The sequence below is a fragment of the Pelecanus crispus genome, chromosome 1, assembly GCF_030463565.1.
Source record: "Pelecanus crispus isolate bPelCri1 chromosome 1, bPelCri1.pri, whole genome shotgun sequence".
In the NCBI taxonomy this organism is placed as follows: domain Eukaryota; kingdom Metazoa; phylum Chordata; class Aves; order Pelecaniformes; family Pelecanidae; genus Pelecanus; species Pelecanus crispus.
The window spans coordinates 63,872,372-64,144,271 of record NC_134643.1 but is presented as its reverse complement, the minus strand read 5'-3'; the positions used below and the strand labels follow the sequence as shown (position 1 = coordinate 64,144,271).

Genomic DNA, 271,900 nt, shown 5'->3' with positions numbered 1-271,900 from the left:
TAAATGCTTCCATATAATACCAATGTGATAAAGCCATTAAAATTCACATAATCTTTATATGATTTTATAAGGTATCAGCCAAAGTATTCCAGTAGATACAGAGATGTAAAAAGTTACTGTAAAAAGGAACAACCAGATCCTGCCTTCTGAGAAGACACTAAAAGATTTTGGCTTGTTCACATCACAGGAATGACAATCAAAAGTTTGTCTAAACTAAATTCAACACTGTCACCAGGTTAAAACAAAACAAAACAAAACAAACCCAAACCAAACCAAACCAAACCAAACAAAAAAAAAGGAGAGAAAACCAGGTTCTGGAACATATTTGAAATAGGAATAGCAAGAATACATATCAAGCCTTGAGATACAGCTTAGCCAGCTTGTGACATGAGACAGGACTCTATATTCCAGATATTCCCCTATATTCCCATTTTGCCATGGGTTCATACACTGTTACTATTGCTGTCTTCAGTCCACCAAAGGCTTAATTATTCCATGCAACACAAAAAGGTATGACGGAAAATGGGTGAACACAAGGCCACCCTCAACTCGCTAATTAATTGCAAGTTACAGAGTGCACACAGGAGATGCGGGTTCAAATCCCTTTTGAGACACTCTGAATCCAAGTGGCTTGGATCCTTCTACATCTTTCAGTAGAAAATCTTTCCAAGCTCAAAACCAGAAACCAGATCAGGGACCTTGCCTCACTTTGCAATCGGCTTTGTGAGCACGTCTCTGAAAGGGGCTGGGCTTAGGCCAAATTCTTCTTTTTTTCACATTTTATCTTATGCATTGCTTAGGCATCTGTCCAGGTGAGTATCTTGCTATTGTATCAAAGAACGGGATACTTAACTTTCTTAATTTCTGCAGTCACTGTACAGGCAGATGAACCCAGATATTCTGCTTGGAGCAATAAATTCCACTAGATGTCAGGATATCTAAAAATTAGACACTGCCATTGCAATCAAACATATGCTTCAGGGCCTTGCCAAATCACTATCCATGTAAACCATTGGGTTCTTGGAATAATCTACTTAACTGTACTTGTATTTGTATTAACTTGAAGATGCACGTAGCAGCACTTAAAGCAAAGGCATGCCTTCTGTGGAATATGAAGTAATCTAAATAAGCAGTCAAATAATTATAAACACACTTTATCTTGATGCTGATTATCTGCAAGTTGCCTTCACCAACATTTTCTATCTCTTAGATCTCTGAATCTGAGATGTTTTTCTTACTACAGTTAGACCTTCTTTCTAAGAGGGAGTAGAAGCTACTTTCAAGAAGAAAGTAATAATTACTTCTTTTAAACAGGACTGGAGATGTTGTAATGTTCAAAGGCTTGAGGAAGGCAGGAGTTGCTTCTGCTCTTCTTCATGTCTACCCTGGGAAAACAGCAATCACTCCCAGTGTTCCTTCCTTAGAACAGCTGATGTATTGTGGAATACTCTTTTCAAATCTTTTGCATTCTAATTTACTGGGAAGGGAGAAGAGTAAGAGCTAAATATCGAAGGCAATAATGTAATTATCTTTTTTTGAGGCAGAAGACCAGAAACCATCAACCTAGCGTCTCAAGCTTCTCTGTTAGCCAAGAATAATATTCACTGCACGCTCCTTGAATCTTGTGCTAAAGCAAAGAGAATTAACGTCCTCATAGGCTTCCAGTGTTCATCACTGTGTGGTCTGTTTCACAAACATGAATTAATCTTGTAGCACCTCTATGAAGGAAATATTACCAAGCACAAAGGTAAAGAAAAAATTCAGCAAGTTTGATGCCTGCTTCCACTTTAGGACCAATTTTTCACAGTACAGGAGCTAACTGGTAGTACTCTGAAGGCTCAGCAGTTCACTCTTAGGGATTTTGGTTGCATTTGTGAATTCTCAGAACTTCTCAAGTCAGGCAAGCGAAAGTAAAGAACATAGAGGTAATGACTCACCCGTGGAAAGTTTGAAGCAACTTGGCTATCATCAGAGAAGAGTTTTGCAGAAGAGGCAAGGGCCAATTTATACTTGCTTATTGTAATTATGCAGCCATTATTTCTATTCCTGCCCTATTCACAAGACATCTTCTAGGAACTCTTGTAAAAAACCTAGAAGTTCTTCTACACAGCTGTGAACAGGTTCACCCCATGCACTGAAAGATGGAGAGGAGAAAAAAGCAGCCAATTATTTCACCACTCACTCTTGTAATGCACATGCTCAGAAGGATTGGAGTCCTCAAAAGCTCCTATAAAATTGTCTAAATTCCTATCAATTTTAGTGGCAATCTAGTCACCTGCCTAAATGCATGCTCCACAATTACCTTTGTGCATCTGGTCTAAACAGTCTTTTTCCAGTAACATTTAAGGAAAAAAAAAGTAATAAAAGCAGTTTTATTAGCATAAACATAATCCAGAAATCCTCATAGTTTTTCCTTGGTCATCAATACCTACCATTGAAATTACATATATCATGCAAAAACAGCATGTGTAAGTATCTGGAGTAGCCTTGTCCTGTTTAGCAGAAGATGAGTAATAGTGAAGACCTGCCCGTGTGGACCTGAGGGCAGGTTACCTGAGCTCCTGTTAAGAAATATGTGCATTATTAGTCCACAGTGAAAGCTGTGTTGCCAGATCTTCACAACTAACATGATCCGTGGCGGGTGGGTTAAAACTATCTGAGTTGCAGCATGACATTTGGAAGCTGGACACACTTGCTGACCCACCAACAGCTATCTACAGCCCCTCTACAGCTCTGACCCATTTCTTCCCTGCCAAAGCCCTTCAAAGGTTTCTCTGCTACACTTGCATGTTCATTTACTGTATTAACATACTCTAAAAGACCAGCTCCTCTAACAAGTTATCTATCTTCTGTGGCCCTAGGAGCCAACAGAGGACTTTGTAGAGGGCTAGGCAGTCAAAACAGGCTGGTGTGCTTGTTAGTATTTTGAAAAGCTGCATTAGCACTTTCTGTGGAAAGAAAATTGGTGACAATAGAGCCTTCTAGGACTTCTCTCATCTCCCACACCCCCAAAAAAGTATTAATATCTGTGCTTCTGAAATCCTATTTAAAGCAGTAGCCTTAGGCATACTGGAATGAGTAGCTCAGTACAGTGCAGTGAATTTGGTAGTACCACTATCTATCAAACACAATAATTGGATCAAAATGAGTCATTCAGAGCATAACAGAGTAAAAGACAGTCACCAGGCAGTATTCAATCCTTAAAAAAAACATCTCATTTTGACTCACCATTTATAGAGATCTTGGCCTTTGATAAACTCAATCCCACTGACATTACCTCTAAAATAGAGATTGAATATAAGTGATTAGGACGTCAATTTCTGAGACAGGATGTTGGTCCCTGATTCTATGCCTTGCAATAGATAATCTCTAAATCAGTCTGCAGTAATTTTAGCCTCATGAGCGAACGCAATCTGATTATATGCACCTAGTGAGAGTTTTCACTCAGTACTGCAGCAAAAGTGGAAATTTGAAATTTGTGCTTCAATGTGTCAGTAGTTTTGAAAATCCTCAGATGTTCAGATGTTCCCTGGATACCAGGGAAAAGAAGAGATCTGCACCTCCCTCTCCACTTCCCCTCCTCAGGAAGCTGTAGCGAGCAATGAGGTCACCCCTCCGCCTCCTTTTCTCCAAACTAGACAAGCCCAAAGTCCTCAGCCACTCCTCATAAGACATTCCTTCCATCTCCTTCACCAGCTTTGTTGCCCGCCTCTGGACGTATTTAAGTACCTTAATGTCCTTCTTATATTGCGGGGCCCAGAACTGCACACAGTACTTAAGGTGAGGCTGCACCAACACTGAATACAGCGGGATAATCACCTCTTTTGACCAGCTGGTTCTACTGTGTTTAATGCACCCCAGGATGCGGTTTGCCCTCTTGGCTGCCAGGGCACACTGCTGGCTTATATTGAGCCTGCTGTTGACCAGCACCCCCAGATCCCTTTCTGCAGGGCTGCTCTCCAGCCACTCCTCTCCCAATTTATACTTGTACTCTGTCCCAGGCGCAGAATCTGGCATTTGTTCCTGGGTTTTCCTTGTTTGGGTTTGTTTGGTTGGGTTTTTTTATAGCAAGTCCTTGCTTTTTAAAGGGATACAGTCCTAGCAACAGGCAATGACAATTTAAATAGATTGTGGCCTTCAAACCAAATCACACCCGTATCTATGTTTCCAAAGTCCCTAATGGAGTGGATGAAAGAGCCTGGAAAGTCTCCCCAAGCCATGATTTAATATTGTCGTGGTTTAACCCCAGCCAGCAGCTAAGCACCACGCAGCTGCTCGCTCACTCCCCCTGCCCCGGTGGGATGGGGGAGAGAATCGGAGGAGTAAGAGTGAGAAACACTCCTGGATTGAGATAAGAACAGTTTAATAATTGAAACAAAATGAAGTAAAATAGCAGTAGTAAGAACAACAATATAATAATAACAGTAATAATAATATACAAAGCAAGTGATGCACAATGCAATTGCTCACCACCCGCCAACCGATACCCAGACAGTTCCCGAGCAGCGATTGCTGCCCCCCGGCCAACCCCCCCCAGTTTATATACTGAGCATGATGTCATATGGTGTGGAATAGCCCTTTGGTCAGTTTGGATCAACTATCCTGGCTGTGCCCCCTCCCAGCTTCTTGTGCACCTGGCAGAGCATGGGAAGCTGAAAAGTCCTTGACTAGCACAAGCAGTACTTAGCAACAACTAAAACATCAGTATGTTATCAACATTCTTCTCCTACTAAATCCAAAACGCAACACTATGCCAGCTACTAGGAAGAAAACTAACTCTATCCCAGCCGAAACCAGGACAATATAATGTATATTTAAAAATAAATATTACACAAGTATAATTTGATTTTTTAAGTACTAAATTTCATCACGCTTTTGGAAAATATACAGTTGGAACTTACTATCCTTGATACTCAACTATCACTTTAGAATAGAATAGAATAGAATAGAATAGAATAGAATAGAATAGAATAGAATAGAATAGAATTTCTCAGAGTAAAGTCTGGTTCTCTAAAGTGTTTGATTATTCTAAAGAGTAAAAAGGTATTATGGGTAGACGCGGCACTTTGGGACATGGTTCAGTGGACATGGTGGTGTTAGGTTGATGGTTGGACTGATCATCTTAGAGATTGTTTCCAACCTTAATGTTTCCTAGTTTTTACTTTCATTACAAATAATCCAGCCACCAAGCCAGGAAACACGAAATGGTTGGTTTAGTGGTGGACTTGGTAATGTTAGGTTCATGGTTGGACTGGATGATCTTAAAGGTCTTTTCCAACCTAAATGATTCTATGATTCTATGTTTTTGTATTTTAGCACTAAAACCACAGAGCCTTTAGTACATTGATGTCATTGTTACATAATAGTGCTGGAGTTTGTGTTTCTTTTGTTCATCCTACCAAGTTGTAATAGCAGAGAGAACAGACTGTATGGATTTGATTGTTGGAATGGGCAGGGTAGTCTTTTAAATCCACTCAGCAGCACACTTAGAAAAAAATGGAGGTGCCTTTAGAGATGAGGAATGGTCAAGAAGATTTTGCGGCTGTATCAAATGGCACATACTTTTTACCTGACAGTGGTAAGATGGAGGCTTGGGACATTAGAAGAGCATTTAATTTTGGTTAGTTAGCTCTCAATCACCCGATATGGATCGCAATATCAGACAGAATGATGAAATAGATAAAGGACCTGTTTAGGATGAACAATTTCCTTTGTTGCTTGGAAAGACACTATGTCTAAAAATGCTTAAGAGACTACAAAGAGAGTATAGTGGAAATAATTACTACAAGATCTTTTCAGAAAACCCTATTAACTGTTCTTCTTCATGTATATTTTGTTTCAGAACATGATAAGAATTCACCATGAGGCCTTTATTTTCATGCATCCTACAACTGCAGTGAAATACTGTGTTGTCCCCAGAAAAACTAGACTTTGAATTCTTGCTCCATGAGCCTCCAAGGAACAATCTGAATCCCCTAGGGCCCACCCAGGGAGAAGGACCAAGGGGGTCTGCTCCAGCAGGGCGGTGGTGAGTAGCCCTAGGAGATGGAGCAACCCACTCAGGTGGGCCCTAATGGGCAACCTGTGGCCACTGCTGCCTGTGGCACCACTTCCCACCTCCCACTGAACCTTGGTAATGGGCTGCAATGAGGCACAGCTCAGACCACTGGAAAACCTGATGCCTCTATCTGCCACTGCTGTTCATGAGTGTGGAAAAGCTGGTACAGACAAGACCAAGGTATAGCTCATGATCTTTTCCCTGGGGCTCCCAGAGTTGCACCAGCTTTTCCTTGATCCAAAATTCCTCACCCAAATAAGAAGGCAGTGTTGCTCTGCTCCCACAGGTTATCACAGTGCTCATGGCCAGGGTACAAAGCTGAGCATTTGCTTATGCCTCATGATACTGATTTCACTGCACTTTTACTAAACAGGAACAATCCTTCTGCCTTTATTCTATGATATTTGTCCTCTTACAAGACAAATGCAGCACAGATCTTTGATATAGAAGAACTATGAAGGGCATTGGCAAAGGCCAAGAAAGGATGGAAAACACAGTTTGTTAAAACTGAAAAGACAAAATTGGACAAAATATTTAGGTTTTGTAAAATTACATTTTACTAAGTAAGTCTGTTACTTTTGTGTCAGCTTGAAACGAACAGTTCCAACATAAAGAGATTTTGTAACATTACCTGAAGCACATGTAGCTGCTTTCTGTGGCCTTGTTAGACCTTGGTGTCAACCATAACCAGACACAAAAGAAGGAAGTTAATGAAAGGAGCAAACAGTAATGCAGCCAGCAATGTGCAAAGCATGGTCTAAACAGGAAGAAATAGTTGAATGCCCTATATTTAGCAATACGCTGCAGTCAAGGCAGCCAACATCCGTAAATTGTTCTGGCAAATCAAGTTTAACATATGAAAATAGGGTCTAATTTTTCAGCAGCAGGTTCCTCCCATTTCCAGGAGGTTTTATGTTGCATCATTAGCCACTTCTGATGTTGAGAAAAAGATTTTTTTTGATAGCTTTTCCTAGGATTGATCAAATTCTCTCAGTTTAGACTCTGATTCCTTTAATCCCTTTGCATCCTAATTGGACTCAAGGTCATGAATTTCTTTACTTCCTTTTCCTCTTCAGCAAGCAACTTAGTGTTAGTTACTGTGTTCTGCTAAGAAAACTGCAAAGGTACTTCTCTCAGATGGCAAGGCCACATAAAAAGCTACTATTTTGCTTTGAATGATTGCCTTTTCCCTAAAAATGTGCTTCTCTAAAAATGTAGTGCCAAAATTATTAAAATGCTAGAGCCAGATTCTCCCACTACCTGATTCAACATGTTGACTACCTCATTTAGAGTGAGGGGAACAAAGCCACTGCAGAATGGTTCATCTACCCCGTATAGCCCACATCAGTCTACAGCTTGTGCATTCTGGAAACAAAGATTTATTGCACTAAACCTTTTCTTTTGAAAAACATCCCCTGAAAAGAAAGTGAAATAGAGAGTAGAGGAGTTAAAAATATACATTTTGAGAGCTAATCTTCTCTAGGAATTGTGGAATAACACTTTTCAGATCCCAATATTATTGGGAGATATTGATCCATATCTGTCCCTCAACACAGGAAGCTTCTATCCTTTTTTGGAGAGAAGACTACACAATTTCAACCCAGCAGTTCCTCTCTTCATTCTTAAGGGACTCATCAACATTTTTGACTTGCCTGCTCTTTTTGACAGCTAAGACATCTTTATCTATATTTTGGTTAGACATTTGGTTAGATATTATAATCTAGCTAACTATAGAGGGAACCAAAACAAACTGAGCAAAATAAACCATCTTTTCTCTTGAACAGTAACACCTGACAACTCCTTTACAACTAAATCACATTACTTGCCGGAAATATTAGCATAATGCCATGAATGCCTCACAGCATAAGACTTCACAGATGTTGTAAGTTGTTATTATTGCCATTCTGAACTTTATGTCAGAAGTGAGAATAGCTTACACATGCTTTTGTTACTGGGAGAGGTTTACAGACATTTGGCATGTGACCAAGGAGGAAGGGAAGAGATACCACAAACCATCTTGAACTCTTCACACGGTAATCTGCAGAAGTCACAGGTTGTGTGTTTGATTCCTCCTGTAAATGTCCATCTGGCACAACCTGTGGCTGGCAACTGCTTCCTTCTTTTTAGCCAATGCCATCTTTACCACAGCAGTCCCCAGCTGCTGCACAGCTGTTACACCCTCCTTTCCTTATTTCACCATACGCTGCTTTTCTCTTTACAAGCAACAAATACTGTCTCTTCTCTCTCACTTTATTCCCTGGGAAGATCTAGTTCTGCTTATGAACAGTTGTAAGTCTGTGAATTCCAAAGGGCATGTCGTTATAGCAGAGATCCCTGGATATCCAGGTCTGGTTACATAAAAATCAATCCAACAGGTTATCTCTGGGTGCAAAATCTGCAGACCTTATGTGTTTATATTCTAAATGTAATCTTCCACAGATTTTTTAGGGTTGGTTTTTGGTTTGGTTTTTTTTTTTTTTTTTTTTTTTTTGTTCTACACTGGAAACACTTTCAAGTTTAAAGAAAGGGTAAAAGTGCTAGAACGGTGAAGTAACAGGCCAAAATAAAATTGTATATTCAATTTTGTTTAGGGTTTTGAATGCCTGTGTATGACAGCCAAAGGAAGCTTGGGAGGTACGCTTTACTCATCTTTAAAAAATACATATGATGTAAGACAAAAATCACTTGGCTTTTCTGTAGAGTTTGCTAAAGGATTGGCAGTTGTTAGTAAAAAAAAATTCAAGCATTCCATTCATGGATCAAGGCTGCTTTTTATCTAGTGCTTGTGTGTAGCAAAACACAAGATTTTAAGAAGTAACTGAAATACTTAAGCTGTCTCTTGCTTACATTCCAGACTTTCACTACTGTCAGGTTCTCGACTTGCTTGTTCTTTCATCTTCCAGCAAGTTCTTTACCAAATCAGGGAAGTAAGAGCTACCACAACTATTCTGCTCAGGATCTGTCTGAACACCATGCAGAGATATTAAAGACCAACATGTTTGGGGAGGAGGAGTTTTCTAAGTAGGTCTTTCATGTTCCATAACACTTAATAACAAGTGAGTTTGGAATTACACATTGCAGCCAGCACTTTCTGATTGTATTTAGATCTCTCTCAAAATCTGCCTAAATTAAGCTATGCTGCTTCTCCATACCCTTATTTTTAAACAGCTTTTTTTAAAACACAATTCTCAGGCAGCAAGCAGTTTAAATGCATGAAGTATAACAGGGGAAGGACTCAAACAAACCAGTCATGACCATACTGTCACAAGAGGGACCATGCTGTCACAAGAGAGACCATTACAGTGCCTGTCTCAGCTTCTCTCAGAGGAAACCAGGACTATTTACAAGCCAGTCCAGAAAACCCCAACCTGGATTCACCAGAAAAAATGGTCTAGATGTGACAGATACATACCAGAGAAGTGAATTGTGCAAGTAATCTGTCTATATTTAGAAGGTACTATTCAATATTCTTTTTATCAATGCTCAAAGTGAGATGCTTATGTATCTAGCAAATGTGATTGCCCCGCTATTGGTTCAATCCCTGGGCCTTCAAACCAGCCCTTCCCCAAATTGTTTTTAGTTACCTGTATTTTCTGTTAGAAAGAGAATGCCTGCCAACAACAAATAAATAAACTTTTCACCAGCAGTTGAAAAAGTCCAGGAAGTACGCACCCAGAAGGCAATGGGAGTGCATTCAAGTAATGAGTGCTTTTTTTTTTTTTTTTAATCAAATACAGCTATGGACAGTAAGGAGAGCAGAATGGCAAAGAAACAGATTTAAAGATCAGTATATAACCATTCTCAAATTGGAGGTGCCAAGGCAAAATTTATTCTAGGACACAATATTTTAAAAACTGAAGAGTGCTATGTAGGTGACACAACAAAACAATGAACTTCTTACATGACACTTCGCACAGATCTCTTCATGCACCTTAGCTAATTGAAAGTGCCTGGCTTTCCTCAGAAGGTAATGTGATAAAGAAAATAGTCACATATAATGAATATAAAATCCATGGAAACCAGATTGTGAAAAAAATAGAAGAAAAGTGTGTATATAAGTACCTCCAGCATAGCTTATTTTAGGTCTCTTCCATGACTTTACCTTCTCATATTTTCAAACCACTGACATGGATGTTATTACTTGCGCATCTTGACACATCTATTTTCCTAATGATTGTAATATGATATTGCACTGTCGAGCATAAATTTATATCAATGTTTTAAACATACAGGAAGTAGTCTGATCACTTTGTTAAACCACAGAATCATAGAATGGTTTGGGTTGGAACGGATCTTTGAAGATCATCTAGTCTAATCCCCCTGCCACGGGCAGGGACATCTTTCACTAGATCAGGTTGCTCAAAGCCCCATCCAACCTGACCTGGGAACACTTCCAGGGATGGGGCATTCACAGCTTCTCTGGGCAACCTGTTCCAGTGTCCCATCACTCTCATCGTAAAGAATTTCTTCCTTATGTCTAATCTAAATCTACCCTCTTTCAGTTTACAACCATTACTCCTTGTCCTGTCACTACAGACCTTGGTAAAAAGTCCCTCTCTGTCGTTCTTATAAGCCCCTTTAAGTACTGAAAGGCCACAATAAGGTCTTCCTGGAGCCTCCTCTTCTCCAGGCTGAACAGCCCCAACTCTCTCAGCCGTTCTTCACAGGAGAGGTGCTCCGGCCCTCTGAGCATTTTCATGGCCCTCCTCTGGACCCACTCTAACAGGTCTTTCTTGTGCTGAGGGCCCCAGAGCTGGATGCAGTACTCCAGGTGAGGTCTCACCAGAGTGGAGTAGAGGGGCAGAATCTCCTCCCTCGACCTGCTGGCCACGCTTCTTTCGATGCAGCCCAGGATACAGTTGGCTTTCTGGGCTGTGAGCGCACATTGCCAGCTCCTATCTAATTTTTCATCTACAAAAATCCAGTGAAACTACATTAAAGCCCATAGTTGTTTTATATTTTTATACTGCCAGTGTTTTAATATAATTCGTCCAAAGCACAATAAATCAAAATACATAGACCTTCTTTGAAACATCACACTAATGTTCTCAAGTCCAGTAAATAAAATTACTTTCTCCAAGTTTGTGAGTAACCTGTATTTGTTACTCCTTGCAGCTTCTAATGATCTTTTGAAGAACAATGCACTAATGCTGCTGACAAAAACAAATTAAAGATCACTGCTCAAATTATATGTTGTTACAGACTACCTCCTACAATAAAAGTATAAAGAAACATCACATGAGCTGTAAGAAATGTTTACATAGCAACAAGTGCCTTTGCTAGTGATCGCCAAACAGTAAGTTACCACCTGCTTGAGCCAAAGACGTGTCTTTTTCTTTCACTCCAAATAATGTCCAGGCACTGGAAAAAGTCATGTGAAGAATTTAAATACTCAACTCTCACTTAAGAGTGAGTTATTTACTGCTTACAAAACTAGAGTTAGTATAATGCGATTTTGCACAATGGTGGATGAAATATTTTTCCAACTATGTCACTTAAATGTTGATGCAGTAAATAAAGGGAATCCTACCCTCTTTCTACAAGGAAGCAAAAAGGAATACTATGCTACTGACACACACACACACACAAAGTCAAATTCTACTTCTATAAATACAGTAAACATCGATACATTTTTGCAGTCCATTTATTTACCAAAGAGACTAGATATTAGTGCCTGTATAGTACTTCTTTTAATTTTCTGTTTCAAGGCAAAAAACAAAGATACCTGATATTGAGGGGTAATTAACAAAAAGTTTTAAATCAGCATATATTAAGACAGCTCAACTATTAATTTTGTTCCATTATTTTTGCATCTCTGACTTAAGAAGAAATAAACCCTTTCTTTCAGCCAGAAATTTCTGCCACACAAAACTACTAGAAGACAGATTACCTATGGAAAGATTAAGTATGAATTTGTGGTTTGTTTTTCTTTTTTTTTAGTCCCAAACCCTTGCTTTCCCTGTACCTAAAATAACTCTCTTTCAGAACAGTACAGAAGTATTAGCCAATATGAAAAGGAATGCGCTTTTTTTTTTAAAAGGGCTTGAGTGTAATCATGAAGTGTCAGTGAATTATTAGGCTCAAGTTATACATTAAGAATGTGAGCAACATGCTACTGCCAAAAGGCACAGGATGTAGAGGACCTCCAGTCTTGGCGGTAGAATAATTGGCACGATTACTTTTCTGTACCTACACCAACGTACACTATCCCAAGTCCTTTTATTAAATTTCTATCTCAGTTGCTAATACCTTCAAAGGCATGTAAAGTACTCACCTTCTAACTTACTACGCTTCCACCACAGGGAATGTGTACTGAAGGTAGCAAGACAAGACTCACAATAGATTTTCAAGGAGATGAAAGGAGAGAGGTGGAGTGTCCGCGTATTTGTCTGTGGTTCCGAATGGTGACCATGCATTTGGGCGTTAATTTGGAAAGCAGGTAAGTGTGAGTCAAATGAAATAGAAACAACCTTGACAGATTGTCCGTGGCTTCAGGTTAAGCCAACGCCAAAACGCGGAACACAGCATGGTTTTGAATTAAACCGTGGAGCACGGTTTTGAATTAAACTGTGGTTTCCCTCAGAGCGTGGGAAAAAGTGAATCCCCCAGAGGACCTGCAAACCAAGGCTACATCGTGTGCTTGAAATGAAAAGTCCAGGGTGGATGAGTTTCGTACCAGGTAGGACTCCGCAGCGAGACCACCAAACCCCGGGGTTTCTGAGCCCCGGCCAAGCGGGCTCGCCGCCCCGCCGACCCCGCCGCGGGCTTCTGGCCAGCGCAGCCGGCCTGGCAGCGAGCGCAAGCCGCGAAACCCATAGCGGTAAACGCACAGGGCGGACGGCATTTTTGGCTCTTTCCCTTTTTTAAAGGTGTCTGTGCGAACGCACACGCCGCCGGCACAGCCCCGCAGACCCCGCCAAGCACTCGCCGGCAGCACTGCCCGCCGCCGTGCCCCCGAGCAGGGCGTGTGCGGCCCGCGGAGCCGGCAGCGACCGAGCCCGCCCGGGGCGGGAGCCGGGGCCGGGGCCGTGGGGAGACTTTCCTGCCGTCGATCGGAAAGTCTCCGAAGCCCTTCGAGGTGCCGCCCACGGGTGGAAGGCGAACGGGACCGCCTCGGCCGGCCCCCTCGCTCCCCACCGCCCGGGGCACCCCCCGGGCCGGCCGGGCCCTTCGCCGTTGGCGCCCGTTGGCCGCGGCGGGCGGGGCGGGCGCGGGCGCTGCCCCCCAGCGGGAGCGCTGAGGAGAAACGAGAGTGAAGGGAAGGCCGGGGGCGGCGGGGGATCCCCGGGGCTGCTGGAGGTGGCAGCTGCGCTGCCCGGAGGGAGAAGACACGCGTGGGGCGGCCGGGTGGGAAGCGGCCGGGGTGCGTGTGCGCGTCCCGCAAGTCCTCGGTCACGGTCCGTGACTTCAGGGCGCCGCCACGGAGCGCGGCCGGGCGCTCCCGCCCCCGCCGCTGATGCCCGGGGCAGGGCAGCCGCCGGCGATGCTGTGCTGCATGCCCGGCGTGGCCGTCGTCCCCGCTTTGCTCGTCAGCTGGTCCTCGGCCGCCTTCATCATCTCCTATGTGGTCGCCGTGCTGGCGGGCCACGTCAAGCCCCTCGTCCCCTACATCAGGTGAGGCAGGGGCGGCGGTGGGAGCGGCTGAGGTGCCGGCGGGGCGCGGGGGGTGACGCCCGGGCTGCGAGGCGGCGGCTGGGCCAGGAGGTACGGAGGGGCCCCCCCCTCACCGCCGGCTCGGCGGCTCCGTCCCCCCGCGGCTGCGGCCGGGCCCCCGGCGCGGATGTGGGGGCCCCCGGGGGAGGAGAGGCAGCGGTGGCAGGGGCTCCCCGTGAGGGGAGGCAGAGCAGGGGCCCGCTGTGCGCTCCTGTCACCCGCCGTGCCCCTAGCACCCAGCCCGCTCTGAGAGCCACAGGACGCCAGCGCTGACGGATGCGGTAGAAAGGACCTGAAACAGTTTTCTGCTGCAGCCCCAAGCGTGCTGCAGGCCCGATCCTAGCAAAAATTAAGGTGGCTGCCCTGGAGTCAGCGGTGGAAATGCAGTTTCATTTGTGTGGCTCTAGAACTTGGGCAAACTGCACGGAGCGGTGACAGGACTCGAAGCCCTACAATAGCTTTTGTAGGACACACACGCCCATAAACACGCATTTTTAAAATTTCAGCGTAGGAATAACGAGTGTAAAAGGCTCCCCGAGAGATGACTGGCGTCTGTTTTCTATAACCTTAATCATAGAATCATAGAATGCTTTGGGTTGGAAGGGACCTTGAGAGATCAGCAAGCCCAACCCCCCTGCCATTTAAGCGCAATTCTGTATAAATAATTGTTTATATATCGCTTATGTTAATATTTAAATCTGAGCTGTGAAATTACTAGTATTTCACTCTTAACAGATTAAAGGTAAGACAGAAGTCCAAGAGTGGTCTCTGATACATAGAAGATCTAAAAAAGACTTTCAAATACATCTTTCAAGATACATCTAGACGTAATTCCTTGAAGGACTTCAATGCGCATAATTTCAGAAGACTGCTAACCTGATTTGTACATACATGTAAATTTGATTGAAAATTAGGGTCTGTCATCATAAGCAAGTGAGATGGTGCAAATGACACCACAACCCACAAGAAAGTTGAACTTCATTCAAATCGAGCCAAAGAAAGTTGGGCTTCATGCTTATATTAGCAAAATTTTTTAAGATTGTCTGCCCAAATCTGGACTCAGCTCTTGGAAAGCCTTGTTCTCGTACATGCACAAATACCCTACTGCCTTAACAATTGTGGTTATATTCATGCTTTTCCTTGATTACATACACAGTTTTACTGACACAAACGCGCTTGTAACCAGTGCAATTTATCCATTATTAACCAAGAAAAAGAAACCATTTGATACAACCGCTGATATAACTGTGTCCATGCTCAGTACACGGTTTGTCCCCAGAAGGATTTTGAGGTCCTGTAGTAAGAAATTTGACAAATTATGTTTCTTATGTTGAAGCCATGTCCTTGAATAAAATATATGAGAGAACAGGACTTTTTTTTCTGTGTAATTGTGTTTGCAGTCAAGTTTTTGACAGCCCGGATATGTCAATTGTAAGTGTCATTCTTTTTAAAGAGGTAGACCAAACATATAAGTCACAGCTGTATCACTCTGATGAATGTATCACGGTTGCCATAGTTATATCAAACTGAACATCTCACTGAAAAAATCATTCTTATCCTTTAACTAAAGAATCACAATAAATGTCCACATACCCTAAAAAAACCTAAGATATAGGAGGCTGTGTCAGTGATTAAAAAAACCCCAAACCCAGACACATTTCAGGCCCTCTGCATTTGCTAATAAAGTTTTTTAAAGACAGATAGATGTCTTGTCTATTTTACATCCTTTTAACATAACTAAATAATTTGTTTAAATAATTTATTCTGTACTTTCGACTAAGGATATACATTGACAGATGTTGAACAATCTGTAATAATTCTAAAGGCACATGGTCTAAGCATATGATCTTTGTAGAAGGTGCACTTGGGAGTAATATGATGATTCCTTCTAAGTACTCAGGCCAATAGTCATACCATAGTTCACATTCTTATTTTGCAGGTCATTGCTTTAGCCTAAGAAGCTGAATCATGGGATTAAGAACGTGATTTCATGAAACTTAGAGTGATAAAAAAGAAAGAGGAAGAACGTTGCGACATTTCAGTTGTGCAATATCTTAAAATGAACTATAAAAATTAAATAGAGCTTGAATGGGGAAATTCCAGTTACGTGGAGAAAAATATTGACAAATTTTAGTTCAACATTTCTGTAATTCTTATCTACATTCCTCAAGTACCCTGTGTATGCCTTGAGGTAACTTGTCAATTTTATTTGTTTACCATGTAACAGCTGTCACTGTGAGAGAAAAAACACATCTAAATCTGTCATTGAAACTGTGCTAATGTCTCATCAAGTAAACTATATAAATACATTTCTGGGTAGACAAAAATGAATAAAATTTTGTGTTTTCTAGCAGCTGAGGCCTAAAAGATGATTAGGTTGTGCCCAGATTAGTTCTTTTGCTCATACTACTCAAAATCCAAAATAATTTTGATGTGCTGGGGTGGCTGTTTGGTGGTTTGAATTCTCAGTGAAAGAGTAAAGGGAATTTCCCTTAAGGTATTTGCTGCCAGTTAGTACCTCTGGATCAATCAGAATTCCTGCAGGCAGAATATAACCTTCCTACTTTAAAAATTTGGGACTTCAGTTTGGAGAAAAATAGTTTATGATGGCTATGACGAAAAGTTGATGATGATGAGTCTTTTGGCCCTAAAATATTTATTCCCTGTCTCCTCTACCTTCTTGTCTTTCCACTCTTCAGAAGACTGACTGTTTGTAGAATTCTACTACATGAGACAGTGACACAAATGCTGTCATTTTCATACAGGGTTCCTCATCTTTTCCATGATAGTTGTGCTCACCTATGCACCATTGCAAATAAGTGAGCACATGTTTACGTGTGCCATTTGCTTTGTTCTTTTTCATGAAAAGAAAGTAACTGTCACAAATGCTTTTTTTTTTATTTATTTTTTCTAAAGCAGCAGACCAGAAAACAAAAATGTACCTAAGTATTCATTTAGCTTCAGGGATTTTTTTAGTGGAAAATGTGGCATTAAAAAGATTGTGTCCTTAAAAGACCAGTACAGTATTTTCTAAATACATTGTAGATATGATATAGTATTCTTGGTATGAAATTTCTTGAAAGCATACATCTAAGATTATTGAGTTTAAAAATCAACAATAGCAAAATTCACCTATAAAGCTTTAGCTTGAGAAAAGCTTTAATTAAAAAATGAATGAAGTTCAGTGCATTTCAGGTTATTTGGATTGCTCTTATGATGTGAAGTGTTCCAAGAACTTCAAATGGCTTTCTTTGCATGTGCCGATTCCATTCTCTTCTCACCTAAAGTCCTTCAAAAGCTTTGAAGTGATCACAGTCCTGTACTTAGCATACAGCAGTTTCTGATTTGCAGGACCTTCAAGATTGTCACAAGTGGTCCACTTTTTAAATGGAGTCCTTTGTTGTATTAATGAAAACACTCCAGAAACATGAGGAAAAGATGTGAAATTCAAGGTTAAAAAATGGGCTAAATGAAGCGTGGATTAAGATGATTTTCAGAAGTTCAAACAAAAAAAAAAAAAAAAGAGAGAGTTGCTGTACTGTTTCCATCAATTCCACTATCAAAGAGAAACAAGACTAATACAGAGTACAAGCTGGAGCAAGTTTTCAGAAAGCATTACAGCAAGAAAATACAGATGAATAGGGATTCTTAAAGCCTGAGAAGTTGTAAAAACTTGTCTAAAAGCCTGGTCCAAGCTTTTGTTGTCTGAGAATTTGGAACCAATCTAGTCAAAAGAAATACAAGACCCTTCTCTATTTTTTGCATCAGCTTTTCCTAGAAAAGGATTCTCCCTTCACCCTAAGCTTCCTCCCGTTCTTGATAAATCATCTTAGCAACTGATTACATAAATGCTTCTGTAACGTAGAACGGGTTTGAGAGCAACTATTAATTTCTAAAAAATTAAATTGTTTGATATGGTCATACTCTTCTGGCTTGAACTTAAGAAAATTGTCAAAATCTTTAAGAATGATTGCTTATGTAGAGAGTGCTTTCTCTTTTGGGTGTTAAGAGCACAGACATTCATGCTGAGCACCTGTCATTTTGGCTGCACTGCGTGGTAGTTTCAGAAATTTAGCACTGAAAACTAATCCATCCTCGCTGTTGGAATGAACAGTATTCATCTTCTTGAATCACATTAAAAAAATCTCTAGCTGGTACCTACTTGTCCCATCATACACCTAAGAGAAAATTTTGTTCTCAGAATCTTTGCTCAGTTTCCACTGACTTTGACATTAGCTAAAATCCTTACATGATTACATTTCTGACAGTAGATTTCCTTGGGTGCCTCTATTTACACACACAATCGTGCCTCTTGGTACTGGTGAGTAACTGAAAACTCAGCTCACACCCAAATTATGTAAAGATTTATGAACTACATGTTTTCCATTGGCTTGACCAACAGAGCCTGATCAAATAGATATCTACTGGTTGTATGTAAGACAAGAAAAAATAGCATGAAGAGGTGATGGCATCGCAGTATTCTTCTTTCAACAGAGCACTCACCTTGTATAAGAGTCCTGCTTGGGGCAACTTGAACCCACGTACTCCCAGGAGTGTGTCCTTCCTGTGAGAAAAGGGCATTCTCTGGGATGGGTGTTTGCACATATGTAGGGAAAAGAGGGAAAAGGATTCTATGATGAAGGTACTCCGTTTTCTACACAACATGTATTTTGTATATATGACTTTTTTCATATATATGTATGTATGTATGTTTATAAATTCTGTAGATATTCTTACACTCATGCTCCATCTGTCTGTCCTGGTGAACTTCTAATTATCCCCGTAAGGCTGAAATGCTTCAGTACTGAAATGCCTAGAGTACTCTTGAGCTGTATCTACATTAGTAAATTAAACACTGCCTAGGAACGATCCTGGGCATTGGAACGCAAGTGCTCTCCTGGGGTAAAGTCCTTTCAAACAAATCAGGAAATTAAGCCCATTCTCTCACATCTTAGGATACTGAATGCCATTAGATATGTTTTACTCTATCACAGTGTTAATTTAGCAGATAAAAGAAATGTAATTTCTAAAATGTCATTTATGTAATCATTTATGTCATTCATGAGCAAAGTATCACTCTGTCACATCTCTGCATATTGCAGAGAAAAGGAAGAAATACAGTTCACAAGTATTTGCTCTAAAATACGGTTTCTTTGTAAAAAGAAAGATTCATTAGTACAAATGGAGCTTAAGTGTGCAGCAGACAACATTCCAATGTATATATGCAAATGTCTTACACACACAGCAGCAGTTCACACAAGTTACATTTCTCTTGGGTTTTCATGTGTGCATCTCATTAATGTTTCACAGATCTCAATTAACTTTTAATTTCTTTCTCTTCCTGCTTTAGTGACACTGGAACCAAACCTCCCGAGAGTGGTATCTTTGGTTTTATGATTAATATTTCAGCACTTTTAGGTATGTATAAAGTACTTGGTTTGAACACAGCAAAGAAATGACAACTAGCAAAAGCTGTCTGCTTACATTGCAGTCCATACAATATTCTGCAGAAAAAGTACTCCACAGTCAAATGGTAGTATCAGATAGGTGGAAGTAATAGCTGGAGGGCCAGGTCCTTAGAGTCAGTAAGGGCAGGCTGAGGCACTTGTGCTTCTTAAGAGTACCTCATCAGTGCAAAGTAGTCAATGCAGCTGGAAATAAAAAGTGGAAGAAAGAAGGCATAATTACTTTGCAAAAAGTGTATCTTTGATGTAGGGAGACATTAGGTTCTAGGATGCTGCAGCAAAGGGAAGAACAGTGTTGAAGCAACACTTGGTTTCCTCTGCAAGATGCCTACTCCTCTACTAAATGTCTGCTGGCCTTGAATCAGGAAGTTTGGCATTTTCTATTCACTTCTAGGGGATCAAGAACTGTGTACCTGTGTATACATGTGGTCCACGATGGGGGTTGAAACTACATGATCTTTAATGTCCCTTCCAACCCAAACCATTCTATGATTCTATGATTCTATGAAAAATCAGATATTTTACCTTTTCTGAAAGCCTCATTCAGTCATGTAACCTCACAGTGCCTGGGCAAAGTTACCTGATACATTTTTCCAATTGTAGATAGACTGAAACTATGTTCTGTGTTATTGAACTGTGGAATCCAGTCTACAACTTATTATATCCTGATAAGCCATGATCTCCTAATTCAGTAGAGGTGTTTGTCAGGAGTGAACTGCATATTGGTGTCATGTAGGCTGGAATAAAATCTGTGTGTAGTGGTCTGGGGACGCTGTTGAGAGCAGCCAGAATTGGCCCAAAAACTTTGAAAAGATTTTCTGGATACACAGCTAGGGTTTTTTTTTTTTTCTGTTTACACTCTACAAAAATGTATTAATTCTTCAGGGCACCCATCAGGGCAGAATAAATTCTCCCACTTCCAGCTTATGGTTCATCTCCCTGTAACATCTGTTCCTGATGTGGAATGCCAGTGCCTCTGTGTCTAAAATGTACAGGAGAATGGGATGTAAATTAGTGTTTTTCCTGAAGTGGTGTGCAGTTATTTCTAGATAGCATTAATGTGCAATGTTAAGACCAAAATAATGTTAAGACAGTTCTATCTGAAAGTCATACATCTGAAATTCACTACCTTTCTTCTTCATCCCAGTAGAGTTAAAGGTAGTATTATTTATTGTATTATGCTTATAATTTTATTCTTTATGCTAATGTGTTACAGGGCAAGGTGTTAAAATGTAAGCAATATATGATCATTGAAGAAAATACGTATTTTTTTGTTTTCAGGTGTCATTACAATGTACATCAGATATTTATTAGTAGAGAAGCAAAATGAGTCATCACACTTTGTTAGGTCTTCATGCAACATGTTTTCATTATGTATTGGATTGATGGGCTGTACTGGAATGGGCATAGTTGCAACTTTTCAGGTATGACCTTAAATTTCATATCATAAATGAAACTAAAGTTGTCTTACCAATTAAAAAATCAAATATATGAGTGGTTAACATTATCCCAGTGTGGATACTTGGCAAATGGAGGAAGAATGTCTGTCTTGCTCCTGCCTTTTTTCAGTAGTTTTAAAAAGACAGATTTGCTTTTTCCCTGTATATTAGATTTTTTGCTTGTACAGTTATGTCAGTAAGGGGGTTTGTGTGTGCTTGTCTTATAACATGTCTGTACTAGAAAACAACTTATTATAGATGCTTTTGCTGTAAAATTTTTACTATGAAAATTTTACTGTAAAAAAGCTTTGCTATTCACAGTTTAGTTTGCTTACAGTCGGGTAGGGCAGAATAAGTCAGACTAGCAAAAGCACCTATATTTTTACCTGAATGATGACACACACACTAGCAGCATTTTCTACAGTATAAACTAGACTTATCCGACAGGTTAGAACATTGAGCACAATGTTATCCCATTGTTTTGCGTCTGTAGGAGATGGCATAACAACATGTTAAGTCTTTTGATAGAGACATGTAGAATTACTGCTTACTTTGCCAGAAAGGATAAGACATCTCATCATAAATCAAAGAAGTCCAGCCCTCAGTGTCTGAAAGAAAATTCAATAGAGAGAAAAAGTATTGAAACAGATGATTCTTTTCACCTTTTCTAGTGAGGAAGCCTGTAATAGGGTAGATTCTGACACAAAGAAGTATTAGGACAATTGCACCAAAAACTTCAGCTGAGAAACAAGTCCAGTTTAATTGTCAGGTAGTTGAGATACTGCCTTTAAATCTGTGGAAACAGATGAATTATTTCTTTTAAAGGATGGTCTGCCTTGGGGAACATTTTGGTAAATACTGTTGTGCTCATATAGTGACCTGACAGCATACAGATAAATTGAAAATAAAGATTGTCAGGGCTTCAGCAGCCAACACAATCTTGCATGTAATTGACAGACAAAAAACTCTGCCTTACACTGATATCTTGCTCTTTGGATTGCAAACACTACAGGCACTGCAGTCAATTCTAAGCATGCTATTCTACTTTTAAATATCTGTACTCTTACTGATTAGATTTATGTGTGGCACAAAAAAAAGGTTAGATGATGGGGAACAGTGTTGCTTGGCTTAAATAGAAAACAAACTCAGCTTCAATAAGGAACAGACAATTCAGGAATGCAAAATAGTTTGGGAGAGTCAGGGAAGCAGAAACTTTGATCCTAAAGTTTCCAAAGAGGCTCCTAGACAATTGTAACATTGGTTCTTATCTAATCTCTGTTGTCTCTCATTGCCTGTTCATAAACTCCTTCCTCACCTAATTTCTCTTGCCTCTGCTTTGACCTTACTTTCCATGTTAAGTGCAGTTTGTAGGAACGGTTCAGAACACAGTAAGGATCTAATCTAGCTAAGGATCTGATCTAGCAGATTTTTGAGCATGCTTACTTAATGGCCCAGAAAGATGGAAATGGTGGCTTCAGTCCTTTAACTGTATAATGTACAACGGGTGAACAGTACACTCTTATACCCATTTACCAGTAGAACAACTGAGACATGAAGAGGCTGTGAGATTTGCTCAAGGTCACGTGATTGTTTCAGGTCAGGAGGCCAAAGCAGAGCTGGAATTAGAAGTTATTTCTTTAGCATTCAGTCTAGTCCCTGAAAATTCACATTCATGTGCACTACCTGTTTGTTTCCTAACACTAATTTTCCCCAGCAGGTGAGCTAACACCATCCTTAGTAGTGTAGTAGAGCTGATTGACACTGTTGGGCATCAGTTCATTTTCCCCAAAGCAAAATATCTAGTTTGTTAAAAAGACTTCGGTGTGAAATTATACTGGAAATATTTAAGGTTTGCTTTTATTTACTCAAATCCTGTGCCACTTGTGAGCCACAAGGTGGGAGAAAACAGTAAGAGTGTGTCCTCTAAAAGCAAAAGAGTTTCTGAGGAAATAAGTAATGGTCATGAATAAGGTGCTGGTTCTCTGTTTTAAATAACACAAATACTTGAAATACGGAAGTGAAGGACTGTGGATGGTTAGCTTTAAGAAGGTAATTGGATATGGAAGAAAAAATCCTGTAGCCCTTAATGAATAAGGCAAAGTGAAACCTGGGTCTTAGTAGGTCTGGTTTTGCCTGTAGACGTTACACATGATTGAAGAGAGATCTTCCTGTCTTTGACTAGAAAGCTTAGGAGGCTTGCCATAGCAGATGTAGCAACATACCCCAGATTCTGTAGGGGTTGAGTGTGATGGGCTTTTTAGGGAAGCTGTGGCAGTTTGATAGGAGCAATCATAAGAGCCATGTTAGAAAAGCTTTGTGTACTCTGTATGGGGCTAAATGCAAAAGCCAACAGTTACACTTGCTTAATGCTTTCCATATCAAATCCTGTCATTCCTATATGGAAGGCAAAAAGCGGGACATAGGACAAGAAAATGCAAGTATAGATGAGATGCCACTTAAATACCTGTGTGAGGAACGTGGTTTAAAATCTGACAGAACTTAATATATCATAGAGATATAGAAGGGAATGAAAAGAAAAACACAGGGAAAAAGAATTTAAAAGAGCATGTGAGCACAATCACCATTACAAGACAAAGAAAACAGTGGCCTCCAGGCAGGAAAGATGTCAAAATATATAATGAAAGTATATGGATGTGTTTTCATGAATCACTAAAATAGAACTGTAGTAGGTCAGATCACAGCACATGTTTTGCTATGCTCTGGTGACAGAAAGGAGCTTTAAAGCTAACTTACGTGTCTGATATTGGATTTCAAGGTGGCATAACTTTGTATTTGTAATTTTTTTAAACATTTAGAATACAATAATTTCTCTGGGATCTTCATCTATTTTGTCACTGGATATTCTACTTTGTGTTTTAAAGGAGAGAATCTTCCATAGGTAGGGTATTACAAAAATATAGGCCACATATAGTGAAACTGGAATTTTATACAGACTTTCACCTGTTGTGGAACTTGAATAAAAGTGGCTAATGATGTGGGGAAGAGTAAGAGGGCTGAATTATTCAAGAGACTGACAGTGTGAGACCTTCATATCAAGAGCTTATTTTAGGTAACACTTTTTTTTTTTTTTTTTAAATATATAACTAATTTTCTGCTGACTTATTTCCTGGTGCCTTGTGGCTGGCTACTGGAGGGTGGGGGATGGTGCTATAGCAGTCACTATTTAAAACAGCTCCCATGAAACTTTATCGTTAGTTAGAATGCAGATTAGACATAAAAGGAGGAAAAGCTTTGGCAGTGTAAAGGGAAAAAGGAGGCACAGGAACCTCTTAAGAAAAAACACAAGCCAGTTCCTGTTTGTGGAAATGTTATTTGGTAATAGACCAGCTGTTGAACAGCACTAAAATTGATCTACACTTTTATGTGAACATGGGAAAGGGCTTAGACCTGGTGGCTTTGGACATGGTTAGTTTACCTCTCTGAGCTACTGTTTCTCCATTTTCTTTCATCTTCCCTGTGTATACTGTTGGGAGAAGGGACTGTTTCCCACTGCTTGTACATGTCCAGCATCATGTGGCTACCATCTTCTCACGGCTCATTGATTCCTACCACTGTAGAAACAGTAGCAGCTAACCATTGTGCTGATTCTCTTTCCAGGAGCTGTCTGTTCCCAGTGTCCATGACATAGGAGCTTTGGTGGCATTTGGCTCGGGTGTTGTATACATTACACTTCAGTCTATAATCTCCTACAAGTCCTGTCCACAATGGAACACTTACTTTGTTTGTCACATAAGGATGGCCATATCTGTAATATCATGCATTGCTTTCATTCCCAGTATCCTTTATGGTGTATCCCATGGTTTTCCCTTTATGTGCTCATGATTTTCCTTTTAAGTTAAACCATTTCTGATAAAGGATGAAAAAGAGGTTACAATCTTTGCTTAGGGCTCTCTAATATTTCTTCTATAATAATGCATATAGCATGTTGAGACACCATTAATAGATGAGTTTCAGGGTCTTCTAAAAAGCTCTATCTCTTCTTTCAGTGGTATATTTAAATCTAATGCTCCAGTGTTCTTCATAGGATCATATGATAATAAAGCTAGACCAACTTTCCAACCCCCCTCATTTGAAGGAGGGTACAGAAAAAAGCCTCCAAAAGGGCGGCACCACTTCTAAAATTAACCTAACACACAGACATATAAAATACAGTTGGCACACACAAGATTTCCTTCAAGCCTAAGTAGGTGCTTGTCTTCATTAGATGCCTCACCTAGAGACACACTCAACACTTACTGGCTTTTCCCACAGCCTGCTGAAATTAGAGTCATCCCATTGATTTTATTGGTCTTTAGGTGATCTGCCAGTGTTGAAAAGTGGTTGCAGCATATCATCACATCAGCCAGCCAGCTACAGCCTGCTTGTGGTTTCAGCAGCTGTGAAAGGGCTTTTAAAGAGGGCCCCAGTCCTGAGAGAAAGTTGTACAAATGTATCAAGGCACCTATTTTGGACCAATGGAAACCAACATGGTTCCCCTTCTAATAATGCAGGACTCCACTTCCACAGTTCTCAATCATGAATGTGATCTAAGTTTTGGAGTGTCTCTCCTTACCCTCTGAAGAACCTGCAGAAACCTTTACTTGTGCAGAAATTTGTTTTGATTGCTGCTATCAGTTACCTTTCAGTAATGTGTTCCATTTACTTGTCTTCTTAATATTTTGATTTGATATTCCAGTTGTTCAGGATCTGCTGTGTTACAGAAGGGGGAGATGGGGTCTTTTTTTGTAAGCAGACATTTTTGCTATTACTCACTAAACTTTCATAGTTTCCTTTACACTGTGTTTTTCCCAGTGATTGTCTTTGCTTCACGAATTTCCATGACAAAAATTGATTGGGCTCCAGGTGAAAAGGTAAAATCTCATTAGGTAGTCAACTTACCCTGTATCATATTATTTGGCATATGCAGTTTATCTAAAAGTGTATAGCATTACAAACACTTCACAGACTTTAGATAGTACATTATCATGAACAGATTTGTGAAATCTCACCAATTTGTACAATGCTGGTTTCCAGTTATTTCTTCATTAGGAAACTCTCTGTGGCTTGGGTAAGAAAACTTGTCACGGATGCGTCCATCTTCACAGGGTTAGACTTTCATTTTAACCAAACGTGTGAAACTTACCCATAGCAGTGAGTTGTTCTACTTCCTGTTATAGTGACATTTCTTGAAAATGAACTTCACACATGTAACAAAAGTGGACCAATTTGATTCTGAATTTTTGAGGTTTTTTACAATATCGGTTTTCTCAGCTTTTTCACCATTTTTTTCCAAGTAGTCTTTACTATTGTGATAAACATTGTGGGTCTGACCTGAAGCGTACTAAAGTCAATATCAGGTATTTGAATTTATTTCAGTGTTCTCAGAATGAGAACTGTGAAAGGTAAGCTTTCTTTTTTGGACAAACTTTGCCCACACGGAGGTATTAAAAAACCAGGTTAAGTAATGCAGAGTGTATCCTGCTTGAAAAGCTTAATAAAAGCAAACTTGGCAAATGTACTTGAACCAAACAGTGGCAAGGCAACTGTGAGATAAATCTTCACAAGCTAGATATTCCTAGTAATATCTACCTCTTGAGGGTTTTTTTCACTGGAGATGCAGGGATGAGAAAATTTTTACTGAACCAGATGTCATATTTGTTGATGGCATGTTAAGAAATACTTTACATTCTGTTGTGTCATATTACATAGGTTTTCTATGATGGTCTACTTCAAAACAAAGGTCTTGTCAGGAACTGTCATACAAGGACATTTTAAAACGTCATGAGATTTTACTGTAAGGGATAATACTACTGAACTCAGTGGCTCTGAGTAAAAGTTTTGAATATGGGTACTTTGGTATCCTTCAGATAAGAACTACATTTTTTTCAGGTGCAAATTATATTCAAGCTATGTTTTGATCTTGTGCTAATTGTAGTTTTCTTGTACTATTTTTTATGTTAGTGCACAAGACATGTTGCTTAATGGAACATATGCAACCTTGATAAATATACTTACCATTCTGTAAAAACTAAATCTGAATTGACTTTTATACAGCAGGGTATTGGGACGATGAGTCACAAGTCTTAGAATATTTGTTACATTTACAGAAGGAAATGTCTATAGCATTCCACAGTTATTTTGTTTAGCTGTTTTATCTGAAAATTTATTTTATGTCTCATTCCATCAGGACTATACTTATCATTTTGTGAGTGCTATCTGTGAATGGACAGTGGCCTTTGGTTTTATCTTCTTCTTTTTAACGTTCATTAGAGATTTTCAGGTTGGTATCTACATATTTTAGCAGTGACTAAGAAGTGCTATGAATTGTATAACAACAAATGCAGTAGAAAATTACCATTCTTTATCTCAGCTAGATATACTCAAGCTATACAGAAACAAATTTTACCAGTCACAGAACTGATTTCTCTCTACCTAATGAATATTTTTCCCCTGGGCTTTAAAACATAAAAATCCATTTTGTAAATCAGTTTAATAGTTTAATAGGTGTCTGGTCTTGAAAATTATTCAGTAAATTAATTTCTTCTACTTACTTAGTAATCTTTTTGCAGAAAGAAGCCCTCTAAAGGTGACATAATACCAAAATAAATGATGCAACTGAAACTGCATTTCTTTCTACCTGAGGAATTTTATATAATAATGAAATGCATTTCAACCATAGATGTTTCCTTTCTTTTTAAAAATTACACATTTTGATACACATTTCCTCACAATGCGAAGAATATCAAATACTCTGAAAAGTATTGACATGAAAACCTTTTGGTTTGGGTAGCTGGATCTGGTGATGCAACAAGCCTGACTTTAAGGAAGAGAAAATATTAGATTAGTTAAAAAGAAAGTACTTGTATACAGTTTGTGAAAGGCATGCCTTGAATTTACTTTCCCAAGCTTTGCCTCGCCAACTCTTGTTGTTTACACAGTGTGTTCTAGCTGCAGTGTTTCATGGGGTTATTGTTTGGTACAGGGATACAAAATGCTGAAAATACCAATGTGTGAGGCTTAACTTTGGCAAAAGAATTTGTTATTAAAAAAAACCAAACCAAACCATTGCTCATGGCAAGTGCCTTGTGAAGATCTGAGGACAAAACCTCCTGGATATTACTGTAGGTGTTAGGAGGATCATGGCTTCCTTATTCTTCTCAGACTTCTGGATGTTTGTTTTCCCCATAAGGTAGTTGGATCTGTGCAAGACTGGAGTAGAGAGCTTAAGGTAGAAAAGACTGAGAACTGCTGCTTTGTACCGTAATTAGAAAGATGAACTAACTTGGTTGTAATCCCTGTAGATGTCATAGCCCATATGTAGGTCTTTCATACATACCATTGCCTCACACAAGTCCCAGAAAGTAAAAAACTAGATCCGAGCACTTGCATAATTGTAGAATTAATAATCGAGATCACATATGTGAGCCAGTTGGTGCTGTGACAAATTGCTGAAAACCATATCCAGAATTCGTGTAGGTGGGAAGGGAGGAAAAGTACTGAGAAGCCTCTAAGTCCTCTGGCATAAAACCAAAGTTTGACATCAGATCATGTAAAACTTTGTAGTTAATTTACTTCCTTCTTCATTTATGTGCCTGCTGAGCATGGAAGTGGTTAATACTTACATATAATCTGTACAAAACTTTCATAAGCATATACAGAAATCAATTTTCAACTAAGGATTCAAAGTTAACATATATTTTGCTAACCAATAGCAAACATTTCAACACCTGTTTACTTTTGACTGATAGTACTGAATAGACCATGGCTGTAAGGCTTTCCCTTATTAAAAAAAAAAAAAAAAAAAAAAATAGGTTCTACAGAATAAAACACTTTTTTTTAAAAAAAGTAATTGTTCAGAATTAAACAATGCATTATCTTGAAGGCATATAATTGCCTTCCAAAACTGACAGAAATATTGAAGTACCATTCAGAAATGCATGCCTCATTAAATTCACCACTTTGCGGAGAGGTATTGCCGGTCTATCACTCTCTGAGGTCTACATATACGATGGTATCTGTTTTATCAAAAGTCAGACTCTTCCCTTGGAGATACGTATTTGCAGACAATGCTGTAGTCCTCAGAGTAGATAAATGAGTTGATAAGTCTGCTTCAAATCACAGATCCCAAAGTGTTCAACATTGAAATTTTAAGTATACATAAATATTGTGAACATAATAAACAAGAGAAAGTGATGGAATTAAACTAAATATATATGCAGACATTTTAAATTACAGGTTGTAAAATAGCATGAAATCTAATGTTTGTGTTTGACAATGACAGAAAGATTTTTTTAGATTCTATCCTCTTTTTGTCTTAACCAGTGCTCACAGAAAGTCAAACCATTAATTCAGAAAAAACAATCACCAGACTAAGAAAAATAAGCCTTCTCTTTTTTTTTAAATTTATCACAGTATGTATTTCACTTAAATACATTTTTTTGTTTTATCTCCTTGTACTTTATATCACAGAACTGTAAAATTAATGTATCTTAAGCTGGTCTTGTTTTATTTTTCTTTCAGAGAGTTTCATTAAGGATATCAACAGAAATACATGAAGACTCTTGATAGTGGTGAAAATTATATTTGATGTAGATGAATATTCTAGGTTTCTTTTTACTTACAGAAAATGTTGCAGAAGGACAGGGATTTTCAAAGTTTTGTAAAGAACCCACGCCATTAACTCCATGACATCTATAACAGCATCCACTAAAACATTTTTAAAAACTCGCACCGATGTTCCTACTACCTTTTTGCAATATTTTGTAATTTTTATACTGTTTGATATATTAAAAATACTGTAATAGAAGCAATCTGTAGAAGCACTTGAAAGTCATTCAAAGACTTTTGATCTCCTCAGCTCTTCCCTTTTGGACATATCCATACTTTTTCATTTGTTATAATCTGATTAGTAACATTAGTTTTAAACTTGAGAAAGTACATTTTGCAAATACTTAGGAAAGTCTAAAGACAATGGAAAATACTAAAGCTGAATCCCTCCTCTGTTAAGTTGCAAGGACTATGGAGGAAGGTGTGAGCAGAAGTGGGCATCTTTATTTCAAGACTAGAGATTTGCAGTTAGTAGATGGCAGCACTATGCTGCATGTTACTGATAGTGGACCAAATACAAATCCTAGGAGAAGTTTAAACTATATTGCTTGAAAAATGTTTTCTAATCATCACCACAATGTATGTGGTAAAAGTCTACCCTTTTTTCCCCTTTATGCACTGCTGGCCATAGGAAGCTTAAAACTGAAGTAGGAGTAGAAAGTAAATTTACATTTCTGCATTATCTACTAAAGAGAAATCTTACCTCAATTTGGTTAATACAAAGCAGAAGTTTTCCAGCCTGTGTTTTAACCTACAATGATGGAATGAAGAGGGCCTCCAAAAAGTCATTGGGAGTGAATGGAAAACAAGAAGAGGCACCAGTAGTTCTCAGGTGTTCATTTATATGCATATGAGTATTCTATAAAACTGAAGAAAAAAAAATCCTGGAGAGCTTCTGTAGTGAAGATATGGGATATTTGCTGCTATTAACTTACTTCTGTAATGAAAGACTTGGAAATAAACTAACTGAGAAGTCAGGTGTTACAAGTACCTGGAGGCAAAAGGGTCTTTCTTGTATGGATTCACTACCTCCATTTAGTGCATTAACCACTTGGCTATCAATCAAGTCCTCTGAAAGTTACATTGGCCATGGTCTATCACAGTTTATGCAGAAATATTGATGATTTTGAGTTGCTAATTTTCCATGAGATGAAACAAATGTGTGTTTTGGAGAGTGATGTCTTAAGACTAGTCATCTGTTGATATTTCCTTTAATGTGTATTTTAAACTGTATTAAATTCAGCTTTTTCACAACTTAAAGAGTCCATGTTTTCTTTGTAAGTTCTTCCAAATAAAAATAGCAAAAATGTCTTTCACTGGCAGATTTGCTTTCCACAGTATTCAGGTTATCTTGCAGAGGCTTATAGTTACAGTCATGTTAAAAATCAAATCTAGTACTGACTAAATGCAAGACTTGTCTTGCTAATTAGGTATCCTGCAAGGGGCATGCATTCCTTCGAGTGAAGATCAGAAACACTCGCAAGAAAATGTATACCAACCACAAAAAGTGACATCCTGTTATTTTGAAGGCCATGTTAAGAAAAGACCATATTTCTTAGTGCATTGTGTATTGTTCATTTATTGTTTTTTATTCCTAGTTTTCTTGAACTAAAGTATAAGGATCTTGAAGTTGTTATTTCAAATGATATCAGATTTCAGCTCATCAGTTTACTAAACCCTTTACATGGATAAAAGAAATTGTGTTAACTTGAAGTTCAGCCTTAACTAATATTAGTGTGTTTTTACAGTGACTTTGTATTGTTCTGACTTAGGCAGGAAATCACCACAATAATTTTCACAAGATCAAAATGAGAGAACACTAAGAAAACATTAAATCATCATCCCAATACAAGGAACCTGAAACAAGTTCATGCTTATTTAATGTCTTAGTACTCTGTCCTCCTCAAAAGAATCGTATCCGGGAGCCTGTCAACCTTTATTGTTCTTACAGTCTCTTAAAGTGAAAAAAAAAAACCCACAAAATTTTTTCAAGGAGTGGCTGAATCAAGATAACCTTGTTTGCTGAAATCAATGTGTTAATTCAAGTACTGAAGAACTACCAGATGAAATCCTTCCCATTTTTCTGAGCTTTATCATGATACATTTTTATATGAGTTACTTTCATGACCAAAAGAATGCATCACTAACAGTTTGCTTTTTATTTAATTTGTTAGGCCAAAACCATCAACATGCAGATGGAGTCAATGGATTATTACCTTTTCATTTGTGCAGTGAACAACTATTGAAAACACTTTGATTATTCTCTGGCTCCAGGCAGCTTTTCAGTCAAGATCCTAATTATTTTTTTAGTTGAAATATGAGTTGACATGTTGCAAGCAATTGAAAAATATTTTCTTCTACCACCAAGTTGCCTCATTTTAGCATTAGATGACTCTTGTTAAATAACACTATTTAACTTTTTACAGTCAAATGTTCTCTACAGGTTAGTAGAGATAATGTCACAGTGCACTTCTGTTCCTTTGCAGCAGGCCCTTTTTTCTGTATTTTCACATTTCTTAGCAACAAGAAATAGCTATTTTTTCTTGGAAGCAATGCTAGAAATGTTTTTACCATCTACTGTTTGCGTGATGTTTTCCATTTGTCAACCCATCATGAGTGATTAAGAAACTTCTTTTGCATAAACTGCAGTAAGTCACATGACAGTTACTGTTATTTTTAGTGATTATGCTAAATCATTTCTCTACCCCTTCCAAAAGTGCAAAGCCTCATTTTTCTAGGTTGTGCAGCTTCATCTACCGATTAAATACTACCACGGCAGTCTCTATCACAGTTCCAAATCATGTAAGGATGAAACTCAGTCGACTCAAAATACCTAAACCCCACTTTGTCTTAGGACACCATTACTGTCTCTGCTCTTCTCTCCCATGTGTGATCACCATATGTTGCACCTTTGTTTTTTCTCATAGGTATTCAAAATATTTATTTCTGATCTGCTCTGTTTGCATACTGTCTTACCTCTGACAGCAGTGTATGTTTATAGTAGTAAAATGATCTTGATGGCAAGGGCTTTATTATTTGGTGGTAATACTGGTTGCAAAAGTTTCAAGCAGACTAGAGGGATTATGGCAACATATGTCAGTAGGTTTTGGACATTTCAGTATGAAGTTTGTAAAGACATTCAAGAGCTTGGTATTTTAAACTGCTCTATAAATACAGTCTTAGTCTCAATATCGACACCACATTTTCACAAGCCGTCAGGTTTTGGAGGGTCTGCTTGAAGACTTCAGAGCATTTGGCATTGGTGAGCTGAACCTAGTGGTTTACAATGTCCACTACAAATATTTTCTCTGGAAGAAGCTGGAAGAGCTGGACGAGCTGTTCTCCTCCACGAAATGGTGAAAGGCAGGATGGTGTGTGGATTAAGAAGGGGTAATGTTCATTTCCTTGGAAGATGAGCTCATGTCCCTTTATTTGGGAGAAATTTGACATAACGTAAGGAAGTTGCAATAGGTTTTAATTTATAAGATTTCTGTAGCTTTGACTAAAAGTTTCACAGCTGGGTCTGTCTTTCACTGCATTTGTGTGTGTGTGCCTGTGTGGTCCATACATGCATACACGAACGGTATTGGCATGACGAAGCCTGGCAGTGGTTAGAGTCCTGCATGTTGCTGTAATACACATAAATGATAATAATTGCTGTATTTTATAAAAAACAGAATTGATTTTATGAGCTTTGGCTCTCTTTTCTAATTGGTACTGTAATGCAGAAAGAGTATTTCTCACATTTTAAAAGAAGAGGCAACTTCTACATTTGGTATCTGTATTTTTCCCTGTACACAATAGATGGCACTAGTAGACCACATGATCGGGGTCTGTTTTCCACGTTCAGGCTAGCAAGTACAATAGTTTTGTAGGTAGCTTTAACTGTTTTTAATAGTCATCTGGAGACCCAGTTAAATGATCTTTTTATTATGCCTTTGTGGAAAACCAGTCAGATCTAAGTTTCCTTGCCATCCCTTCCTGCCTTAATCTAAGTAAATACGTTTTGCTACTGCAACATGTAGTTTCATAGCAACTTCGATATTCAAATTAATTTGTCTAAATCAAAGGAGCCAGTTGCTGTAGTTAACACTGGCACAAGCTGCAATTCAGCTGTCATTATTAAGCCACTTCCCTTGAGAAGTTTTTCCTACCCTATTACGAAGAACGTACATTTTACTCAGTAGCTTCAATAGACTTCTGTCAGTTTGCAATGGAGCATCAGAAGACAATACAGACCTTATTTTCACCAGACAGCAATATAAAAAGAACAAGATTTTAACATTTAAAAATTGTAGCCATTCTGCACCCAGAAACAGTGACATGTCAGGTTGTAAAAAAAATTCAAAGGCAGCTGCTCTATCTATTTAAAAATCCACTTTTGTTTACATATAATAAGTCTGTTTTCAGTTATTTCCTTGCCTAACTAAACACTTGGATAGCATTTTTTGCATGTCTTCTGTGAAGTGTAGCAATAATCCAGGCCTCTGAACGTCTATTATTTTACCTGAAATTATACAAGTTCAGTGTTCTTGGTCTTGAATAAACCATGCTGAGCATAGATATTCCTCTACAAATCTCAGCAAATGTTGCATGGGTTTTTTAAAAATAAATATAGAAAGTGCTTTAACAAAGTATGAATACTTTGTTATTGATAGATGTCTTTAACACAGTAGAACCTTCTTACTCCACAGCATGAGTCCTCTCCCAACACACTCTCATAAAATTCATTGTAAGTGGAAGGTACATTTCAAAGATGGTTTCTCTGATGAGCATCTAGACTTTCATCATGAGATCTGCAGGAACAGTCTCTCTGTAGCCTTACTTCTATTAGAGAGATTAGCAGCTGATGGATCTCCCTGCAAAGAGGTATCTTTCCTTCCTCTTACACTGCATCAAATAGTTGAAACAAAACATATGAGGTGGTTTTCATGGACTTTTTTTTCTTTTGGTTTCAATTAGTCAAGAGTATTTTGCTGTGGCAATGGGAAGAAGGAGAGTGGTGACAGCACAGATTAACATCAACTTGGTAAGGTGGTCAGAGCAGGTGTCACTCAAGTGTGCAATATCATATACAGAGGCAGGTTGGTATGAGGAGATTGTCTGTCTGCAATAGGGGTTTTGTTTTGTGTTGTTTTTCTTGGCAAAGGCGGAAACCACACAAAAAGTCAATAGCTTAATGCTAATTTTAAAGGTCTTGGGGAAGACTAGGGAAATTCTAACCAGGAAAAAAGGAAATAACACTGCTAATGAGATATAATATGTGCCTTAGCTTTTATCTTTGTGCATAAAGGCTCTTTTTCATCTTTGTTCATTTTAGCTAGAATGTGGAACTATTTATTTTCTGTCTATCTATGGGTGATTGGGTGATGCAATTCTTAAGCAATACTACAATTTAAAGGAATTTTTTTTGTTCAAATCAACCAGCTTCCCCCTTAAGTATCCAATGTGTAGATAGTTCGAAAACCTTGACTATGCTCCAATCAAATGATCTGAAACAAGGGCTTATGCAGCTAGGCTTTGTCATATCCCAGCATTTCTAGGCTGGCTCTGTTTTTTCTAGTAATCTGCGCTAGATTTAATTCATATAGGTGACCTGGGAAAGTAAAACACTATTAATTTGGGGTTACCATCAATATTGTTTTATAGAATTGTTAGTCTCTTCCCCAGGTTAGTTTTTCATAGTAAAACAATTTGTGGGCTTTCTTCCTTTAAAAAGTTATAAATAGAATTTTGTACAGATTTGAACTTTCACTAGGATTACGTGTAAAATCTTGTCTTTACTGCTTAGAACATAGCTCTTGATCTTAAGGCAAAAATATAATGTTCAAAAATTTCTCCTGATGAAATATCACTCTGTTCTTACAGACAGCTATTTCCTCTTTGACGATCCAAATTCAATAGGAGATAAGAGTCTTCACTTGGAGGAGAAGTGATCTTCTTACCTTTAATCAACTAAAAGAGGATTACAAGCCTTTTACTGGCTTTAATTGTTAGTATTTTTTGCTCTGCTCACCAAGTGCATATGTTGTTCATAGGGCCTGGGGATGTTTCCTGGATAGCTTCTGGAGTCAGCAGAATAACCTCAGGGATGAATCTGGAAAATAAGTTATTTCTCTGTAAGCAGTTTGAAGAAGACATGAAGCTCTAAGATTGTCTGCTTATTCTGCTCTTGCTCCTTAAACCCAACTTGTTTTCTTATTGAAGAAATGGAAGTGGAGTGTTCAAAGCGAAGTGTTTAGACCTGAGGTGTCAGAACCGATACCATAGATTGCAAAAGTGTGTAGTTTTGATTAAGCCTCTAATAATATTTAATTAAAAATTCAGTGCAAAAGCTATAGTGTGTAAAGATCATGGCACTGTGGCAAGATCTGAGAAGTCCCCAAGTAGCTGTAACAGTCTTAGAAGCAACCAGGCAGAAGGAGCTAGGCTTCAGCAAGCACTCGTTTTCTCAGGAGTGTGGAAGCTTTCCATTGGCATGGCTTCCTCTCGATTTTGGGGGTGTGGAGATGGCGCCATTTCTTATTTCTCCCTTTGTCCTCTGTCCTTCTGTGTTACCTAATACTCAGTTCACACAAATTGTGTTGGCAAACAGCTCTCCTAGTATGTTAGTATTAGGATGTGGTTTCTATGATTCTGTTCCAGAAATCATCTTTCTTCATGACAGTCAACAAATTAGCCTTACTTTCCTCCATTTTGTGGTCTCAATCTGATGTCTGGGGAATTTAAACGTATGCAGGTAGTAAGTCATGGGTGCTCTCTGACCTGACTGCTGACCAAAATCAACTTTCAACTGAGATCCTGCCCACAGCTGGCATGGCTGGTTAGCTTAAAAGTGTTTAAACCAAATATTTGGGGTAATTATAGTATTATAGCAGATTTTAAAGGGTGATTGCCAGGGCTGTCAAAGGGTGAAGCTGACATTTTTTCAGTACCCCTCCTTGCCAAAGAGCTTTAAAATTTGAACATTATTATTGTATTAGCATAGCTTTTTAGTCTTGAACTGAATTTAAAACATGCTTGCTGTTTAGGGTAGGCAATATAAAATCCCTATTGCTACTTTCCTGGAATTTCAACCAAAAGGAATGGTACAACATTATATAATCAGATTTTTTAAAAATCAGCTTGCAGTTTTACATGGCATCTTGTGTCTGCTCATGGCAGCCAGAACTGAGCGTTGCCATTGAAAACAGAGAGTCATGGCAGTATATTCACTCCAAAAATACCTTCTGGTTGCAAAAATATTTAACAATGTTAGGACTAAAGAGGAGTGAGAGGAAACTAAAGAAAGACAGGGTTGGAAACTGTTCATTGCACTGTCAGATAAAAATTCAATATGGAAAAAAATGCACAAACAGACAAATAAAAACCAATTTCTGGAGTAAAAGCATAGCCCTGCAGACCACTGAGTCTTCTTGAGTAGGGGTTGAAGGATGAAAGTGGTTGACTCTCAAACCACCCAGTTAAAGTCAGCGAGCAGAAAGCACTGTGCATCAAGCATTCAACTCAGGACTGGGGACAGATAAGTCTCTCCCAGATTTCTAGAAAGAACAGAAACACTGCCTTTGCGCATACCTCTGGGGTTTGGAAAAACAGAAATCTCGGAAACCAAAATCCTAGAAATATCATGGATGGGTTATTGAAAACATCCCATAAATCATGGTAACAGTTAAATAGCATGGCAAAACAGGAATTAGTGATCTCTCAAATTTCTTCAAGGGGAGCAGGAGATGGGTCATCGTCTGGAATACTAAATTACATAACCTTATGACAGAATCAGCAGCTCCCCAGCATTTTTGTCAATTTTGTCAGTTAATCTCAAGACATGCAGACTCAGAAACAGGTCTAAAGTTTAGAAGCTGAGAGAACAGGTAAGAAAGAAGAGAGACCCCCATATAAGAAAAGAGGGGAAGGAAAAGGTAGGACTACAGGAGTTTGCCTCACAGCCTGTGGAAATGAACATGCCACTTGTCGCTGGCCTCAGTGGAAATAAAGAAAAATATAAAGAACTCTATTAACCTGTAACAAATATACAATCAATTACATTAAATGACAGCACATTACATAGAGGGAGCAGGAAGCACTTTTTCTCTAGTTTCCGGATACTAAGGATCAATACCTTGGTAAGATTCTTAGGAGCAAAGTTATATTGTAACTGCAATCACAGGACCTGGAGAAGAGGCACCTGCTCACAGATTGCAGCAGATCAGTCAGAGCCAGGAGGATTTATCCCATCTGTGGATTTTCAGTGTAGAATTTGGGATAACAGGAGATTGTGCTTGCTTGTAAAGATCCCCATGTAGCTTCTGGTGGGAAGACACCAGCTTGTCTGGCAGTCCCACAGGGAACACAGGAGAGTTTTTTTGCCAGCAAAATGACAGAACTAGAAGAGGAACAGAGCCTCTGAAATGAAACACTGAGGAATGAGCTACACAGGAAAGATGTTTGTGGTGATCTGCTCCTGTCTCCGGTGCCATGTGGGAGACTGAAAAGCGTGTCACTGTGGGTGCAAGGAGGGTTTGCTTGATTGTGATGGGTTCTCCACTCCCAGCAGCTAAGTGATGGCTGAAATACATCTCAAGGAGTCAGTGCACAAGAACTCTTCACATCACAAGATGAGACAACAGAAACGTAAGTCAGGAGCCCCACCCTCATCACTGTAGATTAATAAAATAGAACTAAATTTAAAAGAAAAAAAAAAACCAAACAACAAAAAAAACAGGAAAGAAAAGCAGAGAAATTGGAAATAAAACAGATACAGAACTACAAACCTCTGGTGAGTCTTTTGGACCAGTACTGACCTGGGGAGGAGGAAAGGGAAGAGAACTATGCTGATGCAACTGGAAGAGCCACAAAGTAAATGACCACCCATCAAATAATATGTAATGAAGTCTTAAAACATCTGTTGACAATTGGAAGGAGGATAGAGACTCCAGCAGAAAAGCGTGGTGATGGCTTTTCTTACCTATGTTTGTACTGGGCTGCATTAGGATCAATCAAATGTGCTGTTGTAGTGCATTCAACCAAACCTGTGGAACTAACTCTCCTCTCCTAAATACTCTGCGCAGGGGGTAGGTTCTGTTAGTCTACTGCTAAACCACTGTTTAACATAAGATATTGCTAATCTGAACTCAGTCCTTAGCATACGTTTGTTGCTGCCCCGATCATTTATTTTTGGGCTATTGTGAATTGTCAGTATTGTTTTCTTTAAACAAGGGAACACATTATTCAGAAAGTGCCAAACAACATCTTTATAATTATCATGAAGTCTCCTATAGAGCGTTTCCTGTTAGCTTTCATAGTGTTTTGAAGAAAATTCTTTTGAAGGCTTTTGTAGGCTCTTGTCCAACATATCTGGGGAGTCTGTTTTTCAACATCTAGTTTTACTTTTTAACGTTTATTTATGGCCACTTCAGTGCCTCTAACTTCCTAGGATTTTTAAAATATTTTTTTAACCAAATTACTCATCTCAGATTTGCACAAATTTGAAGAGAGACCAGCTGATTCACTAGTAATTAAAGTATAATCACAAAACCTGTTCTTAAAACAACTTCATTTACAGCTTGTGTTCTTCTTTCCAATGGTGTGCATGAACAGGCACACAGAGCTAGCTTTGTTTAGGCTGTGTACAGCTACACCAAACCTGTGTGGGGTACAAACAGGAAGCTATAGAAGCTGAAGTTTACAGCACATACTGTAAACAGGACATGAATTCCAGTGGAAGTTCCTTTCAGAAAACCTAGCCATTTTTGTCCCTTTTTTCCCCAGTATTTTTTTACTTTGTTTTTCAACCTGCTTCTTTTTAAATGATACCAATTGGTGTCATCTTTCGCCCACCCACTTAGCTACCACCCCTTATCAGAACTGCAGTTTAAGATCTTAGAACAAACTGGAATGATTTAGGCTTATGTTATTTCCTGGCTGCTTATAAAGGTCAGAGTAGCTGGCTACTTCTTGCATCTACATTTACAGTGATGGGAGCAAATGTTTTTGTAATGAATCCTCTTAAACTTGAAATACAAATCCAGTCACATTCTGAACTGTCCATTCCCTTGAGATCATTTCATGTTTGCTGCTGCTTTTGATTCTCCATATTGTTCATGGTAATTCTTCTGCTGGTGCAGTGTAAACTAGTTTTCCTCTGCCACTCAACTCTGCGCATAACACGCTGCTTTGTAAACAGCTCATTATTTCCTACCATGTACTTCTAAGTAGGGACAGCGCTGTTTCAAATAAGGCAGAAATGACTAAGCCCATCATACTACTGCCCAGGTAGCCTTAAGACAGCGTGTCTTTCTGCAGATCATATTGCAGCTGACATCTGGCATGCTACACAGAAAGAGAGGATTCTTTGCCTAATGGTTGAAATGTTCTCAATCAGTAAATACTTAAACATAGCTGGAAGTTGGCAGAATATGAGGGGTCTCCTGTTAAGTAGGACATCTGCCTGTAGGATATTCCAAAAGAAGGCCCTAGGAAGGAAAATTATGAAGTGAGAAATTGTTTGTGTTAAGGCTAAAGTGTTCAAAAACCAAGTTATTGTTATTAGATCTGAATTAGCTCCTCTGATGTTACATCAAACCTTATTAGCCTTCTTTTAGCAAAAAGCTGAGGCTGTTGCTTAACTTTCTGGAACTAGCCATGAATTCCATTGTTTTTCAGAGGCTGTGGTTTGATTCCCAGAACCAAAATGAATCTGATTCTTGAGCTGGCATATACCCTTAAAGCATTCCTATATCAGGGCTCTGAAAAGAAAGGCTTTGGTTTCAAAACCTCTTCCACATTAATGGGTTCCTTATGGGTGATAATGGTGCAATTACAGGAGATGGAGAACCAGACTGAGCAGTGGGCTATGCAGCAGTCACCCTTTCCAGATTCATTGGAGAGAAGGAGTAGGGACTGGGGTACTTACATTTGGCCTGAGGAGGAAAACGAGATCTCCTAACCATGCTACATGGTAGCTGCTGTATTAAGAAGGCTGTTTACGAGAGGACTCATCCAACACCATCAAAATCCCGTGGAATCTTTCCACTCTGCTTGGATTTAAATCACATTCTGTTCCTGTCATGCTTATCTGCTCAATGTAAACTGCCTTGAAAAGGCCTTCAAGAGCCCTTTGCAGAAAAAAAAACCCCTGCTTACTATATTTGATTGACAGTAACTTATGAGGCAGGTAAACAGCAGTGGTTACTAATACCGCTTTTATCTACTGACTATTGAAATACTCAGTGCACACATGTTACTGGTGGGGCTGATCTGTATAATTGCTGTTTCCTGTTTGTCATCACCTGTCCAGCAGTTGAATGCATTAACTAAATTTTGTCCTCAGTTCTACAAATACATACATGCTTATAATTGAGCCTAGGTATGTTTGAACAACTGGCCATGAGTTCTGTACACTGCTGTGAAACAACAAATAAAAATTAGCTTCTCCTGAAAAGAATTAACTGTCTGTACTATACAATAACATAACATTAAAAATATCACAGAGATCAGGTTGGATGGCACCATGTACCCTGGGCTATCCACCGTGACACACTGGGTTAATAAGCAGGTTACAACTGGCACTCCATTTATCATCATTTTTAATCTTTTATCCAGAAATGGTGTTTCATGTAAAGCAAGACTGATAAAAACGTATTCATTTGCAAGAGAACCCAGAGCCAAAGCTAACATAAGTTTTGTGCTCATTTACACTCTGCCAAAAACTACAGGCTTCACAAAAGAGCTTGCTGATACCTTTATGGCAACAGTGTTGAAATGCCCAGCAGACTTGGCAGGCTAAGTTTTTAGCATTCATAAGGCTGCAGATGTAGAAGTCTTGGACAGCAGTCTTCATTAGTCCAGTCTGCATATGTGACCTCATCTTTGACGCGGCTGTTGGAATAGTGTCAAAAACATATCTTACCTCATTAGGTAGCAAACAGAACCATCTAAATGTGATCTGGATGATGTATTCAGATTCAACAGCAAGGACTGCTGGATGGAAAGTTTCAAAGGTATCCTTTGCATAACATCCTTTTGAATGACTGATACTCTTCCACCTGATGTAATCTAATCAGTAGATATTTGTCTTGGTTTTCTTAAAGTGGTCTCCAAATGGTTGTTTCCTCCTTTTTTTTTTTTTTTGTATCAGTCCTGTATTCAAAATTATTCTATGCTAGATGGGGACAGAAAACTAGAGAACAGAGAGCCAACAATCAAGCTTTCATCAGATATGATGGCAAAAACAAACTCCCCAGACTTATGCTGCTGTTAGATTAGATTAGGAACATTCTTTTATGTGCCTGGACCAAAGCTGCTAGATCCTGTTTTCTGGAGCTATTCAGGGCAGCAAGGCTTCAATATTTCTGTGGAAGAAGCTCTTGAAGGCTGCTAAGCACATGGGCTTCAAAGCACTTGCCTTTATTTAGGAGGGCATCCCAAAGAGTACAGCTGCATTTCTCTCTTACCCAGCACATAAGCTTTCTTGCAGTCGCAGAACGGAGTACATTTACTGTGCAGGTTCATGAGGCACAGGGTGTAACCTGTGAAAGGAGTAACTAACACCTTCATTCAGAAAACATCTTGCAGTCTTACTGCACAAGGGTGGAAGTAGCAATGAAGACATTCTCCCTGGCTATCTTGCATGTAACCTAATACCATTCAGTACCAAACCTTTTGTTCTTGCAGCAATTCACAAAGAAGCAAGCAAAGATAGGTGACAAACTTTTCTTATTAAAATCTACACCCTTGGTTCCCAGAATTCAATTAGACTAGAATAGAAAAGTACTATATTAGTATTATTGTTAATTATTAAAGCCAAGGAAAGTCTTCCCTGGGAATGAGGGAGTTTGGGCAATATCACTGTCCTTAACTATCCGTACACCAGGCTGCACCTCATGAGATGAAAGAGGAAAGCTGTCCTCACAGGAATTACTCTGGGCTTTTTGAGGAACAAATGGCAACAGTCTGGGCAGGAAAGTCCATTCATTCTGAAAGATACACCTAAAACCAAGAACTTAAAAAAAGTCTTTATTTCTTTTCTGGAGGCAGGCCAACCAAATGAAGAAAATCAAACTGTAAACTCCATGAACTTTGTATGATGCTGAGATTTGTTTATTTATAACAAAATGGAGAAAAAAGAGGCAGGAGTACCTATCTTGTAACATGAACTCTAAAGCATAAAATAAATATAAAGCTAAGAAGCAGTCAGGCCCAGGAATCCAAAACAAAGTTTGTTCAAAACGTGAGCAGAGGCACAGCTGTCACAACGCTGACTTAGCATTCTTCAGGTTTCAAAGGGAAGTCAAGTCCATCAGTATTTCCATATCCTAGTAAATCAATACCTAGCCTTAGCTGCAGACACTGCATTCATTCACACTCCTTCATCAGGGAAACAACCAGAATGTCAGTTGTCCTTGGACACAAAAAAAAAAAAACCCAAACCAAACAACACGTGAATAATTGCACAGTGATATCGTATTTCCGCCTTTCATATAGAAGCCAAATTGGAGTTATAAGTTGTCATAATTTCAGTTACGGTTTGGAAAAGTGATTCCCAAGCAGAGTTTGTGGACCACTAGTCATCCACAGCAATCCTCAGAACCACCAATGCTCTGGGCTTCTGGCAGACAAAATCTGAAGGTTGACAATAGTTCATTGCTTTAATTTTTTAAATTATTACTGACTTGGAATAATTTTTCTCTCAATTCTTTTTCAGAAAAAAAAAATTATTTCTGCAGTCATTTAGGTATTACACTGAGTTTGGTCTACAACATGTAGTTTAGGAAGCGTTTTTTTTTTTTTTTGTCCTTACTATGTAATTGGCTATTGCAAATTGCCTGCAGGAAATTTAGAAATAAGTCAAGTTTTTCAAGGGCAACTAATGCTTTACCTGGAGAAAACAGGCTTCATTTTGCACTGTCTGCATAATTTCTTTAAAAAAAATGGGTGAAGGTTTACATAGGGTGTTTCCAAAATGTTAATAAGCTGACAGATCAGTAAATATAAAAGCTGAAATCAAATGAGAATTTGAGTAATTCCATTGAACTGGAAAAAGAGTTTGCTCTCTGAATAGTTGCCTTTTTCAAGTTAGAGGATGGTGGGGTTATTTTCCAAAGGTTTGCCGGCACATGAAGGAGGACAGGTGTTTCCATGTCTGGCCAGCCTAACAGTGGCAGGAAGGATGGAACCACGCTACATTTACTTTATCTTAGTTCACCAAAACAAGGTTCCAGCTGTGGTTTTAAAGAAGTAGAAAACATGAACAGCCAGCAGCAGCAGCTGATGAGAACCAGAGAAGAGGGCAGCCCACTGTGAGACAGACGGAGGGCTACGTGGGTTTGTCTCCAGCAGGCTTCTATAAAATGGTGGCCAAGACAGATACTTGCAAGCTCCTGGCTGGCAGAAAGGTTCATGCTGTTTGTGAAAGGTGAGCACAAGGAGGACAAAATCCCAAATAGGGGCCACTGCAGTACTCCATGAAGAAAAAGCCAGTCGTCTTTACTGCTGCCCTCACCCTAACTTCAGTTCATCACTATGATAACCTTGGCATGTAAGAGAATATTTCTCCTATAACCTCCCATTCTTGTTCCTGCTTGCTCAGTTTTCAGTGTCTTGCTGACAACACTTAGCTTGGTTATGTAGCACAACTCCACTATAAATCTCAGGTACAGATCTGTTCTCAGCAAGTTAGACCAAATGGCAGCTAACACTCTGGCAACTCCCTGCAGCCTGCCTGCAACAGGACTCCAACTTTTCCTGCCTTTGGTGGATCACAATCAGTGGGAAGCAATTATTGTTATTTTTAGCAGAAAGCAGAGTGCAGGAACCATAAACTGGCTGGAAAGGTCTGAAATGTGGAAAATCTGAAATTATACAAAGGCTTGTTTTCAGTCCTCTTTTATTATCATGAAGCAGCAAAATCTGATTCTTCTCCTATCACTAAAGCTTTCTTATTGACTAATCTGCCACATTTCTGTTGGCACTTCTCACTACAGGTGCCCTTGATCCAAGGTTTGTATCTGTGATTCAAACAGTAACAAAGGAATGCAAATATTTTAAATATTGAATTAGTTTGGATTGAATGTGATTTTTGAGCACTTTTGGACTGTTTGCCTTTAAAACAAGCAATAAAGAAGCAAAAAAAGAAAAAAAAAACCCTACCTTTTACATTCAGCTTTCTGCACTAAGGTGATTAACTCTCTTCCATCCCACTCCCCCTGGTGACCCTGTGTTTTTACTCTAGTATTTGTATTACCACTTTGAGAATAAGTTCCTTATGATTTTACTTTGTGGAAAACTATGCGCCAGCTTTAAAGTTCTACAGTAAGTTTTTATTTATGAGTCATTTGTACCAAAACCAGACACTTCTGGAACTGAATGCTGCCAAGTCAGGACATCTAAGGAAAACAAAACTGAAAATTTAACGTTAAATCTTTTTAAAGCTCCTTACAATGATCTGACAGCAGAAAAGCTCCTGTCTCTTGTGATACTTAGAATTTCATATTTTGTCATATATTTGCCTAACTGTATTGAAGCAGTCAGAAGTGATAATTTCTATTTAGGTGGCATGCCTGTGCTTTTGCAACAGTTTAAGCATTATTACACTTGCTATTTTAAAACAGGTGATGCCCCACAAATTTTTGGAGCAGTCACCCTTTGGCCACACATACGTAGGTACTGATGTGGGACAAAGGCTTTCTCAATGGGAGCTCATACTTTCTGCTCTAGCAATACCTATTGGGGACCATAAAGAACATCTATCATGCTGGTCTAAGTTCCGCTCTCTTTTTCTGTTTTGCCATGATGAGTATATGATCAGGGCAAGTGACATCAAAACCCAAAAAGTCCATACCTGCAACACACTGTTACATAGTTCCGCTTTTTCCTTGGGTCTTTCTCTCCCATGTGTACAAATCATCTTCTACGTAGACAAGAAAAGGAACGAATGCAATGATTGGTAAAACTTTGTCAAACAGAAATGACTTCTAGCATGCAATTCAATTCATCCTTTTGTAAGTATGTGTCTTTTTACTGCAAGGATGTAAGAAGTTAATACACAGATGTTACAGATCTTATACTGATGATGTTAATAAAGACCAGAAAAGCTTATGGCTTTTCAAATAGGCAAAATCATGTAACATGATATTTCCTATTTGCATGTTTTAAATATGAGACAAAGTATGGGCTCTCTTGATCATTCAGTTCCTCTTTGGTAATAAAATGCTTCTGGATTAAGTATGAAATAATCTAAAAAGCTATGGATGTAGAACAAATAGGAGTCTCTCCACTCCTATTTTTTAATTCAAGACAGGATTGGGATGAAAAAGAAAGCCAAAACATCTCACAGTATAAGACAAAAAGAACAAAATAAATCATATCTTCATTAAGGCAATCTCAGCAGCTTTATGCAAATATTTCTGACTGACCATAAAGATCTGTAATATTCCAAAGGGAATGTGACAAAAATAATTGTTTTAAAGTTTCATACAAATCAATTATACCTCCTTCCAAGTACTTTGAAGTCTTTCAAAATCATTAAACTGGTTAAAAAATGTTCTTTCCAGATCTTTCCATTAAATCTTTCAAACATTCACTTTGTCAGATAAATTGAACTCACTTGCTGAACACAAAATATCTACACAAACATAGATGAACATTTTTGCATTCGTGGAATTTAAGCTACTGCCCCCCTAGAGCTCGAGTGAATGATGCAGAGTCATACTGGCTGTCATTTGGCTATATTGCTTGGTTGGTTGGTTGTTTTGTTTTTAGGGAAAAACTAACTTTTAGTATCTCTGGGGTTCCACCTAACCAATTAGAGACAACCTGCTACCGTATGGGATATACGTCACCACTTTTGTGTTTTATTATTGGCTACTATCTTTTTTTCTCATTGGGAATCCAAGTCACTAACCATGTTAGATGGAAAAATACAAGTTTACTGAAGGCTGCAACTGAGTTTTGACTCTGAGGAAATGCAGTTCTAACTCATTTCCTCAAGTGCCTGCCTATATATTTGGGGATGGCCAAGATACACAATTTATACCATTCAGGCATTCTCCAGACATTCGAAGTGGGATGCAATTTTCTTTAATCCTAGATTTGCCCATTTTTCCACTTCACCAGCCAAAAAAACTTGTTTAGAGGATGCGTTATAGGTGCCTGTGGCAACTGGGTATGTTTATCAGGGCATCTGTTGTTGCACCTTTTTACTGCTCTGTCAGAAAACTATTTCCTTTTATTACAATTGGAGTTTTCAGTTTTCTTTCAAGAAACCCCTCCAATATTTAGAGAGCCTTTCGTTGTGTGCTGTTAGTGCCAAAAAATAAAGTTTTACCAGACCTCTTCCCAACATCTAATTTATATGCACCGCTGCCTATTTTTTATTAGGTGTTATTTGGTATCTTTTCCACACTATCCCTCCCCACACAAGAAGAATGAGTCAACCCTTTTCTCTTAGTCTCTGCTGCTTATACGTATTAAAATTTCAAGCCAAAACTGGGCTTTGCAACTGTCATGCATTTTTTTCCCATAAACATGCAAGCTGTAAATTGTCAGTTTTAAAGCTACCTGTGCAACAGTACAATCTGAGCCTCCTCTGCAAGTGTACTGCCATATGTGTTTTAATTTTGCAGTTATGCTCTGTATTTCCATAGGAGGCCTCTCATTTCATTATCTTTCCTGGTCAGTGGTGCAGGGCAGCCATTACTTTCATGGTTTTTGCACATGGTGCTTTGATGCTTTTAAGCTGAGGGGAGCTCAACAGAAAGTGCTGCAGCAGAAATGGCCAGGGAAATCCCTGCTGTGGGCTGCTGCACAGGCCCTCCATCCCTCCAGCTCCTGCATGTTGTGGTGCTGGGCTGGGTGCTACCATGGGCACTGTCCCCACTTGGCACAAGGGGGAAATGGGCTAGCAAAGATTTTACTGAAGGTTGTAAAGTTCTGGTGGGGCTGGACCTCACCGGGAGGAGAAAGCATATCAAGGAGGCTAATCACAGGTCTTGGAGCTCTTTGAGAAAACCCTCAGATCTGATTTTCTAGCTTGACTTCAGACTTTCCTCCAGACTACGAACATGCTTGGTGATCACCGGACTGTGTAATGACCAGGGTGTTTGTCACCGGACCAGATCCTGAATTGCGAACCTGACCTCAAACCTGTCTCATCACTATGGACTTGCCTGGCGATCTGGACTTTTGGTCAAACTTGGCTGCCGTCACTGGACCCTCTCTGCTCACCTTGCCCAGGGCCTGTGGGGCTGTGCTCGTGCTGGCCAGCTCTGTCCCCTGCGCCTGCCCTGCCACCAGCCTCAGCTCCTGTCTCGCCCTCCCCCAGGGCAAGAGAACCTGCCCTTGCTGCTCCCTGACAAAGGCTTCCCCTCTGATCTAAATGCGAGGATACTGAAGCTTCTCAAAACCACTATTTTTGAAAAATACAGAAAAAAGCAACAGACTTTTTCTTCCTAACTTTCTCAGGAAGACATTTTGAAAGAAATTTTTCAGAAACAAATCATCCCAAGAAGGGCACCTGGTCTGGAACATTTTGCCCCAATGGTTGAGACGTGGCAGGTCTAAAAATCTGCTCTAAGTGGCTCTGAAATTTTATAAATACTTCTGTACCATTTTGCAAGAAAAGGACACATGGAATGAGGAGAAGCGTGGAAAGAGGGGACTGGGCAAATCAGTGAGGCATTGCGAAGGAGCCAGAAGAAGCAAAAGGAGCAGAAGGTCAGTCTTTCCTCTCTGGGAGCTCCAGTCATTCCTATGAAGGAAACATGAGCTGAAAATTGACTCGAGCTTCTGCAACTAGCTCAGATTCACCATCACAGTGTAAGAGAGCAGGCAGGAATTTCAAGTGGCATCCTGACCAGTTGCATTCAGAGCTGACATACTTTTGGGAAATATGGATGAATGCTCTGGTTTAGAGAGCTAAATATTACTCCTGCTATTGCCATGGGATTGTTTATGCAAATGAATGTCATGCAGAAAGGGCTTAGAAGGAAATAAAAATATGACAGCCCGCAAGTCAAGACACTAAATTGGGTAGCAGAACTGAAAGGGACTCTTAAGTCAGACTCCTAAACTTTAGCCTTTGTTTAAGCTCAGTGACTGATCTAACTATGGGGAAAAGAAAGCCTTTGTTAATGAGTTAATCCTTTGCCTTTCACTGAAAAAGCTTGTGCATATAACATACAGAAATCATAGAGCACAACTGAGAAATACTAGCACTGGTGTTTCTTATATTTGCAGTTCACATGTAAGTATGTAGCATGTAGTGAGAGTAGTGGTGAATGAAGTCCAGTTGGCAACCGGTCACAAGCGGTGTTCCCCAGGGCTCTGTTTTGGGGCCAGCCTTGTTTAATATCTTTATCAATGATCTATTGAGTGCACACTCAGTAAGTTTGCAGATGACACCAAAATGTCGATCTGCTGGAGGGTAGGATGGCCCTGCAGAGGGACCTGGACAGGCTAGACCAATGGGCCAAGGCCAGCTGGATGAGGTTTAACAAGGCCAAGTGCCGGGTCCTGCACTTTGGTCACAACAACCCCATGCAACGCTACAGGCTTGGGGAAGAGTGGCTGGAAAGCAGCCCAGCCGAAAAGGACCTGGGGGTGTTGGTCAACAGCCGGCTGAACATGAGCCAGCAGTGTGCCCAGGTGGCCAAGAAGGCCAACAGCATCCTGGCTTGTATCAGGAATTGTGTGGCCAGCAGGAGCAGGGAGGTGATTGTTTCCCTGTACTCGGCGCTGGTGAGGCCGCACCTGGAATACTGTGTCCAGTTTTGGGCCCCTCAATACAAGAAAGACATTGAGGTGCTGGAGCGTGTTCAGAGAAGGGCAACAAAGCTGGTGAAGGGTCTGGAGCACAGGTCTTATGAGGAGCAGCTGAGGGAACTGGGATTGTTTAGTCTGGAGAAGAGGAGGCTGAGGGGAGACCTTATCGCTCCCTACAACTCCCTGAAAGGAGGTTGTAGTGAGGTGGGTGTTGGTCTCTTCTCCCAAGTAGTTAGCGATAGGACAAGAGGAAATGGGCTCAAGCTGCGCCAGGGGAGGTTTAGATTGGATATTAGGAAAAATTTCTTCACGGAAAGGGAAGTCAAGCATTGGAAGAGGCTGCCCAGAGAGGTGGTGGAGTCACCAACTCTGGAAGTGTTCAAAAAATGGGTAGACGTGGCACTTTGGGACATGGTTTAGTGGGCATGGTGCTGTTGGGTTGATAATTGGAATGATGATCTTTGAGATCCTTTCCAATCTTAATGATTCCTAGTTTTTACTTTCATTAAAAATAATCCAGCCACCAAGCCAGGAAACATGAAATTGCTACTGTACCCTTAATTGGTTTAGTGATGGACTTGGTAATGTTAGGTCAATGGTTGGACTGGATGATCTTAAAGGTCTTTTCCAACCTAAACGATTCTGTGATTCTATGATTCTGTGTCATCTGGGCAGTAAAATGGAGCTGATAGTGCTTAAAGCAGCTGTAACTTTCCCCTCCCCATGTACCAGAGAATCAAAAACTGGAGACATCCCTTCTGGAAAATTAAAAATTTTCAAAAATACTTTTCTGTGCTCTGTTCAGCAAATTTGGGGTTTGGGGTTTTTTTCCCTCTATTTCTTCCTTCCTTCTTTCACATGCAGCACAGACCATTTACATACAGAATTACAGGTGGCTTCCTGAGAGTAATGATCCAGGAGAAGAGGAAAGGGACAGCAGCCTTAGGATGTGTTCTATTTACAAATCCTAACCAAGAGGTTTCTGTTCCCTCTCATGCAACTTTACAAAACTGTCTTGAAAACAACCACCAAGCCACAAAGTTATTCAGCTACTACTTTTCCAACATTACTATGAAATAATTACGGTATCGCACGCCCTGGTGTTTTGGTGTTTGGGGGTATTTTTCACTTGTGTTTTGTTAAAGAATGATTTTTGTAAGGCTGACCTAATGTATTTGTGATTTCCCTCTGGGACTCTTGAATGGAAGTGCTAGGGAGGAGAAAAGCTTTCATGTGGCTTTCCCTTCCCCATTTCTTCTTTGCTGATCTAGAACCATCTGATCTTGGCTCGTGCCTAAAGGCAAATAGACCAGAGCTGTAACTGCGGTGTAATGGTTCCAGTGATTTTACAGAAGAAGGTTTCATCACAATGTTCCCCCTTCTTCCCAAATCTTGAGTAACAAAACCCCATAAACCAAATGAAAAACACTTCAGAGCAAGGTGAGGAGAAGCCAGGAAATGGTTTCTGATGGCAGGAATTAGGGGAACTTTGTTGAAATTAGGGATGGTAACGTGTATTGCTATCACTCCATGACTTAATGAACTTCAACAACAAGCCTGAATATTTTTAAAGGCCCTTGGGACAGCAGAAAAGAGAATTTCTGATCTCTGAAAACACCAAAGTTTTACTGTTTTTTTTCCGTCAAATTACCAGCTGCTATGGTTAAAAAGAAATCCTGCCATCTATTTTGTTAATTCTTTGGTTTTTTGGAAAAAGAGTATAACTTGTAGACCAAAACCTTATGTAGGTCACTAAGGTTGCATAAATACTGTGTAAATGCTGTCATAAAACCAAACAAAGCAAAATCATTCTGCCGTAAATAACATGTGGTTACCATTTGTTTACAATTTAGTCCAGCTATCAAAACAAGCTAAACATTTTGATAAATGGTTCACAGTCATTTTGTAAAGAACACAGATTAGGGGAGGTATATCCAACATCTGCTCTTCTAGTGTCAGCAGTACTGCTGAACCTCAGCTCCCTCTGCCTGGGCAATATGCAAGCTACCAGAGCTCTCCTGGGGTCAAGCTACATAAGCTAATCGTATATGCTGCTCACTGTACTTTCCACTGATGAGCTGATTCCACTGAAGCCATCGTAATATTTTAAAACAAAAGAAAGAAATGCAATTAATTCCCTCTTCGTGGGATTTGGGGTTGACAACACATCATTTTCTTAGTACACAAATGACTTAAGATCAGCAACTGTAATTTGTCTGGAGGATAAACACGGGAATATTTTGCACTAAAGAGCTGTTGGAAGTGATGTGCAGAGGGGAAACGTCTGGTTGCCTGTGGAGGCTGAAGGGAGGCTTGCTTCAAAGCCAAGTTTCAAATATCATCTGTTTTCATTATAACACTATGTAACAAAACAAGCCTCAGTAAAATTTTCATTTAAGTGGGGGAGAATTTAATTGTTTTCCTTTTTTTCACTGTCATGTCTTCTCTAATTCAGAAAGATGTTTGAAGGAATTTTGTTTGCTTGGGTCTTGGACATAAATAAAGAATGTGCACTGCTCGGCAACAGATGAAGTGTTGCAAATTGGAACTAAAAATGTAAACATGTTGGGAAGTTGGGAGCGTGTATGTGAGAATGTGTATATGTGGATGCATTTTTTGCGAAGTGAAAGAGTTTATATAATAAACACTTCCAAAATCTAAGGCTAAAGACTCTGTCTATAACCATGTTAACCATCAACAAATGCTTTTTTCTCCCCAGTTCACTGTGTTTTCATATGTAGGCTAGAGAAAAAGAGATCAAATGAAACTATTCAGTGAAGACAGGCACTAAAGTGAGTCTGCTATGCAAACCTAAAATCAGAAATGCTGTCTATCTTCTAGCTAAGTATGAAGTGCACATATTATTGGAGAAAGGACATAAACTGCATCAGTGGACAATTGCTTGCAACTGACAGGTATGAAACCTGGAAGGGATGAGCAAAATGACTGCTGATCATAAGTTTTGCTTTTATGGCAGGGTGATACTCTTGGCAGGTGATTCCTGTGTGATAGGGAACCTCACACAAGAAGGATGCATACTGAAAAACGTCCAAAGTATGGCATTCAAAGTCGCATGGCTAGTACCTGAACTGATTGTGTGACATTAATTGTGGCTATAGCTTGATTGCGTGCTCACTGTGTGAACAAAATGGTAGTTAAGATTCCCAACAGACACATACTAAAAGCTAACAAAAAAATACCATAAACTCTTTTAAAAAAGGAAAATGGAAGCCCTCTCGGGGGAAGGTGGGGCTCATGGCTCCTGAAGTTAGGTTATTGGGTCAGCAGAGCCCCTTTGCATATAGCCTGGCAATCCCCTGCTACTGACAGCGCATCCATTACTTATCACACTGCCCTAGTCAAGGCATCTAATGAAAGAATCCACTGTCAAATACTTGGGCAAGACTGAGCAATTCAGTCCCCGGGAGAGGTAAGATTAACAACGCACCGTGTGGCAGCCAGCTGGGGCCTGACGATGGGTACTGTGTGTTGCTGGTGGCTGAGGCTCGTTGTAATGCCTGGAAATCCAAAGGGATGGATGCCCAGGAGAGGCAGGTCCCAGCAAAAACAGCTAGTGCAGCGTGTGCTGATATGTATGACAATATAGACACAGTAATTGAAATGGAAAAAATGTCCAGAATAGGATAAAGACAAGTTCGGTTATGCAACCCACTCTGTTTATATGGCAAAAGGAAAGTTTGTACTCCCACCTGATTTTCTGAGGACTGCCTTACACAACACTAGCACAGCGTGGCCCACTTGTGAGCACAATATAAATGATTCCCAAAGAGAACTGTCCTACTGTTCCTGTCCTTGCTGCCAAAGCTTCAGTCGCCACAAAAGCATGGCATCTCTCTTCATCCAAGCTGATCATATTTTGAAATGTTTTCTGGTAACTGTATACTTAACAGCAAGAAGTTCAGGGAAATGAACAGAATTTGATTTCCTAGGGAGCTCCAGCATGTGCCTGACTGGCTTTGATTTCTAAGATGCAAGCTCTACGGGTACATTTCCTATAGCAGGGCTACAGACCATGGCCTTACGCTCATAAAAACCCGTTGGAGACAATGGAAATGCTGCTTAGTGAACCTCAGGTTCTAGCTGCTGGGCAGACCGGTTGCTACTGGTCATAATCTCACTGGCAATATATCAGTGTTGTGCTGTTCTGCTGATTGACCCATTGCCCGAATAAAGAAAATCCAGAATTGAGTTAGGGCTGTAACTAAGAGGTCTAAAGGCTTCTGGCTAATGAGTGCCTAACCTTAGAGGAAAAGCATTAAATGGGTACTTTATAACACCTCTTTGTGACATTGATCACTTGGGGTCTACGAAGGCCTCAGCCAGGAATGCAGCCTTTCTTCAGCTCAAATACTATTACATTATCTCTCTCTTTTACCCAGTTACTTATTTTCATCAAACCCATAGGGACCCCGCTCTTTGAGATGTTTTCCTCTCTCCCCTACCAAAATGTGACTGAAACTAGCCAACAGGTTCTGAAAGTTGAGGAACAGACACATGTACAAAGTGACGGTGTTTTCATAGTAAATCAGGCTGAAACACTTTCCACAATTAAATTATGCAGAAGCTTTCATAGAGTCATCCTATAAAATGGAAGAGCTCAAAAGAGAGACTCGCATGGTTTTAAACTATGGCAACAGGTCAACTCAACAATGGTTGAACAGCAAGGATGCCAGGAGGCTGGAAGAACAATAACAAAGCCTAATGTTTACAACACAAGAGGAGGCAGACACAAAAGCCAAATCAGAGGCAAAGAGAAGCTACAGTAAGAAAAATACTAATAACCACCCCCCGCCCATGATATTTTAACTGTATTCAGCTGCTTTGAAATTGTCTTCTTGATACATGCTTTTGTGCAGGCAGGCAAGCTTTCGACATCAGTTCCCTAAACCACACCGAACACATGATAAAGTGTTATGAACCATTTTTCACCTAATCCATTATTACAAAAATACTGGCTGCCGCCTATTTCACCCTTTGCTTTTGACGATGCCAGGCATCATGCTGGCCAAACAAGACAATGTTGTTCAAGGTTTCTTGGAAAAAATCTCTGTTGTTATTATTTGGCGGTTCCCTAAAAGCACTGCACTGAGGAAAAAGCAAATGATGAAACAACTGAGAAAAAGGCATTCCTCATTTTCTCTGTTCATCCCCCTCACTATTTCTACTCTAAAAGTAGGCAAACTGGATCCAGAAGATCAAAGGATCATCTCCGCATGCAAAAGTGTTCCTTTTTCAAAGAGCTGTCGGGAAGAGATATAGAGAAATCAACACCATAAGACGTTCACTGTGAACAGTTTAGCTCCCACTGGGGAAAGATTCCCCACGCCCCTGAAAAACGGTGTAAACTATGCTACAAGAAATCACACAAGGATTATGGAATCTGTTGGGAGCGTGGAGTCAGCTGAGCGCTTTCATTTGTCTGAAAGGAAAAAGGATAATTGCAGTTCTTAGGAGAGTTATCATTTAAAATGGGCCTTACAAGTTTTTTCCACCGTCAGTTCCTCACAGCAGGGTAATTCAAGCGTACTCAAGTTCTCACTACTACAAGTGACATAAAGGGTAAGGTTTACTGAACAGTTGCTGGTAATCATCTATAAAAAGAACTGCTCATATAAACGTAAAAATTTACTCCCAGATCCCTTTCTTCTGACCTGTCCTTTTCAGCACTTGGATGCCTGCTCTTTCCAGTAACAAGATTGGTCCCCAGCCTAGCATCCACTTTACTACAACTTCTGATTCCACAGACCAGGATGGAAAGTGATAATGAAGCACAAAAAGGGATTTCTAGTGTAGAAGGAACAGCGTATCCTCAGATGGAGTAGACAGCTTTCAAGCACAAGCTCATATACTACAACATACAAGAGCTTGATAAGCAAAAAGTGTATTACCTAAATCAGAGAATACTATCATTTACCATTTCATTCCTTCAGGCAGAGGGTACCAGTTATGGAAGTCTGATGCAAAAAAAAATCAACTGTCTGCAAAGTGAACGTTTGTTCAGAATTTTCCTTTCTGCCCATTTACCTGAAAATGGGAAATAACTGAATGAGAAAATAATCCACTTGTTTAAGGTCCAGACACTGACTTAAACAACTTTTTTAAAAAAAAAAACAGATTGAACTGGGTGTTCTGTGCTACGTCTGTCCTCACCCAATGACCTGCATTTTAATTTATAGCTATTTAAACTTGTTTCCTCAAGATGAGTATAAGTATGTGGACACACATCCTACGCTAAACTTGTTTCTGTCACTCATTTCTGTATGGCATGGGGTATGTTATTTTAATTTTCTGCTTATGAGTTTCCCTCATAATGAACTAGCCCATGGAACTCCCTTAAAGCAATACTGTATTAGCGAAGTTAGACAGTCAAACACAAGGCAGGAATCTCCAGAGCTTCCTGAATTAATGCAAATGTTTCTGGAAGCACTAACAAACTTGTAATTTACCACTGAACATCAATCTCTGCTCACAGCTTCAGTAAAATCTTGGCGGCAGGAAAAGGGACTGCTGGAGCATGGCAGTACTCCTCACACCTTCCGTGAAAGTATTTCTACCAGAGACAGAACTGCAAGACCAAGCGAGCCACAGGCCTGAGCTAACGTGGCGGCTCCTGTCTTGCCCGTAAAGTGGGCATCTCTCTGAATGGAGACACCATCACGTGAAGTATCAGGAGAATACTGCTTTGGGCACTAGTGCAGGCATTCGACCTGCAGTCAGCTCAGACAACAGGTTGCCAAAATTTCTGAAGAGTAAGGAAACACAAGTTCTGTTTTGCAGACAAATCCTTTGTAACGCTGTAACCTTGTATCAGCTTTTCAGAGCTGATTCCCAGAGTCCACAGCTTAAGACTGTGATGAACTTCAGTTTCTTGCTAAGTAACTTCATGGAAAGCAAAATCAACCTGATCACACGCTACTCAAAGTGCTGATCTTAGTGATACTCTCTTTTTCCAACTACAGGCTATAGCTTCTGACGACTTTTTTTCACAGAATGTCAAACTATACACTTACTCACTGGTGTAAATAACACACACTGGAAAGAAAAACAAGAGAGAGGAAGAGACCCAGCTTGGAAAAAGAACCATCAATTTTCTTTTCAAATGTAGCTGAACAGGAGAGTTGAGAGGGAACAGATTAATGATTAAGAGGGCTAAACAAGGACTTCAGTATAAAGTTATTATCATGTCCAGATGTTGTTTTTGCCTTTGACAGTTGTTTGAGGTTTCACTTACGTACAGATATGCATCTAGTCTTAAGGCACCTACATGCATTAAAAATGCCTGTAATAACTTTAAGCAACAGACTTTTATACATTCTGCACCCCAGTTCACCTGCAAAATGAGGAAGATGGTGATGGGGTAAAAAAAGAAAAAGGTTGTTTAAACATTGAGTATATAATTTACTAATAGTACATAATTAGTATTAATATGCATTCAACAGTTATTCCAGCAACAAGCTGAAGTAGTTCTCATGCCTACAAATTGTAATATTGCCCCGGGTGATGATTTTAAATTCATGTAAAATTTGGGTATATTAGATGCGTATGACTGACACCTCTTAATGTATACTGCATCTTTTAAAAGTTCATTGCTGTTAGAAGCTTTTTAAAAAGAAAAGTCACTTAAAAATGGACTTCTTCCCTTGAAAGTACTACATATATCTGATTACTATGCAGCCAAGTTGAAATACTCCCTCTATCTTCTATGCCAAAACAGATGGCAAATAATGAGCAAGTTGGAATATTCTCTGCTTATAGTATTTAGCTTGCGGTTAAGGACTTTCCAACTTTCTGGGTTAGCACCATCTCACTAAAAAACTGCTGTAGATCAAGGAGGACTAGCACAGCTGACATAATTCAGTCTCAAACCAACCTTCCCATACTTAATAGCTTCTTGTGTCAGCATGTGTCCTAAGCTGAAACATCTCAGATTGAATTTGGCTAAAACCTAAGAGTACAGGGATGTGTTTAGCAGATGAGACTGGCAGGAATAGTGGAGCTTAATGCAGTCAGAGGTTCCGAAGGCAGTCGAAGCGTTATGGCTGCTGATGCACTGAAGGTAAAAAGGGAAGGTTTTATCTTTTTCTCCCTGGTTCCTCACCATTCAAACACTTGGATTTTTACTGTGCAGTGTACCACCACTCAAGTGGGAGAGGAGACAAAGTGGCAAGATTTTTTCTTAATGTTTCTGCAAGCCTACCAAGACTGCACTATTCCAAAGTAAACAGCTACCCTGAAAAAAACCCAAGCCTTAAGCAATTACATTCAGGATGCCTACTAATGAAATTGTTATTCTGTGACATGAAATTACCAATTAGTTATCCTTCATTTTAACAAGTGACAGTAGGCTAGAGGCTTTCTTTTTCATTCCACGTAAAAATACAACTGTACTGGTGTAAAAGACAACTGATTTTAGGTTTTTCAGACTAAAATTACACAAAAAGCTTCTTCAAAATGATAAACAATGGAAGTCATACCTCCTTAAATGTGTTTTGGTAACCTTATTTATTTCTTTAAAAAAATAATTAACTACTATGTCTCAAGTCAACTCTTTAAATCAAGTTGCTTCCTTACATTCGTCAGTATCAGTCCAAGAGTATCAAACATAGAGTTCTCCTTAATTTCAGTCTTCCTTAAATTTTCTTGTTAGAATAGCAGCTATGGGATTCTCAGTCCTCCTCTAGTCAGAGTGCTAACATGGCTTAGGTTAAACTCCAGTCCCTTATTTTCAAAACTCTCCCCTAGAGATTGCCCTAGAGATAGCTAGCAGATTGATACAACTTCAGCGTAACTAGTTTTGGAGAAACATGAAATGCAGAGACTTCAGAAGAATTTTCATTATCTTGTTTAAAAAAAACATACAGGAATAAAATAGATCTACAACTTTGGTTTACAAAACATAGCTTTAATTATACAGATTGCTTCAATGAGTTTTCAAATATAGATTTCAAAAAGTCACTAGTGCTTTAATATACGCTTTCTGAAATAACATTGTAACATTTACTTTTGAAATACTTATTGCTAATATGTTAATATTTATCAAGTTTTACCAAGTGTTAACTATGGAATATTTTTGTTTAAGTGTTCAGTAATAATTAACTCATCATTGAAATGCCATCTCTAGACATTCTCTAGTGCATATCTGCTTTTGTAGGGATTCAGGCATTACTCTGATTTACAGGTTATGAAGAGCTTAAATATGTCTGCTAGACTGAAGTGGGAGCCATGCTTAAGTTAAAGAGAAAAAAAAGCAGCTAACCTACTGAAGTGGCGTAAGTAACTAAGAGAAAAGATAATGACTCAGTCATAAAAGCTAACAAATTTATATACTTAGAGCTTCAGTTTTAGTCTGTTCTTGGTCTCAGGAAGAATGTGAAATATCAGAAAGTGAATGATTGCCTGGCCCACAGCATTCTGTTATAATCACAATGATCTAGGGAATTCAAATAGATTGTGAAGAATTTCATGTGCAATCTTCTTTAATATAATTGGTTCTTCAATGAAATGTCATTTTTGACTCATGGAATAGATTAAGTACTTCGGAGGGAAGTCTTCAGGGCTCCAAGTGGATTTCTTTATATTGTTCCCCAATGCATACCTCAAGAGGTAGCAACATAATTTTATCATTATACAAACTGAATTTCAGCTTCTTTGCTGAAATTATCAGCAAAAGCACCAACTTGGAGGTGATTTCTTGTCCTATGCAAACGGCTCAGCCACAGCTCCTTTTGAATAAGCCCAACAGCAATCAGAAAGTGGTTTCTACTGACCCACGTGACAGTGAACAAGTAGTGAGAATCTAGTATTCCATCAACAATCTCCCAGTCACTTGCTTCTTTCACAGTGTCATTTTCAAACCAATCTTGCAATAGTTGTAGCTTTCTACACCACTGTAACCTGAATTTGATAAATCAACTCTTCCACAGAGCAGGAATTTCTTTAACTTTGTATAGACTCCAATATGAAATCAAATAGCAGTATATACTTTGAAAACAGATTCAGATTGGTTTTAAATGTTTTTTTCACTTGTATTTTAGTTTCTTTCAAAACAGTGTCACTAATTTGCAATCAACATAAGATAGCTGACTTCTGTGTAATTCTTGTTGTATCACTTCAGAATATAGTATATTGGGAAAAAATACAGTTCATCAGATTACAATTAAACAATTTCATTTTGAAAAGTTACTTTACCTGTACGTTATGGGACAGAAAGAAGGCAACTCAGGTTCAAAGTGTTACATAGAAAAGAAACAATGATGACCAGAATGCAGTCTTAGAGACCTGGACATTTAAAGGCGTGGAAGTTTTAGTTTTACAAAGTAATTTCAGAAGAATCAGAAAGGAATCTGAAATGTTGCAGCATAAAAATTGCAAGGATCTCACAACTAATTTTCACGGTGGAAAGGTTCACGTTGAAACATGCTGCCTGTTTGAACTTTCTGGGAGAGAACATGGAGGATCTTAGTCCTTAAAAATGCTGTCAGATAAATCACGTCACCCATGTGACCGGTGCAAAACCGTTATCTGCTAAAGCTCCAAACACATTAGCACTTAACAGAGGTTTCCAAAGGCTGAAATCAGTCTCTTTAGTCACTAAATGAAGATTCACTATCAGAACTGTCTTCTGCATTCCCATCATCTCCCCAGGCAGGCACAGGGGCATCTGGGGTCCTGCAGGCAACAAAAATGTTGTATGTTGTAAATCCTAGAAGGCAGCTGAGAACACAAGCAACTTAGCATGTAATGCTGATGTCCTTTCACTACAATTGCATGCACTTTATATCCACAACATTTAACACGTTAACTGTTTACGGTTTACAAACGCACACCTTATTGGTATTGCTTCACTTAGAACTGAAAGATAAACACCAGAAACTGTAACTCACTGGATATCAAAACTCTGTAGACATTGCTTTGAATGCACACCTTTGAGATTATCGGAAATAATGACAGCTCACTAAGAAGTTGCAAACACTTGTAGAAAGAGTTGAACGCAGGCAATACTGATTAATTCAATTTTTTTCAATCTTCAGAGGTTCTAGGGCTGAAAGGAACATGCTGTACACCATTAAGCAGTGTAAATAGTACATGAAAAAAATAAGACAGGAAATGAACAATATTGTATCCAACTAAAACTGCAGGGATAATTTAGAGAAGCAAAAAAGAATTACTCAGAGTGGAATTTGGCTAGAACACTGGGTTAAATTTGACATGCAAGAGCAGCCATGGGATTTTTATTGACTATAAATGATCAGATCTCTTGTATTTAGTTTTGAAGAGAATATTTAAGATGGATCTTAACATCATGTCAAAACATTTGCTCAGGGAATCTACTGGGAATGAAGGGGAGAGAAGCAAGCCATCTAAAGACTAACACACACTACTGGCTGAAGATGCTGGCTCTCCCTGGAGTCTCCCTCCTAAGTATGTAATGAGTTTGACAATGCAAGTAAGACAGCCTGGTAAATTCTGAAACCAAGATAGAAAATATACACGCAATTATACTTGGGGAAGGGGAAGAATGATCTTCACAGGAACTAGCTTCCTGTATGATAGTTAACTGCTCTCTTTGATAAAATATTACATTTTAAACTAAGCTGACAATCGTATTATTCGTCCTGTTGTTATTTATCTTGGGGCTACCCCTGTGTGCCATGCCACAGAATTTCTTTTCCAACTTTGGTTCTGTTTATTATAATTTCTCTGTTGGAAATCCCAAAGGTACCTTTAAAGCATTTCTAAACATTTTGGGTGCAAAAATGAGAAGTGCATTAAAGAACTGTAAGAGAGCCTTCTCCCTCCCCCCTGCACACCTCTAAAATAAATTAAGAAAGCGTTTGCTTTCTCATGCAAATACCACTTCACAATATTATTCCTTGTTGCCATGGTAATGACAAAACAGAAGAGCCGTGCAAAGACATGTGATCTGGAGAGACCAGTGCAAAAACTCTCCTCTAGTAAGGAGAGGAAGATGGCAATGAATTCCTTTAGTTCGCGAGGGCAGGACAAACTCTCCTGGAATTGTAGACAGGCAAGAGAGGAAGGATAAGAAACAAAAGTTAAAAATAGATAAACTGGAAGCTTGATAGAATAGGCAGTTTTCAAATTCTGTAAAAAGTTGAGAAAGGAGCAATAACAGAAGTAGAACAGCCGAAGGAAGAGAATATAAACAACTCCGTATTATTAGAATTAGCATCTCTGCAGCCACAGAAAAACCACGCTCAGTCACTGGCAAGTAGCTGGGAGAGTCTGCAGTAAGCGGCTGAGCATACAGCAATATGTACATTTTCCTAATTTTCACTGGGACTGAGTGAGCAGGCTGAAGGAACCTGAAGACCCAAGAAATGTGGTGTGAATGGCAAGATACATGTGACAAAAAAGTCTATGATATTGAGACAAGAAAACATGGAGTTTAAAAGAAAAGTAATCTGTGACTCCTTAAAATATTAAAAAATTATTTCAAATAACATCAGTTCTTCAAAGAGGCATTATGCATCTTGCCAAATAATTAGCTTTCTTTTACCAGGTAGATTTGCTATACAATTTTGAAACCAATAACATTTTAAAGAAAATCTGCCTAACACTAATGCTAGTGTTGCACAGAATCTTTGAAGATGGACTTTGAGACCAAAACCCAAACATATTCCCTGAGCCCCAGTCCACAGTAATAATGTTCCTGTCTTAACCCAAAACAGACAATACAAAAGCAGGTACTTTTTAAAAAAGCTTTTGAAATTTTAACCTATTATCTTATTTTTATCTACTATAAAAATCCATCCAAACACAAAGAAATAGCAGCATTTACAGAAGGGTACCAACCAGAAATGCAGACTAAGAAATACAACACCTTTAACACACATATAATAAAACCATGTTTGATAACCCTATCTCAGACTTGCACAGGTTCTTACTTGTGGTGTTGTTCTTATTTGATATTTTTACTGATCAAATGAGAAATGAGGAATAACTACTTTAGGCTTATTTAGACACCCGGAAGTAGCTGGGAGATAAAGTGACTCAACATATGACAATACTTCGGTTTTCCTATATTTTTTTTTTATTTTATTAAATAAGTTGCTAGTTTCAGAATAAACCTTTCCAAAACGTAAGACAACTTCACTGGAAAGGAGAAGCAGACTTTTTAATACATTGACAGTTTCTGAAAAGGATGCAAAAGTGTTTCAAACAGTTCAGTGGCTATAATGTAAGAATGAAAGTTAGTATTTTCATCAGTTTAACAAATCCTGTGAAATAGTACAGTAAAACTAAACTACATGTCAAATGTAAAGTAAGCTTAAAATTCATGCTTAAGGCCAGACAAGTAGCTTTGAAAATAAGTATCTATTCTTAGTAGTCCTCCCATCAGGTTAGCTCAATCAACAGTCACAATTTTGAACTGCTGACTTCAATTTACACTGTCAATGTTGAAGTCAAGTTGTATGCTCCATCTACTGAGGGAATCTGGAAACAACTGTGTTGTCCCTCATTGCATCCAGCAAAATAAAATAGAGTTTGTTCTTATTACTCTACAATGATGACATTTTGTTACTGAAGTATTGGAAGAAAATATCTGGGAAAAAACCTCATACTCTAAACAGTACAGTGAAAATGGTTACTGACATATTTAATTCCTCATCGCTAAACGCACATTGTCAAATGCTACCTTGTCATTGCTATATCCTTTTCCTTGAACTGCACCACCCCTCCTTGGCTTGGAAGAAGCCCTTCCATTTCCTCTCAAATCTGAATGGTAAAGTTCTGCAACTTTCTGTTTGGGAGGGTGCAGTACCTACCCACTTATATTTCAGTCTCTGTACTTCCTGGGCCTTGCTTTGGACTAGACAATACTGAAAAGACAGCTCATACTTAAGATTGCATCCCTTCTCCTTTGGTACTGATGGCCCTCTTCAGACCTATAAAATGCTAAAAATGCCTTTCACAGAAGACTTCCAAACCTGTTTTAATGCTGACAATTTAGACTCACAATACAGTTGAAAAAAGCTTCTCTAAGCACACTTTTTTCCAAGTTTTTTAAACACATGGTTGTATTCCAGCCCTACTGAAAGTTACAGATTACTTACTCAAGAAGATCTGGATTTAGCCCTTCAGAAATCATTTTGTTTCGTATTGCCATTACAGGAACACCCTGTGTAGGAGGAAGAATAATATGAAACTACTGGACACAAACAGGTGAACTAAATTCCACAGGTTCTTTTAGGCTACACTTTCATGTAAATTTATGCATGTCACTTGTTGAACAAGAGCACGGAATGATAATCTCAGCTGCCATCAGTATGAACCTAGAAGTGAGTAGTGACAGAGATCAAAGGCCCTTTTAATCTTTATATTTTTTGCAAAACATCTAGATAAAGTTGCAGGGAGAATATCAGGAATGGACAGATATATTTGCAATTCATGCAGACAAAACCAGGAAGCTGAAGTTATGTGTATGGATAAGAATGTGAAGAAAGCACAAAACAGCACAAAGACAGCAGAGAACAGTTGTGCTAGAAAGATTAAGAAGACTCGGACACACTGAAGGTATAGCCAAAGAGGGAAGAAAACCAGGAAAGTGCATCTGGCACAGGTCCGGAAGGATACCTTAAGGCGGTGCTAAAAATTGGAAAAGTCTTTAAAAAGCATGCAGAAAAGGCAAACAGGACATGAGAACAGAAGCACAATTTAAAAGTGGTTCCTCTGACACAAGTGCTTGTACAGTCAAGCTTGAATCTTCTATGACTTGTGAATGGATTTTAGCCAACTATGTATGTGTTAAAAAAAAAGAATTCCTTCCTTTCACTGCAAATCCTTCCACAACTTCTGCACTTTATTTTATTCAGCAACACCTAAACATCCCCTCATCTTGGATCGCACACCCAAGAACACTTTGACCCACATCGTCTTAGGAGATACATTCCAACAAACTGCCCCTATGTTTCCACTAAAGTTGCTCAAAGACAACTTGCTGCTTTGCCATCCCCTGTTGCAAACCATCAGAAACACCACCTGGACCACTGCATGCCAAGATAGCGGGGGGGGGGAGGGGGGAAGTGGGGGGGATACAATTTCTGATTTCGAAGGGGCAAAGCTACTGGTGGTCTATGAAAGTCAGGAGAGGTCTCACAAACTAAGTGAAAAGTAGTGTAGGATTCTTTTGGCACAGGACAAATACCTGTTGTCCAAAGTAAGTAAAATAGTAATAAAATAAAGGGCAGCCATGACTAATGCTCCAGAGAAGCATGTGGTACTAGCGACAGTTGCAGCACCTAACCTGGCAAAGCGAGAACTAAGCTAGCTGTCTTACTGTGTTTTCCTTGTGCAGGTTCACAGTAAGAATCACAGTCAAGATTTTGCTTGAAGATTCCAGAATAGCATACAGACAGGTACATAGTTTTAGCATTTATTAGGCATATTGGCAAAAACGTTACTCAAAATAGTTGCGAGATATTAGCTTGTAATTGTCACAACTAGTGTACATTACAAAGGGGAAAGCATTTGAGTATTTCATGACAGTTTAAAATATTCCCTTATTCTAGTATAGATTTGGACACCAGGGATTGTGTGTCTATACACTGTCTCGTACTATCTAATGTTTTTGCCCTTGCTTGAATGCTCTTAGGGTTCCTTTCCCCAGCTCAGAAGTCACTGATGAGAGTGTTTATGCATCAACTCAAACCATGTGAAAAACAGACTGAGTCAGATCAGGCAAAGCAGAATTTATATTTGCTCTCAATGAAAGGGAGCTGGGTGTACGAACTTCTAAGAATGGATTGGAAACTGAAACGGCACAGGTGTACTTTTCTAACACAGTAGCCAATACTAGATTTCCATTGCATTTGTCTCTGCCCAGTTAAGATTTGAAATAACCTAAACCACTACACATTCACCACAGTGTACCCCAGCCCTACTCCCACCCTGGTCCTGCAGCTCAGGAAGTGTGCAGGTCCTGAGAAGCCACAGTGCAAGTAGCAATCTTGTTACAAAATAGGTTTTGGTTCTCCATAGTGCAGAAAGAGGTCACATACCATCAGTGCTGGCAATTCCTGAAGATTAGTGCAGTCTCCATGTTTGGTTTTTATTTCAGTCCTTAAAGCAAGGATCAATCTATATCAGGCCAGTCAGTATCTTGGCATCTATGCAGTCATGTTTGGTGTTTAGAATCAAGTAAGAGTATTTGTACTTTAAACATTAAGTTTATCTGAAATCATAGACTGCTCCTCTCACACTGTCAATAGAAGTGTTCTGAACATTACTGTAGCAAATATTATATTGCTTTTGTAAGGTTTACTGGAAAATTATTGTTGTATATTTTTAAAAATATGAATTTAGTATGCTCAACTGCACTCCATCGAAATGAGTTTGTTACTCTTTCACAGAACAGCTATCTTTAGTGTAAAAGAAGTGTCTCTTCACAGTGCTAATTCTTAAATACTACAAATATCATGAGCAATAAATAAATGACCAGTTCAAACACATCTTCAGCTAGAAACTTAATTTGGGCAAATAAATGACACTAACTGAAATACTTGACTGGACAAGAAAACATTTGGCAAATACAAAAACACACATTAATTTGTAGTATGTTAGTTTGACTTTCCTACCACACTGTTTACAACTGGCAGAGGAGTCACCAGGAACTGCCAGTACAAAGGATAAATGTGGAAAGTGAGATCTCACTCCTCTAGCAGTCACAAAAAAAAAAAAGTCAAAGTAATTAGACTACCCAGCATTTTCACATCCACTTTGAAGTCTGGCATTAAATCAATACACTAACATAGCGTTCTACTCTCTGCTACTACCCCACTGCAAGGTTTTCCAAATGGTTTGTAATAAGCTACCCCTAAAGTGCCAATTTGTGATTCAAATGAAAAATAATGTCTGGAACATCATCCAAAGTACCAAGCACACCAATTGTAATAATTGCTCTGAAGAGGGAGTGAAACCATGAAGTTAGTTTTAACATGAGCAACATTTTACTAATACTATGACAGTCATATTTTCCAGAATTATAATATATATTTTAGAGGAAAATTTCCACTAACAGCTTGAAAATAAAGAAAGATTTTTTTTCTTTCTTTGTTTCCAATCCCATTTTTAATTTTGTGGTCGTGAAAAAAAGAGCTCTTTAAAAAATGTCACCAAGAGTCTCCCATTCACCTTTTCACTCCTTCATTAGTTTTCACACATGTAAATATTTAGATTACATTCACTTATTTCCTATTTATCTGTAGAACAGCCCATGGATAAAGAGGTAAACAAAACCTGCATCACGAATAACAGGAAACTGAAGTGGAACCAAGCAGTGAAGGAATTCTTCTATCTCTATTTTGAACCCTACAGAAATATCAAATACTCCTGCTCTGGACTATACTAGCAAAGCTGCATTTTGTACCCTACATCAAAACCAAACTGTAATCATGTCTGTAGGTAAGGAATGACATCAGTTCTGCCAGAACTACTACACTTTCAGTGGCATCTTCTGTGACTCCAGCTAATATCATTCTGCATTTACACATCTTCACACCTTCAGTTCACACGTATATTGGCAGAATTCTGTAGAAAGATCTTGCCTGAAGCTGTCTGAGGGAATATATTACATCAACTCATTTATTAGAGAAAATGCGCTAGAAATAATGTGATGTTATCTAAACTTAAAGATTACTGATGCAATATATGTCTCCAGACATTTAATGCTCACTTACAGCTGTGTGTGACGTTCCACCTAAAAATAATGGAGTATCCAAAGAATGATAACAGAACTGACTTACCACTTGTACCATTTTGAGATATCTGGCATATCTGGGATCCTTGGCCACAGTTCTGACGTTTTCTGTTACTACCTCCGTTTTCTGTAACCCTTCTTCATGTATATTGTTCTGCTGTACAAAGAAGATAACACTTTAATGGTTAGGTATGCAGACCAGACGCATGGACAGATTTCAATCCACAAAATTTGTAATTTAAGCACAACATGCAATGCTTCTTCCATCTAGATTATTCTGATCTACGCTCATAGTATTAGAGATTTCCAAGATGTATGAAAAAACAAAAACCAGCTCTTTTGTTACTGACTGTTACAAGTGTGACTTTCTACTTTTAGTCACAATTTTAAGTTATTGCACAATATGTGAAAAAAAAAAAAATTAGCCTATAATAGCCCTGTTAAGTTTGTTGTATTCAATGAATAAAACAGAACTAAATGTAAATGCTCCCTTTATTAAAAAAAAAAAATATTAAGGATGATATCTCTATATCTCCCCTAGCCGTCCAATGCATTTTTTCCTCAAAATATTTGATTCCCTGACAAATGTTTCACACACATGATATAACTTTTAAACTATACTTTTTAGTATAAACCATTAACCTAAAGGATAACATAATGAAAACAAAGAATCTTTGAGAGTAATTAATTTTAAAAAAATTAGAAGAAGCTATAGTACTATTTAAAGGACAAGAGAAAAGTGCATATCTGCTATTAAACTACCATTTGAAAGTATCATTGGAAACCTCCTTTCAGGAATATCTATCTGTCCCTACCATAATATCTGAGAGGGTAAAGAAAACACAATAACTGAGAGTCATTCTCTAACATGACTAAAATATGCAACGCTAACTATCTATTCTGTCTCCCATGTAGCTGGCTGCAAATTAGAGTTACAGTCTTTAAGAGGCAGGGAAAGGCAGCAGAGTACTCCAGCTACTGCAGCTCCACAGCAACTTCCACCAAATAAGAGAATGAGCAGAGACTGGAATTGGAGATTCCAAGAAAAGAAACTATAACAATAGGAAACTAAGGAAAGAACTCCATCTACAAATCATACAGAAAGCCTCACTTAGTGAAGTGGTGATCACAGAATTTAAGTTTGGGTTAAAAAACCAACCACTCACTCACTCACACACACACAGAGACACCCCCCAACAAAAAATTAATTGCAAGGATAGGATCTTAATGTTAATCACTTATAATAAGCTGGCATTTTCTGTACATAGATGATCACATGTAGAAAACATTCACTGTAACAACCTCTTTAAAATAAAGTATGCTAGAAAGTCCAATTTGAGCTGTAAACTCACATTCTAAAGGAAGGAGAAAAGAGTTGGAATTACGTGATTCGAATCGTTGTCTTCATTCATGACCTTCCCAGTCCCCTGATGTAATTCACGTTCATATTTTAGCGTGATTGAAGAAGAGGATGGAGGCATTTACCATTAGATCTGAGTTAGTTCTAATTATTTAAGCCGCATATTCAACAAAGGGTATACCCTTTTTTGTTTTAAGTCACTCGTTAAAACAGTTTCTTTAGTGAAAAACATAGTTTTAGATCTTTACAGTTGATTGCTCTCTTCCAATAGACTTGCTTCTTCCACCTATTTCAAATGAGACAAAAACTTGACACGGAGAGCTATATTCCTTCAAAGGATTAGTTATGCTTCATTACTTACTCCAGATTGAGGCGACACAGCTGTCTGTTGATCCGTAGTAGCTTGTGCCACAGGACCATTTGTAACACTATTCGCATTTGCACTGGACACTTCAAATTTGACATCTTCTAGGCCAGGAATAGAGGATAACTGAATGTACAAAACATCATCAAATAAGCAACGAGCGTATCATAAGTCTACATGTACAATAAAATCTGCAGTATGCTGCTTACCACATATTCCCCAGGTAGGTTTCACATTAGTAAAATCATAACTTTTTATCACTAATTTTGGTATTTTGACTGGGGAGAAAGGAAAGGAAAAAAAAAAAAAAAAAAGATTTTTCTGTTCAGGTGGCTTCTACCACAAAAACCCCAAAATACTCCATTGGAGTTTTCACTGTTAGCACTGGGCTGCAGTGCAGGAAAGGCTTCAACACCTTCCCAGCATTTCGCTACTGCACTTATCAACCACACAAGAGCCATGCTATCTTCTCTGCTACTTCCTCTACGGTGAAAGAAATCATGACCAGAACAGCTCTCTTACCTAAGAGATGGGTGACTGGTTACAGATTTTGCAATTTTCTACATCTTTCACTCTTTTTTAAGGAAATGCTGAGAGTGGATATTAAATATGCCACATATTTATTTGAAGGAAATTCTATTTGACATGATTATGAGGAATTCTGCAAAAATTATCAATACTGATCATTTCTAAATATTTTGAAATAAGTTAAGAGTTAGTAAGCACTGTTTGTACTACTACAGTATTTTTTCACAAAGATCTTAATGAACAGTTTCAAAATGTTCTACCACTGCTCTCAGAAAAGCCAACCAAAATTGATTGCACCATTACTGAAAGAATTGGTTAAAACTTTTCAGGGGGTGGTTTTTTGGTTGTTTTTTTCTGGTTTTGTTTGGTTTGTTTTTTTTTTTAGCAAATTAAATGATAATACATGTCTATAGATTATATCCTTTTGTCATTTTAGCTGAAGAAGACACATCAGACACATTTGTGTTAACTTAGATCCAATTCAGGTCACATTTCAGTATCAGAAGGTTTACAAGACATCTATCTAGTTACTTATACCACTTGAAACTCCTACAGTCCGGTAACACTTGCAAAGATACTTTTGCTTTACAAAGGGGGCAAAAATTTCTTATTGGAGTTTGCATGGCAAATGCAATTTCGTACTGCCACCCTGCAATACAAGTTGCATATTTTAGTATTGGAAAACTTCCTTCCATTTTCTTAAAAACAAACATTGCGATAGAATAAACACAAGTAAGCTGCCATGTAGTTCAGTTGCCCTTCCGAGATCCAAGTGCTCCTTTCCGGTTCAATATACTTAACAGAGACAAAACCAACATTTCCACTATATGCTGTTGGGTCCTTTCTTCCATATCAACTACATGTTCAAATGTTACACAAGATAAGTGGCAAGGGATGCGAAGAGAGAATTTGCCATGTAAGCATTTTGTATTAGCTCCTTCAAATCATTACGAAAACTTACTTGCTCAATTCAGACTATAAAAAGGAATCTAGTTCATGTAACCTAGGAGGCTGTCACTGTTAGAAGATAGTCTGTACACATACAAACCTTTGCATCCAAAATATTGAGTGTTGTTTCAATTTGTTGGATACGGAGAGAGAGCGCTGACAATTTCTAGAATAGAAAACAATTTGGATGTGAAAACACTCCCCTAGGCCACTTGTACATATAAAACAGCTCACATCTAGCTAAACAAAATCACTTTTGTCTTCTACCTGCTGAAGAAAGAATAGAGTGTAAATGAGATGACATTATGAAATAAATGAAGCGGTGACATCCCTTTTTAGTACCATAGCTACAGTGGTTCAAATTTTAAATAATTTTACTAGGCAGTTAGTTTTCCCAAATAATGACTGACAGAAATGGAGAGAGACTATGTACGAAAGAAAGCCAAAGTAAATAGGGTATTACTTTGAGCAACTGGAGAATAATGGTAGACATACTGTACTCTCACAGTTACCAAAACATCTTTCTTCAGAGCTTTTTCCAAATGTGGAAGATGAAAAGATGTGATGTGTGTGTATGTAACTGAGCAAATACAAAGCAGAAAAATCTGATAAAGAATACAGCAGGTGATTGAAAGTCCTATATAGTCAAAATGCACAGTGAACCAGAACTAACCAGAAGCTTTACATGCTCCAGGTGCAACTCAATCAAATTTTGACACCTTTTTTTTTAAAAAAAAAAAAATACAACTTAAGTTTTTCTAAAGTATTCTGTAAGAACTGTCACTCTTAACTAATCACTACCATACTCCACCAGACCTGTCCAAGTGAAGTTGGCTAGCACGCTGGCTGGCAGATATGTACCACTCTGACAGCTTTCTGGCACGTTGGCAGGTTTCTGCCTGGCTCTGAAGCAGAACTTTAACACCCTAAGAAAATGGCAGTTCTGCCAATATGCTAGAAAAAGTAAAGAGAAACTGACAGGAGTTAGTCTTTTTGGATAGTGCACTGACTTGTTTACAGATGGTTCTTTGTTCATGAAGAGGAGTTAGTTCCTACTGAAAGGAACTATGTGCCCTACGTGTAGCTGGGGAAAGAGGATGAAAGATGCACAAAAGACACTTGTACAACTTTACGGGTCAGTTTGACTAGACAAGAGCCAAGAAATTTAGAGTTAAGGATGGTGTCAGCCCTAATTTTTAATTTCTTGGCTTCTGTTGATTTAGACTCGGACCTTTCATATTAAAAACACTTCTGTGCTTCATAAATACAAATATTATTTCAAGGAGTTTATAAAGTCTCCTGGGTAACAACATGTTTAGGTTAACTAATAATTGTTTTATTAACTAGACTTCACATCATTGCTGCGTGCCCAAGATGGCTTTAAATATATGTGTTCTGATTTCCATAGTGCCTATGTAGGAGGTAATATTCAGATCATGTGACAACTCAGTTTTGGACAACTGACAACAGCATCACCAAGCAGTTACACTGTCCCACGTATCAAGTTACAATAAGTTTAAAAATGTAGAAAACAATTACTTTTTTTCCTCTGAAGCTCCATATGTTGATGTGGTAGCCAAATTTTATACTTGTCATGGGTCTGGATCTAAACTTTACTAACAAATAACAGAATTTCTCAGATTACATGGCTTAGTCTAATTGGATTTGACTGCTGCCCTAGCCCTGCTGTTTAGGGCTATATAGTAGTCTTTGTTGAATAAACTAGTGAACAGTTACAAAAAAACCACTAATGACAAAAAGGTTAAGCTCAAAGCCACATTAGAGAACACCCTTTCTACAAGGGAGGAAACATGCTTGTCCTGCTCAGTGGACAATTCTAGTCCTGTCAGTCTGGTATGTTTCCATTGACACTAAAGTCATCATAAACACTTGTTAGTACTAAATATTTTCATTTTTCTCTTTTTCACAAGATGCTAAAATTAACTGCTTCACGTTCCATACTAATCACTTGCCAAGAATGTCTTTTCCACATCAAAATTATATACATTCAGAGCTTAGTGTATCACCCTTTCAAATTAAAGGTGGTAAAATCTGAAAGCAAGTTTTGATGCAATATCCTAGGACACAGATGAGAGGGATACTGACTGTCAAAATGGATTCAGCACCATAGGAATATGGCATCCTTCTTCCAAAACAAGATGATACTCACAGATGGAGCTGCTCAGAACAAATTCCATGTATCAAAAAGTTCAAAGACTGTGCCAAACGCAAAAGTTTAAGGAAATGGGATTAAATGTGGTATAACCAGCAGTTCATGTGGATATCTTGGGGAAAGAAAGTCTTAAGCACTTACTCAAGAAAAACCTTGAACAGAAAGCAGACTAAATTTTTTGGTTTAAGCTACCAGTATTACTGTGTCAAAAATATTGAAGTGAATGGTTCTCATTTCTAAGATTTTTTTCTTTCTATAAATTGACAGCTAGGAAAATAATAAACATACCTCTTCACAAACAGTAGAAAAGCGGTTGAGAAACTGCACTGTGTGAACCACAAACTGGTTTAGAAATGCTACAGTTCTTTTCTGCTGAATAGCAGGAACCTGCATTAAATAATATAAGAAAATCAGATTATACAGATGTCAGTTCTCACATTTGGATTCAAAGACCTGTTAAAAAATTCAAATGTTTTAGAAGAAAATATTTTAGAAATCTGCCTTAAATGTGCTTGCTATGAATGCATATCTATACAATTTTTTCATACATATATATACACGTATACATGTATACAAATCCTTTTTCACTAAAAATCTGCTAACATGACAGTTAAAAAGTTACAGGATACACAGAAAAAGCAACAAGATCCACATAAATGAAGGACTGTTATCTTATTTAAGAAAATACTTTTAAATGAAATTGTGAACCTTCCTGAAAACCAGTGTTAACATTTTTTAAAAACAGAGAGGAAACCAGAATCTTTCCTTCTGAAGCTTAAGAAGGAAGAGAAAACTTGGTCATCCATACAAATACTCAGTTACAACCAACACCATAATAAAAAATAAAGAGTAGTGAAATTGCCATCTGTCTTCAGTGGCTACCTATACTTTTTCTTATTTGCAAGCCCAGACTGTCCTAAAATTACACTTTAGTGCCACTCCTCCAAGTCAGATCCGATGCACACATACTTTTTAGACTAAAAGGTAGAATGTTATGTTTGTCAAAAAAAAAGGCTGGTGCTCATAACGTAAGAGACAGTTGGCATTTTTATGTAAACCATTATACAAGACTGGAATCAGAAACATTCACAGAAATGCTTATGTATAAAATTATAGTGCCTCAGGGTTAATTACCTTGGACAGCTGTTTAAGTCTTAAACTTCACACAGGAAATTACTCTATAGAATCGTAATTGGTTAAAGTGAAGGATTTAAAAGGAAAAATACGTGCAGCCAAGCTTCAGCTGCACTGAACAACAGTTTGTGAATATAGTGACTCTCTAGTCTTCACCTCTTCTTTGGTCTTCCATTTGTGAGCGCAGATATTCACTACAAATCTTAAGATATTGTGATTTTTTGTGAGATTGTTTTGCTACTATCTCAAGTTTTCAGTCTGTGCACGTGTATGGCTTGCTAAAGTTCAATGCTGTAGTTCCGAAACTGTCAAACAGTGCTTACGACCTCATCAGACATTTATGGGGTAGCACAAAGGATGGAAGGATCACTAGGGCAATTGAACTGTCCTATCTCTATGTTCTATATTTGAGAAACAAAGCTAAAAAAACCGTTGCGTCATTAAAAGACATGAATAAGCAGCTTTGCACCGGATTTGCCTCCGAGTTCTAAGACTGAAACGGCTCAGCCTTTAACTATAATGCTATCGCAGAACTTGGAGCAAAACGCTTTTGGAAAACATTAATACCGCACTCCTGCGGACACAGCTGAAGACAAGAGGAACCGCCTTGCCCTCCTGCCACCCCGCTGCGGGCACTGGGCCGCTGCTTCCAAGGCAGCAAGCGCGGCCGGCACCGCCTCGGCAGCCCCCAGCACATCACCCCGGCAGCGGCTCCCCTCCCCCGCGCCAGCAGAGCGCCCCGGCTGGCCGGGGGCGCCCGGGGGGGGGGGGGGTCCGGCGAGGCCGCGGCCGGGCTCAGGGGCCCGCCCGACCGCCGGGCCGGGCCGGGCCGGGAAGCGGGGGGAAGGGTGTCTCGCCCAGCACCAGGGCCAGCGCAGCCGCCGCCAGGGGAGGAAGCGGGACAGCTCCGGCCCCCCGGGCGGCCGCAGCCCATACCTTAGTGAGGTCAATGCCGGAGCCCACAATAGGCAGCCCGTCCTCGTCCATCCCCGCGGCTCCGCGGCGGCGGGACGTAGCGCAGCCCCGCCGCCGCCAGCCACCTCCCGCCGCACCCCGGAAGCCCCTGGCGCTCCGTGCGCGACCTCTTGGCCTCGGCCCGGAAACAAAACCTCCACTCCGAGCGGCGCTGGGGGGGGCCGCGCCCGTGGGCCTGCGCATGCGCGATCGCCTTCCCGGCGCAATGCATCATGGGACGCGTAGTCCGGGGAGAGGGGAGGGCGGCCCCGGCCCGTCTAGTTGATGGCCCGCCTCGCTGCTAACCCGCCTCTGCGGCAGGAGACCAAGCTATCGTGGGCAGATGCTCCTGAAGTATAAATGCACTGCGTTTCCCAAAACTTGTGTGGTTTCTTCTGTAAATCGTCCCTGCCCCGGAGGGGCCCCGGCCAGGCCGGGGCGGGGCCAGCATTGTCCTGCTTCGGGTGAGGGACAGCACAGCCTCAGGGCAAGGCCCTGGGTAACAGAGGTTGGGAAGATAAAGGCCCTTTCCCGGTGGTCAGACGTCGAAGAAAATAATGAGAAAAGCTAGTGAAGAAACTCTGTCTGTGCTCATACGCATAATTTGCGTGGTGAAGGGCCACAGTTTGAACAGGGGCAATAAAAATACCCTGGGATCTTCTGAAAAAGACAAAAGCGTGGCTGTAATCATGTTACAAAAGATGCCTGTACCTTAATGCTTACACAAAAGGAAAAAAAGGAGTATGGTAAACCTAGCTGTGGCCCATCTAACATTTTTGGTTTTGTTCAGCAGTACCTATCGCTGCTTTCATTTGATTCTCAAGCTTAGGTTGTAAGTAGGTCTACTCAGTTTCAGCCGAGGAACCTCAGAGGTGCCAGGCTCCAAGGAAAAGGGGACCAGACCATAGGTTTCCAGATGTTCCTCTGGAAGAATTCCCTAACTGTAAAATAAACAACCCGGGGTTTTTTGTTTGGTTGGTTTTTTTTTTTTTTTATCTTGGAGTGGTTGCTTGTATTGTTTTTCTCTATGATGGATTCAAAGGACTGATCACACCGTTTAGAAGTGGGGTCCCAATAGAAAGATGGGTTGAACCACTCTGAACGGGTTGCACCATCAGAAAGGGTTTCCCATCGCTCTCTCACTCCCCACAGATGGCTATGCACGCTCATTTTACCATTTGTCAGGTACAGCACACAGTGATCCTTTCCTTAAGGCAGTTCAAATTGCCATCTTGGCAGAGAACTACCATTAGAGGAGGGTCTGTTTTCTGCTTGGTTCATGCATTGAATCAAATCAGCCACAGCGTGTGTTGAACACCAGAGTCTGGTGAGCAGGGTTACAGAGTAAGACCTTGCTGGCTTTGGTAGCAAAAATACAGGTAACTCTGCTACCTCATGCAACTTCACCTGTGACATTTCAGGAGAACAGCAACAGAAATACTTCTTTGTTGGACGCACATCTGATCTTTTATGTTGTGCTTGATTGAGCGCTACTGGCTGAAATTGATAGGCACAGTGAAAGCTTAGGAACGGGACCTGAACTCCTGGTACTGATGATTTTTTCACCATCTGTGCTAATAAAATTTTGAATGTGGTATCTACAGTTATACACGGTTACGTACAAGAGTTTGTGAGCTGAACAGAAAGTGTATTTGACCCCATCTTGTATAATATTAAATAATTTGGTTTCTGCATCTTCAACATGTCTTCTGTGAGCTAAGATATCTATTCTGTGGGACTGATTGGCCAGACAACTGATGGGGATCAAAGCCATTAAAGAAGTCATTAAACATTTGAGGACCTGTTGCCTCTGTGGAGAGTCAGGAATGGCAGTTGCATATAGATCATGCGTTTAACCCGCAGGCTGATTAACTATGAATGAAAGATGAGAAATGACCTTTAAATCCCCAAAGAGATGGCTCCAGACAGAGCATTACACACACTTGCATTTGTCAGTAAACCCTGACTCAAACAGTATATGGAAATTGCATCTATTGGGTTATTCCATGAAAACTATCATTGACTCTCAGAATTTATTCTCCTGTTAGCCAGGAATAATCAATTCAGAAAAGAATCTATCCTTTGGAAAAGGGATGGGATGTCAAAGTGAACACCAAATTCCCAGTCCTGATGTCTGGGCTAAGTTTTGGAGAATCTAGGCTAAGCAACGAAAAATCCTAGAATGATGATGTGTGCTATGTTTGTTATAACATTAGAACAAAAGATTACTAACAGCTCAACCTGTTAAGTAAAACTTTACTTCATTTAAATTCTAAGGGTGTGTACTAATGGAAGACAAGACAAATCAGGGTGATTTGGGGTCCTCATTTACAGCAGTGAATCCGAATACAATGTAGTGGAGAAAATATTTGGTGAAAATTCTTCATGGTTACATCTAAATACTGCTACATTTAATAATAATAAAAAAACCCGTAAATTTAGAGCAATTAAGAATCTACCATAGTCTGAGGCTATCAGTAGGAAGCTTCGCACGTGATGAGATGAATAAAAATGCACTAATTACTTTAATACCATGAAGATTTGAACCAAAATGTGCTATGCTAATTTTAGTTTAAAATTTAACAAAATTCTTAATTTACATCAAAATTATTTCAGTTTGCTAAGCATTTTACAAAGCCATATACAGAATCCATGGTAGCTGTACACAGAGCACATAGATCTGCTACTCAAGTTTACATAAAATTCTCATTTACGTACTGAAACAGCTTTTCTTTGATTTTATATTTATTACTTTTGTAGTACATTTATTACTAACCTGCTGTTATACGCACATCCTTATTACTCTCTTACTAAAATACTATAGCAAAGTCTTTTTGCCCATACTGTTTGAATTATTGAACTACCTGTGTTTCATACTATGTTTTGGAGCAACGACATGTAGTTGGCAATTTCTCACATCTCCCAAAGGAAGGACAAGGGGTTAGCCTACAGAGTTGAGTAGGTTTAATCTAGCTTATAGGAATTGTGCAAATTTTTGCTGGGGAAAGTTGCTGTTTGTTTAAATTATCTACGTGCATTATCTTGCCACCTTAATTACCCCAACCCCCCCGCCCCCCCCAAGTTATATTCAAGAAGAAATAATCTCATTTACCGTAAAATGTCCATAACACAAGTTTTCTAGGCAATACCACAGAAATTTAGTAATGTAAATGCTTAGTCAAATCTTATCTGAATCTCTTGGTCTGTAAAGCTGGACAAGAAATCTCACAAGAATATGCTCTTCTGTGAACTTTCTGGTACTTCCTGCTTTTAATTTGGCCAAAAATGCTGCATAGAAAAGTGCAACACAGCACTTTTTCTCCCAGCTGGAATTAGGAAATGCAGGGTATGAGAAGTGAAAAACAGAGAATAGAGGAAAATGATCCAAAACCTCTTAAAAAAATCTTTTAATTGAACTGGACCTATTAATGACTGAACCCCCAATGAGAGGATTTATAAAAAATAATGGAGTGATAATATCCAGACTTACAGTGTGTACAATTTGAAAATGTATTTTGTACCAGCACCCATACTGGATGATAAATGTCAAATTAAGGAATAAATACGGTATGGTACGTAAGTGCTGGCAGGTTATACCCTATGTATGTGTACATATATATGCAGGCATTTAAAGACACAGTCATGTAGCTCCACCTTTCAGTGAAGTAAAGATTAGACTGTTTAACAGTTACTGAAATGCTGTTCAGTTGAACATTAGTATTCTGAAGACATTAACTTTATAGATGCTGAGGCTAACTCGGAGTGCAAAAGCTGTGTGTACAGAAAACGGATCAAAGCTTTGTCTTCACCATTAGTAAAAAATATTTTGTCTTGTGATTAGCATATACTAAAAAGTAAAGGCAACAGCATGGGTTTCAAAGCACTGAAACTGATCTGCTACATATATTTTTATATTGCACAAAACCAGAGCCTCTTGTCAATTGCAAAACAAAACTGCACAAGCAGAAAAAAGCTGGCAAGTGCTACTGTAACTTACCAGGTTCGTATGCATTTTGTATACTTATATACTGTTACAGGTCCCAAGACACAATATTCTGTTCGAATCAGCACAGAACTCAAATAGCTATACAATTGAGAGGCAAGTTAAACAGAAACAAAAAGCTGATCCAAAAAATTTCCAGACATGGTGTCACCTGATCCTCCATAGGGGCAAAAGTTGTTTTTACTAAGGTGGTCCAATGAACAGCTGAAAAGGTCAGAGTGTGGATTAACATTTTTTTTATTTCCCATGGAGTCTTCTAAATCCATGCTTGCAAAGGGTATTCTGGCAAAGCTTTCTATATGAAACTGATATTACCTCAATGATTTTTCCCTCAACTGAATTAAAAGGAAAAAAAAAAGTCTATCTCCGTAATTTAGGTATGTGAGAATATATACAAATGTAGCAAACAGAAGGTTCAGAGGATTACTAACCCATGACAGTTAAATAGACTGAGAAATACAAATGTCAGGTGTTATGTAGGCTCATTTAAAAAAAATAAAACAGAAATTAAATGATAAATGGTTTGCAGTTCTCTCAAAATGGCTCTTTCAATTTTCCAAGTACTGTGCTAAGGCCACATCAGAGGATTAACTAATTATTTTGTTCTGTATGGAAGAACATGGAGAACATGCTAAAAACATTAGCTGCTCTTTTTTTTTTTTTTTTCCTAAATATCCATTTTATACTGGAAAGAAGTAATACAAACAGCCTTGAACTTGGCAAGATCATTCCAATCCTTGGTAAATAGTTTTAAGTAGTCCTTAAAAACAGAGTATTAAAAACAAGCATCCTGGCTTCTGAGTTAACTACAGAACAAAAGAATTTCTGTCCTCTGCCCCCTTGGGTTTTGAGCAATTCTAAATAAAAAAAGTCGTAGTCAAAATGTACCTACACATACCTAATACAAATTGCCATTGTCAATATGGGTGCTGAGTTTAGCGTATGATATTCTGCACAGCTAGGTGCTATGCAAAGCTTTGGTCTGAGAGTGGACAGAAAATAAAATCTGTTTCAGTTTCACTACACATCCAGGATAGCAGTGCCCCAGTCCAATCCTTCCTCTCAGAGCCACAAAGATTTTTAGCTGTGTCTACGAGCCAGTTAAACCTCCCATTAAGCCTGTACTCTCTCGTCAAGCTATGGATATTAGATGAACAAAATGCTGTATTTTGAAACACCCTCCAGTCTGCTTCTTTTGCAGTTTAAGCACATACCAGTCAAGACTGGAGTGTCTTCCAAATCCATCTTAAAATTAACAAGTTGTATACGTTCTAGTCGAGCCATTTTCTCGTTTCCTACACACTGGGATTTCCTTTTGGTTGTATATATTCAGCCAGTTGCTTTTAACTCTCTACTGCCCGAGCCAAAAAAGGGGAAACTTATTTTATGGCTTTTAGTCAGCTGAGTCCACATGGAAAACACTTCATGTGTATCTGGCAGAGAGAACATACAAGAGTTCTACATTACATGGACTCCAAGGACTTGAGTCTCATAGTAACACCGGTTATTTGCACCTCCCTTGAAATGGTCCCCTGGATGCTGGCAGGGAGGGGCTGAGTCGGACTGCTGCTCAGCACAGGAAGCGTATTAGACACAGTAAGTCCACTTGCTGCATTACAAGGGAAGAGTGGTGAAGGTCCCCATACCATGGCTGCTTATCCACACTGTGAAAATGTCACCTGTACTCTGGTGCATCGTTTATGTGGGTTCTGCATCAAATAGCCAGCCTTCTGAGGGAAAATAATAATTTAAAGCACAAATAATACATTTCACCTGGAAATAATCTGTCGGTATTAGCACCATGCTCTAACCAACTGAGCTAACCCGGCTGGTCATTTTTCATTACACTCACCTGTAATGAATATGGAGATTTCCACAGAACAAGTTCAAACAACAATAAGCAGCTGCAGGCCTCCTGTGAAAGGAATCTTCTGTTGCACAAGCTACTGCACAGCAGCTAGAGGAGGGTGGGGCCTGGTTAATTCACATCTGTTAACTGAAAGCTGAATGTAGTGGAAATCCTATCAGTATTGAAATTTTCAGCAGATACCAGACCAAGGCATTCTGTCTTAAAGTAATTCAAAAATACTGAAATAAGAGTTTTACTGGCATTACCACCACTTCCACTTTACAATGTAGTATTTTGAGATGGCTTTGGGATGCAATCTTTGCATCAGTTTTGCCCAAGAAAATGATCAGAAACTTCTGAAAGAGACCCATAAACAAAGATTGAATAAAAACATTTTTAAAGTATTCATGTGCAGCTTTGTCATGAAAATCAAAGGAGGCCTATTTTTGTGTGAAAAAAATAACACATTTCTTTTAATTCAGAAGTCCTTCCAGTTCTGAGGGAGGAAGACTTCTCCCCAGGAGTCTCAGGGAAAAGACATACACAGGTAAGGGAAAAGCTCAGATGAACTGCATTATGGTATTTTGGCTCAAAAGTAATGACTAACTAGACAGAGATACAAGAATGCGTGAACATGATCAAAGGTGAATTGAGAAGATGATGCCAAAGGCATGATGATGCTATTTGGGAAGATGCAGCTCCTAGCTCTTGCTCCAGGACCACTGCTTCTAAGTACAGTCCCCCACAAACTATTACAGGATAAAGCCAACAGGCACTGGACAACTCCAACATTAAGACAAGCAATTAGATGCTGCTCGGTGAAGTGACACATTCAGTCCAATTTTGTATGACCAAAGACTGTCCACAGAAAACACTACAGCAAAGATAGTGAGAACGCTGCTATAATGATTCTTGGTTGCATGCTAAATAGTTACTCACTTTTGAGATCCATGTGCACTTTTATCAACTTTTCTGTACTACTTTGCTTGTTCTGCACTTTTGATGTTTTCTTACAACCAGCTGGGATACCCAAAAGGGTTTTATAAGGTTATCTTATTTTTATTATTAAATCTGTTTTGGTTGCACTGTATGTGGGCGAGTGAATGATTTGGAGAAAAAAAAGGGGGGGGGTTGGTTCAAAAGGTTGCATGCAATTGATTCCAACTGGACACTACCGTAATACCAAAATATTTATCCTCATTTAAGTCTGTTGGATATCCTTACACCAACTCTGTTTACTGTGTCTTTGTGGCATCCAGCTGTTGGATTTAATAATTACCTTGCTTTCTGTACAAGGATCTCAAATATTGCTTTAATAATTACCTCTTTCATTGAAAGCCTAGCAAAGTGAGTGGTCTTTCAGATGTCAGTATTTTGGACTCCTCCAATTTCTATCTGTAGAATTTGTTTTGATTTGGGATTTGGAATTACCTTCCTCCAGAAATTCTGTGATAATTTCAGGTTTTGTCTCCTTAGTAAGGAAAACTGGAGATCAAACTGCAGCAGATGGTAACCCTGCTGGAGAAAGTAAAAAAGGTCTTCCAAATAGTCTGGAATTGTCCAATTATATCACAGTTTATGGAGACAGGGATATTATCAGCTACACAAATGAAAACTAATGATTTATGCTAATTATTACTTTTTTGTTTGTTTTGTGGCAATATTAAAGAAGAATAGTGAGAACGTTAACACAGAAGAAAATGGTGATAACACACAAAAAGTCTTTCTTGTTTAGAAGAGGGCAAACAAATTCAATTTAAGGTACATATGACAATCCTAAGAGGTTAAAAGGATCTTGCAGGGTTATAACATTATCAATTTAATTACTACAGAATTTTCCTAAACTTATTTTCGTTTGATAAATACAAATATAATATAGTATCTTAGAACAGGTAAGCAGCTTTTAGTTTGTTGGTAACTCATGTAAATCTACAAATGCACACAGTGGGAGTTAATTTGCTCACCTGCAGATATTAACAATTTTTGCTTTAGAATGACTTTTTTTTTTTATATTAGTCCACAACCCAGAGTTATTTAAAAACCGTAACAGGTATCACAATTAGAGGAACATACTTTAAAAGTACTATAGTACTTAACAGAAAAAAGGAATGCAGCTTTTCCAGAAAAAGAAGCCTTAGAGGACTGCTTTACACATTTGAGTTTTTAAAGCGGGCAGTCAGTAGAACAGCTTTGTGAGTAAAATAAAGAGAACTTTAAAACCTTTAGGAAATTACGTCCTTTCTCCTACAAAGGATGAGATTCAACAGACAATACTGAAAATAGATTAATCTATGAGGAACTTTATATTCATCTTTTAGGTAAATTTTGGTTGCAGTTGGAAAGCAAAATTTCTCAAGGATAAGAAATGATGAGAAATAAAATATGGTCTTACTTTTTAAAAGGTGTTTGTAATGTCACTTTTTTGCTGTCCTAATTCTGAATTGGTTGTATGCATCCAGCATAAATAGGGACAAACAAAAGAATATTTTAAAAATCTAACTACTGCTAATAAGGATGACTATGATTCTGTTAGGAGCTGTTACACTAGCTGAACATCTTGCTATCACTTGAAAAAACATGCAAAAAGGGTACCGAAGACAGGAGTTGTCTCCCTCTTTTACTCTTTTCTCTTTTACTTAATTTCTGGGTCTTGTATGGGAGGGGCATGAGAAATATGCTTCTAGAAAGCAGAATGTCTTTGATTTTTCTGTAAAAGGCTGGAAGTAAAAGACTGTGAACAGAAAAAACCCACACGCTGTTTGGCATACTTGAAGTAAATCCCGCCGTCATCTTAAGAGAAATAATACTTCTCAAAATTGTCATTCTCATTATACCATTAGCTTCTTCACTGTTAGTGGTAACTAGTTTATTCAGCAAATACATTCACAGACAACATTTTTTGACAGTACATTATTACATTTCTTTCTTATAAGATAGTGATGGTCAGGAAAGTTAATACAGAGACAGGTGTTCTTTCTGTAGGTACTCTGGAGAATTTCAAAGTATTTGAGCTGTGTTAACTGAGTGAGATTGGCAGACTGAAATTGCTGGATATAAAATCTCTTAAAAAAACCCCGCTTTTAAGAATTCATTTCACACCAAATACTGTGTTAAAAAAGTGTACATTTTATTTTAAGGGAAGTAATCAAGTATCAGATGTATGATAACTAATTTTACAGAAACTCTAGTATTTGCAAGCTAAAAATCAAACACAAATATTTCATATTTTACTAGCTGCTTTCTTATGTTTTCCAAGTGCATAAATACCAGTACAAAGAGTAAATTCCTTCGTTTTACTAGGAAAGAGACATTATGCTGTAACGTTTCACATTGAAGGCAAATGCTTACTTTACATTTCAGTTACCCAGAAGAAAATTTTACGGTCTCCTCCAACTGCACATAATGGAAGAGTTCTATGCCATGTCAAACCAGATCCTACAGCTGCAGTGCCAGTAAGAATGGGCTTTTAAAAAAAAAAAAAAAAAAAAAAAAAAGAGAAATATCAATATAACTTACCATATAAATGATTACTATACCAAATATACCAAGCTGCATAGACAAAAAACCACCATAGATTTAGTACTCCTTAACAAATACAGTTAAAATACAACAGAAATCCAACTGAAAAATCTGATTATCCACTACTTAGTTCCAGTAGCTACTTACTACATTTAAGAAAGATGCAGCGAAATATTCCATGGTAACAAATTGTTTCAACTATTTTCATTATTATTAACACTATTGTTATTTTAAAGACATATGTTCAAACTTCAAAACCTTTTTTAATGAAGTTACTTCCTTATTTAAGTGTACTCACAGCTAGTACGTTTGGAGGTAATATTTTTACTGTAAATGTTACAAATGTATACTATCTCCAGCAAAACCAAAATATTTCCTATACTTTACATTTATTGTCTCTGGATATATTGTCATTAATGATTTAAAATATAATTAGTTCAAACCTGTAAAATACACAACCAGCTGTTTTTAGCCTGTTTAGAATTAGAAATACTGAAACATTTATGAACAAACAGGTTACATGTTTTTCTTCCCCTTAGCAGTGATAAGGCAAAGTAAAATAAAACATATAGATCAAGCAACATTTTAAATAGCAGGTTATGGTGTGATTTTTTTTCCTTAGCATGGATGACACAAAACAAAATAAAATAGGTAGACCAAGCAGCATTTCTGGTTTGTTTGGGCTAGTTTTTAATTGTAGCTTTTAACTATTTATGAGCCTGATTTGATGAGAACAGAGGCAATTCCAGTCAAAGATGAACTCAAAAATTTACCTGGGCATGTCCTAAGTGATGAACAAGCAGTTGAGTAGTTGTCTTTCCTGGATATCCAGTGGTTGCAAACAGATTTTCATTCACTTGGGACCACCTATGAATAAAATGAAAGTACTTTTCAAATATCCTTATCAGGCTATCAGAATTGCACACAAAGTGGAGTTCTCTCCTTGTGGTTAACTGTGTGAAGCTGTCAGATATTCCACTAACACCAGAGAAATAAATTCAGAGAAATGGCTTGTAAATGATTCACCACCGTAGCCCTGTATGCATGTCATTGTAAAACAGAAAAAAATCAGGGAATGTTACACATATATACTAAATGTAGGTAAGTCACAAATTTCACAAAGTTTACAGACCAGGTCCCCCTAAAAATTGTTTAAGTGAGACACAACCAGGTCCATAAATTCACAACTGCTTGCATATACATAGATTTATATAGACAAAACCCACAGAGTAGAGACAACACTTATACCTGAATAATCTGGCTCGATCAACATGGACGGGTCTCTTATCCTGTGGATAACTAAAACAGACATTCAGGGTAAAAAACTGTGCTGCACACAACTACAGCTCATACAGTAAGTACCAAAAGCATGTATGATTTATACAGTGAAGGGGACACATTGTCTACTCTCTGTGAAGAAGCTGAGGGAAAACCAGAGCATTCCTGCAGCTTAGATCTCAATTTGGAGTAGGAAAACTGGAATAGTTATCCAGTTTATTATGGTTCAATAATTATGTATTTATGACTTGGAATGAAATTTTAACAAACACATAGAAGTTACAGTGAGAGGTAAACAGCAGTGAGGTACTGTCTCAAATGGACAAAAAGACAGACAATACTATTTTTAATAGATAAATATTGATAGATAAAGATGAAACAAAGAATGCCAGGGAATGATCTGTATTGATTTAATAATTCCTGATGAATGTTCATTTATTTACTGAATAGGTGATATAATACATAATGCACTGAAGTGCTATATTAGCAAAGTGGGCACATCTCTTCATGTGCTGCTTAAAAAGAGAATAAAGAAACCTATCTCACATGCATAAAAATACCTGGAGCGAGTGATATCCCAGATTAGCCAATCACTTCCAGCAACTGCTCCAATTTTAAGAGTATTTTTTAAACACCAGTCGGCTGACATTAGCGGCGTTTGTTCACACTCTAGGGAGAGAATGGCCTGCTGTGTAGTTACGTCATAGAATCGTATTGTTCCATTCTTCTCCGCTACCATCAGCTGTTAAGAGAAATTAATAGAATGTTGTAAACTTAGCATGTAATGAATCTTAATATTTTTATCAGTACTGTTTAGTATCTTCATCAGTGACATAGACAGTGGGACTGAGTGCACCCTCAGCAAGTTTACACACGACACCAAGCTGAGTGGTGCGGTTGACACGCCTGAGGGATGGGATGCCATTCAGAGGGACCTGGACAAGCTTGAGAATTGGGCCCATGTGAACCTCATGAGGTTCAACAAGGTCAAGTGCAAGGTCCTGCACCTGCGTCGGGCCAACCCCCCGTATCAATACAGGCTGGGGGATGAAGGGATTGAGAGCAGCCCTGCTGAGAAGGGCTTGGGGGTACTGGTGGACGAAAGCTAGACATGAGCAAACAATGTGCGCTTGCAGCCCAGAAAGCCAACTGTATCCTGGGCTGCATCAAAAGAAGCGTGGCCAGCAGGTCGAGGGAGGGGATTCTGCCCCTCTACTCTGCTCTGGTGAGACCTCATCTGGAGTACTGCGTCCAGCTCTGGGGCCCTCAGCACAGGAAAGACATGGACCTTTTGGAGCAGGTCCAGAGGAGGGCCACAAAAATGATCACAGGGCTGGAACACCTCTCCTATGAGGAAAGGCCAAGAGAGCTGGGGTTGTTCAGCCTGGAGAAGAGAAGGCTGTGGGGAGACCTTATTGCGGCCTTTCAGTACTTAAAGGGGGGCTCATTGCAGGGGCGTTGGCCTAGATGGCCTTTAAAAGTCCCTTCCAACCCAAACCATTTTATGATTCTACTCTATAGCAAACATAGCATACTTTCAAGCAAATATTAATAATATTAAAATAGGCACAATTTTTCAGTTTGTACGAGAAAACATTCTCCTGAACACTGTTCCACCAGTAAATAAAAAGCACTTTAAACTATATTACTGTCACATTGTTATACATAGTAATTATGTGATTTTATCTCTCTCTATATATCTTTACATATCCATGCATACAATTCTGGTGCTTAGAAGCATCAGTTCTTAACCACAGATGCACTGTGCTTTTAGAACTGTAAAGCAAAAAGTTATTCTTTTAAAATTCAGAAGTTCCTGTTCTGACCACAAAGAACTGACTGACAGACATAGTGCTGTACAAGGAAACAACAGTATTGATCAGCGTAACTGTAGAATCTGAATTCATACTTACTTAATTTATATACTATCTCTTGCTTCATCCTGTAACAGTTTGCAACAGAGTTTATCTAAACTTCTTATACTAAAGTAATATATTCAAGTAGTTGTTTATTAAGTATTGTAGAAAGAGCTTTCTGATTAAATGATGAAAGAGCTTTTCTGCATGAGGAGACGATGGTTCTCAGATAGTCATGAACAGTAATTAAGGAAGGCAAAGAAGCATTAAAAGCAATACTCCCAATAACATCCAAGTTTGTTTGGAAAAAGAAGAGCTGTCACCAAAACACGCTCTTCTGTGAACTAAAGGACATGATGCAGTAAGCATTTTGACCTGCAACAAACTTTTCAGCAACCATCAGTCTGTCAAGTTTTACTAGCTTTCTCAAGGGGTTTTTCTTTAAAAAAAAAAAATAATAATGTTGTGCCTACTCTTTGATAAAGGTCAAAGAAAAGACAAACTAGTATGTAAGATTGGTGTAATACTGCAATATTTTTGGGCTAATCTAGTAATTTTGTAGTGCTTGTGCTAACAAAGTTGCCTGGTAGCAAAAAGTAGCAAACACATTCAATTGTGATACCACCTGAATCAACAGTTTTCCTAGTTTTCTTAGCAAGGACCGGATATTCATATTGGTAGAAAGTGTGGTGAGAATAGAGACCCTTCTTCCCTATTGCTATGTAAATATTTTGATGCCTTACTTGACTGCTTTTCTCTGTTTTAAGTGCGTGTTTTTGAGGCAATCTGAACAACTATTTGTAGCTGCTTAAGGCAGCTATTGGCACAACAGCAATAATAAATCCAAGATTGCAAGGACTAGACCATTAATGAAGCTGAATATTTTGGTATACATCAGCTGATTAATTCTCCCCAGTACAATAAACAGATAAGTATAAAATCACAGTTTATTGATTTGTTTTGAGTTTTCAGCACATATTTCATATATTCCAAGCAAGAACAACAACAAAAAAAATCAGTTGCTAACTTCAAACAGATCCTTTTCAAAACTTGGCATGCTTTATAAGAGTCTATGTTATTGGTGAACCGTGTTACCACGGCTGAGAAAAACTTGAACTTTTCTCTGGTAACTGTTAATTTAATATGCAATCAGCAGAACAGTTATCAACAATTGATGTATGTAATCAAGAAAGAATATTTCTGATGGGAGAAGCGAGGGACTGAGGGTAAAATGATGAGAATGAGAATTCATTTACAGTGATTTCACATTAGCAGATACAACCAATATCCACTTACAATGTACACTAGCTCCCCAAACTTCAATCTTACTACAGCATCAAAGATTCATAGTTTAGGTAAGTCCACCCCCCTGTTATTTTAAAGGTGGTGAGGGTGAAGAGCTGGAAAACACAACCTTTGAAGCCTCCTCAGGATGCCAGCAAACACTCATTCCAGGAGAACGTAAAACAAAACGGGCCTTCTCATTTCCTTCCAAATCCCAGACCCTAAAGCAAAACAAAACCAGCCAAACAAAAAAAAGTATTAAACTGTTTATTACCATTTGAATGCAAATACATTACCTTTCAGTGCCTCAATAAATTCACAAAGGAAGTGACCAAATGAAATAGTGTTCATGCAGTAAAAGCGGTCAGTGCTGAAGAGGATGTATTTTAACACTGATGAACTAGGTAGAGCCTCTGTTCAAAAGGCCAATATCCAAATAATTTGGTAAGTTTAGTTGTCTAGACATGAAATCTAGATGATACATTCCCACTTTATTCATAAGTCAACACTACAGCCTTTGTACTATACCATAACAGTGAGACAACACAAAGCAGGAAGGTCAGTGTTGGTCTAGCTGATACAAGCAACCTAGAGTACAGTATCAAGCAACTTAAATCATCCACATTACCATGTAAAGGATAAGACCATGCACTAAAGTATTTTGCTTGTCTAATATATGAATTTCCATTTTTTCCTGGTAAGACAAGATTGAATAATAGAAATATAAGAAACTACAAATGAAGCTAAGGCAAACAAAAGGATCTACGGCAGAGGTTAACACTAGCCCGCAAAGGGTCTTGGCAAGCTTTCAACAAATAAATCACATGTGCCAGTTTAATCTTTTCCTTTAGAAGCATCTACAGTACATACCAAACAGCTAAAAAAAAAAATTTAAAAAATCAACAATATTTGGTCAACATGGATTGACAGGGAAGCAGAGGCTGAAACACCAAAACTAGGTTAAGGTGATGAGTGAGTTTTCTTTGGATGCACTCAATATGAGTGTTAATGAGCCATGAAGCTACTTGGTTTATAAAATGCAACAAAACCAAAACTGAGACTATTTTACCTCTCAGCCACTGCTCAACTGCCTCTTTTCCTACAAAATCAGTAGCTCAGTTGTAGGACAAAGACATCACAGTAGTGAACATCAGTCTGAACCACAAGGCTGCATACTATTTATATGCATTTTCACACCAAAACATACACATATATCCTTCCTCCTTGACATGCAAAACCTTAGAAACAGCCCATTTTTTAAGTAGTGTTCTGCCCAGTCTTTTGAGTTAGATGAGTGGCTACGTACTATTATTGTTTATTCTAGAGGATTTTTGCTGACTTCCTCCAGACTTTCTCAGTTTATATCTCACCAGGGTGCTTAGAGCCTTATATTTAAGAGATTTCAGAAAACTCTTAAATAATACATCATAAGTCTAGACAAAATATATGGGAATAAAGTAAATATATTTAATGAACAATGTTATTTTCTTATGCCAAACCACAACAGATCAAATATTTGTTTTCCCTGTAGAAAACACAGGGTCTCTAATCTTGAAGGATCAGTGTCCTTATTAAAAAAAGTCAAAACAAAAACCTGACAACCATTTAAAAAATGAAATATCTACTTGATTAGGTAATTTAGAAACATACAATACTTTCTTCTACTGCCAAAAATTTTGCCTTGTAGATTTGTCCAAGTCAAATCAACACTTTCCATGTGTATTTACTGTGCAGGGAGAAAATTATGATATAACAGAAGACGGTGAATCATTTTGGCCAAAGGAGCATGCCATCATGTTTCCTTCACTGAAGTGAGTGAGGTTATTAGGTGTTGAGACAGAAATTTATGCTTTCTACCTCCCTAACTTTGTTATTTATAAAATGCCAAACTTGTATCTCTTACTTTGTAAGAAGGGTAAGATTGCTAGTAATAAACAGTATAAGAGGGGGAAAAAAAAGGATAAATGCCCCTCTTACATTTTCTTCTTTCTTTATTGATAACAAAGATGGTATAATTTAGTTTTGAAAAATAAGCCAAACCAGGAAATATGTATCAAAATAGATTCCTGCCTGAATACATTGAGTCCATGCTGGTATGGAAGTTTACAATTACATATGTGTTCAATTAACTCTTTTCAATATTTCTTTGTGACTAACCCAAGTAAAAAATGTGCAAAGACCAAAAATTTAGCCAAACTGAATTTCAGTTACTCAATTACTCAGTAATCATAATCAAATCAGCTACAGATGCTAAAAAACCCCTGTAGTTTTGTCCACATTCCTATCATGTAAATCAATCCAAAAAGACTGGGCATTTTGTCTCCCATTCAAAGCCCTTGAAACTTCACTAATATTACCATGATTTTATACCAAAGCAAACTAGTGTCTACTTTTCTCCAAACATCCTTATTTTTTTGTAACTCTGCAATGTGTCACCCTCTTACTCCTCCTCCTCCCCCCACCAACCACTGTTGTATAGACTTGTTATTTGGCTTGTGGTATTTTTCTGATATTTAAAAAAGCTTCCACAACAAATTTAAAGCAGACATGTTTGAATAACCCCAGTTGAAATAAGGGCCAAAGCTTCAATAAAGGAAAGCCTCAAAAATAATATGTAATCTGCTCAGTAAATTCATTATTTTTTAAGTAACTAAGGACTGAGAAATTATATGCTGCAGTGCTCGCAAACTTTAAACTAACACAAAATACTGATAGTTGCAAATGCTGTTTGAGAAAATTCTTGAGATATTAGTACATTTCTCTTGTCACTCACATCCTATGATTAAACAAACAAATGACAACTGCAGTTATCTCAAAGCATGAAGATACTCAAACTACACTAGAACAACTATATTGTATGTCATATGGATGAATATGGATAATGACATGCTGCATATGTGCAGTAATTTTATCACACAATGGACTTTTATTAAAGTTGGCAAAGTATTCATTGGAACATCTGAAAAATTGTCTTGTGGCAATGGAGATGATCCTTATCTTATATTCTAACTTTCTGAATAATTCTAACTAGAGAGCAAAACCAAATCTTAACTGAGTAAAACCCATCATTTGCAATAGTAAAAGAACAAAACCGTATTGCAACCTTCAGGCATTTCTCAAATCCCCAGAAGATGGAAGTAAAAAAGGGAATTCTTTCAACAAAAGATTTCCAACAATTTTAGTGAGTGGGGTTGGGGCTAGAACAAACCTTGACATCTGATACCTCTCCCAACCACAAAGCATGATCAACTATACTTGAACCATTACTCACAGGTTACTGTCTGACCTATTCTTAAAAATGCCCAACATGTTTGGGTTTGGTTTTTTTTTTTAATAATATCTAACTTAAATAACCCTTGCTGATGTTTCTTTATATCTCCAGCAGACATATTCCACATGTGAGGAAAATCCTATCACCCCTGAAAAGCCTAGAGGACTATGGAAAAGGGAGAGATTCCTGTTACAGAGATCACACAACAAAATTAAAGAGTGAAGTTGTTCCTCACGGAGCACAAGGAGTGAGGAGAGGAAGATCTCAGAAAAGGAAAATGGAAGTGCAGAGATTAGTTAACACCGTGGAGAATAAAACCAATGCTCGCCTTGTCTCAGGTCTTCTGCCAACCCCAGATGGAGGTGGTTATGAAAGATCCGAAGAGGATACTAGGTAGGACATGAAAGAACAGAAGACTGAATTGGAACTGTAGAAATCCCCTCTAGCTGTTCAGAAGAAGAGAAAGGTGTAATAGTAAAGATAATTTCTAATCATTTATTTTATTGTACTGACAAAGTAAAGAATTTAAGTTTTTATAGATCAGGTAATGCACTGCCCAACTAACCGTACACCACTGCAGAATCTGCAGCAGAACTCCCTATTCAGCACACTGTGCGAAACAAGCCACAAAAATGGTTGCATGAGGAGAAAGGGGAAATTGATCTGTGCTGCCTAGCACTAGTCCACCAGGCACAGCCACCTTAAACTCCTGACTCAGCATACAGGTTCCTAAATTTGTGCCTGTAGAGCATTTCCCTCACTTATTTTTGATCCATGAAATAAAAGCCTTTTCATAGAGTAAACATGTAAATACTCTTTCAGAAAGTTGACCCATATTCACGATTTTCTTTTGGTGGTCAAAGGAAATGTCAATGTTATCAAAGAATTAGCAATTAGAATGTTTCAGATTTTGGCATTAAAATCCGTGTTACCTCTAGCTTCTTGTAATATCTACTTGGATATGCAAGCATCTGTTTTTCACTGGTAACTCTGGGATGTAATTCTGATTATCCCCTGCAATGTTAGTAGAAGTGGGAGAGGCAGGGGAGCTGCACATGTACTATCTCAAGCATCTTAACTGACTGTTCTTTACTAATATGCATTTCAGAACATGCACACTCAGAAATAAGTCCAAGAAGTACACACTGTTATTACTACTGAAATACCCTTAAAGTTATCTAAAGCAAAGCCAGAGACTAAGCATTATTTTTGCAAAAATCTGAAGCTTCAGTTGTATCCTTTCAGCCAAAGAAAAATTAGCTGTTAGAGTTATCAGCTTATTGTTTCCAATGTAGACGTTAAACTGAATGCTTCTGTGGGTGACTGTTACTGAGAAACTCAATTACCATTCTGCCAATGAGATTTGAAAATACAAGGTAACTGCTAAACAAATCTAATGCAATGATTTCTATTTAGAACAATTTATAGGCTAGACTATGTTCTAGGACTGCGTGACCCTTAACATAAGTCATAATGCATCACACAGGAAATAGCTACCATTTCATCTGCATATTTTGAAGACTTCCTAGCTAAAGGCTTATTCATCCACAGACTGAAATAACAATCCAAACATTTGATTTGAAAAGAGATTTTTTTTTTTTTTTTTTTTTAAGCTGACTGGATACTGTTAACAGGAGACGAGTCAATACTCGCACAGTAATTGTGAAGTACAACAGAAGCTGTTGGTTAATGCTTGCCTCATGGCTGTAAAGTACAGCAGAAACTGTGATTTCTTATATGAAGAGACACGGGAATTCTATCACAACAAACAGATGAAGACAGAACAACATGAAATAAGACACCTTTTTTTAAAACTTTGGCGAAAATCCATTATTGAGTGCACTAGGAATGGGAAGATACAAATAAAATATAATTTTGGAGGCTGGAATAAGTGAGAACGGCAACTTTTCAATATAGCCAAAGGCTAAAATATTTATTGAATTAACAAGGTAAGACTCAAGTGCAACAAGCACTGGCAATACATTAAAGAACACAAGACAAAAAAACCAAACAAGAGTTACCATTGGCTTTCCTTCATGTTGTCTAGAGAAAGACCTATGCAAAATAACTAAGACATGAGTACCATGTAAACAAATACACTACAGATTTAAAAAACCCTAAAGCCAGACACAACACTACAATAAATTTTGAGACTCTAGTTAATTTAGCTTCCAGTGATATTAAACCTTTCCTCTAAATCTCTGTCCAGGGAGCAAAACTAACCTTCTAATGAACTGGCATTTGTGTTATGTGCAACAGAGAAGGCTGAACTTGACAGTGGCCGATAAATAAATTCACAAAGTCCTTCTCTATGAAGCAACATGAGCCACAGCATAAGTAACTGAACAGAACTCAGAAAGGAATCAAAGGGCAAGTACATTCACAGTTAAAGTGGAAGATAAGTCAACTGTACATTCTTTTCTATTACACACACAAAAGGAGAGGAAGATGATGTAGTTTAAGGAATAATAAAAAAAAAGAGGGAGGGAGGAAGAAAGTGGAATGGATGAGTCTGTTTCAGCTTTTTAAAATACAAGCCAATCCAGCACTTGATGACCATAAGAAATTGCAATGCTGCCATTATTAAGGGCCTGACACTGTCAGTAATCTTTTAGTTCAATACAAGGATGGGGTTTGAGGTGGCTATCAATCAGATTGAATTAACCTTTTAACAGTCAGAGGTTAATTTTTAGCAGGCACACGAGACGAGTGTGTTTTACCAGGATGGTATTTTGCATGAAGTATTTCAAGAAACATCAGATAGTCTCAAAAACTACCAACAGTAGAGGGGTGCCTGATAAGCTCGTACTGTTTTCCAAACATTTCCTATGTTCTTTTTGCAGAGGCTTCATTAAGTATCAGAACAAAATGATTTGTACACCTGAGTCTCCGCAGCCTCCTATGTTGTGTTTCCAAATCATAATGAAAAAGCCAGCAGTCATTTTTTTTTCCCTTACGAGTGGTGCACAGGGCGTTGCACACACAGTTCTTATTAGCAAAGTGGGATGCATGTGTTCCTACACATAATCCAAATGTTTCAAAGAAGTGTATAATGCTTTATATTTTAAGGACATAAATGAAATATTCCTTAAAGGTATCATAAAAGATTTTTTCTTATTCATTAAATTATTCATTATTCATCACAAGCAAATTACTTTAATTACACATAAATATTATACAGAATTTTGAAATTGACTTATGAAAGGTAGATCATGAAGAAAAAACTACTAGATTTGAAGGAAAACAATTAGATTAAATCCAAGAGGGAGTTTACTTTCTTTTCTGTCATGACCAAGTTTGGCTTTCAGCAGAAATGTATAAATACCCTAAATTTGATTTTTTTAATGTATACACAAGATATTTACTTCTATTTTTACTTCAGTTGTACTCAATATGTTAACACATGACATAAATAAAAATAATTCAAATTTTTGTTTAATATAACAGTAGTTATTTTAGCTATTTTCTCTGCCAGTCTTTTACCATTTTCTTTACATTTTGCAATCAAACTTTAAAAATAATTTTATTGTCTATTTTTTAAGAGTAAAGCAATTATGAAATGCATAAAAAAGTGAAATAAAAAAGGAAACTATCCTGTGAATTCCCCAATATTAGTTTACTATGTATTATAGTATAAAATAAGCAAAATTTGAAAATTACAATATCCTGCCAAAGATATAAATTAACTATATGCTTGTGAACAGCTTCATCCATCTTGTAACATAGCCATCCTTGGAACAAAATGAAGGAAGTAATATACGATATTTAGGACCCAAGATTTGAATTTTGCAATCAACTTTGCAGATGTAATTTTAGCTACAGGAATTTTGATCTTTAATATAAATACAGTTGTGAGTAACTGCAACATGGTGAGTTTTAAGAGTCTTCCAAAGGTGTCTTCTTTCAGAAAAGCAATTCTTTTTAAGGTTATATTAGTTTTGAGATTCTTAGTGCAGAGAAACACAGGATTACTAAAGTGTACAACATATTTACATATCAACACCTCTTCAGTTGTCTATGAATGCACACAACACTTTTATTCACAACTACATAACATGGATGGCTACTGCGATAATTTTTATGCAAGAGTATTTTTAATTCAGATCTACTTCACAGCTGGGAAAAAGTCTTGTGTTGTGAGACCAACAAGGCCAACAGAGACTATGTGCAAGAAACAAGAATTCCTGAATGACACAGCAGCAATTTAAAGATAAGAACACTGAATATATCACCACAGCCTCTTCAGCCAGTAACTAACTAACACTGTCTGTCTTCCAACCAAAATGACTGAATCCAGCTCTGAGATACCACTGTTGCAGCAGCTTGTGGCAAGATTGTTCAGCGCATGAAAACTGAAAATTTGGGTTCCTTAGAGATGTCTGCTAAACATACTACTGACTGAAAACCAGGGAAGATCTAAACATGTTTGTATATATTCTGTACATACTGAGACATTGTATTAATATGTTATTAAGATTTAAAAGTGGAACTCCAACAGAACAATAACCAAATACTCAAAACTTCATGTTCTTGTACTAATTGTTCTAGAACTTTATTCCAAAGGTATTAAGAGATGATGTATCCTGAGAACAATTTCAGGACAGAAACTCAGTATAGACAGAAAAATTATTCTTCTTCTTACATTACTGCTGAAGCAAATTACACAATAAGTAAGGAATGATTTTGGTAAGTCTCAGGGAATGCATTTTCCATTAGTTTTGAAAGTGTAACCTTTAAATTCAATAAAAAAAGTCTTCATGCTCCACATGCATGAATGGAAAAAATAAGAACTCAAGTAGCCAAAAAAAATCCTACTTATTTCCCATGGCTTTTAACCAAAGACTTTATGGTTTACTGCATAAAATGTCTTTCAGAGTTACTAAGTTGAAATCTTGATAGTATACATTAATTATATCATTTTTATTTCCTTCTAATTTAGTATCAGTTAGACTACCGGTTTTAAACCAGTTCTCTTTCATCCCAGGAACACTGAGCATTTCATAAAATAAACAAAAAAAGGCCATACATTCAAACAGCTATTTGCTGAATGAGCCCAATATTAGTTTAGATTTAATGAAGAAATCAAGGATAGGAAATAAATGAGAACTAGCTACAAATAAGTCATAGATTTCTACTATTCATTCCTAATGATTTTGTTGAGAATATGGACAGGGCGTCTACGGAAAATCTCCCTACTGGTCAAAGTAGTATTTCTGAGTTCCCTAGAGCTGTTAAAATCACAGGCCTTTTAGATTTTCAATTTATGTAGGACAGAGTAGCTCAACTAAAGCCACTAAACTGTGACTTAAGTGAAAAAAGACATTTTTTTCCTCTGAGTACTACCTGGTCATTTATATAGGAATTGATATGGTGGTAACTTCAAAGAGCAAATATATAATTCATATAATCAGAAAAAAACCCCTAAAACAGTTCCTTAATTGAGACAAGTTTTGAATTATCACAGCTATTACAAAGAAAAGTCAAAGATGACGCTTTCTCAAGTCTCTTGCTGCTACTGCAATGACTTGCAAAGCCTGTATAGCTGCCCTCCTGATCTCTCCAACTGTGAGCTGCATTGGGGGATAAGAATAGCAGCTTTATAGATTCATGTGCACTATTAGAAGAGGAGGATGGGGAACCTTTTGACAAGGAGAAACTCCTGCCCTACAAAACCTTAACCAGCATTTTTCAAAGTACTTAATCATGTTTCCCTTTTACTTCCAGTCACAAATAACTAAATACATAGGTTTGAAGCAGCTATAATCATGGTATTATGAACTGCCAGTACCACTGTGTTAGTACGGTACTGTCCTTAGGCTATGTAATCCCACTTCCTAGTAAGGCTAATAAATTTCGGTAAGCAGACAAGTTCACATACATATACTGGTTTTAAATTTGACTCATCTGATGACAGAATGGATAGAGAGGGTCTGTACACTTCAGTGCCGAGCTATGCATGTCGTCTTCTCTCTCGTATTCTCACGCCTTTTATTCCTGTCCCAGCAGGGGAAATTACAGTGTACGCAATTCCAAGACAGAACAGTTTTCTTCACATTGTATCTAGTTAGTTCAAAATGTTGCTTTGAAAAAAAAACCAACCAACCCCACAACCCACAAGTCACAACAAAAAGCCAGTCCACAACCTAGTTAGGAAGACTAGTCCACTTGTTGTCTTGTTAGTGGGCTACGAAGACCCACTAAAAATAAATAAACAAACACTTATGTATTTAAGCAAGCATACAAAACATACATGTACAGAAAAAGCCAAACACTACTATTTCAATAATGCTTTGAACGAAATGCATACCTGCAGGTGTGATCATCACTTACACTTGCAACGTCTTTACCACCTTCGGGATCAAACACGAGATCATTAATGTAAGCTGAGTGGCCATCAAATGTCTGTCAACGAAAAAAAAGAAATACTTGTACCTTAGAGCTGACTGTTCCATCAGTCCACAATGTATTTAATAGACACGCTAAAGGAAGGATATATGAGCATTAAGATAAAGCTATCATTTTACATGGAAGGTAAAAAGAGTATTTATCTGTAGCTGAAGTCCTTTACAATATCTAATTCATGTATAGATTCATACTGTAGGTGAAAAGACATCCCCCTATTCCTTGTAGTTACCACAGAGATCAGCTTGATGCTCTTGCTTGACAGAGATAGTGAATCACACCAGAACTTTTTATCCTCCTTTCAACCACTGAATTTTGAAGGTAGAAGATAATAAATCTCAGAAGGAAAGAAGAGAATGAGCAGGAAGTAAATGTGTGCATGATCTACATATCTTAAAGAACTCTGATTACTGGTAAGTAACTCTTATCTCTGAATAGTAGTTTTTAGCAGGGGTTCCTGCAAGCAGCAAGAGAGTTTTTTCCTGAAGGAGCCATAAATCAGCCACTTGTCCAGTATACGCCCTTTGCCAAGCAGTCAGCACACAAATTGCCTAAGAGGATATGTCCACTAAAGATGGCAGACCAAAAGGCTATCTTTAGAAAAAACAGTGAAAAAACTCTCAGTGAAAGAAAATGAAACAGAAGACAGTGCATGCCGAAGACTTCAAGAAAACAAGAAATGAGGAACAACAGCACATTCAAAACAAAGCAAGCTATACAACACCTTAGCAATTAAGCACAATTTCTATTAAACATTTGCAAAGAACAGACACAATGCTTTGTGCTCTCTACTTTATATGCTGTTTTGCTGAAGAGGAAAGAAAATGTGGTATAGTGCACACTCTTCTTCTACTGTGAATTAATAGATCACCCATTCTCAAATAATAGGATATAAGCCTTCACAGTGCAACTGTACATGTGAACTGTCACTCAAAAGCAAACATCTACAGTTGTATCAGAAAGCATGAGTAATTTCAAAGGGAACCTTATTACTGTGTAATTCTTCTTGCCTGAAGCTTCTTAATCATGACATTTTTATGTCAAAGTACTGAGAATAATTTATCTATAACAAAAACCAAATTAACAGCATAGCTTTTCTGAATAAAAGCAAAATTCCAGTTTTAGTAAAAATTAGAAGTTTGATAATTTTTATGTATTTTGAAGGCTTTCAGCTATCTTGGCCATAATATCAAGACACCTTTTTTCCCCTCAATTCTATTAAGTGTTTTGTACTTATCTACAGACATCAGTAATCTTTTGAGCTTTACAGTATCCCCAAAAACCTCAGTGAAAGAACTTATACACATTTAGCATTAAGCAAGCATGCAAAATGCATCTCATTTAGGGCCCAGTCAAAGTTTAAAGTACATTCAAATTAATTCACGTAGGTGTTAGGTATGAATAAATCATCTGTGGTCTCATTAGAAAATCTGTAGCTAGTTAAGATACCAGTTTGCTCTATCTGAGGATTTACATGTATTTTCTCTAATTAACTACACCTATGGTCTTTTTGACAGAAATCTCACTTAAAATTTTAAGTCAGGCAAATGTCCATGTGTAGATGTTGTATCTGTTACTGTTCCATCCTCTTCAGTCCCATTGATTAAGTCTCAAGGCATAGCTGCTCTTGTTTTGCAAGTATCATGGAAAGGAGATGAAAATATCTTCTGGATAATAGCATGACATGGAGAGATTGCAGAGGAAAACAAGGCTGAATGAAAACAACCAGTTCCACAGTTTTCTGAAAGGAAAACACACTATCTGTTCTCTAAGTATAGCTATTCTGAGGAACAAATGCAGAACTGATAAAAAAAAAAAAATCTCTCAAGCATGCACAATAACTAAATTCCCCTCTCTAAAAATTTTATGAATGCCTCATCAATTCAATACAGAAACATTTTCGCAGCCAATTTAATTTTTTCCAATAGCTCATAATTTTATTAAAACATAGTAGATTATACTAGAACTAGTACATCCTAAGATGATGATAAACTATTTAGACAGAAATGCCAAGTCTTTTGAAAATTTTCAGCATTCTGAATTCAAATATCCTGCCTCATTTTACTTCCACAGTTCTGATGAAATATGCTTTTTGTTAAACAAAATTTGAAGCAGGAGAAGGAACCCACAATTCATTTCCAAATGAAAACCTCAAAAGAAGAAAAAGATTTCATGAAGATCCATCAGTCATGTTTTACCTTTTGTTTGTTGTTCTGGGCTTGATCCAACCCATAAATTTTGGATTAGTCGTGTTGACAAAGTAATGGAAAACTCAGTATGCTTCAAATTCCTTGTTGATAATTACATCAAGACAGTTTTTCCACTGGGAAAACAGAGTAAGATTACTCCGTCTATCCCTCCAGAAACAACACATAATAATTATTTACTATAACAGACAAAATGTTCGAAGATTACATTTTGACTGTAATCACATACTTCCTTCAGCTTTGTTTGCACATTTTGTACCTTTCCTGAAAATCCCATGTGTAAAGTGTGCACTATATAATGGATCAAAGTCTTCCACATGTTCTTTGTGAGTTCAACCTCAGGTTTATGAAATGGCTTCTCTGAGGTATCAACTGACAGTTACTAAGAAACCACTGTATCTAACTTTATTGAAAGCCATCTCAGCATAGCTCACCAAGTATTTGTGAACATCTGAGATTTTGCAAATACTTGAAATTAGTTAGGTGTTACTTTTTTCTTGACAAGAAGTATATTGTACAATGATTGTCCAGGTATAAGAAATTACGAAGATTACCCGGAGAAAGTATTTTCCACACTTTCTGTCAAAAAAACCCAGAAGACAGTCTCAAAGACAACATTTTTACCAATATAAAATGCACTAGTCCATAGTCTTCCTTTTCACTAATGAGTTCCCCACTAATAAGGTTTTACCTAATAAGGTAAAAATATGTATTTTTAGCTGTTTTCTGATTATTTTTAACATTAGACCAAGCCTGGCCCAGTAAGAATATGTTTTTTTACTTTTTCCTCAGTCTCAGTACATCCTTAGTGAAGTTCTTAGACTTAATTCCAGTGATGGAGCCGGCATAAACAAAGCTAATAGCTTTACTGTTAAATTCAAGCCAACACTTCTCATTTGTATTGCATAAGCACCAAAGGATCTTTAGTCTTCTGTAGCATCAAAAATTAAGAAGCATCCATGATATCTTCAGCTGACAAAAATCAAATTCTATGATCCTTTTGTCTACATTAGACACTGGAGGAGCTTATTCATATCAACTGGAGTTGAATAATTAAGATATTGTAATTGCTTGTTTCCTTCTGGGGCAAAGTAACTTCTATACTTCCAGTACTTACAGCTGTGGCTGTTCAGCCTAAATATCACATTCTAATGTCCAACACCTGTTGTATTAAGGGTCTATAGTCTCTATATTCACTACTATCACAAAAATTTATTCTGATGTGTTATGCAATGAACACACTTTTGCAGTAGATGCTTATAACTGCAAGTCACAGCATTTTGTGTAAAAAGAAGTCCTCAGGGTAGATGAATCAGTTTTCCAATGAACCTTTTTGTATGAAAAATAATTGCTATATTAATGGAAATGTAAATGTGGCATTTCAAATTTATTTCTAGGCATCCAGTCAAAGCTACTGTGTAATAAATTCCCCTAAATTAGAAGTGCATGTTTTAAAGTGTCATTTGTGTTGGTCAGATACCAGAAGAAAATCTTGTCACAACTGGGAAAACAATAACCCATCACAGAAATTCTATTCTGAAAAAACAGCACTTAGCAGACTGTGCTACTGAGTTGCCTCCTTTACTTCTCTGGTTGTAATATAGATCATGCATTGATACTAAGCTAGAAAAGAATCATCTCATTGGGTATATTCAAAATTATTGTTATTTTAAAACTGTCCTGTTTGTAATCTCATTCTAATTCAGCAATAAAGAGCTTACTAGAATTCTTCGTTAGAATAAACATGCTTATTTGAACTTGTATGTTAAAAGTTTAAGCTCATGCATTATCAAAAGTGTGTTTGTGTGAAGTTATAATACTGATTATTTCTCTGGAAGCAATTAGTTCCTAATGAGCAAAATGGCAGATTCCATTGGTAATTCCTAGTGTTAAGTCTTGGTCTGTATCCCACATCAACATGGAGAGTCTGAAAGCTGATGTAGACATGAAGTCTGCTCTGGAAGGTATAGAAGAGTACCTTTTGCTAAGGACCAGATGATGTAAGGACAGGAAGAGGCACGAAAGTTATGAACTATCACAGCTGTGACATTCAATTTTTGGCAAAAACACATGAAATTGTTGATCATTAATTAACCCCCAATAAAAATAATTAACAGCTTTCATATTTATTAAACATGTGGAAAAAACCCACTTATCCATGGCTTCAACCAGTGTCCACTGAAGTCAGAAGCCTTCTCATTGATTTTAGCAGACAGTCCATCATCTCCCTTGTTAATCCAAAATAAATTAAAAAATTAGAATTTAGATGCTGAATTTAGCTGAATAGAGCCTGTAGTACCAGGTTCAATCATATGTTTGATTATTTCCACTTATTAACCGTCCATCATCTACACTATTATTAATGATTTTATCCATTCTCTTTCTTCTGTGCGCTTACAAACAGTTCTATAAATTTCTCAAATTGCAGTAGACAAACATAATTAATAAGTAACTTTACATTCTGCTAAAAAGTTAAAAGATTTAATTCACAACTTAACATTAAAGGCCGTTGTCTGCAATATCATAAAACTGGCAGATATTATGTAAATAGATAACTTTAATAAGTTAATAAGTTCAGACATGAACTCACAAGCAAACAGCATTATGAACTTTTAGAAATATTTTGTCAGAAGTGCCAGCCAAGTTGATTGTAACTATGTCAGTTATCCCACTGCCTGAGTGACAAAGCCATATAAGATGGCCAAACATGAAAGAAGGAAATTAAGGGCATGTGCATGTATGAAGTGGCATAAGAAGTATTTTCTTTAAAGAAGAGATGGTCTGTTTTTTAGTAACATCCATCTTTACCTCTTATGCCATGCCTTTATTCATTCCATTATCAGTATGGCCACATAAGTGACATCTGCAATTCACTTAGTTTCTGTATAACAAATACAGAAAAAATCCATTTCCTGGGGGTGCTGGTCGACAGCCGGCTGAACATGAGCCAGCAGTGTGCCCAGGTGGCCAAGAAGGCCAACAGCATCCTGGCTTGTATCAGGAAGAGTGTGGCCAGCAGGAGCAGGGAAGTGATTGTCCCTCTGTACTCGGCACTGGTGAGGCCACACCTTGAATACCGTGTTCGGTTTTGGGCTCCTCACTACAAGAAAGACATTGAGGTGCTGGAGTGTGTCCAGAGAAGGGCAACGAAGCTGGTGAAGGGTCTGGAGCACAGGCCTTATGAGGAGCGGCTGAGGGAACTGGGGTTGTTTAGCCTGGAGAAAAGGAGGCTGAGGGGAGACCTTATCGCTCTCTACAACTACCTGAAAGGAGGTTGTAGTGAGGTGGGTGTTGGTCTCTTTTCCCAACTAGCGACAGGATAAGAGGAAATGGCCTCAAGTTGGGTCAGGGGAGGTTTAGACTGGACGTTAGGAGAAATTTCTTTACTGAAAGAGTGGTCAAGCATTGGACCAGGCTGCCCAGAGAGGTGGTGGAGTCACCATCCTTAAAAGTGTTCAAAAAACGTGTAGATGCGGCACTTTGGGACATGGTTTAGTAGGCATGGTGGTGTTGGGTTGACAGGTGGACTGAGAGGTCCTTTCCAAGCTTGGTGATTCCTAGTTTTACTCTCATTATAAATAATCCAGCCACCAAGCCAGGAAACATGAAATTAATTATCACTCTGCCCTTAACTGGTTTAGTGGTGGACTTTGTAGTGTTAGGTTAATGGTTGGACTTGATCTTAAAGGTCTTTTCCAACCTAAACAATTCTATTCTGTACCATTGTCTTATTAACACAAATTACCAAACCACAAATGAAAGGCTATTATTTTCTCCTTTATACTCCATACACAGCTCTCACCAAAAGAGGCATTATTGTATTCCAAAGCACTAAAAAAGAAAGAACCCTCTCCCCCAATTTTTTAGTATTAATTAGCCTTGCTTATTCTTGGCTGAGACCTCAACAAAACAAATTCAAACTGGTTAGCACAAACATCCAATTAATATTAGTACTTGGGCTGGGACATTGTTTCAAAGGCAGAATTTTGAAGAATATGCACACATCTAAGTGACAAAGGAGCTGACATGTCTTGCAAATAGAAATCTCCAGAAAACTCAACTTCAGCTCATAAAGTGAAGACAGTATTTAGACCTGGCTTCTTTTATATCACCCGTTTAAGAACACTACCATCTACACTGAAAGAAGGGGAACGGAAATTGTATCTGAAGTAGACATTTCCTTTGTTTCTATCTTAGAAACAAACAAGTGACAGCCTATGGGCATGCTTAGCAGTCACGTACTAAATTCAGTATTCTTTCTTGGAATTTCCTACTGTTTGAAAGAGTTGAATTGCAACTTCCAGTTCCCCATGAAAGAGAAATTACTAAATTTGCTTTTCTTATAGAGAAGTCCAATAACCAATACCACATAAAATTTTACAGGTCTCTATATGAAGGGACCTTACCAACATGGTCCTTGAAATTCACCTATAGAACACTCTGTTTATAGTTTAGATGATCCATAAGCCTCTAGTTGATTTTATTCAACTTGGTTAAATTGTTACATAAATATTTTTAAATCAAAAGATCACGTAGCTGATAATTAGTTACTCCCACTTTAAAGACACAAAGTTATATGCAATACAGTGATCTTCCCTAGAGATGATGGATATAGTATCTGCCTGTTCAGTGCTCTATCTCATACAGTACATTAAGCAAAATGGGGCAGAAGGGCAGTTAAAGATTAGACTTAACTAAAGACTAAATATTTTTTTAAAAATCAGCTTAGCTGGCCTTACCTTAAATTCATTCCTGTCCTGCAGGTCTGAAGTAAATAGCCTTAACTTTCTATCAGAAGCCGCAGTACAAAACCTACACTCAACAGACAAAGAAAAGCCCTTCAGTCAATTAACACTCTAATAGTTGCCTTTTTATCAGTTTCCCTTCAGTTTAAACCTGCCAAGTGACACACAAAGGAAAATTCAGATTTTGAAAAAAACCAAAAGCTTCTATCTTAACTTTTCTGCTATGGCAACAAGCAGAGTTATAATGGGAACTTATCTATAAAATAGCGTGTATCAAGTGCCAGGAATAATTTTTCATGGAAAGAAACACAAAATATTTTACAATGCTAAATCTCAATCAACTATCAATCACCCGAAATATCTATCATAACTGCCATTGAAATTTCCCTTGGAAGAAGTGAAGTGGCAGAGCACAAAAAAGAACCATCACTAACAGTGTTTTAAAATACCAAAACATAAATTCATAAACCAATTTTTAACATATTTTAAACAAAAGACTGTGAAAAAAATGCAGCAGTAAGCAACCATCGTAATTTTGAAGAGGCTTCCAAGCTATTGAGAACATTTTAGTTCTTAAGTGTGTATTTAATAGTTAATTATCTTTCTAGATTCACACCTCAATGGGTCTCACAAATACCACCTGACCTACTCCTAAACACAGGCCATGCTATGCAGACCATTACAAATAGCTTTATAAAGCAGGCCATTACAATAGCCTCATCCTTAGTAAAGTTCTTAAAAGAATTCCTTCTTCACAGATGTACAAAGAACTAACTACACTTTAGTTCCTTTAAAATAATGAATAAGGAAAAAAAATTATTTACTGCTCGTTCACTGGGGGGAGGGGCAGGGGGCACAAGAAGTAGAACAAAAAAACCTCCAAACAATAAAAAGAATGACTTGAAGAGTGAAAACGTTGTTCTACTGAAGTGTTCAGAGACTTTGTCATTGATTTCTAAAGAGTGAGATTTCACCCAGAAGCTTTAAGCTTAGTCCAATATTAAGGAATTAGGGAAAACAGATAAGAGACAAGGATGCATTGTACTCATTTATTATAAATACCTTATCTGGGGAGGTAAAGTGTTAAGTCTAGTTTCTGGACTCCATGCTATGGCATCAACTCGAACTCCATGATGAAATGTTCTTAGCGTCTTATATTGCATGCATTCCACTTCTGCATCCTCCTCCTATAGAAATATTGTAGTTAGCTAATCCTGATGACTTCTAACAATTCAGATTGATATGAAATTGAAAGACACTCAAAATTACGTTTATCTGGGATCTTTTTAGATTGTAACACCCTCAAAGTGAAAACCTGGAACATAAAGAAAGTATTAACTTGAAATATGTAAGTACTTAAAATACATGAAATGATTGCAGTCTCAAGCCAGAGACCAATGCAGAACACAAAAATCCGAACTGAGCTACAAAGAGGCTAAGCCCATTCTTTGTACAAGTAATATCTTCACAGATACAACTAAAGCCACTTATAACAGCATGGTAAATACACACTGCAATGAGAAAAAACAATGGGAACAAAAGCAAGCATGTCATTTAAGCTATCTTCTCTCCAAGCTGTTTTTACACTATGGAAAAATGCTAGCACTTCCAGAACAACATTCTTCAAACAGCAGGAGCTAGAAAGGTACCCTCTGTCATCTAACATGACCAAAATTACTAACTTGTCTATTCTTCCCACTGGTGAGCACACTGGATGGTGGGAAAGACGAAACAAGAGATGGGGTTGTAGACTCGGGCAATCAGTTGACTTCTAAAAAACTTTAAAAAGTTTTCAAAACATCTAGTGGAGCACCTCAAAGGATATTTCTACAAAATTTTCTCTACCTCACAATTCTGCTTTAAGGTAAAGAACGTCTCTGTATGCCCTCTGCATAATGGAGAGGCTAGGAAGAAACTAGCTGAGGAAGCATGAAACTATCCAGAGTTTTTCAATGCTTCTTGAAGCAAGAAGCAAGAATAGCATTTTCTTCCCCTACTTTGAAATACTCAGTGATTCCACATATGGAAGGGAAGGTAAGGTATGAAAATTGTAGAAAAACTACCTTGTACCAGTGGTTGTCAAAATCTTCAATTAGTTTCTTTTCAAGGCGTACACCAGAAACAAGATACGGGGCAATACAGATGACGATAGGTTTTTGTGGTTACCACTATGTACTTTTCAGAAAATTTCCAACAGTAAGACTTTGGGGAATAATAATAATAAAAAGACCAGTTATACTGTTATTCATATTAGATAAAGTACAAAAATAATTCTGTATAATAAAGAAGTGAGTTGAAGAAAAAAAGCTCAGAAATAGATTCCAAAGGTAATGGTTGTCTCCTATTGATTTTCAAGCACCTAGGCAAAAAAAGCCCTAATTAAAAAAAAAAATCTTATACAGTATAAAAATACACACTACAGAGTGTTTTACCTTTTAAATACTTTCATAATATGATGAATAAATATTTTCAAGGTAAGAAAACATATTTTACTGTTTCTAACACTCTGTGAGAGAGATCCAATAAAAACAATTTGGAAAGCAAAAAAATTAGGTACGTTATTTCTAGTCCTTCCTTAAAAGAAATATTTGTAAAATTAACACAGAAACTTTAGCTGTAGAGTTGAAAGTAGTTGTAATCTTTGCTGTTTCGCAGGCTAGCTGAAAGCTTTAGAAGATAATTCAATCTGCATAGCAAACGTACATAGAACAAAATATAACTGTGCAAAAAAGGAGCCAATTACCCTGTGATGATAAAGAACAACGTACAGCAAATATTAAGTCACATATTTCCAAAGTTGCTTGCTTAAGTTCTCAGATAGCAGTCACCAACATTAGCAAGAGATACCAAACTGGGGTTACTCTTCCAGTAGAGCACTTCTGTTTTCTTTGCAGTGTATTCAGGGAATGCAGTGATAGGACTAAAGGTAACGGTTTTAAACTGAAAGAGGGTAGGTTTAGATTAGATATAAGGAAGAAATTCTTTACTGTGAGGGTGGTGAGACACTGGAACAGGTTGCCCAGAGAAGTTGTGGATGCCCCCTCCCCGGAAGTGTTCAACGCAAGGTTGGATGAGGCTTTGAGCAATCTGATCTAGTGCAAGATGTCTCTGCCCACGGCAGGGGGGGTCGGACTAGATGATCTTTCAGGTCCCTCCCAACCCAAACCATTCTATGATCCATTCAAAAGGAACTTTATGCAGGATGATAATTTATACCAATGCGTGTTTTATATATATACTTTTATATATATCTTCTTGATGAACAAATATCCCAGACTTGTTAATGTAACAAACAAGTAAAACCTTCCCCTGATTACATGGGGAGGGGAGGAAACAGGAAAACACGTGGGGTCTTTGTGCAGTAGAGGTGCTGGGAAGGTAAGTTTAAGGAAGCAACTAATAAAATCAAGAATAACACGAACTAACCTGAAATCTGCACGTCCCAACAACAACGTAATTATTGCCACCATATGCAATAAGGGAACATGCATCTCCACTATCAAACGGACTGAATTTTACCACGTGCACATAATCTTCACAATCCACAGTATAAGCAGTGTTTCTGGTAGAATCTTGCTTCATTTTCAGTGGACAAAGTCAAGGTATCATAGAAGTGATGTCTTCTCCAGGATGAAAATCTACATTACTACATAGAAAGTTTTAAAAAGCATACATTACTCATTTGTATGAAGAAAAAACGTAAAAGGTATTTATGGGACAACAAATCAAAATTTCTTGTAACATCACATTTAAGAACACAAAAGCTGAACTTAAGGTCATTATTTTTAGACATAGCATGTAGTTTCATCAATCAAAAGATTACCTAACCTAACATACATTCAAAACTGTCTCTACAGACTTCAGCAATAACTGCAGATTTTGTGCTACTGTTGGAAACCCAACACCAAGGCAAGGAATTAAGTAAATGTACATGCCAGAAGAGTCACATACAGAATTTTTAAGTTTTCAACCAAATGACAAGAAATGATACATTACTACCTTCAAATTCTTTTCACTTGTGTACCTCTTTAAAGACTGTATGTGTCTAACTAAAAGCAGAGTTAATCAAGGCTGCAAAACTGTCAATGAGAATACTGTCATGCGTAATATTTAAACATGGTTTCATGACTTAAGCCACCCCAACTGCGGACAGAGCATGTACGTCTCTGTGTACCAAAGAACTTGTACTTTACTGTATTCAACCAGTTTTCAAGAAAATCAGGTTCCTGTACTAGAACACAAGAGACCAAGATACACAACTGATTTCAGAATCATTCCTTTTAGTCCCAGTAGAGATTTGACACTAGTTTAAGCATTTTTGGGAAATCAGACCTTTAATTACACACCACGTGGAAAAACAGCTTTAAATCTCAGGCCTTTGACAGATTTTGCTGTGTTAACGATCCGAAGGTCTCGGCATCCAAGACTGAATATTTTGCTTGGGAGCCACTCAGGTTTGACATGGACATCGCTGAGATGCAAAGAGGCTCTCCATAGCTGCAGTGTTTATTTATTAATTAATACGACAAACCACCCCATTAACATAAATACTTTAGCCATATAACTTCTATTGCCAAGCTTCTAAGGCCAAATGCGAACTTTAACCCTACACATAGTTTTCCTTTAGGGCTTCGCACGAACACAGGCCACCAGACTAGCTTTAAGAAAAAAATACCAAGAATGCTATTAGCTTCATTCTTTTAGGAAACACAACTCGGGCAACTGAGCCGTGTGGGTGCCCGTCACCTCCCCCCCCGCCTCTTTAACCTCCTACTCCCTCCTTTTCCCTTCAGGGCCCTGCTGCTACTGCCGAGCGAGGCTGCCAGAGGCTCTGCCGGTCCCACGGCGCTACCGGTCTTCAGGCAAGGGCGAGGGCCCGGGCTCGCCCGCGCAGCGCCTAGGCCGGCCCAGCTCCTGGGTCTGACCGGGCGAAGCTCCGAGCTCCCCCTCACCCCGGGACGAGACGCCCCCCCTACCCCCGCCTCACACGCACCTCTGCGGCCCCAAATCACCCACCGGCACCGCCGCTCCCGCCAACAGCCAGCAGCACCTCCCACCCCAGCAGCAGCAACCCTGTGCTTCCGGGTCAACGTCTCCCGCTCTCTAATTGGGCAGCTGCGGAGGATTTAAATTTAAACCGCCGGGGAGGGTGGTTACCTGTTCTAACCGCCTCGTCGTGTGAGCGGCTCTATCTTCCCGGTAGCTCCGCTAGAAAAGCGGGAGGCCTTCAGCCGGTCTGCGGGTGGGCGTGGGGGCTGTGGTTCCCCCCCCCGGGAGAGGCGGGGGGTGCCGCGGCTTCGCGTCCCACCTGAGGCGGGGGAGCTGCGCACGGCTGGAGCGTGGTGCGGGCGGGACCCTGAGGCGGCCGGAGCCGGCAGGTTTACGCTGGGGGAGCGGGGCGGCGGCGGTAATGGCGGCTCTTAGGGTTTAGGATTTGGGGCTTGTTCCCCCGGCTGTTTTTTGCTTGTTCTGGCTGTTTCGCTGGGCGCTCGCCCCGAGCGACGGGTCTTGTGCCTTAGAAACCTCTCAGAGTGGAGGGACAGAGGAGAGATTTTGTCTGCCCCGCGCTAACTTGCACCTGCCCACCTGTTTCATCCTCTATGGCCCGCATGTTTCGTTGTGTCAACGTAAAATAATAACAAAGTAGGTTGTCCCCTTCAAACACTTTGGGGAGTAAGTAATTGCAGTTGCTGTTACAGTCTGGCTTGTTACCTGATGCCTCCTATTTTCCCTGCCCCACTCCCACGCTCCTTCATTTTTCCTGACCGTGCCAAATGCCAAAAAAACTTGTGGACTGTGCCTTAGCTAGGTGAAATAAGGGGAAAGGTTGGGGTTTGTGTTCTGAAAGTAAATGGTATAGGTATTGCTCCTGTACTGTTACTGCAGTGTTAGGGAACTGTGTTTTGGGAAAGAACAAGTCTAAAGAAGGCAAATTTTTTTAAACAGTGTCCTGTACCTGTGTCTTGACAAATGCGAGAAGGTGAAAAAGACCAAAACATGAAGTAGTCAAGTTCAAAACTGATACTAAAACTCATTGCCAAAGGAAATAGGGGAGATAATGACTTATGGAATGAAAAAAAGGCTATATAGGTAACAAAAGCATTTAGAGATGTCTTTATTTGTAAGTCTTAGAAATATTAAATCTCTGGTTTCCAGGTTTAAAACATTCTGATAGACACTGGTCTGAATGCATAGTGAATGTGGATAGTGCAGAAGACACTCTGGGGTATTCAGACTGGCTGCTTTCAGAGACGAAAGGCTGTCATATTTGTGATAATGTTATTCTTTTATGTTGGCATAATGCACAAGGAAAGTAAGGGGTCTGTATGAAGGCGTTATACGTAAGCACTTTTAACCCCTTATCTTCATAGTTGCTCTGTCATAGTGAGGTGAGTCCCACTAGACTTCTGGTTTAGTGGGAGGAATTTGTTCTAGGAGCTTCATCTGCAAGAAGATACAACAGGATTTGTACAGCTTATTAGAAGGCAAAGAGGAACATAGGCCTCTTGCATAGTTATATTAATTCTGATTTCTCTTAATTATTTCTATCTTCTCTAGACAATGATTGCTTTCCAGCAAAAAATTTTAGACTTGATCAAGTGTTTCAGAAGACAATGGCCTTTATTTTTAAACTCTGAAAGGACGACTGTATGTGGAGCAGACTGCATGCTGATGGTGTTACAACTGTCAATGGCTGAAGTCAATAAGCAGGTTAGCATTCTTTCAGTATGTTCTTGGTACTGAGTACATCTCAAACTTGGTTCACTTACTGGATTTTTTTGCTTGGGCACCTACTTGAAATGGCCCTTTTGGTCACTTTATTGTTGTTTTGGGTCAGATGCAGCAAGGCACTAAAATTAATATGATTAAGCACGCTGTTGAATCGGAAAAAGAACCGCAAGACATATGGGAGGATGGAAGTGTTTTAAGTGTATATCTGAGTTCTAAGCTTTAATGTTAAATGCTAGCGTATTTTTCCTGATCATGTAACTTCTGTTTATTTCCATCAAATGTTTATTCTGTGCTGTAGATCTGGGTGGGAGAACTATGGCATTTGAGATGCATCTTGTTTGAGTGCTCCGAAAATGCTTTGGAATGACATGAGAAGAATACAACTATAAAATTAGTTTGGTATAGGCTGCATGAATTGTGCTTGCAGCAGTCCATTCTTGGCTGCTGTTTTTCCTGTGGCTCATCAGATGAAGACCTATACATACAAGTTGTGAGTGTGCACCCAGTACCAGTGGGAAATATATAGCCTTCTTTGCATATGCACAAGAAGTGTCTGTCAAATGAGGACTAGGAGATGTAACCCTTAAGTGCCTCCATAAGAAGCACTGTGGCTTGTCACAGCTGGAAGGTTGGGCATTAGCAATCATCTGAAACATACCAAAAACTGTTGCAACGTGTACAGTCAGTCCTTGGCACGTGTCTCATCTAATGAGAACAATTGCAATAGTGACTTCGATAATCTAAAGATATCTTTGTAGGTCAATAAGCTTTATTATTGATGAAAACATTACTATTGTTGGAAGACTTACCCAGATGTTGCATAGTAAATTAAACACATAGTATAAATCTTTACTTTAAGAAAAAAACAAACAAACAAACCAAACATACCACAAACAAGACCAAACCCCCCAAACCAACAAAAGCTCCAAACAGAAAACCCACTTCAGTTTGTGTGCTCCTAGTTGCAACTTGTATTATTTAAAAAAATACCACTTGTAATGGAAGAAGCTTATATCTTGGAAGAAATATTTCCAGAATAACTCTTTAACCCAACTGAATTCGTCACCAGAAAACGCTTTGTAGTCTAAAATGTGCAGAATGGGGGTATCTCTTGTCTAAACATTAAGTATAAAACTGGTCAATTCACCCCTGCTGTAATAAACATTACAGCAGAAGTATTAGAATACTAAGATTTTACATTTGCACTTCATAGAATGTAATATATTCCAGTCAGGATCCCAGCATCCTCATAATATCTGTGTAGGTAAAACTAGAAGATTGTTGTGCATCAAAATGAACTCGCAGAGAACTGATAAAGGACAATAATGCAAAACTACCTGTGGAGGCAATCACAGTTTGACAATGTTTGTCATGTTTGTTGTGATTCTCAAGGGACAACTACACTTTTCCAAAGCCAACTCTGGGAACTAAAATGTGTTATTCTGTTGGATGTCAAAAATTACTGACACGATAAAGATGATATGTTTATGGTTCATTGCTACTTCTTTCCTAACAGTGTACAATATGCAATTTCAGTCCCCTAGAGATAACTAGCTTATTCTACTTTCTCCTTTTTTGTCCTCCAGCAAAGATTCCTTCCCTCTAAAAGTATCTTTTCTTTCAGAGATGATCTGACAAAAAAATAAAGCAATTATTTTCAACGTATTTACTTTTGAAATATACTGCTTTTACTTTAAATCTCAAGAAAGACCAGGTGTTCAAAACCTAATTCGTGTTTTCTGATTATGCTAGTTGTCCTAATAAGATAAATTTGCAGTATGTATAAACCTTGTCTTGCATATGTGGATTAAAACTTTTAGCATTTGCATGTGCTCCCTCTGAAGTTCAATTTCTTCAGTTGGATGTCTGTTTTGACGTTTATAGTGTTAGAGTAAAATATGGCTCTCATTTGGTTCAGCACTGAAACTTCAAACTGAGGTGCAGAGTATTACAGTTGTAGGCATGTCCCTTGCTAGGTCTCTGATTTAAGTACAATAATTTTGTATTTTTAATATAACACCTGTAGAATAGAAGATGATGATAAAGGCAATTACTGCAAAAAAAATAACTGTACTAACAGGCTATTGATAACGGGATTAAAAAAAAAAAACACAAACAAGAAAAACCTATTCTCATTCTTTAGGACCCTGGACAATTTTAATGGATTTGGTGATTTAACTGTTGTCTGTATCTGCAGTAGAAATTAAAAACCACAAAGCTTTTTGGAGAACTCCAGAAAAGTTTAAAAGTCTCAGAATTCATTAGTCTTGAATTTCACCAAGAATAAGGGTAGCAAACAGTGCAATAAATATTGATCAAATAGCAGGTATGAAAGGGAAAAAAAAAAAAAACAAACTATGCTTTGAATTCCTCTGAAAATACTTTGTATTGTAGCTATATGACATAAAGACAAGTGGCATATGGTCTGTGGTGAAAGCTAATACCTTTTACCTACACTGATCAGTATAGATCTAAAATCTAGGAAAACTTTCAAGAAGAACCACCTTTCTTAAGGTTTGAAATAGAAATAACAATTTTCAGTTGAGGGCAATTGCTTTAAGTTGACTATGTTTGTACCTGTGAATCAGGAGGGATAGAAGATAGGTTATTAGGACAAATAATCACTTGTCACTTTCAGACCATGGCTGTTTTAGCTAGTAGTGGGGGAAACTGAGACATCATATAAAACAATTGTTTTTCCTGAGTCTGTGAACTTAAATTCTCAGACTTGTCTTAATGTTTTGTAAATCTCTCTTCTAGCCCTCCAACTGTGAGACTGGAAGAAAAAGTGCTTCACTGTTGATTTTAGAAATAGATTTTCCCTTTAGAAATTTGTCTCTCTCTGATTCTGGATGAAATCAGTTTTTGTGTGTGGTTTAGTTCTACCCTGTGCTTCCGTGAGTGCATTTTGTACACTGTCTGAAGAATATTATGTTCTCTTCAGTATTCTGTATTTCTTGAAATGTTTTCCCAAATAATCTTGTTTCCATGTTGGCAAATAAAGAAAAATGCAAAGTTGTTTTACAGCGTTACTCCCTTAAACTGTTTAAACTGTTGTATCTGTCTCCCTCTTGGTAATGAGAGACTCCTACCAACTTGGTAGCAATTTTACATGATATGTTGCTTGTAACATATAGTAATGAATGAAGAGACATTGTTTCGGCTGTTCTTCTCTATGATTAATTTTTCACGGAATCACAGAACAGTTGATGTTGGAAGGGACCTCTGGAGGTCATCTTGTCCAACCCCACTCCTCAAGCAGGGCTGCCTAATGCCAGTTGCCCAGGACCATGTCCAAATGGCTTTCAAATGTCTCCAAGGATGGAGACTCCATAACCTCCCTGAGCTACCTGTGCCAGTGCTTGGTCACCCTCACAGTAAAAAAGTGCTTCCTGATGTTCTGAGAGAACCTCTGGTGTTTCTTTCAGTTTGTATTCATTGCCTCTGGTCCTGCCACTTGGGCACCTTAAAGAGCCTGGCTCCGTCCCCTTTGCACCCTCTATTTGGATATTTATATATATTGATGAGATCCTCCCTCAGCATTCTCTTTTCCAGCCTAAACAGCCTCAGCTTTTTCAGCCTTTCCTCATATGTAACATGCCCTTGTCCCTTAATCATCTTTGTGGATGATTCACTGGACTTTGGACTCTCTCCAGTATGTCAGTGTGTCTCCCTTGTACTGAGGAGCCCAGGACTGGACACAGTACTTGGATGTGGTCTCACCAGTGCTCAGTAGTCTTCCCTACAAAGGACAGGCTCCCTTAAAAAAAAAAAAAAAAAGTTGAAGTAATGACTATTTCATTGGATCTTTTTAAAAGCAAATGATATACTGAGACTGTTCTTTTGTCTTTCATATATGCTGCGTAACCAATTCATAAGTAGTTATTTTTTCTTGTGTTTTTGTGTTGCTTAACTGTTAGAGTTTTAACTGTGTTAAAACTCTTGCTACTTAAATCTTGAGGCATCTTCCCTAGCTTATCAGTAGGACTTTCTCTTCTCCCTCCCACCCCCCTTCCCTATAGTATTAAGGTTTCTGTTTTAAGGGGTGGAAGGGGAAGCAAGAATGTGGTGTGGGGGTTTTTTTGTTTGTTTTAAACCAAGAGTGTGGTAAATTTTCTATCTAGTTGATGGTGTTGACTTTAGAAAGTAATAGTTTGATGCTTGGATGAGGGCAATTTTTACTTTGTCTTTTTCAGGATCCTATAGTTGCAACTACTAACTGTTCTACTGATCCATACACACTGTAGCTCTCCAGGCCTCCTTAAAAAGAGCATACCTCTACTCTCTTTGACCCTGGTACTTTTCCCCTTCATATCCCCCCCCACCCCTCCATGGTGTTCAGTCCCCAAAAATTACTGGTGCAAGGTATACTGGCATTCCTCTAAGCTTGGGATATTGGCCTGTAACTTGACTGGCTTTGCTTCTGGCAGATTGCAATATAACAACTATTAGATGCTTATGTCTATACACTTGTGCTTACATGAACAAGTTTCTAAACCTGTGCATAGCACTATCAATGTTCACTAGCATGGGAAACTTATCCAAAATGCTGCTTTATATTACTTCAGTGTGCTTTATGTACAACAGTTTGGGAACTTGTCTCTTCTATGAGAGCATACACAAGCAACAAAGACTCAGTAGGACCAGAGGTGACAAGATTGCAGCACCGCACAACTCAAGGGCAATGCCAGACAGCAATACTGTAGTCTAGGAGTATGCCTGAAAATAATAGAACTAGGGACAACACCTGGGTGGTGGTGAAGCACAGTAGTGTTGAACACACATATTCCAAAAATGGTTCATGACCATTTGTTTAGGGAAGGCAGGAGAGAACATGATATTGCTGAAATACACATTACTTTCTGGTTTTTAAAACAATTTTCTGTCAAAATAGAAGCTGCTTTGCTATGTAGTTAGCCCTAGAAAGCTTGCAATGCCTGCAAAATGGTGTCCTTAGGCATGAAGAGTTGCTAATGAATTTCAGACATTCTAAAACAAGAGTTCAATGAAACTTAACATACTGCACTACCAAGAAGTGAAGGTGCTTTGTAATACTTTATTGTTTCTATGCCTGTGAAACACAATATTTGCAGTGTCTATCATGGAATGAAAGTATGGAACTTCTTGAACTTCCTTAAGCTATTAGCCAGTTGGCATATGCTTACTGCAAAACACTACATTATTTTTTTAATTAATTTTAAAACCAGAGATTCTGGACAAATTGACTGTAAAAGTAATAGAATGCACTATTACAGTGAGCACCCGATCATGAAGGTTAATATCTGGAGTGCAATTTTATTTGGATTTAAAATATTTTTGCAGCACTAATGTAAACTGTGCTAATCCCTGCAGGTCCTGGGGCTGGTGAGGAAAGGTTTTGATTTATTAGATACCATACTAAAGTTGTACTTTAACTTGGTACTCCTGGAGGATTTTGTTTCAGAACAAAGTGAGAAACCAACATTTTTTTCCCTGACCTACTGCTGTTTTGATCTGTTTAAATTGAGTTATAACATAATTAGATGGTTTGTTCTTTTTTTTTTTTTTTTTTTTGAGGGGCTGAAATGGAAAACAAATGCTTTTCAGAAAACATATATGCCATTTTAATATTCTGGTAATATGTGGAATAGCACACAAGTTCATAATGCTGAATTATTGTAACCCATGCACAAATTAGAAGGTAAAAAAGTGCTCTGAAAGTAACATGCATGAGCACTCTCTAATTTTCTCTCCTAGTTCTTTGTCTAGGCAATATCAAAATAGTTGACTTTCAGGACTTTGGAGTCATATATTTAACCAGGTCTATTGGGAAAGTTGTGCAAAGTATGCTAGAACCCTAAGGAGGGATCTTTTGGGTTGGAACAACTTAAATTATTAGAATCGCTCCTGACCTGTTTTTGTATTTAATTTTGTATTAAGTTGTTAATGGTGTTTGTAGGTAATTATTTTATCCAGATGAAGTTGCTTAATGTGAAAATGTCATGGAATAAAACAAAGCCTTTGCACTAGGCAGGAGTTATCTGCTGTTACTGACATAACAAAGCAAGGCTTCTGACTCACTCACAGGGTATTTATATCATGTCACATAATGAATTACATGGCCATATAATATTGGGGTTTTTTGCTGCCAAATACTGGGGAATGCTTTACATACCAGTAGTATGAACTCTGTTTCTTCGGTGAAAACTGGAAAACTTGCTACAGTTGCAAAATTACTTGTTGCATGTATTCTGAGGTCTAACTCAAATAGAAGGACCTCAGCTAAAAAAGTTTAACAGCATGAAGTGGGGATTTGTATGTAGATCAAAGAGCAAGGTGTGGACAAAAATGAGAAGCCTAGTTGTGAAAGAGGAGAGGACAAGAGCAAGTAGCAAGGAAGTCACAGATTTCAGGGGAAAGAGGGAGTGGTGATGGGGAAGTTGGCATCAGGAGGGTGTAGAGCATGTTAGTATGGAAAGGCCTGCAATAAATATGGCTATGAGAAAACAGATTGTGATGGCCATTGGATAAGACACCAAGATTTGGGAGCAAGGTGAAAATGGACACGGAATATAATGAGGTATGGGTGCGTAGGGAGATTAGGAACTTCTAGCTAGAGTTTTGGAAATGCAGAGAACAGTACAGGAGTGAAAGTCCAGGGTCAGTGGTCAAGAAATGAAGAACGGGTTAACAATTAGTGAATAAAGGACCAAATTCTGAATTACAGAGGCTAGAAATACGTATGTAATCCTGCATCCCAAACCCTGTGTTTTGTCACTGTTATCTTTAGCTCAGTCTAATTAGTAGCAGAATTCTCTGCTACTGCGTATTTCACTTATGTAAGTAGCATCTTAATGCAATTATTTTCTTCCTGTGCATAGCTTGAGTTACAGGGATTGAAACTGATTTTCTGGCTTCCTCAGTGTTGCAGTCTTTAACCATTGACAATACACTCATCTCCTTTATTGGCAGCCACAAGAGACAGGCTCAGATTTCTTGCAGTTCCCTGTACCCCTACACTGAACTGGAAAACTTAATTAAAATGTCTGATGCTCAGTGAGCTGATTTTCCCCCCCGCCCCCAACTAGGAATCATTTGGTTTAAAAAACAGTACTTTACTGAAAGTAAAAAAGACAATGTCAGGGATTAAACAAATAGGATTATGTATTGTACCTAACTATTTATTTCTTAGAGTGCAGCAATACCTGATCTCTCTTACAGTTTCTTACTGGTACAACTGGGTGGTAGCTGGATTGTATCCGACTTCCTTCGGTAACACATCACTCTGACTCACATAACAGGGCTTTGTCACTTCCTTGACTTGTTTTTTAAATTTCTGTGAATTCCAGCTCCACTATCTGTTCCTATCTGCTGTGACACTTCCACCTTGTGTTTGCCATTTGTGCCCTGCTCCCATACTTGTAACCTCCAAACAGGCCAGGTTTGCGAACAGCTTTGGTTCTTTAGTTACTTTTGCTTCATAAATGAGATTACATGTAGCATTATGGACTACATACAGTCTGTCTCATTCTTAGTATCTTCTGCTCTCACATGTGGAGAACTTTTCTTAAAAAGTTTATTCCCTTTTTTCCTTTTATTTTAGCTTATTGCAATTGCAAGCTTATTGCTTTACAATTAAGTGTTCACTCTTCTAAGAAGTGCTTAGGCATGATTACTTAATACACCCCTACATATAAATGTAGTAATAGCAGATGTCCTCACTTTGTAAATCCTTTGAAAAAAATATTATAAACTAATATGTAAATTAAACGTGATTTTAGTCATTCCTGTCGATACATTTTCTGCTTCTGTCCACCAAAGGTCAAACAGAGCACTCTTGCAAAGAGTTGGAAAGAAAGGGTCTTCTAACTGTGATACAAGCCTCTTAAGTTACTTTGTGATAAATTTGAATTTTCTTTTTTGCCTAGAATAGGAAAAGGTTCTTCAGTTGCTAATAAAATGCTGTTAGTTATTTTGCTGCCCACGTATTTGTTGTCATTTACCCAATTTATCTGCTCTTTTAAATTAGTTCTCTGTTAATCTCTATAAATTCTGCTAATTTTCTGATAAGCTGTAATTCTTTTTTTCCTTTTAGGAGGTTGGTGAGGAGGCAGAGGGGCATATGGAATGTAATCTAATAATTTTGACCGAGAGAGTGGGTGTAAGATTGTAGCCTGTACTGTATAGTTAATGTTAGTTATGGTACTAGTAACAGATAGGTGTGCATTGTTTGAATGTATTTGTTAGATTTATGTAGCAACACTATCAATGTTATGCTAAAGTATAACTATACTAACACAGGAAAAAAAACTTTCTGTTTTCCCAGGCCACTGCTTGAAGCAAGGTAATAGAGCTATATTTACTGCCTTTGGGATCTAAATGCCTGCCATGCTGAAAACTATTTCTGTAAACAAATAACTTTATATAAGCAGTAGTCCTGCGAAAGCCAGTATGTCTTCTCTTATGAGTAAAGTTCAATATATATACACCTGGTATTTTAAAGATCAGGAACAAATACTATATGTAAAAAACCTCAACTGTAAAGGCAAAGCATTGGAAGAACTTCAACTATAAGTAAGACTTTGTTTATAATAAATATTTAGATTATAATAGTTTTTTAAAAAAATGTATATGCAGCTCATTTTAGAGTTATTTTTAAAGTTATATTGAATACAAAACATAATATTTTTGCTTTTTTCTGTTCTATTAGCACCACGGAGATTTCACAGTATCACTTAGTGATGTGTTGGAAACTTGGAAATATTTGTTACATGACAAACTGGGTTTATCATACGAAAACATGAAAGAACCTGAAAATTATGCTGACTTAAAAAAAGCCTATCATGCCTTCTTAGCAAGAAGCAATATGTTAGATTTAATAGACGTATGTCAGAAGTGCTGTGGTCTTGGACTTGTATCTGAAGATAAAAGCATAGACCCTGTAAGTATTTTGTTTGTTTGATCTCTGATATTGTTTTTACATATTTTTGATTCCAGTTACAAATTTATGACACTTCCAAATATACACAGGAGCTCTAAATTATTCACAAGTTACTTTGCTCTTCTATTGGGGAAGCAGAAGTGTTTAAATTACTGAACCTTTTAAAGAGATCTTAAATTCACTCAAAAATTATTTCTTTTTGTTGCCCTGCTGGATGGGTGGGTCCCATAGCTCTTCTATAACACTCTTTGTCAGAAATGGAACTGAAAAATGAACTGTAGAGATTTGATAAGAGTGTAACAAAGCTTAGTGATTAACCCATGCCACGGAACTTTGGTTGTATGTTGATATGCAGTTAGAATATTTTTAATGGTTATCATTTTAAAAATACCATGCTCTTAAAAGCAAAACTTTCCCTATACTACACATAGTTCCATGTTAGATTTTTCCAGAAACCAGAAGAGGCTCCACATCAGCCACTCAGTCAGCAGCTCTCTTGCAATTTATTGCAGCTCAGACGTTCTTATGATGCTGCATGTGAGGCCGTGCTCTAGGCTAGAGAAGTTCTACTGTGTATTCCACTCTTAGACTATGAAAGTAATGAAAAATGAATTTGATTAATCTCTGTGTTATTGGATAAAAACATATGTAGGTAGCAATTAAGATAAGTTTGAAACACAAGCATTCCACATGATTTTATTTCATTCTGTGGTCTCTAGAGCATGGAAAGGTCAAAAGACAAAGGATATTGATACTGAAAAAATTAATGAATGTTGGATTTAGATGCACATACTTCTAGCTTGTAATGAAAATTGGAGAGGAGATAATTGTCTGCTTTTACTGCCCACTCTCAGCATTGCAGACTTAAACAAATTACTGTTCATTTCATCTTCTGAATTTGGTGTATGTTTAATTAGATTGTCATTTTAATATGAGGGATACTATATCAGTAACTGAATGTTAACTGAACTGAGGTATATGATGAACATACCATGAATTACTAATTACAGCATGATTAAAACTGTTTACCTTTCAGCCCTAGTAAGAATGAAAAGCTTTCTCCACGAAAAAGTGGTCAAATATTGGAACAGGTTGCCCAGAGAGGATGTGGAATCTCCTCTTTGGAGATATTAAAAATTTGGCTCAGCATGTGACTGAGCAACCTGGTCAAACTGGTCCTGCTTCAAGCAGGGGTTTGTACTAGATGATCTCTATAGGTCCCTTTTAACCTAAATTATTGTATGATTCTATGACAAGTGTACTTGTAACCAGCTTGCCTACTTCCTTAAAGGTTCAGAGAACCTACACTCAAACATTCATGTGATTAGTAGGCACAAAAGAGATTATAAGGAGAACTGAAGTTCAGGAAGGACATGGGAACTGTGACTTTTTTTTCTAAATTTTTTTTTTCTTCCTGTTTTCATGGGGAAGACAGAGAACTTGGGTGGGTTAATGAGCTCTTCCTAAACATGATACAATGTATTAAATATTCTCCAAAACATAAGCAGCTGCTTTTAGTGCAAGTGTATTACAGAACTGTTTGAGATATCTTTTCTAAGTTCATTTGAATCTTACATGTCATTTGTCTACTAAAAGAGTTATGCTTTTAAAGACTGAAACCAGAAGTAGGTCCTAAGGGCTGTATTAACCTTAAAACACTAGCAAACTGGTGGAGACATAGTTTCACCAGGTTTTAATACTACTTTTGCTTTCTAGTCGTCTTCATATTTAGGTTTATTCTAATCTTTTTATTAAAGGTTCAACTGTTGGAGTTTATTTCTGGCATAATGAATGGACAAGAAAATAATGGTTCTGTTCTTCCTACTCCTTCTACACCAGTCAAAAGTCAGGGCCAGGAGAATGTGAAGGTAAAAAGTATTTCTGTCTCTCTTGTAGTGTTCTGTGTATATTGAAAAGATTAAATATAACATAGTTTCCTTTTCCAGTTATTGGTATTAAAATGTTGCTGGTTTAAAAAAACAGAATGTGTGTATTCAAACTCTATCACTTGAGTATATTGTAGGTGTGTGTACGGGGCTAAGTCCAGAAATTTATATTCTGGAAGACAGTGCTTTTATGGCAGGCACTTGATGTAGACTTAATCTTCCTTGAAACACCAGGGAATAAATCTTTCTGGAAGTACACCATCACTCAAACATTGTCTTGACTAAGAGTTAAATGATTTGCCAATGCTGCAAAGTGAAGTGGTAGATGAAGTAAGCTGCTTCAATTTCACTTTATTAGCTCGTACTCCCTTACATACGGAAGAAATCTGAATAGCCACTGTAGTGGTAACTGTAGCAAAGCAAACAAGGTTTGTCTGTCCCAGTAGAGGACTTGAGGACTTTCTGGGAATACAGGATTCTTTCCTTTTACCCTTTCAACTCCCCAAAACAAGAATCTTGGAATACTATATAACAATGCTCAAAATGCTGGAACTTTTCTCGTGATAAGTGGCAATTTCAAATCAAGATTTAGGTACAACTCAAAATATTTCTGAACAAGAAAATATTTTCTGAACTAAGGTTCTCCCCTAGATAGCACTTCTCCCACTAACATAATGGCTTTCTTGCTGCTCTGACTTGTGTAGTAAAAATATTCCTTGCTCTTTTTTCCTTCTTTTAAATCTGTCTTTTCATGGTCACACATACATGTTTGGGTTCTTTTACTGTCTATGTTTTTGTTGTGTGCATCCTGTTGAATAAGAAGAAATTCCATAGCAAATAATAGGTTTTCTCATTATCTTTCCTTTTGTTAATGGCTTTTTTTGGCCTTTGTTTTCTTTGCTTGCAACAAAACTGCAAATTCTTCAGTTCTGGGACTGTTGTTCTTAAGGGTACAGAATGGTGCTGCAATATAAGGAATTACAATGTTATGTTTTGGTTATGTGGGTGGAGCTGAGTCACAATTTATGTCCATACTCAATCGGTGGAGTTTCTGTGATTGAAATCCCCTGGGAGCCAAGGGAAAAAATTACTGAATCTGGCACAGAGCTGGCAAGTTGTTTAAAATCTTAGCCTATTTGAAGTTAATGACAAATCCTTATGTGGTTTAATAGTGCTAGTATTTTGCCTTGGGATAGAAAAGGAGTATCTGTGAAGAGGTTTCTAAGTAGAAATTGGTAGCCAATTTTAACAGCTGGAGATCCAACCTTCAAATATTTTGTGAATATTCAAGTGTAGTATACGTAATTTTAACATATTAATCATGCTTGCTTTTGTCAATACTTCCAGAATCCCGATACATAAGTAGCATTTTGAAATTACACAAGGTGAAATCCTTACTCTTCCAAAAATCATATCAGTACATATCTAATTATCTTTAAAAACCCCATAAATTAGCAGTGGGGTGACCAATTTGTGTGATGCTTTCTTATACAGGTGACAATCCTGGCAAAGAAGTGTGTTTGTTCATATTTAAGCCTGTTGGTGAATTCTAAGGATGATCTAGCATTGGCTCATATTCTAAATGTTCCTGACAGAGGACTTGGTAGAGAAGCCTTCACTAACCTCAAACATGCCTCGCAGGAGAGAAAAATGTCCATTTTCCTGGTATGTGTGTCAAATGAAACTTGCTGTAGGTCAGAGGCAATGAAAGAGATTGTCCTGGTTTCAGGTGGGATAGAGTTAATTTTCTTCCTAGTAGCTGGCATAGTGCTGTGTTTTGGATTTAATAGGAGAAGAATGCCGATAACACACTGATGTTTTAGTTGTTGCTAAGGACTTTTCAGCTTCCCCTGCTCTGCTAGGTGCACAAGAAACTGGGAGGGGGCACAGCCAGGATAGTTGATCCAAACTGTACAAACTGTGTACAAATTGTTTTTCTTAGAGCAACCTGGTGACAAAACCCTGCCTTTGACATGTCCACTAGAACAGAGGCCAAAATTTGAAAGGGTATTTTGACTCAGAATTTGGGGAGGGTAATGTTTTCCAGTCATTTGCAGCTTGATCAGTCTTGAAATAGTCTTCAAGATGTGATTGATATGGGACATTCTGGCTCATTTTATTCTCAAAGGCACAGAGCTGGAAAAATCCTTGAGATAGTGGTATACTGTTTCCTCGGTGCCCTTGTATAGGAATATAAAAAGCTACAGCACCAATGTGCAGTGCTCACAGAGGCTTGTTGCTAAAGAATCTAGTTTGGTATGTGAGGTGCATTTATGCTTACAGTAGTTATAGTCAGCACAGAGCCATCTCAAAAATAGTTGGAATAAGATGAGTAGGAATTCTTTCTCCAAACAACCACTGTAGTCTCTCATATTCAAAATAATCAAATTTTGCATGCACAGTGGCCTCAGTGCAGACAACAGCAGACCAAGGAAAAACAGTATGGGTATGTAACAGTCACTGGAGCAGCTGCATTCTCAGATTTTTATGGTTGAATAAATATGGAAAATTTGTGAAATCTCAGTTCCAGGATTAATTATTTTAGCTCCTAATGCTCTGTTAACATTGTACAAAAAAAGTATGTGTTTAGACTGGATTTATTGCCTCTTCCTCACAGTTGCCAGAGGGGAAACTTCTCTACCGTGTAGAGAGTCTTCTTTTCTGGCATCTGTGTCCTGTAGAAATCTTGCAAAGCCAGAATATTTTCCATTAGGAAGGCAAAGTCCTATGAACTGTACTTGATCCACAGGAAATCTTTAGCACAAAGGCAGGAATACTGGCAGGTTTAGTTCCTTTGCTAGAGTAATTCCAGTTGTACTCTTTTCAGTCCCAAGAGCTTTGATTTAGCTGTATAGTCTGAAATGAAAATTTATATGTAGAATTAGTATTACTGCATCTGTGTCAAGCATATTGGATTGTTATCTTTACTTTCACCTTTCTGGAGAACTGCTAAGCTTTCTACTCTAACTGTTACCTTAATTTGAGGGGTTGTCCTCTAAGTCATACTGCTTCTGGGACGTCTCTTGTTTTCAGTGTCTTTATAGCATATGAAAATATATGGAAACTTTCAGAATTGGGTACATGTGACGATAGAAGCCTTAACTGTCATAATTTTTGAGAAGCTCTAAGTATACATTATTTTTAATTGGACCTCTGAAAATAAATATGCTACTGAAGTCAACTTTTACGTGCTTATGTTAAAATTGTTCTTGGGTCATAGACAGCCCTCTGAATATAAGAGTAGTTTTTGTGAGGTCAGCACAAGCGTTTCAACAGCAGCAACAAAAAAAATTCTATACCCCGTGTTAATAAAGTTTTTTCTAAGCTGTCAAAAGGCCAATGTAAATATCAAATTAGCTGGGTCATTTTCACTTTGGCTTGTGGGCTTTTTTTATACTGCTGCACTATTTAAGTATTGATCTTGCAAATATTTATGGTGAGATGTACAAAGCTTGCCATTAAGAGGTATTATACTGATTTTGGTTAAATTACTCCTGCTATCAACCAGCTGCTATACACTGTTTGCAAATCTGTAGCAGGGGCTCACTTCAACATGTGTACATTTCATGTGTGTCTACAGTTTCATATTTCTGAATATTTCTCCTAATAGATGGCAACATCTTTTATCCGAACTGTAGAACTTGGAGGAAGAGGCTGTGCATCTTCATTATTTGATCCTTTAAGAGTCCATGTAAAGGAGCTTTCAAACTTTGTTAATTTTATTGACAAGCTGCAAGAAATTGTTGGTGAAATCTTAAATCCAAGGTAATAGAGTTTCTGTTATATTTTTGTTGTGTTGAGCACCTCTTTTTTTTTTTTTGTGTTGTGCATGTGTCTCAGAGGGGAATGAAAGAAAATCTAATAATTATTAAATAATTCAGAGTAAATGTTTACAACTTAAACTTTATAAGAAAATATAAATATCTGAAAAACATTTGGGGTAAGCATATAGATTTTTAAGGTTATTCTTTGTATTAAATTTTTATCAAATCAGTGTATGTATGGCTATTTCGTTAGTTCCCTAGTTGTAAATGAACTTCTAAAGATTTCAGTCTTGTGGGTCTAGTAAGTACATGAACTTAATGTGCTTTACTTCTTTCTTGTTAATTACTTCCTTTTTGTTATTTAATTGTATAGACCTTTTTATACAAAGTCTTTATTGCTGCTGACAAATGATGACATTGGTTATTTAGCCTTTCTTTTCTTTTTAATTACATAAGAAATAATTCTTATCCTTTGCTTAGGAAGGCTCTGGTGAAGTCACTGATTTTGAATGTTTTTGAAGACCTGAAGTTAGTCTTCTGGGCAGACTTATATATGTGAGACTAAGTAGAGAAGTGTAAGTGTAACATAGGAGTTTGAGTTGGTAAGTGCTGGCATTAGTACAGAGAGAAGAGCAATTTTCTTAAGCATTACCGAAGTTAGTAATTTTTTTCATTTATAATCAGTGGTTTTTCTATACAAAACTTCAAGCAATTCAGCTGTAACAGTTCTGTTCTTGATACTAAAGAATTTTTTTTTACTTTGAATAGAGTCTAATCCACACAGTTGAAAACAAAATGTCATAAGCATTATTTAAATTACTGTTCAGATTGCATTGGAGCGGGAAGTGGGAATGGGAAGTATTTCTGAAGTTGTTTTGCAGTTTCTGTTTTACTTTTTAATTCTCCTTCTTTGTTCTTTCATTTCAACATCTTGGATGCCAGAGATGTGCTGTCTGTGCTGGTGATTAAAGAAAACTTTTGACTCAACATCTAATATATGCTTTCTCCTTTATTTAAATCATATCTGGCACTGTACATTGATAAAAATGAGAAATCGAAAAGCATTTAGGTGCATGAACTTACTTTTTAGGGTGGAAAGACTACTTATTCAGGTATATACAGTGTAACATAAAATGCTACATCTTGTTAATTACACTTCTGTTTAAGGTATGTGAGAAAAATCGGTGGGATAATTGCTGGGAATTACCAGTTTCTAACCGGGAGCATTCTCTAGAGCTTGGAAATTCTTTTCAGCATTCAGCTATTTATTCTGTTGCTTTCTCTGCTGTACCTGCTGTCCCATTTATTCTGGGATATAAATCTTGTTAACATCAGATGCTGGCGTGTTCATTAAGTTGCATGTATACATGTAGGTGTCATTGGTTGTATCACTGACCAAGAATGGAAGCTAGCTGTACTGTGGTTTTTCTAGTATCTCTTGTACTCTACATGGGCTTTTTAACCTCACGATGTAAAAATACTACTGTTGTTTTTATATATGTATCTTTATAGTAGCTCAGTGCTTATAGAAATATAGCAGTTGGCTGTCTTTGAAAGAATCTTCATTAGTATGCTGAAGTTCTCCAATATTATAGGACTAGTATACAGCTTAGAAACTGTAAGGGTCACAACACTGGTGAACAAAGATATTTTTAAGTGTTTGGTAAGCCATATGAGTGAGGACTGTCTGTATGCCCTGCCTGTGGTGTGACAGTTATGAATTCCAGAAGATGCAGTTTTACACAAGAAATTTCTCTAGGTCTGTTACTACTGCAATCTAAAGAGCAGAGGGGAAAAAAGCAACAATGCAGCAAAAGTTTCGGTTGCTTAGCCTTTAGAAGCCTGCTGAGAAATCTAAGAGCAAACTGGACAACCTATCTGCAGTATTGCTGTTTCTCTGATGTAGAGATTAGCTAAGCTGCAAAAAGCAGGTCTCAGTATTTGCTATGCCACAAGAAAAATACAGTATTTTTGGTTGTTTACTTAATGATTAGAAGTCTGTTATTTCAGTTTCATCTTGTTACAGTGGAGATCTTATGAAACTTGAACTTGCATAAAATACGAAGTAGCCAAATAAATGCTGGGTCATTGGGGAACACATGTTGAAAAGAGGCTTTCCTTCATCTGCCTGAGTCAAGTTCCTTTGCTTTGGAAACCTAGAAACTGAATTGAAGATGTTGGACAGTGATGGGATATGCTTACATTTTGAACATAGTAGGAGATATGGTGCAACCAAGTATTTGCTAACCTATGGAGAATAACAAAAATGTGTTTCTCATCCCCAAGTCATTTGGCTAGGAAAGTGAACAGTAGATGAGATGAGGGAAGGGAAAGCTGTTGAACAGAGTGAAAATTTAATGAAACTATGATGATTTGATTCAGATATGGCACAAAGTGTAAGCAGACCTGATAGCAGGAGAAATGGAAAGATATAATGAACTTTGGTAGTTTCAAGGTGTATTCTTGAGCAGAACAAACATCCTTACAAATCTCTGGAATTTTGAAATGGTTCAAGTTTGCATCTCCTCCTTCTCCAGATGTCTAAGATTAGAAGAAATCACTAATCTTTCAAGAATCGGGAGCATGAACATTCCTTAAAGTTTGGGGAAGCTGTAAAACTTGTAACCCTAAAACTATTTACAGATTCTATACGTGTAAGACCTGGACAATGTTTATACAGTAAATAGAGAGCTTGGCTGTTCTACTTTTTGTGCCTGTTTCTTCACAAGAAACATATCAATGTTGTATGTCAGTGAAGTCAATGATCGTTATACATCTGAGGATCTGGAAACTCTTTTCTGTTGGTATAAATGAAAAACTGCAGTACTAATCCATCATTCTGGAAATCCTTCTCTTTTAGGCCAGACAATAATGCTCCTTGCATCTGGAAAGAACTTACTTATTCTATTTCTGGAATTACTTTTTTCAACTTTGTAAAAGTTGTGTGACTTAAAACTGATGATGGAAAGTCATTTGTCTTATTGGTTACTGCACTTGTTGGTTCCTATAGATGTGGGTGTATATGTACATATATATGCTTTAAAAGTCCCCACTGATTTTGTAGAATAGCAAAATTTGTAGATGGGCAGTAAATGGTCTTCTTGAATTGGGCCCTGACTTTGCTGTAAGCACTGACCACTAGGTGACACTATTGCACAGCTCACATTAGTAGCTGTTTAAATCTAAAGTTAGCTGTATTGTTTCATTCAACACATTTGAGCGAGTGTGATGCTTTGGAGGGGGCCTTCATTTCAGGTCTGTGAGCAGTCTTCTGCAATCACTTGCAGAAGTTATACAGCTTGACTTGATCATGCATGTGGATTAGTGCATTGAGCTTTCCCTTGACAGGGAAAATGCTATTTCTTATGTGTGGCTGTAATTGCGTCTGGAGATACACAGTATTTTGGGGGAGAAAGCATATGAGACACTATTTGGTCTTGTGCTGAATGATTGAGTTATTTGGATAGCATTCATGCAGCCCTGGAATTTTGTGCTCTGAAGTTGCTGGAATGTTGTGCAAGCGTGTGCAAAACATTGTCTATAGGACTCCTTAAACTTAGGATCATAGAATAATTCAGGTTGGAAGGAACATCAGGAAGTTTTTGGTCCAACATCCTGCTCAAAGCAAGGTCAATTATGGGATCAGCCTAGGTTAATCGGGGCTTTATCCAGTCAAGCTTTGTGCAGTCACCATCCTTGCAGGTTTTCAGTCTCCATCTTGGTAACCTGTTCCACTGCTTGAGTGTCCTCATGGTGAATTTTTTTCCTTATATTGAGCTGGGACCTCTCTTGTGTCAGTTTATGCATGTTGTCTCTTTTCCTTCCACTAACTGCCAACATGAGGAGCATGGCTCCATGTTCTTTGTTATCTTCTTGTAGGTATTGGAAAGCTGTTAGTAGATCTCCCTGAAGCCTTCTCTTCTCCAGACTGAACAAGCTGTTCCCTTAGCTGCTTCTCAAAGGGCATGTCTCCCTGACCATCTTGGCAGCTCTCTGCTGAACTTGCTCCAGTTTATCAGTGTCTTTCCTGGACTGGGGGGCCCAAAACTGGATGCAGTATTCTAAATTTAATCGAACGAATGCTGATTAGAGGGATAATCACATTCTTCAGACTACTGGCTACGCTACTGTTGATGCAGCCAAAGATACTGTTGGCCGCCTTTGCTGCCAAGGCACACTCCTGGCTCATGGTTAACTTGCTGAACGTGCACTGAGACTCCCAGGTTCTTTTACATAAAGCTGCTCCCCAGCCTGTATCATTGCAAGGGGTTATCCCTTTCCAAGACTTTGCATGTCCTGTTGAATTTCATATGGATCCTGTCAGCCCATTCCTTCCATCTGTTTAGGCATCTCTGCATGGCAGCTCTGCTCTCAAGCATATTGATGGTTCCATCCAATTTGGTGTCATCTGCAAACTTGATGAGCATGTATTTTTATCACTGAGTCACTGCCAAAGATGTTTAAAAAAAAAAAAAAACAAACCCCGAGGTTCTAGGGTAGGCCCCTACGGTATTCCATTTGTTCATGGCCTCCAGATACAGTACAACATGTTTACTACCTTCTGAGCCTGATCATCCAACCAGTTTTTAACTCATCTAGTTATCCATCCATCCAGACTGTAACATCCAAACTTGTATGTTGAGATGTTGTATGTATTTTCTGACAGTTTTGAAAGCCCTGCTACAATCAAGGAAAATGGCATCCACCATTCTCACCTGGTCAGCAAAGGCAGTCATTTTATTATAGGAGGCAATCGGACTGGTCAGGCATAACTTACACTTGATAAATCCATGCTTACAGTTACCAGCCATCACCTAATCCTTCACGTGCCCAGAAATGTTTTCTCAGAGAACTTTTTACATGATTTTTCTCAGGGAACAAAGTGAGGCCAATGAACCTGTGATTCTCCAACCTGTCCTTTTGTTCTTTTTTGCAAACATCTGCTTTTCTCCAATTGTCCGGGACGTCCCCTGATCACCACGACTTTTCAAAGACTGTATAGAGTGGCCTTACGAGGACATCAGCCAGTTCTATTAGTGCTCTTGGATGCAGCCCATTTGGTTCTATGGACTTATATGGGCTCAGTTCTGTCAAGTAAACCCAATTTGATCCTTATCCACTGCTGGCAGTTCTCTGAAAACTTTCTCTATTCAGAGACCTGGGAGACCATGTTGGTGAAGACTGAGGCAAAGAAGGCATCAAGTACCTCAGTTTTATCTGCATCCACTGTTGCAAAATCTGCCTTTCAGCAAAGATCACTCGTTTTCTTTGTTCAGCCTTTTAATACAAAAGCAGCAGGTGAAGCTACTTTAACATTCCTTGCAAGTCTCAACTCCAGCTGAGCTTTGGCTTTCCTGACAACATCCCTAAATGCCTGGGCAATGTTTCTAGATTGTTTCTTTGTAACCTGTCCCTTCTTTACCATCCTGTGTAAAGCCTTTTTGTATTGAAGCTCTGTCATCAGTTCACTATTTAGCCAAGCTGGTCTACTGATACTTCTACATGTTTTCCTGAGTATTGTGATGGACTCTTTTTGTGCTTGTAATATGATGTCGTTAATAACATATCAGCTTTCTCTGACCTCCTTTGCCTTTTAGAACTTTCTCACATGGGATTCCATGTACCAGTTCACTGAATAAGCTGAAATCTGCTCTCCTAAAGTCACAGTCTATACTCTGCTACTTGCTTTCCTTGCTCCCCTAGGATCTTGAACTCCACTATTCATGATTGCTACAGCCAAGGCTGCCGTTGTTTTTTTTTTTTTTTTTCTCCACATCCCTGACATGAATAGCAGACCCAGCTGTATGTAACCATGTATTGCCCATCCAGTATCCCTGACACCCTCTAGAACTCTTGACTGCTTGCCTCCCATTGTGATGCTCTTCCAGCAGATGTTGGGGTGGTGGTGGTGGAAAAGTGCCCTGTAAGAGCCAGGGTCTGTGATACAGAGTCTGCTGAGAGTTGCTTTAAGAATATTTTGCCTATTTTCTCCTGTGTGCTGGGTTGTCTATAACAAACTCTGACCCTGATTCACAAGCTCTCAACAAGCCTCTTGTCTGTCCAACAGAAGAGCTCCTCCATATCTTTGAGCTGCTCCTGCATATGGAGGGCACTCCCCCACTTTGTCTTTCCTGAAGAGCTTGTTGTATTCATGCTTTGCAGCACTCCAGCTGTCAGGCTATCCTACCAAGTCTTGGTTATTCCAATGAAGTTGTAGTTCTGTAACCACGAGGAGTTTATAGTCTTTCTAACTTGTTTTATTGTGTTTTACTGGATAAATCTCTTTACACTGTTTTAGAGTATTTGCAATGTGCTGTTTCTCAGTAAAATACTGGGAACTTAGACTAACCTTAGTTTATCAACTCATAGCATCATTGAAATGAAGAATATTTTGGTGTTTAAATATGTACAGTGAAAGTTACTGATTGTATAGAATGACCCAAATTAAGACTATATTGCCATTCTACCATGTTAACAAACATTGTGCTTGTACTTAATTAAAAATGTTGTGCATTTTGAAGAAATAGAAGAATATCAGGAAGTCTTATGTAAGAAAATAATTATTTTATAAGAAAAAAAATTAGGTTTAAACCAGACTCTTAGAAAAATTTCCCTGAAAATGCTTGCCACTTCAAAGACTAATGTGCTTTAACATAATTTTGAAGTAAATTATCTGCTTTACCTACACATTTAACTTTATAATGGAAATACCGATATGCTTCAATCTGAATGTCTTTAACATTTAATTAACTTTAATTTAATTAACTTTAAATTAAACTTAAAGTTGAGAATGTTTTAAAATCTTATTTAGAAGTAAATAATTTTTGAAATAAACTTAATTGTGGTTTAAATTGCACTTGCAAGAAAATAGAAAACTTTGGTTGAAAAAGTGGCTCTTTTGAGGGTAAGTCTGACTTAAGACATCACAGCTGAACTGTGGTATCTTAAGTGCTCTAATTGTGCAATACTGCATTTAATTAAATTGTGGTTTTCATAACTTGCTCTCCCTTTCCTTAACTTCCTAATTTAGGCTGGTGCTAGAGAATACACTGACCATTATGTCCTAGACATTGAAATTCAAGTATAGTCCCTTAATTAAAAAGAAGACATGGAGGCTGTGGTTCTATGGCACTTTTATATCAGTGCTGGATTGAAAAATCTTACCTTTATGCCATCATACAGATATCAAACTACTAGTTCATCTGTTTCTATGGCCTCCCTTTAATTCAGATTTGAGAAGCAGTCTGGCAGCTCCCTGCCCATAATTCCAATCCTGATAATTTGCGGTAAATTGCAGGAAAGTGATTAGGCCTAGAGGGAACTATGAAGTTGGATATATTATGGTGGAACAATGGAACTGTAGCATGGAACATGCATGGCTGCTCATCAAGAATCTTATTCTGAGAAGAACACTTGTTTACTTTTATAGTAGCTTCATCACCGGACTTGGGGAGTATTGCTTGGTATGGATGATACCCAGAATTAACTTTGAGAGCAGACACTAACAGAACACCAGCTTTGGTTTTTGCAGTAAGTTCTTGGGAGGGTACCAGATCTCTTAGATGGTGGCAGTTCCTGAGGAAGAGTCACTCCGGTTTCTTCCACCAAGCTAAAAGATAGAAATTTTTGGCAATACAGCAAAAGCAGCAGCAGCAACATGGGAAAGTACATAGCAACAGGATTCTTTTTTGCTGTGATTTTATTGTTGATCTAATAAGCTGCAAAACTCCAAAGGGTCTAAGGTAGGGTCTTCACCTAATATTTATTTTTGTATTGTTTAAAAGTAGAGTAATAATGCATGCATCCATTGTTTGAGGTGGAATTTTTGAGTACTATGAACATTTTGCTATAGTTACTTTTTTCTTCTACAAGATATATTTAAAACTTAGATAAACTTACTGATACAATTTTGTTGTTGAAGTTTTGAAATCTAAATTGACATGAACTACTAATTTTTTAACATTTATGCATATAACACATTTAGAAAAAACATTGGGTTTGCTTTAAAGGCACAGTTACTGCTCTGTTAAGAACATTTGTATTTTGTATTGTTTCTTAGATAAATTTTATCCTGCTCTTCTACCCAGGTAGATGAAGCTCTAGTTGACATCCTGCTTCTTTCTGTTTGAGAATAGAATTAGATTGCTACTCTCTTCATATAGTTCTAAATTAAAAAATTGGATAACTATTCAGTTCTTATCAAGTTCTACAACAGCTTCCTAAATCCATAACAAAGAAAAAAGCTGTGATCCCCTCCCATGCCATGGTCACTAGGTGTTTGTAATCTGTTTTAACACATTTGTTCTCACTACATAACTTAGATAGCTATATATTTGTCATCTGTTTCTTACCTTTGTTGGAGAAGTTGAAATGAATGAATGAAAGTGTTGACCTTAGTATAATAGAATTTTGATATATTCTTTTATGTTCTTGGAATAGGCTTCAGGATTCTGTTCTGCTTTTTATGAGGTTTTGAATATTGTCCATATCCTCAACTCTCCCCCCTGCCCACTTCTGTATGCCACTTTAGTCTTTTCCACAAAAGATGTATTTCCAGAAAATAAATAAAAGTGCTTGTCCTGGTTTCGGCTGGGATAGAGTTAATTTTCTTCCTAGTAGCAGGCATAGTGCTGTGTTTTGGATTTAGTAGGAGAAGAATGTTGATAACACGCTGATGTTTTTAGTTGTTGCTGAGTACTGCTTATGCTAGTCAACCACTTTTCAGCTTCCCATGCTCTGCCAGGTGCACAAGAAACTGGGAGGGGGCACAGCCAGAGTAGTTGATCCAAACTGACCAAAGGGCTATTCCATACCATATGACATCATGCTCAGTATAGAAACTGGAGGGGGTTGGCTGGGGAGCAGCAATCACTGCTCGGGAACTGTCTGGGTATCGGTCGGCGGGTAGTAAGCAATTACATTGTGCATTGCTTGCTTTGTATATCATCATTATTATTATTATTATACTGTTACTATTAGCATTACTATTTTACTTTATTTCAATTATTAAACTGTTCTTATCTCAACCCAGGAGTGTTTCTCACTCTTACTCCTCTGATTCTCTCCCCCATCCCATCAGGGTAGGGGGGAGTGAACAAGCGGCTGCGTGGTGCTTAGTTGCTGGCTGGGGCTAAACCACGACAGTGCTTCAGCGCCATATTAACTTTGCACACTAAGACCCCAGTTGTGCATTTTTACCACATTTCCCTTCTATCTTCATGGCTTTAGTTAATCTTTTCAAACCTCACTAAAAATGAAGTCCTACTAGTGGATCTGAAGTTGCTCATGTAACTTATTTGATTGGTTTAAATAGAACTATTCTATTTATTGTTGAATTAATTTATAGTTTCATCTTCAAGGTGGTTATTTGTTAAGGTGTTTTTTTGATCCAGTGAATTGTCTTTTCTGGGAAAAGGATGATATTCTCTTTACCACGGAAAGGACTCTATAAACATGGGTAGAGCCCTAGCCATCTCCACTTGTGATCTAGATGGCGTATATAAAGAGATTAAAAGAATTCCTTTCCTACTGAGACTGGTTTGACCATACTTTTTGAAACTGCTAGACATGGTTAGTTAGCACTTTCTGTAGAAAGCTTTGAAAGATCTGTGAAATAGCACAAATGAGATGGATTCAACATTTTATAAGTATATTCAAGACTAATAAAACAAACCTCACAGCATAACTTATTTTGTTATATCATATCCTGGTGTAAATTAGCATAAGCTATGGCACAATGTTTCAGTACTAATCCGCACACATTAGATCAGCATTTTATGTCTTGGCCTGTTTATATAAATTCTAGTTGAAGTATGAATAAACTTTTCCTCTTCTTTGCTCCAGTTAGTACTGTGTATATCTGATGGGGGACTGGAACTCTTTCCTGGAAAAGAAGAAGGAATATGGGGAGAAAGAGATTAAATGAACTTTAATTCTAATAACAAATATCCTTAGTTGGCATTGGGTAGTAGAGGCAAAAAAACAAACATAGAAAATGTTTTTATCACAGGTTTGTTTGGTGTTTTTTTTTCCTCAGTGAAAAGCTACAAGGTAATAGTCACATACAGAGCACAGCATTTAAATTAAGGGCATGATTAGCTTAATTAACTGATGCTGGGTGCTGTACATATAATAATACTTCTTCTTCCAGCATACATGCAAGTATGTGTATGTAAAATGTGTGGAAATCATAATGATGTAGATAAGCTCAAGATATCTGTAGACAGAAAGGACTGAACCTGTCTTTCAAAGACAACTTCAGTCAATCCCTTCACGTGCTTGTTTGTCTTGAAGTTCTAGGTTCAGCATAGTATTTATGGAACAGATACTACTCATTTAATACAATGCTTCTCTCATTTGAGGGTATTATTCTGGAAAGTGTCAGTTTAGGGCTGAGGGAAATAAAGCAGTTTGGTAACAAGCATCAGGGGACTTGGCTATAGTTCCTATGTGCATCTATGAGACAGAACTTTTCTTCAGCAGTGATCTCTTCTCACATCTTGACAACTTGTACTGGATGACTTTTTTTTTTTCCTTGAATTTTTCATTCTCTTGTGGTTAGACTGAATTGTGGGTTTTGGAACAGAGGTACACCAGCATCTATTTTTTTTCCTTTTAAAAAAAAAAAAAAAAAAAAAAAAAAAAAACACAAACCCAAAAACCAAACCTATCTTTTCTAAGATCTAGATGGTTCTTGACCTGTGTGCAGAGAGACTTCACATGGTGACTTTTCTTTTGGCTAAGTGCATACTTTGTGCTTAAATTTCTGCAAAGCAAAAGTTTTTCTGTTTAACCAAGCCTGCAAATCTAATGTGAATTGAATAATCTTGATCTGTAAAAGTTAAAGCTGAGAATTGTGTGGAAATATTTGGTTTTGACCTGGAAAAAAGCCAAAAAGAAATTTTAAGTTAACTTCAGGTTTTCTAAGTTATTTATGGCAGTCTTGTTCAGCCAGAATAAGCCAAAACACCAAGGTCTCTGGCCCAGTTCCTGCTGTTTATTTTAACAGGAAACAATACAAACAAACTAGTTTTCTATCACTCAATTCCTATTCTTACCTAGCTCTTACCTATTTTATATTTATATGAATGTAGATATGTGGAGTTTCATTTGATGGAGGTTCTCCCAACTAGAATTCTAAAATTCATCTTCAGAATTCAATGTGTACAAAATGTAGCTTTCTTTCAATTTGCAAGGTATCTTTTTAGGGTAAGTAGGCAGGAGCATGGGGGAAGTTGAAAAATTAATCATCTCACTCTTGGCTATGTCACCTGCAGTAATACAGCCATTGCCATTGCTTTGGGGTTTTTTTGGCAGAGCTGTGATTTACAGCATCACAGATGTATCTGAAAATTCTATCATAGGTGCCAATAGCAGCTCAAGACTTTAGGGTGTATGAATAAATATGGAGTTATTTTGTACAGTCCATGGTATTGTTAAAAATATTGGTGCCTGAACTAGATAGACTGATGTTAGGTTACACTCAACATGCTGCATTTCTGCTTTGATTTGGACTATAAACCTAATTTTTAGAAAAAAAAGTAAAACTTCAGTAATTCTGCTGTTAAAGGCAACATTTAACAGGCTATCCTTTTTTAGGGTTGGCCATTCTATCCATTTATTAGATGTTGTAGGAAAGTGGCTAGTGTTTCTTAAAGTCTGGAAAAAGAAACTGTAGGTTAATTGGAAAAGGGAGATGGATTATTGCAATAAATCATGAAGCAGATTGACTGTAAAGGAAAAATTCTTAGAGCAGGAGTTCAGAATGAACAGAATTGCTTTTGTTGCTTTTGCCTGACATTATACTTAGGCTTTCTAAAACTTTAAAAAAAAAAAACCTGACAGGAAATTAGTCTCATAACTGAACTTAGCATGACAAGCATACCTAGCTTCACTGGCAGTTTTTTGTCAAAAACATGGTAACTGGAAGGCTGGGGTTTTGCTTGTTTTCATTTAACTTTTTGAGTCACTTCTGTCACCACAAAGAATCTATGTTACTTTAAGAATATGAAAATTTGATGGTACAATTTTAAAAGAAGGGTCCACAAGCACAGGATCCTGTCTCCAATATTGCCAGTAAATACATGCCTTGTAAGAAGAGAGGAAGTGTTTATGATACTTCTCCTGAGTGCTGTCTCAATCTCTAATTTCAGTTCAGGGTATTTTCTGAACACAGAGGTCAACCTATTTTTCCTGGGAATCATTTTCTTTTTTAAAGAATGGGACCTTTGTGCCTCTTGTTATAGTTTTATTTCTTCCTTTATTCTTACTTGTGTTATATGCTGGTATTCAAAGGTGAAAATATCTCTGTATGTGAAAAAGTAAAAGGGGGGAGGGAATCAATTGAAAAAACTATACTATTTACTAAAAGTAAGATATAGACTACCACACCCTGAAAAGGTTGAGGAAAATAAGCAGAGAGAGAATGAAATTGAAAACAAAATGTCATGGGGAAATAATGAAGACCTTATACACATGTGATGTTAAACAGAAGATAAATGATTGCTAGGTAGGGTGAGGGGAATCTTGATTATAATCAATTTTGGTCTGGGTGATGGGTTCATGTTCTGAGAAGACTGGAGAATTGATAATAAAGTTTCCAAACAGTATGCAACTTCAAAAAGCTTTTGGGAAGAGATGCCTTATGATGTAGGAGAACTGAGTCATTCTTGTAATACTTTTTTTTTTATTTGCTCAAACGCGAGCAATGGTTAAACATACAGTCTTTCTCTTTTAATGTTTTGTGAGGGTACTAGACAAAATTATTAAGCTTTTAACTCAAGGGGTTTATTCTGTCTTTCACTAAATCTATTAAAGTAGTCAAGATGCATTTGCTGTCTCAATATAGTTTTATCATCTCTGAGATAAGGTCTGTGATCCCCTAGCTGTGTTACTTAACCTGGTTCATAGTCATAGTTCATAGTAGTGCCTTATGACTAGTGACTCCTACCTTCATACCTCTGTATGGCTTTTGCACCTACTCACCCTATGTTACACTTGCAAAATGAGCAATTCACTCCTAACACTTGGATTTTCCATTCTTGTGATGGGACTATGCTCACTCTCGTTATAAGCTTTAAGTTATTTTATTAATTTTGAGCAGCATTGTTCAGGGAAGCACTTTCAACCCCTGCGTGGAAAGATGCACTTATAAATGGCCAGTGGGATTCTTGGAATGGTAGCTGCTGCTTCTCATTAACAAGGTCTGGGTTAATCAAGGTGCACTGTCACAAGAGTCTCAGTCCCTGTAGCCATTTCTTTTTGGATGTAAGATCTTTGGGTTTTCTTGTGATTCTTTAAAAATTGATTTATTTTTTTCTTTTATTTACATACTCAAGATAATGCAGTCTACCTGGCAGCCTGTTACATTTCCATTTTTATAGAATATGTGGATCTTGCAAGTCTGAGCGAGCAAGACATGGTGTAGTGCTCTCAGTAATGCCTTTTGGAGCATCATCTGTACATGTGTAACTGCTAATCACTCAAGATTTTCACTGGGGAGAGACCTGGTAGTTCTAACCCAAAAGTGATTCCAGAAGTAGTCTATCATACATGCAATGTGAATGGTTCAAGGTACAGGACCACAAAATGAAATTAACAGTCTAACCATTGTTTAGGTGCACTCACAAATGCCTTCTTATCCTTCTATAAGAAGTGTTGAAATAAAACCCCTGTATCAATTAGATTTAATTATTTGTATTTTTTATGTCAAGCTGCATTGATGTTTCATAATTAAACTACTAAGTTGTCTTCTGTAGGCATTTTTTCTAGGTGATGAAAAGAGATTAATAGTGTGTGCCTTTATGGCAAACAGTGATGATCATCTAGTCTAATTACTACCAATTTAAATAAAATTGACAGCAGATTTAATATTTTGAAGCACTTTCATGATACACAAAAGATTCAATCTAATAGGCTGTTAAATTGGAATGCATGTTCCAGTGAAACATTTTGTTTACACTTAAGAGTTTGAGCAAAACAGTAACTGTAAGTTTAAAGAAAGTACTTTTCTTTGAACTTTTATGGAGAAGTTAGTTTTGTGTTGCAGCTCAGAGTATTATAAATGCTGAATTCATTACCTTTCCTTATAATCTTTTTTTTAGCAAACTATTATGTTGGACAATACTTCTACACTGCTGTTTGATTTAAAAGATCAAAGCTGTTCTCTGAAGAGTTTTGATTAACTGTGAATACTGGCTATGTTCAACACTAATAGGTATACTAAAGTGCTGCCAAGATTAATGTGGAGATGACCCTGTGCCTATTTTCAGAATCGCAGGGGGGCGAATTCTGTCAACAGTGAAGATGCATTTGATAAAAGGCCGAAGCAATGGGGATCCTTTCTGTCAGGCAGTAGAGGAAGTTGTACAAGATTTGGATTTGAAGATTAAAAATATTATCGATTCACAACATGAAGTCTTGACTGCCAGTACTACTGGAGTCAGTCCAGCACGGGTAATGGGATTTCTTTTGTTCTTTTTACTGCTTAGCTTTACAAGAAAGCAAATGTCTTTTGCCTGTTTTGTTTCTTTTTTATTTTTTAAAGGACTTTATATAGACTATTATATTTTCCTAACAGTACAGAACACTGTCATTTCCTCTACACTGTGGTTTAAACTTGTTGAAAGACTTATACTTGAGGATTGCAGTGTGGATTTCAAAAAGCTGATTTACTTAAACTAAATGTCTTACCTCAAAATTCTAAATAAAATACTCTTCAAAACTTAATTTGTTTGTGCAGTTGTTATAGATGTAGATACTTATAACTGTCAGATTTGCCACTAATTTCAAGGCGATAGAGCTATAACAAATGTCCAAACAAAAAAATTAATGAAAGTGGAATTAAGATTTCAGAACATGTATCAATAATTTTGGTTAAAATACACAGGTTTTAATTAGCTCAGCATCAAGTATTTCTAAGGGTAAGGCATTCAAAATAAGGTTAAATATGAAAGAAGTCCAAAACATGGTGAAATGTGGAGTGGAAGAGGAATAAAAATAAAACCCCGAAGAATCATCATGCAAATTTTTCTCTTTTAGTGTTTCAAGACACTAATGAAACTATTAATGATTTTAGTTTCATTGAAGGAATCAGTATATTTAAAGCTCGTCAGGTGTGGAGAGCAGAATACAGGCTTTCTATTTGTGGTTTCTGTACTTTGAATCTGCTCAAGTTTATATTATGATGTTATTTGTGATGAAAACATCAACCAGCTTTAATTATTTTATTTTACTTTGTTGATATATAAAATATCTAATACTATGTATTTTTGTCTAGGAAACTTCTTAAAACTTACAGAGGCTTTGAATGTGTGTACATTGTTAGAATGCTTTGTTTTGTGTAATAACTGGAATTAACCCATGGTAACAGAAGACTTTTAACAAATTTTAATCAGACTTCCAATATGCTTTTTCTTTTCTATGAGAGCTAAAACCAGCTAGACCCTAGTGGCTAGTTAAACTGGTTTAAATGTGTGTTTCCACTGAGCAGCTGGAGTATACATTTCATCCTCATTTTCCTGTTTTCCCCTGAATCTTTCATCACTGTATTTCCCTGTTTCCCTTTCATATTCTTCTATTTCTTTCTCTTCCCCATCTGAAAAATTGATCACCATCATAAGTTCTGTCTTTATTTAGCTACTTGTATTACTGATAAAATTTTAAAAAATATTTAGATGATTATAAGCCAGGTAAAACTATTTTAATAAAAATTCTTTCTTCAGAGAAATTCACCAAAGAATTGCTTTTCCAAAATGGTTTGTTTCTTACTGTTCTCCGTAGGTCAAGTTCATAGTCTAATGTCTCTGTAGAAATATTTACCAGTATCCCTGTTGAGGCAGAAGATAGGAAAGATGATTGTATCCTGATGTTGTTAGGAAATGTGGTTAAATACTTAATTCCATTGAGAGCAGTGTGAGGTTAATATTCTTCTCAAAATGGGCACCAGAACTTAAGCTTATGAACTTAATTATTACTGTGAGTCTGTGGTTCTATGTTGGAGTTTTTGCCAATTCCTGAGTTTAAGTTAATTGATTACTGGAACATCCCATCTACTTGTGGATGGGCAGATTCTACTATGGTTTTTCTCAGTGAGGAAATGAGTACATAGCAGAGGATGATGGGCTTTAAGCTAATCCTTTTCACCATACTCACTACAGTATATCCACACTCACCACAGTATGGATGTTAACTGAAAGCCATCAGAGATGACTGTGGTCTGGATGTGACTGATGTGCTGCTTGGCTTGACAAATCTAGTGCTGTATTGGGTTTATGTGGCAAGGTTTTGGTAGTGGGGAGGGCTGTGAAAAGACACCAGAAGCTGCCCCCATGTCAGACAGAGCCAGTTCCAGCCAGCTCCAAGACAGACAGGTCTGTGATAATGTTTAAGAAAGGGTAAAAAATGCTGTGTAGCAGCAGTTGGGAGAGAGGAGTGAGAATACGTGAGAAAAACAACTCTGCAGACACCAAACTCAGTGAAGAAGGAGGGGGAGGAGGTCCTTCAGGCACGAGAGCAGAGATTCCCCTGTAGCCTGTGATGAAGACCATGGTGATGCAGGCTGTCTGTCTGCAGCCCATGAAGATCCCCAGTGGAGCAGGTATCTACCCTGCAGCCTGTGGAAAACCCCATGCTGCAGCAGGTGGATGTGCCCTGAAGGAAGCTGTGACCCCATGGAGAACACACACTGGAGCAGGTTCCTGGCAGAAACTGTAGGCCATGGAGAGGAGCTCACGCAGAAGCAGGTTTTCTGGCAGGACCTGTGACCTTGTGGGGGACCCACGCTGTAGCAGTCTGTTCCTGAAGGACTGCACCTTGGGGAAAGGACCCATGCTGGGGCAGTCCTTGAAGAACTACAGCCTGTGGGAAGGACCCGCACTGGAGAAGTTAGTGAAGGACTGTATCCCATGGGAGGCACCCCACACAGGAGCAGAGGAAAAGCATGAGGAAGAAGGAGCAGCTGACCACAACCCTCATTCCCCATTGCCCTGTGTCATTTGGGGGAAGGAGGTAGAGGAGTTGGGAGTGAAGTTGAGTCTGGGAAGAAGGGAGGGGTTCTATTCTTATTAATTGGCAATGAATTACATTAATTTCCTGAAGTCAAGTCTGTTTTACTTATGCTGGTAACTGGTAAGTGAAGTCCCTGTCCTCATCTCAACCCCATGAACTTTTAATCATATTTTCTCTCCCTGTCCTGGTGAGGAGGGGGAGTGATAGAGCAGCTTGGTGGGCACCTGGCAGCTAGCCAAGGTCAACCCAACACAGTCCTTTGTGGTGCCCAACATGGGACCTGAGGAGTTAGAGATAAGGACAGTAATTGGAAAGGTAATGGGCAAAATGTGGACTGAACATTGCTAGAGCGCAAAACAAGTGTGGGGAATTTTTTGGTTTTGTAATTGTGGTGAAGGGACAAGGGGTGGGGTGTGTGTAAACTGCCTTTGGTGTTGTGATGATGCTATTTTGGTTTTGGTGTGGGGAATTCTTTTTGTTGGTGTAAATGAAGTTTGTGAAGATTGTGTGATGAATGTATGTTTTAATGATAATCCTTAAATATATGATTCACAGAGTCGTGAGGTGGAAAAGGGAGCTTAGACAAATGTTAAGAGACTGATAGCAAATTGTATATTTTAGTGGAGCTTGGTGTGGAAGAACATTTTACTAAGCATATAGAGGGGTAGGTTACTGTTACTAATTAAAAAACAAAAGAAACAAAATGAAAAAAAAAACCCATAAGTTTTCCAAATGAATTTGAGCTGTAGAAAAAAAATTAGAGCATCTGTATTGTTCCATTAAGATCTCAGGACAGCAAAGATTAATGCTCTGTGCTGAGTTTAACATATAGCTTGGGTTTTTTTAATTGTGTTTTGGTTTTTACTTTATAAAGAAACCCACAAACCCTAATGCTATAATTCTTCAGAAAAATTGTTCTATATTCAGAATAAGTTCTTATTTCAATAGGATGTTATGTTTTTTCATACATAAGAGATTAAATAATATCTTTGAGTGCAAATTTAAAATATGATCTTAACTATAGAGCTGAAAATGATGCCTCCACTAGCTCATGGGAAGGCTGCTTCCTCATAAAATGTACCTGAAAAGAGTTACTTTGTTAGAAAAATATTTGTTTTTCTCCTGGCAGTGGCAGTTTTCTTCCATCATTGCTCAGTTTTCCTGCAAATACTTGTTTTATAAGAATTTAGAGCTCCAGGAAAAGTTTTTACTTTCTGCAGCAGGAAGCACTACTTTGTGTTGAAGCTTGCATGAGTGACTAATAGAAATTAATCATAATTTCTTCCTGAGAAAATTACTACTGTAAATGGAATCTGTCCGGTCTTTCTGGAACTAACCAGAATAGTCTGGAGTAGCTGATGGTCACTACCCTTGAAAGACTGATAACTCTTTTCTTGAATAAATAATTTCAATCGTAATTTTAAGTTTACTAATAAACAAGAGTTTTATGGCAGGGATTGTTGTATTGCCTAAAATTCTTACTGTGCCACAGACAATAAGATTTTAGTCCGTGGTTAGTACACCAACTCACTGTTGTAGTAAATGAGATTTCTGAAGGTCATCTTTTGGCAGTTAGGAGGTTATGTTATATTCTAAAGATTTTTTTCTTTGTGTATAAGTCAAGATGATGCCAAATTTGTACTTTTCCCATTAAGACAGACTTACTGTGACACACATGACATTTTATAAAAATCTATGATGTGGTGATGTAATGACTGAAGAGGTTCAGAATAAATTTTGAGGAAATTAAACGGTACTGAAATAGGCCAATTCTGTAAAGCTAAGTAACAACCATTTCTGTAATTGCTATTTCTAGCTATTGATTATAACTTATAGTAACTGACTGACATGTGTTGCTATGGTTTCTTGAAAGCTACATACACTAATTGATGTAATCAAATAGAGAGAGAAATAGAATTTGATCTTTTCAAGACTGTGTTTAAAAGCAGTTAACTGATTAGATAAATGCAGTTCATTGCTTGTCCTGTCCTTCTGCACAAAGTCTGGCTATTCAATGTTTCTGTGTATTGGTAAATAAGAAAGCCTATAGTTTTAAAAATCTACTACTGTGTATCAAGCACTAAGTTTCTCCATGGAACTCCTAGTACTTTTAAAGAAAAATATAGCAAACGTGCAATTCTTGCAGCCCCATAGTGGCTATGGAGTTCTACAGCTGTACTGCTGACTGAGCATTGATCACTTCCAGATGTGGATTACTATTTTCTTTAAGGAATTCTTTATTCTCCTGGAAAATTGTGAAGAATTCTTCCTGTTCCAAACAGGAGATTATGCCAAGTAGTACCTCTGTTGTCGAATCTTTTTGGAAATCTCACTTTTAACCAACAGCTTTAGCATATTCAGTTAGTCAGAGGAGTTGGACTTTGCTAGAATGTGTTTATGTACCCCATAGTACTCAAATTGGTTGTGAGAAAATATGTTCATTTCTGCTGTGTGGTTTCATCACAGACTTGTATATTTATCTGTGTGACTTGCTCATCAGTGTACACCTCCAGCTGACAGTGATCTAAACTCTAATAATTGCTTGGGATGAGGAAGAAACTTTCCCATGGACAGGTTCCCCATAAATGCTTACTGCAAAAGGGAAGGAGGGGATTCTCATACTTTGTGCTAATATGGGTTGCTTTTGGAGATAAGCTATTGGTCTGGCTTGCTGACCTTTCCTGTTCTATGTTCCTTTAAATTTTATTTACTTTCAGCCAAAATTGCATTCCATAAATCATGGCACTGTGTATTGTGGCAGAGATACTGTAAAGGTCTTACTAGTTCTTTTGGATGAAGAAGCTGTCAATCCTCCTACCCAGAACAAAGCAGAACTTTTATATGATGATGAAAGCTTAAATTTGTTTGGAATCACCTCTGTTTTGACACTGTTCAGGTGAGTACTAGAAGATTTTTTTTTTTGTGTTTGTGTTGGGTTGGTTGGTTTGTTTTTGAAGATCTTACACTGAGTGGCTAACAAAGCATTGATATTACACAAAGCAAATGACTGAAGTGCAGTCTGTTTTGAGGTTAGGTGTAAAGGGAAAGCATTCTTAGAACAATCTCAAGTTCTCAAAGGTATTCTACCTCTTCATTTGCATTTTCCGTGTCTTCAAGATACTTTTGTAATACGGCCTTTTTGAGCTAGTACCTTTCTGGGCTGCACAAAACCCATGAAGGAGTATCTGTTGCAACAAACATCCCACATACTCACCTTTTAAGTTGAGTTTTGAACTCCTAAGTTTGAATACTGTCTGTTCACTAGCTAATTAGGTTACTAATCAATTTGAAGATGCCTCTTTTGTCTAGCTATGACACAAGAGATTTTTGGATTATATCCTGTTTTCTTCCTACATAGTAATTATTTTGTGGAGACAGTTTTAAATAAATAGTTTTTCTTATCATGATCCACCAATCAGGATAGTATTGCATACGTTTACTCTAGTGGTAAAAGTTGCTTTTGGGGAAGAATAAAATCAAAAGAGGAGGGATAGGGAGAGGAGAAGAAAGAGAAAACTCTCCCTGATGGCCAGCTGGGAAGTAAAGCAGCCAGGGTTCCCAGACGAGCATCCTCTGTAGTACAGTGGTTGGTTCCCCAATAGTGTTTTTCCCAGGGTAACAATATTGCCTTCATAAGGACCTGCTGAAACCCCTTATTGGTTGTCCCTGCTTTTGGTGCCTTTAGTGGTGACTGGAGCATCTGTTCATCAGATTTTTCCATTACTTCAGATTCAGGAAAATTGATCCACATTACTTTTTGAATTGTTTCATTATTTTAGTAAACCTCACCATGGTTGTATCTTTATCAGAATGAAAAGGAGCTTAATCAGATTTAGGCTAACATTCCATGTGAATGGAATCAAGTGCCACCTGAATTCTTCTGAATTAAACACTGCTATTATTCAGAGTTAGAAATCTTGATTTTTTTTTTTAAAGTAACTCTTTAATTTAAAATTTATTTTAAAACACTTATTTCTGAATAAGAGTGTCCACTGAATGCTTGGTTTCACTTACCTAATTTGATTTTTCAGCTGAATTAATTTTCGTGAATTTTCACCAGAAGGATAAGACATTTGTTTGACTTAAAACCTTCTCAGTGTATGTGTAAGAAAGTACAGCTATCTGGGAATTTATAATATAATCTAGACAATTCTTGTGTTTTCCTTAGTAATTCTTAGTGGTCAATTTGTTTTAGCTTTTGTTTTCCAGTATATAATTTCTTTAATATTATCTGTGTGCTTCCATTTAAAAATTTTATTTAGAAGTAATTTATTCGAAGTATTGAATTTATGATCCTAAATAATTGTTTTAGGAATAAAAAAATGCAAAAACTGAAATGACACTTGTAAACAACACCTGTTCTCAATTTTTATCAAATCTTTGTGTTCTGCATTTATCTAGCAGCTTTATTGTAAGCATCCCATTGCTTTATGAATGCTGCTTTATGAACCTTAATACTACACAGGATAGTAGCTACGGTGTCACTCTGACTTGCTTTGATGTACAGGCACCTCTATGGTACAGCACCTTTTTGTTAATGCTTATGTCTCAAATATTTGATCTAGAGTGTTTGCAGTCTTGTTGCCAATCTATTGTTAATAGTAAATCAGGAACAGTTTACAGTATAAATGGCAGTAAATGTGACTGCAGTTTTCAGATTCTTTTTGCTAATCTGATTCTGCATATCAGATTAGTTGGTCACCTCATATGGTAGTTATTGTTTTGAGGTTTTTCACAATGTTTTTTGTTATTTCTAGAGACTTCATTACCAAAAAATCCCAAAATATGTTTAAAGTTTGTGAGTAGTTTTGTCTGGGTTCTGGGCAGTTTGAGAGCACTGTTAGTTTTCAGTGAAGACATGTTAAATAAGAGCACCTCTTTTTCAAAACTTCAGCATTTTAGAAATTTTTCTTGCTTTGTTTTACTCTTATTTTAATAAACTTCCAGATCAATTGGGTAGATTTATCTCTGCACTGAAATCCTGAAAAAAAGCTACTGCTGAGAAGCAGCTAGTGTGTTGTTTAACTCTTTGTTGGCTTTCTTTAAAAATATTTTCACTGTAATTTGTGAAATGCATGCGTGTTTGGGAACTGAAAATGTAAGCATTGACAATACATCCTGTGGTTTAGAACATCCTAACCAAGCTGAAGATTTTCTTACTTAATCTGTCCTTTAGTATATCCGTCAAATATTTTCCTTCTGTAAGCATCTCGTTTCAATCTTCTGGAAAATATTCTTTTTAGATATGTATTATAGAAGTTCAAATAAAATTTTCTTGCTATTTTTCTGTTTTTTGAAGCTGCATGCAAGGCAGAAGTGTGCTATTTTTCCTGTGGTATTTTTAAAATTTTTAAGCAAACATGAAAATGTAGTGATGATATTGAAATCAAAGTAAGGTGATTCTGATATAATTAATGATATGTTTTAGAGTTAAATTTTGCATGATCATGGATTAAGTATTTTCATAACTTTTTGTAATAAAGGTTCCCTTTTTTTGGTTTTGCAGGTTCAACAGGTATTCAGGGTTTGGGGCAACTTTTTGTTTGGTTTTTTATATCATTCCCATCAACTTCCTATCCTATTAATGTTAAAGCCAGTCATACTTGCTCATTTCTTTTCTTGCTTTCTAAAATTTCCTTCTATTTAAGGAATACCCATGTTGATCTGGTGTACAAAACAGAGAATCTCTTGAAAACCCATATTTGTGGGCACTGAAAAGGAAACTAACCTATCCATGCACTGGAGAAACAGTGATGATTTATTCAGTCACTTCTCCTGAGGAATCATCAGTTGTTGGAAAAGTGGGATGCTGAGAATTCTGTCATTACGGGTTACAAAGAGGACTCATGAACCAGAACAACAGCATAGATGGGAGCATGCTGAAGCTACATATGGGAGGGAGGGAGATTGGTGGAGCCACACCCTACCGTCCCTGGGGCCAAGGCAGCAGATGGAGGCACCACAAGTAGCAGAGGATCCCCTACCCTCTTGCCAGCAAGCAGAAGAAGGGGACCTACGAGACAGGGGGAATGGAAAGAGGTCCCTGCCCAGGGAAGCAGGTGAATCCCCTCCTCCCTCCCTTACCTTCCCAGTTGCCTTTACATAACAGATATGGGGCTTTGTAACTTGAGGGCCAGGCAAGTGGGGATGTAGATGAAGGTCCAGCCAGGGGGTTGCCGAGGGCAAGTCAGCCAGCCCCATGGATTATGATGGTCCTTGTTAAGAAAAAAAGGAGGGTAATTGTGTAAGGCAATTCCCTCCTGTGGGGAACTGAGGGCCCAATCTGCCATCCAGACCCATCCCACAGGGAAGTCTGCTGCCTCCCTGGGGCCGGGTTAGGGACATTACTAAGAAACTCCTCGATCTGGTAAGGCCCTCCAATTACTACCCACTGCTTGTTGTACAGGTTGGCAGTGATGAGGTTGCAGAGACAAGTCCTAAAGCAACCAAAAGGGACTTCAGGGCACTGGGGTGATTGGTTGCAGGATCAGGAGCACAGGTAGTATTTTTTCCTCTATCCTGTCAGTGGCAAGGAAGAACACTAAATGGAATGGGAAAACTCACCTGATTAACAAGTGGCTCAGAGGCTGGTGCTGTCAGTGGAATTTTGTTTTTTTCAATCATGGGGAGGTTTACATGGCACCGGGCCTGATGGCAGCAGGAGATCAGCTCTCTCCAAAGGGGAAAAGGACTCTCTTGCCCATGAGTTGGCGGGACTCACTGAGAGGGCTTTAAACTAGGTTCAAAGGGGGAAAGGGATAAAACCAGGCTTGGTAGAGAGGAGCCCAGGGGTAGCATGGCAACATTGGGGGTGAAACTGGTAGCCCAGCTCAAGTGCATCTACACCAATGCACACAGCATGGGCAACAAACAGGAGGAGCTGGAAGTCCTTGTGCAGCAGGATAGCTATCACATAGTTGCCATCACAGAAACGTGATGGGACAACTCTCATGACTGGAGTGCTGCACTGGATGGCTATAAGCTCTTCAGAAGGAATAGGCATGGAAGGAGATGCAGTGTGGTGGCTCTGTGTGTTAGGGAGTGTTTTGACTGTATAGAGCTTGACAGTGGTGGTGATAAGGTTGAGTGCTTATGGGTAAGGATGAGGGGGAAGGCCAACAAGGCAGACGTCCTGTTGGGAGTCTGCTATAGACCACCCAACCAGGATGTAGAGATAGATGAAGCATTCTATAAATGGCTGGCAGAAGTCTCGCAATCACCAGCCCTTGTTCTTGTGGGGGACTTCAACTTGCTGGACATCTGCTGGAAATACAACACAGCAGAGAGGCAACAGTCTAGGAAGTTCCTAGAGTGTGTGGAAGATAACTTCCTGATGCAGCTGGTAAGTGAGCCTACTAGGGGAGGTGCCTCACTTGACTTGCTGTTTACAGACAGAGAAGGACTCGTGGGAGATGTCGTGGTCGGAGGCCATCTTGGGCTTAGCAACCATCATATGATAGAGTTTTTGATTCTTGGTGATGTAAGGAGGAGGGGCAGCAAAACTGTTACCATAGACTTCCGGAAGGCAGACTTTGCCTGTTCAGGACACTGGTTGGGAAAGTCCCTTGGGAGGTATGTCCCAAAGCACATTTTTTGAATGCTTCCAGGGATGGTGACTCCACCACCTCTCTGGGCAGCCTGTTCCAATGCTTGACTACTCCTTCCATGAAGAAATTTTTCCTAATATCCAATCTAAACCTCCCCTGGCACAGCTTGACCCCATTTCCTCTTGTCCTATCGCTAACTACTTGGGAGAAGAGACCAACACCCACCTCGCTACAACCTCCTTTCAGGCAGTTGTAGAGAGCAATAAGGTCTCCCCTCAGCCTCCTCTTCTCCAGACTAAACAACCCCAGTTCCCTCAGCCGCTCCTCATAAGGCCTGTGCTCCAGACCCTTCACCAGCCTTGTTGCCCTTCTCTGAACCTCCAGCACCTCAATGTCTTTCTTGTATTGAGGGGCCCAAAACTGGATACAGTATTCCAGGTGCGGCCTCACCAGTGATGAGTACAGGGGGACAATCACCTCCCTGCTCCTGCTGGCCATGCTATTCCTGATACAAGCCAGGATGCTGTTGGCCTTCTTGGCCACCTGGGCACACTGCTGGCTCATGTTCAGCCAGCTGTCGACCAACACCCCCAGGTCCTTTTCGGCCAGGCAGCTTCCCAGCCACTCTTCCCCAAGCCTGTAGCATTGCATGGGGTTGTTGTGACCCAAGTGCAGGACCCAGCACTTGGCCTTGTTGAACCTCATCCAGCTGGCCTTGGCCCATTGGTCCAGCCTGTCCAGGTCCCTCTGCAGGGCCATCCTACCCTCCAGTAGATCGACACTCCCACCCAATTTGGTGTCATCTGCAAACTTTCTGAGGGCGCACTCAATCCCCTCATCCAGATCATTGATAAAGATATTAAACAAGGCTGGCCCCAAAACAGAGCCCTGGGGAACACCGCTCATGACCGGCTGCCAACTGGACTTAACTCCATTCACCACTACTCTCTGGGCTCAGCCACCCAACCAGTTTTTTTTACCCAGCAAAGAGTATGCCCATCCAAGCCATGAGCTGCCAGCTTCCCAAGGAGAATGCTAAATTGGAACTGTAGGTTTGGTTTCATTATGCTGTCTTCAGTTGTCACAGTACATGTGGTTACTTAAGAAGGGAGATAACAAAGTAAGGCTTGGAAAGTGAACGTACTTGCCTTTCTGTTTCTGAGGAACTTGGTATGGTAACTATTTTTCTTAACTGATTGCTTTTATGTATTCTAAATACTACTTATCTTCTTAGTACAGGTCTCCAGCACAATCAAACGGATCTTCTCCAAGACCTCTTAGACAACGTATTCAGAAATCTATGGATGAAAAAAAAATTAAGGTATTGTCTAGGAATTGCTATGTGACTATAGATGCACTGAAATAATAATGCCCAAATGAAAATAACAATATTAAAATTCTCAAATACTTGGCTGAAATGTATCCCATAGCTAAAGAAATGTAATTGTGATTAACTCATGGTAATTGGCCCAACCTGAACAAGGTTATAATATGAATGGAAATATCTAAAACTCCAGAAAAGAAAGGCTTTAAACTTAAAAGTGCCTCCTAATGAAGAACTCTTACAGATTTACTCAGCATATCTCCTTTATCTCTTCATTTAACCATCTGTGTATTTCAGGATAATAGAAATAAAACTGAAGCTATGTGAAAACAGAGATAAAACTGACACAGGCACATGATTTCAGCTCTGATAATACAGGCATTCTAGAAGTGTAATAATGACTTTTTCATTGCATTTTTTGGGTGATGCTTTTTATTTGTAACATTCTGAGGACATTTCCATAACATTGCTTTGTGAACAATAAAATCAAGATGCTAATGTTTGCTATTTTGTAGATGCAATGGAACATTACAAGAGTATGCTGGTGTTGTGAGTGGCACTATTCAAAAGAACAACTTAAATGTTTCTGAAAATTGCAGTCTTCCAGTGTACTGCATTTTACATTGACAATTTTGAGGGAAAAAAGACTAACTTGAGTGTTGGGACTATGGAAAGAAACAGAGCTTGTATCTTCTACAGCATTTCAACAGAGAGCTAAATAAAAGTAGTGACTTAATATTTTTTACAAGCTTATTCCAGACAACAGATAAAAACACAAATGTAATTGGTATGTAAGGAAGAAAACAAAGGTGTTTTAAGCCATCAGAATTAGTTCTAGAAAAGCACAATGGAAGATGTCTTTCTGCCATTGGACATGAGGGAAATTTTAACATATTACATGTCTGAGAAATAGCAAGTCATTAAAAGGAAGAAAAATGAACACTGTCAATATTTCCAACATGTTTTGAATATACTCCAACTTCAGTCTGAGTGCTTTTTTTGGAATGGGGGTGGGGTGGATGATGGGCGTTTTGGATACGTGCACTAATTATGGTGAAATTTAGCTTAAAACTCATAGGCAAATTATGAAAGATTTAAGCTGATAAAGGATCTTCATTATATTAATTTTACAATAAACAGCATATTTAAATTGCAGCTTTACTCATCAAATAGCAAAAATGTGGTATGCTGTTTGCATAATGTATTGAAATAGATAGTTTTCTTATCTAAATGGAGGTTTTGTAATTGGATTAATGAACAGCTGTGTTCAGTATCAAAGTACAAAAATTATTATCTACAAGTAATTACCTGTCACATTTGAGACCTTTTCTGGAAACTTACAAAGTTTTTGACACAAAGTATCAAAAATAAGCATCTTGAGCAGACTCATATTATGAAACTATTTTTATTTTATTGGGAAATACTTTTTTGCTAATCAAAAATGCCATATTAACTACCATAATGTCTGTGCAAATAGTAGTTCTTTCAGGGGTCTCTGAATAATTGAATGAGTTCTACTTCAGCAGTAGGAACTATGTGCAAAGGCTCATTGTGACACTGTCCTGTGCTGCTTTTGTGTAGTGCCTGACTAATAAGGGTTCTTTGACTCCTATGATCCTTGTTAATACAATGCAAGAATCTGACTTTTTCTATAGGACTCTTGTCCTAGTCTTGCTTCACCATGACTGATGAAATAGAATGTACCTGTAGCAAAATAGAATGAAACATCTAACGTTTTTAGCAAATAATTTTTGAGATCTTTAAATCAACTTCTAGAACTGATTTTGATGCTCACTGGGTGCCTAATATAATTGAGGATGACTATATTGAAATATAAATGACCTTTTATCTTATGAAAACAAAATTAAAAGAGAACAAGCAACAGGTCTAAAGTCTGTGGGTCATGCTTCTAAACTTTCTTTGGCATCTTAGAAGACTTAGTGTAGGTTAATGGTTGGACTGGATGATCTTAAAGGTCTTTTCCAACCTAAACAATTCTATGATTCTATGACTGTAAATCTGGCTTATAGTGTTATCTTTTGTAGATTATATCTGTGATGGTGGACTCTCTTCCCCTGCTTTAGCAATGTGGATGGTAACATGTGATTAGTATGTTAAATTGAGTGGCTGCTTGGAGCTATACCACTCATATCTTAGAGCAACATTGAGGCCAAACTGTCTCTAGTAATCGCAATCAGTCTTCTTTATGGCTTTCTTCCAGTGTATCCTATTGTACCAGACAGACAAAGTACATCATGGAACTGAGGCCAAATGTCTCAAGATGTTTTTCCATTTAAAAAAGCAAAAATAAAAATCGTGCGGTTCAGAGTGTAAATGTTCCTCAATTGTGTATCAGCATAGAGTCCTCTTACCATAGATGACGTCTGAGTGTTTCACATTATGTTTATAATTCTCTTTTCTGTGTATCAGCCAAACATTGCCATCTAAACTACACTATATTCCTGTGACATCTGGCATTATTCTTCTCATATTCCTATGTTCACTTTAGTCTTGCTTCTCCTTCCAGTCAACTAAAATTGCTGTTGCCAAACAGCTAATGACTTTTCTTACTAAAACTCCAGTAGTTCTCTGCCATTCGTCTTTGATCTCCATCCTCTCAACATACAATTCTGCTTTCTTTCTTGAAACATTATCTTTCATTTTGTCTTTTTCTGGTTTTCTTTCTACCTTTCTAACATTCTCTACAAAGTTTCTTTTGCATGTTTCTACTCTTTCCTTTTCTTCTTTTTCTATGAAGACTTTATAGGGCCCCATCTTTCTCTTCTTTTCTCTTTCTGTACCTTCTTTGTGGATGAATACATCTACAAACAGAAGTTCAGCTATCATCTTTATATGAACAGTTCACAGATCTGCATCTGATGTGTCCCTTCTGTCAAAACTGACAGCTTTTGTTACTTCTATACCATCCTGTGAATACCCAGCTGTTGATCCTGAGGTGGTATGTCTATCTTTCCTAGTGTATTTAACATTGAAGATGGTATCCTATCTGTTACTTTTTCACTCCATAACACCTCTGGAATATATTCTTCTCTATCCATATGTCCACTCAGCTGTAATTTATTAAAGGTTCATTTTGCTTTTTGATGTGCTGCTGTGTGTGTTTCTTGGACTTGATAGTTGCAGTGTTGGCCTATCTTCCTTCACTGAGATTGCTGTACAAAAAGTTGTTATCAAGGTGATAAGATGCTAGATGCCATTCTTCTGTTTGCATCTCAGTCTGTTCCTTTAAGTTGTAGTAGGTATAAGCTACTTATTTTCACCTATCCCAACCCATTGATTATTTATGATTTGCTGCTTTGAGATGTCTGTCCTTGCTTATATTCAGCCTGCAATACCAATCTTCATTGTCCATTTGTTAATTTTCAGACTAGCTCTTTCAGCTGTCTGTTTTGTGCTGTTTCTTATAGCTGAAGAGATTTCCTATAGGTATCTGCAGAACTCATTATCCTCCTTTAAAACCTTTTTCAGTACCTTTAAATCAACCTCTCCCCAAAACCTAGCAGTGCTTTGTGTTGAGATGGATGCCCATTACAATGACTAATTTCAGTTCCTTTCTCTATGAATCCATATATTTCTTGTCTTGGATTGTAATGTCTCTTGGTAGAAATAAATTTTGGTCTGTCTTTACTGTGCAGCACATAGCACAATGAATTCCTTGTCTATGACCATGGATCTCAAGTGCTGTAGTAATATTTATCATCATCTTACACTGAATATCAGTCTTCATTATTATTTCATATAACCATCTTGAAATGTGTACAGGTTGCTTGCAAAATTCACAGTTGTAAATTTTGTTATGCATAATGCACTCATTTTAACAGTCAACTTAGAAGAGATGCCATACATATGTTTTTTGAATAAGGCAATAGCAACATGATGTTTCTTCTCAATGTCAATGACTCTTCTGAGAAGTTTCTTGTGCAGTATGTGTGATGGTAGCACTAGTTCCATAAAATTGTCCTAAGGACCTTTTTGCCATGCTGCTTTTGGTATGTGGTTAGATAGTTAGTCTATAGTACAAATTCATCATCTCTCATTGGAACTTGTACCAAAAGTCTCCTTTTCCATGATATTTGAGAAGGGAAGAAAAACACAGTAGTGATGATTAGTTTGGTTGTATGCTGAGTCCCATCAAGATGTATGTGTTGAATAAAGAAATTTAGGAGAACCTAGGAAGTGAAAGGAGAAACACTTCTCTAAATTAAAAAAAAAAAAAAAGACAGACGGGGAGGAAAACAAAAATCATTATGCCCTTTCCTTATTTAAGAGGAACTGTTCTCTCCACTTCTGCAGACTTATGTGGAGGAGTGCAGATTGATAATATTTAGACCTAAGGCACAACATCATGCATATGTGTTTAGTATCTAAAAACATGGAAAGTGGATAAAGTAAATGGGTAGCTATGAACTGGAATTGGTGTTTAAAAATAAAATAAATGTGGTTTTTCCATTGTGCCAAAACAAATTCCTGGCAATGGTGAAAGACAAAGAAATATTTTTATTTTTCAATCGTCATTAAATACTGGAAGAGATGCAGAAAGATCACCTAACTATAATGACATCTGTTAGGAAGCAAAGCTGTCGCTGTTATCCCTTGAGGAGAAAAGTCTGGGGAACTAGCACGTTGCATTTTTTCATTCCCTCCAGCAGAATCAGGTAAGAGTAGTAACAACAAACAATAGGTAACAAACTTGAAACTCTAAATTGTCTCTGAAAGGAAGATTGAGTTTAAGTGAAGTGTCTTCTGATGAATGGTATTTTGTGGAAGGAGTCTTTAATTCAGAAATGTCTATAGAACATCTATTGAGTTATGTCTCTTGCCAGTTGTCCTTATCATTGCTTTCTGCTTTACAAAATTATGTAGAAAGTTTAATTGGACAGGAGAGAGGTATTTTATATAAAAAGGGTTCATCAGACCTTATGTCTACTTCTTTATCTGAAATGGGTAAATAGCCTATTGTTTGACTACTTATTTTGTTGATTTCAATGGGGTTATGTTAAGTCCTGCTTATTGGTGAGAGGGAGGAATGGAAGGACTGTTACAATCACCTGCTTTGTTTAGGTTAAAGAGCAACTAAAGGCAACAAAAAATGTTGCATAATAAGATTTTTATCTTTCTTCTGCACCAGAAAAGATTGATTAGACTTTCAAGTTGTAAGTAAAATACTGTTCCTGAACTAATGGGATTGGGTGAAACTGAGAACTTTAGGAGTTAAGAAGGAAGGAACAAAAGCTATTAGGCTGAGTGTGTGCAATACATGAGAGAGTAATAGATCTTTTTTTCTAAACTTAGGATTGTTTTGGTCTTTTGATACATTGTTTTAGAAATCCTGCTGCATTGTTAACACACTTACCCTGAAACAGCTGCAAGGAATTTCAGTAGTTTGGCATGTTTTTTTCTTAATGTAACTGGAGACAACCTTTCCTATATGAGACACTATTTCCCTCCAGTTGGGAACATAACTGTAGTTTTAGTTTTAAAAAGAATTTGTGGCTTAAGAACTCTAACAAATCTTGGCATGCTTGAAATTAATTGTAATTTTACTGTGTATAGGAATCCTTCCAAGGAAAAAGCTCCACAAAGCAAAAAAATCCCAGTCTGCCTTTCTCATGTGACTTGTTCATGCCTATGTAAAATGACTTCATATCTACCTCCATGCATTGCTGTTATTTTTCATTGCTTAGTTCTCTAAATGCTGTTACTAGAGAGAATTGTTTTGCCTGTTTGTAATTCCAGTACAAATAAACTGTGACTCGGAAAGCTATCAACAGGAAGTTATCAAGAGTTTTGTGCATGTCCACTATAATTGTGAGCAGAAAATTCATAGTAATAGAGAACACAATCTTCCTCAGGTAGTAGTTTCATCTATTGTAGCAAGAAATATTTATTTCTAAGTGGAATATAATTAAGGAGAACACTAAGCTGACTAGTAGTTTCAATGTGTATGGAGTATGCTAAAAATGAGTATCTGGAGGAGAGGGAGGAGGGGAGAAAAAAGGTTATGTTCAGCACAAAATCTGAGGACTGTAATATTAGTGTCAGTTGATAAACCACACTTGCGTAGAAAATACCATTTCTGTTTCTACAAGACCCCTAGACTACTTTCCTAGGATCTGTAGCTGTGAGTTTTGAGTACTTTAAAAACCCAATAATGAGATGATTTGAGGTTAAATGTTCTCAAAACAGTAGTACATTAATTTGGGATAGCAAAAGGCTGGTACAATGTCATGCTAAAAAAAATTGATGGTTTCAGTACAATAAAAGTTTGCTATTACCTGAGCTATTCAGGACACTTTTCATGTTTGAATAACACGATGTCTTGGCTTGGCAATGACACTTACCACTTATTGTTTTGCTACTCTTCCCTTTTCACTCCCTTCCAATTTTCAACTTCCTCTTTCAACTTACCTTTAATATTTTTTTTTCTAAAAGGACAAGGGTAAGGGTGGAGAAAAGACATTTTCTCTTTTTATCTCTTTTCCTCTTCCAAATAGTACTCTAACTGTTTGGCTAGAAAATAAAAACATGTGTTTGTTGTTACTGATGTAGGTTTTCAAATTCTATTATGCCATTCCAGTGTATAAAAACCAAATCTCAACGTTATTACTTACTAAATATTGGCAGTTCTGTCTGTATGCAGATGCTGGAAGGAGATCTGGAATAGATTATCAACTAACTTTTAGAAATAAATAGAGCATGCACCATTAATATTTCATATAAAAGTGGATGTTTTATATTGGCATTTTGAACAACTGAAAAACTTCTCTGGATATAGAAGTCAAGGTTGGGAGAATGTCCTGCTTTATCTATTCATTAGGACTACTAATTGACCTACATGTGCTGAAACAGTCTTAAATTCTATCATACTTTCTTCCAGCTGAACAGTGCTAACAGCGAACCCCTTTTTCTGAAATGCAGCAGAATTTCCTTTTTTGCATAGGGATAACAGCAATGTCCCACTTCCTTGTGAAGAGGAGAGGGGATAGTAAGTCTGAGTTCATTGCATGCCATTTGTGTGCAACTACTTGATTAGCAAATTGAGCTCCCAACATCATCTTGCTTTCCCAGAGCTGTGGGTCATTGGAGACGGTGCCCTCAAAGCAGTGGATTTCAGGGAATTTAATATCTAAGAGCTATTTCAAGCTGTTGACAGCCTTCATTATGTGTGCATCAATCTAGTTTTAAGTTGCTCTTTTTTTCTTTAAAAACATTCCAGTGAAGCTCTACTTTTTAATTCAACGCTAGACTTGTGCTCTTTTGTTCTGCCTTCAGGCTATTAAAATTTACTTTTTGCTACCTCACTCAATGTAATACAGTTGTTTTTACTAGTGAATATACATTCTTAGACTAGTCGGGAAGTTTGACTGCTTCAGCAAATTTAGTCTTGCACTCTTGGTTTATATATACCCTCTAGATTAGTACTAGCATCAGCTGAAAAAGTCATATTTAGTAGAGCTTTGTATACTGTTTGCAAATGACTAAATGGTATGTGATGCAATACAGAGTGAAGCTTTGAGGTGTATTCCAACCCTCAGTGAAGTTGAAACAGACAGATGGCTTTGTGCTGGAAGTTTTTCTGTATTTGAGCTTGACTTCTGTCCTTTGACTCCATGTATTCTAATCCCTGCAAAATGAATTAATGAACTGTCGGATGGGGGTGGTAAAAAGAAACCCTGATGTTCCCCAAAACAACTGGATTTATTGTTGGTTATAGAATAGTAACTATCAGGCTTTCTTACTCCAGCTTGTTCTTCGTGCTGTGTTTGATATCTTCATCAACTCAGCACAAACTGTAGTTTATTTGCTTATTGCAATATGAATATGTGATGGAACTCTGTGCAAGTTATTGTTGCATAATTTTTGATGTGAGCCATTTGCTGAACAATAACTAAGAATTCAGGGAATTTTAAAGAATTAAGATGAAGTGTTTAAGAAAAATAGCAAATACAGGAAAATATTTTTTCTTTAATATTACAGTAACCTTAAGCTTAAAGGAAATGTAAGCCCCTTATATTCTAAATATCGTAACTGTACAATAGGATGTTGACTAAGTTTAAACTAGATTAGAGTTGCATTTTTAATTATTTCAAACTCTTAAGCGTATTCTGGGTATAGCTTCTCTATCCTTTAGAACACTTCCTGAAAAGAATGTAAAGTTAATGACATACACTTAATGACTTGGTGAGCTAAGGCATAAACTTGAAGCACACCTTGTAAATGTCTATGTATATAGTCTTACCTTATAGTAAATTTTTTAAGTACAGTGTAGATTAACACTTAAAAAGATTAGAATTGTTGAGAGTCAGGCTGGCTAGTTATTCCTGTTAAATCCACCTTTCTCAGTCTTTATCTGGCACAGAGAAATTACAGATTGGAAGTGATGGACAACTGGGAAAATTGGGTCTTTTTAACTCCTGAAGAGAAGACTGAGTTTAAAGTAAAACTATATATGTACAGACACATTAAGACAGAAAGAAAAACTATGTTTCTGTAAATAAATGGGATTTTTTTTCGAAAAAGCCTGTAGGTGTGTTCGGCTGGCTAACTGCACCATCATGAAGAAATACTTAAGTTGCATCTCAATCATAAAAAGCTAGAGTCTGTTAGCTTATATGGATGAAAACAGTATCCGATGAAAGTGGCATAAATTTTGACTGAATTTTGGGAAGAAGGCCTGTATGAAAGGAGGTTTCTGGGAATGTATTCTTTCTTTTTTTTCTGTCTAAATCTGAGATTTTGAGTTGGAAGAAAAACATATCTATAAGGGTCAAACCTGAACTGTAAGGTTTAAACATGCTTGTGTTAAGAAGAAAAGTAGACTTGTGTAATGCAAACTTTTGAATCTGAAAAGTGGCTGTAAGCCTCTTATTCAAGAAATAATTCCTGTTATCTATATATATAGCAACATTTATTTTGTGACAATGTTTCTTGCTTTTTCTTTTTCCTGATATTTGTACTGTAGCACCTGTTCAGCTCAAATTTATTTGAGTTCACCTGTGGTCTTGTAATAGAATTATTAGCTAAAAATCCAAATATATTGTAATTATCTGCTCTCTGCTATACCTTTCAACATCTTTTGTATAATCCAGTAGACTTCCAAATGGAAGTGAGGGCAGAATTTGTCTTGCAGAGTCTGTAGCTTTTGTGATAAACTGACCAGAAATTACAAAACTGACCCTGAAATTCTAAGCTGATGTGAAGCTGTAACTTAAGTGTAAACTGAGGAAGTTTGACCTGTAACCATTGATTCCATTAAGTATGGATATATTGAATATATTGAAAAATTTTATTTAATTTTTTTGTAGCTGAACCAAATATTTTGATTTATCTGTGCTATGAGACTAAGTTACCTGCTTCCAAGACTAGGAGGAGGAGATGAGCATGCAGAACCAGATAGAATAGTGTTCTTCAATACTGTAGATTTCTGGCAACTTACACTATGTGGGTATGCTTTGACAAATGTGGAGCTAGACATTGGCATTCAATGAGGAAATGGCTTTATTTTGTGAGTAAATGGGAAATCCTGATATTTGCCAAAGAAAGATCTGAAATAATACTTTATATTCCAGTTTTAGGTATAAGTATATTAAAACTTAGTTTACATTACTGACATATCAGATATGATGACCTGTAGAAGTGTGATAATTAACTGTAGTAGCTATGACAGCTACTCAAAATGGTAGAGTCTGCAGTCTATCAAAAAAGGGCGCTAACTTTGACAGAAAATCTTATGTTGAAGCTTTAAAAGTTAATGTGTAACTTTTTGAAAGAGATGAAGAAAGATTTTTTTTAAAATTATTTTAGGGCTTTAATAGAATAATTTATTAGTATTCTTGAAAGCCTTTACACTTTGTAAATGAATACTTCATAAATATTTTTTTATGTGAGCATACTCATTTTTTGGTATTTTACATGATCAAAAGCTTTCAAGACAGAAGACTGGGGAAACTTATTATCTTACTAGTCTTGCAGGTGTTATCTTTTACTTTTGTAAATAATTAAAGCTAATACCAGATTGCTCTTTGCAGATGAAACAATCTTCAATCAAATCTCAGTTTGCATGTACATATAAAAATGAGTTGAGTGAAATCAAGGGTCAGCATTTCCTCAGCAGTAGCCAAATTCCAACCTGCATACATCCTGCGCCAAAGCAACATTTAAAAGCTGGATATCTCGCAGGTAAGCTGTAGTAGGATTCAATAAGTAAATGTGATAGCTGGTATTTCAAACCTTATCAAAAAAGGCTCTAGTAAAACTCAGCTATAAATATGTTTTCAAGAAAAAGACGTCTCATTGCTCTGTGTATGCTATGATCAGCTAAATGTCTCTCCATCAAAATTGTAATGCTAGTGCTTTGAAAATATAAATTTGTTTGAAAAAAAAAATGTATTGATGCTATCTTGAGGTAAAAAAATTAATACATTTTATATACATTACGTAATGTTTCTTCTTATTTTACAAAAGCAAGCTAAGTAAAACTTATACTTTTGCCATTCAGAAAAGGGAAAAAAATTGTTTTACTCCACTATAAACCATATATATATATAATTTCTAGGCCCTTTAAGCATCTCTTCCAATCTTAAAGTTATTAATTTGTTTCCCTAAGTTAGTTGCTATTACATGTTTTTGAGCAATGACATTTTAAATTGGCAGTACACTCATGAACACATAGCAAAGGTAACTGCAATGACCAGCAAAGTTTTGTTTTACTGATAAAGCACTAGTTTTGAATTAAAAAAAAAAAAAAAATCACATGACAGTCCTCTGATAGAAGAAGGATGAATAATCCCAGGTAACTTTTTATTTCTTCACATATGTTTTTTTATATTCTTACATGACAGAAGGTATGAATTCATGTCTTGATGTACCAGTGCTTGGAACTATTTCTGAAAATGTTCACCAGACTAGAAGTTATACAGAAATGGGAAAGCTGAGTCGTCAGCCAAGAAACAGGAACTTCAAGAATGAACAGATGGATTTGAATAATGACAGAGTAATCTGTGACAAGGAAAGTGAACCATCTTTGCAAAAAAATGCTAAAAGACCTAAGACTTCAAACAACCCTCAGAAGGAATTGGACAGCAAAATCAGTGGGAGAAAAAACCACAGCAAAACTGCAAGCAAGAATAAGTTGATTGCTGGTCAGGCAAAATTAACTCACTTTTTTCGACTATAAGTTTTTGTTTTGCCATACATGGTACATTGACTGGTTCACAAGTTGTAAAATTTTGTGAGAAAACGGTGAAAATCATTAATTGCTTCCTTTCATACTCAAATAAATGGAAGTAGCTTGTGTGTAATATTAGACAAATACAAGTCTGGATTATGCAGAAGTCTTTTATTTTTTGATAAGAATACATCATTAGTAATTACAGCTATGTTCTTTTTTGGTAATGAATTATGTTTCCCCCTACAGGGCGATAGGAAAGTATTTTTGGATGCATATGTATAGCCACACTAAAACATGGTAACTTCAAATCACATTAATAATAAAATGCTTAATCTTCAAAGGTGGTGGTGGTGTAGACCATTGTTTTTCAGACTTGCCAACAGGGTCGATAGACTCTTCCCAGCATACACCTGAGCACTGTAGGAAAAAAAATCTGAAAGTTTAAATCATTGAAGAACTAGAATTCTTTATGGCCTCTGGAAATGTTAATTTAACAAATACTGCCTCCCCTGTGCACCAAATCACAATAGATGTAAACTGGAAATGCAAGACTTAATCAGTCCTAGGAAATCCCAAACATGACATGGAGTTTCTAAATGAACCTTTATCGAATTTCTTTATAGACATTGCATTATACTTTACCAGAATGAAATAATTTTTGTGTAAAAAAAATGAAAATATAGTTACTATCAAAATCCCTTCTTCCTATAGGGAATTTAGCTGAATTTTCTTCATCTGCAGTCTCTCTTTCCTGTATTGATTCAATATTTTGAATTTCAGTGTCAGCTGGAAAAGCCATGGCTCCCTTCAGTGCAAGATAAGGTAGTTGCTTTCTACCCAAGTTGATTGGCATAACATGATTTAAGAAATCATGTCTGGAACCTGTGTCCTGTTTAAAGGGAAAACAAGAGTAGTAGTTTATCTTTAAAGTCAGTTGTGTTCACTTTTTATACTTTATACTTAGCAGTGCAAATATTTTATCTTCAAAGATGATATTTTAAAAGTAATGACCTGCATTACATCTTTGGGTGAACTGGTTTTATGGTAAAGAACATGATAAAATAATGAGTCTTATATTTGAAGTTAAAAACCTGTTGCTACATATAGGGACATGCTGAATCAAGCATAAATATAGGTTTTTTTCAAGCACAAGTTTTGGCTACATATAGTTGTGTAAAAAGCAGATTTCTCTTATTCAACTGCCCAAGTTACATTTAAAATCTTGGAATTAGATACTTACAGTTGAAAATTTATTCTTGATTATAGTATGCTAAACTGATATTTTTTCTATATTCCTCAGGTTATTGCTTTAAATTATTGTACTTGTTTTCTAAAGGGCTATAAGAAGAATTTCCATTTTGCAATCAAGCTAAAATGTAAAACTGAAAACTCACCAAAAACTTCATGTTTCTGTCATCCTCTTCATCCAAAACACTGCTGTCTTCAATCTTATAATGCTTCAGCAAAGGTATAGCTCCTCTGTTTGCAGTTCTATCTCCATTTCGAAGAGTTTTTCCTAGTGTTAACGTGGTTAGCAACATATCTTCATCTTCTACCTTTTGTAGAGATTTTGAAACTGAGAGTAGAAAACCTTGAGAAAAGAGAGAGAGAATTAACATGTATGATGAGACACACATTCTTAGTTACTTAAAGCTGGCATAGAAGTTAAGCAGTTTTCAAATTTTAAGAAAGCTTTTCCAGTTGTAAATTAATATGTTCTCCATCTGTGCCCGCTTTATATATTTTACAGATTGAATGGAAACTACTTCAATGGCTGATGAGTTCACTCTTTTAAAATGACTCATATTAAGGAGTAACCTTTTCTATAATCCTTCTAATCCCATGTTGTTTAGAACTACTTAAACATTTCTTTAGCATGGATAATTTGTTTCTTTGTATGTTTTTAGAACAGCACAGATTAGTTCTTTTTGATGGATCAGTGTAACAAAGTTCACAGAGAAAGTGATGTCCATTTGTGGTGTTTATAAAGCCTTGCCTCCAGTTAAGGCAATTTAAGAAAAGAAACTAATCTACATAAGTAAGCAGGACTGTTGTAAAGGTGTGTTCTATCATAGTTTTTGATGAAAACTGATTCACTAAACAGTTGAAAAGATTGAAATTTAACAATAGCTTAGACTGATACTATGTTAAAGTTAAAGAATTATTTTATATTTTGATGTCCATTATGTCAGGTGACATTGTTCAGAGCTTATGTCTAGATATCTTTATTAATACCTACATAATTATATTTGTCTGCATTTTCTTTCTGAAAATGGACATTTCCCAGATACAAATATAATATAGTCAGATATGCTTGCTAGGAATGTAGAAAGAAAAGTAAACTTCAGTTTTTCATTTTAAAAAGTCTTTGAAGTCTACCTATTACCCTGTGGAAGGAAATGTAGGAGTTTCTGCATAACACCTTTTTTTTTTTTTTTTAACACCTTATCTGGGAAGCAAATGGGGCCAGCTCAAATTTAGCTAATCTCTTAATGTTAGTGATACAAACTACCCAGTCAGTGGCTGTGTGCCTCTTAGCTGGTTCCCATCTCTTATATTCATGTTTGTTTTAACCTTTAGGTTAGTGCAGGGAGCAGAACATCCTTCTACTCAAGGCAAACCACTAGAAAATTGACCAGAAACTAAGCAGAAAGAGTACCAGTTCCCCCATGTTTTCCTCCCTCACTCTCCATTTTGCTTTTCCTGTTTTTTCTCTGTACTGTCATACACTAGGAACAAAACGTTAATTTTTATTAGCAAAATAGTGGGGGTTTTTGTACTGATTTTATGATGGTCTTCACTAGTGCCTACCAGTGATGTGGTGTGAAGAAGAAAATGAGATTGATATTTAATAGTCTAGACAAGTCTACAACATGTCAGAGAGGAAGTACACATTTTGTCCTTATACTTGTTATAAGAAGTCTAAGGAGGAAGTATGAGTGCTGCTGAGAGGTGTTGCATAGTCTTAGGGAAGTACAGAAAGAATAATAATGATTACTGCTGAAAACAGTCAATGATACAACACTAATCCACAGACCGAGGATGTTATGTAGAAGAACTGACCAGTGTTGTTGGAATTGTGGTATTTTTAATCGTTGTTCACTGCTAAACTTCCTAGAAAAGCAGACTGCCTTGCCAAAGTAACTTCTTGGTGAGAATTTTCATGGGAAAATATGTCCTGCTAGACTAAGCAGATTTTGACTAAGAGACATTTTGGGTATACCCACTTTCTCCCAAATGAGGAAAGTGCACTTAATCCTTTCTGGGCAGAGCATCTCTGACAAATACAATTATTGCTTCTCATTCTTTTCATTTCCTTGCTGTAGAGCCTGTACTTGCCTCTGGGCAACTGAAGTGGTTTCTTTTCTTTGACTTTAATTGCCTGGCTACAGAGGAGACAAATTTGAAAGTCAATTGTATATGGTTTTATATTTCTCATCCAACCTCCCTTTGCTAATTTGTATTCTTCCCTCACATTCAGTATTTGTACAGTTTTGTTCAATTAATAAAGCAAAAGCCATGTATGCTCTGTAATGGGATGGTTTTAATTTAGCTCATCCTAGGCAGAACAGGAGGAATGCTTTGGAGCTGCCATGGGCAGCAAACCTTTCTCTTTATATGTTGGTATATGAATTAAGAGTTGGAGAGCAAGCTATCCAGCCAGTAATTGTGTATATGGCAAGAACTTCTACTTATCTAAAGCTATAGTACCCACAGGTATGTAGCATATATCACACATGGCTTTCTTTCAAATGCTTCTCTTTCATTTAATACGAAGCATAGTTAAAATAAGAACAACTGACCTGGATCGATTGGAAAGTCCATCTACAGTGTCTATTTAGGTGTCTACTGTGTCTTTAAGCTGATGTCTATCGAAGAATATAAGATCAGGGCAAAATTATGGTATTCCTGTCAGTATCCTCTAGTGCTTCTTGAACTGGCTGTTAATTTTTAAGGGTTGTTGAAAATCTGAGGTGCTTCTAGTGATAATTAGTAGAACCTCCTAATTAGATTGCAAAGAAATCAATAGCATATGTCTATAAATTCAGTGACTCTTCTGCCTGTTCAGAGCAGAATTCCCCTGATCATTTTTCTTATGATCTTGGACAGAGTAAAAAAAAGAAATAGAAAAAGTAAAAAGAATAGACGGGTGGTGTTAATTGTGGATTTGTGCATTTTGTTTAGCACTGATACAAATGGAGGTAAAATTCCAGAAAAGATTCATTTGCTTAGGAACTGCACTTCCTTCTTAAGTCTTGAAGAGGAACTCTAGATTTTCTATACTGCTTTTGGGCTAGCCAGTTGTATTGCTTCAATTGAGAATATAAATGGGATCTAACAAGCACATTTGACAAGAAGCTGGCTACAGCTGGTCAGTAGGAAGTAATGAGGTTATGAGTTGTATCTGAAATCCCAACCCCTTCTTGGGTATTTGCTCATTTTGGACCCAGGGCCTGGAACTTTCTCTAGAAGGTGGACACTTTTTCTTTCAGTGACCTTAGCACCTCATTATATAGACTGTCTATCCTAAATACCTAGCATAAGTGGTTTAGTTCCAAACAATTCCCACCCCTAATCCAACAAGCAGGTGTTAAAGTGGAGATTCCCTGTGCTGTTAATGGAGAGAACTTGTGATCAGCAGTTCACAGGACATAGCACACTTCATTATTGACTGTAGGAAATTAAGAGTCTCAGCACTATTTCATTCTTCCTCCCTGCTGAACTGGTAGTCACCTAGAATCAACAAGTTGATTTACTATGAAGTAGGCTTATGCTGCTTATAATGGGACAGCTCTGGACTTGTGCAGGAGCACAGCTCTAAATATTTGGAGAACTTAAAGTCAGTTTCTGTTTATGTGGCAGGAGAATGTACAAGGAAAGGGTGGGGATGAATCCCCACAAACTAGGTGACCTTTACTGAATTTCTGCCCAAGATCCAAAAGAGGCATTTCACTCTGCTGTTGAATTATAGACTATATACTTACAGAATGAAATGCTGCATTTGTTTGTGTTACAAATAATTTCACAGTTGGGAGAACTTTAAAATATTTTCTGCTGTTTGTTATTTTGAAAGGAATTTCAGAATTCTGTTTGGAGGAACTGTATAAAACATACATATTTCTTAAGGAATTGTACAGCAGAACAACTGAGTAATGCATGTATAGTTCCTTCTAGCAAAAAGTAATGATAGACATATTGGTCATTGTGTCCTTTCTTCCTTAGGATTCTTACCACTGAATAAAATGGTCTGTTCTGGTGGGAATAATTTGCCAATACACTATGCCTAAAATGAATTGAACTGTTCTTTTCACTGTTTTAAAAACAAACACACACACACACACACACACACACACACCCCCCCATTAAACCAATCCTACTCCCGACAGCAAAGTTTCTTATTCCAAAAGACCTTTTGCAAAGCAATCCATATGTAACTCTATTAAGGGATTCTGAATTAATCAGTAAAGTGGAAAGAGGAAGGAAGATTCCTCGAGCAATATTAGCTTCTTAATGAAGAAAAAAAACAGCGGTGATGGTGAACATGCTGTATAAAAGCTAGACTACTAGGCAAAAATTGAATATCAGAATTATAAATATTGACCTATTGCTTACAGCATGTTCAAATAAATTTTTATCTGCTGTTAGATTGAAGATAAATATGTAAGCAGAGAAGCTTATTAGTATCATAACCCAAGGAACAGCTTTGGACTTCAGGGTATAGAAGAAATCCTTATGTAATTTTTTAAGTTTTATTAACTTCAGTCTGCCTTTAGAAGGCTTTGCTATGTCTGCCAGAATGCCCAATTGTGTATGTCACTTTCTGTAGACTTTCTCTTTAGTCAATGTACCTCATCAAACAAACTGTATTTTATATATCTATCTTTGCACTTACATTCGTATTCTGTAAAGAGGGTTTGAATTAGTCTGTTTTGATGTAAGAATCTGCATTTCTGAGAGAAGTCCCTAGTGCACAAAATTATTGTGGATGAGCCACAGTTAATTTTTCTGAAACCAACCAATAGCAGGAACTTCCTTATAAGCATAATAAAGAGGCTGAGGAAGACTGGGCCCCTTTTCTTTGCAGGCAGATGAAAGGATTTCAGCCCAGAAAAAATACAGGAAAAAGCAGGAGGTACAACTGCAATTTTGAACTTCATTTGAGTACATGATATCTGGGAGAGGCCATGAACCCGGCTATCCAGTGCAAGTCTCCTAGAATTCCTGTGATAGAAATCATTATTAGAAATCACTTTTCACCATTACTGTTCATACAGTTTTGATAGTGCCGAGGTAAGTAATTTGTTTTGCCTAATTAGCACTGAGGCAGGAGAATTTCTTTAGAAGTATTGCCTCTTGAAAGTGCTGGACCAATGCTACTGAAACCATGAGTGGATCAAGCCCTCTAAAGGGCAGTGAATACTATTGCTGATACACAATAGTCACAAGACTGACCATGGCTTGTATTTGAGAGGAGCAGTAGTTCTTCTAATTGCAACTTTATATGAAACAAGTTTGGGTAAGGTAAAGGAGTGTTATAACCAATATTGTCACAGGTCTTATCCATAAATTCTACTGAAGGTATATTTGTGTTCCATGCATGTCAGCACAGATTCTTTTAGAAAGCTGAACCCTCTGAGCCTGTTTGCATAGTGAGAGTTGACATACTGCTCACATGGGGCTATAAGATGAATGAATCCAACTCTACCACAATTCCTTTTCACAGACCAGGCATGCAGTAAATCAGCATTTTGTAAAAGTGCTTGGTTGTTTGTTACCTGATTTTTTTTTTTAATCAATAATGTTAATTTTTATTTAGTTCTTTTTTACATTTCATTCCCTTTTTAAAAGAATTGCGTTTTCATCTGAGCTGTTTCTACTAATGTTTTGTTCTTATGACAGAGTATAAGCCTCATGTTTTAAGAATCTTGTTTCTTGTTAAAGCAATAACATTCCATTATGAGTCCACAAAGTATTTTTACACTGCTTTGGATGTGAGGTACATACTTGAGATACGCTATTTTGTAAGTAATTCTTGAAATGAACACAAAGGTCAGAGGTATTTACAAGAAGCTGTAATGCCTAAAGAGAACACAGAAAAGCTCTAGTATACTTTTCATGTGGTTAAGCTGAGTCACATACCTAAGGCATGGGGCTGGCTTTCTCCTCCTGGGTCCTAGCATGAGGAATCAGATATCTTTTCATTCTGTTATTGTGAAGTGAAATTCAAAACCTACAGAGGACCCACATGGTATTCTATCTTGTTTGCCATACCAGTCCTTGATACTGACTGTTCCACTGTTTATTCCTGCTATTCATATGGTATTAGCACTGTGCTGTGCAGAACCTTGCAATATTTGTGATCTCTTTATTGCAGCAGCAGGTCATTATTGCAATACTTGTGATTGTTATCCAAGATCCAGGAGTGATATTATGATTTAGTGACTATTGTCTGCTTGCAACACTTTTTCTTGACTGTTACATATGCCAGCAATCTAGCCAAATCGTATCTGCTTCTGTTATATCAATTAGTCAGGTCTTTTTCATCCCAAGCATGTGAACTTTGTATATGATTGAAACATCTGTGTCACAGACTCTGAGGAAGAGGAGTTGCAGGCTGTTAATCATACAGTTTCTACACTGTGTTACCTTTGTCTGGAGTTGAGACTGTGCTACCACTGATACACAAAAATACAGCCAGATACTTTTAAAAGTTTTCAAAAGTTACTGCACAGAATGGCAGTCACAGTGGAGACTCCAATGGAAGCTGTCCAGGAGAAATCACATAAGTTTCTGGACATATTATGTGCCTCTATCCGAGCATGACTTGTAATTCCCATAAATGAGGGACTGTTGGAGTCAACCAAATTACTCTGGCAGATGTCTGCTTCTTTAGTGTTGACAATCCAGATAGGTGGATTGTTGTTATCCAGTGCTTTCAGCAAGCTTTGAACAAGTCTATAAACACTGGCACCGGGATTGTTAACTTGTGGTAGCGGTCCACTGGACAGATGAGCATCAAGGTCTACTAGATCAATGCCACAAGATAAAGAATTACACAAAACTTTAAAAGCATGTTGGTTTTGCTTCTAATTAACTAAATTATCTCATTCCAGTTATGAACTAAAGCTGTTCTAATCAGGGATGTCTTTTATGGAAGATAACTTTGTTGTCAGTGAAATATCAAAAATTATTTGCATTGATATTGAATTGTGAAAGGTTTGCCTTAGAGAAAGTTATATTTTGTAAGGCTGGATTAATTTCCCAGCAAAAAATTAAAATGGTTAACCTAGTACATCCCTGTGTTTAGCACTTGTTTGCAATACTTCATATTTTGAATATTAAGGGTCATTTTGCCCAAAGGCAAGCAACATCAGCTATCTTCTTTGGGAAATGTACTGCTGCAATGACTTTTGCCAAACATTATGACTTCAACTTGGTCATTTATTTAGATGTCAAGTTTTGGATAAAAGTACTGTTTGCAGCTGAAACTACTCTGTCTCGCCATTTTGGGGGATGCTGTCTGCCATTCATAGTTGTATCCACATTGATTCACATTCAAAGAATAGTTACTTGATGACAGTATGTCTGATTCTCTGAGAAGTTATCAGCAGGCATCCCATAACATACTCTGTTTTCATTGTTGCTGGCCCTGCCTGCTATGGCCATTGAGTTGTAAGTAACTTCTAAGGGAGAAAGTGTTCCCTGCCCTTTATGCTACACATATGGGTATTGAGGCAGCTGAGTACACGTGATATTTATATATGTGATCCTAATTTTTTTAAATGGAAGTGGTACATATACACAAAAAATAGAACCAATATAGATTACAGCTTCAGCTGGATGACTCATTGCCACTTTGCATGGACAGTGATTCTTTTTGGATATATAGTGATTTGCCAGTATTGTTCTACTTAGGATCTGAACTCCGCGATAGATAGTTGTTCCTCACCATCTACTGAACCCATGTTTACTGTATTGCACTTTAAACCAGCTTGCCCTTCAAAATAACAGGCCTATTAAAAAAAAAAACAAACTCAAAATCCCCAGCACTATCTTTATTATTATTATGTAGGGATAGTACAATCTTGAAATCTCATCTATGTTTTTGACAAATGTTTTTCTTGACCAAAATGACTGCATCTGCCCATTGCTTACCCAAGCCTAATTAAAAATTTTTGGAAATTTGAGATACTAATCATTTCACAGATTTCATGCTTAAAAATTGCAGTTTAATGGAATTTTAGCCATTAGATATTTTTCTGGAGTGCTAAGATTGGATTCAGTTGAACTCATTTACAATTTCTAAGATATTACTAATATGCAACCATGACTGAGAATTGGTTGCCACTACCTGTTGATTCAGAGATGTCATCTATAATTACAATCATTAATTTTAAATAAACATACTAGGCAATTCCTGGCAAGGAACAATCAGGTTTTAAGATCAGATTTGATCATAAAATCTATGAATTCATGCCTGCTAGAAGGGCAACACAGCAGGTCACAAGCTGTCACAAGGACACAGGAGACATCTGGAGTGCACTGATGATGACTTCTTGACACAGGTTGACTGAAGAGCTGATGAGGGGGAAGCACTCTGATGGACCTGGTACCGATAATTAGGAACTGTATGTGAAGATTGGCATGGCCTTGGCTGCAGTGACCATGAAATGTGGAGTTCAGGATCCTGAGAGAAGACAACAGGGCAAACAGGATCACAGCTTTGAATTTCAGAAGAACAAACTTTGCTCTGTTTAGCGTTCTGCTTGGGACAAACCCATGGGATGAAGTCCTGGAGAGAGGAGGGGTCTAGGACTGCTGGGTCACCTCTTCTAAACTCAAGACTGTCCATCTGAAAGTCAAGAAAAGGTAGCAGGAGGCCTGTGTTGATCAACAAGAAGCTCCTGACAAAACCCAAACATAATTATAAGGGATGTGGAAATAGGGACAGGTAACCTGGGATACTATAGAGAGACAGTATGTGGGGACTGGCTTAGAAAAAACAAAGACCAGGTGGAGTTGAATCTAGCAAGGGGTGTGAAGGGCAAAAATTAGTTCTACAGCTTTATCAGCAGAAAAAGGGAGAATTTGGAAAATGTGAGTCTGCTGCTGAATGGGGCAGGGGACTGGGCACCAAAGGACATTAAAAGGCTAGGGTACTCAATGCTGGTTTTTTGCCTCAGTCTCTACTGGTAGGATTTGCCTTCAAGAATCCTACATCCCTGAGTCCAGAGGGAGCATCTGGAGTAATAAGGACTTTCCCTCCGTAGAGGAGGATCAGGTTAGGGGGCATTTAAACAAACTGGACATATATAATGTGGATGTCCCTGCTTTGAGCAGTGAGTTGGACTAGAAGATCACATGAGGTCCATTCCAACCTCAACCATTCTGTGATTTATAATTCTGAATTCATTTTTACATTTCAGTAGAATCTCATGTTTGTTAAATTTATGTTTTCCTAAACATTAGTGTACCATTAGCTTAAATTTCCTTTAATTCGTATCTCCTGGTTCAGCAGATGTATATTTAACCTGCATTGTCTACCTGGCTTATTAGTTCATCTACCAAAGAATCTGGGATATTCAACAAAAATGCTTTCTTCAGGATATAAAAGTGAGTGGAAGCAAGTTTAATAACAACACGATCTATAAGTGGTCAGAGGGAACTGGTTTTCTTTCTGATCTTTTGTAATGAAAATTATTCTTGTTCATTTATTTAATGAATAAATGTCTGAGTTTAGCATTTAGCATAAGTATTTTTAACCTGAAGTGATGGACTTGTTCTTTTTGTCTTGCAAGTCAAAAATATCTGTCTTGCAATATCACTGCTTTTTGCAAGAACAATTTTAATCATGAACAACTTTTCTCAGCATTTGTATTTGTGACTTCTACTTCATACACATTTGTCATGACTTGTAATTTTAAAATGTAATTACATTAATATATTTTACATTAATATGTTTCATAAAGTCATAGAATATTCCAGAAAATGTAATACAAGACTTTTGGATATGGAAATGTTATATTTATTGGTGGCAAATGGTGGAGAGCCATATATATATATATAGCCATATTTTCATTCATGGAAAGTGGTGGAGAGCCATTCTTTTCTTCGTGTTTAATGAGTGGGCAACAAGTGCACATTTATTACATTCCATAGGGTTGTTAAGCATGACTGGAAACAGAAGTCGGAGAAAATACAGAGAAGTCAACTTATGTGGTATAGTTCCACACTCCTTGACAGTTTTGTACAAAGAATATGATGTACTTGACTTCTGAATCTGACTTAATTTCTGATTTGTGCATAATATGTAATATTGGCTCTAAACTAAATATATACATTATTGAAATCATGGTGTAACATGTAAAGAACTGTGTGGTAAGATATGAAGATGTCCAGTGTGGTTCAAGCTGGTTCATTTGCCGCCTCCTCACATATGTAAGTTGAAAGAGGGAAAAAAAAAGGTTTCTTACCATTATTATTATGTTATTTTTATAGCACTTATGTATTGGTCCTTATTTGGCACTCTCCTTGCACCATCATTTCTGATTACATAATCTCTTGAATATTTTTGTAAATGAAGTCATAGATAATCTTAAAAACCAACAGTGCTTTGATGTTAGAAAAAATATATCAATTGCAATCATCTGAATTTTTTCCTGTTGTTGAATTTTCTTTCATAAACAGGCAAACATTTCTGGAATGGTAAGGAAATTGTTTATCATCAGCATACTAAAATGGGTACAAAAGCTAAACAGTTACATATGACATTGATTATATTGAACAAGATTGTCCCTGCAGTATTTGCCACATGATGATTGTGCAAAATCATGTTTCCGATGACGTACTTAATTGCAGTCCTTTAAATATTTTTTCATTAGAAATAGGCAAGCTCTACATTTTGCTAGGTATTGTCATTAACTTTACATATTTTTGTGAGAGCTGTAGTGCTTAATGAAAAATTGGTTTTAATTATCAAAAGGAGCTTATATAATATTTCCTTCCCATTTTAAACGCTAACTTGTTACTTCTTGTAATCATTTAGAGATGAAGCTTGTTAAATCACTAAGCATTTTATCAACCAAAAGAGATCACTGAAGTTAACTCAGATATATAAGACTTAGATATATACCTGTTTTAGGAAACAGCAGAATTTGACCATCAGATAATGAACTAGAATAGTGAAAATATGGAGAGATAGAAAGCATAGAAGAACAGAAAGTTTTATATCAGAAGTAATGGTTAATTGTAGTTTTAAATATAAAGATAAGAAATTTATGTTGATGAAGTATTCCATTGTTTATTTTGGAAAGTATGACATATGTTGAACAAAACCTGCAAATGGAAATGCAGTGTTTTGTTACCTGTGTGTATGTGCGTAGATTTACAATAGTTTGAAAAAATAGTGGGTCTCTGTCACGCAGAAATTTCATGTGTGGGAAGTTGAGGTCTTATGCTCTCACAAATGTCAAATCCATGACATATATAAGTAGCGTCATTTAATACATTCTGTATATACCATCTGCTATAGAACAATTGTTTTAAGAATTAAAAAGCCTGAATGCAAGTTTCCTACATTCCTTGGTCAAAAACAGCCAGAATATTTAGTTACTGTTAGTCCAAAAGAGCTCATAGAATCATAGAATCGTTCAGGTTGGAAAAGACCTTTAAGATCATCCAGTCCAACCATTAACCTAACATTACCAAGTCCACACTCAACCAATTAAGGGTAGACTAGACTAAACCATGTCCCAGAGTGCCACGTCTACCTGTTTTTTGAACACTTCCAGGGATGGTGACTCCACCACCTCTCTGGGCAGCCTCTTCCAGGCAGCCAGTGCTGGCCACACTATTCCTGATACAAGCCAGGATGCTGTTGGTCTTCTTGGCCACCTGGGCACACTGCTGGCTCATGTTCAGCCGGCTGTCAACCAGCACCCCCAGGTCCTTTTTGGCTGGGCTGCTTTCCAGCCACTCTTCCCCAAGCCTGTAGCATTGCATGGGGTTGTTGTGACCCAAGTGCATACGTAGAGCAGAATGAATAGAAATGCAAAACACTTCTGGTATTGACCAGCAATAGCTTTTCGTTAAAGTATAAGTGTCTGTGTAAATGTATACATAGACAAAAACATGGTAAAGTTAGATATCTTTGAGTATTCTGGGACTGGGAAATGGGTCTCATTGAAATCTTTGCATTGACTTGACATTTCTAGCTTAGCCAGACAATGAAATATCTGATTTTACATGTTAAAATGTCACAAGCTTAAAAAAAAAAACCCGTTGTTGGCATAAAACTCAGCCTGGAGTTGGATTATTTGGTATTTGGGGGGAAAATTCACATGGAGAAGTGTAAACGTTTCTCTGTCAAGTTATTTATAATACTAATAACAGCAGTTACTAGCATTAGCTATTAGCTTGTTGGAGTCCCCAAATGCTAGGCATGTTAGTCTTGGCAAGCAGTGACAAAAGGCAGGTAATGCAGTCAAAGGTCAGTAATAAATTTTGTAATATTACACCACCTTTAAGTGTCTAGCAACACTGGATCTTGGAGCTGGCTGGCTACTTTTATAAAAGGAGTAGGAGAGTCAGATGTGTATGCAAATATTAATTCTAACTGTGAGCACTCTAGTTTGCAAAAGAGAAAAAGGATGTATTTTTTACTCTGGGCAGAATAAACTATGGCCTTGGAAGCTTCCTAAGGGAAAGCCTAGAAGATCACTACTGCCAGCTGGTGAAGATGGAAAGAATCAAGTCAATAGACTGTAAGACTGTTTGTGATTTAGAGATGTTTGTAGGTCTTGCTGTTGAGGAAAGGCTATGCTGTGAACTAAAAGTAGCTTTTTCCCTTTCAAGCTGATCATATGCTATGTCCTATTTAGAGAAGAGTGCTTATATGTTTTGCTTGTTTGAGTAAGAGTGGTTCCTTTCATTACTGCTAAATTTTTATGTTCACTTGTGGCTATAAGTCCTTTCTTGATGTGACCCCTGCATGCTGAACAAACAGAAGCTATTTCTACATATCAATAGTACCTTTTACCTGAATGTCTAACATCATTTTTGCAGCTGAAGAGGACCATGGCTCCTCTTTTCTTCACCTTCACAAAAATTATCATCCTCATTCATTTTCCTGTAATCTTTACTTATAAACATAGCTTGTTTTTAAATTGCATATTCTTTCCTAAGATGCATGGTTAGTCTGTAAATTAAAATCAAGCATGTTTATTAGCTCCAGTATCAATGGAACTGTATCTTGTTTAATGATATTCTGTTTACAGAACCAATGAAAGGAATGAACCTTTTGAATTGACATTGAGTTGAAAATGCAGGATCACTCTGGAAGTTCATGGAAGATGGCTCTGTGCTTTTGGGAATAGATGAGATATCAGTTTGTTCTTTGATAGGTAAGTCTCAGTTTAATCAGAGGTTCATATAGACACCTATGGTAAATTATGAACTTTCTGTTCCTTTAAGTCTTTGAATGTGGAAGGAGATTTAATCAGTAAATAATGAATCAACCATAATGCCTAAAATAATAAAAAAAAAGTACATGCAGATTTTTTTTTCTCTGTTTTACTATATAAAGCTTGGATCAGCATGAAGTATGCTACATATTGTTTTTCATAGGGTGCTTGATAGTCACAAAACTAATGAGACATCATCCCTCTTCAGTCTGTGTAGTCCCATGTGAACTATCCAAAAGGCTATACTACGAGCAAGAAACTGCAACTACATGGTAGTTGCCTAGCAATCATGTTTAAGCACGACTGAAAAATGCCATTGAAAAATGTATTGTGTTAAAAGAAATACCTGCATAGGTGATTAGGTTCATGCACACATCTCTGAGAGTGTGACTGGAGCCCGACAATTGATCTTTTATATAAGCAAAAATCTTCGGAGTGAAGAGAATAGAAGTTATATTTTTAAATTGTAGCAGTAACAACCAGAACTCTACTTTTAATGTTGTCCATCTGCCATAGATAGGTATGCAAGAGGTATTATATTTGATGCAGGTCATGCAGGGAGGAAATTAGAAAAGCAAAAGCCCAGCAAGAAGTTAATCTGGCCAATGTAAAAGATAATAAAAAATGCTTTTATAAATACATCAGCAATAAAAGGAGAGCCAAGGAGGATCTCCATCCCTTGCTGGATGTGGGGGGGAACATTGTCACCGAGGACAAGGAAAAGGCTGAGGTACTTAACGCCTTCTTTGCCTCTGTGCTTAACAGCCAGACCAGTCATCCTCAGGGTACTCAGGCCCCTGAGCCAGAGGATAGGGATGGGGACCAGAATGGAGCCCTCACAGTCCAGGAGGAAGCAGTTAATGATCTGCTATGCCACCTGGACGCTCAAAGTCTATGGGGCCAGATGGGATCCACCCAAGAGTACTGAGGGAACTGGCAGAGGAGCTCGCCAAGCCACTTTCCATCATCTATCAGCAGTCCTGGTTAACAGGGGAGGTCTCTGATGACTGGAGGCTTGCCAATGTGACACCCATCTACAAGAAGGGCCGGAAGGAGGACCCGGGGAACTACAGGCCTGTCAGCCTGACCTCAGTGCCGGGAAAGATTATGGAGAGGTTCATACTGAGTGAACTCAACAGACAAGTGCAGGTCAACCAGGGGATCAGGCCTAGTCAGCACGGGTTCATGAAAGGCAGGTCCTGCTTGACCAACCTGATCTCCTCCTATGACCTGGTGACCCGCCTGGTGGATGATGGAAAGGCTGTGCATGTCATTTACCTGGACTTTAGCAAAGCCTTTGACACAGTCTCCCATAATATTCTCCTTGGGAAGCTGGCAGCTCATGGCTTGGATGGGCGTAGTCTTCACTGGGTAAAAAACTGGTTGGGTGGCTGAGCCCAGAGAGTAGTGGTGAATGGAGTTAAGTCCAGTTGGCAGCCAGTCCACGAGCGGTGTTCCCCAGGGCTCTGTTTTGGGGCCAGCCTTGTTTAATATCTTTATCAATGATCTGGATGAGGGGATTGAGTGCGCCCTCAGAAAGTTTGCAGATGACACCAAATTGGGTGGGAGTGTCGATCTGCTGGAGGGTAGGATGGCCCTGCAGCGGGACCTGGACAGGCTGGACCAATGGGCCAAGGCCAGCTGGATGAGGTTCAACAAGGCCAAGTGCTGGGTCCTGCACTTTGGTCACAACAACCCCATGCAATGCTACAGGCTTGGGGAAGAGTGGCTGCAAAGCTGCCTGGCCGAAAAGGACCTGGGGGTGTTGGTCAACAGCCGGCTGAACATGAGCCAGCAGTGTGCCCAGGTGGCCAAGAAGGCCAACAGCATCCTGGCTTGTATCAGGAATAGCGTGGCCAGCAGGAGCAGGGAGGTGATTGTCCCCCTGTACTCGGCGCTGGTGAGGCCGCACCTGGAATACTGTATCCAGTTTTGGGCCCCTCAATACAAGAAAGACATTGAGGTGCTGGAGCGTGTTCAGAGAAGGGCAACAAGGCTGGTGAAGGGTCTGGAGCACAGGCCTTATGAGGAGCGGCTGAGGGAGCTGGGGTTGTTTAGTCTGGAGAAGAGGAGGCTGAGGGGAGACCTTATTGCTCTCTACAACTGCCTGAAAGGAGGTTGTAGCGAGGTGGGTGTTGGTCTCTTCTCCCAAGTAGTTAGCGATAGGACAAGAGGAAATGGGGTCAAGCTGTGCCAGGGGAGGTTTAGGTTGGATATTAGGAAAAATTTCTTTACGGAAAGGGTAGTCAAGCATTGGAAGAGGCTGCCCAGAGAGGTGGTAGGGTCACCATCCCTGGAAGTGTTCAAAAAACGGGTAGATGTGGCACTTTGGGACATGGTTTAGTCTAGTCTGCCCTTGATTGGTTTTGTGTGGACTTGGTAGTGTAGGTTAATGGTTGGACTGGATGATCTTAAAGGTCTTTTCCAACCTAAACGATTCTATGATTCTATATTTGATTTTGTATATATTTTTCTGGCATACAACAAGCAAAAATATGCTTTCAAATGTTATGAACCATTCATTAACTTCTACAACTTAATCTTTCCTTATATCTATTATCATTCCTCCATTAGTGTAACATGCTCAGCTGTTTCTGTATAATTTATACACAGAATCGGGGTGCTCTATCTAATAAAACATCCTTGCATTTTTCATAAGAAATATTGTAGTTTTGAGGTTTGCTGATCATTCCTGGTGAGTTTTTTTTGTGTGTAATAAAGCTTGTAGAATTCTCTAATTGATTTCTGTATCTGCTCTAGTAACTTGTCATTTAGCTAGCATGTTTCAAATTCACTTTCAAAAATATCAAGATATGGGTTAGATTGTTTTAGCTATAGGCTAGTGGAGAAACACAGGGGTTTTTTTATAGTTGTCTATGTACACAGTACCTGTTTTTAAGTTATAAGAAACTGGTTACAAACATTAAGATAATTTTAAAAGGATAAATTAAGATAAAAATGGATTTGGGTGGATAATTTTGACAAAAAAGTTAGGAAATTATAGAACACATATTCTTTAATTCATTAGTTTACCACAACTTATTTGCAGTCCTTGAAAATATTAATAGTTTGCAACATTATGGAGAATTTGGCCTTCTAAAATAATAAGGCAATGAGTAGTAATCCAGCTGTAGGAGTTTAAGGTATAAATGGAAAAGTTTAAAAGAAGAGCTGGAGCTGTAGTTATCTAATAAGACAAGCTTTGAGCTAAATCCTATAACTTCATCCTTTTAATCATTGCTTTCCTGGTGTGTGGTGATTTGGGATCTGGGTGAGGTAAATAACATAATTAGATTTTGTGTAATTTATTCATGGGGTTCATTTGTCACTTCCAGAAGTGAAATGTGTTAGTTAAGCACTTAATAAGAGAGTCAAAATAAGTCCTGTCTAAAGCATTCACAGGTATACAATTATCATATTTTAACTACAACACTTTTTAAAGTGTGACCTTTCATATCAAATACACACACACACACACATATATATAGAGCCATAAAAATGCTTTTCGTTAAGAATTTCTTCTGTGGAAGTATATTTGTACTAAGTGCTTCTGAAAGTGAGACACTACTGGTAGCAGGAATCCTATTCATGGAAGGGGTGACAAAGAACTGCTGCAAATGAGACTTGATAAATAATCACATTTGCTTCATCCTGTTTAGAGAATAAAAAGAAAAGTGGATTTATATCACAACAAAGCACTTAACCCCATTTCTAACTTAAGCATGTCAACAGTATAGCCAGTGATTAACTCGGGCAACCCTTGCATTTTGCATCACTGGCTCTCTGTTACTGCCCTGTGTTACAATGAAGTTACACTGTTCTATTGCCATCAAGGTTCCTAAAATGGTTTTTAATGTCATTGTATATCTGTTCATCAACTGCTGCTGCTTAACTCTGGCAGGTAGTATACTACAATAGGATTGGCAGTAACATAACAGCTCTTTCCCAGTTCCAGTTTGGTGACTTCATGTATAATTACGGAAATTTAGTACGTTGGTGGTGAATATTAGCTCTTGTCACTGGCATTTAATTTTACCCTCACTACATTAGTGTAATTCAACTGTAATACAACCCTACACTGATTTGGAAAAAAACCCTATTCTTTAGCAGAATGCCGGGGAGCAAGTACTTCTCTCTGACATACACCATCTCATTCAGTTCTTAGTTTTATATCTGTCTGGCTCCAGAAACTGATGTGAGGTAAGAGCATTTGCACTGCATGTTTTACCTGTGCCTCACTAGACCTAGGTAATTTATTCACCTGTAGATTATTCACTGAGAAATGTACTTGTCATTTAACTTTGTATCTGAATAGAAGCTGAATTTATTACCTAACTGTCTGATCTGCAAACAGGGGGCAAAATTCACAAAATGCTACTGTCCTTCTACCCCATGGCCCAATGGTCAGGCAATTTGTAGACTATTTGTTTTTGACAGAACATCTTTTAGTTTTCACTGGCTGAAAATAGTACAACTGATCATGGCTCCTGTGAACATACTGTCCTATTCTCCCCTTAAGATCATTGTGTATAATAGTGAGATGCACAAACAAACCCCAACAAACTTGGGATTAATTGGGCATAAGAAGGGTGTTCCACAAGAAATTCAATGTTCTCTAGCACAAAAAGGAATGTTGAAATTTCTGTTGCTGATTTTTAGCCTGACTCCTTAAGGAAATAAGACTTAGGCAGTCACACTGAGTGTGTAGATTTCATAAGAGTGTGTTGTCAGCTTCTTCCTTTCTGCCAATTTCAACCAAATTTGTTTTGGGGGGTGGAGGAGAAGTGAGGATCTTTCAGATAAATAAATTCCTATCAGTTTCATTAAAGTAAGTGGCTAGAATGAGAGACCCATTAAGTTTTCCAGCTGAAAGACAAGCTTCTGTCTCAGTTCATGCTTTCTTAGGGGCTAGGGAATGAATGTGGATGAGAATTCCAACTACAGGAAAAGCTTCAACTGGAGTTCATAATAATGATATAAGCTTGAAGCAAACTAAGCTTTGTTAGTTCCAGTACTTATGGAAGTGTTTGTTTAGGTTAAAACTGAGTACTAGGTGATGCAGCACCGTTCAGAAAAATGAGCATGAGGCGGAAATGCAATCCCAGCTGCCCCAATGATTTATTCTATGACACTGGACAGTTACATTTTCTGATCCTTTTTTTTTGTTTTGTTTTTCTTCCATTTAAGTTAAGTATCCTGCAGCCCAGGAGACTGTTTGCCTTCATTTGCAGCAAGGGCACACTGCTGGCTTATGTTCAGTGTGGTGTCCACTAGGTCCTTTACTCCTAAACTGCTTTCCAGACAGTTTATCCAGCATGGAGTGTATTCTTCCCCAGGTGCAGGATTCTGCACTTTCCTTTGTTGAACTCCGTTAGGTCCTGGTCAGCCCATTTCTCCAGCCTATCAAGGTCCCTTTGAATGGCAGCACAGCCCTCTGGTATACCAGTCACTCCTCCCAATTTTGTATCATGAGCAAACTTGCTGAGGATATACTCTACCCCATCATCCAGATCATTGATGAAGATGTTGAACAGAATTGCATCTAGTACTGAACGTGGTTTACACCCTGGGGTGCATAGCTAGTTACTGCCCTCTAATTGGACTTTGTACCACTGATCACCACCCTCTGGGCCCAGCCATTCATCCAGTTTTCAATCCACCTTACTGTCTGCTCATCCAGCCCATATTTCATCAGCTTCCCTATGAGGATCTTACAGGAGACAGGGATGAAAGGCTAACTGAAGTCTAGGTAGACAATATCCACTGCTCTCCCCTCTTCTACCAAGCCAGTCGTTTCATCATAGAATGTTATCAGGTTGGTCAAGCATGCCTTCCCTTTTGGGAATCCATGCGTATTCCTGATGACTTGTCCTTCATGTGCCTAGAAATGGTGTCCAGCATTAGTTGTTCCATCACCTTCCCAGGGACAGAGGTAAGGTTGACCAGCCTGTAGCTCCCTGGGTCCTACTTCCTGCCCTTTTTGAAGACCGGAGTGACATTTGATTTCCTACAGTCTCATCCACTTCTCCCAATTGCCATGATCATTCAGAGATTATTGAGTAGCCTCAAAATGTCATCAGCCAGCTCCCTCAGTGCTAGGGTTCATCCTGTGAGGGCCCATGGACTTATGTATGTCCCGCTTGCTTAAGTATTCCCTGACCTAATCCTCTTCTACTGAGGATAAATTTTCCTTGCTCCAGACTTTGCCCTTGGTCTCCAGGGCCTGGGATTCTGGAAGGCTAATCTTGCTAGGAAAGACTGAGGGAAAGAAGGCATTCAGTGCCTCTGCCTTTTCCATGTCCTGTGTTACCAGGGCCTCTGCCCCATTCAGCAGCAGGCCCATGCTTTCCCAAGTCTTTCTTTTGCCACTTCTGTACTTACAGAAGCCCTTCTCGTTGCCTTTGGCATCCCTTGCCAAGTGAGCTTTGGCTTTCCTAAATTCATCTCTGCACACTCAGTGTCTCTACTCCTTCCAGATTTCCCGTACCTGGTTCTGCTTTCTGTATTATTTCCTTTTTACGTTTGAGTTTTCCCAGAAGCTCCTTGTTCATCCAGGCAGGCATCCTGGCATTTCTGACTGACTTCCTGCTCATTGTGATGGATTGCTCCTGAACTTGGAGGAGGTGATGCTTGAATATTAACCAGCTTTCTTGGGCCCCCTCTTCTCTCCATGGCCTTATACCATGGAACCCTTCCAAGCAAATCCCTGAAGAGGCCAAAGTCTGCTTTCCTGAATCTAGGGTTGTGATCTTGTGTTTTGCCCTCCTCTCAGTATCCCAAACACCAGCATCTCACAGTCACTGAAGCCAAGGCTGCCTTTGACAGTCACATCCCCAGCAAGCCCTTCCATGTTTGTATCATGTCCAGCAGAGCACTTCTCCTTTTTGGCTTCTCTGTCACTTAGGTCAGGAGGTTATCATCAGTGCTCTTCAGGAAACTCCTAGATTGTATATGCCCTGCTGTGTTGTTTCTCCAGTGGATATCAAGATGGTTCAAGTCCCCCATAAGAACCAGGGCCTGTGAGCATGAGGCTGCTTCTACGTGTTTGCAGAAGGCCTCATTCACTTGTTCTTCCTCTTCAGGTAGCCTGTAACAGACATTCAACATAATGTCACCCATACTGATCTGCTCTTTAGTGCTTATTCGTAAACTCTCAGCTGGCTCATCATCCACCCCTAGGCAGAGTTCCATGCATTCCAGCTGTTTTGCCACTTAAAGGGCAACTCCATTGCCTCATCTTCCTGGCTTGTCGTTTCTGAAGAGCCTGTTTCCCTCCATTGCAACTCTCCAGATATACGATCCATCATACTATGTCTCCATGATCATAACAAGATAATAGCCCTTCAACAGCACATAGATCTCTAATTCCTCATGTTTACTCCCCATTCAGCGGGCATTAGTGTACAGGCTGATTTCCCAGAAAGGTTTTGAAGTTTTTTTCCATAGTGTTGCCTTGTAGGCACTTCCTTGCTTACATACGAATACTCAAGGTGATCCTACTTAAGTCTTTTGTGTTCATGTTCATTCATACCACCACAGGCCCTTTGCTCATCAACTGGGTCCATCAGTCCCTCACACAGCTGGTGGTAACTCTTTCCTTCCCCTGTCTAGATCTAAGAGACTGAATCTCTTCTGAAAATGAGTCTTTGTTTTCTGTATTGCTGAGGTGCTTTTGAAGTTTTACAGAAAGAAAGTTATAATCTCACTTACTTTAAAATATCTTAATTTCACTTCATTTGTCATTTAATGATATACACTGATAACTAGACAGATATATTAGTCATTGATTGGCGCTCAAGAATAACTCATGTCGTATTTATTGAATTCCTATGTCTATATCTGGAAGACTGGAGAGAGCAAAGTTTAGCAGATAAAATGACTATACTTTCAGTGGTGATTTCTAAATTGTTTGTAAATGTTTAAAGCCACAGTAGCTCATACATATCCTAGGTGATAGAACTTCACTTATGCGCCAGACACATCTGTAAATAACCTTGAGTAAGGATCTTAAATATCACCTATGTCCTTGTTTGAAGATTTAAATTAAAGGAGAAGCCCCACTCTGACAGTGTTCTCCTTGCTTTTCATACGAATTTATTGATCATTAGTTTCAATCTCTTTGTTGGTGTACTGGGTTTGCATGGCAAGGTTTTGGTAGCCGGGGGCTACAGGGGTGGCTTCTGCGAGAAGCTGCTAGAAGCTTCCCCTATGTCCCATAGAGCCAATGCCAGACGGCTCCAAGATGGACCTGCTGCTGGCCAAGGCAATCAGCAATGGTGGTAGCGCCTCTGGGATAACATGTTTAAGAAGGAAAAAAATAAAAACCCTGTGCAACAACCTGCAGCTGGAGAGAGGAGTGAGAGTATGTGAGAGAAACAACTCTGCAGACACCAAGGTCAGTGAAGAAGGAGCGGGAGGAGGTGCTCCAGGTGCCAGAGTAGAGATTCCCCTGCAGCCCCTGGAGAAGACCATGGTGAGGCAGGCTGTCCCCCTGTGGCCCGTGGACGTTAATGGTGGAGCAGATATCCACCTGCAGCCCATGGAAGACCCCATGCCACAGTAGGTGGATGCACCCGAAGGAGGTTGTGACGCAGGACCTGTGGACCAGTGGAGTCGAGGAGCCCACACTGGAGCAGGTTTGCTGGCAGGACTTGTGACCCTGTGGGGGACCCACACTGGAGCAGTCTGTTCCTGAAGGACTGCACCCCGTGGAAGGGACCCACACTGCAACAGTTCGTGAAGAACTGCAGCCCAGGGGAAGGACTCACATTGGAGAAGTTTGTGGAGGACTGTCTTCCATGGGAGGGATCCCATATTGGAACAGCAGAAGACTGTGAGGAGTCCTGCTCCTGAGGAGGGAGTGGCAGAGACCAGGAAGAAGGCAGGGGTGGGAGGAAGGTGTTTTAAGGTTTAGGTTTTATTTTCTTATTATCCTACTCCGATCTGATTGGTAAGAAATTAAATTAATTTTTCCAAAGTTGAGTCTGTTTTGCCCATGACGGTAATTGCGGAGTGATCTCTTCCTGTCCCTATCGCGACCCATGAGCCTTTCGTTGTCTTTTTCTCTCCCCTGTCCAGCTGAAGAGGGGAGTGATAAAAAGGCTTTGGTGGGCACTTGGCATCTAGCCAGGGTCAGCATACCACACCTGGCTAGCTAGTCAGGGAAAAAAATCTGGTATTAAAACCTCACTCCTCCTATACTGGAAAAAACTAAGTCACCTATTAACCTTTGTTAGACTTTTTTAGGGTTGGGTTTCTACAGTTCATTGTCTAATGTAAAATATTGATTTCACTGTATAAATTACGTAGTTTCTTGTCATAATATAGCTTGCAAAACAGCAATTGAACTTCCTTTACTCTAAGCAGTGAAGTCTGAACTTCAAAACCTTGGGCTGAAACATACCAAGATCATGAACTTCAAGAATTCTTACACATTGTATAATTCATTGCTATCCTGTTATTTTGATTTAACAGCATGCATAGGTTTAATATACCTGAAACTTTGAACCTGAAAATTCAGATGTGATTTTTGCTGTTGCTCACAGTAAGGCAAATATTATAAAACAGTAGAGTCATAAAAGTCATAGAAAATATATTACAAAAGAGGGAAAGCATTTTTTGTGTTCTGTTGATACACATTCAGATACATAAAAAGTATGTTAATTCTGTGAAGTAGTGTACCATATGCGAGAATGCCACTGTTTTCCAAATATTACATCATATCTATTCATTATGACAATAGCTTTAGGCATGAAATAAAACTTTGATTGCCATTATTTTAGACTTACGTGGAAAGATGTTTATGATACTGCTGGAAATGCTGCATCGAATTGCACTTATTTCCCAGATTTATATTGGGCTAAAAGAAGTCATCAGCAATTTGCATTTTGAAAGCATTGTTGGTACAATATAGTCGTGTGAGTCACCAAAAGCTTAGTGACATAAAGAATTACAGCCTGAAGGAAAAAAAAACCCAACAAACCAGTTTGCCCAGAGTACTGCATCTGATTTAGTATATTATGATCAGAGATTTGAATTGCCTTTTTATATCTTGTTTTGCAAAATATGAATTTAGTGCTGTTAAAAGGTACTGACTCAGAGTTTTGAAATGATTCCTCTGTGTCCTTGAACAGATACAGCACAGGCAGCAGCAATTTGTGTCTGTGAGCAGATGTAGCACAGGCAGCAGAATTGTGATCTTCACCACATGATTCAACTATGTGCCTTGAATATGATTTTAGAGCAGTGATGACAAGCTTCTGGGTTGCATGGCAAAATTGTCATGTGTTCCCATTGTCAGTGGAACACAGAAAGTTGGTGTTTAGTGCCTTTACTGCTGCTGTGCCAGAGTTTACCTTTCCCTTGTCTGTTGCTCTCATGGGCTACTATGTGAAATGGATTGGTATGATGATGATAGCAATATTAGCAGGTGATCAAAAAAATTTAGTCATCATCTAACCCTTAGTTCCTTTAAGATAGCACTTTAAGGAGACTGGATATATCTCAATTTCTGACTTACTGTTTGCTTCTTAGGCAGCCTTAACTGGTAATATAAGAAGTGTAACTTCCAGTGCTTTCTGATATACACAGATCTTTCTTCAGAATTCATGATGTATAGAGTTTTCCATGGAAGAATATGTGAAAGGAAGAAAGTAAGCACTAATTTGGAACTGAAGAAGTGGAAGAGACTGTGATTTCATTTATGGGGAGCAAATAATTAATTTAGGGTCTATCCCATGGAAATATAGTTTCTGTTAATTGACTAAATGACAATATTTTGGCCAAATACAGATAAAAGAAATTATTTAGGCAGACTAATAGGCTTCGATTATCTTACGCTAAAATTGACACAACAGTTCTGAGCAGTAGAAGTTTTATCTACCCAGGGAATTTTCAATATAAATAGATTGAACCTGTTTTAGCAGCAGATAGTTTGGGATCTTTAATCTAGGTAAAAATATATCTAGAGTTTTCTTTACTGATAGCTATTATATATGAATATATTTCTTACTCACTTCTTGTGGAAAACTGAGAGGAAATCCCCAATGCCAATTTTAACCTTTCAGTTGTTTCTGCTCCAAACTGCATGAACTTTTATTCTTCTCAGTGTTCACACCACTGTCCTGGTTAGTTCTTTTTTTGTGGAGACTTCTTGTGTTTGTAGCCATATGGCGCATGAAGAAGAGGGAATGGTATCAGCTTTTTTAGCACAGGCTTGCCAGACTGCACAGTAACAGGGAAGGCTGCTGCTATAAACCTCTGCTGCTGGGAGGCCTCATCTACTAAAACTAGCACTCTTAAAGTCCAGCATTGACTTTGTAGATTCAGTGGTGTTAACATAATTGAATCTACATATTTGTTGATGGGTTTGTATTCTATAATCATGATATATAGTGATACTGCTTATAATGATGTTACTTCATACTTTACAACAATTCCTGACTAATGTTTCATGACTAATTTTTCGTAAGCATAGGCACTTTTGTAACCATTTAATGGAGGGAGAATGTTCATAGATAGCTTTTTTTTGTTTGTTTGTTTGTTTTCCCCCCCCCGAAAATGCACATGGCTGGAGGACATATAAAAACTCCAAATATTCAGTTATAAATAGTGGCCATACCTCCAGTTTAAAACCTGATCTTAAATTCTTTTGAGGAAAAATGCTGTAATGCTGGGAAAGTAGGTAGCCTGTAAAAGACAGAACTTGTAAAACTTAAACTGAACAGTATGGAACAGACTAAGATACCGGTACCTACTTCATATTTTAACAACAGTATCTTGATGACTCATCAATACTGTAGAGTACACAAGAAAAAAAGAGAACCAAATTGCTCTATGAAAACTTTCCCATTTATGTTTATAGTTCAGATTATAGCCCTTCTTTCTGTGTGAGCAAGAGGATCTCATTCTTCTACCCGTTATTATTACATAAAACTTGTAGAAACTTAATGTCTTTGACACCTTTATAACCTTGCCAAATTTCTTGAAACATGCAGCCAGTTCAAAGTTGTTAGAAAAAGGCAGATGCACTGCTACATGTATCATGATCATGCAAGATTTATTTCTCTATGAAACCAGTATAAAAATATTTTAATGAGGAAAACTTAGTCTTTTATAGGATTTGTTCCTTTGTTTTTTATAAGAATTATCACAAACTAAATTTCATGCTTATTGTGTTATTGATTCTTTTATGTGTCCTTCTACCAAAGAATGTTAGAAGAGTTCTAATTAGGTTCTATTAAAGAATTTTTTTAATGCAACTCAAGATGTCAAGATGCTTTTTTCAAAGTGTGCTTTTTTTCTTATGTATAAGTAACACACCAGAGAGCAACTTCATTTTCTGTCAAGGCAAATTGTAGTAGAGCATAAAGCTTGGCACAAGCTTGTTCCTCACCATAGGTAATTCCACAGTTATTCTTGCAGGATTCTTCAGTCTGACAGAGAACTCATAGGACTAGCTGATCCAGCTGCCTAAAGGAGACAAGAAGATAGATTTGTGTACTTGTGCAAGGTCCTAACACCTGGCAAAAGTATTCTTAGCATAAACACTTAAAACACTTAAAAGAATGTATACTATTCTAACATCTCCTACAACATGTTCATGTGCTGGTTTATTTTAAAAGTATTTTTTAATTGGTTAAACCACCAAAACTGAAGAAAACTGTATCCCTCCCAAAAGTCCAACCTTTACTAAATCAGTCTGGATCAGTGTACTTTGGGAAGACCAGAGCTGTTTAAATATAAATTTAGACTGGACCTAAATTGGCCTCCAAATCTCTTAAAATGCTTAATTATAGTCCAAAAATATGTCTTTGGAACTTGCTTAAACTCACAGCACTTGGAAGCATAAATACTTACTCCTACTGAAGTTACCATGATTTTTAAGTATATTGCTTTTACAAGAAAGAATATTAACTTCTCTGTAGCTGCTTGCTGCTATTTACTGGTGAATCTGGGTGATAGTAAGAAATCTAGAAAGCTACTAGAAGTCTAAGCAGGAAAAAACAGTACTTATATTACCCAGAAAAACTCAGCTGTAGATTCAGCTGCCTAAATGGAAAATCCCCACCAGCTCTTTTTGAAAGTTTTGTATAAGACACATATGACTGTGAGTCTACTTGATCTAGGTGATGAACCTAATTTTCTTCATGGAATGTTTTTTTGCTTCTTATCATTTAAATTTGCTTTTTATGATGGTAGCATTTTGATAGCAATAAAAATAAGCATTTTATTTTTTTTAATTTGGCAATTAAAAGTCAGAGGATTTCTTTTCCACCCCCCAAGCTTTTTGTGTGATCTTAATTTGTTTCTGTTTAAAACCAAAGAGCTAGTACTAAGAGCATTTGCACTGTGTCTGGCTATTTTGTAATTAGTAGCATTACTTATTTGTTTTCTTGGAATTTTGTGGATTCCAGTGTGATGCAAAGACACTGAAAAAGATTGCAGGGGAAGGTCATAGAGTCACCATCACTAGCAATCTCTAAGTCAGTCATGGCTATATCCATCAGTACCTTTTATTTTTGGTTGTCTTTGCTTTAATGAAGTAAATTTCTAATCCCAGGATTGTCTCAGATTTTAAATTGTTTGGTGCCAGAGACATTGCTGTCTCTTGTTTGCATGAATGCATAGTTATGACAACTCATTAATAAATAATATATTTAGTCATATTTTGTGCCAAAGATAATTAAAATAACTCCTGCTAGAATGTGGATCCAACTACTAGATTTAGTTTCCTGCATTATTTCTTCATTCTGTCTCATTATGTCCTTCTTTCTTTAATTTTAGCATACATAAATTAGAGTTCTATCTATCTCCCTTGTCTGCACATAATTACTTTTACTAAGCAAATTTCCTAATCATTGAACATGTAAAAATCAACTAAACCAGTAAACAATTCCAGACATGGTAAGAGTGAATTATATGTATATATAAAAAGAGAAAACATTGTTTGATTGAAACCTTGAGTTTTATGAAAATGTGGTAAGAATCTTGTGGTTGGAGGAAATATTTTAAAGCATTTTAAGGTAGGCCGTCATAAGGGAAAAGCTACCTTTGACAGTTTTTCTTCTAGAGTTACTGTGTAGATCTTCGTCAGAATCCTAGACGGTTCTTGTCTTTATTGCTGGTGAGGATCACCTAGCTTCTGCTGCATGATCTGGCTTTGGCTGGCAGCGTGGGGACTTGGGTCTCCAAGTGGAGGGCAGACTCTGCACTCATACTATATTTGAGAAAGAATCCCATGAAAAAGCTAATTAAATAACAGAAATCAGACAAAGCATTTAAAATTCAGGGTTCATTTTTTTAATCAGCTATTTTACTTTTAGAATTTAGCAAGTAGCCCATCTGTGAAGAGGGAAGTCAGCAAGATGGGGCTTGTGCTTTGAAATCCTTCAGCTGGTGGTATGTGTAGATATCAAGATGGAATTTTCCTGAGTGAAGCAAAATTAGAATCATAGAATCATAGAATCGTTTAGGTTGGAAAAGACCTTTAAGATCATCCAGTCCAACCATTAACCTACACTACCAAGTCCACACAAAACCAATCAAGGGCAGACTAGACTAAACCATGTCCCAAAGTGCCACATCTACCCGTTTTTTGAACACTTCCAGGGATGGTGACTCTACCACCTCTCTGGGCAGCCTCTTCCAATGCTTGACCACCCTTTCCGTGAAGAAATTTTTCCTAATATCCAACCTAAACCTCCCCTGGCGCAGCTTAAGCCCATTTCCTCTCGTCCTATCGCTAACTACTTGGGAGAAGAGACCAACACCCACCTCACTACAACCTCCATTCAGGTAGCTGTAGAGAGCAATAAGGTCTCCCCTCAGCCTCCTCTTCTCCAGACTAAACAACCCCAGCTCCCTCAGCCGCTCCTCATAAGGCCTGTGCTCCAGACCCTTCACCAGCCTTGTTGCCCTTCTCTGAACACGCTCCAGCACCTCAATGTCTTTCTTGTATTGAGGGGCCCAAAACTGGACACAGTATTCCAGGTGCGGCCTCACCAGCGCCGAGTACAGGGGGACAATCACCTCCCTGCTCCTGCTGGCCACGCTATTCCTGATACAAGCCAGGATGCTGTTGGCCTTCTTGGCCACCTGGGCACACTGCTGGCTCATGTTCAGCCGGCTGTTGACCAACACCCCCAGGTCCTTTTCGGCCAGGCAGCTTTGCAGCCACTCTTCCCCAAGCCTGTAGCATTGCATGGGGTTGTTGTGACCAAAGTGCAGGACCCAGCACTTGGCCTTGTTAAACCTCATACAGTTGGCCTCAGCCCATTGGTCCAGCCTGTCCAGGTCCTTCTGCAGGGCCATCCTACCCTCCAGCAGATCGACACTCCCACCCAGTTTGGTGTCGTCTGCAAACTTACTGAGGGCGCACTCAATCCCCTCATCCAGATCATTGATAAAGATATTAAACAAGGCTGGCCCCAAAACAGAGCCCTGGAGAACACCACTCGTGACCAGCTGATTACTTAAGGTCACTGAAGTTTTATTGCATCTCTTACACTATCAGCAGATGGAAAAAAGATTGTCAGGAAAAGAGGAACATAAGGTCAAGTGAGTCCTATGGAAGAGTCTCTACTGCAATATGATGGCCAAGTACAGTCCTTATAACTAAGAGGTGGAAGGAAGTTTTAAGACCTTAAATCAAGGTTCAGTTTCTGCTTGCATCTGTCAACATTTGTATAAAGTCTTTGGCCTTGGTGACAGTGGAAAGATACCTGCAGACCCACTAAAACTGGTCTTATTTTGGGAGGCTCGTATAATATCACCTATCCAAAACCAGCCATAGACAGCACAGAGAGGTGATATTTGTCTCAGAGTTAGTACAGTTCTTGCCTCTCATTTCAGCCCAAAGGGTCTCTGATATCCTTACCTGTCAGTCAGTGAATTAAGCGTTAAGGGATTGAAACTGCCCCAGCAGTGAGGTAGTTCAGTGAGAACAAAGTTGAAGGCTTCTTTTCTTGATTTGGCACTCAACTACTAACAAGAATTGCATCTTGGACCTTAATAAGCTTTAAAGACTATCAGTTTTCAGGTTTGTCAGTAATCTCAAAACTGCTTTTTTTGACAGAAATTGTGGCTCTTCCCTTTTTATCTGCTTGATTCTCCTTAAAAAGGTTAGACTCAGTGATGATATTGCTCAGTCATGCAGCTTATCCCATCAGTTTTGAGTAATATCAACTGGGTTAAATACATGTTCAGAAATGAAAAATTCTAATTGTAGTTTATATCAGAGCTCTAAGAGCCTAGGTGGTAGGCAGATAAATTCTTTACATCCTTTTTGGTGACACGATTTTGTTCTTGGAGATTTGAGTTTGTCTTAAACAAGTATTCATTTATTTCCACTTTTGACCTTCCCTTTTTGTTATTAAATGCATTTCTCTGTAGTTTAGCCAATAGTCCTTGACTATTCAGAGATGATCCAAACTATGTAATGCACTCTCACCAAGGAATGTGAACTTCTTTTCTATAAAACTATTTACTTACTGAGTGATTCACTTCTGAAAGTTCATTTTTATTTGTACAGAATATAAGTTCTATATTTGGAAATATTTCATCATTCCCAGTTTATAAGTTATAGATTTCTTCAGAGAACTGTCACATAAAGCAGCAGTGGTAATCACTGTCTGCACATCTATCTTCATTGCACAAATGTGATGAATTTTGAGAGACTCCAAACAGGGGTTTATTTCTTTGTAACTAATCTTTTTTTTAAAAAAAAAGTTAAGTGTTACTATCAATGTCAGTATTTCCATATGCATAAAATTTGGCCACGAGATTCAATTACTTATTTCTTCTAAGATGGCTGTCCTGGTTTGGATAAACCATGACAATGGCTCAACATCCTATATTTCCTCTAAGATTAGTATGTGTTCATTTTGCACCATGTCAAATTATCTTTCTAATCTAAGCCAACAAACACTTGTGTAAGAATACTTTTTTCTCCAGTGGAAAAATGAAATCTTGACTAATTTTTAGTTGGTATTTATTTTGCTTCTACCTGGATTTTGTTTTCTTTTTTTTTTTTGTTGTTGTTGTTGTTGTCGATATTTTCTGTGCAGCAGGAAATCTCCAGTTTTCAGTCAAATATACTTGCATGTTTTAAGAAAAATTGATAGCTCTTTTAGAACTGAGGAAGCTAGCTTTATTTAAAAGTAAGATCTGTAGCTGTCAGTGGAAGTTAGTCTCAAGCAGCAGAAGTTAAGGAAAATAAAATAACTTTGGTAAATTAACTTAAATTTAAGAAATCTGTACTTGGATATTGTCTGATTGCAATTCCTATTTCCTACTAGCTAACTGAAAGCTTTATAAAATTTCCACTAACACAGGAGTCTCAGCTCATATTGTTTGGCCCTTAGTTGGATTTCTTCTAATTTCTTTTCAATTTTAGTCAGAAACCCTGTTGGCATTTTAAGAGATCTGCAATCTGTAGCAGTCATATTATACAGAACAAGAGGAAGAGTCTGTGCTTGGTCTTCTGTTTAACAGGAAGGCTGTCTTCAACAGAAGTGCTCCACTGCTATTGCTTTTGCAACATATCATTACAATCAGTATCATTTGTTCCATGCTTTTTTAGCATCTGTGAATCAGCAGCTGGTTACTGCTTTCTTCATCATCAAAGTGCTTTCAAGGACATTGGACTAGAAACTTCTAGGAGAATTTATTAATTTGCAAACACAGAAATATGAGTATTTCAATGTTGGTTTCAAATGTAGGTCAAGTAAGACATTAAAAAATATTGGGGAAGATTTATCCACCATGGGAATGGGTGTGTTGATCAAATATGAAAAATCTTTTTGGAAGCAATGGAATTTTCTTCTTATAATTTTGATGATTCTCCATTATTTTGATAATTTTAATTATCTTCTTTATAATTTCCTTTTATTTTTCTAGGGATACCAGAAATACAATTGGTCACTTTAAATCTTCATGTCAACATAAAATGTCTGCATTTAATACACTTCACTCCTGGGATTTACACAGCTCTAACAAATAAATCTTCTTCAAAAAGAAATGTGGGCACATTCTAGCCACCTCTAATCCTTCTACAACATTAAACATCTACAAATAGCACTTCACTGATAGCCACCAGCCTGCAGTTTATGTATGTGAAGTTTGGCAATAAAAGCAAAAAGATTTGGACATTTCGATTTAGAAGGCATCATGCTGTCAGCATGTCCTTTGCTTATTTGTTCTTACATGTAAGTGGGATTCCATTTTTATGGTAAGGCTATCAAGAAATGTATCATGAAGAGGCAGTTGCTGTCTTAGCTAACCATCAACTTCTTTTTAATAATAATTCAACAGAAACTTGGGGAAGAGAAGATCCAAAACTACCAACACTTAAGTGTTTTAAATAGGTAAGAAATGGTGGTAGTGGGACTATGGGACATAAGAATATTGGATCATCTCAGTGCTGTCTTATTCTTCGTTTACTTAAGCCCAACCCATTGCAGATGTTAACAATAGCTAAAGTCTGATACAATCAAATATACAGTTAAATTGCTTTGACGATACTTTAGGATGACATGTGTGCTATTTTTTACACCTGGAAATGCAAATTAATTCTTGCTTTCAAAGTTCTTTTAGAATGGGTGAGACTGGAGATATTGGAAAGAGACATAGCAAACTTTGCTGTTGGGATTTCTCCACCTGTCAACATATTCTTAAAGCATCTGTAATTTCATTGCATTTCCTTTGGTAAATATAAACTCAAGGAAGTACTTTAATTAGCTACTGTAATTTTCCTTATTCATTTTATTCTGTTGTTACGAAATCATACAATTGTTGAGGTGGGAAGGGACAAGCTTCCCTGTTCAACGCAGGGTCAACTACAACACATTTTTCAGGACTGTGTCTAGCTGGGATTGAATATCTCCAAGGGCGGAGACTTCACAACCTCTCTGGGTTCTGGTGTTTGACTACCCTTACAGTAAAAAAGGTTTTTTTGTTACCTTTGAGTGCAATTTCCATTATTTTACATTCCATTGCCTCTTTTCCTTTCACTGGTTACCACTGAAAATAGTCTGGCTCTGACTTCTTTAGTACCTTGCATCTGATATCTATACACATTCATAAGATCTCCCCTGAACCTTTCTTCTTGTGGCTAAACAGTTCCAGCTCTCCCACCCTCTCCTCTTATGTCAGAAATTGGAAATTATTTTGGATAGGTGAGGAAACCATCTTTTATACCTTTCTAATAGAATTCTAAAGTTTATTCAAACTCCCTTATTGAGGTATTTTTGTTATTCCTAATAATTTTATTATAGTTATGCCACTGCTGATCGTAACAAAATCACATTCTTCTCCCCTCCCCCCATTACAATGTCTATTGTGTCCTCTGCATAACTCTTTAGTCTGTAAAGTGAAAGGATATTTCTAATCATCAAATATTTCTCATTATAGTTTGAAAAATTAAAAAATTACAATAAGTGTCTGCAGTTGTGCTACATTTAAGGTGTAGTGATTGGAACTAGTATTGTGAAATACTAAAGTATATTTATTTAAAAGGTCTACTCTGCTTTTGATTCCTGCCACTAGGAGGTGAAAGTGGTCCTTTCACATAATCAGCACTAGGAAAGTCTTATCTTGCTCAGTGACTTTTCTATCCCTCCACCATCTTTTTTTTTTTTTTTTTTTTAATAATAGGTATGTATTGTGTTGGTTTTTTCTTTTATAATGCTTCCTTAGTGTTTGTGGCTCACACTGTTCACACAACCATTTCCTCTTGGTTGATAATCTGTTCTTCCCTCCCTCAGAATGGCCCAAAAGCATTTCCTCCCTTTGCCTTTTCCAGCATTTCTGCCTGACTTTTTAAAAAAATAAACAAATTAAAAAAAAAAAAATCTTCAAGCCAGCCTTTCCAAACTGGCAGCCTGGTTGCGGTAGCCCTGAATTCCCTTAAAGCCAAATGCTTTATGGCCACTTGAATTCAGGGAATTGAAATTATCCAGTAAATGCCAAGAGCTAGGGTTATTCAAATGTCCCTAGGGAATCAGGCTCTCATTTCTTACTAAAAGACTTTGTGAGGACATCAACTCTAGTTCTGGGCCCTTTAAATTTGTCACTGTTGGTTATATTTATGAAATTGCTCTTTTATTTAAGTGCTTTAAAATTCCAGTAAAACCACTGACAGAAGCTATCTATGTTTTGCCCTAATTCTTTTTTTCAGTAATGCTATCATATTTCCAACTAGCTTTCCTTCTTCAAAATTTCTGTCCCCTGAATTATTTGTAACTTCTCAGGATAAATATTTTCCAATTGTGTTAAATGCTGCAAGTTTACACTCTTAACTACTCTCCTCTCTGCACTGTCTTTCAACAGATAAAGGTCAGTGAGGGACAAGAAATGTGACCTCAGATGAAAAAGACCAGGCAAAAGGCATTTCATGGGGCTTGCATACAGTAGCGAGTGCTAAATGTTGAGATTTTTACTCTAATTCAGGGGTTTACTTGGAGATGTCTCAGTCTGGTCAAACATCTTAGAATCTCATTCTGCAGAAATATGTAAGAGGTTTTCAGTCTCTTTCTTGCAAATCTTTACAGCCAAAGACGAAAATATAAAAAATCAATAGCAGAACAATTTTTTTTTCATTGGAGTATGCCTTAAGAGAATCTTTCTTTTATGCAAATTGCAGGATATAAAACTAAATAGTAAAACACATGATTATGAAATAAATCAAGGTATTGTGGTTTCCTAAGTACTCCGGATTAGGGATACTGTATTATCACTCTTTTTTTCTCATTGATTTGAAAATGAAGTTATATGAACTCCATCTCTTTTTACTCTTGGCATATTCCCATACCTTCTGATAATAACTGAAATGAGGTCAATTAACCATATCCCTGCCATACGTTATCAGGGAACATGGCAAGGATAAAGTAATGTCGTAGGAACATTCAAGTGTAAAATATTTACCAGATCATTAGAATTTATCCTCTTTCTTACTCTAAGTTTTTGCAGCTATTACACTTTTCCTTTTGCTGAAGCGTTGGAAGTACATGCCTCAAGCACACCAAAACAATTCTTTTTTTGCAGTCTTTTTAAGTTCATAGTGTCTCTCCAACCCCATGGTGCACTTTCCTATCCTTAGTTTTTAAATTCATAGTTTTACAAGAATGATGAACAGGGTTTTTTAATTAAGCATATTTAGGTATGGAGACAGCAGGGTTTTTTCCTAACTTATTGATTCCTGCCATGTGCTGTTCTTCTTCATATTAACTTTTAGATAACATTTTCATTTTTCAAATATAGCTTTATTTGGAAACCCACTTAAGTTAATGGTTAAATTCCTTTTTTTTTTCCTCCCTTTTCCCCTTGCCTATGTGTTTATGAGCTTTGTTATTGTGGGGAATGTTATGATAATATTATCCATATAAAATTCTTCAGTAACTGCACAATACTTCAGATCTGTCTTGCGTCAATCACATTGAGCCAAAATCTATGATTTCTAATCAGTAAAGTTCTTGGCTATAGTGGGAGTTTTGCTCAATTTAAGATCTGCAGCATTTGGCCTGTAGTTTTTCCTGTACGAAAAGAACTTGATCATGTTTTCATGAAATAAACCTAGTATTCTTTTCTATTGGTTTTCCTTTCCAGGATCTCATTTCCTCTAAGACATCTGGCATGTAAAATTGGCTGACAGGAATGTTGCCTGGTGCATGAGCCTTGGAATGTTAGCATTCTAAAGCTCAGTGCCATATCATGAGTGTGTTTTTCATAATGTCGGGAAGGATGGGTTTCCGGTTTATTCTTGTGCACAGACTCAGGATTTTTTCTTTTAACAGTGCCTTGACCAGTTGTTATATGTAGGAGCTGAACCTCTACCTGGTAACATACAGAGAGCAATAACCTGTTCAAGTAACCAGTCTCAAAACAAGACACCAAAACTGAAAGGCTTGATTTCCTCTCTGAATTGAATGACATGAATAAATTCAGAATGATTGTAGATGATTTTTCCCTAACTTGTGTTTTTACTTACCTGTTAAAAGGTTGAGGGACTGTAAAAATATTTGCTTTGAAGAATAGTTATGCTTTACTTATTTCTTGTAAAACAAACAAAACCAAACTCCAGTCAACCTAAAATCATTCTTTAGTTCCATTAATATGAAAGGAGAGGTGTCCATTGATCATACCAGATTTTGGTTAGGGCTCTTAGACAGGCTCATAGTTGAACTATTTTTGGTTTTCTAATATAAAGAATGTATAATTGAAATATTCAGAGCTGCTGTCACCTACTGCACATAGCTTATATGAGTGGTATTATTCTGTTAGTCAGACTTGCATCGCATTTGAGCTGTCATACATTCAGCTATACTGAAGTCAGGGAGCTGCAGCTCCTCTCAAAACACTCTAAAGGTTCTGTGTCTGTCATATTAGACAGTCAGGTGAGTGCCAAATTCACTGAAGCTCACCAAACGGAATATATTGAGGCTACAATTGCTGCAAAAAGTTAGAGAAGCTACTGAGAAAATGGGGGTGGGGTGGAGGAGAAGGCACAAAATGAGAAGACAGGGCTGAAAGCAAGCAAGGAAAAAAAGGATTTTTTAAAATCAATGAGCAGAAGAACCAAATGTGTACTGCCTAAGCTTCCTCAGAGACTCTCCGGTCGGTTATCCCTGGTATACTTTCCATATGCATCAGTTTCTCAGGCTGTTTTCTCCTTGATATCACTGCTCCTCTCTCTTGTTTATAACAGCCTGATACTTTCTAATATGTAGGTTCCCACTCTGCTGGAATATTTGACTTTCCTTTCCTGTCTGTTTTTCCTTAATTCTGCATTATGCAAAAATTTTGGCTTTTGGCTGCTTCACATCTGTGGGATTCCAAGGGGAGAAATCAGATGATTTTTTTTCTAATCAGCAACAAATATAGCAGTAAAGTACCCTACTAGCTGTGAATATCTTCACACTGGCACTGTAATAAGTGTGTTTAAACTTTCAGGATTTCCATCGCTATGAAGGTAGAGAGCTTGCCTTGATTTCTGTGTTATTGACAGATAGCAAGTCATCAAAATTATGGATTTAAAAAAAAAAAAAGTCTTATTTTAGAGAGCAGAACATTTTGCATACTGAGCATAGCCTTGAGTGTCTGCTGAGAATTTGCACCAGAGACAGAACCTAAAATAATATAGCCATAGAAAGGATACTGGATGAATCTGAAATATGTCCCTGTTTCAAATTTCAGCTACTGCTTTTGCACAAAGAAAATAGTTTCTTGTTTGTCAGATGTAAAATAAGGTTTACTATGTTACATATATGCCCAGTTTAGAGGAACATTTTCTAAAGATTTGAAAGTAGATTATTTATAATGTTCAGCAAATTAGGTAGTTTTGCCAGAATGCTGTGTGCAGAATATAAATTTTGAACTCAAATATTTAGCAGAACATTACAGATAGTTTATGTTTTGCACTGTATAGATTTATTAATATCACTTGCCTGTCAGACAATGCAGTTAATGGAATGCAACAATCTTTTGATGTGTTTTGTTTACTCTGCCATCTCTTTCCAAGACTAAAAAAACCCAAACCTTTCATGTTTCCTTGTGTGTCATGTTTCCTAGACCTCTGGCTGTTTTTGCATCCCTTTGGGTACTTTCCATTGAACACCATCTATGGAATTTGATGAAAAAACTGAGTACAGTATTCCAGTGGAAGCCTTAACACTTCTGAAATTACTATATTTTCTTCCGATTTTCTACTCCTCCCCTAGTTTGAAAGATGCATTTTACCATGAATTAGCTCCTTTAGAAACAGTACAAGTAATTCAGTAAATTTCGTTGTTAAAGATGAAGAATATGTCTTCTTGTGTCATTAAATCTATGTGTAAAGTATTAGAAGAACCTTTTTTTTTTTCTTCACTGTGGTCTTATTGTATTAGGATGTAAGAAATTCCTCATCACAGGAGTTGTAATTTTGGATCCATAGCATCACGTTACAGGAGTGATAAGTCATTCTAAGTTGCTATATGAGAAGGCTTGTCACAATTTCTCAGTCCTAGGTATTGTGCTAATAGAAAGGTGAAGCATTAATATTTAAATATTAAGTATATACTAAGTTCATCCTATGTATGGTAGGACAAAATGATGACACTTTCAGAGGACATTTTTCTCCACTGCTTAAAGGGAGGCCTGGAAATTAAAATTTTCAATGGCTACATGTAGGTGCGATGAATGAGTGCAAATCCACAGCAGAGAAAGATAGAAACTTCTTGGAAATTCCTCTCTCTCTATTTTCTCTCTAGTGAGTCAAGCAGATGCTTCAAAGTTAGTGGTCAAGTTAGCAGAAATTAATTGTAATATAGAAATCAGAAATGACTGACAGAGAATGATCAGTGTCTCATGATGTCTAAAATTCTACAGTGAGGTAGGTGTGCATTAGTTAATATGGATGACCAAAATTAGTACTTTAGCTCCAAAGCTGTAACTTGACATTTAGAGGTGTCCCTGGGTCAGCTGGCATTCGTCTTCAAGTTTCCACTGTGGATTAGCTCCTCTGCATGCCCTAGAACATCAAAATGAGAATATTGAAACAAATGTTTTCACCTGAAAATGCTGCTTTGTCAACACATAAACTTCACACATAATCTTTTATATTGAAACTTTTTTTTGCAATGACAAGTTTAAACTCTTGAAATGTTCCATAGTATATTTTCCAAATATAAGTTTGAGGCAGTCATCTGACTTTCTAAGTAGGAAAACATGCACTATGAGTTCTTAGTTATGAATCTGATCTTCAGATCTTGAATTTAAGGTGAGATTAATGTTTTTCTTCAATTAATAATGAGATGCTTACATGCTTTTACTGCTTTCTTCTTGACACAATATCTAAACAGAGATGTCATTACCACGCCTTTAAAATAAGCAAAATCTTAGTTCTCTTCTGAGCAAAGTGCATGACAAATAATTGGCCATGAATTTAGTGTATTGTCTTTTCCATATTAAAAAACTGTCCAAATCTCATTTGATTAAGCATAAAAAACTTCTGTGAATGGCATTAGGAGTATTGATGAATACTCAATTTTTCATTGTCTCCTTTTGCTTTCAACAAGACATTATTAAATTGCATGTTCATCTGTCCTCTTATATGAATACAGTTTTATTCTCTAGAGACTGAAGGAATTGTTTTCACACTGAGGGGTTTTTTTTAAGTATTTCCTTTTTCAATTGGAAACTTTAATCAGCTGGTAAATTAGTGTGTACTTGTTACAGTTTGTTTGTCTGATGCTCTTGTTTTCCTCTTAAATCTTACCAGCCACATGGTGGTTAGAAGAGGGGTCTCAGCAGTGATTCTAAAAGTATTGGTTTGTTATCTTCAATTAGCTTGTTTTTCTTTTTTGCCTGTTTTGAATCTTTTGCCCTTTTGACAGAGAGTAATGTCTGTTGTGCCGTCCTACTGACAGAGCAAGTGTTGAGAAATATGTAGCATTTTCTGATTTCTCCTAGTTCAATATCACTTGGCTGCTTACATGATGTAAATTCTTGTTTTGGTCCCATCTAGGCATTAATTTCTCAAGACATTATTAGAGAGATACAAAAACTCTTTACCATCTTTTTTGGTAGCTGAATTCCTGTGTATGTTTTTCCAGGAGACCAATGAGGCTACATTTTGGCAGAAGAATAATTAAAATAATCCTGTTAGGAGTACATATATAGTTTAGATTGCAATCAAAACTGCTACATGTAAGTGTTTACAGTGTTTGTAGGAGCCTATATCTGTTTGTAGGACTTTTTAGAAGTCTCTGATATCTGAGGACTGTACTATATGGTATCTTCGGGAAGACTTCTAGGCTGATGTCAGGATACCAGCTTACTGTCTTTCACTTTCTGCATTTGCATTCTGGTAGATTCTGATGTCTGAGACTTCCATACTTAACATTTAGGATGATATGTTAAAAGCTGGATAAATATATTCCCTGTATATATACTTGATATGTTTATCTAACACTATGTCCAAATGAATGTAAGGGCTTAATTTTTCTTTGAAGTTACTCTGAAAAGTCTGGGTTGACTTTATGTATGTATTTTAGTACACAGGTTAAGTTCTTCATCTACAAACACAGAATTTGAAACAGCAACTAGGAACAATTAGAAAGCAAACTTAAAGAAACAAGAAACAAACTTAAATGTATGAAGTAGCATCGCCCCATGACATGTGAAGATAAGCTCTTTGTAGCTGGAAAAGGGTGTAATAAGCATTTCAAAGGCCTTCACAGTGCTTCCCATTGATTTCAGTAGCTTTCTCATCAGATCTAGCCTACATTTGATGCTTTATTTCCCAAATCTAGAATAATAGAACATCTGTAGCAAGATTTTTGTTTTTAACAGTGGATATAAAAACAGAGTTGGAATTCTCAAGTGCTGCTCTTGGTTCTGTTATGGACTAGCTGTATATTTTTTTGCAAGTTGGCTAGAATTTGGTCTTTCACCTTTGATGCAAAAGCAAGATAATTCTGTTTCATTTTCTTCTGAAAAACACCGTGCGATGTTCCATAAGTAGAAAGAATTATTCATTCATGATCTCATAACGTAATTATCTGTACTAGTTACTGTCAATTTTTTATGTTATGTTCAAATTATATGGCATACCACCTTGATAATGTGTTCAGGCTTCAGTAATCTGAGGCACTACATGACACATTTCTAAACTGAGAGTTTTAGAGGGGCCTTCATCATAGAGTACTATATAATTACTGTTATGTTTCAGCTTTTACAATTTTGCATTTGGTCTTTCAGTTTCCTGAAACTTTTGAGGTTAAAATTTTGCAGATTTATTCTCTTCCTGAATAGTATCTGTAATTCTATGTACACTCTGAAATTGTGCAAGTAATAGACACTTCTGTGTAAGGGGGCAAGGTGGATAGGAAAGAATCCACTGCATTATTATAAACAATTGAGTATTGTTTTTAGCCAAATATTGAACAGAATTTTTTAGAATGGGAGAGGCATTTCAAATAAAAGTTGCCTTTGTTTGTTCCATTGTTTGCCTTGATAGATTTATGAGCCTTTCAAAATTTTATATTGCACATTAAGTCAGTTTTTTGTGCAGCTGGAAAGTCCCTCATCTACACAAGGGTGTGTTGCATGTGTCCATGCACTTCTAATGATTCTCACCCTTTGTGGGGCTTGAGAGAATTCAAGAAACTAATGTAACAGGTCAGGAAGAAATGACAAGATGCTGGACAAATGCTGTGGTGTCATCAGTTAAGCTCCGATTTTTTTAATCAAGGTGCCAGGGGCCATTTACCTGTATCTGAGACTAGTGTGCTGAGTGAGATTGGGGAATTTATTTTGTCCAACTCAAAATAAAATGAAAACATCACCATTCATTTCCCACATTTGAGGATGTGAGAGCCATAATGAGGTAGGTTTTACAATATTCTTTTGAAATGTTCAGCTTTAAGCAAATAAATTACTGTGTTTATCTGCTGCTGGGAAACTTGAAGGAATAGTGAGCACTGCAAAGGGGAGAACAAAGTTTCTTCCTCATAGGTTAGACTTACTGTCTGACACAGAAGCCGGATAGCATGGAAAATGTTCTCCTGAGAGATTTTCTGGATGTATAATTACTAGAACATGAGAGATGGGGAAAGAATGTTTAGCACTGATATTTTTTGTACAAAGAAACTTGTGCACTTGAAAAAGAAACAGAGAGAGAAAGAAGGCACTTGCAGTACTGATGAATTCTCAAGATGTGCCAGAAAGGACAGATTTAGAACAAGGTATGTAATAAATGACATTTTCTGAAGTAATAATTTGTCAATACATTGGAAAAGTACTTTCAGATGAAAATTTAAACACACGTTTACAGAGTATTCGTATCTTAGATATACTGTCTTAGCTAAATGTGATTATATGGACACTTTCTAGGAAGCTAATTTTAACAAATGATGGTGGCAGCTCCTTAAGTAACCATGTTACCTGAAAAGCAAATATCCAGTCATATAAAGAAGACCAGAGAGTGTAAGGAACTTAAGAGTCTGTCTGTTAGGAGACAGTGAAGAACCTTACTCTGTGAGAATCCTCTTTCAAAAAATCAGAGAAAGAATATGTGGATTTGGTGGTTTTTGCATTGGATAAGGGAAAAGAAAGAAGGAAGAAGTAAAGGAACGTAGAAAAGAAGTAAGACAGCATATATAAAAAAGGTAACTAACAGAACAAAATCAAATCAAGGGATTTGTAGTCTGACAGGGGAAAGAATCAGAGCTATATGAAATACAAGATGCCTGAAGTTTATACTTTGTTATTTATTTGAAAGGCATATAGTAATTTAAAATCCTTAAATATAAAATAAGGTTTTAAAATAGGTCTTATTAAATATTGTTGAAAAATGTCAGTGAAGGAAGTAATAAGGGTATCCAGAGAGAGAAATGAAAAGAGAATGAAACTCATTGCATAGCTTTCTGTTGAAGTAGCAAAAGGCATATCATGAGCTAATAAAGAAAAAAATATAATAGTACATCTATATTAATAGACTTACATTACATGGAAAAATACTTGTGGATGTAGAATTATAATGATTTTAATAATAACACTTTTATTAATGAGAAACATGTTAAATAGGCCTACTTATGGTATATATTTATGTACTGATTCAAGTACCTTACAGAATCTTGGCCAAAGACTCAGATGGCATTTCTATACTGGTAATTCTGTTACTGCACTGGCACTTTAGAGCAAATAAGTTTAAAGAACCAGTCTGTTTCCTTGTTAAAAGGAAATAGAAATGCAAAAAGACTGAAAGACAAATCATGCCAACTAGAGATTTTCTTTACTTAGTGCCCAGGGAACTTCCAGTCCAGTCAGAATAGAATGGTTAGAAAGTGTGTTGACCTTATCCTCAAGACTTTAGCAGTATTTCAGAGCCAGATTTCCTGGCCACTGGCATTCTATGGGATACAGAAATACAAGCTTCAGACTGATACAAAGGAAAACCCTAGATGTCAGTGGTTACCCAGAAAGGCAGTAGAAATGTCCCCAATTTGAATATGAGATCTAAGTTTGTGAGATGCTGATGAAATTCCTTGACTCACTGGAGTCTTTGGGTAGTGATAGGGTTAGCATTCCGCAAGTTCAGCTATTAAGGTATCTTGATTTTGTGATTACAGACAGTATGAACACCAAAATAGAAAGAGCAAAAAGTGAAATTAAGGATAGGAGGAAATGATTTAATGTTAACTGGTGCTGCTGTTCTGGCTGACATAGCAGAGAACATGCAGCGTTTGAAGTTAAAAAGCTGGGTAAAAAAGCTAGATGCTGTTTAGACAGGACAAGAACAGCAGGAAATATGTTTGACAGTAAGTTATATTTGCAGAAAAGGCTGATTCAAGTGTTTTGTCTGAAGTCAATCACTTATTTATTGATTACTAAAACAACAATGGGATGTGCTTAAAGCAGTACACGATTGTGTTCAGCATGTTAAATTACCAAGAAATTTACTGACTGATTTGGCTCTAAGAGCTAGGAACGAGTTATGCATATGAAAAATATATTTGAAGCTGGGAAGTACCAGCAATGATAACAATATACAGATGAAGATCTCCAGGAAAGGCAATGATATAAGGTATTTTTGGAAAAGCAAGGATTTGATGAATGTGAAATGAAGAAAACTATCTCCCTTGCACAGTATGAATAATGATTTTGGTAGGGATTCTGCAGTCAAGTAGTTTCGATAAAATCCATACAAATGCAAACACAGATAACAGACTGATACTTCTGTAATGTGAACTAGAATACAAATCATGGATGTGACAGAACCATAACCTATTTGAAAGAATTAAAGAAAATATTTATCTGAAATACCAATGCCTAGACGAAACTGAACAAAAATTAGCAGCTTTTCTGTGGCCTGTTAATGGTGGAAATAACTGATTTTCCCTGCTCTATCTGTTTTTGAACCTGGAAGATCTTAAAGTGCTTGAAGTTGCATAGTGTGTGGTATGCCCAGAGCTGTTCTATTTCAAGAATTAAAATCCCTCCCTCTTCTGTAAGCCACACTGGGATCTGGAATCTACCCTGTATAGCATTTAAGTCTTCAAAGGTCTTGATCTCATTGGAAGGCTGAGGGTGTCCTTAATGGTGTAGTATCGGGCACCCAAAAAATGCTGGCATTATTGCTTTTTTTTTTCAAATTGCAAGCTAATTGCAGTATGTGTAGAATCAATGGGAGATCTGGTTTGACTCCATTTTCAGCCTGATGGCCTTCAAACCTTTATCTCTCACTTCTTGATAGCTATGCCCAAATCAGTAGACTTACCAGGTTTTTTTGTTGGAAGGACTGGGAAGGCATTTGCTGCTTCTCCTATTGCACTGGGTCACTATGTAGCAAGAATATGTGATATATGGTACAGAAGGAAAAAGCAAATAAGAAGAGTGAAAACATTACTTAGTGGAGAGAGCACATGCTGAGAAGGCGAGTCCTGGAGGACTTGGAGTCTGGTCCAAAGACAGTGCATTTTAATTGAAATTGTTGTTGTATTAAAGGTTACATCCAAGCGCTCCCCAAATAAACAAAACCAACCCAGTGGTAATCTGGAAATCCTGCTTTAATCTTTGTTTTATCTCAGTTTGACTAACACTTTTTTCCCTGTTCTGTTCAAGTTCTTCTCAACGTTTTGGTTGTCAAAATACAGATGACAAATGACTTCTTTTCAGAAAGCCAGCAGAAAATCTGTGTACCACTGACGCATAGTGCAACATGTGCAAAATGTTATGAATGTTAATAGCTCTGTCACCCTCTCAGTTGGTGAAACATACTTCTCAGAGGTAACTCCTTTTCGCAGAGATGAAAGATTGGCTTAGAATCACCACTAATCAACTTTATCTAAAAAGTATGTATAAGAGATATAATCAGTAAAAATATAAGGTTGTAAGCCAAAATTAAGGCAATAATGTGTGAATAAAGGTATTTTTAACCAAGTGTAAAACACTGTGACAATACAGGCCAAAACCACGTATAGCTGAATGAAGTTGCCCAACTAAAAAAAAAAAAAAAAAAAAAAAAAAAAAATCAGCTTAGTCCTCCACAAACAATGTCAACTTTGCACTAATAAAATAAGAATTTCTTCCATGACATTTTTAACAGCTGCTGTTGATAGTCCTAAGTTTTACTAAGCTTCCAGAAGTTCTGCTGACCTTCAAGTAGCAATGGATTTCTAGATTGATTTTTCTCTTTAGCTGTGATCCAAAACCAGTTCCAAGTTAAGACAATAAATAAGATAATTTCCCAGTAAGTCAATATCCAGGCTTGGTTAATGTGCAGCAACTCTTTGATCAAAAGGTTCTATAAATTAAATTATTTGCATCTGGGGAAGAGCACAACTGAAGAAAGGATTTGGCCACTAAAGTTTTGATTTTTTCTGAACTATTAGTAATTTCTTAGACTTTTCCTTAATCTCTGTGGAGTGTTCTTATTTTGATTGTGTTAGCATAGCTTACCATACAGTCAGATTCATTAAAAAGACATGTTGTTCACACAAGGTTGAAAACCTGTGGTAATGTATGCAATACATATGATTAAAAACTTTGAAAAATTGTGATTAAGATTACAAATGAACGGATTTTTAAAATGTTCCTTGGCTGTGTTACCAAATCTACAAGTTGTTGTGGTCTCTGTTAACTGCACCTCATAATCAGAAACTTAAGAATGTAAATGCATTTGTTATTGTTGGGTGATTATTTTTAAACTGAAATCTCCACAAATTGCTCAAGTATTATGATAAAACAGTGTGGGTTTAAAAATTATTGGCTGTGAAAATTTAAATATAGAGAATTTTGTATGAAGGATATTACTTTAGAGATTGTGCACTCAGAGTCTAGAATGGTTGCTATGACTTGGTAATATTAGGTTAATGGTTGGACTGGATGATCTTAAAGGTCTTTTCCAACCTAAACCATTGTATGATTCTATGCCAGCAGGATAAAAATACAGGAAGTCAGAGTAAAGATAAGATGGGGAAACCAGTCCAGAAAACTGTTTTGCACTGTAGCCAAAATCAGCATCTAGCCAAAAACACTGGAACAAGGCAACATAGTAAAACTTCCCTATTCTCCATTGACTTTCGATTTAGGGTCTTCCTGGGCCAGAGGGCTTTTCTGTCTCTATTTGCATTTGCAGTGGTAAGGCTGTCCTCAGGCCTCCCAGAACCATGAGTTCACTGGCAGAGTGAAGCATTGGCCACAACAAAAGAAGATGGAATTATGGAGCACTTAGGCAAAGTGGAGATACACAAGTTCTTGGGACCACATGGGATACATATGAAGGTGATGAGGGAGCTATGCAATGTTGTTGTGAGGCTGCTCTCTATCATATTAGAAAGCTTATGGCAACCCTGGGAGTTTAGTGACTGAAAAAAGGCAAACATTGCACCCATCCAAGGGGGCCAAGATCTGCAGAGATACAAGTTGGTCTCAGTACTTGGGAAGTTATAGAAAAAAATCTTCCTGGAAGCTGTTTCCAAGCACATGAAGGACAAGACAACAACTGGGAACAGTCAGTATAGATTTACCAAGGCATAATCATGCCTGATCAACCTGATTGCCTTAATATCAGCCATAAACTTGGTGTTCTTATGGTTCACCCCTTCTCTAGTTCATTTAGGAAATGGTTGAACAGCATGGGTGCTAGATCAGACTGCAGCAGGATTTTACATATGGTGCCCCTCTACTACAGACTGGCCATTTTTCCTGATTTATCTTTTCTGCTTTTTAATTGGTGGTGCACACATATGAAGAACTTCCCTCTCATTCCATGACTGTTTAGTGTTTTTAAGAACTTTGGATGAGGGACCTAGCCTATAAGAACTTTGGAAATCCAAGATCACCCTGATCTTTCTTGACTACATGCTTGTCCTTTCTTCCGAAGAGCTCCCAACAGATTTCTGAGGCTTAACTTCAGAACAACTATCTTCCTTTTCCTGCAAGATACTATATTTATCATATAATATATATTCAGATACCCACAGATTCTGTTCTTGAGAACAATTTAAGTGATAGGGATATAAGGCATGGTAGTTTGTAGTTACTTAAATGTCCCTTGGGTATCTTTGGAAGAGTCAGTATACATTAGCTACAACCTAATTCTCATATAACAAGGAGCTTTTGAGTGAGTGGCTGTATACCAGAGTTCAGGTATCTTCATCTGTGGGTGAATACCATTTTGTTCTTGGTCATTCATTACTATTAATTTTATCTATAGGTTCCATAATTCCTTCTGATGACACTTCATTTTATCAAGGCTCTTGAACCACTAGTTAACTTTCTGTGTCAGTCCTATCTTAGGAGTGAAGCCTGCTCATCCGGTTAAGGTATATCCTGGTTTTGGTTTATTCTGAGAATTGAAATGTGTATGTCAGAGAAGAGAAAGGAATAATGCAAATTACTGCAAAATCTATGTGGATGAGGAATTTTCAACGCATTTTTTATTAACCATAATCCTTTATTAGACCTCACAGAGGTGTAAACTATACATACAAATACATTAGAAAGATACCCTCTTAACAGTAATGCTTCACATTTTGGACCTGATACCAAGAGGGTTGCAAACATTTCAGTACATTCTACAAACCAAAGGGTGCATTAGCCTTTATGTATACAGAGTGACAAAGCCCTTTACTGAAATCAAAGTAGATAAAAGTGAAAATCAGTCAACTACCTCTTCCAACCTTTACCTACCATAAATGCATATAAAAGCCTTTAAAAGCATGAATACACTATTATTTATGGAGCAAAGTTTACTGTTCTAGACAGCTTGTAGAGAGAGGGGAAGAGAATGGTCAAGACGGCATTACATGAACTGCAAACTAGCAAAATTTCTTGATTTTTTTTATGTTTGTACATATTAAGAGCTCCGTTTTTTTGATTTATTGGTTGTTACTAGAAAAGCTTGTAAGTGCTAAACGGGGCGAATAGCGCAACAAAGACATTGTTGAGGTATTTGGGGGATTCTGCAACACAATGATGTTACATACACAGTATGAAATATTATTTGTCATCAAGTAGTGACATTGTATTATGAGTAAGCACAAGAAAATAAAAAAGAAAGAATAAATCCAGTTAGAACTTTAATAGAGAGTTTAAATGTTTTTTAGTAAATGAACATTTAACACTTGTCACTGTTTGGTTATAATGACTCGAAATGTTAATAGTAGCATTATTCAGTAGTGAAATCAGAAATTCATGTATCCACATTCATGCTTGCATCATGGAAACCCCAGTTTTAGTCAGGATACCAATTGAAGTCCAACAGTGAAGAAAGGGAGGACAGTTAATATTCCTGTTGGAATGGATGTCCTCCTGAAAACCAAGTGCTATTGATCTCTTCATTTAGCACTTCTGGGTGGCTTTGCAGATAATTTGGGAGGGAAGAAAGCTCATGTATGATTTGATTATCAGCAGCAGGTGGTGCTGCTTCTTCTACTTTAACTTTGTTTCCTAAAATCGTGAGGCTTGATAAACATGTTTAGTATTCAACCCAAAGACTCCAAGGATTAAGAAATTATAAAATGGAATCATCACATTCTGATAAAAGCAACATGAAGTATCGCACTACAGGTGAAGCTGTTCAGAACATTATGAAGTACCAGTATGCTTTCAGTCAAGCATTTTATGACTCATGTTTGATGAGGCTTAGTTTAATCAGGCAACTATTATCATTACACACTTTTAAAAACTGTTTTTTCATCTTGCACAGGATTTCTATAGAATTCAGTCAAACTAATTCCTTAGAAATGGTAATAAATGAAAAGGTAAGATATATATACTGTATCATGCAGTGTCACTTGCCTGTGCTTTATTATATTCAAACTTGTCTCTAAGTGGAAATAATGAAGAGTATTATAAATCTTATGCAGTATTTATATCAATTTGATTTGAAATTCTAATCCTAAAAAAAAAAAATTAAGATAGAATTCATCCCTGTGCACAAAATAAGGACATTGTACCTCTTTCTTTGGTAGCACTTTATCGGTCTTGGATCCTTTGTCTTTGATGATTGTTTAAGTGGGCTTTTTGTACCATGAACCAGGTTAATGCCACTAAACCAGGAAGAGTGGAGCATTGATTTTAATATTTCCAATGTTAAATATTTCACTACAAAATATGAATTTCATTGAATCAGTTGTAAATGTAGTTATCTGGTTAAACCTTTTTCTTTAACATGAGTACATGAAGCATGATCCTATTTTTCAAGATAGAGTCCTTTTTGTTCTGCAAGTATTTTATTGTTGCTTTAGAGGAATGAGATGATAGTAATGATTGTAAAATACGGTAAGATGGAATGTCTTTGATTTAGTTAAAAAATGGTTGATCCTTTTAGAATGTGGGGGGGAATCTCCCAACTATATTTATGCTGTTTCTTAAGAACTTCAATCAAGTGTGAATATGTAAATATTGTAGGTGGGTGTATGTATGTTAAATATTTATGGGAAAGAATGTTTAGCAGCAGAAGTATCATGTTGATGGTTTTTATGACTTTTGTGAGCCAAGCTGGCAAAATAAAAAGTTACTGAAGAATACAGAGAAATCAAGAATTATAAATAATTTGAGACATAGGAATTTACAGTGCTAAGTCTTTTCCACTTGTGAAATATTTAAAGGTACTAGAGAGGCATGAATTCTTCATGAAAAACCATCTAATTGGCAAATGAATAATTGAGGTGATATTATCAAATTATAGAAATTGTCATACTTCTCTGTTTATATTACCCATTATTCTTACTTTGAAGGGATGCTTACACTTAAAAAATCTCACATAAGAGAAGTTATCTGGAGAAGAATGAAATAAAAGAAAAATTTTAAATCAATATTTTCATAATAAGGCCCTCAGAGTTCCTATTTTATATCTGTATTTAAACAGATAGATAGATTTGCCTGATGACAGCGAAGAATTGTCTCATGATTTAAAAATCAGGTAATTTCTGTAGGTGTGAAAAACAAAGGTAGGATCTAACTTGTGACACCCATATTATACAATGTTCTTCTAAAATTAGATTCCAATTGGATTATTGACTATAATCCATGAGAAATAATGTGTAGAAAGCAAGAAATTCAAATTTTACTTGAGAGGAAAAAGAAGAAAAGCATAATGTAAACATGCACACAGACACCCATGATAATGTGTTATACATACACACATATACATACATATGTCTATATATATGTGTATATATATATACACACATGCACACACCCTTTATGCAACTAGTATAAGATTTCCTAATGTAAGCATCAGGGAGGTCCTTCTTGTTTTGGTCTCTGCTAGACTGGTATCTCTATACTGTACTATATGTAATCAAGTTTCAGATATTCCCATAACACCCTTCATGTAAAAAATCAAAGAAGATTTATATATACCAGATACTGTGTGTTTGGACAGTTAGAGTCCAGTAGAATATTCCAATGCTGTGAGAAGCAAAATGTATAGTGTAGGATTAGAATAGTAAAAACTTTTTTTTAATAACTTTTTTCCTTCTTTCAAGACAACTTTAATCTAGTTGCTTTACTTAATGCTACTTCCACACATGAATTGGATAATTAATAATCTTATCAAGGCAAATTCTTTATTTTTTTGTGGATTGTACCCAAGAGGAAAGAATCTTAATTACTGGAAAGCCTCATCTCCTCCTCCTTACCCCGCCCCCCAAATCAAAACAAAGTGAATCAAAACAAAACAACCCCCCCAAAACAAACAGACAAACAATAAAAATATGTTGCAATAGTGTTTTAACTAGTTTTGCTGGGGGGAGAGGGAGGGAGGAATGAATATTGGTTTTGAATAGATGTTTGGCATTTGGAAGACTTGTTTGCACTGAACAGTATCCTTAAAAGAGGGACCAGTATAGGTTGAGTCCCCAAATAAATTATTACTATTCCTTTTCAGACTAAAAATAAAACATTTTAAATATATTGATTATACCTTCATCAGAGCATAAGTATTCTATCTAGCCTATAGGTTCCAAGAATCTCTATTTGGGCTTAACTTACCATCATTTCAAAACAAAACAATGAAATGTGAAATTTTGCACATTAGGATGTTCATAGTGACCACATAAAGTTTAAAAAAAAAAAAAAATTCACAGACTCTTAGCCATATATTTCAACTTTTTCTCACACTCTGAAAATGGTGAGAATTAAAAATAGCATCAGTTTCATGTTGGAAATATTTATTTTTTCATTCCTTGTTAAAATCAGATGTATTTCTTTGTGTTGTTGGGGTTTTTTTAAATATTGACTTTTGGGGGCATGCCATGAGTGAGAAGGTAATCACGTAAAAATAAAAACACGTGCTCAATGAAAATCTCAATCATATCATGCCACTGACTTTAAGCCAAAGTCTACACTGATTTCAGGCTAGAGTGTGGCTTAAAAATCTTTGGTATGATATAGGACTCGCATTAATCTGAACAGGCTTTCAGTCATATCCATAGTTCCCTGACTTTAAATACTTTTCTTCATCTGTATTTCTGACTTGAAGTAAAGATTCCAAATTACATTTCAAGTCTATGATTTTTTGTGGCATTTTGACTCTTATTCCTGCCCCACCTGCACTGATTTAAGATTTGCCATTGCTGAGTGACAAAAAGTTGAAAAGTTATGGCTAGTTGTATTTCTATTTTAATAACCATACCTATATAACTGTCATTTTCATACATTAAAAAAATATTTATGCTTTCTTTTATATTTTAGTCAAGTACTTTCTTAAACAAAACAATAGCACCACTTTGGCATTGTTGGCCAAATCAGTAACAGGTAAAGCAAATATGCATACACTTTTCTGAACTTGTCTTATTGTGCATTTGCTTGTTAAAATGGAGAGCCAAAAACACAGAGTGCTTGGCCTAAAGTCTTCATTAATCAACTTTAACCATTGATACTAAGTCAACAACCAGCTCATGGGGCAACTGAACATAGCTACTAGTTGTGTATGGAATTCACTTCTGTAAAGAAAGCCTACCACTAATTTACCCTTTAATCTTAAAAAAGGAATTGACAGTGTAATCTGTCTTGGGCAAAAGGTGCCTACTTTAATGTATCTACAAGAACTGAATGCAGTATCCCACTATTTGATTTTCTTTTTCTTGACTGAATGGTACAAATGAGCCTTAGACAAGTCTCACGGAAATGTAAGTGTAGGTTTGTAGGTACATTTTGAGCACAATATAAAATTTATTCATTTTCCATTTAAACTCTTGATTAATTATGGTTACTATGGAGATGAGGCTCAAACTTTGCTACTTGATGAAAAAGCTATATTAATTTCAGTGGGTTTAGATCTGCAGTCCTTTCTGAACTAACTGAAAATAATAAGGCTTAATTCGCTTTTTTACTTTTGAATTTCAGTGACATTCTGTGTAATAATTGGAGTATTATGTCTATTCTAGAGTGCAAAAATCTGTGACTTCTGTCATGTGATTTACATGATATGGAAGGATGGGGAGTGGGATTTTCTTTACCACTTAAGTGGTTTATAAGAATCAATGGCATTCAGTGGGACCCCTGCTCCTAAATATCTGGAGTGCTTTTGAAAATCCAGCTGAACCCTTCAATTTCTCTGATTAGAAGTTTTTCAAGTCAGACTACTTTGTACTTTTGGGAGGGAGATGTTTTGGCTCATGCTTCAACTTCTTTAAGTAGCGGATTTATTGAGATTATTAAGCTAATGCAGCCCTTTATCTTTCACACTGACTGGTATATCATGTGCTCCCTGCCATATGACTGCAGGTTTCTTATACAAGTATGCATTTCCCATCCATGCATTTCTCACCTCTCCAGTGGTGGAGTTACTCTCCATTCTGTGATACCATTTATTCTCTAGTAAAGCAAAGTATGCCTTTGAAGCTTGTAGCTATTCATTATTTATTGTAGTTTCTTTCAAGAATTGTTCTAATTTGTTTAGACAGTTGTCAAGTTCTGATGTTAGATATTGCTGTCTATGAGTGACATTTTCTAATTATGATTTCTCAACAGGAGAAATATGGTAGCGTGAATGTGAGTGCATGAATCCCAAAATAAGACCAAAATTTGAATGAATTTACAGGAATTAAATAGCACAATGATGTATGGTTATTCAGTTATGTTAACAGTACGTGAGTAAAATGTTATCTACAAAGAAACTTGCCACCAGAGATCTGGAAACTGCTTTTTGCACTCACACCTTTCCTCCCTCCTCCCCTTAGAACTTCAGAGGAGGTAGGGGACAGAAGGAGTCATGGGACATGAAATGGAAATACGTAATATGTCTGTGACATCAAAGTAATGGCTTAGTCTCAGAATGCATTTTAGAATTCTTAACAGCCACTGAAGTAAAAATACTTCCCTCTCCATCCCCTCCACCAAAAAAAGTCCTGTAAGAGCTGTGATAGAGATCAGATTTGCTACTTCTGTTTATTGAATTGGTGGTAAATAATTTAGGTTAGTCCCCCCATCTGTTTCTCTGTACTTTCTTCATTTTTCAACATAACTATCTCAGTCAATGACAGCTGTGACATATTATTTTATTCATTTACTGTTCTGCTCTTACATTGTGATGGCAGTCTATTATGTATATAAACACGTATCTCACAGAAAGTGGAGGGTTTAAAGAATTGCATAGGAATACATTGCACTTCCCTTGGAAAAAATATGAAACCCAAATTTTCTATGGGAATAAAAAGGAACTATAATAATTTGTTAGACTTGTAAGACCTACCTTTCCTGTCTGTTTCATAAGAAGCTATTGAGGAGCTGTACAATACACAGTCTGCAGAGATTCTTCTCTTGTGTTTTAATCAATAGTTCAGTCATCTACTCCCGTGGATGTAGTAGATAGTAAGGCAGATTTGAGCCTTTAAAAAGAGATGCTTCCATTACAGATCTGATCTAACATCTCCCTAATTGCTCCCTTCATACAATATTTTCCCTGGCCTCTTTGGGGCTGACCAAGGGATACTTCATCCCTTGTCTGAGCTTACAGCGTGCAGGGTGATGGGGGGAAGAAATGGAGTGGAACCAGGTTGCAGTTCTGGACAGGATGGAACAGTGCATTCTCACCTGCCTTTTCTTCTCTCACAGAGAAGTTTATTGCTCACCTTGGGACACTGCTGGCTACCTATTCCCCTTTACTGCATGACCAATGTAGCACTGAGTTGGTTTACAAAAATGGAGCATAGGACACAATGTTATTTAAGGTAGAATCAGTGCAGTACCTGTCAAGGTTACATGGAAGAGATTATCCAGAAATACATATGTATCCCACAAGAGTGCATGGAAATCTATTGTGAGTAGCAGTTTGAAGGACATAATGGTTCATCTCTTCTTGAGGACTCTTTCCACACTGTAATTTGGTGATTAGATTAGCTTTTCTGATTTACACAGAGATGGAGCAGCCTAATTAACAGTCAATTTAATCACATGTGATTGTGGGAAGAATTAAAATGGCAGAGAACTTGAGTAACCCTCTGTTATGTTTGAAGAGAATGCTGATATTTCAGAAAGATATAGGTCCTGATGGGCCACCCTTTGAAGTCATATGAGGGCTGATTTTCAAATTGTCTTCTCCAGGCCTAGGCATCTATGAATTTGTGTTCCACATTTCCATAAGTGAAAACACCACCATTCAAACATCTAAAAGGAAACAAGTATCTGAATTTTCTTTTGAAGATGGGAAAGTTATTTCCCTATTGGAACCTGAAGCCATTTTAGTTCATTTAAACTGAATATTTTTAAAACTATTTTGTTATTTAATCTTTGGCTTGATCTTCTCATATTTGCTTTTACCTATTACTGTTTTGGCCAGACCCTTTCATGTAACAAACTATAAAATAGCACCGTTGTACTATAAAACAGAGATTTTTACATACTGTTTGATATATGTGTATTATTGATATGCTAAATTTTACATACTGCATTATATGGAGGAAGAAAGAAGTTACCTATACTGTTGCAAAATAATTACCTGGAAGAATCATTAATGGTTTGAGAGCCTATGTATGCTTTAACTGCTTTTAAAAATCTTTTGTCTCACAAATTGCAATAAACTGCATCTTTGCAAGAGAAGGAAGAATAAAACTGTTTTAAAACAAATGCATCTTTAACCCATATTCTGTCAAAATGCCACAGATGGAATTAATGGATGTTTTAAACTGTATATGTTACCTTACTGCTGCTGTTACTGGGAATGTCAAACTGTGCAAATATGAAGGGGTAGACAAACAATGTTATCAGACACTGTAAAACAAACAGCCTGTTGCTTGTATAGAAGTGCAAATAAAAAAACCACCACTTAGACAAGGCTGATGAATGACTCCAGCAGCCAGTGTTCATAGGTTAATTTAGTGCAATTGGATCCATCAAAGGCCTATAAATTTGTAGGCTTTTGAGGGGCACAGGACTTTACGAGATTTTGTGCAGGACATTTAAAACAGGTTAACAAGCAGTAATATATCAACCACAGAATTTTTTAGCTCTGGGCTGGTTAAAATGTTCTGTTCTCTAAAGACTTAATATTGGAATGTTTAGTTGCATTGTTCACTGGGAGAATGCCCATTGGTTGAGATTGCATCAAGCTTATTAAACCATAGTTTTTTTTAAGTCTTCCAATGTTTAACAAATAATTTATTTACAGCAAAGTATCCTGCAGATGGCACATTCATTCTTCATTCTTGTGGATGGCATGTTCTTACATTCTGTAGTTTCTGTTTCCTGTGTTCCCTCTACTTGTATTCTTCAAATGCACTTCCTGAAGGTGTAGAAAAAAAGAATTATTCCAGATAGGTTTTAATAAGCTGTAGGACCACAAAACTCATATTAGTGGGAAAACAGTTATCCTGAATGCTGGAATTGTTAGAGCCTTTCTGCCAGTTCGCAGAGAACCTAACTACACAAAACTTCTGTACACTGAATTCCCCATACTCCTAGGCATAAACACTCTGATTGCTGTTATTGTTGATCTTGGCCAAGGAAACATCTGCATACTGGAACCTGGATGGGCTTAAACACACAGTAGGTACCAATTATTTTCTTTCTTTCAGAACAAGGACATCTGCAAAAGCAGGATGTATAGGGGCCAGGGAACCTTGGAGTTGTAACTGCAGGATTTATGGAGCCTCCTGGGCTTTGGTGCCCAGTGGTCAGAGGTTTTCAAAATTGCTGAGTGGGACTCTGTTACCTACATTTTGCATAAATGGCATGTTAGATGTGTAAGGTTTTTGTTGGATAAGGCCTTTAGGAGGATAAAAAGTGTGGGTTCACTGCAGGAGCTGCAGCCAAATAATTTTGTATTTTCAAAAAGAGACAAGGTGATGTGCCAGGCAAATCAAGGGGGGCTTTGGAATTAATAATGCCCTCAGCTCACTGTCTTTCCATGCACTGGCCAGATTCCAGCAGCAGTGATGGACATGGCATCTACCTTTCAGTTTGATTTCCTTATTTGCCATGCTGGTAAATATTAGCTGGTCCCAAATCTTTGCACATTCTGAACCAGAGAGACAGAATTGTTAAGTGATTCTCCATATTTATATTCCTCATCAGAAGCAAAATTCTTAGTTAACTGAAATAATGTCTGTTTCCTTAAAAGCCAGAAGTAAAACATCTCCCTGAGAAATGTGAGGCATGTGTATGCAGCTCTATCACTGCATTATCTACCATTTAAGCCCTAAAAAAAGGGAAATGTATTCTCTAAAATTTAAAAAGTAATGAAACTTTTGCCTGCTTTCCTGATGGACAGAAAGGAAATGGAAGCTGATTTGGTGCATTACAGTAGTTTTGAGTTTTGGGGTTTTTTTAATGATTTCCTATATAAAATACTATTCTATATATAACATTTCCATTTGCCTCCAATATCTATTAAACATAAAATAAATCAGAAACTGGCAAAGGATCACAAAACTTGAGCTCACATATTGCTTATTCATTTTCACTGGTTTTGGATTGTGCTCTGATGGATATGAGTTGAATTATTATTTTCAGAATATAAAAAAACCCCAAGCAGCACTAGTAGTTGTTAAATTAATTATACCACCACCAAGTAAGAACATTGAGCCAAACTAAGATTTATCATCACTGACAAGCCAAATTTGTTAGTAGCAAAGTATTCATAATGTAGAAATGTCTTTGTTAGGAATCTGCCATTCTAGACATTCTTAGTTTGAAATGCAATACTAAATGAGGAAGAAGAGATTAACCTAGTCACTATTCCCATGATCAGTTCAGTAGGATACTGGCTTGTCTTCATCAAATTTTGCTAATACCGCTATAGAATAGCTTCATTAGCATGGATTGAATACAGAAACAGAAATGCTTATCCATAAATTAAAATAATTTTTGCTGTTTTGTTGCCTGTTTCTCTTCCAGCTTTTCCAAAACTACCTTTTCTGTCTTTAGTTCTCCCTAAATTGTATCTTAATTTTCACCCTGGAGTACTCATTCTGGATGAACCCTTCAATATTTACTGATTTTCACTAAAATCATCATTGCAGCACTTCACAGGAGTCTGCCACTGTTAAGGATCCTGCCTTATGCTACAAATGCTTATACTGGTAACAATGAACTAAGAAAACAGGAATCCTTGACTCATCTGCCCTGTTTTTTTCCTCATGGCAACAAAACAAAATATGCTCGTCAATGCTGCCCCTAAGTTCTCCTCTTTGAAGAGAGTTTGCCAGCATGTAGGAAAAGTTATATGCTACATTTTATTTGCAGAAAGTCATACATTCTTAAAGGCTGAGCATTCATGATCTATAAAATGGAGAGTGAGAACCTTATTATGAAACAACAGCCATTTTGCATTGCAGTGGCTTTCAAAGTATACTTGGATTGAAAATTAACTATGTTTCCCAAATGAAAATATAAATTCTCTCCACTACTGTTGTTGTCTGACTAAAATGGCTTTATCATCCAGATAAAGCAAATGCTAAGCTGCAGCAGGGTTTCAGTTATAGCTTTTAATATTGACATGTAGATGGAAAAAAGAGCTGTCATAATACACAGGCTAGCTTTGAAATTGAGGGAAGATGGTAGGTTACTTTTAGAACAGTTTATCCTCTGGAATCAGCATTTTGATGAATAACTACAAAGAAGTGGCACTAGTGATGGCAGCAATAACATGCATGCCAGAAAATGCTTTGAAGCACATAACACAGTTTTTCAAGTATGCAACGTTGAGACCATTGGGGGAAAAAAAAGTGTAAACTCGTGAATCAGGTTCTCAGACCTACATTTGCACTGGTATAGAAAAGCTTGCCTTATTTCTCAAGTCTTTGAAAAAAGTAATTAGAAATAAAATTGTTATCTGTGATGCTTGTTTCGTTATCAGAACCTCTGAGCTGATATTCAGACCCGGACAAAGACAGTAGTTATTTTAAGATGACAGATGCAAAACATCAACTTTGCAGAAGTCAGTTCATGAACAGAAAAGCACAGACTTCTAACCTATCGCCTTAAGCATGGATCTTTGGAGAAAGGGCAGCACTAATGTAAGGATAACAACTACGTCAGTGATAGTAAAGGTCATTTAACTAAGATGGAAGGGTACTGGAAAGCATGCAGCAGCATTCTTATCCTATTAGGATGGACATTCAAACCTCACATTGGCATTAAAAGATTTCTTTCTTTATTGGTAATAAATGGAAAGTCTAATGTTTGTAGTAACAGGCATGATATCTTAGCTACGAACTCTCTGGGGTCTCTTTGAAAGCTTTTTAGTTCTGTGGGCAGTGTGATCAGTAACATAATAGCAAGGCTGGAAAGTAAGCCATGGGAGAAAATAATTTTCTGAAGTGAAGAGGCCAAGTTGTTCTATCTGTTACACCTAAAGGTTCCCTCATTGGCTTGGTAATGTGGCATGGCTGTAATAGAAATTAGGATTAGTGCTATTGTGTGTATTTTGGCCTGTAAATGTATCTGTGAGTCGATACTGAGGCAATTACAAAAGAATTTGTCAATCATAGAAAGACTAATGAGAAATAATGCAATACTTTTTCTGTTGTCTTAGTGGCTCTTTCTTAAACTAAAAAAATTAATATGTTTTCCCTCTCTGTCTTAGTCCCACTTAGTATTTATTTAAATTTTGAAGATTAGATAAAATCTGAAAAAGATTTCTGGAGAAAATCTGCTTCTTATTGATACTTTGCTGGTAAATATATTTATGTGTATTTTCCACATATGAGGCCTAAAGAAGAATAAGGACTAAAAATCTGAGGAAGAGCAAAATTATATCAAGTTGTACACCTCTTGGGTTCTTTTGCTTAGGGTGCAAGGGGATGGCATGGCACTGTCTTTTTTTGCTTTCCCTCTTCTTTGTTTACTGGATTTTAAAATCAGTGTTCACATTCATGTAATAATTTTTAAGGTACCTTGTAACCTTAAATTGATAAGAACTTTTTTGCCACTGGTTCTGTGACACTGCTTCATTCAAAAAGGTCAGTGTCTTCCCTCATGTACACAATTGTTGTGGAGATAGCTCAATTTCCTTTGCTTGAACAGGGAACAGTTGTTTTTCAAAGTTCTATTCACTAGTTTTCCAAATTGCTGTTAAAACTTCGTTCACTTAAGGGCAAATAAAACTAAATTTTATTAGTATTTCTCAGAAGAGAAAGAAACGAATGAAGGAAAAGCTAGATGGAACCAAGTACACTAAAGACAGAACTTTAATTCCCCTTCTTGCTCCTATTTTGCAATTTAAAACTCTAAACATAAACTTAGCATAAAAATAGGTGAAACCATTCTTTCACTTTCCAGCACAAAAACTGAATGTTTCTCCCTATTCCTTACTCCTATGTTACTAGTTGATGTATTTGCTCATTAAATGCGATTTTAATCTGAAAGCAACATCAACAATTATTCTCACAGTTTTAGGTTGAAAAAAATAAATCTTGATCTATAATGTGCTTTGGTTTCATATCTGATCTCTGTTAAAAATTCAGGGACATCTTTCTTGGGTTTAGAAATGCTGACATATGATTAAGGTGTGTCCTCCTTAATAATCTCTGCTTATATATGTAACTAACTGCAATTGAGGTAGAATTTTATAGTGGATTTGTATATGCAGCTGATCACTTCCTATTTTTCATCAGTTCTGGCAAGATGAATACCTAAGTATCTCTCGTGTTTTAATAGTAAGAATTCTACTGAAAGCTTTCAACAGAATATTCAAATAGCAAGCAAGTAAAAAACTAGGCTTTGGATGAGCACAATTGGTGAGTAATCATTAAATGAGTGAAAAACAGATTGTGCAGGTTGGTTAGATTATTTGATCAAATGTTTAGGTTTTCTTTATTCTTAAAAAAATATTATTTCTCATGAATCTTCAAATGAAATTTTTTACAAAAGAAAATTGCTCCAAGACTAATAGGAATATTTGCTGGATTGTGATCCTGCAAAAAATTACCTACTTGTTCAAATGTACAAGTGTTTTAATCAAATTTAATTTTTACAGTATTTTAACTGTTTTTTTTACTGGGGTCTTGTTTTGAATAGCATTATAATTAATGCAAAAAGGTGAAGTACTAAATTTCAGTAGCTTAATTAAGATGGTCAGAAGCAAAGTAAGGAGATTTTGAGTAATATTAAATTCCTTGAAATCTGAAGTTTTGAGGAGACTGAAAATAGCTTAATGCAGACCAATTTCACCACAGAAAAAAGATAGAGCTGCAAGAAATCAAAAAGCTATATTTTCACTTTTTGACATTAAAATGTTTTGCTTTGGAAATACCAAAATATTCCATTCCAGCAGTTCCAATGTGAAACTTCTGACTTTCCCTTTTCAAAACATCATTTTTTTCATTCAGTGTAGTAAAAAGATATAGAGAGCTAATTAATGTTAATAATATAAATATTAATAATAGAAAAATATATAAATTGAAATTAATTAAATAAACTGAAAAAATGAAACCCAATCTTTATCACCCTTGGTCTCAGTGTTGCAACAGGATCTAAAATTATTCTATTCCCTTACCTAAATAGTCCAGAACAGTTGTCCTGAAATATCTTTTTTTTTATTTAATCAATTGGAACACTAAACTGAAAATCAAATTTAATCACCTAGCTTTCCTTAGGAAGCCTATTAAAGAAAAACAATTACATTATCTGTAGTTCTTACATATTTTATGGCATTTCTATATTTCTGGTCAGCTGCTCTTGTGCTGAGAAATCTGATTGATCAAGGCAATATATTCTAGAGCACATATTGACTGAATATACATTACATGGATCAATCCTACTCTATTTTAAAGGAATAATTTACCTTTGCAGATCAAGTTCAGAAGAACAGAAACAGAAGATATAAAGTAAGTGATTTACTAAATCTTAGCCAGCTATGTTGGTTTTGTATAAAATCTGTTTCAGATATGATTGTTACAAAATGTGAAGGCTATCAAAAAAATATTTGTATAAAACTAAAGCATTTTCTCATTGAGCAACCATTGTCCAGTTGTCACCAAGAAGACTTTTTTTCTATGCCAGATTTGAGCAATTAAAAACAGAACTGCCACTTCACTGTATATTTCCTGTACCCCAGCTTTGATATATTTATTGTTTCTCAGTGGAGAAAGCAATTTGAATGCTCTAGAAGCCTCTTAAACTACAAACAGTTTTTTCATCCCAGACAGAGTTGTTGGCCCAGACAGGCTAGGTGACCTCTGTAGGCTTTGACTCAAAAAACATAAAGTATTTCAGGGACTAGAGGAGGTACTTCTTTTTAAGTAGGGGGAACACTCTGGTGAGAGTTTGGTATCCCTTAAGTAGATGTCTGAGAAGGATGTTTGACTGCTGAGTGCCAATAGAAACTATGTATTACTGTAGTTCATAACTTACTCAAGGCCCACAGTGCTGAAATCCAGCTGGAAAGATACTCTGAGTTATCCCATCTGTTCACTAGAGATTTTAGGGTGGTTAGCCTGTAGCTATCACATTATGCTCTGCTGCATACCTCATTTCTCTCTGCAAGCTATTACGTGTGTTTGTTGCATTCATTGGCTGCTCCAGTTTAAGGTAATTTTGTCATGGGCTGAGTGCAGAAAAGGAGGTGAAAGCTGGGCATCTAAATTAAGACAGAGTTAAGGTTGGGTATGTGCTTCCTTGTATATAGCAGCTGAGGCAATAAAAAAGTGCTTATAGCTGTCTCCTTTCTTAAGTTCTTTTTTTATGAATCTGTGAAGTATGCTGTGTATACTATACCCCTAAGCATATCATAACAATGTGTTTATTTTTTGCTTTTCAGTATACTTTTACATTTATTTGTGAGTAAAAGTCTTAGAACAGGACAAATAATGATCCTATAGAGAAAGAAATATTTAGTTAGTTAGCTACAAACAAACAAAACTCTACACATGCAGTCTCTGTAGTAGGATTAAAACTAGTTCTTGGCCTTATAGCAGCAAATAGGCATTTTGGGGTTCCCAGCCCACATTAATCATTCAGTGCCCGTCCCTCATCATTTACATTTGTGCGCATAGTGTAGCAACACTTGTTTGTAATGTAATGACTAAAGATAACCTATAAACAGAAGAACAGCCCAGCTCCATTGAAGTAAGTTATTCTACGAAACTGTGCACAGGAGGAATATCTGCTCAAGGAACTGGGAAAGTAGACCACTTAGAAAACTCTCAAACCAAAACTCAAATCCTGGATTAGTCTATTAAAAAGGTTATGAGGAGATGCCAAATAAAAACTACACTAGAAGTATGAAAGACCAAAGAAACTGACTGTGTATGAAATCTGAGAGCAACTGTACAGCATCTTATATGTTCCACTTAATCCTGCCTTACATCTTGTATCTAAATAAGAAAATATTAAAGAGGTCATATATATTATCTGACCTATGTATAAGATATGTATCTAGTCTATAACATATAATATTAAGAGAGAAAAATATTCTAAAGCAGAAAAAAAATTGCCTAACCAAAAGATCATTTGACTTTAGTGTAATTAATTTTTTAATTAAAATCAGTGTCATATCAGTACTATGAATTAGCTAAATGCATTCATACTGGGGAGCCTATCCAAAGAAGAAAGTATGAATATAGCATTGTCTTTCTTAATGGAGGCATGTACAGCTGACTGCAAAAAGAAAAAAGAAAGAAAAAATAATTATATGATAATATGTACCAGACTTCTTTCACATAGAATTTTTCTTAATGAATTCTGTTTCCCTTCCCTTCCCTTCCATTTTCCTTTTATCTATCATAAAGCTGAATAATAGCTTCTCCTACCCCTTCTGTATTCTTGTTTCCTCAATCTAATTTTCTCTATCCACATATATTAACAAAAATTTTGGTTTGTTTTTCCCATCAGATTTCTGTTATTTTGTCACCAAGTTCCCATCAAGAAGAATTTATGATTCTTCTGCTTCTATTCACCTTTCTCCCCCTTTTCACATACATTTTCTTTCAAGGTGTTGTTTCCTTTAATATTATTTTTTCTCTAATTATATTTTCTCTCCCCCTTTCTCAAAATTCTGTCTTTTCTGTGCAATGTACCATGGTTCATTCAGTTCTTCAATATTTCTCATCTTCTCAGCCTCTTTGATCTAACTCCCTCCCTTTTCTTCTGCTCTTCATCGTCCTTTTACTGCCCTTTTCACTTCTTGATATTTTTTCTCCTTTTAATTTCCTGGATGATTTCTTCTGCAGCTAAGTTCTCTCAATTACTACATACTCCCTCTAATTTTTTTCTTCCTCTAGTATCCCCTCTTGCACACTACCTCCCCTGCTGCTGCAGAAAGACGCAAGGCCTTTCTTCTGTTCCTTCCTGTTTGTATGAAAAGTGTTTTCCTGCCTATCTTTTGAACTGGGAAGAGGACAGCTGCCTAAAGAATGACATCATTCCCTAGCCCTCCAAGGAAAGTGGTGTGGAGATCCATCAGAAAGCTGGCAGGTGTCCTGTCTCCTTTTACTTGAAGTTACAGAATGTTTTACCCATCACCTTAGCAACAAGTATGGGAAGGAGCACACAGATTACTGGCCAAGCCTGTTTTCTTCTTTTCCCGCAAGCCTTAATTTATGTGTGCCCAGCCAGGAATAAACCACAGGGTTTTCTCATCTACAGTTGAGCTCTACCTGAAGAAGACTTCACTTGCTGTCACATGTGCCTTTTGAGATGCTCATGGCTAAGGTGATACTTCCCAGGAAGAATCATACAGCCATTACCTTAAAAGGTTGAAAACACTTGCGGAAGAGGTGAAAGGATTCCATTCTATGGATGGACTTATGGAAAAGAAATGGATGCTGGAACGATTACAATTGTTCTTTTCATAAAGATGATATTAAGGAAATTAGAATATAGTGCTCGTTTCCTGACTTCCTATGAAATCTTAGGATTTCATGCCGTTCCATTTCTTATAAGAAAAAGATTTCGGATAACTGCAGGAGTGGGGCCAACATATGTGTAGGACAGACAGGGTCAACAGCAATAAAATACATCACTAGAAGCTTAGAGCAGATGACAGTTAACATGTAAAACAGATGTTCAGAACTCAAACAGGAGAGACAGTTGGACATGAGCTTAATAGTAGCCTAACCTAAGATGAGTTTTCTGAACTATAGGCTCTGTTGAGGAGAGATGAGATTTAACTACATATATGTACAGTATATCTAGTATGACAGGAACAAAAATCTGGATACTCTGAACTCCACAACTATAAAAGTAATACCAGTGAAGTGCTTGGAAAATGTAAATATTAAACATTAAATAACTAAAATGAAGTATGTAATGATTGCAGTGACTATCTACTTAATTTAGTTCTGATAAGTTAAAAAAAAAAAGCCAAAATAATGAAGAAACAAAAAAATAATTTGTTCATTTACAGGTAAAATGAACAGCAGCAGAGCTGTGTTTTCCCTCAATCACTCACTCTACCTCCTCCTGACAAGGAAGGGTGAGTGAGGAGGTACTGTAGAGATCAGCTGGTAAACATTGAGTGTTTGGTTTCTGTTTTGAAAGAAGTCTTAGGTGCTATTTAAGATTGGAGCATGTGAGTACTTGTCATTTACTACCCAGTAGCAGGATAAAGCCTCACAACTACTAGCTTAGCAATTCCATCTTTTATTCAGTGTTCTAAGAGATGAGATAGAACACACCATTTCCTACTTATTTCCTACCATGGACACTATTTTCCAAAACCCCAGTAAATCTCAGTGTCCCTAGCAGGCACAACACATCAGTTGTTTGCTATGTTACCAGCCTTGATAGAATTTTCCTTCCCTAAAATAGGTAGGGTTTTTCAGTTTGTTTGTTTGTTTTTTCCAGCCTGGCCTACCTTTTGTGCTTTTGGCATATCAGTGTGGCGCTGAGCACGTACAGAGCGTGCAGATTTAGGTGGCTTTATTGGAGCACAATACATCTCCAGCCTCCTCAGGTCACAACTCTGGAAGCAGCATTCATCCACTATTCCCTTGTGGTGTAAGCGTCTACTGCTGGATCCATACCCTGTAGGCTTACCTATTCAAAACACAAATGGAAAGTTTTTATGTTAGAAAGAAAATGCAAAGATCTCAGCAGCAATCATATTAAGTTGCATTATTTTAACTGAATCACCAATGACAGTTGTAGAAGCTGCCCGTGTGTATCTATTCTAAGACCCTGTTCTCAGATACAGCTTTGAAAGATATTCCTGGAAATGGCCAGCTTTGATCTCTGTCTATGGGTGGTTGCTATTTAAGCATTTGAGCAAAATTATATCTTCTTAGAAAAGTATTATTAAAAGATTTTCTTGAGCTGTCTTGGCATTGAGAATGGAGAGGGAGGAAGTTGAAATCTGGCATTTAGAAGCCTTGCAAAGAAAATTTGCCCTTTAGCTTTTGCATGAAAACTGATTGTTGAGCTGACTGAGGTAGCTGGTGTTTAAAGATCATAGATCATGCCTGTGTTGTAGGCAAGTATTTTCTAATGAAGAAGGCTACACTGAGCTACTGTGTGAAGTCAGAGTGTGTTCCAAAGGGGAAAGAAATACTGTCTACCACTGCACAGGCTGTATGATCTGCAAGCTCAAAACCTAGTTGGAAGTGGGAAAAAGGTAAAAAAATACCCAATGAAATGCAGCAAAAATAGGAAGATAGTTGATGGAACCCATAAAAGCAGATTTTATATTCTATAGCTTTGCACAAGATAGGAAATGGGACTGACATAACACGGTCTTTCCTGTGTTTTGTGTTTGCACTGGGCATCTATAGAAACAACTTGATTGGCAACTGTTTTCCATTTTTCACTCAGCTCCAGTGGGGTGACATTTTCATTCATAGAACTCTTACACCCTTCTCTTTTTTTTTTTCAGTGATTTATGATTTCTTTAGTAACTGTTGATTTCTCTGCTATACTATGCAAAGATTACAGACCCATTATTTCCTGGGCTTGTTTGTATGCAACTCAGTTGGATGTGCATTTGCCCTGTTATGACTAACTAGAAATGAAGGAACAGTAAATTCACAAAAATAAGCAGTTACTTACTTACTACACCTTTTTTAAAAATCTGGTAGAATTTGGTTTCAGACAGTAAAATCTGAAGAGGTCAAATGTTTTGTTTTGACATTTTCAGCATTACATGTTTCCATTTACAGAATGAGCCACACTGGTTAAGAACCCAAAAATATGGAAAAAATGAAAGAAAATTGCACCAAGAGCCCAAAAATGAAGTAACCCAATTCAGTCAGCTCTACCATTTTTTTTAATGTGTCCCTGTCCCCCCCCCCTTTAGTTTTATCACTGAGATAAAAAATCTGTTATTCAGAGAGTTTGGCAGGAGTTCACATTTTAAGAAATTACTCAAACTAGATAAAGGATAAGGGTATCAAAAAAGATGAAAATTCAGTTTCTCTTTGGGAAATTATTGCCTCCAATGCTTATACAGCAAATTCTAGGTTAATATCCATATACTTGTCCCGCAGTTGTCAATTTGAAGACAACACTGCATTTTGCAATTCTCTGTGATAAAAACATATGTCCACAGATGAAGAACCCTTGAGGCCTTAGTACATCCGTAAATGAAAAGACCTCTAGTGGCAAAGTATGTCTAACATTTTAGCCAGCAATACAGTCAGCTAAGAACTAACTATCCCTATGAGCTTTGTAAATCCAGACAATAGGTTTTTAAATGTCTTTTTTTCCAGGGACTATAAATTAAACAAAAAGAAAAACATGCTTACTTAGTATATTGCAATCCACTGAGGGCCTCTATACTGTACATCGCCTGCTAAATTATTTGTTTCATAAGACTAAACAGAACAGCAAGTCAGGAGTAGATTACAGTAATATTTTGATTTGTCTGTATGTGTGTGTGTGTGTTGTTTTCTGTGTATCACTGAAAAGTATTATAAATATTATGACACATAGTTTGGTGGGTTTTTTTTTCCCCAGACTATTTTCACTCACTGGGCTATAATACAAAATACAAGCTTTTCCCTGGAGATTTTTCTGAAGTCTATTAATCAGGTTGTCTTAGCCTAATATTTTTAAAATTTAGCAGTCATGACAAAATGTGGAGTGTCATTACTGTGCAGGATACCCAAAGCGGTTCCACATTTCATCTTGCTCCCATTTAAAACATGGAAGGGCAAAATCTGTTCCTGGATATGGAGGTGTAACTCTTCCTAATAGATCCAGCTGAACTGTAGGTACAAACAGTTGAATAGTTAAGCTTACCTTTCTTTTCTCAGTCTGCCAATTTTTCATAAGCAAACACACTCTAAAAGCTTCAGTTCAAGAATTTTCCTCTAAATAGAATTTCACAGCAGCTAATAGGCATAGAGGTTTGGTTGATTCCCTGGCTACTGTTAATAGTAAAAATAAGGATGGACAGCTCATTGGTTAGTTTCATCTGGCTTATCATGAACTTTCTACCTAGAAAAGAAGTTACTTATTAAAAAAATTTCTATCAATCCAACAGAAGATTTCAGGTTTGATAATGTTTTGCACTTCAAAGAATCTTGCAAATGTTACCTCCTCATGACATTCTTGTGGGGTAGATAATATTACGTCTAGGTGACAAAATTTCAAATCAATAAGATGAAATGTGTTGGCCAGGAACTTCCATGAGTTAACAACGGAACTTGACAGAAGAAATCTTTCTTTCATGAGTAGCAAGACTATAAATATCTAATGACTGATAGCAGCATTTTCTATGGGATTCATTGGTATATGAAGGGGTTATAAAGGAAATAGTCAAATGAAATGTAAGGTTTGCAAGGTGTCAAAATTTTGTTGTTTAATATGGTTAACATTTAGCTTTGTCATGATTAAAGCCAAAGATGAACTTGTTGGTAGAGGTGATTATTTTTTTTGAAAATCTTTCATCTACTTTAACAATCAATAGATCTTTCTAATTTGTCTGTGTTGAGCACGTACTTATACAGCATTGCTTGTATTTTGCCATTTTAAATTTAGCTCAATGATATAATCTGATGCTTTCTTTCCTTAATTATTTTTTAGTCAAGACATAAGATAAAAGTGACATGCAATGGGTTATAGAGCATTCTACCAGTTTATCAGTATCATTTCTTGTACAAAATTTATGACTTTTTGGTAAATACAGTCATTTCAATAGGAATACTTTTGATTTTTCTTTGATGGTACATAAAGTAGAGGAACTAGAGCCATGTACTGGAACTTCTAATAACATAATTCATTTATTTGTGCATGATGTCTTCCCAAGAAGTCGAGCAGGAACTTAATATGATTTTTGTTAGTTGGAAGTTGTCAATTCTGAGTTTTATTCTCATCTAGTTACTATCTGGTTGTGTGATTACGTGGAAGTTATTTTACCCTTCAGTGTCAGAATTTAACCATTTATAAAGTTAATAAAATACCTTGAATAACTCATGAAGCATTGTCTGCCTTATTTAGTAATCAGTAGCAAAGTTTCTCCTGCACTATCTTATGCATAAATAGTTAATACAAATCCTGACTCCTGGAATCTTCCAGGTGAAAACCTCAGTGTACTTCAAAATTATTTTTACTATAGCCAGACTAAAGACATCTATGAGTTGTTTTTCTTTCTGACAGAATAACAACTTTATGAAGGAGGATATAATACCTTATAGATCTTTAAAAAACCTGTATGGTAGATGTAACAAGTTTGGAATGGAATCACTAACACATCAGTGATGTGGTCAGCAATGAAATTTGACATTAATTTACAGATTTAAATATTCATGTATTACACGGCATACTAAATGCTCATCCTTCATAAAAAGATAACATTAGTATTGTGAAGTCAAATGATTTTATTTTTTCTTTAAAAATTTTTCCACAAGGTTTTTGAAAGACCTAAGCAATCAAGTATACTTAAAATTCATGTAAAATAGAAAGTGGTATTACCTAAAGTGCTGTACAACAGATAGAGCAAATAAATAGAAAAAAATAGGAAAAATTATTCTTTTTCAGTAATTGGGATTCTGAACTCTACTTTTGAGAAGTATCTGATGTCTAAATTAATTTTAAACAATAGATTTAAAATTGTTGCTGTCCTCTTAAGCACTGCAGTATACAAAAGATGCTACCACAGACAACGATGAGATAAAGAATTACAAGGAGATACTACCACTTCTACAGATATTATCAGTATTTGACCCATCTTCTTCTGGAAGAACTACAGGATCAGATGGTCCCAGTTCATCAAGTATGCTCTTAGATCTAGGCAAATGTTCAAGCTCCTACATGGCCTGTTGGACTAAAGCACATATTCAACAGTAAGCACATGCCTGAGTGCTCTCCTACATAGGGACTGACATAACTAAGCACTTAAGTTAATTTTTAGACCAAAATCCATATTAGTAAATAAATGGCTGCTGGTTCCGCACATTTAGTACCAGCTTTCTGTTCCTTAATTTTTTTTATGATATTGCCTTAAAATACTGACTGATCCTGCTGTCTCAGTATACTGGGCACCCATATAGTTCTTTCTCATCTTTCTGACACAATTTGAATGCTGTCTTCCAGCTGTTATCAAAAAGTTCCTTATATTTACTCAACCTTCAAAGTGCTGCCTGTGGACATGTAACAGCCCTAGGCATTCCTTTTTGCTGATGTACACTGATTTCCTTGGAGGTTTCTTTCCTTTTTTGTCAGTTGCTAGCTCAAAAGAGGTTTTATATCATGTAGGTCAAAGTTTACTTAATTGAATTTTTGGCTCTCGTTTAATCTACTGTACCAAATATGTGAATGTTTCTTTCCCTGTGCTACAAGCAGATACAAAGTCTAGTCACACTTTTCTGAAGTCCCCTGAAAGCAGGCCAAGGTACAGAATTCCAATAGTTAAACAGTTAGCTTCTGTACTAACAGCACTTCCCTTTAAATAATGCAAAGCCAGTGGAGTAATTCAGCAAGGCTTGTTGGTGCTTGATTTCTTTGTTCCCCTCCTTCCCTGCTGGTGCTGCCGTTGGTTCTGCTCTGCCGACGGTTACAGTGAGAGAAGCACTGGTGTAGGTGGACTATAGAAGTTTCAATTGTCAAACTATCTGGGCATTCAGTGGAGAATTACAATCTACTGCTGTAGCATTAGCATTAGAAATTACATGAGATATAGCCCAGGATAAACACTAATCTACTATTTAGAAGTCTAGGAAGAACTGGGATAATTTGTCCTGGAGCTTTTATGTGACTCTATATTTGCTATACGTAGTGTCTTTTTTAGCCCAGCAGTAGAATCTGAGAATGCTATTTAGACTGCAATTCAGAAAAAAACATCATAAATCTGAAAAACAGTGAACTTATTCCTAACCTACTATTACAGTCAATCTTCAGGTATAACTGCAGCTTTTAAAGTAATGTGAAAGGCTATTGACCTATAAGTGTACTATAATCTTGTACTGAGAAACTCAAAATGTTTCCACCAAAACATTAGGGTAATATAATTTGTATAGTTTTGAAGCATTGATAGCAGTTTTGGGGTACCTCTGTGAGGGATCCTCCAGAGAAGTGTGAGGACAAACATTTTTTCTCATTTACCACTTTGTCCAGTCCGTAGCTTACAGTATCTGGATGTAGGTGAGCATACTATGAGGCAGTAGGTCAGTCAGACAGAATTTTTCTGTGGCCTGAACAACAAGGTTGAGAGTCTGTGGTGCTATATTACAATGCGGTAACTGAACAAGCATATCCTGTATGCTAGATCCAGACTGGGAGCTGGTGGTTGAAGTATTTCTGAGTTGCATGTACTATCTGCCCTACAGTGGCACAGAAGACGAGGGATGGTGAGTTTGAGATTCATCTTACCCAGCTTTACTATATGAAAATTAGGGACCTAGTTTAAGATAGTCATGTCAACAAGCAGGTGTGTCTGGAGAGTGGCTTATTCCTGTTTGGAATGTTTTGCTTAAAATGAAATGAGTCCTTGTACTCTGAAAGAGCCCGTGTTCTTTCATTGACTACAGATAAAGCTACTTGATCTAGTCTTAGAGTATACGCACAACTTCTTCTGGGTAACTGAACTCAAAGAAAATGAATTCCATTGAAAGTGATTTGTCCTAAATCACAAAATGTATGTCAGTGGTGGAGTACAAAGCCATTCTCTTCTATTTCCATTTTAAAAATTAAATATAACGACGCATGTTGTTCTAAAAAGCATACCAGCCAGGCTACTGTTTAATTATGTATCTCCATACCTCTTCGACTATGCTCTGTATATCAGGCTAGTATTCTTATACATTTCTTCATTATAAATGCATGCATATGCAAAATAAGAGATTGTTGATATCTCTTTTCATCTCCTTGTGATCTTAGACAAATGGTTTAATGTTATATTGGTAATACTTCTTGAGGGTACTCTGGAATTTCTAATCTGTATTTGGAAAATTATGAGTCAATGTTCAATCAGCAGGAAGTGCTTGTATTCTGATACATCTATGAACTGTTAAAACAAACAAACAAACAACAATTCTTGTGAACTGTTGTAAAGTCCCTTACCAGAAATACCTCAAGGTTTAAACATTGCAAAGTAGGCAATCTGATTTTCATGTAAATAAGTTGCATGTGTTTTGAAGCTACGATATTTAATATTTAGCTTCCATTTTCCTTCAATGTTTTGTTAGTGCCAAAAAATAATTATGCTTAGACTGATTTTTGTTTGTATTCATCAAAATGAGCATATATTAGCATTTATAAATGCTCAATGAATGGATGCTCTAGCTCTGAAGTCTAATTTAATATGCATGAGAATAGAGGATAAGCTTTATCAGTATGCACAAGTAAAATCTTTATGAAAGCATATGCATTTGTTAATATTGAGATATTGCACTAGAGCTACTGCTTTGTGGAATACTGGATTGCATTAATTAACGAGTCTCAGGCAAGAAGATGTTTGCTCATTGCTTGGCAATTCTAGGCGAGTAAGACTGGGAAAACATAGGCACTCAGTTAGTACTGATCTATAAGAGAAATCTATCAAGACTTCACAGAGTGTTTTGCCTGAATAATTAAGATTTGTAAGCTGCACCTTATGAAAAAATGAAAACTCTTTGATGTTTCAAATGGAGAGTAAAATAACTATTTCACTTCTTTAAAGTCATTTAACTGACAAATGCAGATTTATTGCAAAAGGTGTCTTAATTTTTCATTTGTATGTCTGTGTTTATTTAGTCTGCCACACAGTTGAAGAAGGTAATTTTTTCTTCTAGAAAAATGCTTTCAGAAGCTTTTTTTTTTCTTCATTGTGTATTTAATTGGAAAAAAAAATCTCGTCTTCCCCTAAACTTATTTCCAAAGGTACAGCATTTGTAACAATTTCCTCTCACATATAGCTGCACTGTACTCTGCCCTTTTTATGGAACAGCTGGTTTGGAGGCCATTAAGCATACTAAGCATGTGATAGAGCCATTATGCTTCACACAGTAGTTCCTAAGCCAGTTGCAACTTGTGAAGAGAAAGACCTATAGTTTTGTGAATATTGCACTGGGATATGAAACGGAAATTTTGGAGTTTAGAATTCTTTTGAGGAAAAAAAATAGCAGAAAGAGTGGGAAACAATATAATGTATTATTTTACACCAATTCAGTGCTCTAGAGGGTGAAAACCTTGCCAACCTAGCACAATTTACAAGCCTACGTCAGATTCCAGGGCTGGAAAGTGCCAGATGCTGCCAAAAAATATATACTTTGGCAAGGGAAATGCTTTGCTGGAAAGAAATTCACTATAGCAAGAATAGCCAGGTTTATTGGGGTTTAGGACAAGATAATTAGAAACCAGTAGGTCATTGTTACATTTGAATATTGCCCCCTATAGTGCATCAAGGAGGACAATGATAATACAGTCATCCATCTATAATGAGAATACATTCTCTCCTCCTCTTGTATATGCTCTCACAGTAAATAATCACTGCTTATCCTTGTGTGTGGTGGAAGGATGATGAAGAATGATAGGACATTTCAAACCCTTCTTATCCCATAGCCAGTGTAAAACTGCCTTTTATATGGGTTAGCAAATGAATAACAATGCAAAAACTGTAATTGAGTGAAATCCTAGCATCACTGAAGTCACTGGGAAATCTTTTAGTACAGTCAGGATTATGTCCTGATGAATCAGGTGCCAGAAGCTACTTATATATAACCTGATCCAAGGTCTATTAAAGGCAATGAAAAAACTTCCATTGCCCTTAGTAGGCTTTGCATCAGGCTGCTAATGAACAATCACTTGCTTTTTCTTCCAACCTTACAGTTCAGTGAGTAAATACTATCGTAGTGGCATCTAGAGATATTTGCTGGGAATGGATGTGATGCGATTCCTTGAAGGAGGAAAGAGCAAAGTAATACTGATGTACAACATGAAGCAGAATGACTGCTATGTTAATGCCATGGACCACATAACAAGCAGTACATTGCTTTGTACTTTGTAATCAAGATTTTTACCTCTATAGGTACTCTTTCTCAGCTGTATTCTGAGAAATGAAAGCAAATAACGAAAGACAAACACGGTATTCTTGCTCCTGCATTTTGGAATCGTCATCTGGTTAGGGGCAGAAGGTGTGAATGGCTGTTGCATTGAGTAACTCTTCTTTAATACCTTTCACACTATCCAGGAGTGCACCTATTGATATATGTTACAATTTTTATTTCTATTTATACGCAGTAGCGCTTACAGGAGGGTAAGCAGTTGAGCACAGGCCACTTGTCCTCTTATCTACTACAGAGGCAGACAATTTGCATTTGCTTATTAGAAACAAATGTGACAACAGAAAAGAAAGCAGGAGGGAGAAAGAAGATAACAGTAAGGGCCTGGCTCACTTCTCACACTAGTTTTGTATTTGTCTAATGCAGTTAACTTCAGTGGATTTACTCAAATGTGCTCTAAGCTTTACAGCTATAATCTCTGTTTAGTAAGATCTGATATCATTGCCAAGGGCTTTGTCAGCAAGAAGCATCCAGCCTTGTACAACCATGCAGCAACAGAGCAGAAGGAATAAAAAAGATTCAGCTTTGTACCTGTGCCGTACTGTCTGAATCTTGTTTAGACTTGCAGTTATTGAACCCTTCTGTCCAAGTCAGAATGACATTACTTTAATTACTTCAAAAATTACTTCAAGCATGGTAAGATGACTTAATGCTTTTGATAAAAGTCCAGCATGTAGTTTTCTTATGGACAACATTTTAAGTCTGAATTATTTTCCAGAAAACTTACTTTTGATTGTCTTCTCCTTTTGGTGTATTGGGATACTTTCACTTGTGAAGATTGACTTACAAGATTCCTGATTAGCAAGGACAAATTAACCACTACATTCAGGAAGGGAATTAAGACAGAAAGATTAAGAGACAGGTTCTTTGTCTTCACTGGTGCTAAACAGTACTTTATCCTAAATTAAGAGAGCTCTTTGCAGAGAAAGAGAGTACTTGATTTGTGTAATATTTATGGAGTCTACCTATCAGTTATTTGCACAGGAGAAGGCTGTGACAGTGCCAGGCACTGAACTTACATAAACATAAACACCAGGCCAATGCTTTAACCATATACCTGTCTTCCTTTAACCTTATTTTTGAGTCACTAGCGCATGTAAAAATCTAATCTTGAAATGAAACATTCCTTTGAGGTCATGATGCTCCTGTTAAACTTGTCTAATGAGGTAAAAGAAAAAGTTAAACTTTCCAGTGGAGCACATAGACACTAGGGAGTGACGATGAAGTCATTGGGATGAAAAAGGGACAGTGAGTTGTGTCTGGAAACAAAACCAGAACTAAACCTAGCTAAAATACACTGTTATGCTTGATTCATCTTTCACTCATGCTCATTTTCTACCAGCTGTAGCTGCCTTCTTTAGTGATTTAATACTGCAGTAGGAGCTAGGAGAATCAGTTCTACTGACAGGAACATAAAGAAAAAGAAGTCACTGCTGAATAATAAATGAAACTACTCTTGTTTTCCTTGACCACCCAGCTCACCTTGTTGTTACTGAAGACATACAGGGGGATTATAAAGGGACATTGGTATAGTACAGGGAGAAATTGGTTCTGGTATAACATCTTAAATACCAAAACTACAGTTTCTGTAGGATCATTGAAAATGAAAGTGGTTATAGACAGTAAAGTTGGTTTATGAAGCAAATGGGAAGTAATCCTTCTTTTACAGGGCTGACAATGCCCTCTCCAGTCACAGTTTTTAAGAGACAATGTGGTTTCTGAGTAGATTTTTTTAAGTTTGCACTTGCTAAGTTTCAATGGCCTTTCCAGGGAAGTTCAAAGGTTTTAAAAGTTCATTTCCATTTGAAGAGAAGTTTTTGTAAGTAACCAGAATAATTCCTTTCTTTTACTATTTCCTTTCCAACTTGTTTAGACTTGATTAATGATTGAAACCTCCGCATCAGTTAAAGATGTTTTTCAATGGCTTCTCTTATTTGGCAGTCTTGCTTTTGTTTCACTAGGTTTGTTCTGTGGGTCATATAGGAACACTATAAAAGGGCTGTGGCAATGTTGAACTTGATCTGGCTTTTAAATTCCACGTGCTCTTCTTTTGAGCCACAACTTTGTGCATCTACAATCACTTAAGCAAGGGAATCCAGTTTAGCAGAAAAGAAGTAGGATGAATAAGTATGTTTACAACGGTGTAGACTTTTTAATTATCTTATTGGTGTACTAATGTGTAAGCTTAATGGTGACTGTAAATGCTAACTCTGTTAGAAGTGCTTCAGTCTACAAGATCATTCTTCCCAGTTCCGGGCCAGTGTTTTTGCACATCATGACATCCATTTTATCAGGCTGAGCCTATTGCTGCTCAGGAGCTATGGTGTTTAAGCAAAAAGGAGAAAAAAAAAAAAAAAGTATTGTGGAAAAATGAAAAAAATACTTGTCTTAAGCATACTTGGCCAGTGGAGGGCTTCATGGTATGACATAAAATGAGAAAGTAGAACCAAGTAATTCCTATTAAGTGCATTTCTAAAGAATCTTTTTTATTCCTGCATTGGTTATTAGAAATCACAGACATTTTTAATTCTCAAGCCTTCAACACCTATCGTTCAGTTTTCATTCTTTTAAATGCTAAGAAATCTCAAAGCCTGGAGGACTTTGAAGAAAGCTTTTGATCATCTGAAAGCATAGATTCTGAGTTGTGTCTGAAGATATTTCTTGGACATAGGCATCACTATTGAGGTCTTTTCAAATAGTTTTGTTGTGAGTCTTTAGATATTTAGTTCTGTAGTTACAAATTGCTTAGCTGTATTTGAAATTAATAATCCAGTATTCAAATATGACATTAAGAGTCAAGCTGTACAAAGGAAAATTATGTTCAGGCATACTCTATTGGTACCCAAAATTTGACTTAATAAGATCATAAATATTTTCAAATAACTCTCCTTAAGTAGTTAATTGTAGTTAATCCTACAATTAAATCTAATATAGATATACATACACCAAATCAAATAGGATAGAAAATAATACTACCACACAAAAAAACTCCAAAACACCAAAATCCTTGTAATTTCTTCTTCTTTGCTTCTTCTATCTAATTTGATACAACTAAAGGAATGTGCAAATGTCCAGGGGAGGTTATGTCATTTTCAGATATTATAGATGTGTAGTTTAAAAGTTGGTGTTTTTTTTTTTTTATAACATATTCAAATTAACTTTGTCATTAGCCAGTCAAATGTCATTAAAAAGTGGAATAATCCATACAATTTCCTCTGACTCTGCCTCCTAAAAGTGCTATTGCATAATTGTGATAATACTTGCAACCTCCTGCACTTTTAGTATTTACACACATTTATCCACATTGAGTGTGGATGTAGATGCCAGCAGTACAATATTTCTTTCTGTTAGTCCTTCTGTACTAAAACTTTTCAGAGTTCTTTCCATTGAGAGTGATTTTTGGATAAAATATGATCATTGCTCTCACTGAATCTTTGGCCAAAATGTATACCAAATGAAAGTTTTCTGTGGTTTGGGAAAGTTGGATTAATTTTTTCCCCCTTGTTTTTCATTTTGCATTCCTCTGAACTCCTCTTTGCTAGCCAGAAAAGGAGGTGCCAAAATAACCCAAGGAGGCTGTGCAGCCTGTCTGGAAGTGAGAAGTTCAGCAAGCTTAGTGAGAGTTGCTGTTCATGCAAGATTTCCAGCATAAAAGCCTTAACCAGGACGACACTTCTAATTTTGCAGAACTCATTTTCCCCATTTGTGAAATTCAGAAAAGTTTCAGGTCAGCATCCAGGATAAAATCCTAAATGGAAGTAAAATGAAGTAACTTTCACAATTCTGTTTGTCTAAAATGGGTCTGAGTTTTCTCTTCTTTACTTCTAAATGATTATCTAAACTGCATGTCTTGTGATTTTGCTTCATTATCTCCCCTCATCTGTCAGTTCCTTATGCCTCTCATGCATTACTTCTTGTCGTCTTCTAATATCACTTCGTATCTTTTCTAATGAATTTCCTAAACTCATTCCAGCATTCTAGGTATTCTTTGTTTATCCCTCCAGCAGTTAGACAGCAGGGCATTAAATAAGTTGTTATCAATTTAAACTTCATAATTGTTTTGACTTTCCATCCAGCATCATAAAACCGCTATGCAATCAACTGTAATCACTCTAAAGATTAAAAACACAAAAATAAACTGTTTCTTATGGTTTTCTCTATACAACTTCAGAACAATATAGGTTTTAGACCAGATAAATTTAGCGTATATCTCATTTAGAATTAGTGACAATGAAATACAATCAACATAAGCATCATCCTTGGTATTTTTTTCTAGTCTTAGTGTTACAAAGCATAAACCAAAAGTTGTGATTCAGGAAATAGCTGCATATTATGGATTTGTGTGGGACTGAATTTCTGTCTTTCTCTCTTTACGTGTCTGTCTCTTTCTACTTGCATGACTGTGATCTTTTGCCAACAACTACTATGCAGCATGGTACTACAGGTACCATGGAAGCATATGCTGCCTCTCCAATGGCTTTTTGGGTCTTCAACTGTATATATTATGTGAATATTACATGAATGACATGCTGTAGTGATATATAGAGAATTTTTTTTCTCTATCATATGAGATAGAGAGATGGAGCTGTTGTAATGAAACCATATCACTAGCAGATTGATCTGAGCACTGGGATTTCCTGGATATTATTTATATTATAGAGCAAACCGGCTACACCTCTGGAAGATTTGAATGATCAGCACATAATAGATAAAATCTACACTAGTACACAGGGTTTGTAAAAAGGCTTTCTGTCCTTTAAATGCTTTTTATCAGTTGTTCTTAAGGTCAAGGTCTACTGAAAAACTTAAACAAAATATTTATCTGACAGACGCTGCAGTTTATTTCTTCATTGTTCTCAAGTTTTTGGATTCCTTTTTCAATTAAGATTGGTTTTATGGCTGGTCACACATTAGCCTTGAAATCACATTCTCTGTAACACCCATTAAGACTAGCTGTAAGTATATATACCTTTCTCCTTCAGTGTTGAGATCCAGGAGTTTTTATGATTGTTGCATCTTCTGGCCACTGTGTGTTGCTGGAATGCCTGGAGACTGACAGTGGCATTGTAGTCATTGTTTTGCTGCGTTATTTGTGTGCAAAATATGGGCGGTAGGTTCAGTTTCTTTTTTACACTAGAGGGCTCCTTCACACTTGGTTAGCAGTGTGGCAGCACCTACAAGTCAGAGCAGTGGAAACATGTTGCAGCGTAAGGGTATGCCTGCACTATAGACATAACAGGCTTGCTGTGTCTTCGCTTCACAGAAATTGCTTCAGCATATCATGATATTGTCACCTCATGAGCCCTATCAGAGAGACTTGTGATAATTTTCCCTCCTCCTTATCACATAACGTGGGAAAACCAGAAACACTGTGGAACTATTTCTGAACAAAGAGAACTTAAGATTCGCTCCCTGTTCGGTTTATACATACACATGAGAATGCTAAATGCTGTAATCAAGCCAGCTGGCAAACTGGAAGTCTTATCTTGGATGTTTCCTAAAATTATGGTCACTAGGTAAGATTTTTGGAGGCTATTGAAAATGGTGTCAACTTGTCTTTCTGTTTTTGGAGTGGCTGAGTTAATTTTGGTAGTGGGACCACTATTTTTACAGGTTGAAGAAAACGCTTATGCTTACCTCTGCATGTTGCAGTAGTTTTTCCTGTCAGTATTTGGATCTTGGACTATAGTGGCTCAAATAACAGACAAAAACTAGAAAGTGAGAAGAAAGCTTAACGGTTGGAGGAAGGCACCTCCATGTGATAACTCCTCTTGACCTTTTTTAGACCAGAATTTCAGACAGTTTTGCCCTTTAAATACAGTTCTGGAATTTGAAAAAATAAATTGGTAGCAAAGATGTGCAAATCAGGAAGTAAAACACTTCTCAAATATCTGTCCTGTACTCTGTCCTTTGGCCTCTTTTCTGCATTATTAATAGTTTTCTTAATTGTCTATGCAGAAATTTCTTAGTGTTAATCAGTCTAGGCTTTCTTAATTTCTAGTTTAAATGAAGTATTATGATAGAAAATCAGCAAATTTACAGACAAAATAGCTGTGTGCTGCAGTTCAGTAACCATTTAAGTTTCTAAAAGAACTGAAATATATTCAGTGCGACAGGTTCTGTAATAAACACTGCTGTCCGTTCAAGTAACAGTATCAGAAATTGTTCCCAAAACACTGAATTACGTTGATATATTAAAATATTGCTACTGATCTCCACAGCTTAAGCACTTAAGCCCTACCCTGCTCTTTGTCAGCTTTGTGCTTGGGAAATGTCACTGGAGTGACAGCTGGTGGAGTGAAGGCAAAGAGCAGACAGGAAGCACTGAAAAATGCTTGGAACATGTTGCTGTATTGTAAGGAGAAAAGATACTAGAAACCTAGAAAAAACATATGGCTTTTAAAATCCACACCATGTTCCATCCTATGTAAAAGGCTGTTTAGTATTGGTTGTAATTAAACTTATATGCATGATGAGCAGTATATTTATCAGAACTCCTTGCCATTCTTCAATAATGCAGCAACAAGGAAGATTATCCTTTCCCCTACTCCAGGATGACGTCATTGTACTGATAAGTAGGACTTAGGAAAGGTTTATGTTCTTAGCACTAGAATTAATGACTATAATACTTCTTTTAATATAGTAATTTCTAGCTCTACTAATTTTCAATATTTATCTTGCAAGACCATTAGGAAATTCAGAAATTATTTCTCTGGTTTGAGAGAAAAAGAGTGGGGTGGTATAAGGATAAATAAGCTGTCTGCTGTAGTGTTCCTCTATCACCATATCACATCTGGCAAGTATCTACAAGGTCTTTCAAAGTGATATGCTGTAAAATCGGTAAGAAATGCAGTCTTTAAAAATTCAAACATATTGTTAACATTTTAGTGTTGAAGCTGGTAGCAATTATTGAGTATTATATTTGTTTCCCAATAGAACAGACATTTTTAGTTTATTATTTCACATTGTAAACTTTTACATTAGACACCATACTGGCTGAAGATAAAATATCAGTGATAGGACACTTGTTCTTTCTTTTTATTCAGAAGACAACAGACATTATTGCACCATGTCCTGTATCTTGGTCAGATTCGTTTTGACTCATTTCCTTACAGAAATTGCTGAAACCGCTCCAGAGTTCTTCATGGACCATTCATTCATTATTGTCTCAGTGCTCTGGTGCAATTATATAAAGTTGTATTTAGTGGATGTAGAAGAAGAAAGATTAAGAGTTAGCTCTTCTGGATGGGCTATATGGCATCTGGTATAGCTCAAGCTGGAATCAGTGAAGGGCAGCCCAATCCCTAAAGAGTAATCCATCCTGTCTTATTGCACAAAGTGCATATAAGTGTTTGAAAATTAAATACTTCTGCAAAAGCAAACTAAATATCCCATAACACTATCATCAACTGAGCAGCAGAACACAAAGTTTCGTAATCATACATATAAATTATGATTGTCTGGCACCATAATATTGCCATTGACTCTAATAACTATTAGAGTTGGCGCAGGTAACAACACCTAAACTTCAGGTTGCCTGGCACTTTCTAGTATTAATCTCTGCCTTAACATTGTTATAACTTAACCAAACCTTAACTGTCTGGGTTTTGTGCATTGTGCATCTTTGAAATTTTGTTTAGGTTTTTTTGTTTTCTTCTTTTAAAGGAATGAGAAAGAGGAAGGTGCAGCTAAAACAATTGAGTTATTTCTGACAATAAGATTAGAAGCCACATGGTTTTGCTCCAATTAGAACGTAACCCCCTCTTCTCTGAAGTGTATGGCTCTTTTACAGAATAGCCCTTGTGTTTCTGTGATGTGAAGGTGGAATTTGGGGAGGAGGCAAAAAGGAAATTACTTTGGTTCAGGTATGTGCCCTTCGGTCCTGCATGTGGGAATTCACCTAAAAATTGCAAATTTCCAAGGTTCTGAGGTATTTATCAGTAAAGGTAGGTTTAGGTATTTATCAGACCAGTATAAACTGGTATAAACCAGTCCAGATATTTACCAGCTAAGTTCTCTGAAGAGTTGGGCTGCTGCAAGTGTTTTTCTTTTTATACCCCCCTCATGCAAATTTCAAGGTGTTGCCATCTGGTAAGTCTCCTGCTCTTTAGAATGGCTGCTATCATTTGTTACTGCTACCACAGCTGAACCTGCTGTCTGATATTGACATTTCCCCATCTGAACATTGAGGTGAGGTTTCTCTTAAAAACATTTTTTTCTTGGACTCTACTGAGATTGAAGTTAAATGAGATGTGGCTACTTTGTGGTTAGGTGATCTGGTATGGGTATTTCACAGAGATGCTTCGCAGTCTGCTTCACAGTCTGCGCTAACCAGGACTGCAAGATTGATACTTATATCGCTGTCCACTGACATGCAATTGCTAGCACACGGTGCAGTCACTGCCCAGCCCAGATCTGGTAAGAGGAATTGGACACAGTTGCAATTGCTGTGCGTTTGTGAGAGGAGGACTGTCCTTGAAACCTGGTTCAAACATGATTCACCCTCAAAGGAATCAAAGTCCTAGTTCAGGTAAGCTAGCTGCCAAATACAGAACTTTATTAGCAACCTTTAAAGCCTCCTCTCTCTTAAATTATGTTCTCTTTTGATTCATTATTTTTACCTCTTTCCAGATGAAGTTTTTCTGCCTTCCTTGTAACACCTTTCTCTTACTACTCATTCTCACCTTTTCTTCTGCATGGAATTCTGATGTATAGTGACTGTTTTTAAAAGACATATACTAGAGTACTGAATCCTTTAAATTAATGACAGACATCTCAAAGTTCAGACTAAGGGATTTTTTTTTTTCTGTTGTTCCTGCCTTAAGAATACTGGAAACTTTTGAACAGAGTTTCTATTAAATTTGAAAGAGTACAACTTTTCTCAACAGATTTTCCCAAATCAAAATTACTTAGCAATTCTGAAAAATAATAGCTTCACAGTTCATTAACACAGTATTGACCCAGAACTGACAGATATCCTACCTACAGGGAAGTCACTGACTTCAGGGAAGTTAACCTTATGGGAATATTGATAGAAACAGGGCTAGGAAAAGAGCATGCAAAGCAAGCGCGCTCTTCTCTGAGGTGACTCCCTTGATTTATTGCCTCATCTCTGTGTTAGCATTGGCAGAATGTTGTGGAGAATGAAAAGAAATTGCTTACCAGGCTCTAGCACTTTATTGAGAGGATGCAAGGAAAGTGGTGTGAAAAGTGGAATGTGTGGGGAATTAGAGAGCACAGTATTTTGTTGCTGGCAGATGTCTGCTAGGCTTCACCATTTTACTGGGGTGGTACAATTCAGTTGTTATGACACATCCAGGAAGAAAAACAGAAAACACGAGCTGGAGGATTGGAGAAAATTAAATGATGATGACTCAGAACTTACACCCCAAAGTAAAATGAAGATTGAAACACTGCACCAATTTGTTTTGTAGAGGAATCTGAAGCGCACATGAAGAAATGAGCTTCCAGTTTATTGAAGCTTTGCACTGATCTTCAGATGAAGAGGGTAATATTAGAAAGCTAGTGTCAAGGTGAAAGGCAAGGATGATTACAGATAAACTGCAAGCTGAGCTTATGTTTTTGCTGCCGTTCTCTTTTAAAAATATTCTTTTTGTTCAGTGTGTAGTCAGCCCCACATCTGCTTCTGCTGAAATCCAGGGAAAAGTGTTTCAGCGCCTAGAAGTGTTATTGTTTGACTCGTTTGGCTGGGAGAATAAGTCTCAAGTAACCTATGAACTCGGTGCCATATACTTGCAGTAAGCAGAGGGCCTGCTGGGGTGATCTACTTAACTTGCCATTAAGTTTTATGTAACTGTTATAGTATTGTTTAAAAATGGTTTGAGGGATTCTCTGCAGTAATATGGCATACATTAACTTCTAGTTTGAAAGTAGTAGCCAATTTTTATCCCTTATGTAAACAGATCTATTTTTATTGTATTTACTGAACTGTCTTCCTAAGTCTGATAGACTATTACCTATAATTTATCATCCTTACTGCAACGTTTCATTTTGCTTAAAATTTTAACCCTTCCAGTGGTTGAGTTAGATATGGGTGAGCTTCTAAAAAATACTATTTGGATGGATCTGAATGGTTACCTGAATCGGGGGATTTCAAAAGCATTTAAAAGGTGAATAAACATCATTGCCTCATTTTCACACATGGTGGAAGTAAGACAAATACAGATAAAATTGGTTTGTTCAAGGTTATATAAGCTAGTTAGTCCCGGAGCTAGAAATAGTCATAGTCCTCCCAGCTGCTTTATTCTTTATCCATTGCCTATCTATAGAAGCACTTGGTCTATCATCTGAAATACAAAAGGTGAGAGAGAGTTTACTTCCATTAGACTTCTTGTATTCAGAAGTCTTATTTCTGGATTCATGGATTGCACAGAAAGGGACTATGTTAGCCATAATTGCGTGCTGCTGGACTCATACATTTCAACATCTCACCATTTCTTTTTATGGGTGCAAACTGATAAATAAATCTTCTGTATATATGAGAACTTGGTTAGCAACAAGATCATCTTATGCAGCATATCAAGAAATCAAGTGCCTGTTGGTTTGATACAGGAAGTAATCTGTATCGAGAATTCTTGTGCACTTTGAATACCAGTTGTAATTGCCAAGTGTTGAAAGACCAGATGGTGGTCTTGTTCTTTGTTACCAGAGAAATTCACATCTTTTTATCTTTGCTAAAGAAGCTGTAATTCAGTCTACAGTTGTTGTTTGGGGCATATCAACCCTTATCTTGTGAGAGCATAGCCTCAAAACTCATTGAATAGTATGCAGCCTATGGGTTACAGGAAGCCTTTATTTCATATTTTTATGCTTCATAAAGACAGTGTTAGTGGTGTCCTCAGTGAATTATCAAGAGGACAATGGCTACATTACACCACTGCTGATGACTGTGATCACATAAAGGGACAGTCAGTCCAACGTTGTGCCTCTGGTTTACAGCTCCAATATACTGATATTCTAAAAGGACAGGTAACAGATAACACCAGATACTCCCTACCACATGTCACCTGAGGCAAAGGGTACATGTCATTCCCGTTACTAGTACCTGGCAATACTGAATTCTGTTTATCACCAGCCACTTGGCAGCAAGAACTATTCCTGGTCAGTGCTTTGCTGCTGCCCTGCCCAGAAGCTTCTCTGGAATTTCTGCAGCTCACAAGAATGAGGCAATTTCTGTCCCTCCAGTGAGAGCAGAAAGAGGCTAATGATTCTCTGGAAGCGTGCTTAGGTTTGAAGAAAAGGACAGGAGGATTACATTCCTGGTTTCTGTTACATGTTATTCTGCATTGCTTATAGCTGTCAGGCCTAAGCTATACTAAGTTAACTTGGACTGATAGATAGACCATTTACTCAGCAGTTTGGCAGTACTATGCTATTTATTAACTGCATATATTTACGTGCATCGTGGCCCATTTGTAATGTAGAAGCTCAAGTTTATTGTTGTCCATTAAAATGATCAGGATCAGCTCTCTTACCAGACTATATCACTATGAGTTATATTGCTGATGAAACCCGTTCTTACTGTGTTTGTTTTTTTACATTGTCTTTTCCCTGTATATATATTAAAAAAAAAAAAATAAAGAACTCGTATTTTAAAATAAATCTCCTGAATTGTACTTTATTTTACATCTGACACAGCTGAGATTTTAAGCTGCTGAATGCACATACAATGCATTTTAAAAAGTGACATTGCTATGGTTATGAGTTACACAACAACATGATGTCAGTCCTCTGACTGGTGTCATGGTATTTAGCAATGCCACTTGGACAGGAAAGTTCACACACAGAAGCCTGTCCAGCAGTTCTAAGAATTTTATATCTTTTGAAGTATTCAATATATTTCTTTATGTGTTGAAGCACTGGCCTTCCAAACCCTTGTTTTTATTTTCCAGCAATCTCAGTGAACTTGGGGTCATTGGATTGCTTGTTTTCTCACTGGCTGCACTGAAGTCAAGCAACCATCAGCTAAATTACTATACTTTAAATGTGTCTGAAAAGAATTCAAAGCAGTACTTTAAAACAATGATGTTCTGACTCTGCTTTCAACATGGCATGAAGATATAACGTAAACTGAAAAGGTAGAGGTGATTCAAAGAAAGGGTGGATTTTCTGTACTGGCTCAAAATAAGGAAGAATGGGACTTTCAGATTTTAGCTGCCTACTTCAGCCACAAGTTTTCTGTGATTATATTTGTTTCAGCAAGGAAACAATCTACTGTTAATACAAATTAGTTCTTAGTTTTCTGAGACATCTCTCCATCTCCTGAGACTATATGGAAACAGCAAAATGAAAACTTTATCACAATATTATCAATCTACACTGGAAATATGGCAATGAGAGCCTACCAGTTCCTTTGGCTGAAAAAAGTCAAATTAAGGACAGTTCAGAACAAACAGTTTTCCAATTGTTGCATACAATATGGTGATGCAGATTACTGTCCATTGCCAACAAAGCTTGGTATGTGAAAAACATTGTTTTTATAGTGACTGCTGAGAAATGAACTGGTGGTCTCTGCTAACACTCACATCATGAAATGATGAATGAATGATGAAAGGTGCTTAGATTTGAACAAAAAAAAAGAGGAACATTATATTGCTTTTGTTCCCAGCTCTCTTGGCAAAAGTGCTTTGCTAGCTCAGGTAGGATAGGGTATATGCTGAAGCTCCTTTTGAGCAAATGGCACACTTGCAGCTGCATGTTTTAAACCTGCTTTTGCCTTTTTGGTTCAGCTTCCCCTGTATAAAGGGAAGGTACTTCCTCACTGTATCTCTAGGTTAAATTCATTGACATTTGTATTTTGTTTTAAGCATACAAAGTACTAGCAGAAAGGTTAAAATTACTTGGGGAAAAAAAAAAATCCTTGTCATCTCCAGTTGGATATGCAATTACTAGGGAAAAAAAAACCCTTACAAATGCTCAGAGAAACAGATGATTTCCTGGGAAATTGTAGGGTATAATGTATTTGTTTGAGTGCTGCTATCAAATACTTCTATGATGAGCACTCTAGAGGAGTTTATGAGGAAAATATTAATTCTTATTGTCTGCAGTGTTTGGCTCTTGGAAGTCAATAGGGCATGAGACCACCCATTACATAGTGAAGACAGAATAAATATTTGAATGATTTTTTTCTTCTCCTAAGTGTGCATCCTGCATAACTATGGATAAATTTGTTGTTGTTAAAGACTGTAGTCATTTAATGATGAACTGTATCATAATGTAAAACTGTGACCAGAAATGAAGGCTAATATTCCCTGATTTTAAGGGGTTCTTAAGACCACAGCTTAAGTCATTATTTCTTTCATTAAGCTCTTCTGTTTGAGTTGCAGCAAGTTTAAAAAATGTGTTTAATTCATACATTCCTGCATTATTTGTGGTTACACAAACTAATACCTTTTAATAAAACCTGAAGATTCTCTTACTCCTTATATTACAATGTATTTAGAATTATTGCAGTAAATTCAGGTGCTGTCAGATGGTATCATTGCAATGGAGACTAGGTCTAAGTTATAAGTAAGTGAAACTCCAAAATAAGACATCCAAAAGAAGTTTGAGAGATTTTTAATTATATTTTTCTGGTCAGAAGACAAATAAAACAATAAAATATGCACTGTCTCCAAATTCCTGCAGTAATTATTATTTTCTTCACGTTTGATGTTTATCCCATATTGTTTGTGGTCCATGTTTAGGCTTTGGCATCTTGCAAATGAGGTTAGTAGAAAGGTAGCATTTACAGTACTTATTAACCACCGTCTGTTCCAGAATGCTTCTTAGAATATTTATTCAAATTCTGCCTTCATTATTTTTAGCTCACTTGGGAAATTATTAGCTTTCATCTGATGCCTCACATATTTATGCTAGAAATAAGAAGATTTCATACTAAGCGTATTAGTATGTTTAACGTCAGAGAGAAAGCCAAGTCATTATGCCAATTCTTATTTTAAAGAGCTTTTAATAGTGGTAGCTTTTTCACAAGTAGTCAATAAGGTCCATAAGCAAAATTTAGACAAGTAGCTAGGGACCCTGACTTGTATTTCCAAAGATACTGAGGCAACTAAAACCACTGGATTTAAAAAAACCCAACTGCCTAGGACCACCTATCATTGATTTCAGTGGAAATTAGATACATTACTGCTTTTGAAAAAACTCTTGAGTGTCCATCTGCTTCTTCAGTGTCTAAAAAACATTGAAAATCTGTCTTATATGCCTTTAGGAGCCTCCAAGGTCTCACTGACTTTTCGTGAGACTCTTGTTAATTTTTGAAAATAGATGAGCACTTCTAAGAAGTTAGTGTTCAGTCTTTTAGATGTAGCCATCGACCTGCCACAAAATCAAGACCAGTTTAGGCACTTCAGCACACACTTACGTATGAAGAATTGATAATTTTTAATAGTTTGTACCATGAATGGTAGATGAACTTTAAAGTTACACTACAAACCTTTCAGGCTGGTTTGAATGAATGTTAAAAATGAGGAGTATTTTTGATGTGCATGTACCCTTTTCAAATCAGGCACAAGTAGTATCTATTGATTGCTCAAAAGAGCCTCTATTTGCTATATTTATAATACAGAAGGAAAAATATCAGAAGTTCAGCTGGTAGTTCTTAGGAAAAACAGATGACTAGTTAGAAACCAGTGGGAATCCAGTCAAGGGAAAATATTTGTGGTGCAATGATACTTATGGCCAAAAGACCTAGGAAAATCAATGATCAATGTTTTCTTTAGTGAGCATAGAGAATTCCTCAAATTAACTCACACTATTCTCAATGCACTGAGCCAAAGCCAACTGAAATTAACAGATAACCTTGAGTAAGTATCCATGGACTCCTGACTGGGGATTATGAAGTGAAGAAACTCCTGGACAGGGCCAGCCTGGATTATTAACATCACTATTTTCCCCTTCTTTGGTATCATCTTTGTCCTTTCTTTATTATGCTACATATCAGCTTTTCCTTGACAATGTCACTTGTTTCTCTGCCATATGAAAGTGTAGATACAACTTTTTTTCTTTAAGTATACCCTAAAACCCCCCAACAAGGGCACTCCCACCTATTTCATAATTCACAGATAATGGTTTTGCATTCAAAAACTGGTGCAGGTTATTTGATTCTTGACAGGGGGTTCAAGTCTGATTTATTAAAAAAAAAAAATTGCTCTTTTTTCACAGATCTCTGTTTCTTATCAAGTATAAATTTCCATTTGAAAACAGCAGCAGACAATAAGAAAATCACCACTTATGAATTCTGCTCATTTTATTAGTCTTCATCTTAGTGATAACAAGAAATAGTTGTCTTTTATTGCATCAACTCCTACTGCTTTCAAAAACTAAAATGACTACGTAACAAAAATTATAGTAGTTGACAACACCATTGGAGCTGTAGTTGTAGAATTTCATTCCATTGTTTGCAAAGAGAAATAAAAGGTCAAATTCTACAAAAGTATCTTCCTATTATTTTTTGAGTGACTGTATTATTTTGACCACTCCACTTTTTGAAATGATTGTATCTTGGGATAGCTATATTAAATCTACTGTATCTAATTCCTGAAATAGTGCTGGAACTCTACAAGTGTATGAAAATCATTCATGTGAGATCATTCATCATTCATCTCATACAAGATCACCCTTCATGACTTTTAAATGAAGAAGTCAATACATGACTGTGAAGTGAGAGAATGTTGTGGAAACACTACCCTCATTTCTACCCCATTTCCTTCAAGCCAGACAAACTGGGAATGGCACAATGCACAATATTAAGTGTATCCTGAAATAAGCTAAATTGTATACATATTTATTCATAGAAAATTTAAATAATCCTTTCTGGGTTTTAGTGCTGTAGTCTGACTGCTTCAAAGCAATGCTGAAAGGTTTGTCAAGATCTGAACAACCTAAAGTACAGTTCCTACACCCCATAAATGGTTTGGGAATTTCAACTACTGCAATTACTGTTCCCTGCAAAGGGATCACTTCAGAGAAGATCATGGAATGCAGTTATCTTTGAAGTGGTTCTGTATTGTTTCTATATTACCTTGGATGAAGGGAGGAACTGAAGTGAGGAAGGTAAAGGGACTTTGTGTTGTTGATTCAACTCATTGAATGGCTAACAACTTCAGGGGTGGTTCTGTCTTAACTTCAGTCATATTATTTCTTTTCATAGATGAGCTCATTAGGTCAGCAATAGCTATTTTTTAAATCTTCAAATTGCCTGAGTATCTCAAAACTGTATGCCTGTTGTATCAATGAGTATCTCAAAACTCTATTTGAGCATCATCCTGTGTCCTTTCTCCATTATGATACTTTATGGCACAGCATTCTAATAGAGAAAATGCTTCTTTAATGACATCTGGTATTTAGATGTTACTCTAGGTTTTAAATATTATTATTGTCTCAATTTCTTAAAAAACTGCTGTGCCATGTATATTCATATGAACAGAAATGAATCTTTGTCAACAGCAGTGTAAAAAATTGCTTCATTATTTATGCAAGGATAAGTGCACCTTGTCTCATTATGCAGGAATAAAACATGAGGGAATTATTATGGCATGTAAGAATATATTCTATCTATTATATCAAGAAAAAAAGATAAATAAGCTTTTCCCTTCTACTTTTACTGTCTCAGAGTGGAGCACTTCCTCCAACAGGATTCACACTTAGTCAGATGAAAGCCTGGGAGTTCTTAAAATCCGAAGGAGCAACTTTAACTGGTGTTACCTGCACAAGGCACATTCTGGGTCTTTGCTTAACTGATTTATACCATGGCAGCTTGGATTTGTTTCAATCTGAAATGTGGTCCATGTGAGTGCATCCTTATCTCCACATTGAAGTTCACTGTGTGGTTTTAAATAGATTCATCCCACCAAAATTTAGGGTCTTAATGAAGGGTCCTTACTCAAATAACTTAACTAACTTAAGGATACAGTTGCCATAGCTTCCTTGCTTAATTTAGTAGAAAAGGAAAAGTATGTCCTATGGCATATTTGGAACTTAATGAGAGCTCTGAAAGTCTCCTGCTCCTCTCACTGACTGTAGAATGAGCTTGAGTAGGCTCTGAACTCAGATACCTCATTTAAGTGCCCAAAAGCAGATGGAATGAATCTGAACCAGAAGCTCTTTGTGTATATTGGATCAAACTCTGCTTAGTCTTTATCATGCAGAGCGTTCACTCTGTATGTGGATAAATTAAAATGATGTTTGTCACAGATTGTCTGTCTAGAATGAACTGAACTTAAAAGTCTTTTGTCTGAAAAGAGGTGAAAGGAACAATACAGTCAACCACATAAAATACAAATGAGAGCTTTTCTAATATTTCTATCTTCTCTATATGAATCATGGAGGTATGACATCACCTATTCTTCCTACACCTCTATCTTCCCTTGAAAAAGAGAAAAAAAACCCAAACAAACACCAAAAACCATCAGTAAAGAATACTTTGATATTACCGAATTCCAAAATATAAGTACGGTCATAATGCAAATTATTTCAGTAGCACCTCTGTTTTTATTCAGTGCCTATTAATTTAGAGTAAAATGCCAGAAACAATTAGAAAAAACAGAAGTGTTGTTTTTGCATTTAATCTTAGGTATATATTTCAGGAATAAACATAGCTTTTATTCAGGACATGTATTTGCCAATAATACATCTGATTAAACTAGGAAAATTAGACATACTATCAGTAGCTTGCTCCCAAATTACACAAGAAGAAATTAGATACATTTTCAGTAGCTTGCTCTCAAATCTCTTCAGTCTATGAGTCACCAGATTCCTCCTGCCAAACTAAATATGTCTGTGAAAGGCTGGAAACTTTAATGGAAAGAAACATAAAACTTGAAATACGTAGGAAAAACTAAGTTTTTTCATGGAAGACCTGTTGACTAGTAATTCAGGAATTCAGGGGATGTAGAAACAAATTATTACATCTTACTTGTCTACAGAAGTTTCAAGGTATGGAACGTATTCAATTTAAACCTGCTATGTTAACCTAGAATAGATGTCCTTATTAGCTTTCATGTAACTTAAAGTAATCAATGAAGACTTACAAAAAGAAGTTGTAAAAATTACATCATAATAGTAGAAGCTCTTATCCAGTCATTTTGATGGGGCTGAGTTAAAAGAAACGTCCAGTATAGTTAATGCAAACCTGAAAAAAATCCCTCTGTTTTAAATTGGATTTATTATACATAGTACCACACAGTCAGCAAAACTAATTAGGAATGTGCTCATCTTTTCAGATCCACAGCTGTAACATCTTCTTTACCATTTTCCCCACAACACTTACACTTTTTCTACCTTTGCATAAGCCATACATTTAAAAATATTCTTTAGAATACAGACTTGTGAAATACAGAATTTGTGTACGTAATTTAAGCTTTTATCCATTGCCTTAGTAGGATACGGCTGTTAATTAACATTCTTTTGAAGTCAAAACAACTTTCAGTAGTATTTACTTTCCTTAGAAGTTGCTGTTTATAGGAGCTGGGGGTGTTACTTAAGTACTTACTTGTTGGAAGATAGAAATAGTTAACAAGTATAGCTAGAATATTTCTTTTCAGAAAGAAAACAGTTTTGTTCACTGAGCTGGATTGAGTCAGGATGGTCTGAGCCAACCCGTTCTTTTTTTCTGCATACTCAGCCTTGTGTAAATTTCTGCCCAACACACAGACACACAAATACTATAAACAAATAATTCTGTATCAAAAAAAAATCATATAATTTCAGGTTTGGGCATGAGCCATAATTTCCTAATGGAAGTGCTTTAACAGGACACTCTTTCCCTACTTCCACACTTTTATAGGCACATAAGGAGGCAGAAGGGGTCTGCTGTCTGGAGGCATTCTCTTACTCTAGAACAGTCATACTACATAGATGGGAAAACTGGGATCACGGCTGAATTTCAAAAGTAAGATGGGATATATATAAATATGCTGTAGACTCAGAGGACAAAAAAAAAAAAAAAAAAAAAAAGACAAGCCCTAAATTGCTTCTTTGATAAAAGAAAGCTATTCCAGTTTTCACTAGCAAAGGATTTAACATAAGGTAAGCAAACAACTTCCACTGTGTCTTGTAAGAGCAAGAACATTAAAAATATATTAAATTTGACTGTACATAGGATTCAATCAGAAAATACAGCAAGTATCTCAGACTTGTGTCTGATTTTGTAGGAATTTACTGTTACTAGGGAATTCCAAACCAATTTACCAGGAATTGGCATTGGAGAGGCAATCAGAAATTTAACCTAAAAGTTACTCAGATAAAATTGACAAGATAAGCTCACCTGTGTAATTTGTCTAACACTTAAAGAAGTCTGAAAAAAAGAGAGCATTTGACTTGCTTTGATACAGTAAGAAAAGCAATTTGTCCTATTATTCTGAAAGTTATGTGTTAACCAGTGCCTAAGGTACAGCTTTTTGGTTGAAATAAGCATTTAGTATTTAACTGGATTCAATTTTTTAAACTTTTACTTACAGTGGCAATGCAAAATTTTCTATCCGTTGGGGTTACCCACTGGTCAGTATACTGTATGCCCCTCCAAAGGCTATGGATGTGTTAAAATTCTTGTTCTCAGACTCTCATTCACTGATGCAAACATGAAATACGTCTGTCTTTACTTAACAATTAGACCCAGTACTTGGGCTGTATCTTGTGTAGTGATTTTGCATTAAATGCACCACAAAGAAAGTATGAATTAATGGCTTTTTCTTCTTTTTGACATGGAAGTTCCTGTGGTTATTACCAGAGATAAATTTGGCATGAATTCTTCAATAAGTATACATTCATGGTATTTCTTTTGTCTTGATTTCTCAGCTGAGAAATGTCTTAACTGTTGGTCATATTTTTTAACAATTAAGCTTGTATCATAGGGAAATATTGACATTTGGGTATGGTTTAATAAACAGGTTCAGACCCATCCTTTTTTAGCAAAGCTCTGAAATGAAAATGGCTTTAAGTCTCTATTTGATTTTCAGTGATGTGAGAGGGTTTGAAACATGCATAAGAGCTAAAGTGCTGAAAAAGCTCTAGAGAAATAACTGTATGAACTTCTTTGACTGAGCACTCTGTATAGACTGCTCTAGGTGCTCAAGTAGTTAATGCAAAAGGTTTTAATTAAGAGACTGTGTGGTTCTGCTAAACTGAATAATTTGCTTTGTGACTCCTGCTGCTGTTGATCAAATATTGCAAATGCATTATTAATACCAGAACAAATGGAGACGTCCATATGCAAATGTTTTGGCCAATTGCATAAAGCATATGCCAGAATTGAAGTCACTGAAGGGTTTTTCTTGGTATTTAAGATTCAGTGGAAAAGTAAGAGGGGCAGCTATGCCAAGAATTAATGCTGATCTTGCCAAGTGCTTCTTTGAGTGACTTTATCCAACATGAGACTAAACAATGTATTAAATACACATATAGCAGTTAGGGAATCAAATGTCAAATAACAGCTTTCTGCTGTTTGAGACCAAATCTGAAACTTGGTCTAGTGCATAGATAAAGGCAAATATCATAAAAAGCACTAGCATCTCTAACATCTAACAGCTAATAAGGACACATATAAATTGAACTTCTGGAGAAACTGTACTTATTTGGTTTTGGTAGTAGACACTTTTTGCAGAGACATTTCTTGCTGAAATTTTGATCAATGGCTTGCTTCCAGTCATCTCATTAAAATTATCATTACTACTACAGTCCCTCTTAATGAAAAGCTTGAAAAATTATGAAATCCTTGGCAACCTGAGAACTAGCTGTAGAGGAAACCTGTTTGCAGATTCTAAATTTTGTGTGTTTAAGAGGCTGAATCCTCCTGGACTTACTGTGTTATCCATGGAGAAAGAAGGTGGAACCTCTCTCTCTGTTATTAAAGAGGTAACTTAAAAAGATTAACCTCACTAAACTAAGGTCAGCCTTTATGAACACTCCCTAGCCTTTCTTAATGTGGTAAAAAATGACAAAATCCTTTCAAAAACTGACTTATTTTCAGAGAACTTCCTCAGTGATTACTACCAGGGGCAACCAAGCACACACCAAACTTATGTATCAGTTATTTGACTATACAGTGATACCATTCCAGAAGCCAGAACTATCTTTTTTCTTACAGACGTATATCAATAACTGTGCCTATAGTACTGGTTCCCTGAGCACTGACCCTGCAGACCTGGCTAAAGCATGTCTTAGCTCCTTTCCAGGCTAGCTTTCCTGTAACAAGTAAAGAACCTGGGGATAAAGACTGAGGAATACACTCAAACCTTCCATGGATACAGGATTTGGACACGAATGGGGCATGTAGCCAGACCAAGGAACTTAAAAACATTCTCAGATCTTGCTGTGTGAACATAGCCAAGATGACCAACATTTCTTTGCAAAGATTTGTAATACTGTCACTGAAACCACAGGCTGTGTGTGTCCACTGCAGCTTTTCAGCATGCCTCTCCTGGGCTCGTAACATTAACATTCCTTTCAATCAGGGACGCAGAGAGGAGCTAATGACTCATAGCTCCTACAGGTATGGAGCAGTTAAAGAACTGAGTGCCATGCCATCTCTTGTAATTATGTTGATAGGTTTGACAGGCCTAGAAACTTTAATAACATCTTAAAAGCAGACTTCCTGGAGTAAACAAGAAGCTGTTAACTAAAGGGAAATGGAAGAAGCAAAATGTAAATGCCTATTGCTATGCCCCTTCTTTCCTCCTTTGTAAGACAGCAATTCCTTGATGTATACCTTAGTCCTACTAAGTCCAATGAGATCTGATGACAGCTCTGATTACCCAAAATTGTGTTCACTGTCTTATCCTGATTTTCTGATGATTGTAAACCAATAGTCTTATGTTCTGCACAGCTGGGGATATTCCCAAGGAGTTGTCCTTGGGACAACTCTGATTATCTTAGTGGAAAAAAAGGTAGTAAAAATCTGTAATGATTCTTCACAAAGCAGTTGACACAAGGAGCATTAGGCTGGATACCAGAAAATCCTGTGTTTTATGGGATTCACTCTTTTACATATGGAAGCATGTGCTATATCATTCTCCATTCTCTGAAGAATATCAGAACTTCATTGTGTCAAGTATCTAAATTCAGCTCCTTCTTTTCTATGCAAGGAACTTCTCTCTGTTCAGAAGATGCTTCAGAAGATTCACCATAAGCCCAAAGCAGGGTTTTTTTAACAGAAAAAAAAGGTGGGTTTTAATTCATGAAATTCATTGCCATGGTTTCAAATAAGTATTGCCATCTAACTTGGGCTTTAGAAATTAGAATGACCGAAAGTGTCTAAGGAAATAAGAAAGATATTTCTTTATTGGCAATCGTGTGTATTGTTAGCCAAACTGGTATCCATTTATTGGAGAAGGAAAAGGTATATTTTCAAAGGAGAAGAATCTAGATTTAAAAAAGAATATAGCATTTACTCCTTAGAGCAAACTACATTTGCTTTCCCTTCTCATGGTAGTAATAGTCCTCAGGAAACAACATGAACAAGAATGAATGATTGTCCATCAAATTCAACTTGTACGAAGAAAAAAAAAAAAAAGAAAATATCTTTTTTTGATTAGTCTACCAAGTAAATTCCTGTGATAAGACTAGACTATTTAAAGCAAAATTTCCCCTCTCTGGGGCTATAACTTCTGTAAGTTTCCTGTAATTTGTCCTTTCAGTTTTTCTAGCATTCTCTGCTCTGAGCATTGTTTTGTAATAGCAGTGGTATGGTAGACCTTTCTAGACATTAAAATTGAAATGAACATAGCAGCCATCCCACTTTGCTTCATGACTGTTGAATCCAGAGTTTTGCGAGTAGAGAAACATTAATTGAGAAGAGTTGTGTCTAAATGTAGCCACTTGTGTAGCTGTGGCCAAGCTCTCTGTTTGTTGGCTTCTCCTAACATAAGCTAGCGCACAGGAACTTGGGTGGCAAAAGATCTGCTAGAGACGTGTTGCTAGGTAAAAGGTGGCAACAAACTGCTCTTCACTGGTGAATCATGGGAGAGAACAAACTGTCCAAGAAGTAGCCAGTGCTGGCTGGGGTTAAATGTGACCAACGGAAAAGGCAGATGCTCTATTTTGGGATTTGTGCAGTGTTCTCCCCTAAAAAAACGCTTTAAGAAATGCTCCTTGCCAGTCTACCTCATGAAGACAGGGAGTGGTAGAAACCACATTTGACTTCCTCTTGAAGTCAATACTTTCCTTTGTGTATGGTAAGCAGCTGGGATATCTCTTCAGAAGCTGTAAAGAATTTCCATTTATAGCTAGGAAGTTGGGCAGAGTAGACTATATAAAGGAATTTTTTTTCTTCCAGCCCTAGCTGTAGTTATAGCCTTGTGGTTGTGGAGTACAGAGTTTCAACAGAAAGTAACTCAATTATTTCTATCTTCATTTCCACCCACAACTCCCAAGGAATAGTCAGAAGTTTTGACCTTGAATCTGAACCAGGAGTTCCACCTCAGCCAAAAGGTATTCTTTATATTTGGAGTCTCTAGTGAAATACAGAATGATGGAAGAAAAACCTTCCCTCGCAGCTATTTCCTGTGCAAGTTAAAGGCAAACATTACCACTGATTATATTTTATATAAAGGAACCAGGGTACGAGAATAGGAGGTTTAAAATACAATTTCAATTGACCTCCTCTTCTTTCTAAAAGAAAAAAGCTCACTGGATTTTTACTTCTGTAAATGATGTGATATTCTTAAAAAGCCCCAAGAAATGGAGCAATACTTTTAACTTCCAATAACATACTGCATTCTGTCATACATTTGATATGAGGATCTCAAGTTGTTTTACCAGTGTTACAGGACTTACTTTTCAATAGTTCTATATTTTAGATTAAACACTAACAAATCAGAGAGAGAAGGCTAAAACAGATTAAATTGCTGCCTCATGAATCAGAAGTAGTCAGGTAGAGGACACACATTACTTAGCATCCAAGAGCCACATATCAACTTCATAAAATTCCTGTTGAATGTTGCCATTGCAGTCTGTTGATTACAACAGTGCAAGACTTTCCTAAAACAGGGTGGTCATTCATCAGTAAAACCTTCCACAGTCTTCCATACAAAACAAGGTAGACTTTTATGGTGTCAAGAGTTACATTATTTCAAGTGAAAACTCAAAATGTAAGAATACAAAGAAAACTAGAGAGAAAGTCTTTACCAACAGCAGATAACTCAAGATTGCAAGGGTAAAGATCTCCTTTAAAACTTCAGAAACCTATGCTGGTATTTTAAAGTGAGGATGATCTAGCTTAGGGAATGTGGATATTTGAAACATATTGTGCAACCTTAGACTAACAGATTGAAAACAAAGAGAGTTATTGCTGATGATTAGCATATCACACCTCCAAGAGGTAAGAGCCTTGAGGAATACAAAGAGTACACATAACAGTAAGTCTGATTGCTTGCCAGTAACAGCCACTCTTGTGGTAAGCAAGTGTGATAGGTCTCTGAACTATGAGCAAACATTTTGCTGGGAGAGAAATGACTGGGAAAATGCCTAAGATACATGCACAGGAAAAAGGAATTGCTATGCTGTTCTAAGCATGCAGTATATTGTCTCATTGTTTTCTCATGCAGAAACAGGAGGGGGAAGTGAAAGTCTTCCTTTACATTCCTTCCAGCCATGAAGAGCAAGTATTTGTAGGACACTCAAATAGCCACTTAAGTGTAACTCAGCTACTGATAAACATAACAGATTTTGGTGTTCAAATGAACACATAAACAGTTGGTAGAAAAATGTAAATTCCTTTATGAGAGATTCCAGTATTTTTAATATTGTCTTTAGCATCAGAATACTGTTAAACAGCACCCTAGAGTAGATGCTCATTAATGATAGCTAAAGTGTTAAATACAGAAATGAAGAGTTCTTTAGTGAATTACTTTGCATATGTGAAACTAGGCCTCCCAGTTTGAAAGGTAAACTTTAACAGAAAGTGCCAAGAAGATAGTGAAAATGTCTGCAGCTTGTATGTTGAGGAAATCAGGATTTTCTGTAAATTAAAGGTATAAGAATCTGGATTGCCCAAATTCTATTTTTATTGCAAACAAGGAGAAAAATATTGAAAAAAATAACTCCATGAATAGAAATGAACAGGAATAGGGTTGGTAAGATCAGAAAAAACAAAAGTGATAGCTTAGAATGCAAGAATTATTAGGATAAAATGAGGATTATAAAAGTTAAAAAAAAACACAAACCATAGACCTCACAAAGAATATAAAAATAAATAGAAAAAAAAAACCCTTCAGTTAATTTCTTGTCTTTATAGCCTAACCTCCCCATATTTCCTTTTCTTAATTATATTCTTGTTTGGAAAGGTAACTGAGGCCCTGAAGCAGATGTAACTTCAGACAAGCACATATTATTAAAAGTAAACACTAGCTTCAGAGGCTTTTGTGTGCTTTTGCACACATTCTTGCATGTTTTGAATAAATATATTAATGAATGAATTCAGAATGAATATATTCCTAGCTAAAAGTTTCATTAACTTTGTGATATTTGAGTAGCAAATAGCTGAAAATTAAAAATAGATCTCTATTATTTACAAGTTGTGTATTTCTTGATCTTGACAGCACTTGGAAGAAGGTACTAAGATAAAAGAGTTACTTATCTAACTACTCCAGCTTTGCACAATCCAAAACACAGCCAAAGAAAAATATTGTGATGTTCGGTTCCAAATGGTAGGTCTTGCTCCAAAAAGTTATCTGAGTACCAATATATCCACACAATTGCAGACTTAATTTTATCTGTTGTCTGTACTGGTGTTAATCTTTACTAGCTCACCATGCATGAATTTTTTTTCACCTGTATTTAACTGACGAAGCATGTGGATACTTGGATGCGGTAACTTTCTGCTTGCTGCCTTCAAATGAGATGTTGAAGCTTAGTGTGTTTTTAATATGATACAATGTGTACTTAAACTGTTCATGAGTAGTCTGACATAAGAGGTACATGCAGACCTGCCTCATGAATATCTTGGGTCTATTATGTGCTTTCATTAATTTAATTTCAGTGGCAGGTGAGCTGAAAGCATTAATATAGCAGGTGGAATAGCAGCAGCTGGAAAGTGGTTAAAAACAATACCACTCGTTTTTAAACACTGAAGAGGAAAATTTGGTGGAAACTCAGAGAGGCTGAACACAGGCATAGCTTTATTCTTTACTGAAACTTCATGGTCACTGAAGACTTGGGCATCTCCAAGACAGAGGATACTAGTCATACTTGGCAGCCTGATTTGGTCATTTCTAAGCTCACTTAGAGCACTTGCAAACTCCAATGGATTATGTGGAAAAGCTTAGCAGTTGAATGAAAGAAAGGGTTGACTTACTGAAGTAAAAGCCTCTATCTCCACACACGAACTGAAGAGCATCAACCAGCTCAGCACCACAGAGTGTTTCTGGGCCAGCAGCAGCAGAACTGGTTAAGGTAAGCAAACACAGGCCAAGGTAGAAGAAATGAATGTAGGACACAGTGTGCATCTTCACCTGCCAAAGAAGAAAAAGCAGTGTCAGAATTTCGCAAGAGTCCTAAAGAAAATGACTCCTGCACCCTTATGAGTTGAGAATGCATACGTATTGTAATTTGTTAGACAATAAACAGAATATCGGAAAGTGCCTTACCATAATTTTGCAACTGTCTACATATTCTAGTGCATGTATTTTGTAAACTGATTACTTCCTGTGGTAAATATTCTTGGTTCACATTCACACGTAGTTAGAGAACCTCATAGTAACTATGATTTATGGTTGCTCCTGTGAAAGGAGGATATGGAAGACTGCAATAGACAGACAAAGCGAAGCCCAGAATAATAAGAGTAAGGAAGATTATACAATCTTGAATTGCTTTGTCTGAGACCAGATAGGCTAAGAGGTAATATGACAGTTGCCTGCCAATGTACTGTGGGAGGTAGAGGTGGCATATGACAGAGAAGAGCTATTTAAACTAAAGAACAGCACTGGCACAAGCATAAATGGCTGTAAACTGGATGGAAGGAAATTTGGCCCAGTAGAAAAAAGGTTCATAATTAGTACTCCATGGTTTGCCAGCCACCTTAAAAAGGGAAATACCAGGACAAAACAAATGAAGTTTCAAGGTAGAGCTTGCCAAAGTTACAGAAGAGTTAATGTGGGACCTTCCATAGCAGGGGACCTCATTCAATGACTCTTACAGTCCTCCGTTACTAGGAAGTTAACATTTGGAAACATTCAAGAAAATAAGAGGAGCACTAGTGGGAATGTTAAGGATTTGTATTTTTACTTGATGGAAGCAGTTATACTTTCACTGACCTCCATTATATCCTCTTAGTCAGGTTTGGCTATGAGGTATACACAGAGGTGATAATTCTTTTCTCATTTACATTTGGTTACAAACTATCTTTTTCCTGGACTTATGATTTAAAAAAACCCAATCCTCAATGGGTGTAAATTTGCACCATTCCATTTATCCTCTTCCTTTTATATCAATTTACATCAACAAAAGATCTTACCCAACATGTCAAAGAATATATAATTTTTTTTTAAACTAGGAAAAGCTATTTATATTTAGCAGCAGGACAGCGAAAAACATGCTTAATGCATATTCTGGACTGATTTAGATCACTTGCCAAAAATGCTAGTTTCAAAAGGTGTAAATCTGCATTTAATTTCATTGTCTTTCAAGGTTAACATTAGTATTGCAGTCAGGTAAGAAGTTACAAATCTTTCTTGCACATATGGTTAATCTTGGCTTAAAACTGCTTTGTATTAGCAGACTAGTGCAAAGTAATTGGAGTAAAATGATTAATATTCCCTAAAGTTTCTTTCAGGGTTTCAGGGACCATTTAATCTTACTTTTTCACTGAACTTTTGAAAAACCGATGAAATTATCTATTGTCTGCTCATATGGGATCTGATCCAGTGGGGTATTGAGGCTTCTCTAGTCAATAATTTTTAAGAACTCTTATTTCCTTGGCAAGCGATCTTAGCACCTTGCTGGATGAGTCCTCTATTTCAACTTAAGTCAAAGCTGAATAAGAGACAAATCTATAAATAAGTCGGAATTTATCCCCCCTTTTTTTCCTGATATTTCCACTGTGAAAACAATGAACAAATCTAAATCCCATGATATATCATAAAAAGAAAGAGTAATTATTTTCCCATTCACAAGAATCTTAGCCAACTTTGCCATGCAAAAACCAACAAGCTTTAATGCATGGGCATGATTTCAATGGCTGATGAAGGAAGATCAGATTATAAATGAATAATGATAACACAAGGCATTATTTTCTGTAATGATTCCATATCTTAACAACATCAATTTCTTTTTTCCCTTGCTGTGTTTTTGAATATCTAAGATAAATGTGATGCACCTGCAGTTTAAGATGGTTCCCAGTTCTGAGGAAGTAAAGCAGAAAGCTGTTTAGCACACTGCCTCAGAAGGCTGAAAGACATTACAAATACAAGAACATTATGTATTTAACAATTTGTTCTTGTAGAACATTTGGGCCAGAAATAAACATAAACCTTAGACATTTAACAATTTTGTATTTTTCAAGACTTTTCAGCTGGGTTGAATTTTCAGATAAATATCAGCACTGAACTACAACAAAACAGATTATCTACTGTTTTTCCTTTAGTGGAAGCCAAAAAGGCTGCACAGTATAAACCACAGAGAATTTCTAACTTTATCTCCAAATTTAAAACCAGTCAAGAACTTTCAAACAAGTAAAAACTTTGGGGAAAAGAAAACAGACTCATGATTTTCCAGGGCTCAAACAATTATTTGTTAAATTAAGTGCTGTTTCATCCAAACTATTTCCAAAATATAGTTTAAAACTTCATCATTTTAATTAAACTTAACATTAGTCAATTCAATATTTTTGTGATAAAATTGAAGCTGCCATTTATGTCTGAGGGGAATATTCTTATGAAAATACAAAGTTGTAATCCAATATTGCTTCAGGTTCTTTACAAACAGGCAGGGTGCTTGCAACATCCCCAATTTGACTAGAAAGTTGAGAGTTTAAAAGAAAATGCATTGGCATGTGGGTGGGGTTTATTGAGGCATCTAATTACATTTGGAAATTGAATACAGGTTCAGGATGAGCCTGGTTAAGCACTTCTTTTAGTTGCATAGAATGACTGACCATATTTTCACAGCTGGAATTTCCTCTTTTTTTTCAGTAAAATAACCAGCTTTTGTTGCATTCCTCTTTTAATAGTCCAGAAGAGTGGCACCACAGAGGAATGTTATATATGAACACTCTACACCTCTTTTACTTCTTAGTTCTATATAAGTCGTCTTTGTTTAACAAACTATCAGTTGGCACAAGCTGTGCTTGGTAATTTTAATAACATATAAGAATATCTATAATAATTATAGATATCTTGAAGGGGGCAACATTTTTATGGATAGTATATGCTGTAGAAAAAAAAAAAATCAAGAGTTATATTCAAAATTGCATTTTGCTACATAGACCTGATTACCAAGCCATAGTAGAAGTATGTAGTTAGTATGTAATAACAGTATTCAGTAGTAATTATTATATAAATAAAGCATATATACTCCAGAATGGATCATGGTTTAAATACTGCTAACTTTGATTAAAGAATCTGGGCTACATCCTAACCTAAATCAATATGTTCCATTGATTCCAAGGAAGCTTGGCAGGATGCACCAGCTGAGGAACTAGCACATTACTTTTATGTCTCTGAGTGCCTTGCTCAATGCTTAAAAAAAAATCATCTTCGTCTTTCAAGTATATTGGAAGGGATGCCCATTTATACATTAAGAGAATGGTTTCATCCATTGCAATTACAGACTTGGTCTTTTGAATCACATTAAGGAATGAGATAAGTGTGTTTTAAAGGTAAGACACTCTGAAAAAATAATTAGGCCCTGAACAATTAAAACAGGAGAATTCTGTCAACTACATAAATGTCCTAGCAAAATATTAAAGAAAAAAAGTTCTTGAAGGATATAAATTTGCTGATAATGGAAAGTTGAACTAGGGCCAACTGACAGAAACAGAGGTCAATGCACCTACTGAAGCCAAATTTACTTAAAAACAGTTTATTTTAATGTGTAGACATTATAGAGTCATAGCATGAAACTTCACATGCAAACTTTCCTGAAACAGCCCTCCCTACATGGGAAAACTTGGAGATGAACATGTAGGGGAATTTCCATTTTCTTTATGTACAATTGCTTAAGCTATACAAATGTGCAAGGTCAGCAGAGTCGCAGCTGGTTTCTAATGCAGAAAACAAACTGAACTTCACATTTACTTTTAATTTATGAAAGCAAAAAACAAGTAAATGCTACAGTGCTGCCAGAAAATTGCTGTAGTGACAACATCCCTTAAAAGTTTCCCTGTGAAAGCATGAACATTTTATCTATAATTGTGTATAATAAAACTACAGAAACTTAACATGTGATAATACCTTTTTTCCTATAGAACCCTGCACCTGCAGAAAATTGCTAAAAGTTCTTGTTTTCAGAAGCATTAATTAACAATATAAACAGTGATGTAATTGGACCCCTTAATAATGACATAACTGAAATATTGCAAAGTTCTCTGAATAGAAGTGAAATTTAAGATATGTATCTGCAATAGTTTATCCTTACAGTTATCTATGTAATTGCAACTATTACATACAGCCATTTTCCAGATCACATAAAATTGCATGTTCAGCAATTTATAAATAATTCTCAGTTCTAAAATAATGTTATTGAAAAGTGCACAATACTCCTCAAACCAGAAGCAGACAATACACAGTAAAACAAAACTAGAAAATTATTTGAAATAGTAATAAAGATTTACCTTCAAGAAATCACAAAAGCAGCACTTAACTAATTGTGTTGAAAGACTGTTGATTTTTTCCATTGCTTCTTAAAAGTGCAAAGTCTGGAAATGAATTTGTTAGCAGTAATGATGAGAAAAAAGAAATCCAGAGAGATGTGAGATGTTGAGAGCAATGTCACATTTCAATATTGAGGACTTTATTCCATTGCGCAGGCTCTATCTGCTCTGATTTTAGCAGTGACAGTGAGATTTAGCAAACAGAAGAGGGATTTAGAGAAAATCCTCACATTTATCTACATTACACAGACACTGTAGACAGGAAACAGCTGGGGGAGCATTTGCCTTCTCTCTCTCTCCCTCTTCTGGCAAAGTTACCAAGTAAGGACTTTTTTGGGCATGGTGACAAATAACATCATACCTTTGCATTTTAAAACTAGAGCACAGAAGCATATTTTTTTCCCTTTAAAAGAATGTGAATTAGTGACTGAGGGGTTAGCAGACAAAAAAGCTTGTGCTGCCATGAAAAATAAGAAAATATATTCTGGTTAACTTTCAGATAGCTATGTGTGTATTTGTATTTATGTGTGTGTGTGTCTGCATTTCAAATACATAAAAACTTACATATGTAAGGGCATTGTTTGTATATATGCATACCATTGTATATATGTACACATTTTATTTATGCATAGAGGCACAGGTATTTTATTTGTATAGTAAAGAAAGACAGGCAGTTGGTTATCTACTTTTTTTCTTAATGCATCTTTTTGTTATCAAACTTGGCACACCTATATGCTGAGTAACAATTAAAGCCTCCAACCCTCTGTGCTATTAACCCTAAAATAGCAGTTTGTAATTTGCTAAAAATAACAGAATTGTTGAGCACTACTTGTAAGTAGGGCAAAATAGCTTTTTGATCTTTTAGCAACCACACAGGAGAAGTTGTATCATTTCCTAGAATTTACAGTACTACCAATATTAGTAACACAAGTAGCCCAGTTTGGGGGGCTTCCATGACATTTATATTAAATGTGCTGTTGTAATTATAAAGTTATTTTCCCCCTTTTTAGTAGTAATCTTCGTAATTACTCTTGATAACAATTTAAATGACACTGGGAAAGAGAGAATTCAGCTTCGTTAGTTCTGCAATACCTAACTTTTGCCTTTTTATTTTTCCTCAATTATGAGTATATTATAAATAACACCAGCTGGCCAGCAACATGCTCTCACGGGTTATGATGTCATTCAAATCCCTCAACTGTGTTAGTGGCTTGCAATGTGCTCCAAGCCAGCTGTTTTTCTATTTATAATGTATGCTTGCATTTCAATACTTAGCTATTGAGAATAAAGTTGTGATGTTGTTTTATAGATACAATTTGTACTTGTTACCCTTTGGTTTTGGAAGATGGCATTTAAAAGTAGAGGATTAAACAAGACTGCAGCTCCAGAGACCAAATACGTGTCACAAACTGCCTGACTTCCATAAAAGCTATTTCAGAACATTATATTTTATCCCTGTCCCCTTCCACTCAAGTGAGAGTTGCATGCTGAGGTGCTAGCTGTACTTTATTATTGAAAATAACAATTGAGATCATGTTGGCCCAGGTTCTTTCTCAGTTTTCAGATCCACCTTGAACTATATGGTGCTTGCCAGGCAGAAAGGACATATTTAGTTATTTGTATCCTCTATGAATGGCTAATACTCTGCTCTGTGCAGTTTTAAATGGTGTACGGTTAGCTAAGCTGATTAATCTTTGGAAGGGATTTCTTCTAATGTAGCATAATGGCAGAATTACAGGGGGCTTTGAGGTAAGTTTGCTTAGTTCAGGTAGTTTCAATATTTCAAGTATTCTAATACACATTTGTACTGCAGGTACTGTATTTTAATATTCTGATCTGTTTTATTGATCCCTCTGCATTTCAGAGGCCATTGAATCATGGAATCATAGAATCGTTTAGGTTGGAAAAGACCTTTAAGATCATCCAGTCCAACCATTAATAGCGGCACCAGTCTACCCGTAGCTTGACATAGCCTGCTGTAACTTGTAGCACACGTATCATTTCACCAGCCTAATAGAAGAATGTGGGAAGACTAATTATCAAAGCTCTGATATTCTTTACTTTTGGCTTTTACAGTACTACAGGTGAGTTCACATACTTCTGCCTTTTTCTTCCTAAATAACAGAAGGAATCCACTCATTCATCGCTTCCCCACTGCCTGAGCTTCAAACCCTCGTTTCACTCCTCACTGCTTGCTTCCTCCTAGGTTTCAGCAGGCCTCTCTTGGTCATGACAGCAGCACGCAGTAGGAGATGCAACTTCTGGCTTTCAGGGTAGCCAGAGAATTGTGGTGTCTCTACACAACGGTTTCTTTCCATGGAGCCATTCTGAACTCCTATCCCCATTCCACCTGACCAGCCTAAGTTTCTGATGCACTTCACTCCTTTCTTTTAGTTCTTGTTTTAAAGTGGTACTGTGAAAAGGCAGGAAAACAGAATAGATTCAAGAGAGGTTTTTGGTAGTAATTTTTAGACTTAGTGCAGTGCTTTTCCTCACTAACGAGTAATTCAATTTTTTTCTGCAAAATTAAATGACCCTTAGGACATATTGATCTGGGGATCACTACTTTCCTAAAATATAGCTTCTATTCTGGTGATAATATTCTAGTCTATATAGCAGTCTAATGGAGATTCGTTAATTTCTCCCTTGTTAAATAGAATAGCTTTTACTTTATACCCCTTTTAGAATAAAGTACTGTTACTGTATGGTTACTACTTTATGATTGAGTGCTTGTGCAGTTACATACATTCCCTTGAATAAAATGCACCTGTAAACTACAGAGTGTGTGGTAGTCATCAAAATACTCACAAAAGATGTCCAGGTCAGAAAAAATTATTTAATTGGAATGTGTATAGCTATTCTACATTAAAAAGCAATAGCATATATATCTTTGTTTGACTTCTTAAGTATAACCTGCAGTGATATAATAGCCACAAAGATATATGAAAAGTGTGAGATAGATATTTAGGAATTTATGTGTTCTGATCCTCATCTTTTGCACTTTAGTAGTCCTATGATATCACTAACACGCTGTAAAGCTGTGGAGCTCATGTATCACTTTTTCCAGGAAGAACTCCATTTTATAGAAGACAGCAAAACTACAAATAATCAGTTATCCTAATTAATATATTATCTCTCGTTAAATCCTTGTATCAGTTTTTCCAGGAAGAACTCCATTTTATAGAAGACAGTTAGCAAAACTACAAATAATCAGTTATCCTAATTAATATATTATCTCTCGTTAAATCCTTCCTTAGAAGGTAGGAATGTTGCCACAATGCCTGAAAAAATCTGAACTACAGTAAGGCAACCAGTATGCCATCCTCTTGCATTCTTCTATATTGGATCACTGTTACCTATATGCAGTTGTTTGTTATCTTTAACTGTTGTTTCTTTTCTTACATTGGGATTATAAATTCTCTTGAACCAAGATAGAACCACTACAATAGATACCACCTGAGAGGGTGATAGGGCTGAGAGCATGGTGGAAGACAGGATGGAAGAAGACAATAAACACAGTGGCTGGAAAACAGCTGTTCTTCATTACATGAAAATAGCAGAGACAAGATTGTCTTTTATTATGTTTTTTTTGAGGATATTCATCCTCCATAGAACATACAGACATGCAGTAAGATTCATAGGCTGTTATCAGTCTTCCCACAGCTTGCTGACTGGTTACTGAATTCAGTTCTCTGGGCCAATGGGAACTGTATGTTTTGTGTCTTTTTTTTGTTTGGTTGGTTGATTGGTTTTTTGAGGTCCCTGTCATAATATTAGCCATTAAAGACATTATTAATTTGCCTAAATCT

The 271,900-nt window shown here is 37.2% G+C and overlaps 6 protein-coding genes across 13 annotated transcripts; 2 read left to right on the top strand and 4 right to left on the bottom strand.

Annotated features, from left to right (window-relative positions):
* Positions 1-13,514: 13,514 nt before the first annotated feature.
* DRAM1 (DNA damage regulated autophagy modulator 1) lies at positions 13,515-29,180 on the top strand. The gene is made up of 7 exons (XM_075725762.1): positions 13,515-13,672; positions 19,062-19,129; positions 20,458-20,600; positions 24,234-24,411; positions 25,428-25,486; positions 26,803-26,895; positions 29,136-29,180. Exons 1-7 carry the CDS (start codon positions 13,515-13,517, stop codon positions 29,178-29,180), a joined length of 744 nt encoding a protein of 247 aa, XP_075581877.1.
* Positions 29,181-57,915: 28,735 nt separating this feature from the next.
* WASHC3 (WASH complex subunit 3) lies at positions 57,916-74,224 on the bottom strand. 7 transcript variants are annotated; one of them, XM_075711679.1, is made up of 7 exons: positions 74,164-74,224; positions 72,382-72,480; positions 70,021-70,086; positions 68,442-68,570; positions 66,767-66,877; positions 63,080-63,144; positions 57,916-59,669 (listed from the first exon to the last, which is right to left on the bottom strand). In XM_075711679.1, the coding sequence occupies exons 1-7, from the start codon at positions 74,212-74,214 to the stop codon at positions 59,585-59,587; spliced, it is 606 nt and encodes a 201-aa protein (XP_075567794.1). In that variant the 5' UTR covers positions 74,215-74,224; the 3' UTR covers positions 57,916-59,584. The 7 variants fall into 7 exon arrangements, with proteins under 7 accessions (XP_075567794.1, XP_075567804.1, XP_075567812.1 ...); XM_075711689.1 differs by having other exon boundaries at positions 66,767-66,874; XM_075711697.1 differs by having other exon boundaries at positions 68,463-68,570.
* An 8,914-nt stretch (positions 74,225-83,138) lies between these two features.
* On the bottom strand, positions 83,139-109,630 carry NUP37 (nucleoporin 37). Its single transcript, XM_075723235.1, has 10 exons — positions 109,589-109,630; positions 108,022-108,241; positions 105,658-105,782; positions 104,590-104,662; positions 97,549-97,643; positions 88,101-88,191; positions 85,391-85,572; positions 84,801-84,851; positions 84,326-84,419; positions 83,139-83,496 (listed from the first exon to the last, which is right to left on the bottom strand). The coding sequence occupies exons 2-10, from the start codon at positions 108,175-108,177 to the stop codon at positions 83,383-83,385; spliced, it is 981 nt and encodes a 326-aa protein (XP_075579350.1). The 5' UTR covers positions 108,178-108,241; positions 109,589-109,630; the 3' UTR covers positions 83,139-83,382.
* A 1,526-nt stretch (positions 109,631-111,156) lies between these two features.
* On the top strand, positions 111,157-162,972 carry PARPBP (PARP1 binding protein). Of its 2 annotated transcripts, none has more exons than XM_075708763.1 (10): positions 111,157-111,306; positions 120,017-120,247; positions 122,005-122,115; positions 123,628-123,798; positions 125,744-125,898; positions 140,168-140,351; positions 145,622-145,800; positions 151,691-151,772; positions 161,825-161,975; positions 162,668-162,972. In XM_075708763.1, the coding sequence occupies exons 1-10, from the start codon at positions 111,157-111,159 to the stop codon at positions 162,970-162,972; spliced, it is 1,719 nt and encodes a 572-aa protein (XP_075564878.1). The 2 variants fall into 2 exon arrangements, with proteins under 2 accessions (XP_075564878.1, XP_075564871.1); XM_075708756.1 differs by having other exon boundaries at positions 162,638-162,972.
* A 361-nt stretch (positions 162,973-163,333) lies between these two features.
* On the bottom strand, positions 163,334-164,603 carry PMCH (pro-melanin concentrating hormone). The gene is made up of 3 exons (XM_009482853.1): positions 164,361-164,603; positions 163,654-163,855; positions 163,334-163,383 (listed from the first exon to the last, which is right to left on the bottom strand). The coding sequence occupies exons 1-3, from the start codon at positions 164,601-164,603 to the stop codon at positions 163,334-163,336; spliced, it is 495 nt and encodes a 164-aa protein (XP_009481128.1).
* Positions 164,604-219,081: 54,478 nt separating this feature from the next.
* IGF1 (insulin like growth factor 1) lies at positions 219,082-268,115 on the bottom strand. Its single transcript, XM_075720339.1, has 4 exons — positions 268,053-268,115; positions 263,580-263,736; positions 228,655-228,836; positions 219,082-219,141 (listed from the first exon to the last, which is right to left on the bottom strand). Exons 1-4 carry the CDS (start codon positions 268,113-268,115, stop codon positions 219,082-219,084), a joined length of 462 nt encoding a protein of 153 aa, XP_075576454.1.
* Between the last annotated feature and the right edge of the window lie 3,785 nt (positions 268,116-271,900).

Bases quoted from the DNA above. Each gene is read 5' to 3' on its own strand.
- NUP37 (XM_075723235.1), bottom strand. From the start codon at position 108,177: ATGAAGCAAGATTCTACCAGAAACACTGCTTATACTGTGGATTGTGAA. The intron at 84,420-84,800 runs GTATAAGTGTTG...TTTTATTCATAG, and splicing joins GATCGAGCCAGATTATTCAG to GTGGTCCCAAGTGAATGAAA. The intron at 83,497-84,325 runs GTAAATTTTTGA...TTTTTTTAAAAG, and splicing joins ATCACTTAGGACATGCCCAG to CCCATTCTTACTGGCACTGC.
- WASHC3 (XM_075711679.1), bottom strand. From the start codon at position 74,214: ATGGACGAGGACGGGCTGCCTATTGTGGGCTCCGGCATTGACCTCACT. The intron at 72,481-74,163 runs GTATGGGCTGCG...TATTTAATGCAG, and splicing joins CCGGCATTGACCTCACTAAG to GTTCCTGCTATTCAGCAGAA. The intron at 70,087-72,381 runs GTATGTTTATTA...TTTCTATTCTAG, and splicing joins TTTCTACTGTTTGTGAAGAG to AAATTGTCAGCGCTCTCTCT.
- DRAM1 (XM_075725762.1), top strand. From the start codon at position 13,515: ATGCCCGGGGCAGGGCAGCCGCCGGCGATGCTGTGCTGCATGCCCGGC. The intron at 24,412-25,427 runs GTATCCTTTATG...TGTTTTTCCCAG, and splicing joins ATGCATTGCTTTCATTCCCA to TGATTGTCTTTGCTTCACGA. The intron at 26,896-29,135 runs GTTGGTATCTAC...TTTTTCTTTCAG, and splicing joins CGTTCATTAGAGATTTTCAG to AGAGTTTCATTAAGGATATC.
- IGF1 (XM_075720339.1), bottom strand. From the start codon at position 268,115: ATGGAAAAAATCAACAGTCTTTCAACACAATTAGTTAAGTGCTGCTTT. The intron at 263,737-268,052 runs GTAAATCTTTAT...CTTCTTTGGCAG, and splicing joins GCTTTTGTGATTTCTTGAAG to GTGAAGATGCACACTGTGTC. The intron at 228,837-263,579 runs GTAAGTCAACCC...TGTTTTGAATAG, and splicing joins AGATAGAGGCTTTTACTTCA to GTAAGCCTACAGGGTATGGA.
- PARPBP (XM_075708756.1), top strand. From the start codon at position 111,157: ATGATTGCTTTCCAGCAAAAAATTTTAGACTTGATCAAGTGTTTCAGA. The intron at 140,352-145,621 runs GTAATGGGATTT...ATTTACTTTCAG, and splicing joins CTGGAGTCAGTCCAGCACGG to CCAAAATTGCATTCCATAAA. The intron at 151,773-161,824 runs GTATTGTCTAGG...TGCTCTTTGCAG, and splicing joins TGGATGAAAAAAAAATTAAG to ATGAAACAATCTTCAATCAA.
- PMCH (XM_009482853.1), bottom strand. From the start codon at position 164,603: ATGTGTGTCTCATCATACATGTTAATTCTCTCTCTCTTTTCTCAAGGT. The intron at 163,856-164,360 runs GTGAGTTTTCAG...CCCTTTAAACAG, and splicing joins ACAGAAACATGAAGTTTTTG to GACACAGGTTCCAGACATGA. The intron at 163,384-163,653 runs GTAACTATATTT...TTTTTCCTACAG, and splicing joins AGGAAGAAGGGATTTTGATA to TGCTCAGGTGTATGCTGGGA.